General features: G+C 43.8%; 2 protein-coding genes across 2 annotated transcripts; both read left to right on the top strand.

The window, feature by feature from the left end:
- The first annotated feature begins 138,243 nt into the window (after positions 1 to 138,243).
- Positions 138,244 to 170,481, top strand: LOC137321755 (cytosolic 5'-nucleotidase 1A-like). Its single transcript, XM_067984366.1, has 6 exons — positions 138,244 to 138,510; positions 138,629 to 138,796; positions 140,397 to 140,526; positions 152,024 to 152,146; positions 159,549 to 159,733; positions 165,757 to 170,481. The coding sequence occupies exons 1-6, from the start codon at positions 138,355 to 138,357 to the stop codon at positions 166,120 to 166,122; spliced, it is 1,128 nt and encodes a 375-aa protein (XP_067840467.1). The 5' UTR covers positions 138,244 to 138,354; the 3' UTR covers positions 166,123 to 170,481.
- A 3,204-nt stretch (positions 170,482 to 173,685) lies between these two features.
- LOC137321377 (cytosolic 5'-nucleotidase 1A-like) lies at positions 173,686 to 268,673 on the top strand. The gene is made up of 6 exons (XM_067983763.1): positions 173,686 to 173,799; positions 173,953 to 174,120; positions 177,726 to 177,855; positions 194,517 to 194,639; positions 205,489 to 205,664; positions 268,279 to 268,673. Exons 1-6 carry the CDS (start codon positions 173,707 to 173,709, stop codon positions 268,576 to 268,578), a joined length of 990 nt encoding a protein of 329 aa, XP_067839864.1. The 5' UTR covers positions 173,686 to 173,706; the 3' UTR covers positions 268,579 to 268,673.
- Positions 268,674 to 288,358: the final 19,685 nt, after the last annotated feature.

The following is a 288,358-nucleotide window of genomic DNA, read 5'->3' as shown; positions in this document are numbered from 1 at the left end:
TTTGTAAAGGTTTAGCATGACTCCCTTGTTTTTGTATTCAATGCCCCTATTTACAAAGCCAAGTATCCCATTCGCTTTCTTAAACGCCTTATCAACTTGCCCTGCCACCTTAAAAGATTTGTGAATATGTACCCCCAGGTCCCTTTGTTCTTGCACCCCCCTTAAAATAGTACCATTTAGATTATACTGCCTGTCCATGTTGTTCCTCACAAAGTGTATCACTTCACACTTATCTGCATCAAATTGCATCTGCCAAGTGTCTGCCCATTTCACTAGTCTGTCTATGTCCTCCTGAAGTCTACTACTATCCTGCTCACAATTTACTACGTTACCAAATTTTGTTGCACCTTTTTTTTTTAGCTTAAAGCTACAGCTTTATCCCTATTTCTTCTACATTATCTTTGGTTCATTACTTCCTATGTGAATCATTCCCAAGGTAGTCCTCCCACCTCTATTTCCTAACTCCAACTTGCAGGATTGTAGCAGAGGAAAGTTCCAATTGCTATCAGTCTCTTTCCCCTCTCCCTGGCCACTCGCATTCTCTCTCCTCACTAACTAGTCAATCTCTCTCCCCTTTCCTGACATGACCTTGGTTGATCCCCAAGCTACCCAGATCCCAGTCTCCCTGTCACCATTACTTTCTCCAACCATCCAGCCTCCCACAGTATCCTGCCTGCTGCCCTGCTAATAATCTAATTTTCCTCTTGTTACATGGGTTCCTTGCCAACCATTCACTTGCCTGACCCATCTGAGACCAATTTCAGGACAGTTGGTAAGCACTACATCAGCATACTTTGTGATTTAAAGAGAGTGAAAAGAGTTGATGGCTGGCCAGTCTTGATGATGAGAAACCCAATCTGTAACAGGAGATCCAAAAGGAGGAGAGAGCTGAGGATAGTTTGAGGCAGAGACTGAATTAAATCTATCTCCACGCAGAAGTAAAGGCATCCAACTGTAGCTGGTGAAGAAGTTATTTTCATAAATAAATGAAGATGAAGAAGTTATCCACTTCAGAAGGAAAGACAGAAAGGCAGAATATTATTTAAATGGTGATAGATTGGGGAATGTTGATGTACAAAGGGACCTGGATGTCCTTGTACACCAGTCACTGAAAGCAAACATGCAGGTGCAGCAAGCAGTTAGCAAGGCAAATGATATGTTGGCCTTCATTGCAAGAGGATTTGAGTACAGGAACAAGGATGTCTTACTGCAATTATACAGAGTCTTTGTGAGTCCACACCTGGAGTATTGTGTGCAGTTTTGGTCTCCTTACCTAAGATAGGATATATTTGCCATAAAGGGAATGCAGCGAAGGTTCACCAGACTGATTCCTGGGATGGCAGGACTGTCGTATGAGGAGAGATTGGGTCAGCTAAGCTTGTATTCACTAGAGTTTAGAAGAAAGAGAGGGGATCTCATTGCAACATATAAAATTCTGACAGGGCTAGACAGATTGAATGCAGGAAGGATTTTTCCCCTGGCTGGGAGGTCTCGAACGAGGGGTCACAATCTCAGGATACGGGGTAGAATGTTTAGCACTGAGATGAGGAGAAATTTCTTCAATCAGAGAGTGGTGAACCTGTGGAATTCTCTACCACAGAAGGCTGTGGAGGCCAAGTCACTGAATATATTTAAGAAGGAGCTAAATAGATTTCTAGACACAAAAGGCATCAAGGGGTATGGGGAGAGAGCGGGAATATGGTATTGAGATAGAAGATCAGCCATGATCATATTGAATGGTGGAGCAGGCTCGAAGGGCCGAATGGCCTACTCCTGCTCCTATTTTCTATGTTTTTATGATGCTACAGTCCAGCTGTGAAAGACAACTTAGAGCAATTCTTCTAAAATATAGGGCACAAATAGCTCAGAAGCGTCATAGTACTTTTTTCTTCCCCCCTTTCTGCAATTTGGTTTCCTGGTAGTATGCATCATTCACAACTGAGAGAGCAAGTGAGTGATTGACCTGTTCCCAAAGCTCCATCCATGTTGCTCTAAAACTTACTACTAAGGGACGCTTGTAGAGAAATGTCTGGATTTTACATGAGAGGGCTAAGATTGGGAACTCAGATCTGAACTCTCTATTCAACTGAACATGATTTTCCAATAAGCCGCAGCACCATCTATCCCATGGTGCCTTATATTTAACTGAAGTGGCAATTATTCAAACAAGAAATATTAACCAACTGGTACAAAATCTTATTTTCTGTCTGCAAACAAATGCACCTTTGAAAGGATCCTGTTAAACCTTTTCTGCTTACCCAGCAGTAAGATTTAGCAAATAAATGGAAGATATTAGCAAAATTACCTGAAGTGAACTTCAGTTCTATTATCTTATAACTGGAGAAATATTTGGCAGCTTGTGGCTTTGGCTAATCTCTCCCATCTGGATCCCATTTATTGGCATTCTAGTAACAAACCTACTCCTGCTCCTATTTCTAATGTTCTTAAAACAGTTAGTAGGTTCAGGCCTGTTATAACATTTTTCACCCAAACATAACACCGTTAATTATTTTTTCAGAGAGCACTGCTTAAGCAAAAATGTTCTGTGGTGCTGTGATTTTTATTGTATTTATAACATTGTAAACATCATTATAATATTAATTGAAAACAAATTTTGCTGCGTGTTGTAAACCTGGAAAGTAGATCCCCTCCACTAACATCTAGAAAAGGTGAGAAGTGAATTTTATTCCTGTTCCACAAAGACAAATTAATACTCTGATGTCAGGCATCGTTGCTAATTTGTTGCACCATGAAAAAAATAATGCACCTCCTCAACCACAATCACATATTAGTGGTAACTAGAGTTTTACGGTACTGCTGGTAGTAATGAGCCTGGAGCAAGGAATTATGCATTAATGAATCCAGCAGCAACACTGTTATACATTCCATAAATATTTTAGCATCAAACAATCTTTAGCCTAGCAGTGTTAAGAAACCAGGGGCTGGTTTTCACTTGGGAAAACTGGTGTTAACTGGACTGTAAGAGCCTAAAACTGGTGTTGGTAGCCTTACAGCCCCATTAACTGAGACGATCGGCCTGCTATATAGTGTCTGTCTGAAGGAGGTCTCTTTTCCTTGCAAATCAGGGTCCTAATGGCTCCAAAAATCCCAGCAGCCCAAAATGACTATCCAGAGACTTACCTTAATAGAGGTGAAGATTCCTTTAAATACCCTACCACTGCAGCCTACTTCCCAAGTGCTCATGCCATGTTTTGCTGGGCAGGCTTAAGAATGACTGTACCTGAGGCTCATGAGCACCAATTTCCCAAAAGGGTCCTAATTCAGGCACAGGACCCCTATCTACATATTAAAATCAGCCCAGTGTTCACTTTAGGCAGCTGCCAGAGACTAGAGACGCCTAAGGAGTGCCCAAACCAATATGGTGGACACTGTTTTTCAAGCACATTTCCGGCACGAGACATCCCATTGCAAAATTGGTAGGTTTAACGCCCATTTTACACCTGACAAAAATGTTTTATCTTGGTATTGGCTCCTTTAATTCAATCTGAGTACATAAGGAGTTTAAAACCAGCTTCATTCACAAATTATGTCCCAGCCTAACATGTTGGAATGAAAGTAATTTTGCCATCTGGTGGAATGGATCACCTCCCATTGTGAAACCCGTTCAATTTTTGTTCCATTGCAATCAGGGAGATTTGCTCCATCGGTTACTTCCCAAGCGTTAAATTTGTAAATTACCTCCAATGTTTCAAATGGTTGATTGTCACCTGGTAGTTTGCTGGAAGGGGTGCCAAGCCATACAATTCAAACATAGCATGCAAAGGGACTTGTCCAGATGAGTGTCTGATTGGCAGCTCCTTTTAGTGGTGTTGTTTAAATTCAACAAAGTCCGAGTAACTGTTTCGCGAGAATTTATTAGCCTGGACTGTTCAAATTGATGGGTCCAATTTTCATATGCAAATGAAAATGTTTTAAAAAGTTTCTCCCACTGGCCTGAGGGCTGCCTGATTCGATTTTCAAGTAAGGCTCAAAATGGATGGCCAGCACTCCACCTAAAAACAGGCAGGGGCCTTATTTAAATATTTAAATTGAGGTCTTACTCCCGTTGTCAGACCCCAGTGCGACAAAAATGGGTGGGGAGGTGTGTGCGTCGTGATGCGTCGCCCATTGGTCCCTGGGACTTGCAAAGAGTATACTTTAAGGTGTATAACTTCTGTAGTTGATATGAAAGGGGTAAAAGATCCATTATGTAAGAAAACTGATTACCATTAGTTTAACACAGGCTGAAAGGGAAAGGATTAAGAAGTGCCAGGCAAAATTAGCGGCATAATTCTGTAAGAAGGTGATGGAGCAGCCCAACCCTCTCTTTGATGGTTGTTGACGTGGAGGTGGTGCTGCATAAAAGTGGTTGTGAAGAGGGTTGCCCTCCGCCATTACCCCCACAGGTCAACATTGCAGCATGCCTGCAAGGAGGTGGAGACAAATTTCAGACCACGACTGACAGGCAACTGTCACTGGTTGCTCTATGCTGTATGATAGCTGCAGTTATCCTTGCAGCAAATGCTATAGCTTTGCATCTGGATCTCAATTGACCCAGACCCTGATCATTGCCAGTTATGTGTGCCAAGCTTTGTAGATATGTTTAGTGGAAACTTGGTGTGTGCAAGCAATCAGGGCATGCTGGCTCTTGATCAAGCTGTCACGTCTTCTTTCATGCAGTTCCACTAAAAGCATAACATACTGTGATTGGGATGTTTAAACATCCAACATTGTGGTTAGTCAGGCGTTCACATATCTTAGTGCTGCTATTAGGTCTGCTGTCCCAGCTTCTTTTGTGAATGGAAGCCTCCGCATGCACTAGTTGTCTGCCAAAATGAGGTCAGGTCACCTTTGCCATCTCTCAGCTTGATCTGCCTGGCAACCCTCAGTAGGTTCTCCTCAGCTTCTTCCAAACATCTCATTGGGAAACTTATCATTGCCAGAATGGTGCTGGAGGCATAAAAAACAATAAATTAGAACAATTGATGCAAAGGATCATGAGAACTTCAATACCAGAAGAAAAAATGTTCAAGCAATAACTAAGAACTCCCTCTGTTGTAATGTAAAGGCCCGAATGTAGGCAATCCGCAGCAGCTGTCTGGAGTCAACACAGGGATTCAGGGAGGATGCCTGCTTTTGTCTCTGTTAAAGGCTTCAGACAGATCCCCATCTGGTCAAGTCTGCTTGATTACTATCTCAGACTTACAATGTTTGTAATTTTGCTACTGAGAAGGATTTAGAGCCATTATTTGATTATTGGCTGACTCATCAGGAGTATCCTCTTGAGAAAGTAGTTGCCTCAATATTAACACCTGTGACACAAAATGCCTGCTTAGATCAAGGGAGGAAGGTGTGCTGGCATCTATGGAGTTGTACCTCAGCAAGAGTCAGTGCCTTAAGAGAAAAGGAAAGAATTAGCAAAAAAAATCCTCCACTGCTTCAGTGTGACATTTTCCATTTCAACACCAGATGGAAGTTTACAGCACCACAGAACATTTTTTTCTCAAGCAGTACTCTCTGAAAAAATAATTACCAGTGTTAAGTTCAAGTGAAAAAAGCCACAACAGACCTAAAACTGCAAACTTTTTTGTGATCTCTCTCCGTGAGATTGCTAAATTTTAGTGCCAATTAGTGCTGAATTGAGGGTAGTTTTGTTCTGTGGGCCCAAATGCACAATCTTTGTGTTGTTACTGCTGAAACTTATTTGAAATGAAGTATCTGTACAATATGAAGAATTGCCGATTAATAAAGGTATAAGGGAAAGGATTTAGGGTGGTATTTAACTGAGTTTTCAATCAATGTGAAACTAGTGCCAACAAGACTAATAATGTACTGGAATGCACTTTGAGGGTATTTGATTGAGTTGAAAGAAGTTATGGTAGCCTAGTACTGATGAGGCAACATTTTGAATATTGTGTGCAGTTTTGGGTACCCTACCTTGAAAAGGACATTCACAAAAGAGCAACAAGAATGATTCTGGCTCGAGGTGACGAGGAGAGAATATCAGAGCTAGATAACGAAGGATGGAAAAGGGACAAGATCCAGACAGGATTGTATAATGTAAGTAAACTATTTAATTTGGATTGTTAGCACAGAAAACAAGTACAAAATTAACTAGTTTCAAGTGAAATTAGAGATTCAAAGTTCTTTATCCTCACAGATAATGGATATATTGAACAGACTACTGGCTAAAGCAATGAATAGTGCATAAGCAAATAATCAGCAATTTGTGGTTCCTGCAGAACATGAGAGCTTCAAGTAGCAGATGTTAACTTAGACAAACACATCTGTGGGAAATGTCTCCAATGAGTTTACTTGAGCTCAGGATCTCAGAAGTGAGGTGAAGTTGGAAACAATCTGACACATGAGGTAGAGAGGTTGCTGGACCAAGAGTTTCAGAGGGTGAATGTTAAGGCCCTCAAATTACATGGAGGTATTTTAACTGTGAACAAAGGGCTATTAGAACTCTGCTAAGTTAAAATCGTAATTGCTTTGTATTCTGGTATTAGCTGCCAGTCTTCCTTCCATCACCCTTCACAAATTTTAATTAATCCAAAATTCTGCAACCCAAGTCCTCTCTCACACAAAATCCTACATCTCCATCAACCATGTCCTTGCCAACCCCACTGACTCCGCATCATCCAGAATTCAAGGTCCTTGTCCTCATTTTCAAATCCCTCTGTGACCTTAGTGATCTTCTCCAGTCGTATGTCTCAGCCTGTAGCCTCCATTCCTTGACTCTGCATTCTGCTCTTCCCATGCATTCTGCATGCCACCATTGAAGACCAGTCTTTCAGCCACTGTGCCCCTGCCCTATAGAACTCTCTCCTGAACCACTTTGCCTTGGTACATCTCCCCATTTCTTTAAAGACATCCTTAAACCTATCTCTTCGACCGTGCCCTCTGTCACATCTAAATCTTTGAAAAAGCCTTCTGAGACATTTTGCTATGTGATGGGCTCCATATACAAATGTAAGCAATTGTTTTTATTTTGTAACTCTATTGATTTAATTGTTTTAGCTTATTTAATCTCCATAATTTCCTGCTGACTTGATAGCATAGCACGAGACTATTTTTAATTCAGTAGCAGTATCTCAAGCGAGATAGTCCCTGATACATGCACTCTGTTAAAGCAAAAAGCAAAAAGATTGCATGGGATGCAGTCCATTTACGTAAACTGTTGTCCGTTGTTGAATGAAAAATTATGCAAAAAATACAGAAACAACAATAGATTAGTTTAGAATGAAACACCCAAATGTTAATGGTTATAATAAGTCGATTATCAATTTTTAAAAAAATATTTGGTGACATAATAATCTGATGTAATTGAAGGCAACTAGAACAAGAACAAATATCTCTCAGATTTGACCTTCATGGTTCCTGGGATCACAGAAAGCCCTATAGTTGTGCTGGGACATCATTAAGCAAGACACAGATTCCCAACACCTAATACATATTCAAACAGCTGTATTGAAAGAGAAATATCATGTGTGCAGATATGGATTCAAACTTTTTCTACATTGGAAATCTGATATTCCCAGTCTCCTCCTCAATGTCTAAGATGGGGTTCATTTGTCCCTCTCTACTGTTTCTTATATTAATCCTTATATTAATATCATCCTTATATTCTTGTTTATTTTTCCTCACAGACTGACCTGATCCAAACTGAGAGATCGCACAAAGGGCAGCGAGCTCCATGTTCTCATAGGGCACAATGTCCTAAACCCAGCTCAGTACCAACATTTGTAAACCACTCCCTAGGCTTGAGGTCAATAAAGGAGCGTTTTCATAAAATGATAAAAATTACAGCACAGGACTAGGCCATTCGGCCCCTAGACCCTGAACTGATGTTGGTGCTCTCTCCTGTAACCCCATTCCCCTAGATTCCCTTATATTCCTCCTTTTCAAATATTTATCCCAATCCCTTTTAAATGTGTCTCTACTTCAATAGTCACCTGTAGTGAAGCATCCCAATCTTCTCCCTTCGTTCTTCCACTGAGAATGCTCAGTTTCCAACCCCTTGTTCCCCGTTCGCTCATCAGTGGAAACAATTTTTCACTGTTTACCCACAGTAAAGATCCGGGTTTCACTCACCCCTTTACTCGCTGCTCCTCCCATGGCATCGCTCCTACTCACTACGTTGCTGCTTTTGCTCCCGGCTCTACTAAAAGTGCTGGTCCCCACCTCCACCCCATTCTCCAATCTCCTTCTCTCCCCCCACTCAAGCCCAAATCCCCCCAACCCCCATTCCCCAGTCTGCTTCTCTCCCTGACACCTATTCCCCAAACTCCCACTCTCATCCTGATCCCCATCCCTCAATCCCCATTCCACAATTTCCATCTCACCCCCAACCCCCGGCCCCTAATCCCCTGATGGCACCGCCTGTGTTCAGGGCATCCCAATTTTGCAAATGGTGCCTCAAACAAGCGTTAGCCCTTCTATTTGCATATGCAAAGGGCCTAACACCCGTTTGAGTTGTGAGCCCTGAACACCTTTACCAATCTGGCGGGCAGTGTACTTCTGCCGCGTAATGAGCACGTGTATCCCGCCTGCCATATTGGATGTTTGGGCACCCGTTTTGCGCCTGGAAAACGGGCATGCCACCATTGAATTTCTAGGCCCATACTTCTAGTCAGTGCTTGTTTTGCTAAATTCAGCTTGTGTGTTCCGATGCAAGTGCACTTCATAGTGTAGTCCCTAAGAGTTGAAACTTATATTAGTAATTTACTGCAGCATTGAATACAAAGCAGTTTCCTCTGCTCATTGCTGCATTTAATCCAAGTATACACAGTTGCCTGAATTGGAAGTCTAAGAATAGTTAATCAAATGCACACCAATAAGCATTGAGTTTGTCTGTGGATTAGTGATTGACGTAGCTCTACAGTGAGTAAAACAGAATACCGTCCCCTCACGAGTGGAGGGAGTTTGACAGTGACGTGGTAATAGTATTTCAATGAAATCTGATGCTTTCAGCAGCCAGTACCGGCAACTGATACAAATAAGTAGATTTTGAAAGGCAGTATTAGGGCTATTAAATAAAAAGGGGGTGAAATTGGGTAACCCCAAAAACTGGAAGCGGGTAGCGCGATCTGCTATTATGCCGCGCCCAGTGCTTCCTACACATAGGAACATAGGAACAGGAGTAGGCCATTCAGCCCCTCGTGCCTGCTCTGCCATTTGATAAGATCGTGGCTGATCTGTGATCTAACTCCATATACCTGCCTTTGGCCCATATCCCTTAATACCTTTGGTTGCCAAAGAGCTATCTATCTCACATTTAAAATTAGCAATTGAGCTAGCATCAATTGCCATTTGCGGAAGAGAGTTCCAAACTTCTACCACCCTTTGTGTGTAGAAATGTTTTCTAATCTCACTGCTGAAAGGTCTGGCTCTAATTTTTAGACTGTGCCCCCTACTCCTAGAATCCCCAACCAGTGGAAATAGTTTCTCTCTATCCACCCTATCTGTTCCCCTTAATATCTTATAAACTTCGATCAGATCACCCCTTAACTTTCTAAACTCTAGAGAATACGACCCCAATTTGTGTAATGTCTCCTCGTAACTTAACCCTTGAAGTCCAGGTATCATTCTAGTAAACCTACGCTGCACTCCCTCCAAGGCTAATATGTCCTTCCGAAGTTGCGGTGCCCAGAACTTCTCACAGTACTCCAGGTGCGGTCTAACCAGGGTTTTGTATAGCTGCAGCATAACTTCTGCCCCCTTGTACTCTAGTCCTCTAGATATAAAGGCCAGCATTCCATTAGCCTTCTTGATTATTTTCTGCACCTGTTCATGACACTTCAATGATCTATGTACCTGAACCCCTAAGTCCCTTTGGACATCCACTGTTTTTAACTTTTTACCATTTAGAAAGTACCCTGTTCTATCCTTTTTTGGTCCAAAATGGATGATCTCACATTTGTCTGCATTGAATTCCATTTGCCGCAGTTTTGCCCATTCACTTAATCTATCAATATCCCTTTGTAATTTTATGTTTTCATCTACACTGCTTACAATGCCACCAATCTTTGTGTCATTGGCAAACTTAAGTATGAGACTTTCTATGCCTTCATCTAAGTCGTTAAAAATATTGTGAATAATATGAGGCCCGAAGACAGATCCCTACGGGACTCCACTAGTCACATCCTGCCAATGTGAGTACCTACCCATTATCCTTATTCTCTGTCGCCTTTCACTCAGCCAACTTCCTAACCAAATCCGTACTTTTCCCTCTAGTCCATGGGCTTCTATCTTAGCTAACAGTCTCTTATGTGGGACCTTATCAAATGCCTTCTGGAAGTCCATATAAATAACATCCATTGACATTCCCCTGTCCACTACTTTAGTCACCTCTTCAAAAAATTCAATCAGGTTTGTCAGGCACGACCTACCTTTCACAAATCCATGCTGGCTCTCTCTGAATAACTGAAAATTTTTGAGGTGTTCAGTCACTTTATCCTTAATTATAGACTCCAGCATTTTCCCCACAACAGATGTTAGGCTAACTGGTCTATAATTCCCTGGTTTCCCTCTCTCTCTCCTTTCTTAAAAAGCAGAGTGATATGTGCAATTTTCCAATCTAGAGGGACGATTCCTGAATCTAGAGAACTTTGAAAGATTATAGTTAGGGCATCTGCAATGTGCTCACCTACTTCCTTTAAAACCCTGGGATGGAAACCATCTGGTCTGGGGATTTGTCACTCTTCAGTGCTATTATTTTCTTCATTACCGTTGTTTTACTTATGTTAATTTTATTGAGTCCCTGTCCCTGATTCAATATTAGTTTTCTTGGGATTTCCGGAATGCTATCCTCTGGCTATACTCAGGCCTGTGGACTTACCTTCAAGCTGCGCTGGAAATCAGCGTTGACACAAGGATTCAATGCAATTTGCACTTTCCACCAGCATGGAGAGCCCCAAACTTTTAAAGGCAGGCTGCCTCTTAAAATCTCTTAAAGGTAGCTAGTACCTGTTATTTGCTGAAAATAATAGTCTGCTATCTGCACGGAGTCTGAACGGAGATCAGATATCATACACGTAAAACACAGATGCAGGTCCCATCCCTATGTTTCCAAACTGATGAGTTATGCTAAAACATTGAATAAAGGTTGCACTCTACTAAGTCCCACATCCTCCGATCTGAGGTTTGCACCAGCCTGCGAGAGCGCATGCACCGAGGTTCTCTGCTGATGCACTAGAAGCCTTGGTGCAAGAGGTGGACAGAAGGAGGGACATCCTATATCCGTGGGGCGGAGGGGTGGGGGGAGGCAAGAGGCCCTCCAGATATATGCCCTAAAGGCAGTGGGAGGCAATGGGTGAAGAAGTCAATGCCAGGCACATAGCACCACGAACATGGATGCAGTGCAAGAAGAAGTTCAATGTTTTGACATGAGTGGTCAAGGTGAGTGTGGTCAACTGTCATGTGGCGTCTCCTACCAACTACACCACTGGCCGCATCCACTGCCCCACGCACTACCTCCCATCCCCCATAAATTCTTTCCATCAGTACTCAACTCTTCCAATCAGATGCTTCTTCTCACCCTTACACATTACCACTGTTGCAAGCTGCACACCCACAACTCACAGGCCACACACACTGGCAGCTATTCAACCATGACAGCACATCACTCAGACACACGACACATGAAGGTGGCGCATATCAGGAGACAGCAAGTGGCAGTGGCATTTAGCCCCTCAAGCCTGTACTGCCATTCAATGAGATCATGGTGGACCTGTGACCTAACTCCATATACCTGCTTTAGCCCCGTATCCCTTAATACCCTTGGTTAACAGAAATCTATCAATCTCAGATTTAGAATTCACAATTGAGCTAGCATCAACTGCCATTTGCAGTAGAGCGTTCCAAACTTCTCCCACCCTTTGCCTGTAGCAGCGTTTCCTAATTTCACTCTTGCACATCCTGGCTCTAAATGTTAGGCTATGTCCCTTAGTCCTAGTATTCAAGTAGAGGAGACCCCCAAAAACAGTTACAAATGTATCGGCAGCCAGAAGCAATAATCCAGCAACTAACCTGTAAATCCTGCATGGTCCCTTTAAATAGCGCTGGTGGGGCTCCTCCAGGCACTCTAAGACATGTTCAGATGGTCGTGGTTAAGACTGTGCATTGAGTTGAGCGTTAAGTTCCAAAATGGTGTCTATCACTTTAAATCAGCACTGCACACTGATTGTATCCATTTTCTCCTTGCTTTATATGCTTCCAGCATTTAGTATTTGAGAATGCGCTAATACCTATACCAAGATGGCGTCAGGCACCCATCACGCTAGAAACTTGCGTGCGCAGCCAAGATGCCATCTTGGCACTTAGGGAGGCCATGTAGCACCGAAACAATGGGTGCTAGGCGGCCGAATTTCTAGCCCTAAATATTTAACTCGCAATTGTGAGCCAGGTTACTGTATATGGCAATGAAATAAAATAACTTGGAGTGCAATTTTTCTCAGAGCGGCTGGTGGTGAATTTATTACAAGTTGCTCTGCCGCAAAATTGAATTTTCCCCTCCTGAGTGATGGAGTTTTTTCACAGTATACTGGTCTCTCAGCACTTGTGGAGAAAAAACAAAACTTTATCTGGCCTTATCTCCCCTACTGGCAGTACCATTACACAACTGGATAAATCAAGTGAGTAGTACTATCAAGCTTCGTCCTTTCCCTAAATCTATGTGACATCTGCCAGCACTTGGAAATAGGGAAAATTAAAAAGCCTAATGACCACCACTGGGCAGAAGTTAATTAATGGTATCACAGCCAAGAGGGAATTGTCACTGATATTAAGAGAGGCATCTAAAAGGCTATCAAGCTGAAGACATTTCCACTCCCTTGATGCCTCCCTATCTCTGTAACCTCCTCCAGCCCTACAAACCTCCACGATCTCTGCACTCCTCCAATTCTTGCCTCTGGCGTATCCCCGCTTCACCATTGGCGGCCGTGCCTTCAGCCTCCTAGGCGCTAAGCTCTGGAATTCCTTCCCTAAACCTCTCTACCTCTTTCTCCTCCTTTAAGACACTCCTTAAAACCTACTTCTTTGACCAAGCTTTTGGTCACCTGCCCTAATATCTCCTTATGTGGCTCGGTATCAAATTTCATTTGATAACGGTCCTGTGAAGCACCTTGGGATGTTTTACTACGTTAAATGTGCTATATAAATGCAAGTTGTTGTTCTTGTTGTTGATTAAGATAGTAAGCCACAAAGATCAGGAAGGTTCCAGGTCCAATCACCAGTCTACACTGAGCTAGCCAATCTCAGACAGGGTGATGATGGAGGACTGCAATTGGCATCAATATTCCCAGATTAAGGAGGAGAAAATCAGCCAAGGTTCCCACTCCTCACACTAGAGAAAATCAGCCAAGGTTCCCATTCCTCTCCAATAGAGAAAATCAGCCAAGGTTCCCACTCCTCACACTAGAGAAAATCAGCCAAGGTTCCCACTCCTCTCCAATAGAGAAAATCAGTCAAGGTTCCCACTCCTCACCAATAGAGAAAATCAGCCAAGGTTCCCACTCCTCACCACTAGAGAAAATCAGCCAAGGTTCCCACTCCTCACACTAGAGAAAATCAGTCAAGGTTCCCACTCCTCACACTACAGAAAATCAGCCAAGGTTCCCACTCCTCACACTAGAGAAAATCAGTCAAGGTTCCCACTCCTCACACTAGAGAAAATCAGCCAAGGTTCCCACTCCTCACACTAGAGAAAATCAGTCAAGGTTCCCACTCCTCACACTAGAGAAAATCAGTCAAGGTTCCTACTCCTCTCCAATAGAGAAAATCAGTCAAGGTTCCCACTCCTCACACTAGAGAAAATCAGTCAAGGTTCCTACTCCTCTACAATAGAGAAAATCAGTCAAGGTTCCCACTCCTCACACTAGAGAAAATCAGCCAAGGTTCCCACTCCTCACCACTAGAGAAAATCAGTCAAGGTTCCCACTCCTCACACTAGAGAAAATCAGTCAAGGTTCCTACTCCTCTCCAATAGAGAAAATCAGCCAAGGTTCCCACTCCTCACACTAGAGAAAATCAGTCAAGGTTCCCACTCCTCACACTACAGAAAATCAGCCAAGGTTCCCACTCCTCACCAATAGAGAAAATCAGCCAAGGTTCCCACTCCTCACCACTAGAGAAAATCAGCCAAGGTTCCCACTCCTCACCAATAGAGAAAATCAGCCAAGGTTCCCACTCCTCACCACTAGAGAAAATCAGCCAAGGTTCCCACTCCTCACCACTAGAGAAAATCAGCCAAGGTTCCCACTCCTCACCAATAGAGAAAATCAGCCAAGGTTCCCACTCCTCACCAATAGAGAAAATCAGCCAAGGTTCCCACTCCTCACCAATAGAGAAAATCAGCCAAGGTTCCCACTCCTCACACTAGAGAAAATCAGTCAAGGTTCCCACTCCTCACACTAGAGAAAATCAGCCAAGGTTCCCACTCCTCACACTAGAGAAAATCAGTCAAGGTTCCCACTCCTCACACTAGAGAAAATCAGCCAAGGTTCCCACTCCTCACACTAGAGAAAATCAGTCAAGGTTCCCACTCCTCACACTAGAGAAAATCAGTCAAGGTTCCCACTCCTCACCACTAGAGAAAATCAGTCAAGGTTCCCACTCCTCACCACTAGAGAAAATCAGTCAAGGTTCCCACTCCTCACCACTAGAGAAAATCAGCCAAGGTTCCCACTCCTCACACTAGGGAAAATCAGCCAAGGTTCCCACTCCTCACCACTAGAGAAAATCAGTCAAGGTTCCCACTCCTCACCACTAGAGAAAATCAGCCAAGGTTCCCACTCCTCTCCAATAGAGAAAATCAGTCAAGGTTCCCACTCCTCTCCAATAGAGAAAATCAGCCAAGGTTCCCACTCCTCACACTAGAGAAAATCAGCCAAGGTTCCCACTCCTCACACTAGAGAAAATCAGTCAAGGTTCCTACTCCTCTCCAATAGAGAAAATCAGCCAAGGTTCCCACTCCTCTCCAATAGAGAAAATCAGCCAAGGTTCCCACTCCTCACCACTAGAGAAAATCAGCCAAGGTTCCCACTCCTCACCACTAGAGAAAATCAGCCAAGGTTCCCACTCCTCACCAATAGAGAAAATCAGCCAAGGTTCCCACTCCTCACCAATAGAGAAAATCAGCCAAGGTTCCCACTCCTCACCAATAGAGAAAATCAGCCAAGGTTCCCACTCCTCACACTAGAGAAAATCAGCCAAGGTTCCCACTCCTCACACTAGAGAAAATCAGTCAAGGTTCCCACTCCTCACACTAGAGAAAATCAGCCAAGGTTCCCACTCCTCACACTAGAGAAAATCAGCCAAGGTTCCCACTCCTCACACTAGAGAAAATCAGCCAAGGTTCCCACTCCTCACACTAGAGAAAATCAGCCAAGGTTCCCACTCCTCACACTAGAGAAAATCAGCCAAGGTTCCCACTCCTCACACTAGAGAAAATCAGCCAAGGTTCCCACTCCTCACACTAGAGAAAATCAGTCAAGGTTCCCACTCCTCACCACTAGAGAAAATCAGCCAAGGTTCCCACTCCTCACACTAGAGAAAATCAGCCAAGGTTCCCACTCCTCACACTAGAGAAAATCAGTCAAGGTTCCCACTCCTCACCACTAGAGAAAATCAGCCAAGGTTCCCACTCCTCACCACTAGAGAAAATCAGTCAAGGTTCCCACTCCTCACACTAGAGAAAATCAGTCAAGGTTCCCACTCCTCTCCAATAGAGAAAATCAGTCAAGGTTCCCACTCCTCACCACTAGAGAAAATCAGCCAAGGTTCCCACTCCTCACCACTAGAGAAAATCAGTCAAGGTTCCCACTCCTCTCCAATAGAGAAAATCAGTCAAGGTTCCCACTCCTCACCACTATTCAGAGATCCCTGCTGAAAAACACACATATGAGGGCGTCAGGTGAGGAAAAGATTGGTCTCTGTTGTGATGTCCTGCTCCCCGCACAATTGACACTCATAAAGAATAGCTATTTGGGCGAGATACCAGATGATGCCTGACACCCACAGAACTGTACCCCAGCAAGGAATCAATGGGGGCAATTTTCAAATAGCACCCAAAATGGGCACCAAGTCAGTGGAGCCACTGCTTCATCTGCCCATTGGTCCCGGTGTGAGGTCCGATCCATTTTGAGGCCCGGGCTTATTAATATTCTGCCAGCAAATTCAAAGTTTCCTGGGCTGTTTGTTGAGTGGCCACCAGTGCACACACCACATAATTGAAAATTGCTAACAGGGTCCTGCAACCAATTTGCATATTTAAGCATCATCCTGCCTATTTCAGGCGGGCCAATTATTTGTCCATTTACAGGCCCCCCAGAAAATTGCATCACGTGGGCCTTGAGCATCACTGGGGTGGCCATGATGCCCCCTCCCCCACCTCCAATTTTTGATTGCTTGCTGTCCATTTTTCAGGCAAGAAATGGGCAGCCAGCAGCAGAAAATCACCCCAACATCTTCAGGAGAGGAGAGAAAATTGGCAGAAACGAGAAAAAAGAAAATAAGCTGATGAGTCTCACAAGTTCTACAGAATTACTTCACCTCCTCATACTGGAAATAAAGGTATGGTTCTATTCTTCAACTCTTATATAATTTATAGACTTCCAAAATATTATAAGAACCTTCCATTGTAGTTGTTGAATCCCAGAGCTCCTGGCCCCATGCTATATAATATATATCAACTCTGAAGCTAAACTTATAAAAATGAAGAATTGTCTTCTCTCTGGGTTGAGTCAAACTAACTTCAAAATAATAATAAATTATTGTAACCTACTTGTAATCCAGTACCATTCATAGAAAAAAGAATAATCATTCAGATCAGCCATGATCTTATTGAATGGCGGAGCAGGCTTGAGGGGCCGATTGGCCTACTCCTGCTCCTATTTCTTATATTCTTATAATTACCTCTACGCACTGCTGCTGAAACTGTCTGTAGCCCAATCCAAAATGAAACAAATAGGCAGCAGCAACAGCTATTGCAATGAAACAGGCTGATTAGTTGTAAGTCGAAGAAAGATTTAGACAGCCTTATAAGTGGAGAAGAGACTTTGGGGAGTCAGGAGGTGAGTCACTCGCTGCAGAATACCCAGCCTCTGACCTGCTCGAGCAGCCACAGCATTCATGTGCCTGGTCCAGTTGAGTTTCCGGTCAATGGTGAACCCAGGATGTTGATGGTGAGGGAATCAGTTATGGTAATGCCGTTGAATGTCAAGGGGAGATGGTTAGACTCTCTCTTGTTGGAGATGATAATTATCTGGCACTTGTGTGGCATGAATGTTACTTGCCACTTATCAGCTCAAGCCTGGGTGCTGTCGAGATATTGCTGCATGTGGGCATAGACTGCTTCATTATCTGAGGAATTGCGAATGGAGCTGAGCACTGTGCAATCATCAGCGAACAGCCCCACATCTGACCTTACGATGAAGGGAAGGTCATTGATGAAGCAGCTGAAGATAGTTGGTCCTAGGATGCTGCCCTGAGGAATTCGTGCAGCAATATCCTGGGGCTGAGATGATTAGCCTCCATCGACCACAACCATCTTCCTTTGTGCTAGGTATGACTCCAGCCACAGGAGAGTTTTCCCCCTGATCCCACTGACTTATAATTGTAAAGAAATTAAGGACAGTAGCATTGTTAGTATTATTAAGGGGCACAAAGGATCAGGAGAGAAGGATAGCCTTGCAGTAAGAAAGAGTAAGGTATTAGGTGGGGTCAGACCAAGAGAGAGTACAAGAAAGTCTAAGACGGGTTGCGGTGCATGTGTGTGAACGCACGAAGTGTGGTGAATAAGGTTGGTGAGCTGCAGGCGCAAATAGCCACATGGGAATATGATGTCATGGCGATAACAGAGACCTGGCTCAAAAAGGGCAGGATTGGGTACTAAATATTCCTGGATACAAGGTGTTACATATGAACATACGAACATGAACCTGCTCCGCCATTTGATAAGAACATGGCTGATCTGATTGTGACCTCAACCCTACTTTCCCGTCTAACTGCTATAACCTTTGACTCCCTTGTTAATCAGAAATCTATCTAACTCAGTCTTAAAAATATTCAATGACCCTGCCTCCACCGCTCTCTGGGGAAGGGAGTTCCATAGACTCACGACCCTCTGAGAAAAAAAATTCTCCTCATCTCAGGCTTAAATGGGAGACCCCTTATTTTGAAACTGTGGCCCCCAGTTCTAGTCTCTCCCACAAGGGGAAGCATCCTCTCAGCATCTACCCCTTCCAGTCCCCTCACGATCTTATATGTTTCAATAAGGGCATTCTCAAGGGGGAGGGTGAGCAGGCAGAGGTCGTGGTCCACATTGGGACCAACGACATAGGTAGGAAGGGAGATGAGGTCCTGCATCAAGAATTTAGGGAGCTAGGTAGCAGATTAAAGAGCAGGACCTCAAAGGTTGTAATCTCTGGATTACTCCCAGTGCCACGGGCTAGTGAGCATAGAAATAGGAGGATAGAACAGATGAATGCGTGGCTAAAGAGTTGGTGCAGGAGGGAGGGTTTCAGTTTCCTGGATCACTGGGCCTGCTTCTGGGGAAGGTGGGACTTGTACAAGTCGGACGGGTTGCACCTGAACCAGAGCGGGACAAATATCCTTGCGGGGAGGTTTGCTAGCACTGTTGGGGGGGGTTTAAACTAACTTGGCAGGGGGATGGGATACAGTGTGGAGCTACAATAGGGGGTGATGTGCAGCCAAATATAGAGAAAAAAACAAGTCAGCTTGGAAGACAGGGCAAATATGTGAGGGCAAGGCTGGATGGCATCTATTTTAATGCAAGGAGTCTTGCAAATAAGGTGGATGAACTGAAGGTGTTGATAAACACATGGGAGTATGATATTGTTGCTGTCACAGAGACATGGTTGAGGGAGGGGCAAGACTGGCAGCTCAATATTCCGGGGTACAGAATCTTCAGGCGAGACAGAGGGGGAGGTATAAGAGGAGGGGGGGTCGCAATATTAATTAAAGAATCAATTACTGCCATAAGGAGGGATTATATATTAGCAGGTTCCTCTAATGAGGCCATATGGGTGGAGCTTAAAAACAAAAAGGGGGCAAGCACTTTGATGGGAGTGTACTATAGGCCCCCAAACAGTCAGGGGGAGATAGAGGAACAGATATGTAGGCAAATCTCAGAAAATTGTGCAAATAATAGGGTAATAATAGTGGGGGATTTCAACTTCCCCAATATTAACTGGGATACTCAGAGTGTAAAAGGCTTAGAGGGTACAAAATTCTTAACGTGCATCCAGGAGAGCTTTTTGAGCCAGCATGTAGAAAGTCCTACAAGAGAGGGGGCGGTACTGAACCTAATTCTAGGGAATGTGGCCGGCCAAGTGGAAGAAGTGCTAGTAGGTGAGCACTTTGGTGACAGTGACCATAATTCGGTGAGATTTAAGGTGGTCATGGAAAAGGACAGGGAGGGGCCGGAAATAAAGGTTCTAAATTGGGGGAAGGCTGATTTTAATAGGATAAGGCAGGATCTGGCCAAAATGGACTGGGATCAGCTGCTTGTAGGAAAATCCGCATCGGAGCAATGGGAGTCTTTCAGAAGGGAGATTGAGACCATACAATGGCAACATGTTCCCGTAAAGGTCAAGGGTGGTTCCAAGAACTCCAGGGAACCTTGGATGTCAGGGGATATACGAGAATGGATTAGGAAAAAAAGGAGGGCTTTTGGCAGATACAAAAGGCTAAAGACGGAGGAAGCCCTAGAGGAGTACAAAAAGTGCAGGGGGATACTTAAAAAAGAAATTAGGAGATCAAGGAGGGGCCATGAAATAACACTGGCGAGCAAAATAAAGGAAAATCCTAAGATGTTTTATAAGTATATTAAGGGTAAGAGGATGACTAGGGAAAAAATAGGGCCCATTAGGGACAAAAATGGCAATCTGTGTGTGGAGCCGGCAGATGTAGGAGGGGTTCTAAATGAATTTTTTGCATCTGTTTTCACTATGGAGAAGGACGATGTAGACATAGAAATACGGCAGGGGGACTGTGATATACTCGAACATATTAACATCGAGCGGGAGGAGGTATTGGCGGTTTTAGCAGGCCTAAAAATGGATAAATCCCCAGGCCCGGACGAAATGTATCCCAGGCTACTGTGTGAGGCAAAGGAGGAGATTGCGGGGGCTCTGACACATATATTCAGAACCTCTCTGGCCACAGGGGATGTGCCAGAGGACTGGAGAACCGCTAATGTAGTACCATTATTCAAGAAGGGGAGTAGGGAAAAACCAGGGAACTACAGGCCAGTGAGCCTAACATCAGTGGTAGGAAAATTATTGGAAAAAATTCTGAAGGACAAAATTAGTCTCCACTTGGAGAAGCAAGGATTAATCAGGGATAGTCAACATGGCTTTGTCAAGGGAAGATCATGTCTGACTAATTTGATTGAATTTTTTGAGGGGGTGACTAGGCGTGTGGATGAGGGTAACGCAGTGGATGTGGTATACATGGATTTCAGTAAGGCCTTCGATAAAGTCCCCCACAGGAGACTGGTCAAGAAGGTACGAGCCCATGGAATCCAGGGTGCCTTGGCACTTTGGATACAAAACTGGCTTAGTGGCAGAAGGCAGAGGGTGATGGTCGAAGGTTGTTTTTGTGACTGGAAGCCTGTGGCCAGTGGGGTACCACAGGGATCGGTGCTGGGTCCCTTGCTGTTTGTGGTCTACATTAATGACTTGGATATGAATGTAAAAGGTATGATCAGTAAGTTCGCTGATGATACAAAAATTGGTAGGGTGGTAAATAGCGAGGAGGATAGCCTCAGTCTGCAGTACGATATAGATGGGTTGGTCAGATGGGCGGAACAGTGGCAAATGGAATTTAACCCGGAAAAGTGCGAGGTGATGCACTTTGGAGGGGCTAACAAGGCAAGGGAATACACAATGAATGGGAGGACCCTAGGCAAGACAGAGGGATCTTGGTGTGCAAGTTCACAGATCCCTGAAGGTGGCGGAACAGGTAGATAAGGTGGTAAAGAAGGCATATGGGATACTTGCCTTTATTAGCCGAGGCATAGAATATAAGAGCAAGGAGGTTATGATGGAGCTGTATAAAACACTGGTTAGGCCACAGCTGGAGTACTGTGTGCAGTTCTGGTCGCCACACTACAGGAAGGATGTGATCGCTTTGGAGAGGGTGCAGAGGAGATTCACCAGGATGTTACCAGGGCTGGAGCGCTTCAGCTATGAAGAGAGACTGGGAAGATTGGGTTTGTTTTCCTTGGAGCAGAGGAGGCTGAGGGGGGACATGATTGAGGTGTACAAAATTATGAGGGGCACAGATAGGATGGATACTAAGGAGCTTTTTCCCTTCGTTGAGGGTTCTATAACAAGGGGACATAGATTCAAGGTAAAAGGCGGGAGGTTTAGAGGGGATTTGAGAAAGAACCTTTTCACCCAGAGGGTGGTTGGAGTCTGGAACTCACTGCCTGAAAGGGTTGTGGAGGCAGGAACCCTCACAACATTCAAGAAGCATTTGGATGAGCACTTGAAATGCCATAGCATACAAGGCTACGGACCAAATGCTGGAATATGGGATTAGAGTAGACAGGGCTTGATGGCCGGCGCGGACACGATGGGCCGAAGGGCCTCTATCCGTGCTGTATAACTCTATGACTCTCTATGACTCTAAGATCACCTCTCATTCTTCTAAACTCCAGTGTATACAGGCCCCACTTGTCCAACCTTTCCTCATTAGATAACCCCCTCATCCCAGGAATTAGTTGAGTGAACCTTCTCTGAACTGCTTCTAAAGCAATTATGTCCTTTCTTAAATAAGGAGACCAAAACTGCACACCGTATTCTAGATGTGGCCGCACCAATGCCCTGTACAACTGTAGCAAAACATCTCTACTTTTATATTCCATTCCCCTTGCAATAAATGACGTCATTCCATTTGCCTTCCTAATCACTTGCTGTACCTGAATACTAACTTTTTGTGATTCATGTACTAGGACACCCAGATCCCTCTGTACCTCAGAGTTCTGCAATCTTTCTCCATTTAAATAACATACTGCTTTTCTATTCCTCCTGCCAAAGTGGACAAGTTCACATTTTCCCACATCATTCTCCATCTGCAACACCTTTGTCTTTCCACTCAAAGTGCTTAATTTATACCCTAAACTGCTATGCAAACAGATTTACCTACTTTGCGGACCCCCTCAAACTCACACCGTCAGGATAGTGGGGGGCGCCATAGCTGCATTCATCACTTCATCCTAGGACGAGCAACATCCCCATCTCGCCAGGCACACCATCCACCTCCGCCACGTGGAGCTCCACAACACAGTGCTGTGCCACAAAATAGTCGTGCAACTACACATACACCCACTGTAGGGTGACCCAATGGGTGACATCAAGTGTGGGTGTTCATGGTGAACCTCATGAAAGAGACTTATGACACAAGCCAGTCAAGAATGGCCAAGATGTGGCAGTAGTGTTGACAATAATAATATTTAAAGTGCGATTAACAAAAAGCAAATATAAATAAAAAACATGACCAACCGTCAAACACCCTTGTGCACCCACTTTGTGCTCACAAAAACTTCGCCTTATGCTTACGAGTACTCTTACGTGGTGCTTCCCCTATGGCTGCGTCAGAGGTAGTGGCAGGTTGCTCTTTTTTATGCCCTGACTAGTTAGATGCTTTGGGCCTGTGCCCTCTGGTTTTCGGTGCCCATGAAGGCCCCTCCAAAGTCTGCACAACATGCACCTGTGCAGGGGCAGTCTTAGCCACCTGGAGAAGAGGCAGCATTGCGGGTACTGGTTGAGAGGGGGGGCAACGGGTGAGATGTGGGGGCACTTTGAGAGGCTTCCATGTCCCCTTTCACCATCATCCCTCTCCTGGGCCAGGCCCACATCACTCCTACCAGCCTGCTGGAGGACATTTGTGAAGCCTTTTAAGGCTAGTGCCAGAGTATCTGCCTGCCTGTTTAAGGCGGCAGAAAGTTGCTCACCCTGAGTCCGTTGTCAGGGCCTCAATGGAATCATTGGTGAGCCGTGCTTGAAGCTCCATGGAGGCTAGCCTTCCCTCCATCGCAGACATTCCCGCACTTACCCATGACACTATCTCAGAGATGCCCTCACGTCCCTGTGACAGTATGTCAGAGATTCCCTCCTGTACCTGTGCCACCATTCCATTCATGCAGGAGTTGGACTCCTCTATCCTCTGCGCGATTGTGGAGAGTGCGCGTGGCACCTGTTCCAGCACCTCGCAAATGCGCTGCTGCCCCTCGATCATTCTCCTTTTCATGGATGGCCCCCAGGGTTCAGCATCTGTGTCCAGCTGAGCAGAGCCTGGAGAGGAGTGCTCCCACCGACGCGGACTCTCCATAGCTGCCCCTGCCACCAGTGTCTTCTCGTACTCATGTGTGTGGTGACTCACCATGTGTGACCCCAACTAAGTGAGGACGGGGACCCACCGAGGTGTGTGTGTCTGTGCTGGTCGATGGCTCGCTCAGATGTGACGGTGCCCCCTCAAAGGCCGGCAGGTCTTCTGAGGAATCAATCTCCGACATCATGGCGGTTGCTGGAGGCCCTGTAAGAGAACAGAGGGCAATATTAAGCATGATGACAGATGTTGAGGTGCTGAAGATGGCAAGGCATGTTAACAGCATTTGCTATTGTGAGTGCTGAATGTTAAAGTTCTGCCACCAGCCATTTAGTTCCAGAGCCTCCTGCTCGGCGTCTGTGAGGACGACCAGATGTTACGGCCCCCCTCCAGTCTTCGCCTTCTCCCGTGCATTCTGGGCTCTCTTCTCCGATAAGGGAAGAAAGTAGAGAGGCGTGAATGAGGGATGGTGACGTGGCCAACCACTGAATGCATTGGTTTGGGTGAGGCCGACCATGAAAGAGATGCATCAGAGGGTGATTATGAGACAGAGCCATGATATTGTATGAGGATTGGGTTGAGTGATAGTGGAGGTGTGAGTAATGGGGAGGTGAGGAAGTGCAGGTAAGTTGAGAATGAGGTTTGAGTGGGTGTGAGGAGTGATGTGATAGAGTAGTGTTGGCAGTGCAGAAGGAGTTGTGGGGTGGGGGCGGTGATGTGGAAGACCGAGTGTAGGAGAATGAGTAAGTGTACTCACTTTGGCTGACCTAGTTTGGTCATTGAAGCGCTTCCTGCACTGTATCCATGTGCAGGAGACATTGCTGCTGCTGGTAACCTCCTCTGCCACCTCGAGCCAGGCCTTCTTGGTGGCAGAAACAGGCCATTTCCTCCCGTCTGCTGAGTAGAAAATATCCCTCCTCCTCCTCACCCCATCCAGTAGGACCTGGAGTGAGGCATCGGTAAATCTGGGAGCAGCCTTTCCCCTGGTCTGCTCCATTCTATAATTTTGGTTCTTTGCTGCAGGAGCAGCATTGGAGGACTGCCCCTTTAAATAGGGTTCCTCCAGCTGACAGCCTGTGATGCGGGTGCACCGTCCGCCCGCTGTGCAGGTTGACGACGGGAAACCCGGAAGCCACGGTAAGTGGCTTCAATTTACCCATGATCGTGTGGGGAATGGACGGATTTTACTGGGCGGGTTACCCACGCCCCCAGTCGCCCCTCCCGCTGCCATCCTGCCTACCTGGTAATATCGGGGCCCTTATGTCCTCTTCACAACTTACTGTCCTACCTACCTTTGTGTCATCAGCAAATTTAGCAACCATACATTCAGTCCCTTCATCCAAGTCATTGATATAGATTGTAAATAGTTGAGGCCCAAGCACTGATCCCTGTGGCTCTCCACTCGATACATCTTGCCAACCTGAAAATGACCCATTTATGCCTACTCTCTGTTTCCTGTTAGCTAACCAATCCTTTAATCCATGTTAATATGTTACCCCTTACACCATGAGCTCTTATTTTGTGTAGTAGCCTTTGATGTGGCACCTTGTCAAAAGCCTTCTGGAAATCCAAGTACACCACATCCACAGGATCCCCTTTATCCACATTGCTTGTTACTTCCTCAAAGAACGCTAATAAATTAGTCAAACACGATTTCCCTTTCACAAAGCCGTGTTGACTCTGCCTGATTGCATTGAGATTTTCTAAGTGCTCTGCTATAATCTCCTTAATAATAGATTCTAGCATTTTCCCTATGACAGATGTGAAGCTAACTGGCCTGTAGTTTCCTGCTTTCTGTCTCCCTCCTTTCTTGAATAGAGGAGTTACATTCGCTATTTTCCAATCTGATGGGACCCTTCCAGAATCTAGGGAATTTTGCAAAATTAATACCAATGCATCTACTATCTCTACAGCCACTTCTTTTAAGACCCTAGGATGAAGTCCATCAGAACCTTGGGACTTGTCAGCTTTTAGTTGTAATATTTTTTTCAGAACCTTTTTCCTGGTGATTGTAAATGTTTTAAGTTCCTCCCTCCCTTTCACCTCTTGTTTCACAATTATTTCTGGCATGTTATTTGTATCCTCTACAGTGAAGACAGACACAAATTATCTGTTCAATTCATCCGCCATTTCCTTATTCTCCATTATTAATTCCCCTGACTCACTCTCTTGAGGACCAATACTCACCTTACTTACTCTTCTTTTTTAAATACCCGTAGAAACTCATACTCTCTTTTTATATTTCTAGCTAGCTTTCTCTCGTACTCTAATTTCTCCCTTCTTATTATTCGTTTAGTCATTCTTTGCTGTTTTTTATATTCTGTCCAATCTTCTGACCTGCCACTAATCTTCACGGAATTGTATGCTTTTTCTTTCAATTTGATATTATTTTTAACTTCCTTACTTAGCCACGAATGGTACGTCCTTCCCCTAGAGTCTTTCTTTCTCACTGGAATGTATCTTTGCTGAGTGTTATGAAATATCTCTTTAAATGTCTGCCACTGCATCCCTACTGACCTATCCCTTAACCTAAGTTCCCAGTTCACTTTAGCCAGCTCTGTCTTCATGTCCTCATAATTGCAGTCATTTAAGTTTAAAACACTAGTCTGAGACTTACTTTTCTCTCCCTCAAACTGAATGCGAAATTCAATCATATTGTGATCACTGCTACCTACAGGCTCCTTTACAATGAGGTCATTAATTAATCCTGTCTCATTACACATTACCAGATCTAGAATAGCCTGCTCTCTGGTTGGCTCTAGAACGTGCTGCTCTAAGAAACTGTCTCGAAAGCAGTCTATGAACTCATCTTCCAGGCTACCTTTGCCAATCAGGTTCATCCAATCTATATGTAGATTAAAATCACCCATGATTATCGCTATTCCTTTCTCACAAGCCCCATTATTTCTTCCTATATACCCTGTCCTACAGTGTGGTTACTGTTAGGGAGCCTATAAACTACTCCCACAAGTGATTTCTTGTCCTTACTATTTCTTATCTCTACCCAAACTGATTTTAAATCTTGGTTTTTAGAACTAAGGTCATTTCTCTCTATTATACTCATGTCATCTTTAATTAACAGAGCTACCCCTCCACCTTTTCATAGCTTCCTGTCCTTCCGAAATACCTTGAATATTCAGGTTCCAGCCTTTGTCATCTTGCAGCCATGTCTCTGTAATGGCTATCAGATCGTACATATTTATTTCTATGAGAGCTGTGTTCAGGAAAGATAGGGAAGGAAAGAAAGGAGGGGATGGCAGTATTGATTAAGGAGAGTATTGCAGTGCTGGAGAGAGAGGATGTCCTGGAGGGGTCAAGGACAGAATCTATTTGGTCAGAGTTAAGGACCAATAGAGGTGCCATTACACTACTGGGTGTATTCCATAGGTCACCATCTAGTGGAAAGGATATAGAGGAGCAAATTTACAGGGAAATTACAAAGAGGTGCAAAAGCCATAGAGTAGTGATAACGGGGGATTTCAACTATCCTAATATAGACTGGGATAACAATAATATAAGGGGCAAAGAAGGGGAGGAATTTTTGAAATGTATTCAGGATAACTTTCTCGACCAGTATATTTCTGGCCCAATGAGGAAGAAGGCATTGCTGGACTTGGTTCTAGGGAATGAGACAGGTCAAGTGGAGCAATGTCATTGGGGGACCATTTAGGGAGCAGCGATCATAATAACATAAGGTTTAGAAAGCTATGGAAAAGGACTCTGACCACTCTAGAGTAAAAATACTCAATTGGAATAGGGCCAATTTCAGTGGGATGAGAACAAATCTGGCCTGGGTAAATTGGAATCAAAGATTGGCAGGCAAAACTATAACTGAACAGTGGGCAGCCTTTAAAGAGGAGATGATTCAGGTACAGACAAGGTACATTCCAACGAGGGAGAAAGGTAGAGCAACTAAAGACAGAGCCCCTTGGATGACAAAGGAGATAGAGAATAAGATGAAGCGGAAAAGCGGCATATGACAGGTGTCAGGTTGATAACAAAAGAATATAGAAAGTTCAGCGGGGAAGTGAAAAAGGAAATAAGAGGGCCAAAGAGAGAGTATGAGAATAGATTAGCGGACAACATAAAAGGGAATCCAAAAGTCTTCTACAGACATGTTAATAGTAAACGTGTAGTAAGAGGAGGGGTGGGGCCGATTAGGGACCATAAAGGAGATCTACTCAAGGAGATAGTGGGCATGGCTGAGGTACTAAATGAGTACTTTGCATTGGTCTTTACCAAGGAAGAAGATGCTGCCAAAGTCTCAGTAAAGGAGGATATAGTCAAGATACTGGATGGGCTAAAAATGGAGAATGAAGAGGTACTAGAAGGGCTAGCTGCTTTAAAATAGATAAGTCACTTGGTCCGGATAGGATGCATCCTAGGATGTTGAGGGAAGTAAGGGGGGAAATTGCGGAGGTACTGGCCATAATCTTCCAGACATCCTTAGATACTGGGGTGGTGCCAGAGGACAGGAGAATTGCAAATGTTACACCCTTGTTCAAAAAAGGGTGTAAAGATAAACCCAGCAACTATAAGCCAGTCAGGTCAACCTCGGTGGTGGGGAAACTTTTAGAAACAATAATCCGGGACAGAATTAACAGTCACTTGGACGAGTGTGGATTGATTAGGGAAAGCCAGCATGGATTTGTTAAAGGCAAATCGTGTTTAACCAACTTGATAGAGTTTTTTGATGAGGTAACAGAGAGGGTAGATGAGGGGCAATGCAGTTGATGTGGTGTATATGGGTTTTCAAAAAGAGTTTGATAAAGTGCCACATGGTAGGCTTGCTATTAAGACTGCAGCCCATGGAATAAAGGGGGCAATAGCAACATGGAAATATATCGCCGTTCCTTCATCGTCGCTGGGTCAAAATCCTGGAACTCCCTTCCTAACAGCACTTTGGGAGAACCGTCAACACACGGGCTGCAGCGGTTCAAGAAGGCAGCTCACCACCACCTTCTCAAGGCCAATTAGGGATGGGCAATAAATGCCAGCCTTGCCAGCGATGCCCACATCCCATGAATGAATAAAAAAAGGATACAGAATTGGCTAAATGACAGGAAACAGAGAGTAGTGGTGAATGGTTGTTTTTCAGACTGGAGGGAGGTCTACAGTGGTGTTCCCCAGGGGTTGGTGCTGGGACCACTGCTTTTCTTGATATATATTAATGACTTGGATTTGGGAGTACAGGGCACAATTTCAAAATCTGCAGATGACACAAAACTTGGAAGGGTTGTGAGCAGTGAGGAGGATAGTGATAGACTTCAAGAGGATATAGACACGCTGGTAGCATGGCCGACACGTGGCAGATGAAGTTTAACGCGGAAAAATGCGAGGTGAAGCATTTTGGTAAGAAAAATTAGGAGAGACAATATAAACTAGAGGGCACAATTCTAAAAGGGGTAGAGAAAGAGGGATCTGAGGACATATGGGCACAAATTGTTGAAGGTGGCAGGGCAGGTTGAGAAAGCAGTTAAAAAAGCATACGGGGTCCTGGGCTTTATAAATAGAGGCATGGAGTACAAAAGCAAGGTGTTCATGATGAACCTTTATAAAACACTGGTTCGGCCACAACTGGAGTATTGTGTCCAGTTCTGGGAACTGCACTTTAGGAAGGAGGTGAAGGCCTTGGAGAGGGTGCAGAGGAGATTTACTGGAATGATTCCAGAGATGAGGGACTTAAATTACATGGATCGATTGGAGAAGCTGGGGTTGTTCTCCTTGGAACAGAGAAGGTTGAGAGGAGATTCAAAATCATGAAGGGTCTAGACAGAGTAGATAGAGAGAAACTGTTCCCATTGGCAGAATGGTCAAGAACCAGAAGGCATAGATTTAAGGTGATTGGCAAAAGAACCTAAGGTGACATGAGGAAAAACCTTTTTACACAGCGAATGGTTGGGATCTGGACTGCACTGCCCGAGGGGGTGGTGGAGGCAGATTCAATCATGGTCTTCAAAAGGGAACTGGATAAGTACTTGAAATGCGAAAATGTGCAGGGCCACGGGGAAAGGGCAGGGGAAGTAGGACTAGCTGGATTGCTTGTGCATAGAGCTGGCGCCGGCTCGATGGGCCGAATGGCCTCCTTCTGTGCTGTAACATTTCTATGATTCTATGATTAAACTTTTCAGTACTGCGTTGATATAAATGATTAAACCTGTCTGTGGAAGTATTGGTTGTTCTTCTTGAGGCTAAAATAGCTTGAATTTAGCAGATGCTATATAGTCTATCTAAAGATCCCAGAATGTTTCAGTACTAACTCTTCTCAGTTTTCAGTATTTTATTTATATTGGAATAGTTTACACTACAGCCGGGGTCAATAGGATTATTGTGTTTTGTATCCTGGACATTCTGGCTTTGTCAATGGGCCATGAAGCTGGGTATTGCTTGTGATGTCAAAAAGTGGTATTGGTTCATAAACAAAAACAATTTGAAATGTTGGGAACATTTAATGGTTTAAGGCAGCATGAAAAACTAACAAAGCAGAGCAGGCTCCCATAGCCCAGGAGCCTGTTGTTCCATGCTAGTGATCAGTCTACTGACTTGGTGTCAACCTGCCATTTTCTCCTCCTAGCATCCCAGCCCATTGGAGCCAGTTTTTAGTTCTTCCATTTCTACGTACCTTACCCTGCCTCAACTATTCAAGCATTATGTGTCTCTTAAATGTCTTCACTTGCTCTCATGCCTCCTATTGGCTCATGTTAATATCACTTAGCCATTTAACCATCTCCTATTCTTCAACTTAAGCACTTCACAGGTCATTCTACTTCTTCCCCATATATGTGGGTGAGTGTGTTTGCGTGGATGAGTATATGTGGTGTGGCTGAGTGTGTATCTATACGTATGTGTATGAGCATGTATGGGTGTGTGTGTGTGGATGAGTGAGTGTATGTGTATATAAAGACATTTAAGATAGAAAGGAGGGAGATAATTGATAAAGAAATCAAACTAGAGAGAATAAAACACCTGGTCCAGATGGATTGCATCCGTGCATTTAAAAGAAGTTAGGGAAGAGATAGCAGAGGCACTATTACATATATAAAAATTCATTAGAAAAGGGAATAGTGCCAGAGGACTGGCAGACAGCTAATGTGATTCCTATATTTAAAAAGGGAGATAGAACCAGTCCAGGGAAATATAGACCAAACAACTTAACGTCAGTGGTGGGAAAGATAATGGAATCCTTACTCAAGGATGTAATAGAAAAACATCTAGAAACGGAAAATATAATAAAGAATAGTCAGCACGGATTTCAAAAGGGAAGGTTATGCTTGACCAACTTTATTGAACTCTTTGAAGAAGTAACAAAAAGGGTAGACAAGGGTAATGCTGTAGATGTGATATGTTTGGATTTTCAAAAGGCCTTTGATAAGGTACAGCATAGTAGACGCATGGCTAAGGTCAGAGTATGTGGAGTCAGGGGACAAGTAGCAGAATGGATAGCAAGCTGACTACAAAACAGAAAGCAGAGAGAATGGGTTAAGGGTAGCTGCTCAGACTGGCAAAAGATGGGAAGTGGTGTTCCACAAGGATCAGTGCTGGAACCACTGTTGTTCACCATTTACATAAAAGATTTGGACTCAGGAATCGGAAGTACAATTTCAAAATTTGCAGATGACACTGGGGTTCATTACTAGAGGGATAGAATTGAAAAGCAGAGAAGTTATGTTAAACTTCTGTAGAACCTTGGTTAGACCGCTCTTGGAGTAGTGTGAACAGTTCTGGTCTCCATATTATAAAAAGGATATAAAGGCACTAGAGAAGGTGCAAAAAAGATTTACTAGGATGATACCAGATCTCAGAGGTTATACCTATCAGGAAAGATTGAGGAGGCTGGGGCTCTTTTCTCTAGAAAAGAGAAGATTGAGGGGGTGACCTGATAGACGTCTTTAAGATTATGAAAGGGTTTGTTAGAGTAGACGTAGAGAAGATGTTTCCACTTGCGGGGAAGACCAGAACTAGGAACCATAAATATAAGATAGTCACTAATAAATCCAATAGGGAATTCAGGAGAAATATCTTTACTCAGAGAGTGGTTAGAATATGGAACTCGTTACCACAAGCAGTAGTTGAGGCGACTAGCATAGATGCATTTAAGGGGAAGCTAGATAAACACATGAGGGAGAAAGGAATGGAGGGATATACTGATTAGGTTAGATGAAGTAGGGAGGGAGGAGGCTCGCGTGGAGCATAAATGCCGGCATAGACCTGTTGGGCTGAATCGCCTGTTTCTGTGCTGTACATTCTTTGTAATTCTATGTATGTTTCTGTGTGTGTGTGTGGGTCAGTGTGTGTGTGGGTCAGTGTGTGTGTGAGTCAATGTGTGTGTGTTTGTTTCCCTCCCCTTCCCTTTCTTCAGCTCCTTTTTCAAATGCAGTTCATCTGAAAAAGGATCCTACCTGAAATGTTAGCTCATCTGTTTTCTCCAAAGATGCTTACTGACCTGCTGAATGTTTCCAGGATTTTCTGCTTTTGTCCTACAGCTAGAATTTCTGCGTAATCCTTTCTTGGCAACAGGCTCTTTTATGTCTAAATTCTTTGGACATATCTGCTCAGTAATTTTAGTTAATGAACACATTAATATAACTGATTAGATTATCACTTCTGTAGATAACAAATACAAAGCTAATTTGTTTAGATTTTTTCTGCATGACGATACTGTTCCTGAAAATTAGTCTAAACTGTTTAGAAGGTTTATAGCTAAATGTATTGATGTAATGATGTCTGCAAGAACAGCAGGATTGTACAGCCAGAGAACAACAGAATTTGGAAATATGTGTAATGGATAAAAACAAGCCAAAAATTCATTTTTTTGTGATATTTTGCAGACCAGCCAAAACCGTTGTGGTCATTAATTTAATTTCTTTAAGAGTTATAACCTTAATTATACAATTAAACTGTCCATTAATTAAAAACAACTTTTTTATCTTCATTACATTGATATGCAAATTTACATTTATTTAAAATTGCAAAGGTTAATAGATAAAAACTCAATTTGACACAGTTCATAGACATAATAAAGTCATACTTAATTAAATTTTACTACTATGTATTGAATAACTTTTTAGTAAGCTTGTAACAGTTCACCATAGAAGTTTCCAGCACTGAAGGAGGCCGTTTGACCCATTGTGTCTGTGCTGACTCTTTGCTGATTCCTCTGCCCTGTACTTTCTGCATAGCCTTGCATCTTTTTCTACTATAAATATTTATTCAACTTTCCCTTAAAAGAAACAATGGTCTCTGCTTTAATCACTTCCTGTGGTAAAATATTCCAGGGGGAAATACTGAGGCTAGCAAAGGCACAGCATGTACTCTGGGTGGGGAACTTCAATGTCCACCACCAAGAATGGCTCGGTAGCACCATTACTGACCGAGCTGGCCAAGTCCTGAAGGACATAACTGCCAGACTGGGCCTGCAGCAGGTGGTGAGCGAACCAACACGAGGGAAAAACCTACTTGACCTCGTCCTCACCAATCTACCTGTCGCAGATGCATCTGTCCATGACAGTATTGGTAGGAGTGACCACCGCACAGTCCTCGTGGAGATGAAGTCCCGTCTTCGCACTGAGGACACCATCCAACGTGTTGTGTGGCACTATCACTGTACTAAATGGGATAGATTCAGAACAGATCTAGCAGCTCAAAACTGGGCATCCATGAGGCACTGTGGGCCATCAGCAGGAGCAGAATTGCATTCCAGCACAATCTGTAAACTCATGGCCAGGCATATTCCTCACTCTACCATTACCAACAAGCCAGGGGATCAACCCTGGTTCAATGAGGAGTGTAGAAGAGCATGCCAGGAGCAGCATCAGGTGTACCTAAAAATGAGGTGCCAACCTGGTGAAGCTACAACTCAGGACTACATGCATGCTAAACAGCAGAAGCAACATGCTATAGACAGAGCTAAATGATTCCACAAACAACAGATCAGATCAAAGCTCTGCAGTCCTGCCACATCCAGTCGTGAATGGTGGTGGACAATTAAACAACTAACGGGAGGAGGAGGCTCTTTAAACATTCCCATCCTCAATGATGGCAGAGTCCAGCACGTGAGTGCAAAAGACAAGGCTGAAATGTTTGCAAACATCTTCAGCCAGAAGTGCCGAGTGGATGATCCATCTCGGCCTCCTCCTGATATCCCCACCATCACAGAAGCCAGTCTTCAACCAATTCGATTCACTCCACGTGATATCAAGAAATGGCTGAGTGCACTGGATACAGCAAAGGCTATGGGCCCCAAAAGCATCCGGCTGTGGTGCTGAAGGCTTGTGCTCCAGAACTAGCCGCGTCTCTAGCCAAACTGTTCCAGTACAGCTACAACATTGGCATCTACCCGGCAATGTGGAAAATTACCCAGGTATGTCCTGTCCACAAAAAGCAGGACAAATCCAATCCGGCCAATTACTGCCCCATCAGCCTACTCTCAATCATCAGCAAAGTGATGGAAGGTGTCGTCGACAGTGCCATCAAGCGGCACTTACTCACCAATAACCAGCTCACCGATGCTCAGTTTGGGTTCTGCCAGGACCACTCGGCTCCAGACCTCATTACAGCCTTGGTCCAAACATGGACAAAAGAGCTGAATTCCAGAGGTGAGGTGAGAGTGACTGCCCTTGACATCAAGGCAACATTTGACCGATTGTGGCACCGAGGAGCCCAAGTAAAATTGAAGTCAATGGGAATCAGAGGGAAAACTCTCCAGAGGCTGGAGTCATACCTAGCACAAAGGAAGATGGTAGTGGTTGTTGGAGGCCAATCATCTCAGTCCCAGGACATTGCTGCAGGAGTTCCTCAGGGCAGTGTCCTAGGCCCAACCATCTTCAGCTGCTTCATCAATGACCTTCCCTCCATCATAAGGTCAGAAATGGGGATGTTCGCTGATGATTGCACAGTGTTCAGTTCCATTCCCAACCCCTCAGCTAATGAAGCAGTCCGTGCCCGCATGCAGCAAGACCTGGACAACATCCAGGCTTGGGCTGATAAGGGGCAAGTAACATTCGCGCCAGACAAGTGCCAGACAATGACCATCTCCAACTAGAGAGAGTCTAACCACCCCCCTTGACATTCAACGGCATTACCATCGCCGAATCCCCCACCATCAACATCTTGGGCGGTCACCATTGACCAGAAACTTAACTGGACCAGCCATATAAATACTGTGGCCACAAGAGCAGGTCAGAGGCTGGGTATTCTGCGGCGAGTGACTCCCCTCCTGGCTCCCCAAATCCTTTCCACCATCTACAAGGCACAAGTCAGGAATGTGATGGAATACTCTCCACTTGCCTGGATGAGTGCAGCTCCAACAACACTCAAGAAGCTCGACACCATCAAGGTCAAAGCAGCCCGCTTGATTGGCATCCCATCCACCACCCTAAACATTCACTCCCTTCACCGGCGCACTGTGGCTGCAGTGTGTACCATCCACAGGATGCACTGCAGCAACTCGCGAAGGCTTCTTCGACAGCACCTCTCAAACCCGCGGCCTCTACCACCTAGAAGGACAAGGCCAGCAGGCTCATGGGAACAACACAACCTGCACGTTCCCCTCCAAGTCACACACAATCCCCACTTGGAAATATATCACCGTTCCTTCATCGTCGCTGGGTCAAAATCTTGGAACTCCCTTCCTAACAGCACTGTGGGAAAACCTTCACCACATGGACTGCAGCGGTTCAAGAAGGCGGCTCACTACCACCTTCTCAAGGGCAACTAGGGATGGGCAATAAATGCTGGCCTTGCCAGTGATGCCCACATCCCATGAACGAATAAAAAAAAATATTGGATAACCCCCGAAACCGGGCGTGGGGGTCATGGTGCGCAATTAACTCGCAACCAGTCGTTGAGATGCAGGCAGCACATAACATTTGTGCTGCTTGGTGATTTACCTGATTGCTGCGTCTAGCCAGCACTACCTGCGCTGTTAAGTGGCTGCTCATCAGCAGGGGACATAGATATTGTGAGTGGCTCGCACCACTTAAATTGGCTGCAGAAAGTGGTGGAAGTCAATTTGGAAATGAATCTGTGCAATGTAGTGCAGTATAATGAATTTTTAATGAGCAACAACTGGGCTGCTCAAAGTTTGCGGGACTCTGATATTTGCAAAATATAAAATGCACGTCCGCATGGAGTCTGAATGGAGATCAGACATTGCACGCGTAAAACACTGATGCAGGTCCCATCCCTATGTTTATCAACTGTTGAGCTATTTTAAAACATTGAATAAAGGTTGCATACTACTAAATCCCACATCCTCCAAACTGCATGCCAGACCTCACCAACCTGCCGATCTGAATTTGTACTGGGCCTGTGAGAGTGCATGTACAAGGTTCTCTGATGATTCACTAGAGTCCTTGGTGCAAGTGGTGGAGAGAAGGAGGGGCATCCTATATCCGCAGGTGGGGGCAAGAGGCCTTCCAGACATATGCTCAAGAGGCAGTGGGAGGCAGTAGGGGACTAAGTCAATGCCAGGCGCGTAGCACCACGAACATGGATGCAGTGTAGAAAAGTTCAATGCTTTGACACGAGTGGTCATGGTGAGTGAGGTCAACTATCAAGTGGCATCTCCTACCAACTGCACCATTAGCCGCATCAACTGCTCCACGCACTACGCCCCCCCCCACCCCCATCACCCACATACCAACAAACTCTTTCCATCAGTACTCAATTCTTCCAATCAGATATTTCCTCTCACCCTTACACATTACCACTGTTGTAAGCCGCACACCTACAACTCACAGGTCACACACACTGGCAGTTATTCAACCATGACAGCCACATCACCCAAACATCTTGGAGGGCACTCACCGACACATGTCCCGCGTTCTTGCAGGAGAAGGTGGCGCATAACAGTGGCTTCACGGAACATGAACCTGCTGTCCTCTCTCAGGATGTGGAGATGCCGGTGATGGACTGGGGTTGACAATTGTAAACAATTTTACAACACCAAGTTATAGTCCAGCAATTTTATTTTAAATTCACAAGCTTTCGGAGATTTTCTCCTTCCTCAGGCAAATGTTTCAAGAGCTCCTTGAAGCCTACGCATTTATACATATAGAACAATACATGGTGTTTACAGACTGCCCCTGCAACTGCCCGTTGCCAAGGCAATCACCGTGTTCAGACAGAGAGGTGTCACCTGCAGAACCCCCGAATACACATTCAACAAAAAAACAAACAGGGAAAAAAAACAGAGAAAAAAAACACAGAGAGAGGCAGAAACATCCGGAAGGCAGAGAGAGCCAGCAAATGACCCATTATATTAAAAACAGATAACATTTGTTCGCTGGTGGGGTAACGTGTAGCGTGACATGAACCCAAGATCCCGGTTGAGGCCGTCCTCATGGGTGCGGAACTTGGCTATCAATTTCTGCTCGACGATTTTGCATTGTCGTGTGTCTCGAAGGCCGCCTTGGAGTACGCTTACCCGAAGGTCGGTGGATGAATGTCCATGACTGCTGAAGTGTTCCCCGACTGGGAGGGAACCCTCCTGTTTGGCGATTGTTGCGCGGTGTCCGTTCATCCGTTGTCGCAGCGTCTGCATGGTCTCGCCAATGTACCATGCTCTGGGGCATCCTTTCCTGCAACGTATGAGGTAGACAACGTTGGCCGAGTCACAGGAGTATGAACCATGCACCTGGTGGGTGGTGTCCTCTCGTGTGATGGTGGTATCTGTGTCGATGATCTGGCATGTCTTGCAGAGGTTACCGTGGCAGGGTTGTGTGGCGTCGTGGACGCTGTTCTCTTGAAAGCTAGGTAGTTTGCTGCGAACGATGGTCTGTTTGAGGTTGGGTGGCTGTTTAAAGGCGAGTAGTGGAGGTGTGGGGATGGCCATAGCGAGGTGTTTGTCCTCATTGATGACATGTTGAAGGCTGCGGAGAACATGGCGTAGTTTCTCCGCTCTGGGGAAGTACTGGACGACAAAGGGTACTCTGTTGGTTGCGTCCCGTGTTAGTCTCCTGAGGAGGTCTATGCGATTTTTTGCTGTGGCCCGTCGGAACTGTCGATCGATGAGTCGAGCGTCATATCCCGTTCTTACTAGGGCGTCTTTCAGCGTCTGTAGGTGTCCATCGCGTTCCTCCTCGTCTGAGCAGACCCTGTGTATTCGCAGGGCCTGTCCATAGGGGATGGCCTCTTTGACGTGGTTAGGGTGGAAGCTGGAAAAGTGGAGCATCGTGAGGTTGTCCGTGGGCTTGCGGTAGAGTGAGGTGCTGAGGTGCCCGTCTTTGATGGAGATTCGTGTGTCCAAGAAAGAAACTGATTCTGAGGAGTAGACCATGGTGAGCTTGATGGTGGGATGGAACTTGTTGATGTTATCATGTAGTCTCTTTATTGATTCCTTGCCGTGGGTCCATAGAAAGAAAATGTCGTCGATGTATCTGGTGTATAGTGTTGGTTGGAGGTCTTGTGCAGTGAAGAAGTCCTGCTCGAACTTGTGCATGAAAATGTTGGCGTATTGGGGTGCGAATTTGGTCCCCATGGCTGTTCCGTGTGTTTGGGTAAAGAACTGGTTAGAACTGGCGAGACCATGCAGACGCTGCGACAACGGATGAACGGACACCGCGCAACAATCGCCAAACAGGAGGGTTCCCTCCCAGTCGGGGAACACTTCAGCAGTCATGGACATTCATCCACCGACCTTCGGGTAAGCGTACTCCAAGGCGGCCTTCGAGACACACGACAACGCAAAATCGTCGAGCAGAAATTGATAGCCAAGTTCCGCACCCATGAGGACGGCCTCAACCGGGATCTTGGGTTCATGTCACGCTACACGTTACCCCACCAGCGAACAAATGTTATCTGTTTTTAATATAATGGGTCATTTGCTGGCTCTCTCTGCCTTCCGGATGTTTCTGCCTCTCTCTGTTTTTTTTTCTCTGTTTTTTTTCCCTGTTTGTTTTTTTGTTGAATGTGTATTCGGGGGTTCTGCAGGTGACACCTCTCTGTCTGAACATGGTGATTGCCTTGGCAACGGGCAGTTGCAGGGGCAGTCTGTAAACACCATGTATTGTTCTATATGTATAAATGCGTAGGCTTCAAGGAGCTCTTGAAACATTTGCCTGAGGAAGGAGAAAATCTCCGAAAGCTTGTGAATTTAAAATAAAATTGCTGGACTATAACTTGGTGTTGTAAAATTGTTTACAACTCTCTCAGGATGACAGTATTCCTCTCCCACCCCTGCCTTTCTGCCAGTGCCCTTGCTGTTGCCTGTCAGCTCGCCAGCCCACTCCCTGTACAGTATTGAAACTTTAATGTCGGAACATAGGAAGATAGGAACAAGCGTAAGCCATTTAGCCCCTCGAGCCTGTTCTGCAATTCAATGAGATCATCCAGGGTGCTCTAGCTTTGGATGCTCTTCCTTTCTCCCTTGTGGGATTGTGTCTAGTCTGTACTTGAACTATCTCCTCTTTGAAGGCCTTTCAATTAAGTATATAAACCCATTTCTTGCATTTTCTCTCAAAATATATTACACACACTTATCCACATTAAATTACATCTACTATCTGTCTGCCCATTCCACTAACCTTCCTGAAGTCTTTTACAGTCCTCTTCGCTAGCCCTACTATAGTGTAATGCTAAGTAATCAGTTATGAATAACAATTAATAAAGAAACAATAATGGATAATTTGGTTAATTTTAAGTAAGTAATCTACTTGAGAGGATATACTTATCAGGAAAGGTTGAACAGGCATCTAGAAAAGAGAAAGCTGAGACAGTGACCTGACAGAGGTCTTTAAGATAATGAAAGGGTTTGATAGGGTAGACAGAGAGAAAATGTTTCCACATGTGGGGGAGTCCCAAACTAGAGGTCATCAATATAAGACAGTCACTAATAAATCCAATAGGGAATTCAGGAGAAACTTCTTTATTCGAAGAGTGGCAAGAATGTGGAACGCGCTACTACAAGGAATAGTTGAGGAAAATAGCATCGATGCATTTAAAGGGAAGTTAGATAAGCACAAGAGGGAGAAAGGAATAGAAGGGTATGCTGATAGAGTTTGATGAAGTAGGGAGGGAGGAGGCTCGTGTGGAGTATAAACGCCAGCATGGACCAGTTGGGCCGAATGGACAGTTTCCATGCTGTAGACTCGATGTAACTTGATGGTCCAAATTACATCTTAAACCACCACAATGAACATAGTGTGGGTTATAGTTTTCATTTCGTCTGCTGAATTAGATTGCAGTCTTGAAATCACTCCATTTTTTTTTTCTACATCCTAGAAATAAGTCCAGATAGTTACTGGGAAGAATCACAAGGAAGGCATCTCTTTAGAACATCCTAATGCGGGTGTATCATTCATGTGATTTACCCTTCATGCACCATATCAGCTCTTTTCCCCATTGTCACCTCAGATGCCTCTCTGATGCATTCTCACAGAAGTCAAGCAGATCATTACATCTTGTCTCCTCACCACATCTTGACAATTAGTGTTTGCGCTAAGCCTAACACCGGCACTAATGGAGAGTTACCTGCCAACAAATTCAGGAGTGCTCTTCCCATTTGTTTCTCGCAGCATATGAAATTGTTGCTGATGACAATATTCATGAGCATTCCAGCTGTCTGGAAATCCAAAAAACGAATTAAGCTTGTTGTTACCAGCATATGGCCTAGTTAAGTTCAGAGACCCCCATATTGCACTGTTTACACATCACATGCCATGGTTTAACAGTCCTTAGATATAATTGGTGTTACTGTAACAGCTGCACACTGCATACTGGATTGGTCAGTGAAAAGTGAACTTCTGCCTACTTAGAGTCATAGAGAGTCATAGAGTTATACAGCACGGATAGAGGCCCTTCGGCCCATCGTGTCCGCGCCGGCCATCAGCCCTGTCTACTCTAATCCCATATTCCAGCATTTGGTCCGTAGCCTTGTATGCTATGGCATTTCAAGTGCTCATCCAAATGCTTCTTGAATGTTGTGAGGGTTCCTGCCTCCACAACCCTTTCAGGCAGTGAGTTCCAGACTCCAACCACCCTCTGGGTGAAAAAGTTCTTTCTCAAATCCCCTCTAAACCTCCCGCCTTTTACCTTGAATCTATGTCCCCTTGTTATAGTACCCTCAATGAAGGGAAAAAGCTCCTTAGTATCCATCCTATCTGTGCCCCTCATAATTTTGTACACCTCAATCATGTCCCCCCTCAGCCTCCTCTGCTCCAAGGAAAACAAACCCAATCTTCCCAGTCTCTCTTCATAGCTGAAGCGCTCCAACCCTGGTAACATCCTGGTGAATCTCCTCTGCACCCTCTCCAAAGCGATCACATCCTTCCTGTAGTGTGGCGACCAGAACTGCACACAGTACTCCAGCTGTGGCCTAACCAGTGTTTTATACAGCTCCATCATAACCTCCTTGCTCTTATATTCTATGCCTCGGCTAATAAAGGCAAGTATCCCATATGCCTTCTTTACCACCTTATCTACATGTTCCGCCGCCTTCAGGGATCTGTGAACTTGCACACCAAGATCCCTCTGACCCTCTGTCTTGCCTAGGGTCCTCCCATTCATTGTGTATTCCCTTGCCTTGTTAGTCCCTCCAAAGTGCATCACCTCGCACTTTTCCGGGTTAAATTCCATTTGCCACTGTTCCGCCCATCTGACCAACCCATCTATATCGTCCTGCAGACTGAGGCTATCCTCCTCGCTATTTACCACCCTACCAATTTTTGTATCATCAGCGAACTTACTGATCATACCTTTTACATTCATATCCAAGTCATTAATGTAGACCACAAACAGCAAGGGACCCAGCACCGATCCCTGTGGTACCCCACTGGCCACAGGCTTCCAGTCACAAAAACAACCTTCGACCATCACCCTCTGCCTTCTGCCACTAAGCCAGTTTTGTATCCAAAGTGCCAAGGCACCCTGGATTCCATGGGCTCGTACCTTCTTGACCAGTCTCCTGTGGGGGACTTTATCGAAGGCCTTACTGAAATCCATGTATACCACATCCACTGCGTTACCCTCATCCACACGCCTAGTCACCCCCTCAAAAAATTCAATCAAATTAGTCAGACATGATCTTCCCTTGACAAAGCCATGTTGACTATCCCTGATTAATCCTTGCTTCTCCAAGTGGAGACTAATTTTGTCCTTCAGAATTTTTTCCAATAATTTTCCTACCACTGATGTTAGGCTCACTGGCCTGTAGTTCCCTGGTTTTTCCCTACTCCCCTTCTTGAATAATGGTATTACATTAGCGGTTCTCCAGTCCTCTGGCACATCCCCTGTGGCCAGAGAGGTTCTGAATATATGTGTCAGAGCCCCCGCAATCTCCTCCTTTGCCTCACACAGTAGCCTGGGATACATTTCGTCCGGGCCTGGGGATTTATCCATTTTTAGGCCTGCTAAAACCGCCAATACCTCCTCCCGCTCGATGTTAATATGTTCGAGTATGTCACAGTCCCCCTGCCGTATTTCTATGTCTACATCGTCCTTCTCCATAGTGAAAACAGATGCAAAAAATTCATTTAGAACCCCTCCTACATCTGCCGGCTCCACACACAGATTGCCATTTTTGTCCCTAATGGGCCCTATTTTTTCCCTAGTCATCCTCTTACCCTTAATATACTTATAAAACATCTTAGGATTTTCCTTTATTTTGCTCGCCAGTGTTATTTCATGGCCCCTCCTTGATCTCCTAATTTCTTTTTTAAGTATCCCCCTGCACTTTTTGTACTCCTCTAGGGCTTCCTCCGTCTTTAGCCTTTTGTATCTGCCAAAAGCCCTCCTTTTTTTCCTAATCCATTCTCGTATATCCCCTGACATCCAAGGTTCCCTGGAGTTCTTGGAACCACCCTTGACCTTTACGGGAACATGTTGCCATTGTATGGTCTCAATCTCCCTTCTGAAAGACTCCCATTGCTCCGATGCGGATTTTCCTACAAGCAGCTGATCCCAGTCCATTTTGGCCAGAACCTGCCTTATCCTATTAAAATCGGCCTTCCCCCAATTTAGAACCTTTATTTCCGGCCCCTCCCTGTCCTTTTCCATGACCACCTTAAATCTCACCAAATTATGGTCACTGTCACCAAAGTGCTCACCTACTAGCACTTCTTCCACTTGGCCGGCCACATTCCCTAGAATTAGGTCCAGTACCGCCCCCTCTCTTGTAGGACTTTCTACATGCTGGCTCAAAAAGCTCTCCTGGATGCACGTTAAGAATTTTGTACCCTCTAAGCCTTTTACACTCTGAGTATCCCAGTTAATATTGGGGAAGTTGAAATCCCCCACTATTATTACCCTATTATTTGCACAATTTTCTGAGATTTGCCTACATATCTGTTCCTCTATCTCCCCCTGACTGTTTGGGGGCCTATAGTACACTCCCATCAAAGTGCTTGCCCCCTTTTTGTTTTTAAGCTCCAAGCTTCCCCTGATAAGTCATCCCCCTCAACAATATCCAAAGCGGTATATTTGTTTGAGAGGGGGACGGCCACAGGGGACCCCTGCACTGCCTGCCTGCTCTTCTTACTCTGCCTGGTGGTCACCCAATTACTTCCTGCCTGTACAACCTTTACCTGCGGTGTGACCACCTCACTAAACGTGCTATCCACGACGTTCTCAGAACTGAACTTTGCAACACTATGGGAATTGAACGTGTCCCTAACATTGGACTCGGCTGAGGAATATCAGGAAGAACAGAAAAGGGCTACCGGAGATGTCAGATACCACCCAAACTCATCACTATGCTTTCATTAAGTGTATTACATATCATCCCAGAAATTGAATATATTGTACCAGGAACAGTTACCTGAGGTTTACCGAAGAGCAGTGCCTTAGCAGTCTAAGGTTTAGAAAGGTTGCAGTGACAGGTTTATCCCATCTTCTACAGAAACACCAGCAGATAAGATCTGCAACAATTGTCATCAAGGTCACCATAGAATCATAGAATCATAGAAGTTTACAACATGGAAACAGGCCCTTCGGCCCAACATGTCCATATCGCCCAGTTGATACCACTAAGCTAGTCCCAATTGCCTGCACTTGGCCCATATCCCTCTATACCCATCTTACCCATGTAACTGTCCAATGCTTTTTAAAAGACAAAATTGTACCCGCCTCTACTACTGCCTCTGGCAGCTCGTTCCAGACACTCACCACCCTTTGAGTGAAAAAATTGCCCCTCTGGACCCTTTTGTATCTCTCCCCTCTCACCTTAAATCTATGCCCCCTCGTTATAGACTCCCCTACCATTGGGAAAAGATTTTGACTATCTACCTTATATATGCCCCTCATTATTTTATAGACTTCTATAAGATCACCCCTAAACCTCCTACTCTCCAGGGAAAAAAGTCTCAGTCTATCCAACCTCTCCCTGTAAGTCAAACCATCAAGTCCCGGTAGCATCCTAGTAAATCTTTTCTGCACTCTTTCTAGTTTAATAATATCCTTTCTATAATAGGGTGACCAGAACTGTACACAGTATTCCAAGTGTGGCCTTACTAATGTCTTGTACAACTTCAACAAGACATCCCAACTCCTGCATTCAATGTTCTGACCAATGAAACCAAGCATGCTGAATGCCTTCTTCACCACCCTATCCACCTGTGACTCCACTTTCAAGGAGCTATGAACCTGTACTCCTAGATCTCTTTGTTCGATAACTCTCCCCAACGCCCTACCATTAACGGAGTAGGTCCTGGCCCGATTCGATCTACCAAAATGCATCACCTCACATTTATCTAAATTAAACTCCATCTGCCATTCATCGGCCCACTGGCCCAATTTATCAAGATCCCGTTGCAATCCTAGATAACCTTCTTCACTGTCCACAATGCCACCAATCTTGGTGTCATTTGCAAACTTACTAACCATGCCTCCTAAATTCTCATCCAAATCATTAATATAAATAACAAATAACAGCGGACCCAGCACCGATCCCTGAGGCACACCGCTGGTCACAGGCCTCCAGTTTGAAAAACAACCCTCTACAACCACCCTCTGTCTTCTGTCGTCAATCCAATTTTGTATCCAATTGGCTACCTCACCTTGGATCCTGACAGATGACAGGAGGCGAGAAAGGCTGGATCCATGAGGAAAGTGCCTTTATTGTACTGCTTGTGGGTCAGGAGGAGCAGGTGTGCTACCCCCGGCCCACCAAGCTTACCTTTTAAACACCCCACGATCGGCCAAACCCCCCAACCCTTCCCACAACCCAGCGCGATCGGCCAACACCCCCCTACCCACCGATATCGGCTGACTCCCCACAATGTTTGATCTCCCCCACCCCGCCCCCTCGCGATATTCAGATCCCCCTGCACCCACGATGTTCGATCCCCGCAGTTTGATTTCCCCCTAACCTCCCTCCCCCGATGTTCGATTTAATAAACTGCCTGCAATAGAAGGATGGGAAATGAGATTACATTCAACTTTTAAGGTTGCTTCTGCATGAAATGAGTGGGTTTCTTTCCTTGACCCATAATAAGAACAAAATAATGCATGTGGGGGAGACAATTGATATATTATGTGGTCCTTCACTTAGAAAACACAAGAGGCGTGATTTTAAACCCCAAGAACAGGTGGGTTGGGGGCGGGTGGGAGTTGAAAATAGGTTTTTTTTGGGTCGTGACCGTAAAATTTTCAGACTTTGCATTCCCAGTGGAAGCCTGTACTTTTACGCACCGACGTTAAACCCGGAAATAAAGCCGAGTTGCACTTGCAACCCAAAAAACAACTATTTTCAACTCCCACCCGCCCCCAACCCACCCATTCTTAGGGTTTAAAATCACCCTCAAGGTCTTAGGGATTGGGTAATAGAACAGCCCTAAAGATGGGTGGTGTGACAAACAAAATGCCACACGGGTAATTGTAGAAGGAATAGTGAGTATTATGAAACCAGTCTTTTCAATATAAAATTTGAATTCCTAGTTGAACATCTGAAGAACATCAGAGCTCCAAGTCCAACTATCTAATTGGATTTAAAGTCCAGATTTTAAGGTCCAGATTGTATGTTTCCCCATTGCCTGGGATCTGGGAGAGAAAGTACTGAGACTGTTCAGTGTACCTTCTTTCTGGTCAAATTGTGATGGCCAAATACAGGGCTAATACTAACCCACTGGAGCAGAACTTGCTCCCGAAATAATGGAGGAGCTCAACTTCGCTCTCCGTTGTTAGTGGTGAATTGAAGGAGCAAGTTCCCGTGTTTGCACATGAGCACCAAAACGCGGAAATTGTGAACTTGCTCCTCTTTGTTCGCCAGCGATTTGGAAGCTTCGAATTAAAGGGCCATCGCACGTTGCAATCATTGAAATCACTGAAAAATCGCAAACTTGCTCATCTGCCCAGCTGGAATGTAACTAATTACGCCAGGTATGCTTAAACATACCAGGGCTAAACTAAGTTTTAAAAGCGTGGTTAGTCTTAATGACTGCCAAACAACCAAAAATTAAATTTTAAAAATGTGAAGTCTCATATTATTCCTTATTTTAATCGTTTTGGATAATAATTTTTTTTTCCATTCTGTTTCTTTCAATTATTTCTTTGGCTTTTTATTAAAAAAATTAACATTTTTATTTGCAGTAGAATACTAACTTTAAATGAATGAATTCTGTTTGCCTGATGTGGGCGTGACTTCTCTTCTTGACAGATTTTGTGGGCGTGTCTTCTATTCTCACAGACTGTTCCATCATCTCACGCTGCTCAGAGGCTGGGCTGATAGCGCACAATTTTTTAAAAGTTCAAAATCAAGCAAGTTGACGCCACAAAGCCCGCAGTTAAGCATATTCGTTACTTTAATTCGCAGGAGCTGCGGCGAGCGTTGCCTTGCCGCTCTGCACAAGTTCTGGCCCATTATTTAAAATTGGCATTAGCACCACAATCCCCCTTACCGTGAGTTTCTCATTTTGCCTCTGAAGTCTGAAGAAATATTTGGCAGAGGGAGGTGGCTAAAACACAATGGAAATTCACCCCAGCTGTCCTCATGCAACTATTAGTAGCTGATTTCCAAGCAGTACTGGTAGAGGCCCGGAGAAAGTTTGCTGGCTGCCTCATCATAGAATCATGGAATCATAGAAGTTTACAACATGGGAACAGGCCCTTCGGCCCAACATGTCCATGTCGCCCAGTTGATACCACTAAGCTAGTCCCAATTGCCTGCACTTGGCCCATATCCCTCTATACCCATCTTACCCATGTAACTGTCCAAATGCTTTTTAAAAGACAAAATTGTACCCGCCTCTACTACTGCCTCTGGCAGCTTGTTCCAGACACTCACCACCCTTTGAGTGAAAAAATTGCCCCTCTGGACCCTTTTGTATCTCTCCCCTCTCACCTTAAATCTATGCCCCCTCGTTATTGACTCCCCTACCTTTGGGAAAAGATTTTGACGATCGACCTTATCTATGCCCCTCATTATTTTATAGACTTCTATAAGATCACCCCTAAACCTCCTACTCTCCAGGGAAAAAAGTCTCAGTCTATCCAACCTCTCCCTATAAGTCAAACCATCAAGTCCCGGTAGCATCCTAGTAAATCTTTTCTGCACTCTTTCTAGTTTAATAATATCCTTTCTATAATAGGGTGACCAGAACTGTACACAGTATTCCAAGTGTGGCCTTACCAATGTCTTGTACAACTTCAATAAGACATCCCAACTCCTGCATTCAATGTTCTGACCAATGAAACCAAGCATGCTGAATGCCTTCTTCACCACCCGATCCACCTGTGACTCCACTTTCAAGGAGCTATGAACCTGTACTCCTAGATCTCTTTGTTCTATAACTCTCCCCAACGCCCTACCATTAACGGAGTAGGTCCTGGCCCGATTCGATCTACCAAAATGCATCACCTCACATTTATCTAAATTAAACTCCATCTGCCATTCATCGGCCCACTGGCCCAATTTATCAAGATCCCGTTGCAATCCTAGATAACCTTCCTCACTGTCCACAATGCCACCAATCTTGGTGTCATCTGCAAACTTACTAACCATGCCTCCTAAATTCTCATCCAAATCATTAATATAAATAACAAATAACAGCGGACCCAGCACCGATCCCTGAGGCACGCTACTGGTCACAGGCCTCCAATTTGAAAAACAACCCTCTACAACCACCCTCTGGCTTCTGCCGTCAATCCAATTTTGTATCCAATTGGCTACCTCACCTTGGATCCCGTGAGATTTAACCTTATGTAACAACCTACCATGCAGTACCTTGTCAAAGGCTTTGCTAAAGTCCATGTAGACCACATCTACTGCACAGCCCTCATCTATCGCCTATAGAATGATGATGCATGATAAGGGGAGGTCAAAAAAAAGCTGGACTAAATAACAATGGGCCAAGAACTTAAAAATAGACATTACCTGCCAGAGTACACTGCCCTCAGTTCTACAGAACTATATAATTATTCATTTCTTCCAAACGGCTAAGATTTGTGTTTTGTACAATGAAAACCCCCACCCCCCGCAATGTCCGATTCCCACTTTGTGATATCCAATTCCTCCCGCGATGTCCAATTCCATCCCCCCGCACGATGTCTGATTTCTCCCAATCCCCCACTGTGATATCCGATTCCCCCCGCCCTCTGCGATGTCATAGAATCATAGAATAATAGAATCGTTATAGCACAGAAGGAGGACATTTGGCCCATTGAGCGTGTGCCGGCTCTTTGTGAGAGTAATCCAGTTAGTCCCATTCCCCCGCTCTTTCCCCGTAGCCCTGAAAATCAGACATCGCCGGCGGGGGTGGGGGGGGGGTGATGATGGGGCGGAATTGGACATCGTGGGGGGAATCAGACATCACAGGGGGATTCCGGACATCATGGGGGGGGATCAGACATCGTGGGGGGCAGGGGGAATCAGACATCAGGGAGGGCTTTCAAAAAGGAATTGGATAAATATTTGAAGGGAAAAAGGAGAGTCTGAGAGCGGGAGGAGAGTCTGAGAGGTGAGCACAGTGTAAAAGGAGAGTCCGAGAGCGGGAGGAGATTCCGAGAGCGGGAGAGAGTCCGAGAGGTGAGCGCAGTGTAAAAGGAGAGTCCGAGAGGTGAGCGCAGTGTAAAAGGAGAGTCCGAGAGGTGAGCGCAGTGTAAAAGGAGAGTCCGAGAGTGGGACGAGAGTCCGAGAGGTGAGCACAATGTAAAAGGAGAGTCCGAGAGGTGAGCGCAGTGTAAAAGGAGAGTCCGAGAAGTGAGCGCAATGTAAAAGGAGAGTCCGAGAGTGGGACGAGAGTCCGAGAGGTGAGCGCAATGTAAAAGGAGAGTCCGAGAGGTGAGCGCAGTGTAAAAGGAGAGTCCGAGAGCGAGAGGAGAGTCCAAGAGGTGAGCGCAGTGTAAAAAGAGAGTCCGAGAGCAGAGGGAGAGTCCAAGAGGTGAGCACAGTGTGAAAGGAGCGTCCGAGAGTGGGAGGAGAGTCCGAGAAATGAGCGCAATGTAAAAGGAGAGTCCAAGAGTGGGAAGAGAGTCTGAGAGGTGAACGCAGTGTAAATCTAAGGCAAGTCATGGCAGCGGATCTCGCACCCGTGATATGCTCCTCCTGCACTATGTGGGAAGTCATGGACACTGCCATGTGTGCAGGAAGTGTGTCCAGCTGCAGCTAATGGCTAACCGCATTTCGGAGCTGGAGCTGCGGGTGGATTCATTGTGGAGCATCCGTGATGCTGAGACTATCATAGATAGCACGTTCAGTGAGGTGGTCAGACCGCAGGTAAAGATTACGCAGGCAGAAAGGAAATGGGTGACTGCCAGGCAGAGTAAAAAGACTAGGCAGGTACAGCAGGAGTCCCCTGGGGCCATCTCCCTCTCAAACAGATATACCGCATTGGATAATGTTGGGGGAGATGGCTTATCAGGGGAAAGCAGCAAGAGCCAGGTTCCAGGCACCACGGGTGGCTCTGCTGCATAGGAGGGGAGGAAGAAGAGTGGCAGGACTATATTGATAGGGGATTCAATTGTGAGGGGATCAGATAGGCGTTTCTGCAGCCGCAAACGTGACTCCAGGATGGTATGTTGCCTCCTTGGTGCTAGGGTCAAGGATGTCACGGAGTGGCAGCAGGGTATTCTGGAGGGGGAGGGTGAACAGCCAGTAATCGTGGTCCATATCGGTGCCAACGACATAGGTTAAAAAAAGGGATGAGGTCCTGCAAGGTGAATTTAAGGAGTTAGGAGATAAATTAAAAAGCAGAACCTCAAAGGTATTGATCTCAGGATTACTACCAGTGCCATGTACTAGTGAGTATAGGAACAGGAGAATAGACCAGATGAATGCGTGGCTGCAGGGATGGTGCAGGAGGGAGGGATTTAGATTCCTTGGACATTGGGACCGGTTCTGGGGAAGGTGGGACCTGTCCAAGTGGAACGGGTTACACACAAGCAGGACCGGGACCGATGTCCTCGGTGGGGTGTTTGCTCGTGCTGTTGGGGAAGGAATAAACTAGAATGGCAGGGGGATGGGAACCTGAGCAGGGAGACAAAGGAGGGGGAAACAAGGATGGAATCAAAAGACAGAAAGGGGAGAAGCAATAGTGGAAGGCAGAGAAAACAAGGGCGAAAAACAAATAGGGCCATAGTGCAAAATAAAACTAAGATGACTAGCAATCTTAAAAAGACAAGTCTAAAGGCATTGTGTCTTAATGCGTGGAGCATTCGCAGTAAGGTAGATGAATTAACAGTGCAGATAGATATTAACGGTTATGACATATTTGCAATTACGGAGACATGGCTGCAGGGTGACCAAGGATGGGAACTGAACATCCAGGGGTATTCAATATTTAGGAAGGACAGGCAAAAAGGGAAAGGAGGTGGAGTAGCATTGTTAGTAAAGGAGGAAATCAATGCAATAGTGAGGAAGGATATTGGCTCGAAAAATCACGATGTGGAATCTGTATGGGTGGAACTAAGAAACACCAGGGGGCAGAAAACGTTAGTGGGGGTTGTCTATAGGCCCCCAAACAGTAGTGGAGATGTAGGGGAGGGCATTAAATAGGAAATTAGAGACTCATGCAAGAAGGGTACAATTATAATCATGGGTGACTTTAATCTACATATAGATTGGTCAAACCAAATTAGCAATAATACTGTGGGGGAGGAAGTCCTGGAGTGTGTACGTGATGGTTTTCTAAACCAATACATTGAAGAACCAACAAGAGAACAGGTGATCCTGGCCTGGGTATTGTGCAATGAGAAAGGATTAATTAACAATCTTGTTGTGAGGGGTACCTTAGGGAAGAGCGACCATAACATGATAGAATTCCTCATTAAGATGGAGAGTGAAGTAGTTGAATCAGAAACTAGGGTCCTGAATCTAAATAAAGGAAATTACAAAAGTATGAAGTGCGAGTTGGCTATGATAGATTGGGGAACTTTACTAAAAGGGATGACAGTAGATAGGCAATGGCTAATATTTAAAGAACGTGTGCAGGAATTACAACAATTATTCATTCCTGTCTGGCGCAAAAATAAAACAGGAAAGATGGTTCAACTGTGGCTTACAAAAAAATTGGTGAAATTGCCAGAAAAAGTGGCAAGCTTGAGGATTGGGAGCAGTTCAGAATTCAGCAAAGGAGGACAAAGAGATTGATTAAGAGGGGAAAAATAGATTATGAAAGTAAATTAGCAGGGAACATAAAAACTGACTGTAAAAGCTTCTATAAATATGTCAAAGGAAAAAATTAGTGAAGACAAATGTAGGTCCCTCACAGTCAGAAATGGGGGAAATTATAATGGGGAACAAAGAAATGGCAGAACAATTAAACACATACTTTGGTTCTGTCTTTACAAAGGAGGACACAAATAACCTCCCAGAAATGTTAGGGAACCAAGGGTCTAGTGAGAGGGAGGAACTGAAGGAAACCAGTATTCGTAAAAAAATAGTGCTATGGAAATTAATGGGGCTAAAGGCTGACAAATCCCCAGGGCCTGATAATCTACATCCCAGAATACTAAAGGAAGTGGCCCTGGAAATAGTAGATGCATTGGTGATCATCTTCCAAAATTCTATAGACTCTGGAACAGTTCCTACAGATTGGAGGGTGGCAAATGTAACCCCACCATTTAAAAAAGGAGGGAGAGAAAAAACAGGGAATTACAGACCAGTTAGCCTAACATCAGTAGTGGGGAAAATGCTGAAGTCTATTATAAAAGATGTGCTGACAGATCACTTGGAGGGCATTAACTGGATTGGACAAAGTCAGCATGGGTTTATGGAAGGGAAATCATGCTTAACAAATCTAATGGAGTTTTTTGAGAATGTAACTAGTAGTATAGATGGGGGAGAACCAGTGGATGTGGGATATTTGGATTTTTAGAAAGCTTTTGAAAAGGGCCCACACAAGAGATTAGTGTGCAAAATTAAAGCACATGGGATTGGGGGGAATATACTGGCATGGATTGAGAATTGGTTGACAGACAGGAGAGTAGGAATAAACGGGTCTTTTTCCGGGTGACAGGCAGTGACTAGTGGTGTATCGCAGGGATCAGTGCTTGGGTCCCAGCTATTCACAATATATATCAATGATTTGGATGAGGGAACTAAATGTAACATTTCCAAGTCTGCAGACAACACAAAACTGGGGTGGAATGTGAGCTGTGAGGAGGATGCAAAGAGGCTCCAATGTGATTTAGACAAGTTGGGTGAGTGGGCAAGAACATGGCAGATGCAGTATAACATGGATAAATGTGAGGTTATCCACTTTGATTGTAAAAACAGAAAGGCAGATTATTATCTGAATGGTGATAGATTGGGAAAAGGGGAGGTGCAACGAGACCTGGGTGTCCTTGTACACCAGTCGCTGAAAGCGAGCATTCAGGTGCAGCAAGCAGTTAGGAAGGTGAATGGTATGTTGGTCTACATTGCAAGAGGATTTGAGTACAGGAGTAGGGATGTCTTACTGCAGTTATACAGGGCCTTGGTGAGACCACATCTGGAGTATTGTGTGTAATTTTGGTCTCCCTATCTGAGGAAGGATGTCCTTGCCACGGAGGGAGTGCAACAAAGGTTTACCAGACTGATTCCTGGGATGGCAGGGCTAATGTATGAGGAGAGATTGGGTTGACTAGGCCTATATTCACTAGAGTTTAAAAGAATGAGGTGATCTCATTGAAACATATAAAATTCTAACAGGACTAGACAGACTAGATGTTCCCGATGGCTGGGGAGTCCAGAACCAGGGGTCACAGTCTCAGGATACGGGTTATCCATTTAGAACCGAGATGAGGAGAAATTTCTTCACTCAGAGGGTGGTGAACCTGTGGAATTCTCTACCACAGAAGGCAGTGGAGGCCAAGTCATTAGATTATTCAAGAAGGAGATAGATATATTTCTTAATGCTAAAGGGATCAAGGGATATGGGGAAAAAGCGGGAACAGGGTACTGAGTTAGATGATCAGCCATGATCTTTTTGAGTGGCAGAGCAGGCCCGAAGGGCCGAGTGGCCTACTCTTGCTCCTATTTTCAATGTTTTTATGTTTCTACGTTTCTTAAAGCTGTACCTTACTGGTGATGGTAAGGGCACAAATGGAGTCCAGAGTAGATAGGAACAGCTATTCAAATTGTTTTGGTTGAACAGTTCATAAAATTTAAAGATTTTTTTTGGAACATAGATAGCATCACCTACTTTAGATGCTGGAGCATGACTGCAAAAATAACATTTCAAAATGAATTGAAAAGGTGCAGTGTAGATTCATTAGGATGGTATCTGCCATGAGAGATTACAATTATGAAGAGAAACTTAAGTTATGGCTTTTTCTACTAGACTGAAAAGATTAAGAGGTGACGTGGTGAAGGTTTTCAAGATTATGAAGTTCTGATAAAATAAATAGTCATAGTCTCCATTGGGGTCAGAGACACCATAATTAGAGGGTGGAAACAATCACAATTAAAGCAAGAAAAAATAGCTTGGATTTCCTGCTATCCTCCCCCGATTTTTCTATGGAACTGGGGTGGGAAATGGGTTGGGGATTTACCCATTTATGGGTGGACATATTGTACTCATACAAATGATAGAAATATGTCTTTCAATGTATTTTCTGTCAATTGATCTGTAGCAACATTGGACACTAAGACACCTGTTGCTAAGGCAGCAGGGGAGGATTTAAAATTTAAAAGCTGGGAAGCCTGAGCAATCGATCACAGCATGGTCACTTGCACAGGCTATAACACATAATTTAATATTTTTTTAAAAATTAAACTTTTACCTGCAGCTCAAAGGCCATTGCCAATGTCATGCCATGTCCTCTAAGACCTGCCACAGCAAATCTCTGTCCCTCTCCTCCCTACTCCTAGTGGAGTCTGGGAAACCCACCAAATATATTTAAGTGATCCAGAGATAACAAAAGTGGTCAGGGTAAGAGGGACATTTTTGTGGCCTGCAAAAGTCTAGCCATACCTGAAATGTACTGTAACTCAGCAAAATTCAGATCAATGTCTTTACACACAGGCGGGTTAGAATGTGGAATTATCTGCAATGTTGTCCATAAATTCTTTTAAAAGAGAATTAGATATGTGTTTGAAAAAGGGGAATTGGACGAGGTTGCTCATGTGGAGAAAAGCGCCAATGCTGACTTGATTGTCTGAATGATCTGTTTCTGTGGTGTAACCTTCTATGATTCTATGAATTGAATACAGCATGACTGTAGAAAAAAAACATTAAAAATAGCAATAAAGCCTAGCTTCAATGCTCAAAGTTCCAGGCTATTTAATAGCCTCAGTCCTATGAAAAAAGCGCCCATGTAGCCAAAAGACAAAACAGCCAAAGTACTCAACTTTAGACTGCAAGGGAGCAAGTTCATCCCCAGAGTCCTAACTTTCTTGCAAGTTGCAAATACATTCTCCTTCCAATGTGATTTTCCATGAGTTGGAAACCACTGTGCATATATTGTACCTTAAGCAGAATGCCAACCACATCTGTCAAATCTTTAATTCATATACATAAAGTCCTTTGTATAATATTCAAAGCTGCAGTTTACCTACATGTATTATTTTTTGACAGTAGGGCATTAGTAGCAGCTTTCTTCTGATTTCATTGTATTTGTGTGCTCCAGTAATAAGCTGCATGACAGTTTTGCAGAGTACATGCAATCTGGAAAAATCCTAATATACACTGATATGGTTACATCATACAATGATGCTGGATACAGATGGCAAAGCAGGCTGGCTTTCCAGTAAGTATACTAACCATATTAGCCCTTTTTATATAAAGCCAGAAACCCTCCTCCAGCCTTTTCCAGTATGTATGCAGTATGACTCCATTGAGTCATCTGAAGGCTTTTCTGGGACCAGCATCCATTTGCATCTGTGTTTGGCTTACTCTTCCCATAGTATCACCTTATGAACCGTCCTTTAACAGATAGATTCTCCCAAAGCTCAGAAGCCACACAAAAGGGTTTGTGGTTTATCTAAACATAGTATACAGATTATTCTTTCCCATAATTAGATAAATTGATAATTTTACTCCACTTTAAGCCTAGGTTAGAAAATGCAAACTTGTGTAAATATCATCCAAATGAGCCTTAACATTCATACTACTGTTTTCCATATGGCAGTGAATTGCTATTAAGTTACTGCCAGGCAGAACATCACCCATCCAACCCAATATATTTTAATAATGGTCATTGAGCAAGTTTAATTTTCTACTTTCCCAATTTCTGTCACTGTAAATATTCTAAGGGTGCAAGTAACTTCTGGCAATGCCAGCACGCAGCTAATCACTGTGAACAAGAACAGTGTCCTCATTTAATAATCTTCCCAAGTGCCAATTGAAAAATATATTTGCAGTGCTAATCAGTCACAGTGACTTTAACAAGAACTAAGACAAATTATTTAAATATAATATTTTTGATACATTAACTGGGGCAGATCTGGGGATTGAGTGATGGAGGAAAATCATCCCAGTTCCCACACCTGAATAAATTATGTAAATGTGATACTGTTGAATATGCCAAAGATTTATTCAACAACATGTCTCTCACATAGTGGTATAAACTCAGATATACATTTCTTTTAAAAATAAAAGCCTCTCATCTATCTCCCAAATCTCAGTATGTAAGCCTCAAAATAATGCTTTTCAAATGCTCTCTGGCAAGAACTCTGCATGTCACTTCTTTGATAATTCTATCAATTGGTATATTTGACAGGAAAAAAGTAAATAATACCATCATGTAGTTAGAGCAAACACCACTTTGAACTACGAAGGAATACATATTACTGTTCCTGAACTGGACTGGCACATTTACAAAGCAAACAGTCAGCTTAAATAAATATATTCAATTTCATGCCTTGCAAAAACAGCCAAACAAAGCCAAAGGATATCAATTACATCTAATTCAGTGAAAATTAACTTGTCACATTGAAAAAAAAAATGATGTCCTGCCTAACATTATTGTTTTTAGTTTAATGTTTAGTTTGGTCCCTGCACTTCAATTCCTTATAGTATATTCCTAGTCTATATCATGTTCTGGAGAACATCTTATCATAGAGTTATCAGACAGACTCCATTTTGCTGACAATGTGTTTTGACTCATAAACCTTTCAATAAAATGTATTATTTTAAAAAAGGCCCACATTTCTCCATATCAGAAAGAGGTGTCTCCTTGTGCGGCGACTTGTACTAAATGAGATGAATAAATTGAATGATTAAATACTTCAAACTGTAACATCACTGCTTCCCAGTAATCCAAACCCATACCAGTTTGTAACTCCATTTTCATTAATCTATGTCCTATCTGATTGATTACCCAGGGTTGCAGAAAGCACCCCTGCCTTCCTTGAATGCTTGGTCTTGCTCCTAACTTCTATCCGACTGCTTTATTGCCATTTATTTTCCCACAGCTGGAAACATATATTAACATGTTCTTGTCTGAAATAGGATTATTTTTTTCCTGCTCATTCTGGGTAGAGGAAGAAACACACCTGCCCAGGAAACAATAAGAAAGTTCTGTTCATTTACTGACTATGTACTGAATCCCACTGATCCTATACTCCCACTAACCTCACACAGACCACGAATAAAGATTTGTACATTGATCAGTACGTCTTTGGACCGTGTGTCTTTGGAATGTTTACTGTTACATATATACCATACATTTCAACCTGCAATGCATTGAAAGCTTGGATTTCAGGTTGGCATTTGGGGAAGGAGCAAGTTTTCTGTAAAGCACGCAAATCAGCTGATTTCACAAGGCTGCAACTCCCCTTTCCCAGTGGCGCTGTTTAATACTGTAACTTCTAATTACATTGGTACTGTAAAGAAAGATAACAAATTTTGTATACATCCTCTGAATTATAATTTTGTGCCCATTTTCTGATATTTATCTGTATAACCACAGGTACAATAATGTTAAAACCTACTGCTAAATATTAAAATTATAAATCATTCTCTAATTCTTAATTGTTTGGTTTATCGGAACTATAACACCAGAAGACTATGTTTGAAAGGTTATAGGAATGAAATCATTATCAAAGATACTGAACTAATTCATTCTTTGGGCCTAAGTTCATTTTCACCCTTAGATAAGGCCTGTCTGGCATGAGCAATGTTTTTGTTTGAGGGACAGACTGAGAAAAAAGAACTTTAGATTATTCATTAAAGCTGGAATGGCATTTTGAAAGAAATGGCAAAGGATGACAAACTATTACTCCCAGTCTGCAACATTTCCATTTAATGTTAGTGACATATCAGTTCTGGCCTTGCTAACAAACCTGGAAGTTACATAATTACCAGAAATGATAGATATTTTGCTTGGCAAATCCACCACAAAAAATTCAATTTGTTTTCTTAAGAGTTTGGCACCAGAAGGATGAGGAATTGTTTAATAAATGAGATCTGGGGGTGGGGAAGATCTGCATGAAAGGAACTATTTTAGCAACTACACCTAAATACAAATGACATTATTTAGATAAAAAAAAACATAACTTTAAATGTTATAGATTGTGAATTGATATAACTACATATATTATTTTAACATTACAAAGCACTACAATCTGCAAACCTTTTTTCCATGTGGGAAAAATATTATTTGTTGTTCTTTTTGGACTGACAATTTGTTTAACAGACCAACCAAATATTTAAGGGTTTTAGCAATCTTTCTAGATTACACCATTATAAACATAAATTTTCTGTTCTATTGTTAATTGATATTTTATGGCCTGAGAGAACCACAAATCCTATTTACCTCATCAGCTTCACATAGAAATAAATAGGAGTATTCAATGTATATGCTCCCCTTGTCTTGTTTGCTTTCCAGAAAAATCTCTGCTTAAGATAACTATTACTTTAAGTGTTTCTAATAAACAGACCGAGAGGTGGAGAAGTTGGTCCTCATCATGTCCATTTTTTGGGTGCAAAGTTTACACGTGGGGGCCTAATTTTTAGGTGCCTGATTTCCCCAGATGTGCCTAGCGGCTAAATTGACAGCCCGTGAGTTCCGGGTGCCTGGGGTGCCTGCCTAGAACATGCGTTAGGCACCTTAAATATGCTAATCAGAGGCCTAACAACTGTTTCAGGACCCCGCTGCTAAATTCGGCAGAAACTGAGCAGACTATGTGCTGTGCATGCCCGCTCAGTTTTTCCGGGTCTAACTGCGGTCTAACCAGCAATCTTTAAAGCGTTGGCTAGAAGCCGCTGAAGAAAAGGTAAGTTTCATTTTTTAAAATTTGCCCTAACGTGGAGCCAGGTGGAGTAGGAGTGCTCCTCCTAGCTCCACAGCAATATTACGGCTGTTGCTGGCCTGCATTCACCTTGTACCACTTGCCTTCCCCTCCCACCCCCCACAACTTACCTGTGGGCCGCCAGCCCGGCGTCCGAGCCGGCCTCAACTGGCGAGTTTCATCGGGACACCCGATTGGCATCCGCAGCTGCATTATGTAGATGAGGCATGAGGCCCAACTTCAAGCAAGCCGCTGGCCTCCATGTTTGGGCACGGGTTTCAGATTTGCCGCTCACTTCGTGCCGGTTTTCAGGGCAAGACCAATTTTCCAACCACAATGCCTTTCACCGATCTAGATGACTGGCACCCTGAACTTTTCAATACTGTATAAATGAATGCAGTGCACACTGGTTTATGGGCATTCTACTATTCTCACAATTGGGAATGTTTGTTAAGTGTTTACTCGGGCACACAATCAGTCTCTATACAATCTAAAAGAAAAAAGATGTGGTATAATAGGAACAGTTCAGATTGGATGTTACAGCTTCCTAGGCATGTTTCTTAACCAGCACTGTTACTAAACGATTATTGGATTAGCATGTACAACTGATGTACTCTAATCACGAGCAATATTCAGAGTGCATAAACATGCTTAATTAAAGAATTTAATCCTTTCTAATGAGTACTGATTGTTATACTGCAGGCATTTGTTTGAGACTGGCACCTGCTTAGAACCTATATGAAGCCTGCAATGCTGAAGTATACTGCCTCTTTTGCATCATTTCCTGATCAGACAAGTGGAGCTCTGTGCATGTGCACTTACATGCACGCACAGAGCTCTGCTCATTGGCATCCAAACGTCAGCTAAACTTTCAATCGTAAATTTTCCAATTATGTGCTCCTGGTATGCTGTCTCACCTGCTGGGAGTTCATATTGGGAAATCATAAATGCACAGCCTATAATTTTCTCTCCATTAAAACTAATTGATGGAAAAGCTTAGGCTGCAGGCGCATGATTTCTCAGTACAAGCACACGGCCGGCGAAACTCCATGCCTGGAGCACGCAATTGGAAAACTTATACAATAGTATTACCATGATCCAAAGGGCAATATTTGACATCATTGAAAGGTTAAAAGTGAAGTTTAGAAAGTTGCTACCTGATCATTTTTAAAGTTTGCCTTGCACTGATTGCAGTTTTACCACCTTTCCAACAGGGCACGATTTTCCCAAGAAATTTTGGGGGTGGGGGGACTCCGAAAATCGTGGAAATCCTGTTTGTGTTCGGAGCCCGGATCCAACCGCCGACATCCAAGTTCCCCACAGACGCACCTGTATGCGTGCGGGCGTCCCGCGTCCGGAAGTCCCGCCAGCTGTAATGATAGTTAAAGAGCCAAATGTACCCATTGAGGTACTTAAGGCACTTTACTTGTGACATATTACATAGTTTGAACGATTTTTAACTTGCCTGGGAGGTTTTCCCACAGCTTCTGATTCAGGCGTAAAGGGCCGGATCAGGCTAAAAGAAACAAAATAAATTAAATAAAAAACCATTGCATGAAGTTAAAACATAAAATCAACCTACCTTTTCACCCTACTCCAATGTCCGATGTCTCCCTCTCTGATCTCCCCTTCTTCACCCCCCCGATGTCCCCCCGATGTCCCCCTCTTCACACCACCAATGTCCATCCAATCTTTCCCTCTTCACCCCCCCTGATGTCCCCCCGATCTTCCCCTCCCCACCCCTGCCGATCTTCCACTCTTCCCCCACCCCCCCCATCTTCCATTCCAGCACAGGATGACGTCTCGCTCTCTCTCTTTCTCTCCCCCCCCTCCCCCCACCGCGTTGCAGCACCTGACGGCAGCCAGTCTGTCAATGAGGCTTGCTGCTGGGCCCGAAACCCAGAGAGCATGTTAATCATCATCAATTATGATGTGATTGTGTCGGAAACGGCAAGGTTTGTTTATTCGGGTTTGTCACGTGCACCTTCACCACCCCCCCCCTCCACCACTGCCAACCTGTCACCATTTCAAAATTGAGCCCATAGTCTCACACCAGTGTCAGTTCCACCGGCCATTTCGGGTAGGCAACTGCCCGGTGACATGCAAATAATCTCCAGGAGTTAAAATACCCCAGGCCTCAAACTTAGGTTTGTGAGTGAGTTTTGCATTCGCCCTGTGCCCCGCCTGCTCGAAACATGCTGGGGGTTAAAACTGACCTCCACTTTTTGAACTCCTATTTGATACCTTATTGCCAGTAAGGAGTGCTGTACAAGCTCTTCATATCTAATATCAAGGAGAGCCTGCATCTGAATATTCAAGTACCAGTGATCTATAGTGGAATAATTTTAAATCAAAATTATTTTGAAAGTTTCCTTTCCTTTTTTGTAAATTTTATCCATTCTTGCCCCTTCCTCAGCTGCCATACACAATTCACTAAGTTGAGAGGGGAGATAGGAGACCTCCTCTAAAGCCTCCTCAAATATCCGTTAAGACCTGTAAGGGAGAGTTATAATGACTCAGGGCATTATTTTGACCTCGAGCCGGGAAAAGAGCGGTGGCGGGGAGGTGGAGGGGGTAGATTTTCATTGATAGGCTGGTTGGCTGTCAGGTAGGAAGGCCTGCGATAGCAGGCCGCAGCCGGGCATCGGAGGGAGGAAGGGATCATGGGCCGGGGAGGACATTGGGGGGACGGGGAGAAGATCGCAGGCCAAGAGGTGGAGTTCAGGGGGTCTGATGCCAGGGCATGGAGATCAGTGGGGGGGGGGGGTGGGCGGGGTGTCTGATATCAGAAGGAGTTTCAAGGTCGCTCGAAGAGGTTAGAGATCTGAAGACAAGATCTGAGGTCGGGTGAAGAGTCAGAGGTAGGTGGGGGCCCACCATCTGGGGGGCTCCTCCGGGCCCACAGCCAGTGCAATAAAGGCACTCACCTCATGGATCCGGCCCTTCCTGCCTGCTTTCACCTGACGTGAATCGGAATCGATGGGAAACCCGAACAAGTAAGGTTAAATTAATTTAAGTTTTCCAATACACAAAGAATCAAGTACCTCAAGTATTTCAATGTGATACATTGCCCCTTTAAGTATCGGCCCGCCAGCTTTAAATGGGGGTGTGACTACCTGGGGCTCGATTTTAGGGTCGGGTTACCTGCGGGTTTCCAGCGAGGGGGCCCCGAAAATCCCGATCTCCGGTCACGTGACCGGATCGCGACGAAATCCCGGCCACTTCCGGGTACCGCGCTGACGTGCGGGGCTGCGCGCGCAAGCCCCGCTGGTGGGAATCCCGCAGGCAATTAAAGCCAGCGGGGTTCCACTTGAGAGTACTTAACTTGCTCGTTGTGGTCAGTTAATGAGCTGAAGCAGCTGTCAAAAGAGGAAGTGTGGGATTTTAGGTTCAACGCAGTCAGTTTCCCACACTGGGGGAAACAGTACCTTTCAAACCAGGCGTGTTGCAGCCAGCAGCCTGTGGCAGGTGCCAAGGTGCGCTCCACGGGGGAGAGCCCTCACCCACGCAGGAGGCCACCGCGTCACATAGGGCAACCCCTGCCCTCCACCAACCCCCGCCAAGCCAGAGGACAGACCGACACGAAACCGCAGCCCCAGTCCGAGGACCCACCCACCTACCCTGCACAACCCCTCACACCAACACCTGCCAGATGGGTGGTGCGTTGACATCGTCGGAGGACGAACAGGATGACCAGCCCCAGCAGCCTCGCAGTCCACGCCGTCCGCCTCGGAGAGGTGGGGCCCCCCAACACGGTGCTGCGGCACACCCACCTGCACAGCAGGAGGGAGGGCAACCGCAGAGAGAGATGCGTCGCAGGAGGCACTACCCTCCGCACAGGGTGTACAGAGCGAGGCTCAGCTTCAAGGACCTCTCCGAGGAGCAGTGCATACGGAGGCTCAGAGTCAATCGCCAGGTAGTCGCCGACATCTGCAGCCTCCTTAACGACGAGCTGCTCCCTGATGGACCAAGCAGCATCTTCTTACCTGTCGCTGTCAAAGTCACCACTGCCCTCAACTTCTTCGCATCCGGTTCCTTCCAGGGTGCCACCGGGGACATCACCGGGGTCTGTCAGTCCTCTGCACACAAGTGCATAAGGCAGGTCACCGATGGGTTGTTCCGCAGGGCCTCCCACTACATCAACTTCGCCATGGACGAGCGCAGCCAGATGGAGAGGGCGGTTGGATTCCATGCCATGGTCGGCTTCCCACGGGTGCAGGGTGTAATCGACTGCACCCACATCGCAATACGGGCACCTCCGCATGAGCCAGGGCTGTTCATCAACAGGAAGGGGTATCACTCCATGAACGCCCAGCTCATCTGTGACCACCGCCAGAGATTCCTACACGTGTGCGCCAGATACCCCGGCAGCTGCCACGATGCCTTCGTCCTCAGGGAGTCCGCCGTCCCGCCCATCCTGTAGGCACCCAACGCCGGCAACGGCTGGCTCCTCGGCGACAAGGGGTATCCCCTCCACACGTGGCTCATGACACCTCTGAGGAACCCCATCACCGAGCCGGAGCGTCGGTACAATGACAGCCACACTGCTACCAGGTCTACAATTGAGCAGACCATAGGGCTTCTCAAGATGCGCTTCAGGTGCCTTGATCGTTCTGGGGGAGTGCTCCAATACACACCATTCAGAGTGGGACGAATCATAGTTGTCTGCTGTGCCCTGCACAACATGGCCCAACAGAGAGGGGTGCCGCTGGAGGAGGCCCCATCCACACCCGCCACCCACATTGAGGAAGGCGAGGGCGAGGAGGAGGAGGAGGAGGAGGAGGAGGCGGAGGAGGAGGAGGCGGAGGAGGAGGACGCGCCAGAGGATGTTGGACGACCCATGCGCCGAGCCGCGACTCACCGGGATGGTCGCCGGGCCAGGGACGCACTCATACATCAACGGTTCTCCTAGAGTCAGACACTGCGAGGCGCTCGCATCTCCTCACCTGCACATGCGAGCGGCCATACCAGCCCCCTCCACTTAAGAGTGCTGCCAGTAATCCTGCACCCACAGCAGTGTGCCCAATGGGTGGCAGCAGGTGTTCGCCGTCATGATGGCCTCCACGGAACGCAACTATTGCACAAGCCGCGGAAGAATGGACGAGAGGTGGCAGGAGTGGTGAGAATAGAGTATTTAATATCTGGAATGTGACATTATATAAGAAATAAAGTACAAAATAATAAACACCCTGGTGTATTCCCTTTGTGATTATAAGGCCTTTGCAATTCTTCTCCGGGAACCCCTACGTGGTGCTACCCCTGTGGCTCCAGCAGAGGTAGTGGCAGGTTGCTCGTCTTCTTGCCTTGACCGGGTAGATGCTTTTGGCGGACAGCCCCTGGGTTTCGGTGCCCGTGACGGCACCTCCACAGACTGCTCCTCCTGCACCGGGGCAGGGGCAGACTCGGCCACCTGGAGAGGAGGCACCATTGCGGGTACTGGTTGAGAGGTGGGCGACGGGTGGGACGTGGGGACGCCTTGAGAGGCGTCCCCGCTTCCATGTCCCCGGTCACCATCATCCCTCTCTTGGCCTCGGCCCACATCACCCCTTCCACCCTGCTGGACGGCAGTTTGGATGGCATGTGTGAGGCCTTGCAAGGCCACCCCTAGTGTATCCCTCAGCCTGTTGGTGGCGTCGGAATGTTGCTCACCCTGAATCCGTACAGACGTTGTCAGGGCCTGCATGGACTCGAAGTGGAGCTGTGCGTGACGCTCGAGGGAGGCCAGCCTGTCCTCCACCGCAGACAGTCCCGCACCTACCCGTGACACTGTGTCGCCGGTACCCTCCTGTGCCTGCGCCACCAATGCCCACATGCAGGAGTTGGACTCCTCCATCGCCTGCGCTATTGTGGACAATGCGCGCGGCACCTCTGCCAGTACCTCAGCAATTAGCTGGTGGCCCTCGACGACTCTCCTTTTCACTGGTGGCCCCCTGGGTTCAGCATCTGGGTCCGGCTGAGCAGAGCCTGGAGATGAGTGCTCCCTCCGTCGCGGACCCTCCGCGGCTGCCCCTGCCACCAGGGTCTGCTCATGCTCACTCGTGCACGGTGACTCACCAAGTGCTACCCCAACTAGTTGGCGAGGGGGACCCACCGAGGTGCGTGTCTCTGCGCTGGTGGATGGTTGGCTCTGATGTGACGATGCACCCTCAGAGACCGCCATGTCCTCTGAGGAATCGCCCTCCACGCTCGCTTGACCCAAAGACGGACCTGCAAGAGAACAGAGGGCACTTTGAGGCATGTGGACCAACTTGACAGTGCGCCTGATGGCAGGTGATGAGACGGTAACTCGGGATCATGGGTGTTGAGTGTCAGCTTTCCCTTACCGGCCGTTTCGGCAGCGACACACTCGCCATCGGCCACCGACAGGCAATGTCGCGTGCGGGCGAGGTCGAGCGCCTCCACCTCTGCGTCAGTGAGCTCCACCACTTGCGGCGGCCCACCTCCGGTGCGTGCCCTTTCCCTATTGTTCTTGCTTCTCTTCTCCTGTGAAGGCAAAACACAGATGTGTGAGTGGGTGCGTCTTGCATCGTGAGACGCATCGAGCATCGGTGTGGTTGGGTTGAGCGTGGCGCGGAACGGATGGGAGGAAGCGTGGGCCACGTGCCCATCCCATTGCATGGGGATCGGGGTGTGTGGTAGTGTTCGGGTGGGGTCAGGGACGGTGGGTACTTGCATGAACGGCGAGGATGGTGAATGAGTGGCTGTGAGGATTGCTGATGGAGCGCAGTGGTGGCTGTGCAGGAGGGGGTTGTGATCTGCTTGGCGTGATGGTGGGGACGGGATGTGGGAGGGTGCGTTGGTGTACTCACCTTGCCAGACCTAGTCAGGTCATTGAAGCGCTTGCGGCACTGCTCCCAAGTCCTTGGGGTGTTGCCCCTGCTGCTCACCTCCGCCGCCACCTCTGCCCATGCCTTCCTGGTTGCGGCGGCAGGGAACTTGCGCCCATCTTCTGGGAAGAGTGTTTCCCTCCTCCTCCTCACGCCCTCCAGCATCAGCTGCAGTGCCAGATCTGAAAAACGGGGCGCAGCCTTTCCCCTTTGTTGAGCCATCATCTCAAACCGCTTGCTTGTAGCAGGAGGGGCTTTGGGAGACTGCCCCTTTAACTGGAGCTCCTACATCGCGTCGACGGTACTGCGCATGCGCAGCCGGCCGGCACGCAGCTGGGGAGCGCAGAACCCGGAAGCTGGGCTTAATGGGTCCAATTATCCCGCGATCGCGTGGGGGACGCACACGATTAGCCGTCCGCGTTTTCCACGCTCCCGGAGGACCACCCGCTGGGAACCCGCAGGCCTGCTAAATTCGAGCCCCTGGTGTCTGGTGCTCACTCATAGACAAACCTGCGTGGGTTAAACCCAGAAGTGGGCGCATTGTAGCCGCAATGCGGTCCCACTCCAAAAAGCTATTATTTTAACTTCCCACCCGCCCCCAACCCTCCATTCTTGGGGGTTAAAATTACCCCCCAGTCTCTGGTTCTTCCTCTCTTCTTATGGCAAAAGATCTCATCATGCCTTGGGGTCTCCCTTTGACAGCACAGCCGAGATAGAAATCCTAGTATGGAGGAGCATGGACATGAAATTATTTGCTAATGTTCAAAAGCTCTGCCTCACACGCAACAGGTGGTTTGTCAATTGTCCAATAAGTTGTCTATTGCATGCAAGGCCCAGCCAGTGGAATGGCATCGTAAAAGCTTTCACCCTAAGTACAAGAAAAAAGAACATTTGGCATATCAAGCCCATCTATTCCTCAGACCATGTGCAATATGTCCTTACATGGTCTCTGTCTGCCTATTTAATCTCTTGAGGAAAATTGCTGCCCTAAATACTCCAAAACTAATCAAGTGGACTGCCAGAATATCTATTTATCTTTATATCTAAACTAGTCAGCCTTGCTAGTTGTTTTCAATTTGTAACCTTTCCCTGTAGTTAACTCCCCCTCCTGTCTGAAAGTCAAGCAGCCAGATATAATCAATATTGGACAGTGGGTTGGCAAGTAACATTATATTCAGCACTAAAAAGATCAACATTTTGGCAGGCGACAGTGAAAACTCGTGTCTTGCTCCTAGACTTGAATTGTAGAGAGCGTTAGAAGACCGATTTTCCAAATGCAAACTCCTGGCACAGAGCATCACCCACTGGGAACATGTATCAAGAGATCACAGGAGCAAACCCATCATTTTCCGTATGGATTCCTGGTGGGCAAGGCTCCAGGAAAATGAAATTATAGACCTGTTAGTCTAACATCTGTTGTGGGGAAGTTATTGGAATCTATAATTAAGGACAGCGTGACTGGGCACTTAGAGAAATTTGAGCTGATTATTGAGAGCCAACATGGATTTGTAAAGGATAGGTCATGTCTAACGAACCTAATTGAATTTTTTGAAGTAGTAGCTAAAATATTAGACAGGGGAATGTCTATGGATGTAGTTTATATAGACTTCCAGAAGGCATTCGATAAGGTTCCACTTAAGAGACCGTTAACTAAAATTAAAGCTCATGGAATTGAATGCAAATTATTGACCTGGTTAAGAGATCGGTTAGGCGGTCGAACGCAGAGAGCAGAGCTAATGGGTATATACTCAAATTGGAAAGAAGTGAATAGTGGTATCCCACAAGGATGTGTGCTGGGGCCTCAACGATTCGCAATATTTATTAATGGCTTAGATAACATACTAGAAAACCATATATGCAAGTTTGCCGATGACACAAAGATTGGTGGCATAGTCAGTAGTGTAGACGGGAATATAAAATTAAAAAGAGACATTGATAGATTTAAGTATTTTTTTATTCATTGTGGGTGTCGCTGGCAAGGCCGGCATTTATCGCCCATCCTTAATTGCCGTTGAGAAGGAGGTGGTGAGTCGCCTTCTTGAACTGCTGCAGTCCGTGTGGTGAAGGTTCTCCCACAGTGCCGTTAGGTAGGGAGTTCCAGGATTTTGACCCAGCGACGATAAAGGAACGGTGATATATTTCCAAGTCGGGATGGTGTATGACTTGGAGGGGAACGTGCAGGTGCTGTTGTTCTCATGTGCTGGCTGCCCTTGTCCTTCCAGGTGGTAGAGGTGGCGGGTTTGGGAGGTGCTGTCGAAGAAATCTTGGCGAGTTGCTGCAGTGCATCCTGTGGATGGTACACACTGCAGCCACGGTGCGCTGGTGGTGAACGGAGTGAATGCTTAGGGTGGTGGATGGGGTGCCAATCAAGCGGGCTGCTTTGTCTTGGATGGTGTTGAGCTTCTTTAGTGTTGTTGGAGCTGCACTCATCCAGGCAAGTGGAGAGTATTCCATCACACTCCTGACTTGTGCCTTGTAGATGGTGGAAAGGCTTCCAGGAGTCAGGAGGTGAGTCACTCGCCACAGAATACCCAGCCTCTGACCTGCTCTTGTAGCCACAGTATTTATGTGGTTGGTCCAGTTAAATTTCTGGTCAATGGTGACCCCCAGGATGTTGGTGGTGGATTCGGCGATGGCAATGCAGTTGAATGTCATGGGGAGGTGGTTAGACTCTCTCTTGCTGGGCAAAACTGTGGCAGATGGATTTCAACACAGATAAGTGTGAGGTCATCCATTTTGGACCAAAAAAGGATAGATCCAAGAATTTTTAAGTGGTGAAAAGCTAGGAACAGTGGAAATCCAAAGAGATTTAGAGGTCCATGTACACAGATCACTAAAATGTTGTGGCCAGGTACAAAAAATAATCAAAAAGGCTAATGGAATGTTAGCCTTTATATCCAGAGGAAGTTTTGCAACAGCTATACAAAGCCCAGGTTAGACTACATCTGGAGTACTGTGTGCAGTTCTGGGCACCGCAACTTAGAAGGATATATTGGCCTTGGAAGGAGTGCTGTGCAGATTCACCAGAATGTTACCAGGGCTCCAAAGGATAAATTATGAGGAACGATTTCATAAACTAGGCTTGTATTGCCTGGAAACAAGGTTAAGGGGTGATTTGATTGAGGATTTTAGGATAATGAAAGTAATTGATAGGAGAAGTCTAGGACAAGAGAACATACCTTAAAATCAGATGTGGAGATGCCGGTGATGGACTGGGGTTGACAATTGTAAACAATTTTACAACACCAAGTTATAGTCCAGCAATTTTATTTTAAATTCACAAGCTTTCGGAGACTTCCTCCTTCCTCAGGTAAATGTTTCAGGAGCTCCTTGAAGCCTACGCATTTATACATATAGAACAATACATGGTGTTTACAGACTGCCCCTGCAACTGCCCGTTGCCAAGGCAATCACCGTGTTCAGACAGAGAGGTGTCACCTGCAGAACCCCCGAATACACATTCAACAAAAAAACAAACAGGTGAAAGAAAAACAGAGAAAAAAAACAGAGAGAGGCAGAAACATCCGGAAGGCAGAGAGAGCCAGCAAATGACCCATTATATTAAAAACAGATAACATTTGTTCGCTGGTGGGGTAACGTGTAGCGTGACATGAACCCAAGATCCCGGTTGAGGCCGTCCTCATGGGTGCGGAACTTGGCTATCAATTTCTGCTCGACGATTTTGCGTTGTCGTGTGTCTCGAAGGCCGCCTTGGAGTACGCTTACCCGAAGGTCGGTGGATGAATGTCCATGACTGCTGAAGTGTTCCCCGACTGGGAGGGAACCCTCCTGTTTGGCGATTGTTGCGCGGTGTCCGTTCATCCGTTGTCGCAGCGTCTGCATGGTCTCGCCAATGTACCATGCTCTGGGGCATCCTTTCCTGCAACGTATGAGGTAGACAACGTTGGCCGAGTCACAGGAGTATGAACCATGCACCTGGTGGGTGGTGTCCTCTCGTGTGATGGTGGTATCTGTGTCGATGATCTGGCATGTCTTGCAGAGGTTACCGTGGCAGGGTTGTGTGGCGTCGTGGACGCTGTTCTCTTGAAAGCTAGGCAATTTGCTGCGAACGATGGTCTGTTTGAGGTTGGGTGGCTGTTTAAAGGCGAGTAGTGGAGGTGTGGGGATGGCCATAGCGAGGTGTTTGTCCTCATTGATGACATGTTGAAGGCTGCGGAGAACATGGCGTAGTTTCTCCGCTCCGGGGAAGTACTGGACGACAAAGGGTACTCTGTTGGTTGCGTCCCGTGTTAGTCTCCTGAGGAGGTCTATGCGATTTTTTGCTGTGGCCCGTCGGAACTGTCGATCGATGAGTCGAGCGTCATATCCCGTTCTTACTAGGGCGTCTTTCAGCGTCTGTAGGTGTCCATCGCGTTCCTCCTCGTCTGAGCAGACCCTGTGTATTCGCAGGGCCTGTCCATAGGGGATGGCCTCTTTGACGTGGTTAGGGTGGAAGCTGGAAAAGTGGAGCATCGTGAGGTTGTCCGTGGGCTTGCGGTAGAGTGAGGTGCTGAGGTGCCCGTCTTTGATGGAGATTCGTGTGTCCAAGAAAGAAACTGATTCTGAGGAGTAGTCCATGGTGAGCTTGATGGTGGGATGGAACTTGTTGATGTTATCGTGTAGTCTCTTTAGTGATTCCTCACCGTGGGTCCATAGAAAGAAAATGTCGTCGATGTATCTGGTGTATAGTGTTGGTTGGAGGTCTTGTGCAGTGAAGAAGTCCTGCTCGAACTTGTGCATGAAAATGTTGGCGTATTGGGGTGCGAATTTGGTCCCCATGGCTCAAAATCAGAGGCAGGCCATTCTAAGAACATAAGAACATAAGAAATAGGAGCAGGAGTAGGCCAATCGGCCCCTCGAGCCTGCTCCGCCATTCAATAAGATCATGGCTGATCTGATCCTAATCTCAAATCTAAATTCATGTCCAATTTTCTGCCCGCTCCCCGTAACCCCTAATTCCCTTTACTTCTAGGAAACTGTCGATTTCTGTTTTAAATTTATTTAATGATGTAGCTTCCACAGCTTCCTGGGGCAGCAAATTCCACAGACCTACTACCCTCTGAGTGAAGAAGTTTCTCCTCATCTCAGTTTTGAAAGAGCAGCGCCTTATTCTAAGATTATGCCCCCTAGTTCTAGTTTCACCCATCCTTGGGAACATCCTTACCGCATCCACCCGATCAAGCCCCTTCACAGTCTTATATGTTTCAATAAGATCGCCTCTCATTCTTCTGAACTCCAATGAGTAGAGTCCCAAGCTACTCAACCTCTCCTCGTATGTCCACCCCCTCATCCCCGGGATTAACCGTGTGAACCTTCTTTGTACTACCTCGAGAGCAAGTATGTCTTTTCTTAAGTATGGACACCAAAACTGTATGCAGTATTCCAGGTGCGGTCTCACCAATACCTTATATAACTGCAGCAATACCTCCCTGTTTTTATATTCTATCCCCCTAGCAATAAAAGCCAACATTCCGTTGGCCTTCTTGATCACCTGCTGCACCTGCATACTAACTTTTTGATCTTCTTGCACTAGGACCCCCAGATCCCTTTGTACTGCAGTACTTTCTAGTTTCTCGCCATTAAGATAATAACTTGCTCTCTGATTTTTCCTGCCAAAGTGCATAACCTCACATTTTCCAATATTGTATTGCATCTGCCAAATCTCCGCCCACTCACCCAGCCTGTCTATATCCCCCTGTAGGTTTTTATGTCCTCCTCACTCTCTACTTTCCCTCCCATCTTTGAATCATCTGCAAACTTTGATATGTTACACTCGGTCCCCTCCTCCAAGTCGTTAATATAGATTGTAAAGAGTTGGGGACCCAGCACCAACCCCTGCGGAACACCACTGGCTACTGGTTGCCAGTCCGAGAATGAACCATTTATCCCAACTCTCTGCTTCCTGTTAGATAACCAATCCTCCACCCATGCCAGAATATTACCCCCAATCCAGTGATTCTTTATCTTGAGCAATAATCTTTTATGTGGCACCTTGTCGAATGCCTTCTGGAAGTCTAAATACACTAAGTCCACTGGTTCCCCTTTATCCACCCTGTACGTTATGTCCTCAAAGAGCTCAAGCAAATTGTCAGACATGACTTCCCCTTCGTAAAGCCATGCTGACTTTGTCCTATTAAATTATGTTTATCCAAATGTTCCGCTACTGTCTCCTTAATAATAGATTCCAAAATTTTACCCACCACAGATGTTAGGCTAACTGGTCTATAATTTCCAGCCTTCTGCCTACTACCCTTTTTAAATAAGGGTGTTACATTAGCAGTTTTCCAATCTGCCGGGACCTTTGCCGAGTCCAGAGAATTTTGGAAAATTATTACCAAAGCATCCACAATCCCTACTGTCACTTCCCTCAGGACCCTCGGATGTAAGCCATCAGGTCCAGGGGATTTATCCGCCTTGAGGCCCATTATTTTACTGAGTAACAATTCCTTAGTGATTTTAATCGTATTTAGCTCCTCCTCCCCTAGAGCCCCCTGCTTGTCCAGTGTTGGGATATTCTTAGTGTCCTCTACCATAAAGACTGAAACAAAATATTTGTTCAGCATTTTTGCCATCTCCATGTTTCCCACCATTAATTTCCCGGTCTCATCCTCTAAGGGAGCTATGTTTGCCTTAGCCACTCTTTCTCTTTTTATATAACTATAGAAACTCTTGCTATCTGTTTTTATATTTTTTGCTAATTTATTTTCATAATCTATCTTCCCTTTCTTAATCAATCTTTTAGTTACTTTTTGCTGTCTTTTGAAGACTTCCCAATCTTCTATCCTCCCACTAAGTTTGGCTACCTTATATGTCCTTGTTTTTAGTCGGATACTGTCTTTAATTTCTTTACTTAGCCACGGATGGCTGTCATTTCGTTTACACCCTTTTTCCCTCAGTGGAATATATATTTTTTGAAAGTTGTAAAATAACTCCTTGAATGAACACCACTGCTCATGTACCGTCTTACCCTTTAATCTATTTTCCCAGTCCACTTTAATCAATTCCGCTCTCATACCATCATAGTCTCCTTTATTCAAGCTCAGTACGCTTGTTTGAGAACCAACCTTCTCACCCTCTAATTGGATCTGGAATGTAACCGTGTTATGGTCACTCATTCCAAGGGGATCCTTAACTAGGACATTATTAATTAATCCTGGCTCATTACACAGGACCAGGTCCAAGGTTGCTTGCCCCCTTGTAGGATCAGTTACATACTGCTCAAGAAATCCATCCCTAATACACTAAATAAACTCTTCCTCAAGGCTGCCCTGCCCAATTTGATTTGTCCATTTAATATGATAGTTAAAATCCCCCACTAGTGTTTTTTCCCCTTATTATTCCTTATCTCTACCCAAACTGTTTCATTATCCTGACCCTTTGTCCCAATATCATTTCTCTGTATTACAGTGATTCCTTCCTTTATTAACATAGCCACCCCACCTCCCCTTCCTTCCTGCCTGTCCTTCCTGATTGTTAAATACCCTGGCATATTTAATTCCCAGTCGTTGTCACCCTGCAGCCATGTTTCTGTAATGGCCACAAGATCATACCCATACGTAGTTATTTGTGCCGTTAACTCGTCCATTTTGTTACGAATGCTACGTGCATTCAGATAAAGAACTTTCAAATATGTTTTGTGACACTTAGTTCCTGCTTTTTCCTTTTTTAACACTTTACCTTTTACTCCATACCTTCTGTCCCTTCCTGACACGCTTTCCTCTGTTTCCCTGCTCAGGTTCCCAACCCCCTGCCACAGCTTTGATGCTGGGTTAATCGCCTTACGCTTTCTAGTTTTTATTTTATCTGTCGTGCCTAAAGTACACTTTCTTTCCACTGCTCTACGCTTTTCCCTCTCACTTGTTCTTGAACAACTGTTTGTACTATTTGTATTGTAGATTTCCCCTGGGTCTTCCCCTCTCTTGCTGCTCTCAATTTTATTCTCTTCTGACTCCCCACTCAGGTTCCCATCCCCCTGCCACTCTAGTTTAAACCTTCCCCAACAGCACTAGCAAACACCCTGGAGAGAAGTTAGGAAATACTACTTCAAACAAAGGGCAGTAGAAGTGTGGAACACTCTCCCACGAAAAGCAATAGGTGCTAGCTCAATTAATAATTTTAAATCTGAGATCGATAGATTTTGGCCAAGGGTATTAAGGGATATGGAGCCAAGGCAGGTAAATGGAATTAGAATACAGGTCAGCCATGATCTCACTGAATGGTGGAACAGGCTCGAGGGGCTACTCCTGTTCCTATGTTCCATGCTGGGGTTCTGCATTTGGAAAATAGGCCCTTAGATATTATTCCTGTTAGTCGTAAGACTTATCAAGACTTAAAATATACATATTTCCACCCTATTTCACCCAAGGCTCTTTTATTTTAGTTTGGATCACAAGAGAGTGATATTTGTGCTTTGGGTCACAGATATCAATTTCCTGCAAATTGAATTAAGGAAGCACCAAATATAAATGCTCCTTGATATTTCTAAAAAAATAATTTTATGTCTTCTCTTCTGAAAATGAGCTGTTTTGCTGTACAATTCTGATTCTTGTGGAGGGAGATATTTTTATACTTACTTTATCTCTTTGTACCCTAATAATACTTACCAAGCGTTTACTTTGCCTGCCCATGCTAGTGCTACAGCATGGGGTGAGAGTAAATATGGATTATTGTATGTCTTCGAGGCTTTTAAAATATGCAGTGGGCTCCTGAAAATTTTCATAGATCTCCCAATTGCAATTTTGGTCCTAAGTCCTCTGTTTTGGAATTAGAGGAGCTGCACAATTGGCGAGGCAAAGAAAGTCTGGAATGTGCTTCATTTGGTTTTTACTTACACTTCTCATTCAGAGGGATTAACACTGTGTGGTATTTTGCTGTTAAATCAAAGGTATGTGATAAAAAATCCAATAAAGTGTTAACCTCTGAGAATGAGAAGTGTGGAAAAAACAAATTAAGCACATTCCAAATTGAAATGCCAATAATTTATGCAAGGGTTCTTCTGATTTCCCACCATAAGTTATGGTGGAATGGTGGAAGATCGACGAGAACCCCCATGGAAATTCTACCTCAAAATCTTATTAATAAAGTCCCTTAAATGTCAAATTTCTCACTCAGATGGATTTAAAAAACAGGGTCCAATCCAAACTCAAAACCATTGTGCAGCATATTGTATATTAACAGAAAATCCTGCAATCCGTCCAGAAAAAGCTTCTCCATCTCCATACTGAGCAGTGTGTATCAATCAGGTCCAAAAGCAACACTGCTGCTGGTGAATTTTTCCAGCCACTGGTAGCAGTTTACTGTCCACGTATGCGTCACAGCGGTAACAGATGTTTTATTGTGTTATGCCAAGACTTTCATCCAGTTCAACATGAAGAAGCAACAATGGCAGGATAGGGAAACATATTTTTGTCATATTCCTGTTTTCCCAAGAGCATAGGAAGTCATATGGGGCAGAAAATCTGCTGCTGCTCTCCATTGCCAAAGGCCCGCACTGGGCGTTGGGGAAGATGAAAAATCAAGTGCAGAAGCCCTGTACCTGACGTGCACTAAAAACACACTGCCCAGGGTTTTCTGTTTGGGCAGCACTGAGGGAACAGGAGGCTCATTCGGCCGACTGGTTTTATGCATTTGTGAGCATGGCTTTTTCAGCCTTGCAATTCCTCCCATGTTGCATCAATAGCAGAATGTCATCACTCTGCACCTTTAATACCAGCACAGGTCCTAAAGCACATAGCTACCAGAGGTCTCTTGTTGGGTTGTGTTAAAGCTCTGGTGGTTGCCATTTTCAATTGAATCTATGACCTTGTTTTGGGGTCTTTTTTTGGCTAGCATTACTTTTGTAGCATTGTTTCTCTGGTCAGGATATTAAAATTGACCTAGCATTTTTGTTGCTTTGCTTCTTTTTAAACTTCCATTCAGGGGACACTTACTGTGATTTTTCACAAGCCGCCTCTGTCACAGGCTTTGGAAGAGTACACAGCTTATCCTACTCAAGAAACTGTGTGTATGGAGCACACCACAGTTATTTGGACATCAGAGGTGCAGTGTCTTTGCTGCTTACGCATCGCCAAGAAGGCAGTTGCAGCAGTTTGTCGTCATCTCTTGCATTCAGACCTCCAAACCTCTTCTACTACTGGCACTGAAAGTCACAACTGACTAGAACTTCAATGCCACAGGCTTTTTTCAGGCTGCTTGGGGTGACATCTGTTAAGTCACGCTGTATGCAACATACCACTGCATGCAGCAAATTTGCCAGGGCTAACGACGTCATAACTTTTCCTAAAGACAAGTAACATCAACAGGAGAGGGCTGTTCACTTTTTCAGAATGGCAAGGCTTCCAAAAATGCAAGACCTTACTTGGCCATATGGGCTCCTTGTTTGACATTTGTGAACAGGAAGTGATTCCATTCCATTACCATGCAGGTTGCATCTGACCATCAGAATTACGTCATTCAGGTGGATACCAGGTACCCTGGAAGCTGCCACAATGCATTTATTCTGTGCCAATGGACTGTCACACCATTATTTCAAGGCTGTTCCATTATAGATGAATGGATCTGGAGTGAGCATAGGTGACACCAGTGCTAACATCCATTCCAAATAAATACTGTGCTGCTCCAGTGGATTAGCTGCATTGTGTAGCAAGCAGCTAGCCTAAATGAAAATTGGGAGCCTAATGAGCCCTGTGCAGAGCTTGTGCGGGGGTTCCAGCCCTGCTTGTGCTCGCTGCCCACATTAGGATGTGATGAATGCTTTGGACACGTTGTAGGCCTCTGCATAATATTTTCTGGAAAGCAGGTACCTGTTACATTCCAACACATTAGACGACTGCCATCGTATTATCAGCCCCCCACCCTCCCCAAGTCCACACCTTCTTGTTACTACGATGAGGATCCATGTGAATGAAACTTCAATAGGTTTTATTAGTAGTGTTTATCTGAAACCGAATTTATGGAACTCAGATGACATCTAGTAGGTTCACCATTGCATTTCCATCTCCCTCTCCCTATGTATTGGATGATCAATTTGAATGATGTGTATCAGTGGGTCAAGTATGGAGTGATTTGATTGACCGAACGCTCCATATTGTCCACAAGTTTTATTTAAAGGCTCAAAGAACAGGTTGTACAGTATTATTGTTTGTCAAGTTACCAATATGCTGTTTCACATAACAACCATACATGGCAAGTTTTGATCGCAGCTATGCTGTTACAGGGGGCATCAACTGGTGACCAGGTGCTCCCTTACATAGGGGGAGAAAGTAAAAACTGGAAGACATGCTGAGCTGCTAGTGGCCAGTTCAACTGTCACACAGAATCATAGAATCTTACAGCACAGAAGGAGGCCATTCGGCCCATCATGCCTGTGCTGGCACCACAGGTGGATGGTTTAGAGAAAATCACCTGCTCACTTTCTTGGCCAGGGAATGGTGTAAGGCTCTTGTTTACTTAAAGAAAAGCAAAGAAAAAATGAGGTAATTAAATAAGTTGGATACAGTCCATTACAGCGCAAATTGGGCATGGCCCATTGAAAGAAGTGGACTTAATGTGTAAATGGGATAAAGAGAAAATTGCAATTCTGGAAATCTGAAATAAAAACAGAAAATGCTGAAATGCACAGGTGATCTCTTAGCATCTGTAAAGAGGAATGACAGTTAACGATTTGGGTGTAAACCAAAAGAAAGTTACATAAGAACATAAGAAATAGGAGCAGGAGTAGGCCAATGGGCCCCTTGAGCCTGCTCCGCCATTCAATAAGATCATGGCTGATCTGATCCTAACCTCAAATCTAAATTCATGTCCAATTTCCTGCCCGCTCCCCGTAACCCCTAATTCCCTTTAATTCTAGGAAACTGTCTATTTCTGTTTTAAATTTATTTAAAGTTAGGGGATTATATTGGATAACCCCAGAAACGGGGCTCGGGGGTCGCGGTGCACGATTAACCCGCACCTGGTCGTTGAGACGCAGGCAGCACGTAACATTCCTGCTGCTTGGTGATTCATCTGATTGCTGCGAGCAACCTGCACTGTTGAGTGGCTGCACACATCAGCAGAGTACCCAGATATCACGAGTGGCTAGCATCACTTCAAGGCAGCCTGCACCTCTTATTTGCAAGTTATAAGATACAGGTCCGCATGGAGTCTGAACGGAGATCAGACATCGCACACGTAAAAGATGGATGCAGGTCCCGTCCCTATGTTTACAAACTGTTGAGTTATGTTAAAACATTGAATAAAAGTTGCGCACTATTAAATCCCACATCCTCCAATCTGCAGACTAGACCTCACCAATCTGTCTATCTGAGTTTGTACCAGGCTTGTGAGAGATAATGCACCAAGGTTCTCTGATGATGCACTAGAGCCCTTGGTGCAAGAGGTAGACAGAAGGAGAGGCATCCTATATCCACGGAGGGGGTAAGAGGCCCTCAAGACAAATGTTCCCGATGCAGTAGGGGACAATGTCAATGCCAGGCACATAGCACCACGAACATGGATGCAGTGCAGGAAGAAGTTCAATGCTTTGACACGAGTGGTCAAGATGAGTGAGGTCAACTGTCAAGTGGTGTCTCCATTAGCCACCATCCACTGCTCCCCGCACTACACCCACCCATCACCCACATACCAACAAACTCTATCAATCAGTACTCAACTCTTTCAATCAGATATTTCCTCTCACCCTTACACATTACCACTGTTGCAAGCCGCACACCCACAACTCACAGGTCACACACACTGGCAGCTATTCAACCATGACAGCCACATCACACAAACATCTTGCAAGACACTCACCGACACACGTCCCGCTTTCTTGCAGGAGAAGGAGGCGCATAACAGGAGGCAGCAAGTGGCAGTGACTCCATGGAACATGAACCTGCTGTCCTCTCTCAGGATGACAGCATTCCTGTCCCACCCCTGCCACTCCGCCAGTGCCCTTTCTGTTGCCTGTCAGCTAGCCAGCCCACTCCCCGTACAGTATTGAACTTTATTGTAGGAACATAGGAAGATAGGAACAGGAGTAGGCCATTTAGCCCCTCGAGACTGTTCCGCCATTCAATGAGATCATGGTTGATCTGTGACCTAACTCCATATACCCGCTTTAGCCCCATATCCCTTAATCTTTGGTTAACAAAAATTTATTAATCTCAGATTTAAAATTATCAATTGAGCTAGCATCAACTGCCGTTTGCAGAAAAGCGTTCCAAACTTCTACCACCCTTTGCGTGTAGAAGCATTTCCTAACTATGACCCCTAGTCCTAGTATTCAAGTATTGGAAAAACAGGTACAAATGCATCAGCAGCCAGAAGCAATAATCTAGCAACTAACCTGTAACTCCTGCACGATCCCTTAAAATAGCGCTGTTGGGGGGTCCTCCATGGTGTTTAAGATCTGTTCAGCTGTGCGAGGTTAAGACAGGGCATTGGATGGAGCGTTGAGTTCCAAAATCACATTGGTCCCTCTAAATCAGCATTGCACACTGATCTACCACATTTTCTCTCTATTTTACATGCTGCCGGCGTTCGTTATCTGCGCGTGCGCAAACGCCTTTACCAAGATGGCGTGCAACATACGTCATGCTCTAAGCATGCACGCGCATTCCAGACGCCGTTTTGGGTCCTTAGGCGGCCATTTAGTGCCTACAAACGGGCACTTTGCGGCCCAATTTATAGCCCATAATGTTCCAGATGTCAGAACAATGAAGAGTCTGCACCAAAAACATTAGCCTATCTTTTTTCTTCTCAGATGCTAACAGACCAGCATTTTCTGTTTTATTGGACTTTTCTTCTTCCATATTTTCTTGTACTCTTTTTGAAAAATTGTAAAAAAAAAACAAAATAAAATAAAACAAAACCCAATTAAAGGTCAATATAAACATTCTATGGTTTAAAAATAAATCTCTATAGGATTTGAGCTGGTGTTTACAGGATTCTACAATTAAACTAATCTAGCTAAGCATTAACAGAAAACATATGCATGCAAATACTTAGATGCTGGTGTAATTAAGAAAATATACAAAGATACAATACAATATTTCACATTGCACCTACTTGAATCCTGATACAATGGACAGGATGATTTTCAGCTTTGCAATTGTATAAGAATAGGTAGATTTTTCATGAATTTAGCTGTCGGAAAACATCTTGCTGAAATTTTGGAATTTATTTTTCAGAATTCTGTCAGCCTCAAAACCATTTGTATTAACTAATTGTTCTCTTCTGAAGTTTAAAGTAATTAACTTCTCAAACAACAATCCAAATGGAAATACAATAACTGAATTTCACATTACATACCACTTGTAAACATCCTGTTAAATCAATCAACAGTCTTCTGAAAAACTAACATCTTTTCTCTGTAAATTTGGACCTGAAATATTTTGATTTTTGAAATATTGTACACTAAGTTCAGTGGATCCATATATTGCTTTTGCAAAGTGTGTCCCCCTAAATAAAGTGTTGTCCTTACCAGATTTTACAAATCAAACTAAGAGGCCAGATTATGCAGTATGCTGCGGACAGAGCTTTATTTCCAATAATGGTATCATTGAAGTCCATATCCCAGTTAGAACAGATAGTATTACCCTCTAATACTTATGAACATTAAAGAAATCGGGTAAAAACTGCATAGGTACTCCGAAAATATGATTAAACATGCTGAGTGGGTGAAACTGATTCACAACACAATTTAGTTATGTGCACTAATTAAAGCATTAAAACTCTGTATGTTATATGTGTGCATCAGAAAATTCTTTGGTTGGTGATTAAAGTGTTAATTGTTCCATGACATATTTTGCTTTTGCAAGTGTATTTAAGTTGCCTCCTAGTTGCATGGTATGTTGCGATATAAATATACATCATTAGTTTTGTAATAGAAGAGAATACTTTCACCAAATAATTTTATTGAGTTGTATTTCTGTGAAATTGTATTAATCTTATAAAAGCATTTTACATAAAGCATGTTAATGTCTGTTTTCTTTAAGGAGAGGAGTTTAGGGAATTTTTACAGTTTAAGTTGTCATATTTTCATTTTCACGATTTAGAACTAAGCTATCTTATATCCATTCAAGTGTAATTTAATCTGCCTTTAGCATATTTCAGATACTAAAGAAACATTAATTGTATGAGGTTAATCCCTAAAGGTTTTGGAAACAGAATTCCAACATATTTGTAAAACAGTTTTTACACCATCTTCGTACCAATGTAGTGAAATCATATTTATTCTGAGCAAATTGCAATAAAAACACAGAACTTTCCAGTGGGAAGAGGAGCAAAAGGACAAACAACAGCATGATGTTTAACACTGGTACAAATTGGTACATTTGTAATTTCCCATTTCCAATGGAGGAAATATTCCAAGTCAATAGATGCAGCTTAATTAGAATTACAACAAACTGAACGTGTAAACATGGGCCAAATCATTCACTCCAACCACATGGCAATACCAGGACTATGAGTGTAAATGCAAACCACAGAAACTTCAACTTTTACTTTCTCTGCTTGGTTTCTAGCGCCAAATCTCCATTTTACTGTGTAGGCAATGATTTGGAAGTCTAATTAAGGCATGCCAAGAGCACACATCACAAAACTTCACACTCCCAGCCTACGATGTTATATCCATTAAAACTAACAGAGGAAAAATTGCAGGCTGGGAGTGGGCAATTTCGCTCCTGGTGTATGTCAGGAGGCGTACTGTAGAATTTTAACCTCGTTATTGAAGGAAGTAAATTATACATAGCCGGCCCAATTTTATGAGGCTCTACCAAGAGTGCAGACCCTCTTTTGGACACAAAAAGAGGTAGCCACCTCACATGTCTGATTCGTATCATGACAAATTTTATGAGTTGAGACCTTGGGGTGGCCAAAGGAAGCAGAACTGCAAGAAAATGAAACCCCAGTTTAAATACCAGAATTATTAAAATGAGGTCTCACGCTGAATTTTATGACTTGGATAAAGCTCTGCCCCCCACCCCCCGCCCCCCCAACACCAACACACACCTCATCAAAATAGAATTAGCACAGGGACTTGGCCTGATTTAGCCTAATCCTTAAAGCAAGGTTGCTGTTGTTTGAGTTGTTAGTGAACTGGAGGGTTTTTTTTGGCAATGAGCATTTATCTACTATCACATTTAGCATATTGCATAAGTTTTTGTCCTGGGCATTTCTGCTTCTTTGCTGAAGTCTTCAATTTGCCAGATAATACTTTCCTGCAGTCTTGGAAACTGCATAAACATTAGATATTTCAGCTAACAAAATTGGGAGGATTGGAATCCATTTAGATTAAGCTTGATGAATTTGATGCAGAATACAATTTCATGAGGGGACAAAATCAAGTGTGGTGCAACAATACTTTGGCAGTATATTCATTCCTGTCACTACCCAAGGACCTGCATTTAAAGAACACCTGACTCCTTTCTGGGAATGTCAGAGGAGACCTACCTTTCCCATCTCTGCTTCACTGTAATGGCAATGTTCAAGCAATACAATTTGGCATGAATCGACTCACAGACAACTTTAGGATGGTTATTCCCTTAGATATGAAGGCCACAGTGGCATTAAGCTTCTATGCAACAGGATGCTTCTGGGCTACGGTAGAAGGCATCTGACATCAAAACAGTCTGGATGTTCATCCCTATTTAAAGCAAGTGATTGATGCCATGCTTGCCGGGAAAACACATTTATCACTTTCCTTGTGAAAAGGAGACACCAGCTGGAAGGATACAGAACTTTTACTGGCTGGCAAGCTTCTCAAGAGCAATAGATGGAAGCTATATGGCCATCATGTCTCACCTCCCTGATACATGCATGCACTGCAGACTTAGTCATCTGGCAGATATCTTCTGGGGTGACTTGGAAGGATGCAGCAGCTTAGAAGCTTCATGATGTGCTAACATTTACTGCTATGGGAAGTTCCATGCCTAATCTAGATGTTGTATGCAGATCATTGGGCAGCAGATGGTAAATTCTGCAGCAGCCTGTCTTGTGTAATGAGGGCGGCAAAAACAAGACTCCTCAGGCATGTTCAGCTGCAAGTCTCAGGGTGGTGCCTTGGTGGCCAAAACATCCCAGGGATCGTTGCACCTGTGCTGTTAGGCCCCTGATGAGCTCCTCATCCTTACTTTCATTAGCCAGCATGTTCAGAAGTCCCAAAGATATATGCATCCTCACCTTTTTATAAGATGTGGCATCAAAACAAACTAAATATAATGAAGAAAAGTATTGGAAGGGGAAAAAAACAAAAACGTAAAAATGGACACCAGCAATTATAATTAATGCATGGAGTAAAATGGAGCCAAGAGCATGAAAGACAAAAAAGACTGAAAAAACATAAATACTTACCTTCTTCCTTTAAAAGCTTACTAAGAATGGCTCACTAATTTAATTGCCTCCCTGCCCAGTTTTTAAGGGTAATGCTTGTGCTGTGGATGGAGATCGCCTAATGTCAGAAAATCTGGTGTGGATGGATTAAGCCTTCATTTAAATAAAATTAAGAGGCCTGCACATGCCAGTAGTGCAAGGTTCCAAAAAAGGCCCAAAAAGTTGATTAAAAAGTCAACCATAGAGTGCAGTCATTGCTCAGGTTCCTGCCCTCGGTTTTTTTATCAATGTTCAAAAAATCTGAGAGAGTAAAATGTTCTGCATTGGTTCCTTCTGTGCTATGGGCCTTCTCTGTAGATAACCATGAAGATACCAGTGCATGGTGCTCTGCATCAGCTGCTCACAGCCGATTTGTAAATGCTCTGCCCAGTCAGATACCAAACCCTTGTACATACAGCAGATATGTGGCATGGGTTCTTAGCCTGGCCTAGACTTTGCTGTTTCTATCTTGAACCTCCACTTGCTTCTCTCACTTGTGTGTTGTAAATCATCAAGTGCATTTTCCTCAAGCTCTCTACCTGCATTTTCTGGGGTGCTTGGGACAGGTAGAATGCTGGACACAGGTTGTTATAGTGGGCCATGTTGCTATGGTGGGCCATGTTGCCTCTTGCTCTGCCCTCGTCATCTTATGATTAGGTCGACAGGAAGGGATAAAGAGAAAGATTTACAATACACTCTGCTTTCAAAGAGAAGAAAGATCATAAGACATATTGGTGAAGATTTTCTGCTTGCGGAGTGCATATTGGAAAATCACAAGGATTAAGAAAGTGAATTAGTCCATGAGTAATATACACTTTCTGGGTGGTGACACCACATTTTCAAACTCACCCTCGCCAATCCCCCCTCCCCTACAAGTTAATGGCAAAAATCCACTGGGGCCATCTCCTCATATTGGGATAGATGTTTCAGATTGGCTTGTCCACTGTACTGGTCCTCTCCCTCGCCAGGAATTTCCTTGGGATTCTTCCTATCACCTGCCATAACATTAGCAGAAGATCAGTGGAAACCCGGATAGATCACATAAATGGGGTTTCCACTGATCTTCCGTTGAAGTTACGGCAGCTGATCGGGAAGAGCCCCAAAGAAATTCTCAATGTCTGTTCCTGTACTGCTAAAACCTGTAAGTAGAACACATTTATGAAGATGTTAGGAACTGCCTCAACACACCTGTGCCCAGGCCTGTTCCCCGAGGTGCCAGGACATTACAGATTACAGCATACTTTTACTGCTGGCAGTACTTTTTGTAAACTGAACTTTGAATTGCTATGTGCAAGATACTCATGAAAGTTTTTTTTAAAATCTCAGAAGGCAGTAGAGGCCAAGTCATTAGATGTATTCAAAAAGGAGATAGATATATTTCTTAATGCTAAAGGGATCAAGGGATATGGGGAAAAAGCAGGAACAGGGTACTGAGTTAGACGATCAGCCATGACCATTTTGAATGGCGGAGCAGGCCCGAAGGGCCGAATGGCCTACTCTTGCTCCTATTTTCTATGTTTCTATGATTGGTTAAAAATGCCAGTGAGCTAGGTTTGGTGTTGTTTCCTCATAGGCTATAAATAAATGAGCTATAAAATAAGGATGGCAGGTTTTTGAAATGGAAAACCGTTTGTTAAAGAGAAAGCTGAAGCAAAGAGGTTAGAAATACTGGAGGATAGTTAGAAGCCATCTTGTTTAAGTCAAATAAGATGATCCACTAATGTGGGGTTGTGTTGGTTGTTCTTTATTTTGTATTATTACGCAAAGCTAAATTGCAGTGTTTGAATTGAGTGAGTCTGATCATAATGGCTGTTCTCTATGTGCACCTTTCTGTGAAATAAACCAGCCTAACAATTCATATCTGGCCTCATCTGATCAAATGTTTGCTGGCCTGCCTTTAGAGAGGTTGAAGAAGTGCACATATGAAAGACAGAATTATCTGTCCCAGGTTAAAAGGATTATTGTTAAATCCTCAGGTTACGCTATCATGCAAGTAGATGTAGGACGGTGTGAGTCAACTCTCATAAGACACTCAGACCACTTACAAAAGTGACTGACGCTGCTGAACCCGAATTTATAATAGATATTTTTAATCAAAAACAATGCCTTTTTTCAAGGTTAATGGTCCAATTCTTGGATATTTTCATCAGCATTAATCTGAGCTGTCTATATCGTACTCCTCAATAGTGCAGTAACACAATGATAAAACAGTGTTAAAACATTCTCCTTTGTAAGCTTTAGTTTGCCTTTTGCCTCAGTTTTCTTTGAATGACTGGTCCATCTAAGGTAGAATAATCTGTTTACCTCACACACTTCTGTATCACTGAATTTCCTAAGACCCTGCAACACTGGCGGGGCCTTGGGCAAAGCGTGTGGCTTATCGGAAATTTGTAGGTGCAATGCCTGCAATTTTCCTGTGTACGAGGCCCTGCCACTGGCATGGCGTCTCTGAAAATTCAACCCTTAATAAGCTGTCTTTTCACTCAAAATACTTTACTTTTCTTCACTATGCTTTTGATTGAATGTGTTATGATAAGGTTTACATACTCAAGTGAAGGAGTAAAGTTTTGTGTATATTTGTAAGATTCTATCTTTTCCTCTGGTTATTCTCTTGGGCCATGCTTGATTTTCTTCCACTTTTCAAGCATGACCAATCAACAACGTTTTAATTTATCAGACTGAGATTTTATTCATCATCCCCTGGTAATTATTTATACATGTTCACTGCAGATTTCTGGATGAAATCCTTCATCTTAATTAAGGCAATAGTCTTCAGTTTTTCCATGCTATCACAAATCCCCCTACACAGAAACAGTACTCCTGTCACTTTGCTTTAAAATGTAAAAGCCATTGTACATTGAAAGTCCGATATACTGGGCCCCATTTCCTTCTTTCTTTTCGCTGGAATATAATCAGATACTAGCTAAGAAAAAATTGGTCTCAGTTGGGCGTGGATTTTTTTTCCTTTGTTGGACAGTAACGTGTTTTCAAAAGTGGTATCGACGGACGATCCTGTTCCTGCATGTTTTTGACATTTCTCACAGGTAGTTCTGGGTTTGGTGTGCATTTTCTGATGCTTACCATGCCGCTGCTCTGAGGTTCCAGTGGACATTTACACTTTGCTGTTGTTGCTCTGTAAATTCCAGAGCACGTGCTGTTTCAGGGGATCATGTATTGAATTGGCACCGTGCAGGGCGAGAGTTGTACTTCCAACCATTCTTGGCATGCTGCAAGTGATAATGGAGAGTGATCCCTGCACTAAGATTTGAGGTCAGCAGGAGTTCGGGCAGCAAGGCCATTAGGAGCTGGGGATGTTGAGGCCCTGTCAATGGGAAGGCTTGGAATGAGACCCATTTCCACTGAATACAGTAAGGTGAACCCAGATAGATACATTTTTACCTAAATTATACTTTTAAAAGTAAGATTATACTTTTAAAAGAGCAGACATGTAATTTTTAAGGGTATATGGTTTAAGTGTATAAGGGTGAGGAAGTTTCATGGTAGCTATGTCGCAAAGAAATTTTTTTTCTAGTAGAATGAGATTGTGCAGAAAATTGAAATTTGAAATATGGGAGACAGGTTTTGCACAATAAGATTGGTGAATAGCAAATGTAGACAATAATCAATTATAATGGAGAAAAACACAAACTGATTTTAACCAAAAATTAAAAAATGAGGTTTAAAGGAGCAGGAGATATGCACTATAAACACTACAGTCAGGATATTGCCTATAGATTCAAAGCTTTTCATTATATAGGCAGATATTAACAATCACCATCTCTATATATTTAAATGTAAAAATTTTAAAAACACAAATGATGGAAATAAAACACAAAATCGGTTAACGTTTTGTATCTGATGAATGGTTAGCACACAAAGGATTCACTTATCTTTCTCCTTTCAGATGCTGATCAGCTCGCTGTGCATTTTTAGTATTTTCTGTTTCTGTACATGTCTGTATAAATATATATCTGTTGGTGTGTCATCCACTTCTTATTGACCATCACTGGCAGAGAAAGAAAACAAGCTGGATAGACCCTTAGAGCAGTAAGTAGAGGCCAGCTTTTAAGTTTTGAAAAATCTTTATTCGGAATAATTAATCTAGTGTGCATGTTCCTGCCCACTTGCAGTCTGACTCTATTCACAGGTAGACTGTGGTATTATGCTGAATGCGTAAATTTTTTATTCGAAACACACAAGTGTAAGACTTTCCTTTGCCATTCCAATTAATTTTGGACATAACCTAGGCGGGCAGGGGATGTAAAATGGACAGGAAGCCATTCAACTCATCAAGCCCACCTGACACCACTTCTGAGATGATATTGGACGCATAATACTTTTGCCCAAATATAGTTGTGCGTATTATAATAAGACATGGGTATCCATGCACACATATTTACAGAGAAATGTACTTGTTTCTTGACTTGAGCAATGCATAAGAAAGATATGCTTCCTTTGTAGGGCCGTAGATCAGTTGCGCCACATGCTTGTCCTGGACCTGGGCCACATCCCTACCAGAGACGCTGCATTGCTAGAGTCAGTAAAAGTAACAAACAACATCAATTTCTATGCCACTAGGTCCTTTCAGGCTCCATAAGGGGCATATGTAACATCAGCAAATTATCTGTCCACCGATACATCAAACAAGTGACATTGTATGTTTGAGTTGGCCAGTTCACAATCTTCCCTACAGACACTGCTCGTCAGTGTCATGGCTATCAATTTTTATGGAGTGGTCAGATTTCCCCAAATGTAATGTGTCATTGATTGCACCCACATCGCCGTACGTGCATCTTTCCCGAATGCTACCACCTTCCTCAAAGGGAAATATTTTTACTCTATAAATGTTCAACTGGTTTGCGCTCATACCACCTAATAATGCATGTCAATGCTCATCATCTAGGCAGCTGCCATTTAAAGGTATCTGGGTGCCTGCTTGGAGACCTCTACAGCATTGGTTAATGACCCTATTGGGAACCTTGGTAAGTACTGATATAATGAGACTTTGTCACCAGGGCTGGGAATTTCCTCAGAGCTTCTCCCGCTTTGCCACCATAACTTCACTGGAAACACCATTTACGTGCATGAACAGGGTTTCTGCCGCACTTCCATTGAAGTTACGGCAGTGGAGCAGGAAATTCCCAGCCAGGATTCATTAGAGCAGGCCATTGGTATTCTGAAGATGTGCTTCAGGTACCTTGGTAGATGTGGGTGAGTTTTCCAATGCAGGCCAGCCAGGGTGTGTTATATCATTGTAATTTTGCTTGCTATATAATTTTACAATTCATAAAAGCTCCTGATGAATGTCCCAGAAAGGAGGAGGAATGTGCAGAAGACCAGCAAGGTGAGAAAGCAGTAAAGACCCCACTTCAGGAAGAAATTACACAGGAGAACCCTTTGCCAACTGTAAGACATCTTCATGCACAGCTCCTAAGAGATAGCTTTTCATAATTGTTACCTGTTCTGTCAAAATGTTCCTTTTTTCCCACAAACACCATATCAGATATGTGGCTCTCATCCACAACAACCACCACTCCCATTTTGGAAACATTCGGCAACTCATTCTCCAAGGCAATTCCCCCATCTTGCCTGTCGAGAGCTCAGAGCACCTGAATTTAATGGGCCAGATCATTAGCCCCCTCAGCACAGGCTCACACCCTACCAGACGTTCACCATGAAATGGAGGTGCAAACAGTAGCTGCTATCCGTTGGGCTTTCTGACTGCTTTTGAAAAACAGCAGATAGTAGGCCTTGAGGCCTGAAGATCTATTGGGATGCTGCAAGAGAAAAGTAACACTTACCATTGCAGCATCTCTTGCCTTATTGCCTGGTCCACTCAGATTCTCTGATCTGAGGACGTCCCCCAAGGACCATTGCCAGCTTCTTTGGGCAACTGTAGAAATGGTCAACCTTCAAACAAGACCACAGGAAAGTTATTCGGGAGGGCCAGGAGCTCCTCCTCCTGCCTCATTACCATGGCTACCCTGAGCTTGTGTCTGTTCTAGGTGTAGGCCCAAGAACACCTGCCTCGGAAAGCCCCAGAAATTTCAGGACGAGGTAAATGGGGGCAGAGATCTGATGTAGCAGGTCTCCACCCCCTTTTCTCTTTATATCCCCCAGGCACTAGGGAGAGCAGTATTGAGGCCATAATGTCAGTGCTAATAATTTTTCAATGAATTAAAATCTGAGTGCCTTCCAAATGCTTTTTGCCATAATCTCTCCCCTCAGTGCCTGTAATTGGGTCCCTTTACAATCCTTTGGGGAACTTCATGTTCACTGCCTGCAGTGGATCGCCTGCCTATTATAGAACCCTCCCGATTTTCATTTCTACTGAAATCAATGAAAATGAAAATTGAGTGGGTTCTACAAAGAGCTTGCAATCTGATCCCAGTGGTGAAGGTGAACATTATCCTTCCCAGTCTACTGCTTCTCCTTGGTGGTCCCTTAAGGTCAGGAGGCAGTGAATTGTCCGGCTGGTGCCTTTGGGGACTAAGGTGGTCCATGTCACTGGGTGTTGAAGTTCCTCAGCCAAGGACAGATGGTTTCATTAACTCAGCAACTACTGCCTCCTCAACTTCCACCTCTATCTGCCAAGGGCCACTCATACTCTCCTTTAGTCTCACACGGAGCTCTACCAGCTGCAGTATTTGCTAGGGAGGTAAGTCCAATATATTTATTCCCTTTTAATTTATTTTTCTATTTAGCTAACCATAAGAAATAGCTACAGTCCAGACTTGCAGGAAAAAAGGGAGCTGCCTACATTCTCAGCAGTCTATTGGAAACCGATCTGCACCAGTTTGTTTGTAAGTCTACTGCTTTCTTTTATGCTTTACTTCTGGCCGTGTCTCGTGTTCAGTAAACCTCTAAGGAGCGTATTTTTATAACCGGTCAGGACTCCTCCAGATTGCCTCCTGTCGTTGTTTGCCCTCCTACGCAGTGACCGTGGCCAGCTGGATATTCTGCTAAGGCTCCCTTGCAGAGCTTTGGGTCAAGAACTCCTCCATCTCAATGGGGTTGTTCACGATATGTGAACAACCATTATTGAAAATATTTTATTTAGCGGGGTACATTAAAGCATAGCGCCATTTCAACTCCCGCAGATTTTATTTTACTAGGTTGAATCCTCCTTGAATCTTGGACAGTTCAATGGAAAAGTCAGTCAGAGAAATAATCCTTCCTTCAGTTTGATCTGTACCCTTCTTCTGTGCTGCTTCAAAGGTTTGTCTCATGAAATAGTATCAGGGAGTTTTCAACATTGTCTGGCTTTTAAAATCAGTGTCTATGACATCCAATATAACCACAAATGAAGCTTAAAATAACAGTGACTAACATGCAAAAATCAACAAGCTGTGAATCTGACTTACATCCGCCTACTGTAGAGTAATTACTCAGAGAAGGAAGGATTGTGGTGGCTAAGGTTATGATAGGTTAGGTTAGCAAAACATCTGAATTTTAAGGTGCATTTGATGCCTACAGCTTTATCTCTTTTCTTTTCTTTTTGTATGTTCAGCTGTAAAGTGTGCAGCCAGCCTTCTTTCTTACAAAGAAAGGAAAAATGTCCATAATTCATAAAACGAATTTGATCCATAATACATTACACTCCCTTTAACCCTTTAAGAATAATGCTAGAACTTAACAGAGTATATTTGCATGTTACTGTCAAAGTTGTTTAAATTAATGGATTAGACTTTTTTTTTAAAGTCCCTTTTCCTCTCCTGAAGTCATTAGGACCAATTTTAACCCTGCTCACCCAGCAGAAACCAAGTGGGTGGGCAGTTAAAATTGGGGCAGCAACTTACCCCCTCCAATCCTGTTGCCTTCCCACAAGATGTAGTTTTTACCAGGAGCACCGGACTCCTGCCAGAAGGCAATGAGATGCTACATCATCGGGGCCCAATTGTAATTTTTACCTGAGGCCTTTGTGGCTTTGCCATCAGACCAATCTGGTGGCAAGTGGATTTGGGCCAGTGGAAGCTCAGAAAAGGAAGTTATTTAAAAAATGATTTGGTGTTGTTGTTCAAGAGGAGCAGGAGTACCCCTCCTGTCCCCACAAGGGAACCTTGAGCCTGCCCTGTCACAGGCTTCCCTCTCCCCTCCCCCCAACCCCGACCACAATGCCCTCCTGACCCCATCCTATGCACTTGCCTGACTTCTGGGGACCGTTCCTTTAGATTTCCGGGGGCGAACAGCTATAAATTCCCATCGGGTTCGGGCAAATAACGTCTGGGAGTTAAAATCACCCGGGCCTCAGGCTGTGGGGGGGTCCGGATGATTTGTCGACTGCCTCAGCCCTCACCTGCACGACTCCTGTTGGGAGTTAAAATCTAGGTTGTTGGCTTTGGCTGGGATGTGATTTCTTGGGTGTCTGCCCCTCTCTGGTACATTACCTAAATGGTCACCTGTGTGCCTAGATAGTGAGCATTAGCAGGCTATTCAACTGTGAGGAAGATCACTGCTGAACCTGATCCTGTCCTCAACCAATGTTCACATGTGTACTTTTCACCATGGGTCACTGGATAATAATAATAACTGGCTGATTCTTCGCCTCCTTAGCCCAGGAGAGTTGGGCCCAGTTCCTGCACTCCAAATGCTGTTCTTGTTGAGATTAGTAAACTCAGCACTGACTGGGAACCAAACCAAGGACCATCTGGTCTAGATCAAGGTTGTCCAACGTTTTCCACTTTGGGGTCTGGATACATGTGTCAAAACCAGTAAGTGGGATGTATACAATTATGCAGAAATGCTGCCCCCCCCGCCCCATTCACAAGCATGAGAGCACCCATATACTAAAATTCCAATACTCAACACATAAAAAAATTGACGCCCCCCCCAATTGACGCCCCTCACCCCCCACCTTGCCATGGTGGGCTGCAGGATGACCAGTTGGGTTTCACTATATGTGCTCCTGACACTTCTAACATTTTGACTCTGCTTTGATGTTTTCAGCCAATGTCATACAGAAGACATCAGAAAGGAACTGGAAGAAGTCCCCATATTATGAAGTCCTTAAGTGCATTTGATGATGCCACCTTACGGATTAGGGGCAAAGGGCATAGTGGGAGTGGAGCAAGGTGAAGTAGGAGGCTTCCCCAGCTCAGAGCAAGTCTCATCCTTCTCCTGTTATTCCTGCTCAGCCTGCTTACACATTCACTCATTGCCCCAAGGCATACATTCAAGCACTGGGCCACAATGTTTTCATGAAATGGGTTTTTGAAATGCAGCCAGCATTCTAACATAATTTCCCCGTTACTTTCTGTTAGTGTGCCACAGGAAGCAATGCCAGATTTCAGTGCCTCCCAGGAATATAGCAATTCACAACACTTTGCAAGCACCAACATAAGTATAATCACACCGAGAGATTTAGATGGTAAGTTACAGGAACTGTACTGGCTGAAACATGGGGCCCAAGTGAGGAGCAAAAGATGGTGGTGGCAGTGAAGGAGCAGGAATGCACTGACAGCTTATGTCCCTCCTCAACTGCTGAGCCCTAGGGTTCTGACCTGAAGGGGCTTGAATTTAAAAGAAGGATGCTATGGGTGCACAGCAGTTCTGGAGTCTTCACAGGATATGCCAAGAACCCTGCACAGCATCTGAAGGCAAGTATGGAGGAGTCCACACTTACCAAGGCTTCTTCAACAGCACCTTCCAAACCTATGACCTCCACCACCTCGAAGGACAAGGGCAGCAGGCACATGGGAACATCATCGCCTCCAAGTTCCCCTCCAAGTCACACACCATCCTGACTTCAATGTATATCGCAGTTGGGACGCTGGGTCAAAATCCTGGAACTCCCTACCTAACAGCACTGTGGGAGTACCTTCACCACACGGACTGCAATGGTTCAAGAAGGCGGCTCATCACCAGCTTCTTAAGGGCAACTAAGGTTGGACAATAAATGCTGGCCTTGCTGGCGACGCCCATATCCCAAGAATGAATTCTTTAAAAGTCCACCAGTTGTATCTATGAAATCATGTTTGATGGCTTCTCATCACTGTAGTCTACTATGTAGCACAAGGCAACTTCAGGGCTATCTGTATTGGGCACCCTGTGGCAGAGATTCTATGCTCAGTCAGTTTAACTTCTGCAAATGGTCATACTGCTAAAATAGAGGCTTTGGGCTGCAATCTGTAAGAGGGTCTTTTGTCTGTCCTCAACATGTTGAGCTATTGCGTGTAGATAGCCACTATGGAGGGCAGTACTGCCTACAGGTCTGTGAACATGCTGAAGGAGTGCCCTGAATAGGGACATGGTAGGAACAGGAACTGATAATGCTGCCTCTCAGGACACTGCCACATATGTCCTTTCCAGCTCCCCGTCCCACTTCTGAAATGACAAAAAATATGGCAGAAAGTGGGCAGGACCAGATAACCCAGGCATCAAATCAGACATCATGGAGCTAATTGCAGGGCTATCTCATGACCCAGCACAGAAGGCCATCTCAACCTCACTTATTCCAGACATTGGAAAAATACTTAAAAGGATCACAAAATTAGGAACCATCACTTTTAAAAGATGCATTATCACCAAGAAAAAATTCCAAGGCAAAACACACTAAGCACATGGAGGGGGACAAATTTAGTTACAATTTATTTCAAATGTTTCCAGAGAGTTTTCTTGGGAGGATGTGGAATAAAATTTTAGCATACGAAAGCAATGGAATCTATGATTATTGAATTTGTGCATATTCGGGAAGATGTATTTGTCCTATGCATGTTGCAGGTGTGGAAAGGACAATACATTGGGCGGACGCAATACTTCGATAAAAGTCACATCTATTCGAGCCTGCCATATCACTCCAGCTGCTTACAAAGGTAGTTTAGTATGACTCTTCTCTGGCCCCTCATCTTTATCTTGCTCAGCCCCTGACCACGGTTGGGTGCCTTCCTGTTCCATTTTCTCCATAGATATGCCTCTTTGGATGGTAAAGATGTGCAACATGTGGCACACAATGATGTACTTGGAGACCTTGGCAGGTTGCATTATAGGCACCCCCAGACTGGTCAAAGCATCTAACGTGTTGTTTCAATTTGTCATTATGTGTTTATTAAGGATAGATGTCTCAAAGATGTCATGAGCCAAGGCTGAAAAGGGTAGCCCTCCATCTCCTAGCAGCTAATCTTGCAATCTTCTTTATGACTCAAATAATCATGAATGCCTTAAAACGACAGAGTAATGACTACTGCCTGGGAAGTAGGCATTCATTTACATGATCCAATTTTGACGGTAACAGGTGACCTGCATGTTGACAAAGTGGAAGTCCTTAAGGTTTATGAAGGTAAAGTAATTGTGCACAGAAACATGTAGGGTCACATGGGTACCACAAACAACACCCTGGACTTTGGTGAATCCTGCCATGCAGAAACAATTCAGTACCTTCTCATTCTGTTGCAGGTTGTCTGTTGGAAAAGTGATGAAATTGCTCACCCACATGAACAACCCATCAGTCACTTGCTTGATACATCTGTGAGTGATAGTTTGCCGATGTCCACTGAGGCAGCTGAAAATGAGCCAGAGGCATCAAAGTTCATTGCAATGGTGATCTAAACAGCAATTGGTGGTGGAGGTTAACAACGACAACAATGACGACACAAACAACAATTTGCATTTATATTTCTGTAACCTCCTCCAGCCCTACAACCTTCTGAGATTTCTGCACTCCTCCAATTCTGGCCTCTTGTGCATCCCCAATTTTCAAAGCTCCACCATTGACAGCCGTGCCTTCAGCTGCCTGGCCTTAAGCTCTGAAATTCCCTCCCTAAACCTCTCCGTCTCTCACTCCTCCTTTAAGACGCTCTCTAAACCTGCCTCTTTGACCAAACTTCTCACCCCACTGTCCCAATATCTCTATGTGGCTCAGTGTCAAATTTGTTCAATAACGCTCCTATGAAACATCTTGAGATGTTTTACTAAGTTAAAGTCGCTATATAAATGCAAGCTGTTGTGTAAGGTAAGTAGGGAAAATGGATGCCAAACTAAAGAGGAAAAGAGTGGTGACCAAAAGCTTGGTCAAAGAAATAGGTTTCAAGGAGGGTCTTAAAGAAGGAAAGGGAGTTGTAAAGGCAGAGGGGCTGAGGGAGGGAACTCCAGAGCCTGGGACCTGGTGGTTGAAGGCACAACTGCCAATGTTGGGCTGATAGAGGGGGGTTGCACAAGAGGCTGGAGTAGGAATAACAGAGAAGTATGAGGGGTATTGTAGGGCTGGAGGAGGTTACAGATATAGAGAGGGGCAAAGCCATGAAGCAATTTAAACACATGGATGAGAATTTTAAATTGGAGCCATTGGGGGAACCAGAAGCCAGTGTAGGTCAGTAAGGACAGAAGTGATGGATGAACGGGATATAGAGATGGGCAGCAGAGTTTTCAATGAGCTGAAGTTTAAAGAGGGTGGAGGATGGGAGACTGGCCAGGAGAACATTGGAATAGTCGAGTCTGGAGGTGAGAAGGGCATGGATGAGTTTCAGCAGCAGATGGGCTGATGCAGGGATGTTATGGAGATGGATGTAGGCTGTTAGACCATCTTTGTAATGGAGAGGATATGGGGTCAGAAGCTCAGCTCAAAGTCAAATAGGAGGCTGCAGTTATGAACAGTTTGGTTCAACGTGAGATAGTTGCCAGGATAGACAAGCAGTCTGACAACTCAGATGACATGGGGAGGTCGTGAAAGGTGTAGGATAGAGCTGAGTGTCGTCATGTCCCCATGTTTTTGGATAATGTCACCTAGGGTAGCATATGATTAAGAAAAAGAGGGGGCCAAGGATAGATCCTTGGTGAATCCCAGAGATAACAGTAACATATAACTAAGGCAAATCTACAATGTATTGTTGCTTCTGTACACATGCATTTGGCAATTTATTGAAGATTTTCTGTTTGTTCCTGAGGTCACTACAAATTACTTAGACGTTGGCACACTCCAGATCAGTGGGAGCACGGACTAACCAATGACAATGGTGTGAGATAGAGAACTCAGGAAAATTATCTGGATGCAAAAATGCAACAGAGACTTTATTAAAATATTGCATAGAAGATTTTAATGAAAACACTAAAAATAGCACACACAGCAATTGAATCCTTAACTTGGTTGCAAGATAACTTTTCAAAAATCTTGAAAATCATTCCAGAAGGTTAAACATCTACTCCAAGCCACAGATGTTTGCTAAAATTAAAGTACATTTTCTTCTTCCATGAAATTGCCTGGTACAGTAAAAGTAGCTTGTAAAGCACTTTGCATAAATTCCTACTTAAATACTGTGCCAGTAACAGTCTTTAAAATCTCCAAATTATATACAGAAAGTACTTAGTGAAATAATTCATAGTTGGACTTCACAATAGTAGATGAAGGGACATGACAGCTGCAAAAGCTATTTTCTAGCCTTGTTACACTTCTTCCAACATTCCAGAGCTTTGTAGAGGACAGTACTCACCTACAGAACACATACAATGACTATGACAGTGTGCAATTTGGTAAGATGCACAATGACATGGTAAGATGCACTTGCATGACATTGAGCCAGATCCTGTTGGAGTGGAGCATCTCACGGTGTATGCCGTCAGTTAGACATTTTCCTGCACCCTTCAGCTCAAACTTTTTTTTAGGTTGTAACTTAATAGAAGTGCGAGCTTATAACGGCGTGACGAGGGCAACAGGTCATCTGGGACCTTAGTGAACGGCGGGACCAACAGTGTATCTCCTTAACCAATCAGATTTAAGGATTAAGAAAGAAACAGAGAAACGACAAAGGAGGAGGATGAATTAGAGTGGGTGAATTCAATGTCAAATCAGGTGCAGAAAGAGAAATAAAGAGAAGGAAAGAAAGATTGGATTAAGAGAGAGAGAAAAAAGAGACAGAAAAGAAAAGTAAGAAAAAAAATTTAAATTTAAAACAGGGCATTTTTAAAATCTCGAACAATTGACTACATGCAGGAATGAGATTGAACAGTTTAAATTGTTCCCTTTCTGGGCCAGAGAAGTTGACTGACATTACATTAACAATCATCACGTTGTTAAAAAGGTACTTTTTATTCTCTTAAGTTCTAGCCCTAACTTTCTGAGAGGAGTTTAATTACCAATTAATATGCAAATCCAGCAAGTTCTTAAAAATGATGGGGGGGCTTAAGGGTAAGATGCCGTTTGTGCAAAGCAAACAACAGAGCAGCGGAAATAGACCAGCAAGTTCTGGATCTTCGCAACTCATGGCTTATCTCTTAATCTCCTGAATTCACTGGCGGATTTGTGCGTTAATAACAGCGTGCATCATTAACATGCCGTTATTTTCCAGTAAGATCTAGCCCATTATGCAATAGGTGGAGCAGATGAGTTGCTAAGTCAGTTTACTCATCATGCCAACCATTCTTCTCCACATTGTTCCAGATGTCACCATTCAGAGCTCCTGAAGACCTTTACGCACCATGCCAAACAAGGCCAGGATCTGGCGTATCCAGATCCTGGCCTAATTTCCAGTCCTTCCTCCACACACTCCTGTCAGATTTACCGTGGGAGGGTGCCAGAACTGCTATAGACTTTGGGCCCATTCCTGCTTTGTTAAATCCATGTAGGACAATATGAACCAGTATAAACATTGGCACACTGAAATTTAAGCCTAACCAACCATTTGTGCATGGCGGTAAATTGGTGTTAAAATTACTATCAGGCAGAAAATTAGTGCCAATTTCATTTATTTGGCATTGAACTGCAGAAAAAGTGAACTTGCAATAATTATGTCAAAAGTAGGGCGACTGCTAAAGTGACTGGGCGGGAGCATTACTACAGACAGGACAATTCCAGCCCTGATGCTTTATGGCTTAAAGGTTCATTGTTATTGTAGCACAGAATATTGTTAATAAAATATATTTTAGTTACCAGGATAATGTAACAAAACCCTGCCTATTGTGTTATCAGAATCACTTGTATAATACAATGGTCATGACAATATCTCAAATTTAACATTGAGAATCATGCTAAAAGAAAAAATATAGACGGTGGTACCAGTCCATATTGAAGCCTGTACTCTAGGTCTAATTGCTCCTGTCTCTTCACTTCCTTCTTCCCCTCTGGAATGATAAAAAATAAACTATTTATCCTGTTTTTTTCTGCCTTTCTCTTTCATTCATTTTCAATATTTACATTTCTATAACTTTTATTGTTTATTTTTCTTTCTCTCTGCCTATATAATTTTCTTTCTGCTACTAACAGTTTTTATTTCTTTCCCTGTTTTTGTTTTTCTAACTCTCTCTCTTTCTGTCTTTCATTTTATGTTTTATTTTGCTCTTTGCTTCCTCTTTTGTTTCTCCATTATCACATTTTATCTCTGGCATTCTTTCTTTCTGCTTTCTCTTTTTATGCTATCTCAGATATTCACCTTAATCCTTTTTCCTCCAGTATCCGTTAGTTGTTTTAAATGTGCCAGTGTCTGTTTATATATTAAATTCACGTCAGCACAAAATAGTTTTTCTGTGCCATGTACTTTATACCGGTGACACTAACACACAGTACATTCCTGGCAAGAATCACAGAAAACTGTGCATGCACTTATCTCCATTTGAATACGTCGACTTTTAATATAGTAGTGAAACTCTCGCCTGCTTCTTTCGATATCCATCCGCTTTATAGCCCCACCACTCCAGAAATGCTCCTTTCCACTAATTCCAGTCTTTTCCCCTACAAAACCTTTTGCTCTATCCTCCTCCATTTCTGTGTAGTGTATCAGTGAAGCTTATGTCGCAGGGAGAACTATTCTATGCTCATGTGAAGTCAGCATTAAAACAGACAGTGATGAATTTGAATGGCTGAAGATGGAAATGGTATTTTAATGTAAATTTATGGGGGCCAAATTTCTGCCGAAGTGATCCCATTTGTCCACAGTGACTTTTCAGAAGATCCGTGAAAACCCCAGAGAAATAGCGTAAATGATGTTACAGCAGAAGATCAGGAGAACCCCTGCGAAAATTCAACTCTATGGTATAGTTAATTTTCGCAATCTTTTTTTGCAAGGTTATTTTAAAACTTTGAGCCAGGACTATTTACAGCTGCTGCAATTATTTACAATATTGGCATCCAATTTGATTCCCATTATTTGTGTGCTATTTGGAGGAAAAAGACGCAAGGAGGGATGCCAGATGAATGAGACTGTACTTGAGTTTGACTACCTGACATGCAACCATCTTCAGCCAGAAGATGATGAAGCAGTCCGTGCCCGCATGCAGCAAGACCTGGCTTGGGCTAATAAGTGGCAAGTAACATTCACGCCAGACAAGTGACAGGCAATGACCATCGCCAACAAGAGAGAGTCTAACCACCTCCCCTTGACATTCAATGGCATTACCATCACCAAATCCCCCACCATCAATATCCTAGGGGTCACCATTGACCAGAAACTTAATTGGACCAGCCACATAAATACTGTGGCTACAAGAGCAGGTCAGAAGCTGGGTATTCTGCGGTCAGTGACTCACCTCCTGACTCCCCAAAGCCTTTCCACCATCAACAAGGCACAAGTCAGGACTGTAATGGAAAACTCTCCACTTGCCTGGATGAGTGCAGCTCCAACAACACTCAAGAAGCTCGACACCATCCAGGACAAAGCAGCCCGCTTGATTGGTACTCCATCCACCACCCTAAGCATTCACTCCCTTCACCACCGGCGCACCGTGGCTGCAGTGTGTACCATCTACAGGATGCACTGCAGCAACACGCCAAGGCTTCTTCGACAGCACCTCCCAAACCCGTGACCTCTACCACCTAGAAGGACAAGGGCAACCGGCACATGGGAACAACACCACCTGCACGTTCCCCTCCAAGTCACACACCATCCCGACTTGGAAATATTTCGCTGTTGCTTCATCGTCACTGGGTCAAAATCCTGGAACTCCCTTCCTAACAGCACTGTGGGAGAACCTTCACCACATGGACTGCAGCGGTTCAAAAAGGCAGCTCACCACCACCTTCTCAAGGGCAATTAGGGATGGGCAATAAATGCTGGCCTTGCCAGCAACGCCCACATCCCATGAATGAATTAAAAAAATGTCAATATCCATGCGCCCACATCTATGCACAGAGGCACACCTTTTTACCATGTCCAAGGAAAACTGTCTCTGCAGTGTGCTGTCTCCTGGAGACTCACCTGCTATCATTTTTTATGACTGCAACCATAATGCATTATTCTTCTTCAAGCACCTTGATAGAATCATAGAATCATAGAAAATTTACGGCACAGAAGGAGGCCATTTGGCCCATCTTGTCCGCGCCAGCTGATAATGAGCCACCCAGCCTAATCCCACTTTCCAGCACTTGGTCCGTAGCCTTCTAGATTACAGCACTTCAGGTGCATATCCAGGTACTTTTTAAAAGAGTTAAGGGTTTTTGCCTCTACCACCCTTTCAGGCAGTGAGTTCCAGATCTCCACCACCCTCTGGGTGAAAACATTTTTTCTCAGCTCCCCTCTAATCCTTCTACCATTTATTTTAAATCTATGCCCCTTGGTTATGGACCTCTCTGCTAAGGGAAATAGGTCCTCCATATCCACTCTATCATAGCCCCTCATAATTTTGTACATCTCAATTAAATCACCCCTTAGCCTCCTCTGTTCCAAAGAAAACAACCCCAGCCTATCCAATCTTTCCTCATAGCTAAAATTCTCCAGTCCTGGCAATTTCCTCGTAAATCTCCTCTGTACCCTTTCTTGTGCAATTGCATCCTTCCTGTAATGTGGTGACCAGAACTGTACCCAGTACTCAAGCTGTGTCTAATCAGTGTTTTATACAGTTCTAGCATAACCTCTCTGCTCTTATATTCTATGCCTCGGCTAATAAAGGAAAGTATCCCATATGCCTTCTTAACCACCTTACCCACCTTACCTACCTGTTCTGCTACCTTCAGGGATCTGTGGACATTCACTCCAAGGTCCCTCACTTCCTCTACATCTTTCAGTATCCTCCCATTTATTGTGTACTCCCTTGCCTTGTTTGCCCTCCCCAAATCATTACCTCACATTTCTCCGGATTGAATTCCATTTGCCACTTTTCTGCCCACCTGACCAGTTCATTGATATCTTCCTGCAGTCTACAGCTTTCCTCCTCACTATTGACCACACGGCCAATTTTTGTATCATCTGCAAGCTTCTTAATCATGCCCCCTACATTTAAGTCCAAATCATTAATATATAAAAAGCAAGGGACCTAGTACTGAGCACTGCAGAACCCCACTGGAAACAGCCTTCCAGTTACAAAAACACCCGTCGACCATTACCCTTTGCTTCCTGCCACTGAGCCAATTTTGGATCCAACTTGCCACTTTCCCTTGGATCCCATGGGCTGTACTTTTTTGACCAATATGCCATGTGGGACCTTGTCAAAAGCCTTGCTAAAATCCATGTAGACTACATCAAATGTGCTACCCACATCAACCCTCCTTGTTACCGCCTCAAAAAAATTCAATCGACTTAGTCAGACATGACATTCTTTTAACAAATCCATGCTGACTGTCCTTGATTACTCCATACCTATCTAACTAATGGTTTATCCTGTCCCTCAGAATTGATTCCAATAATTTGCCCACCACCGAGGTTAGACTGACTGGCCTGTAATTCCTCAGTCTATCCCTCGCTCCCTTTTTAATCAACAGTCTCGCTGATCTCGCTGCAGCCTTCGATGCAGTCAATCCCACTATCCTAATCTCATGGCTCTTCTCTATAGTCCAACTCTTACTTGGTTCCACTCTTGTCTATTCAGTTGTAACCAGAGTATGTCTAGCAATGACTTCTCTACCCATCTCACACCTCCAAAGTTTTCCAAGGATTTTTGATCCCTCCCTTTCTCATCTACATGCTGCCCCTTGGCAACATCATCCACAGAAATAGTGTCAGCATCCATATGTATGCTGATAACACACAATTCTACCTCTCCACAAATCTCTTGACCCTTCCATTGCCACTGTTCTCTCAGAGTATCTGATATCCGGTCTTGGATGGGCTGTAACTTCCTCCAACTAAGCATTGGGAGATCAAAGCCATCATCTTTGCCCCTATCATAAACTTCATACCCTCATCACTGACCCCACCTCCTTCCCTGGCCACTGTCACAGGCTGAACTAGATTGTTCACAAACTCAGTGTCCCGTTTGACCTGGAGCTGAGGTTCCGTTCTCATATCCTCTCTGTCACAAAGACCATCCACTTCCACTTCAGCGCCAGCTTCATCCAGGAGGCAAGAGTTTTGTAACATTGCTGCGTGGTTTCAGATTCATCTATTTCTCTAAAGTCAAACAGCAGCCTCCTTACGTATTGTGACTCAATTAAAAGGACCATTACTTAAATAAAATGTTACAAAATTGCTTCATATTTGTCACAATATCTGTTATTGGAAGCAGTTTTCAATCACAGAGTTCCACACTAATCTGCCTGTCTGTACATAAGCTGTTGACTTTCTCCTCTTTCTCATCCTCCTCCTGTTTGCCTGCAGCCCCATTGACCTCCTCATCATCTTGCTGCATGCTCACTTTTTGTTGGAGGACACAATTGTGTAGCATGCAGTGGACGACAATGATTTTAGATACCTTGGCTGGAGTGTAGAGTAGCACCCTGCTTGAGCAGTCTAAGCAATGGAATTGTAGCTTTAGCTTCACTATGCTGTGTTCGACAGTAATTCGGATGGCATTACCACACTGTATTTGCACTCTGCTACTCCTTGGGGGTTTCGAATTGGGGTCATTAGCTATCAATGCAAGAGGTCTCACATAAGCCAACTGTTCATTCTCTCAGGACCTTCAAAAATGCAGGCACCATGGACTGCTGCATAATGAAAGCATCATGGCCAATCCCCGGATAACAGGATTTAACATGCAGAATCATATTTCTGTGGTCAGAAACCTCCTGCACATTTATGGAGTGGAATCCCTTCCAGTTCATGTATGCAAGGGGCTTTAACGGCCCGTGGCTTCCATCCATAACCCTATGACTCTTGGGAAGCCTGCCAGCCAATATGCCCTCTTCGGTTTGTGTTTCCTTTCTTCAAGTAAGTGATAATGGTGTTTCCCCTGGTATTTGGCTTCAGTCAATTTCTTTATATAGGTAAAGAGAAGAGAAATCCAGCTCAAAGACTCAGAGTCCTTTGAAATCCCCGTGGTTATGGAAAAAACAAGTCAGTGGGTAAGCCATTGGTAAGTGTTCTATTTGGGATGGAGCTGGTTTGGACTGTGGTTTTGTTTTTGTATAATCTGCTGCACTGGCACAGGGTGTTTATACTAGTGGTGGACATAGTGTTCTGATACATGGCATGACTGTGGTGAATATGCTGGATAAAGCAGATGTAGTGATGTTGGTAGTTTCTTGGTATGCATTAGTTGTAGTTGCTGCCCTTGGAACTCTTGAGGCTGATCTGCTGAAGGTGAACATAACAACCCTAAGAATAATGCAAGAAACCATGTTTGTATAGCCGCAGAATATTTGTCAACTGTGTCGCGATGGACGATTAAAGATACATATACATTTTTCAAAAAGTATTGGGCCAGATTTTGTTGCCAAAATAATAGTGAGGCAAACGGTGTCACTGTTATTTATGTGTAAATATTACAGCAACTTCAGGCAAGGAGCAGACGTGAGATTAAAAGCAAATATCCAAAAGTTGCTGACTGAGTTGCGCTGCTTCACTGTTGGCTTTGCGAAAATTGCATCTCACTGTCTGCCTCACCATGAAGTTGTTGTATTTGAAAATGGATATGAACTAAACCCACCGCAGATATTTAGGGCTAGTAATTACAAGCGTAAGAACCCTTTTAACAACAGGATAAGTGTTAATTACCGCCAATCTCTGGCACTGAAAATTAACTATTACAAGTGTGAAGTCTCATTCCTTCAGGTTTTGAATTTTTCAGGGAGATTTTAAAAATATTAAATTTTTTTTTTACTTTTTCTTCCGTCTCTTTTTTCTCTCTCTCTTAATCTAATCTTTCTTTCCCTCTCTTTCTGTACCTGATTTGACATTGAATTGAACCCCTCTAAGTCACTCTCCTTTTTAGTCCTTCCTGTGTTTATTTCCCAATACTTAAACCTCATTGGTAAAGGAGCTACCCTGTTGCTTGCCCTGTTCACTCAGGTCCCAGATGCCCTGTTTCCCTTGCTGCGAAATTATCAGCTCGCAAATTTTCAGCAAATTTGTGGGCAATAATTTTTTGAGCTGAAGGGTGCAGGGGCAAGTCTAACTAATGGCAGATGCCCTACTACAGCAAAATATGGTCCATTATTTTAATGCTGCCACTAACTTGTTTAAAATAAATGGGTATATTTGGATATTAAAATAAAACTGATTGGAAAATCTAGGTTACACTGTCTATTGTAAGTTCGAAATGAAAGATGTCAGCTTATAGTGAACCTTGTACTTTAAACGCTGTGCACTGAATACAGCATTTAAAGTACATATAAATATATATATCAGTCTCGGGGTGTGAATTCTTCTCTGGAGCCTACATAAGCATGATCTTTGCCTTAGCAGTCTTCTTGCTATCACTTATTTTCCTAACATCCTACTAGGTTTGTTTTATAGGGAATGGATGTTCTCTGTCATTCAGCAATCACTTCCTAAGCTGTTCGAAGAGTGGTAAGTTTTGGTGGATTCATGGTGGTTCCACGATAGAGGCCTAGCTCCTCACAAGCTGGTCCCTGGTTGGTTCGACCTCCTGCTCTGTAAATTTCACCTTTGAGACGAATTTTAACTTACAATGGGCGGGATATTATCTGCAGAAGTAGAATTGCAACAGTTTGGTAGTTTCTAGATGCAATTACTGCCCAAATAGTCTTAACATCCACAGACAGGAGAACTTTAACCCTGGTCACTGATTGTGAGTTCATAGAATCATAGAATGGTTACAGCACAGAAGGAGGCCATTCAGCCCGTCGAGCCTGTGCTGGCTCTCTGCAAGTGCAATCCAGTTAGTCCCACTCCCCTGCCCTTTACCTGTAGCCTTGCAAATTTTTTCCCTTCAACTACTTATCCAATTCCCTTTTGAAAGCCACGATTGAATCTGCCTCCACCACACTTTCAGGTAGTGCATTCCAGATCATAACCACTCGCTGCGTAAAAATGTTTTTCCTCGTGTTGCCTTTGGTTCTTTTGCCAATCACCTTAAATCTGTGTCCTCTTGTTTTCGACCCTTACGCCACAGGGAAGAGTTTCTCTCTATCTATTCTTTCTAGACCCCTCATGATTTTGAACACCTCTATCAAATCTCCTCTCAATCTTCTCTGCTCTAAGGAGAACAACCCCAGCTTCTCCAGTCTATCCACGTAACTGAAATCCCTCATCCTTGGAACCATTCTAGTAAATCTTTTCTGTGCCCTCTCTAAGGCCTTCACATCATTCCTAAAGTGCGATGCCCAGAATTGGACACAATACTCCAGTTGTGGCCGAACCAGTGTTTTATAACTTCCTTACTTTTGTACTCTATGCCTCTATTTATAAAGCCCAGGATCCCGTATGCTTTTTTAACCGCTTTCTCAAACTACCCTGCCACCTTCAATGTTTTGTGCACATATACCCCCAGATTTCTATGTTCCTGCACCCTCTTTAGAATTGTACCCTTTAGTTTATATTGCCTCTCCTTGCTCTTCCTATCAAAATGTATCACTTTGCACTTCTCCGCATTAAATTTCATCTGCCACGTGTCCTCCCATTCCACCAGTCTGTCTATGTCCTCTTGACGTCTATCACTATCCTCCTCACTGTTCACTATACTTCCAAGTTTTGTGTCATCTGCAAATTTTGAAATTGTGCCCTGTACGCCTAAGTCCAAGTTATTAATATATATCAAGAAAAGCAGTGGTCCTAGTACCGACCCCTGGGGAACACCACTCTATAACTTCCTCCAGTCCAAAAAACAACCGTTCACCACTACTCTCTGTTTCCTGACACTTAGCCAATTTCGTATCCATGCTGCCAATACCCCTTTGCTGACAAGCCTATTATGTGGCACTTTATCAAACACCATTTGGAAATCCATATACACCACATCAACTGCGTTGCCCTCATCAACCCTCTCTGTTACCTCATCAAAAAATTCAATCAAGTTATTTAAATACAACTTGCCTTTAACAAATCCGTGCTGGATTTCCTTAATTAATCCACACTTGTCCAAGTGACTTTTAATTTTGTCCCAGATTATCGTTTCTAAAAGTTTCCCCACCACCGAGGTTAAACTGACTGGCCTATAGTTCCTGGGTTTATCCTTACACCCTTTTTTGAACAAGGGTGTAACATTTGCAATTCTCCAGTCCTGTGGCACCACCCCCGTACTTAAGGATGATTGGAAGATTATGGCCAGTACCTCCGCAATTTCCACCCTGACTTCCCTCAGCATCCTACGATGCATCCCATCCAGACCTGGTGACTTATTTACTTTTAAGTTCAGCCAGCCTTTCTAGTATCACCTCTTTATCAATTTTTAGCCCATCCAGTATGTCAACTACCTCTTCTTTTACTGTGACTTTGGCAGCATCTTCTTCCTTGGTAAATACAGATGCAAAGTACTCATTTAGTACCTCAGCCATGCCATCTGCCTCCATGAGTAGATCTCCTTTTTGGTCCCTATTCGGCTCCACCCCTCCTCTTACTACTCGTTTACTGTTTACATGCCTATAGAAGACTCTTGGATTCCCTTTTTTGTTAATTGCTAGTGTATTCTCATACTCTCTCTTTGCCCTTCTTATTTCCTTTTTCATTTCCTCTCTGAACTTTCTATGTTCTGCCTGGTTCTCACTTGGGTTATCAACCTGACATCTGTCGTACACCCCCTTTTTCTGCTTCATCTTACTCTCTATCCCTTTCATTATCCAGGGAGCTCTGGCTTTTGTTGCCCTACCTTTCTCCCTAGACTGTACCTGAACCATCTCCCCTTTAAAGGCTGCCCATTGTTTGGTTCTAGTTTTGCCTGCCGATCTTTGATTCCAATTTACCCGGGCCAGATCCATTGTCAACCTACTGAAATTGGCCCTCCTCCAATTAAGTATTTTTACTCTAGATTTCTCCTTGTCCTTTTCCATAGCTAATCTAAACCTTATGATACAATGATCACTGTTCCCTAAATGTTCCCCACTGACACTTGCTCCACTTGACCCACCTCATTTCCCAGAACCAGATCCAGCAATGCCTCCTTCCTCGTTGGGCCGGAAATGTACTGATCAAGAAAGTTCTCCTGAACACACTTCAGAAATTCTTCCCACTCTCTGTCCTTTACACTATTACTATCCCAGTCTATATTAGGATAATTGAAGTCCCCCATTATCACTACTCTATGACTCTTGCACCTCGCTGAAATTTCCCTGCAAATTTGCTCCTCTATATCCTTCCCACTAGTTGGTGGCCTATAGAATACACCCAGTCGTGTAATGGCACCTCTATTGTTTCTTAACTCTAATCAAATAGATTCTGTCCTTGACCCCTCCAGGACATTCTTTCTCTTCAGCACTGCAGTATTCTCTTTAATCATTACTGCCACCCACCCCCCCACCCCACCTCCTTTCTTTCCTTCCCTATCTTTCCTGAACACCTTGTATCCAGGAATATTTAGTATCCAATCCTGACCTTTTTTGAGCCAGGTCTCCATTATCGCCATGACATCATATTCCCATGTGGCTAATTACGCCTGCAGCTCACTAATCTTATTTACCACACTTTGTGCGTTTACACACATGGACTGTACACCTATCTTAGACCTTCTTGTATTCTCTCTTAGTCTGATCCCATCTAATACTGTACTATTTCTTACTCTAGTGCTATCTGTCTCTCCCAATCCCTTGTGCACCTTGTTTCTCCTTTCCAATGCTACATCCTGGTGCCCATCCCCCTGCCAAATTAATTTAAACCCTCCCCCAAAGCACTAGCGAACCTCCCCGTGAGGACATTGGTCCCAGCTACGTTGAGGTGCAACCCGTCCGGCCTGTACAGGTCCCAGCTCCCCCAGAACTGGTCCCAATGCCCCAAGTATCTAAAGCCCTCCCTCTTGCACCATCTCTCCAGCAACACATTCATCTGCTATATGCTCCTATTTCTATACTCACTAGCGCGTGGCACAGGAAATAATCTGAAGATTACTACCTTTGAGGTCCTGTTTATTAATCTCTTTCCTAGCTCCCTAAAATCTGCCTGCAGAACTTCATCCCTCTTTCTACCTATGTCATTGATACCGATATGGACCATGTCCTCTGGCTGTTCACCCTCCCCCTTCAGAATATTCTGCAGCCGCTCAGTGACATCCTTGACCTTGGCACCAGGGAGGCAACAAACCACCCTGGAATCCCGTCTGCGGCCGCCGAAACGCCAGTCTATTCCCCTAATTATTGAATCCCCTATCACTGTTGCTTTCCCAATCTTCCTCCTCCCCTCCTGTACAGCTGAGCCACCTGTGGTGCCGTGGACTTGGTTCTGGCTGTATTCCCCAGAAGAACCATTGCCCTCACCAATATCGGTTAGAGAGTGAGATGCACTCAGTGGACTCCTGCACTACCTGCCTGGTCCTCCTCGTCTGTCTGGCGGTCACCCAGTCTCTCTCTGCCTGCACTCTCTTAAGCTGTGGGGTGACCAACTCCTGAAACGTGCTATCCACGTAGCTTTCAGCCTCACAAATGCACTGCAGTGACGCCGACCGCTGCTCAAGCTCTGAAACCCGGAGCATGAGCTCCTCCAGCTGACAACACTTCCTGCACATGTGGCCATCCAGGACATGGGAAGTGTCCTGGACTTCCCACATAGCACAGGATGTGCATTTGACGGGACTGAGGTGCCCGGCCATGCCTCTATTTATTAGACTACTAATTAAACTTACCAGAAATAAACTTAAGATTTGTCCCTGATCTGGACAAAAAAAACCAAAACACCCACCAGCTACCAGTTATAAGAGCGCTGACTGACCTGGAACTCATGACTATTTTTATTTCTTTAATGCAAAACTTGAAAACAGAAAGCCATGAGAGCACACTCATTATATGTCACAACAAAACTGAGAGCTACTGGCCTGCTCTGCACATGTGCGTGCATTCTGGACTGGAGTTGTGAGCCACTTCATGACGGGATAACACTTGTCACCCAGTAGCCAGCCTTTGACTTGCCATGCTAGTTGAAATATAGGTGGCACGTTGGACTGCCACAGAATGAAGGAATCATGACTGCTGCCAGGATAGTGGGCATTGACCTGTATGATGCGCTGCCTGTGGTCGCACACCAGCTGTACATTGAGGGAGTGGAATCCCGTTCTATTCATGAATATGCCCAAGTTCTTATGTGGAGCATGCATAGTAATATGCATGCAGTCAATGACAAATTGCACCATGAGGAAGCCTGCAATGTGAGCAAACCCTCATGCTCGCTCATGCTGCTTCTCTCTGTCAAGAGGGAATGAGATGAATCGGATTCTGAGCGCATACAGAGCCTCCGTGACCTCCCTTATACAGCACTGCACTACAAACTGCAAGATGCTGCTTATATCGCCATCAGCGGCCTGAAAGGAACCAGAGCTGTAAAAATTAGGTGTCACGGTTACCTTGACAGCCACAGGCAATGTTGTCCTTGCTCTGCTCTGAGGCTGCAGTTGACAAATCTCAGTCACGATCTCTTTCGTGAACCGCAGCCGTCGGATACACTAGTCGTCGCTGAAGTTGAGGTCGGAGAATTGCTCCCTGAAGGCCATCGTTGGATCTGGCCTCCTGCTGAGTGCCCTGCGCCTCCTCCTCCTCCTCCCTCTTCTTGCAGCTTGTTCTGCTCTGCGTGGCCTCTGTGCATTATCCCAGTCATGTTCAATTCCCAGAGGAAGCCCTAGCAGGCCACCCATGTCTGGAAGCAACCTTGTTCAGCACACTATTTTAAATGCTACTAACAGTACTATAAGACCACCGAGACCAGTCTCTGTATAATATTGCAACTTTCTCCAAGTATAGAAAACTTCCAAAAACACATACAATTATCCCAGCAGCCAGAATAACTAATCCAGCAACGAATCTGTAACTCCTGCATGCTCCCTTTAAATAGCGGTGGTGGGGAGTCCTTCACGCCCTTTAACTTCTGTTCCAATGTGCGAGGTTAGGACGGTGCATTGGCTGGAGCGGGGAGTTTGAAAATGCCGCCGGCTGCTTCAAATCAGCATTGCACATTGATTTACGACATATTCTCCCTACTCTACATGCTTTCGGCATTCGTTAGGTGCGCATTCGCAACCACCTTTACCAAGATGGCGTCCTGCACACATCACGCCGGAAATGTGTGCGAATCTCGGACACCATTTTCAGTGCTTAGGAGTTTACGTAATGCCTACACAACAGGTGCCACGCGGCCCAATTTAGCCCCCGACACATCTCAAATTACTCATATGCAGTATCCCAAAATGTTATTTTCTGAAAGAAATCTATCTAATTTGTATTTAAATGAATCAATACTAACTGGTTCCACCGTCTCCTAGGGAGTCTGTTCCATTGATTGACCACTCGCTCACTGAAATATTGTTTCTGCTCGGAATGGGCAGTAAATGCCAGTTTTGCCAGTGACGTCCACATCCTGAGAATGAATTAAAAAAACAATAATAACCCTGGTGGCAGCATTGGCTTCATTACATCTGTGTTTGCCTGGTGTTCCTGGTTGTCACAAAGGTGCCATGAGTTAGGGCTGAAGAGAGTTTCTCTTGTCTCCTAGAAATCATGCTTTCAGTTTGTCTTTTCCCTTAAATCACCCAGGCACAGAGAACTGCCTTAAAATAAAGGAATCACGGTTGTGCCTGGAAAGTGGGCATTAAGCTGCATTATCCTATGTTGGTAGTAACCAACCATCTAGAAATTGATAGGGTGGAGGCCGTTTTCCATGGTTTCTGCAGCTTTTCCGCCAAAGTTACGGCAAACAGGCAGGAGAACTCCCACAGAAATTCACCCCCTTTGTGGTTTTTTTTTTGCTTGCTGCAGTTTTCCTCCAATTCACTCCTTTTTACACAATTTCCTACAGCGACATCCCTGCAATTATCAGTTCACCTTTGCAGCTGCATGCACTGCTGATCATGGACATTCCCTTAGGCCTGCCAATGTTATGTAGGATTTGGTGGGAGAAGAGGTAAGTGTTCTGGCATGTCAAGTGCTCGGCACCGACTCGCAGCCAGCCCAGGAATTATGTCATAGGACACACGCACAACTACTTGGACATGTTAATAGAGATCTGCCTTTGCCGTCTATGCTTCAGGAGGGAAGATATCACTGAGCTGTGCCATCGACTGGAGCCTGACCTACAGATGACATCCAGCACAAAGACAGACCAGCCAGTTGTGGTTCAAGAGACCATGACATTGAAATATTATGCTACCAGCTCATTTCCAAACAGTCAGTCGTCAGTACACTGTTGCATCAAGTAGGCCACTGTAGCCGTCGTTGCTGGGCGACACATTTGTCACTTTTTCAATAGAAAGGAGGGAATATCTACTAGATGACTATACAGCCCAATTGTCTTCAGTTACTTCATCAATGATCTACCCTCCATCTTAATGCAAGGACTGGGGCTATCCGCTAACAATGTCACAGTGTTCAGCTCCATTCGCAACTCCTCCGCTAATGAAGCAGCCCATACCAGCCTAGAGCAGGACCTGAAACACATCCAGTCTTGGGCTGACAAGTGGCAGTGGGGCAGGTAACATTCACAGCAAGTAAGTGCCAGGTAATGACTCTTTCAAACAAGAGAAAACCCAGCTAACAACCCTGACCTTCAACTGCACCACCATCGCCGAGTCCTCCAACATCAACATCTACATCTTGGGGATTACCATTGACCAGAAGCTTGACTGGACTGGTCATATCAACACCTTGTGTTATCTATTTCTTCCTCTCCTGATCCTTCTAAGTGGCATCTCAATGGGACGATGACCGCTGGTTAGGCCCCAACGCAAGTACAAACGGGCAGAATGTCAACAGCACACATTCAAACTATTTGTACCTCTACATTGCAATCCCATGTACATCATAGGACCCACATTTGCCATAATTCAAATAGCCTCCAGCATGAAACAGGACCCTACCCAATATGGCAGTAGCCGGAGTGCTAGCACAAACAAGCTGCTACCACCTGGTTTATGCAGGGCAGAGGCACTTAAATCGGGCCAAGTAATTCTGTAACTGGTGATGTATAACCCATTTCTAATTTCTTGCTTGAATAATAATTCCCACCGAGAAACCTTTGGCCTTGAAATTATGCTGTGCAAATATTAGCATATGACTGCTTAACACATTTGTATGAAATTCCTTTTTCCTTGATATTAATGGAGGTGTTGATCTTGTTTAAGATAAATAAGTATTACTGTACCTCTGTTAAAATAATGGCTAAAGGAATTTCATACAAAACCATCTGCACACTGATATTAGCACAGCATAATTTCAAAGTCTTCATCAGATATAGTTTTAGCTGTGAAATGGCTAATCTTACGGACCCCAACGGACTTGTGATATTCTAACAGTTCTTAGCTCTTAGATGTAATATTTGGTTTGAAGCGTGCTTCCTGCTCGGAGTGGAGTTGATGCAATACTCTAACCATCTCACAGGGCAGTCATTTTGATACTGCTTCAACCACAGAGTTATTTTGAACTGTTTTGATTGTGTTTTTTTATGATTCCAAAGAATGAAATTCTGAATGATGGATTATAATGCTGAAAGCAGTTTCTGTTGTTAGTACAATGATCAGATTTCTTAGCTGATATTTACTTCATCACGGACTAAACCCAGTTAAATATCTCAGAAGGCTTTCAGTCCATCAAAACTGTATAACAAAATTCTAAAATGTTAACAAAGCCTACCCAAAATGGTAGTGATTTCAAAGGAAGTTTTATTTTGAGGCATTGAACAGCAAGTTGAATGCTGTGAACCGTGACAATTTGCCTGAGCAAATCAGATGATAATTTGTACAGGGAATCCAATTCCAAAACATTTCCAGATTTTTATAAAATGTATAAAATTGACAAGTTTTCACACTGGAGTAATTTTCCGACTTTGCGCTCACCAGGACTGCACAGCGGAAATCTGGGTATGCATTACACGTGATTTCCCAATAATGGTTGAAGTGCGCCCAAATTTCCAATTTAAATGAATGGACAGAAAGTCAGGAGCTGCAGTCCAGTGTTTTCTTGATTGGTGCTCTCTGCAAGTGCCACACCTCACGGGAGCACCCAATTGGAGAATTAGCTGCGGGGGTGGGGGGAGGGTCATTTTCACTTTTGGCCAGGGTGGTAAACTGGCGGTTTGTGGCTCAGCCATCTGTTAGACGTCACATCCGGTTTTCCTTTCCATTGATTTCGATGGACCTGAAAACCGGGCAGGGATATATAACGGGTGGATGATCCACAATCACCTGTTTACCCCCACACACGCTGAAAATGACAGCAGGTGAGCTTCCCTGTCAGTCAAGTGAAATCAGAAAGTTGTGTCAAAGATGAAGCTGACAATGGAAATCTATTTTTGCAATGTCTTAAATACAGATTAAAATGTAGATACAAAATCAGTCACAACAACAGTTTGAATGTGGTAGCACAGCTACACAGATCACATTACTACGGAATAACTAGCATCAAAAAGTGTGTCGTGGTAATGAAGATTTTCTTAAAATGTTTTCACATTACTGAAATGAAGAAGAACATTCCATTGCAAAGATCCAAAAAAATGCAAATTATTATTTTCAGCAGTTGTTCATGTCTTTGTGACACTATCGGAGTAATTTTAACCTAAACCTACCCAGAGGGAACGGGGCTGGTTCAGGTCGGATGCCCATTTCACACCCCATCTGATTTTATGCTCCATTGACTTCAATTAGCTTTCCAGCAGAATGGCTTTTAATACCGAGCAATTGTACAGAGGTAACACTAGGAAGCAGTGCAATTTTATTAACTGATAGAATTTATAAACTTCTGCTAATAAACATTTGGCGTCATACCAAAAACAATTGTTTGATATTAATTTATTTATAACCTCCACGTGCTAGTTCTAATTTTCCACAAACTGCTTGCAGTACTCCAGTGTGGTAACAATAATAATACTTATTAAGGTCTGTATTGGTCCTAAAATATTCCACATGACTGCGTTTCAGTTGTACTACTGTTCATTAATTTTAGTACTTTGATCACTTACCTGGACTAATCCCATTTCAGATTCAAAGGGTTTTTTTGCAGATTCCTCCGATGCTAACAAGATGTAAAGTAAGCCTGAAGTCTGTAAAGTCTGTTTGAGGCAAAGAAACAAAGATATTTAGTGCCATCTAGAGTGCCATGATGGAAAGCTATACAAAGTTCACTTACAATGTACATGTGAAAACGTACAAAGCTTTGGCCTTGAACTTACGTTGTGTACGAATGCTCAATAGGCTTGCCTGAAATCTCCCCCTCCTCTATTTTAGTGGACGTGTTAAGCCCTTTATTTGAAAGGGGTGAGGCCTCCAGTAAAATAGCAAACAGGGGAATTTTGGATGAACAAAATAAGCCTTTGTAAACTCATGATGTAATGTGGGGGCCCTTATTTAATCTTACGGCTTTGGAAACGATAACAGAAATAACAAAAAATGGTAGCAAGCCTGTTTTTCTATGTAATTATGACTCGCTAACAAAATCAGATTTTTTAAAATTACACATTTCAAAGCTGCGCATTCCTACCATTTAATTATGAAGGAAAACATTTAGATCTTTATATACTAAGTTACGTGTTTGGAGCAATAAAACTTTATTTACCAGATTTCTAAACATTTTAACCAGTGAAAAAATTGACAAAAATGCTAAAGAAATTCTATATGACTAAACTAAAATAAATTCTATTAAAGACTAAGGGGATGAATTTTTCCAGGGGGTTCTCCCAATCCTCTGCAGTAACTTAGGCGGAAGAATCAAGGTAACTCCGGAAAAATGGCATAAACAGTGTTTACACTATTTTCCAGGGTTTCCGCAACCCTTTTGTCACAGTTACGGCGGGTGAGTGAGAGAATCCCCGCAGAAACTCATCCCCTAAGATGGTGGTGGGTAACCACAATTGCTGCCAGCACATATGGGAAATTTTCCAACCGTTGAAATAAACATAAAACAGGGAGGCTGAAGAAACAAGATAAATCAACCATTTCAATCCTTTAATAATGCCCACTTGGATGACATACGAAAGGTGCTGTAGAACCTTACCCCAAATAAGAAGTTAATGTATTCAGAAGAGGAAAATAAAGAACTTATATTTATATAATGCATTTATATAATGCCTTTCAAATCCTCAGATGTCCCAAAGTTTCCAGCCAATGAAGTACTTTAAAGTGCAGTCACTGTTATTATGTAAACAAACACGGCAACCAATTTGTGTACAGCAAGGTCCCATCAACATCTTTGAGATAAATGACCAGTTAATCTGTTTTGGTAGTTTTGGTTGAGGGATAAATGCTGGTCAAGACACCAGGAGCACTCTCCTGCTTTTCTTCAATTAGCGCCATGCAATTTTTTACACTTGAACAGTCAGTTTGAGCCTTGATTTAACATTTTATCTAAATCACAGCACCTCAGACCAGATTATGTGCTTAAATTGTAGAGTGGGACTTGAATTCAAAACCTTCTGACTCAGGAGGCAAAAATGCTACTGAGCCAAGCTGACATTTAAAGGAGAGAATGAAAAAGAAAGAATACTCGTAATGGAGACTTTGGAGAGTGGGCAGCGGAGCTGACTGCGCTACCTAAGTTTTTTTCACCCACCCCACAACAAATTTTTGAGCCTAGATTTTCTAATTGGGTTTGCTCGACTTGCAAGTGCAAATCAGGCGACCCTGATCTGGAAATGGAGTGATTTCTGCTAGGCTAGATCTGTGCACATTTTTGCACCCATTCCATTTTCTGCTGTCATTTTCAGTGGCTGCACGAAGCACCTGCCCACTTATAATATCATGTTGTTCTGCGCCCTATTTTCCATCATTTCCACCTCATTTGCGCTATTTCCTTTTGCGACCTGTATAAAATAACATTCAGCGTTGCTGGGTAACCTGCAGACTTTAGAAGAGCATTTAAACAGCCAAGCAGCTATGTTCATTGAAGCAGTTTATAATGGTGATTCAGTGATCTGACTCTCTCAGTGGGGAGCAGCGTCACAGAGAGCACATCTCAGGAAATCACAGTCTGCGTGCCCCCAATTTTCCAGAAAGTGGAAGTGCCAAATCACTGAATTATCTCTTCTGACTCGTTCTTAAAGATTTTTTTGTCTGCAGCCAAGTACTTTGTCACCTGCCCCATGTGCTATTTGCCATGATGCTACCATTTGTCCCTCCATCAGTTCACAGAAATCACAATAGGAATTCTGGAGATGAAACTGCTCTTCAGCAAAGGTGGAAAAGGGGTGATAGAAAATCAGCAGCCCGTTTTACACCCCACCAATGGAAATCAATGGAAAAGAAAATCATGCAGGATTAAAACAGGCTGGGTGTAGAACGGGAGGGGTGTAGAACGGGAGGGGTGTAAATCCGACGGGGTGTAAATCGGGCGGGGTGTAAAATGGGCGGGGTGTAAAATGGGCTACCGATTTGTTATCACTCGTTTTGTGCTACCTCTGAAAAGCAATTTCACCCCCTGTGTATTTTACCATCTTTGCTTTTAAGAGGAAGAGGAGCAATGGATGGATGCAAGGCTGGTTAGGCAGCATAGGAAGCAATCAGCACCCACCTGCTAGTGCCCTCCACACTAGAACCCTCCACTAGGTGGAGGTGCACAGACCTGCATTTATCAGAGAAGCAATGCCTGAGGATGCTGTACTTTATAAAGAAACCCATCACTGAGTTAGTCACATACGACAACCTAACGTAAGCCCACTTCCACCACAGGTACCAATGCCAGTGGCTGTCAGGCTCACAACTGCCCAACTGCCCTAAACTTTTATGCAACCAGGTCTTTCCAGGCAATCATTAGGGACGCCACTAACACTAGCTAATCAACTATGCGCAGATGTATGAAGCATCTCATGGATGCATTGTTTGTTACAGCAAGCAATTTCATCTCCTTACATATGGACAGTTGGTGACTGGATCAGAGGGCATGTCAATTTTACAGAGTGGTAGGATTCCCAAAGATCCAGAAAGTGATCATTCGTACCCATGTTGCACCACATATTACCTTGCACATTACCTATGTCAACAGGAAAATATACCACTCTCTCAATGTGCAGCTTGTATGCAACTAAAAGCACCACATTATGTTTGCTTCCTTGGTAGCTGTCAACATGCCATCATTTTAAGGTAGTCCACCATGCCACCACTCTGACCCAGTGGCTTCTGGGAGATGAATGCTGTCCTTTGCAGCTGTGGCTTGTGGGATTGGTGTAGTATCCCTTGACATGAGCTGAACCCCCCCCTGGGCAGATTGTAAAATTCAAATTGATGTAATGTACCTGTAATAAATCTGTAATCAATACTCTGTATTGAATGTAATGCAATGAGGCACCCTAGAGTGTCATGAACTGTAATTATGTACAATGTGTTCATTGAACTGTACTTGATGTAACCTGCAAATTGTATAATCTGAATTATGTACGTTTGGAATTGATATGACAACTGTATTGTATGTATTGCTGCAAATTTTACGAATAAAGTATAATTTAATGAAAAAAATGAGCTGAACAATGGTAAAATGAGATGCATTTATTCACTAGAATGACAATTCAGCACACCATTGGCATGTTGAAGCAGTGCTTCAGTTGCCTGGATTGATCAGAGGAAGTCCTGCAAAATAGTCCAGCTAAGGGATATAAGGGCCAAATCCATGCTGCAATGCTTTGAGTAGATAGGATTGGCAAGATAGGACAGTAATTGAGCAAAAGTTCCTTCCATTTTGGATGAACAAAAATGTAATGCCCATTCTCATTGTAGATTCAGAAACTCAGCTGGAACAGCTACATAAATGCAGTGGCTACTAGAACAGGTCAAAGGCTGGTTATTCTATGGCGCTTGGCTCCTGACTCCTGACTCCCCAAAGCCTCTCCACCACCTATAAGGCACAAGTCAGGAGTGTGCTGGAATTCTCTATGGAATTCAATGTGGGGAAGTGCGAGGTCATCCACTTTGGACCTAAGAAAGATAGATCAGAGTATTTTCTAGAATGATCACTTTCTAGATCTTTAGGAATCCAATCAGTCTGGTGCGAAGCTGGGAACTGTGGAGGACCAGAGAGATTTAGGGGTCTATGTGCAGAACTTGCCAGAAACTCGTGGGCAGATATAAAAGTAATTAAAAAGGCTAATGGAATGATAGCCTTCATCTCAAGGGGGCTGGAATACAGAGGAATGGAAGTTGTTACAGTCGTATAAAGCTCTAGTTAGACCGCATCAGGAGTATTACATTCAGTACTGATCACCACACCTCAGGATGGATATATTTGCCTTGGAGGGGGTGCAACGCAGATTCACCAGAATGATACCAGAACTAAAAGGGTTAAACTATGAGGAAAGGTTGCAAAGACTAGACTTGGTATTCCCTCGAGTATAGAAGATTAAGGGGTGATATAATTGAGATATTTAGATGATTAAAGGATTTGATGGGGTAGAGAGAAACTATTTCCTCTGGTGAGGGAGTCCAGAATTAGGAGATATAACCTTAAAATCAGATATAGGCCGTTCAGGTGTGATGTCAGGAAGCACTTCTTCATACAAAGGGTATTGGAAATCTGGAACTCTCTCCCCCAAAAGATGTTGAGACTAGGTCAATTGAAAACTTCAAAACCGAGATTGATAGATTTTTGTTAGGAAAAGGTATTAAGGGATATAGAACCAGGGCGGGAAAATTGAGTTAAGATACAAATCAGCCATGACCTAATTGTACAGGCTCAAGGGGATGAATGGCCTACTCCTGTTCCTTTGTTCCTACTCTTGCCTAGATGGGTGCAGCTGCAATACAATACCGGACAAAGAAGCCCACTTGATAGGTACCCCACACACCAGCTTAAACACCCATTCCCTCCACCATCGGCGTACCGTGGCTACAGTGTGTACCATCTACAGGATGTACTGCAGCAAATCGCCAAGGCTTCTTCAGCAGCACCTCCCAAACATATGGGGCTTAATTTTGAAATGGTGGCGGGTTGACAGTGGGGGGGTGAAGGTACCCGTGGCAAACCCGAACTAAAAAAAACTTACCTTTTCCGACACTATTGCGATGTAATTGATGGTGATTAAAGTTCTTTCCGGGTTTCATGCCCGGCAGCCCCTGATTGACAGGATGGCTGCTGACAGGAGCTACAATGCCGAAGTGGAGGGGAAGAGAAAGAGAAAGAGACATCATTCAGCACTGGAACGGAAGATCGGGGTGGGGGGGGGAGGGGAAGATCTGGGAGGGAGAGGGGAAGATTGGGGGGGAGATGAGAAAATCGGAGGGGAGAGAGGAAGATCGGGGGGGGAGGGGAAGATCGGGGGGGCAAGGGGAAGATCGAGGGGGGAAGGGAAAGATCGGGGGGGAGAAGGGAAGATCAGAGAGAGACATCGGGGGCTGAGAGGGACATCGGAGAGGGAGACATCAGGCATCGGAGCAGGGTGAAAGGTAGGTTGATTTTGTGTTTTATCTTTGTACAGTGGTTTTTTATTTAATTTATTTAGTTTATTTTTGCCTGATCCAGCCCTTCCAGGTGTGAATCGGAAGCTGTGGGAAAGCCTCCCAAGTAAGTTTAAAATCGTTTAACTACTTAATATGTCTGAATTAAAGTACCTTAAGTACCTCAATGAGGCACATTTGGTTCTTTAACTGTCATCCCGCCGGCTTTAATTGCCAACGGGACTTCCGGATTCGGGAAGCAGGCACACACACAGGTGCGTCTGTGGGAAACTCGGAAGTTGGGGAGTTGGAGCCAGCATCCGAACCCGCTAGGGATTTTTGCCATTTTCGCAGCCCCCAACGCATCCACAATTTAATTTTAAAATTGAGCCCATGACCTCCATCACCTAGAAGGACAAAGGCAAAAAGGAAGAAATAATTGCATTTATATAATGCCTTTCATTACCTCAGGATGTCCCAAAGTGCTTTACAGCCAATAAGAAGGTAATTTTGTTGTAATGTAGGAAACACGGCAGCCAATTTGCGCAAAGCAAGGTTCCACAAACAGCAATGAGATAATGACCAGATGATCTATTTTAGTGGTATTGTTTGAGGGATGAATATTGTCCAGGACACTGTGGAGAACTCCCCTGCTCTTCTTCGAAGAATGCCATGGAATCTTTTACATGCACCTGAGAGGGCAGATCGGGCCTCGGTTTAACGTTTAATCCAAAGGACAGCGCCTCCAACAATGCATCACTGACTCAGTACTGCACTGAAATATCAACCTAGATTTTGTGCTAATGTCTCTAGAGTGGGGCTTGAACCCACAACCTCCTGCCTCAGTAAGCAAAAGTGTTACCAATTGAGCCACAGCTGACACAGTATGGGAATACCATCACCTCCAAGTCAAACACCATCCTGACTTGAACATACATCGCTGTTCCTTCATTGTTGCTTGATCAAAATCTTGGAACTGTCTAGCTAACAGCATTGTGGGAGTACCTTCATCACACAGACTGCAGCGGTTCAAGAAGAAGGCCCACCACCACCTTCTCAAGGGCAAGAATGGATTGGTAATAAATGTTGGTCCTGCCAGCGATGTCCATATCCCAAGAATTAATAAAAAATATAGAAAATGCACCAAATAAAGTATCAAGAATCAATATTTTCTGTGGAAAATAAATCTTGTTCGTTCAACATTTGTATCACCCTTAACACATTCATGTATTTATTTGTGCAGGTGAAGAGTTGTTGGGCATACCTACAGCTTAAGTTGTAAGCCTGTATGTTACTGCAATTTCAGTGTAATTAACTGTTTTCACATGTCATGGGCTTATATTTAAGATTGTTTTTGAGCTGCTAGCTTCTTGGGGCTGTGTCAGCTTTTACCAGTTTTCTACTTTGGTATGTATGAGTCAAGTGAAAGGAGGCACTGAAAGCAATCCCACTGACATGAAACTTCTGACTCCAGAAATTTATGTTGCCTTCTGATTCCTAACATGCAAGAACCTGCCTGAAGACAGCAAATTTATGGAGTCTCTCCTTGAATAAGCAATAATCCTCCAATCTGTACGCAGGACAAGCCTAAAGCACAATGTATGTGCTGTAGCACGTAGCCAGTTCATATCCCCTACAGCAATTTCATGACAGATGACATACAGTGAGTGCAAATCAGGAATCCCAAAATTGTAGGCCAGTATTGCACAATGGTTCTGTTGTTATAGCAACAGTTGTTTTATGCTAAGATGTTCTTTTACTCTCTGGATCTTGCTTGCATTTGTATATTCAAGTGAAAGGTGGCTTGGCTGGTGCCAGTGAAACATAAATTGTTAATTATGATACCAGTTAATGTCGCATGGCATTGCTTGTACAGAAAAATAAATTTTAAAGACTCTATTTTTCTAATTGTCTCTGTGTAAGGCTCTCTTTGTAAGGCCATCACATTTCCCCTCCATTGCAGCTTATCTTATATGTCTCAAGTTCTTTGGGTTGATTTTTTGTTTCAGCAGAAAATTCCACCAGATTGGTGGCAAGGCTTAGAGCCTACCGGTTCCCTCGAGTGCTGATCTCGGCCGATCTTCCAGGGTCATGCCGATTTAATTTTTTTGTGCTGGTCTCTTGATAATATTTCCACTGCTGGCAGGTCGGTGGCCTTAGGTGGGGGGGGGGGGGGGGGGGAGGGGGGCGGGGAAATCATTTTGGTTAATGACGCAGTGTAGCATCACTGGTGACCCCAAGGGCTACAGCAAAAAAGTAAACTTTAATAATGTTATAATAGTGCACCTTGTCTAGTACAACTGATCACTGTGTGATTGATTGCAGTAGGTTAGACAGCCCTTTAATTTTTAAAGCCCCCTCTGCCATCTTTACAATTCTGGATGCCAGGAACACAACAGCATTCCCGTTGCCCAGCAATGCTAAAGCACTAATAAATGGATGTACGTTATATCACATTTTCATGTCATTAAGTCATCATTTTAATACGTCCGTCCAAATATGGGAGGGCATATTCAACATCCGCCATCACTTCCAGCAGAACATTCTGGAACTGGTGGAGGATGCTGGGCACTCATCAAATCAGCTCAGTATTACATTTTCCATTTCCGATCACCCCAGTTCAGTACTCAGGGAATGCTGTATTATGGGAGATACCATCTTTTAGATGAAATGTTAAGTTGAGGCACTGTTTCATTGGTTTAGATGTATGTAGAAGATTCCATGACATGAAGAAAGCAGGACATTTATCCAGCGTCCAAGTCATCGTTCAACCAACCAACAAATCCAAGAAAACAAATTAACTGGTTGTTCATCTCTAATTCTTTATTTTTTTGTCTGCATCCACATTACTGCCACCGATGCCATTTCCAGTGGGAATTCGCCACACCCCCAATTGAGGAGCTGGGAGGAAGAAGACCAGCAAACAACAATAAGTTGCATTTATATTGGCCTTTAACGTAGAAGAACGCTTTGCAGAGGCACAGTCAAAAAATGGACGCCGAGCCAAAGAAGAATGAAACAGGAATAGGCCATTCATCCCATCGAGCATGTTCCGCCATTCAGTTAGATCATGGCTGATCTGTACCTCAACTCCATTTACACGTCTTTGAAAGAAATATTAGATGGGGTGGAGGCAGTTTGGACTGTATGACAGATGTGTTGCACCTGTCAATCAGTACTCACACATCTGTATCTTTAGACAGAGGTGACCAGATATCACTTTGTCAGATGATTAGTGTATGCTGAAACTTCAACTTCCAAGATAAATTGTGACAGAAAACCTGATGGAGTGGATATATGTGGAAGCCTGACTAACCATTATGCTCAGAAACACACCAGTAACAGCATGCTATACTTTACATGGTACTTACATTACTTCAGCAACTATACTTCAAAAAGTATTTAATTGCCTATAAACCACTTTTGGACATCCTGAGGTCATGAAAGGTGCTATATAAAGGCAAGTTCTTTCTTTCTTTACTACATGAAAGAAAGAAGCAACGTCTGCTTGGTTACACCCATCAGGATACCACAAACCGTATTTTCAGGCATTGTTGCACCTACCTGGCACCAGCTATAAGGAAGTGTCATCACAGGGTTTGAGTCAGCAAAGCCAGCTGTGGAGCTGTGTCATCTACTGTAAGGACATCTGCTGCTCACATGCATCACATGGTTGTCATAGGCTGTGACAGATCCAGTCAGCTGTGGCCCAAAGCCTACACGTGGGCTTCCTGTTCCTTTATCTCTGTGTGACATTTCTTAATTCACTACCTCCTTCAGCCTTGGCAAAGGCTGCTAATGGGTTGAGATGCTTTTTGAGCTCTTCTAATGGCTTTCAGAATTATGCAACACTCATCTTTAATTGTTCCCATTCTGTAAAATTTTACTTACATGCAGCTTTTTGCTACTAACACTAGTGTGCTTCTTATACTTGTCTCACTCAGTACCTGGATCTGTGATTAATGAAGCAAATGAGCTGACCTAGGAGTGCTATGGATACATTACCACTAAGGAGGGATTAGCACCTGTTCTTAACCTTTTAGGCATAGCTTGCACCATAGATGTGAATCAGCCCCATCATCATTAACCAGACCTGGCTAACTTATGTGCCTATCAGAGAGAGAGGAAAAGAATTGCCGGGACTTGCCTGAGGACCACCGTCAACAAGGCAGCTGCCTGTCAAGGTGCAACCAGCACCAGCAGCTCATGCTGAAGCTGAAACACCTCTCAATGAAAACCTACCATATGACTCTTATTGCAAAAATCGTTCAGCAGAAATATATTCTGACTCCTTGTTTTCATCTTACTTTGGTCTCGGCTGCAGGTGAATATAGTTCTCCTCTACCTGCTCTGTGCTTATGTCTCTTATGTCCATAAGTGATGGAAAGTATCTGACCTGTCTGTATGGGCATGATTTTAGCCCCCAAGATCAGGAGGATTGGAGGCAGGGAGGCAGAGAAAATCGATGTTTTTGGGAGCAGGCAGAAACCCCGCCTCCAACCAGCCCATTTTTGGGTTTAACCCAGGCAGATCTGTGCATGTGTGTGTGCACAGTAGACACCAGGAAGTTCCGTCCCCACTTAAATCCAGCAGGCCGATACTTAAAGGGGCAATGAATCTCACTGAGATACATAAGGCAATTTATATTTTGTGTCTTGGACACTTAAGATGATTTCAACCTTGCCTGTTCGGGTTTTCCATCACTTCTGGTTCTCCCCAGGTGAAAGCAGGTGGGAAGGGCTGGATCCATGAGGTCAATGCCTTTATGGCATTGCTTGTGGGCCCGGAGGAGGAGGAGTGCTTCATCCAGGCCCAACAAGCCTACCTGGTGTGATCGGACCCCCGTGATTGGCCGGCCGCCTCCTCATGTCCAGCCCCCCAACCCCCACTGTCTGACCCCCCCCAACCCCCGCTGTCTGACCCCCCAAACTCCGATGTCCGAACCCCGATGTCTGACCCTCGATGTGATCTCCAAATCCCTGATGTCCACCAACTCTCTGATGTCCACCTCCCGATGTGATCTCCAACTCCCTGATCTCCAACTCCTGATGTCCACTCTCTGATGTTCACCTCCCGATCTCCAACTCCCCCGTGCCTGAAGCCCTGAAAAGCCCCCCCAATGACCTCCAATCCACCCCCCCCCCCAATTTTTCCCAAGCCGCAGGAGCTCTCTTGCCCCCCTCTCTAATTTGCAGTTCCTTTCACTGCTGACAGGCAACCAGCCTGTCAATGTTTTATCGGTACATTAAGAACAAGAGTAGCAGAGGCGGGTACAATTTTGTCTTTTAAAAAGCATTTGGACAGTTACATGGGTAAGATGGGTATAGAGGGATATGGGCCAAGTGCAGGCAATTGGGACTAGCTTAATGGTATAAACTGGGCGACATGGACATGTTGGGCCAAAGGGCCTGTTTCCATGTTGTAAACTTCTATGATTCTATGATTCTATGGTTTAATCAGGGATAGTCAGCATGGATTTGTTCAGGGAAGGTCATGCCTTACAAATCTGATTAAATTCTTTGAGGAAGTGACAAGGAGGATTGATGAGGGTAGTGCAGTTGATGTTGTCTACATGGATTTTAGTAAGGCATTTGACAAGGTCTCACATGGCAGACTGGTCAAAAAGGTAAAAGCCCATGGGATACAGGGAAATGTGGCGAATTGGATCCAAAATTGGCTCAGTAACAGGAAACAAAGGCTAAAAGTCGATGGATGTCTTTGTGAATGGAAATCCGTTTCCAGTGGTGTGCCACAGGGCAGGACAGGTCGCAGTACAGGTAGATAAGGTTGTGAAGAAGGCATATGGAATGCTCTCTGTTATTAGCCGAGGTATAGAATACAAAAGCAGGGATGTAATGATGGAACTGTATAAAACGCTGGTAAGGCCGAAGCTGGAGTATTGTGCGCAGTTCTGGTCACCACATTACAGGAAGGACGTAATTGCTCTGGAGAGAGTGCAGAGAAGATTTACAAGAATGTTGCCAAGGCTTGAAAATTGCAGCTATGAGGAGAGATTGGATAGGCTGGGATTGTTTTCTTTGGAGCAGAGGAGGCTGAGGGATGACTTGATTGAGGTGTACAAAATTATGAGGGGCCCAGATAGAGTAGACAGGAAGTACCTGTTTCCCCTAGCGGAGAGTTCAAGAACTAGAGGTCATAAATTTAAGCTGATTGGCGGAAGGTTTAGAAGGGACATGAGGAAAAGCTTTTTTACCCAGAGGATGGTGGGTGTATGGAATTCGCTGCCCGAATTGGTGGTAGAGGCAGGGACCCTCAACTCTTTAAAAAAGTACCTGGACCTGCACCTAAAGTGCTGTAAACTACAGGGCTACGGACTGGGTGCTGGAAGGTGGGATTAGAATGGGCACCTGGTTGTTCTTCGAGCCGGCGTGGACACGATGGGCTGAATGGCCCCCTTCTGTGCTGTATCTTTTCTATGGTTCTATGGTTCTAAACCCAAAAGCCACATTAAAGGCCTCAATTAAGTCGCGATCGCATGGAGAGAGATAAGAATTTTTTCCCCAGGTTTCCCAAACGCCAATAGACTCCCCCGACTGAGATCCCACCACCATGATAAAATCATGTCCTATGAGTTTGGCCTGGAAATTAGCCTGACTAACATGCGCCCAAAGCAAGAGGCCTGAGGTGTAACAAATAAATGATGATAAATAAATAAATAAATGATAAAACATACAGAGGGTGATACATCTTAGTGTTTCAGTTAAATGTCCCATAGCCCAATGTATGCACAGTCTTCTTTACATATGTGCAAAACAATGGCAAAATGCACCTTTGCCAACAATGACCTCTACACTAACTCAACCACTGCGGATCCCATTCCTTTCATTTACTATTACTTTTGAAACACCATCCCAAGAAAACCCTCTAGACACAGTTGAAATAAAATGCAACCAAATTTAATACATTGTAAGTTATTTATGTCACTGTTTAGTTTTTTTTACCCCAATGCTTCTGTTTGACAGCTGTAGAACCTAACCTGATGCTACTTGTAGGTACTCTCCCAGTGGCAAAAGTAAGAGAGGTGGCCCATTACTGGATACCAGTGGGAGTATCTTGGGATTTAGGTGGCACTACTGCCTCCTTGTGCTGCGTCGTGAGATGGCCCTGCAAATGGCTCTACCCCATATCAGTTGCTACAATGGCTGCCTGGTTCTGCTCACTTTCTGGCATGTCTACTGTCATTTGAGTTGGATGACTGGATGGGCCAGATGTGGCATTGCACCAAGAGGCAGCAGCCTCATCTGTGCCTACTTCAGCCATATTCCTGTAGCTAGGCTTTGCTCACCATACTCACTAATATGCAGACATTTGGACAGGAATGAGGTCAGTGATGCCCTGCCAAACAATTCTCTCAATCGGATCCCCCAACACGCTGAAGCCAGAAAAGACAGTCTCTTGGAGATTGAAGCTCAAGGCCTCAACAAAAGTAGTCTGAGCATGTCAAAAGAGATACTATGACTAGGCTTAGGACCTCTGCAGCTGAGAGCTGTATACCGATGCCTATATCATTGCCAATTGCTCCAAGGTGGACTGCAGTTCCAAGAAACACTTCTTCTTCATGTAAACTCATGAGGCCCAGGTCTAGTTCTCTGGAGCTGAGGAAGGATGCAAGCTGGCCTTCTGTCCAGCAGGTTCCTGCACGATCTATGCCACGCGCTAGTGAGTATAGAAATAGGAAGATAGAGCAGATGAATGTGTGGCTGAAGAGATAGTGCAGGAGGGAGGGCTTTAGATTCCTGGGGCAGTGGGACCGGTTCTGGGGGAGGTGGGACCTGTATCAGCCAGATGGATGGCACCTCAACAGGGCCGGGACAAATATCCTTGCGGGGAGGTTTGCTTGTGCTGTTGGGGAGGATTCAAACTAGCTTGGCAGGGGGATGGGCACCTGAGTGTAGATTCAGAAGGGAGAGAAGCAGAACTGGAGTTGGAAGGCAGAAAATTAGTAAGTGAGTTTGGAAGGCAGAAGAAACAAAGGTTAGAAACTAGACAACAAAGGAGTTTGGCAGTGCCTCAAGGTATATTCCTCAATGCAAGGAGTATAGTGAATAAGGCAGCTGAACTGAGGGCACAGATAGACACATGGCACTATGATATCATAGCTATTATAGAAACATGGCTTAAAAAGGGGCAGGAATGGCATCTCAACATTCCTGGTTACAGGGTTTTCAGATGAGATAGAGAGGAGGATAAAAAAGGATTGGGGGTGTGGCAATTTTGGTTAAAGAAACAATTACAGTTGTGAGAAGGGAATACTATGTTAGAAGGATCAACAAATGAGGCTAGATGGTTGAGATAAGGAAAAAAAAGGGGCAGTCACACTACTGGGAGTGTACAATAGACCCCCAAACAGTCAGAGGGAGATACAAGAGCAAATATGTAGGCAAATTTCTGAGAAGTGCGAAACAATAGGGCAGTAATAGTACGGGATTTCAACTACACTAATATTAACTGGGATACAAAGAGTGTGGAGGGTATAGACAGCACAAAATTCTTAAATTGCATTCAGAAGAACGTTTTTAGCCAGTACGTAGCATGCCCAACAAGAGAGGGGGCAGTTCTGGGGCTCGATGTTACCAGGGCTGCGGGTTTGCGGCGGGGGGGCGGGGGGGGGGGGCTATTGGGCACATGGGTAATGCGCCCGGCGAAATCAGTCTGCCCCCCGCGCGATCGCAGCCTAATTGGATCCACTTACCTGGTCTTCCGGGTTCCCCACTGCTGATCTGCGTGTCGGGCGGGCTGTGCATGTGCAGTAAGGTCTGTCAGCTGGAGGAGCTCTATTTAAAGGGGCAGTCCTCCACTGACAGATGCTGCAACAAATAGAAAAAATTACAGTATGGAGCAGCCCAGGGGGAAGGCTGCTCCCAGTTTAATGATGCCTCACTCCAGGTATCATTAGATGGGGTGAGGAGGAGGGGGAGGACAGAGATCATCCCCCCGGCGAGCAGGAGGAAGCGGCCTGCCTCTGCCACCAGGAAGGCCTGGCCCGAGGTGGCAGAGGAGGTCACCTGCACCACCAACATATCGCCCACCTGCATACAGAGCAGGAGGCGCTCCAATGACCTAAGTAGGTCAGCCAAAGTGAGTACACTTACTCATTCCCCTACACTCTGTCTGCCACATCACCGCCCCCACCCCACATCTCCTTCTGCACAGCCAACACTACCCTGTCACATCACCCCTCATACCCACTCAAAGCTAATCCTCATCTTACCTGCACTTACTCACCTCGCCAGTACACATCCCGCCACTACCACTCAACCCAATCCTCATACAATCTCATGGCTCTATCTCATACTCACCCTCTCGTGCATCTCTTTCACAGTCAGCCTCACTCAACCTGCCACGACCTGTGCTGCAGCCACAGGGCATGCATCACATATGTGCAGTAAGGCAAACGTGTCATGAGCATGAAGGGGATGCACAAGGGTGTTTGAGGGTTTGTCATGGTTTTTACTTATATTGAATTTCTGACCAACTCACATTACATATTATGTTGGCACCACTTCTGCCACGTCTTTGCGAATCTTGTCTGGTTTGTGCAATAATGCCCTTTCCTGAGGATCACAATGAAGACCCACAACTGATGCCACCCATTGTGTCACTGCAGAGTGGGTGTAGGTGTATTTGCAGGGCTCTTTTGTGCAGACGACTGAGAGATGTCGGCGATGTCCCCGGTGGCACCCTGGAAGGATGCGGAGGAGAAGTTGTTGAGGGCAGTGGTGACTTTGACAGCGACAGGTAAGAAGATGGTGCTAGGGCCAACCGGGAGCAGCTCGGCATGAAGGAGGCTGCAGATGTCCACGACTACATGTCGAGTGACTCTGAGCCTCCGTGTGCACTGCTGCTCGGAGAGGTCCGGGGAGCTGAGACTCGGTCTGTGGACCCTGTGGCGAGGGTAGTGTCCTCTGTGACACATCTCTCTCTGCGGTTGCCCTCCCTCCTGCTGTGCAGGTGGATGTGTCACAGCACTGTGTTGTGGAGCTCCATGTGTCAGAGATGGACAGCGTGGCCGGCGAGGCTGGTGATGCTGTTCGTCCTCCGAGGAGGTCATGACTGCAGCTACGGCGGCCCCCATCCTGAAGATGTACATCTGAGGGGGTCCGTAAGGTAGGTACATGTCTCTGGACCCCGGGGTAAGTGTGCATGTTGGTGTATTTTCTTGTCAGGAGGAGGGTGGTGGAGGCCAAACTTTGTCCCAAGTGACAGAGTGGCCTCCTGCAATGAGTGAGGGTCTCCCCCCCCTCCTGTCAAATGGACCTTTGCAGCTGCCATAGGCTGATAGCTGCAACACGTCCATTTCAACTGGGAGTGTTTCCCCCATATGGGAAACAGTCCCATTTGTCTCTAAAATCCCACTCCTCCTCACGTATTCCCTTAATCTGGTCAGTTAATGACCTGAAATAGCTAAATAAATACTGTTAAGTGGCACCCCGCCGGCTTTAATTGCCTGCGGGAGTCCCACATGCGGGGACTGCGCGCGCACGTCTGTGGGGAACCCGGAAGTGGGCGGGTTGGAGCCGGGCTCCGGACCCGCTCCGGGATTCCCCAATTTTCGGAGCCCCCCCGCCAGAAAAGCACCCGATAGCGGGTGCTAAAATGAAGTCCCTGGATTTAGTTTTTGGAAATGAAGCTGGGCAGGTGGAAGGAGTATCCCAGTGGGAGAGCATTTTGGTGGTAGTGATCATTACTCAGTTAGGTTTAGCATAGTTATGGAAAAGCACAAAGATAGAACAGGTGTTGAAGTTCTCAATTGGGGAAAGGCCAATTTTAGTAAGCTGAAAAGAGATTTAGCAAAATGGACTGGAAACAGCTACTTCAAGGTAAATCAATGTCAGAGCAGTGGGAAGCAGTCAAGGGGGAGATTCAAGGTGTTCAGAGTAAACATGTTCCCACAAAGAAAAAGGGAATGCCAAATCTAGACCCCTTGGATGTCAAGGAGCGTGGTCCTTTTCTGGTCAGAGGAGAGGAACGATGCAGACATTGGGCTCGATGTTACCAGGCCTGCGGGTTTCCGGCAGGTTGGGTTTTGGGAGCGTGGTCAACACGCTCGGTGAAATTAGTTGGTTGCCCGCGCGATCGTAGCAGGCAACACACTAATAGGAATCAATTACCTGCTCCTCCGGGGTCCGCGCTGCTGGTCTGCGCGTCGGGCGGGCTGCGCATGCGCAGTACGATCTGTCAGCTGGAGGCGCTCTATTTAAAGGGGCAGTCCTCCACTGACAGATGCTGCAACCAATGGAACAAATTACAGCATGGAGCAGCCCAGGGGGAAGGCTGCTCCCAGTTTAATGATGCCTCACCCCAGGTATCATCAGATGGGGTGAGGAGGAGGGCGAAGACAGAGATCTTCCACCCGGCCGGCGGGAGGAAGCGGCCAGCCTCTGCCACCAAGAAGGCCTGGCTCGAGGTGGCAGAGGGGGTCACCTGCGCAACCAACATATCGCCCACCTGCATACAGTGCAGGAGGCACTGCAATGACCTCAGTAGGTCAGCCACAGTGAGAACACGAAGTCTTTCCCCTACACTCCATCTGCCACAACACTGCCCCAACCCCACATCTCCTTCGGCACCGCCAACACTACTCTGTCACATCACCCCTCATACCCACTCAAACCCCATCCTCATCTTACCTCCACCTACTCACCTCGCCAGTACTCATCCTGCCACTAACACGCGACCCAATCCTCATACAATCTCATGGCTCTATCCCATACTCACCCTCTCGTGCATCTCCCTCACGGTCAGCCTCACTCAACCTGCCACCACCTGTGCTGCAGCCACAGGGCATGCATCACATATGTGCAGTAGGCAGCGTAAGGCAAATGTTTCGTGAGCATGAAGGGGGTGCACAAGGGTGTCGGAGGGTTTGCCATGGGTGTTACCTATATTGAATTTCAGAGCAACAAACAGCACACATTATATTGGCACCACCACTGCCATGTCTCCGCGAATCCTGTCTGTTGTGTCCAATAATGCCCGCTCCTGGGTATCACTATGAGGACCCACCACTGATGCCACCCATCGTGTTACTGCAGAGTAGGTGCAGGTGTATTTGCAGGGCTCTTCCGCGCAGACGACTGAGAGACATCGGCGGTGTAGCCGGCTGCACCCTGGAAGGATGCGGAGGAGAAGTTGTGGAGGGCAGTGGTGACTTTGACAGCGACAGGTTAGCAGTTGGTGCTGGGGCCAGCCAGGAGCAGCTTGGCATGAAAGAGCCTGCAGATCTCCACGACTACATGTCGAGCGAATCTGCGCCTCCGTGTGCACTGCTGCTCGGAGAGGTCCGGGGAGCTGCGCCTTGGTCTGTGGACCCTGTGGCGAGGGTAGTGCCCTCTGCGATGCGTCTCTCTCTGCGGTAGCCCTCCCTCCTGCTGTGCAGGTGGGCGTGCAACAACACCGTGTTGGGGGGCTCCACGTCTCTGCGGCGGACGGCGTGGACTGCAAGGCTGCTGGGGCTGGTCATGCTGTTCGTCCTCCGAGGGTGTCCACGCACCACCCATCTGGCAGGTGTTGGTCTGAGGGGTTGTGCAGGGTAGGTGGGTGGTTCCTCGGACTGGGGCTGCGGTTTTGTGTCGGTCTGTCCTCTGGCTTGGCGGGGGGTGGTGGGGGGCAGGGGTTGCCCTATGTGACGCGGTGGCCTCCTGCGTGGGTGAGGGCTCTCCCCCGTGGAGTGCACCTTGGCACCTGCCACAGGCTGCTGGCTGCAACACGCCTGGTTGGAGGGAGACTGTTTCCCCCAGTGTGTGAAACACTCTGCGATGCAGGTAAAATCCCACACTTCCTCTTTTGACAGCTGATTCAGCTCATTAACTGACCTCAACAAGCAAGGTAAGTACTCTCAAGTGGAACCCCGCTGGCTTTAATTGCCTGCGGGATTCCCACCAGCGGGGGCCACGCACGCAGCCCCGCACGCCATCGGGGAACCCGGAAGTGGTCGGGATCGCGGCGCGATCCGGTCACGTGACCTCATATCGGGATTTTCGGGGCCCCCCCACTGGAAACCCACAGGAAACCCGACCCTAAAATCGAGCCCATTGTATTTAAGGAGGAGGACTGTGAAATATTGGATGGGATAAACATAGTGAGAGAGTAAGTATTAAGGGGTTTAGCATCTTTGAAAGTAGATAAATCACCAGGCCCGGATGAAATGTATCCCAGGCTGTTAAAAGAAGCAAGGGAGGAAATAGCGGAGGCTCTGACCATCATTTTCCAATCCTCCCTGGATACAGGCATGGTGCCGGAGGATTGGAGAACTGCTAACATTGTACCGTTGTTTGAAAAGGGAGAAAGAGATAGATGGAGTAATTACAGGCCAGTCAGTCTAACCTCGGTGGCGGGCAAATTATTGGAATCAATTCTGAGAGACAGGATAAACCGTCACTTAGAAAGGCATGGATTAATCAAGGACAGTCAGCATGGATTTGTTAAGGGAAGGTCGTGTCTGACTAACTTCATTGAATTCTTTGAGGAGGTAACAAAGGGGGTCGATGAAGGTCGTGCATTTGATGTAGTCTACGTGGATTTTAGCAAGGCTTTTGACAAGGTCCCACGTGGCAGACTGGTCAAAAAAGTACAAGCCCATGGGATCCAAAATTGGCTCAGTGGCAGGAAGCAAAGGGTGTTTTTGTGACTGGAAGGCTGTTTCCAGTGGGGTTCTGCAGGGCTCAGTACTAGGTCCCTTGCTTTTTGTGGTATAAATTAATGATTTGGACTTAAATGTAGGGAGCATGATTAAGAAGTTTGCAGATGATACAAAAATTGGCCATGTGGTTGATAGTGAGGAAGAAAGCTGTAGACTGCAGGAAGTTATCAATGGACTGGTCAGGTGGGCAGAAAAGTGGCAAATGGAATTCAATCCGGAGAAGTGTGAGGTAATGCATTTGGGGAGGTCAAACAAGGCAAGGGAATACACAATAAATGGGAGGATACTGAGAGGTGTAGAGGAAGTGAGAGATCTTGGAGTGCATGTCCATAGACCTCTGAAGGTAGCAGGACAGGTAGATAAGGTGGTTAAGAAGGCATACGGGATACTTTCCTTTATTAGCCGAGGCAAAAAATATAAGAGCGTGGAGGTTGTGCTAGAACTGTATAAAACACTAGTTAGGCCATAACTTGAATAGTGCGTACAGTTCTGGTCACCACATTACAGGAAGGATGTAATTGCACTAGAGAGGGTACAGAGGAGATTTACGAGGATATTGCCAGGATTGGAGAAGTTTAGCTATGAGGAAAGACTGGACAGGCTGGGGTTGTCTTCTTTCGAACAGAGGAGGCTGATGGGTGACTTAATTGAGGTGTACAAAATTATGAAGGGCCTAGATACAGTGGAGAGGAAGGACCTATTTCCCTTAGCAGAGAGGTCAATAACCAGGGGGCATAGATTTAAAGTGATTGGCAGAAGGATTAAAGGGGAGCTGAGGAAAAATATTTTCACCCAGAGGGTGGTGGGGGTCTGGAACTCACTGCCTTGAAAGGATGATAGAGACAGAAACCCTCATCACATTTAAAAAGTACTTGGATATGCACATGAAGTGCCGTAACCTACAAGGCTGTAGACCAAGTGCTGGAAAGTGGGAATAGGCTGGTTGGCTCATTTTCGGCCGTGCAGACACGATGGGCTGAATGGCCTCCTTCTGTGCTGTAAATTTTCTATGATTCTATGATTCTAGCACTTGACTCTGCAAACTGATGCTGTGATTCTCCTGGTGCACCCACTTCAAACGGATTACCTTATCTGTCAGGCTGGATGTATCTGTGCTGGCGTTCACTTATGGGTGGATTGAATGATGCTGAGATGTGTGAGATGCTGGATTTATGAGGACCACTGAGGCCAATGGGCTTCTTTGGCAATGTCTATAGAAACAGAAGGAGAACATATTACTATAGTGGGTGAGTAACACCCCCGAAATAGAATTTAGGTTATTAAATGTGTCTGGGTGGATTGCTACAATGTAAGCCTGTGAATGAATGATGGAGAAGAGGAAAAATAACAAGAAATGGATGATAGTTCTGAGCTTCAGGGAAGCATCCATCTTTACCATAGAAATCTACCTCAGGCCTCCCAGAGTCAAGTGCTGAAGGCATAGATCGTGCAGGAACCTGCTGGACAGAAGGCCAGCTTGCATCTTTCCTCAGCTGCAGCATGGTTTGTTCCTACTGATGGGCCCAAAACAAAATGACCTCCTCCACCTCTTATCCACTCTCTCCTCTTCTGCACATCCATCCTGTATGCAATGAATAGCATATAGAGCAGTGACTGCCAAGTGGCCACCCTGCACCTTAAACTGTGAGTAAATTAATATGCACCATGCAGCTAATTGTGTCTTATGTTTGCTTTGTGGCTCATCTTTTAAATGATCATGCAACAACATTTCCAGTTTGAAGTGGCAGTAATGAATTGTGCCTTGCTGCAACAAGGGCAGACATGTGAGGTTCGAACAGAGCTATTTTCTGAGGACTTAGCATGCAGCCTCAGTTAGGATGTAACAGGATGAGAAGAAACTGTCAGTGTACTTTGTCCATCTACTTAATATAGTGCAATGCCGGTTAGCCTCACAATAGCTTACTTCCTGAGACTATTAATCTTTTTCCACATCTGACCCCATGGGTATTTGTCACTGCATTGAGTCTATTAGCCACCTTGCAACCTTGCGTGTTTCTTCTATGAGGAGAGTATTCTGGGGTGTCAAAGCAAACTACCCTCCATTGCAGCACTTCTTCCACTTCAAACATGTGTCCAAAAATAGAATTGATCTCTGCCTTTATTCATGGAAAGGAAAATCAGGTGGGTTGTACAACAGGTGGCTGATCGGACATCACCAGTTTTCTGTCCCAGTAAAAGTGAAAATCAGCCCCTATTTCTTACCCCTGCTGATAGTGACTCTCACAAGTATGCCCAACCTGCAAGTTCAATATGAGCAAGTAATGAGGCCAACCTCAGAAAATTCATGAGATTGCTTTAGCATAATTTACGCATTCATTATACGCACTGCTTCAAGGTCCTGCCACCTTAGTGCCATGACTGGAAATTTGCCTTGTGAAGAGCAGTCTCATGTTAAACTGAATGAATTTTCTGGTGGGCAAGTGGGGTGATTCCATAGGGGAGAAGAGAGCTTGTGCTTTCTTACTGTACCGAAAATAGTATGTGTGGCTGGCCTAAAGGTGTTCCCTTTGAATTTAATGCTTCATTTTAAGAAAGAGGATTCACTGTCTATACTGCATTCCTTAGCAATGATGCAGAAATAATTCAGTTGACTTAATTATGTGGGTGGGTCATTTACAAGCCGGGAATAAGAGGAATATGTTAGAGAACTGCGTGTAGTTTTGAGTGTCCCTTCATAGAAGGACATAGAAAACATACAGGATAGATTCACCAGGGTGATGCCAGAGACAGGAAACTATAGTTTCGGAGAGAGGCTTAAGATATTGGGACTATTTCCCTGGAGCAGAAAAGGTTAAGAGGAGATTTAATAGAGGTTTTAAAATAATGAAGGATTTTAATAGTGAGTACGTGGGAGTTGAGCGGGCAGAGGCAAACCATCCTAACTGTGGCAGTGTGAGGTTCAGGATATTTTAAGTCCTAGCCTCATCTACATAGCCTCAGTCAGTTTCCAGCCAAAAAAACAGCGGGAAGCGGCAGCTGGCCTGTGGACTGGAATGCAATGTCGGGCCAAGGAAAGGTCCCAGGGATTCAGGTAAGTCGTTGGGAGGGAGTTCAGGAGGGCCTCGCAATCGGGGGAAGAGGGGGAAGCCCATTATGACAATGAGCTCAAACAGCATATTTAAAGAAGAATCTAGCTGGTTTCCGATGGGTAACACTTCCGCCCGCTTAGGAGAACAAGTTAAAATCGGAACCTGTCGGATGTCAGCGGGTGAGACCTGTGGATGATTTTAATTACTCACAAGCCCAGTTTCTACAGACAGGATTAAAATCGACCCTTATTTTTTGTGGTTGGGAAGTCAATAAGTTTAAAACTGGCACTTAAATAGTGGGGAGGGATGTTTGGAGAAATTCCTTCACACAGCATGGAATATTTTGCCATAAGGAGTGCTGAGACAAAGAGCATTGTATCTTTTAAGGGAAAAATGGATAAATATTTGAAGCAGAAGAAGATATTTCCACTACCCTTTGTGTGAAAAAGTGCTTCCTGATTTCACTCCTAAATGGCTTAGCTCTAAATGTAAGACTATGCTCTCTTGTTCCGAATTCCCCCACCAGAAGGAATAGTTTCTCTGTATGTATCTAGTGTCCTGCCCAATATTTATTCATCAACCAACATCATTAAAACAGATGATCTGGTTATTATCATATTGCTGTTCATGAGCCCTTGTTGTATGCATATTGGCTGCCATGTTTCCTACAACAGTGACTACATTTCAAAAGTACTGAATTGATTTTGAAGTGTTTTGGGACATCCTGAGGCCGTGAAGGGCGCTATATAAATGCAAGACTTTCTTTCTTCTTTCTATGTGGAGGCATTGAAAGAAGACTAGCAGGTGTTGGAGGATTGTCGGGAAAGATCATTGCCAAATGGATTGCAAAGTATGCTGGGCAGCATCTCAGAGGGATTAAAGGATATTCTATTGACTCTTTCCCAGGGATTGAAGGATTTTTCTTATTCTGTGAAGTCCATTCTCCCACTGATTTCTGGTAACCAGCATCTTGTTCCCAGTACCAGTGGAGAATGAGGTAGGTGTGCCTCAGAGGCTGCAACCCCTCATGTGGCAGTGTGGTGCTTCACGGAGATGCCACAGCAACAGTGTAGGTGTTCAGTTACTAACAGTGCTGGCAATATACCCCGATCTCACCATCTCCCACAACAAAAGCAGATTGCCTCACCACATGAGCTCCATGGCCTTCTTTTCATACACTGTAAGGTGTTTCATGCTGGGGATGCCTCATTCAGTGGCTTGCCTCTTGTGCCATTTTCTCCTGCAAGCAAGACTGAGTAAATTAGATGAAGATTAGCAATTGAGGATTGTGTGCAAAGTAGCATGGGAATCTCACCCTGTTAAAGTGGAGGAAGGAGTTTTAGAGTTGTGCATGAAAGTAAATGTTACTAGGGGTGATGGGTAGCCGTACTGTAAGATCCCAAGTTAGAAACCCTCTTAATCAGAATACATTGTGAAGGGTTAGTTGTACAAATGTTACTTTTAGAGGGTGATGAGTGTGCTGTGCACAGTGTATTATCTGCCTGCCCTTGTCAGGTTATTGAACTCTTTGCAGCACTCGACTGCAGTCCTGGGGTGAGAGAATTCTGGAAAAGAGCTGCTTCAAGTTCTGGATAAAGGAGAGATGGTCCCTCTGTGCCAGAATCTGGTATTCCCCATCTATTACTTCAGAACAGCTTCTAATCTGTGAGAGAGCTCAGAGCCCAGTGCCGTCTTGTTCCACATGGCATGAGTGACAATTTTGGCAGGCTTCTTGCCACAAACACCCAGCAGTCTGTGCTGTCTTAGCTCAATTTCAACCAGGAGAGTTTGCAGGTCCATTTCCAAGAAATTGTGCCGTGACCTGGTCCCTTGTTTGGCTGCCCATGCCAGCTGCTCTTGTGTTGGACATTCTTGAAAAGTGGCACAAAAACATTCATGAAACATGCAGTCAAGCTAGCTGACAGTCAACTCACTGTGCCAGGCACTGTTCTTTATCTACCTGATACTCCCTCAGCCTACTGCTGCAATCTTCAAGCAGACCTGGCATTGTAAAGGCTGCACACAAATCTCCATGCACCCCAGCATTTTAAAGAAAGACTTGCATTTAAATAGTGCCTTTCACATCCTCAGGATGTCCCAAAGTGCTTTACAGCCAATGAAGTACTTTTGAAGTGTAGTCACTTGTAATGTAATATTTCAGTCTCATTTTTCATGGGTTTTATGCCAATCATTAATCCAATGGCAATGCAAATAAGAGGACACAAGAAATTCTCGTGTAAATACAACTCCAGACCATCAGCAGGCACAACTTTTTTCTTATGGCATAAAAGCAGTGCAACTCACTGCATGGAAATTTGGGGCACAGTAGTTTTGACGCTAAAGCCCTAATTTTAACTCAATTTTAACCTAACAAACCTGGCCAAAATGGGGAGGTTTGGAGGTTGGATGCCCATTTTACATCCCGCTCGATTTTATGCTCCAGAAATTCAGACACAGAGATCAGCAGGCCCATAGGACTTTTCCACCCATTCATACTATTTCCAACATTTTCTGTTTTTATGTAACATTTGCATTTTTGTTCTTTTCCTCTTAATGGAAATTTCACTCGATCCAACTGTGCATGTCCAAAGACTGCTTTCTACACGTAGGAAATGAGAACGTGGGGTTAAAAATACATCCCCAAATGCACTAGATTACTCCAAACAAATGCAAGTAGTTTTCTGGATCTGAAGGTTCTTTGTGCAGAACATTCCCTGGAAAAATTAAGTCGGTGGATTGTTGTAAAGAATGTAAATCAAGGTTTCAATGCATTGTATTTGCTTCCTTGGATTGACCCAATAGAACTGAATGAATGTTGCCTGCTACGAATCAGCTCATCTTCCATCTTCATCAAAGTCTCTCCGTTGAACCGTGACGTGCCTCAGACTCAGAGAGAATCATGGGTGCAGGAACGCCCTCAGGCAACATTGACACTTCCTTGTTGCAATTTGTACAGGAGCGGAGCCTTTTTTGAATTAGCGATCCGAGCTTTTAGTTGTTTATATTTTTTGAAAAAAGATGAATGAAGATAACATCAAAACAATGGAAAAAGCTTCCAGCGTCGTTACTCAAAACGGACAGCAGATCAAAGAAGGCTCTGGCAATACAGAAATCAACTGGGAGGCTGCAAAGGAGCAGTTTGAAAACCTGACCTCTAATAAAAAACTTCGAACTGTAAGTAATACAAGGGAACGGAAAGGGGTTGTTATCCTTTCATGTCAAAAATTACAATTGCTCGATCCTTTTAACTAAAAAAAAATCTAATTCATGCACTTTAATTTTTTTGTGCTAGCCCAAGTCTCAGTTTGCCATCACGATCGCAGTCTCTTCTCGATGCCTCTTTAACATGGTGGAGGAAAGAAAAATATACGAGGAGCAAGGAGTGGAAAGTTACGTGAAATATCAACAGGAACATGAAAATGAACCGCTGAAGAAGGGGCCGGCTTTCCCGTTCGTGAAGGTAGTGCATATTTCTGGGCTGTTTCCTTCCATTTTTTTGCCGTTCAACTTTCTTTGTAGCGATTTGAATCCTTTTTATATATAAGCTTAGATATGAGCCAAAATTGTCATGTTTTGATGTTTGTAATATTTTGAATGATTTTCGAGTCAAAGCATATTTATTTTATACCGCAAGTCTGAAAGGGAAGTTCCTGAATGTACAATTTTCATTCTAGACTTTAATTGCGACAAATTACACTTTGTCTCAGCCACAAACGTGTATTGGTTAACTAGACATAAATGAAGTCAAAGCAGATATTTCTGAGATCGTTCTCTTGAGGGTTCTGTCTGCTGGTTACAAACTGGAGCTCCAGATGTGGCAAAGCGCCAGGGCAGTGGCGTGAGTCAGATTGTGCTGGGTACTGCTTCAGTAGTGTCGACCCACCCCAGCATTTAACTGTAATAAAATCATCTACAGAGATCCAGCGATGGATTTGATTTTGTGCAGCCCTAAACGTATAAGAGGCAATCTGGATTCCTGGGAAGGGTTGGGATGGTTTTGGCAAATTGTTAGACTAGCTCTGTGGTTTATTGTGGGTAGATTGTGGAAAAAATAGCAGTAGTCATTTTGAACATTCTGGTTGAGTGGTATAAAGGACTTGAAAGTGAAACCAGTGTGGCTTGTCTCTTTGCTCATGTTGAAATCTTTCCAAAACTTTATTATGAATGAATATTTCATTCTGTATATTTCTCAACTTCTATTTTATAAAATTCCTCTAGAAATTTTGAGAAAATCGTTTGGAGAGATTCAGAACAGTGGTGGAAGAGAGAGATCTAAGGGAGCAGATACATAGATCTTCAAATGCAGAAGTACAAGTAGAAAAGGCCCTTAACAGTCAAATCACATTCTGGGTTTTGTACACAGGCACATTAAATGTAAAAGCAAGAAAGTGATGTTGAATTTATAAGACACTGGTTAGGTCACAGTTGCATACAGTTCTGAGTAATCACTACAGGAAGGATACAAGAGTCATGAAAACAGTATAACAAAGATTCACTAGAATGACATGAGAGGTGATAGTTCTGAAGACAGGCTTAAAAATTGAATATTTTCTCACGGGAACAAAGAAAGTTAAGGGGGATCGAATAGAGGTTTTCAAAATTATGAAAGGTTTTAAGAGGGTAAACAGTGAAACATTGTTTACCAGTTAGTAAATTGGTGGGAAACTGGCATAGATAATATTACTATTAGAACAAGAAAGGGGGAAGCTAGAAGAATTTTTTTCTCCTAGTCATTAGGACATGCAGTGCTTTACAACAAGTGTTTATTGAGGTAGAGACTATAACATAATTTAAAAGGGAATGGGATCAATATTTAAAATGGAACAATATAAAAGGATACTTGGAGAGGGCACTTTAAGAGCTAGCAGCAGCACAGACACAATGATCCAAATGGCCTCTTTCCATGCTACAATTTCTATAACTTGTTTGTGGATTTTCATGAAGGGTTTGAATTTTGAAAGTTCAAAACACCTTTCAATACATTGTGGGTTGGATTATTACTTGTATTTGTAAAGCAGTGAATATCTTTGGTTAGAATGTAATGATTTTCTTTCTTCCAGGCCCTGGAAACTGTTAATATGCGACTTCGTGACCTTTACCCTGATAGTGATGAAATATTTGATATAGTCCTGATGACAAATAACCACGCCCAAGTAGGAGTGAGGCTGATAAACAGCATCAATCACTATGGTATGTTCATAGCAACTCTGATGTATTTTCAACAGCATTGATGCATATTGGATTTTTAAAAAAATTACACTTATGTCCCTCCAGTCCCCCTTTTTTTCAGTGATGCTATGCTTCCTCATTCAGCTAGAAGAGGGGGATAGTCTGAATAACACACCTCTAAGTTACTGGTCACTCCCATAAAATCTCACTCGAACTTTACTTCTGCATGGTATGATTGGTCCTGCCCATATGTTCTTCTGAAAAAATGAAGGCTCAACTGTACTGTTAACCTTTTGAAACAAATTGTTAAGAAACATTTCATGAAGTCAGGTGATTTTGATTTCAGTTAGGCTGGGAATTAAAGTTACCAGCTTCTGGGTTGGGTCACTCTACATTTACTTAGAATTATAGGATCATAGAATCATACAGCACAGGAAGAGACCATTCGCTCTTTTGAAAGTTATTACTGAATCTGCTTCCACCACCCTTTCAGGCAGCACATTCCAGATCATAACAATTCACTGCACAAAAAATGTTTCCTTGCGTCGCCTCTGGTCCTCTTGGCGAATACCATAAATCTGTGTCTTCTGATTACCGACCCTTCTGCTATTGGAAACAATTTCTCTTTATTTACTTTATCAAAAACCCTTCATGATTTTGAACACCTCTATCAAATCTCCCCTCAACCTTGTTTGGTCTAAGGAGAACAACCCCAGATTCTCTAGTCTCTCCACGTAACTGAAGTCTTTCATCCCTGGTACCATTCTAGTAAATCTCTGCTGTACCCTCTCTAAGGCCTTGATATCCTTCCTAAAGTGTGGTGCCCAGTTTTGGACACAATTCTCCAGCTGTGGCCTAACAAGTGTTTTATAACTTCCTTGCTTTTGTACTCTATGCCTCTATTAATTCAGCCCAGGATCCCATATGCTTTCTAAACAGACTTCTCAACTTATTTTGCCACCTTCAAAGATTTGTGTATGTGCACCCCCAGGTCTTTCTGTTCCTGCACCCCCTATAAAATTGTACCATTTAGTTTATATTGCATCTCATTCTTCCTACCAAAATGAACCACTTCACACTTCTCTGCGTTAATTTTCATCTGCCATGTGTCTGCCCATTTCACCAGTCTGTTTATGTCCTCCTGGAGTGTGTTACTGTCTTCCTCGTTGTTTACTACATTTCCGAGTTTCATGTCATAAGAACGTAACAAATAGGAGCAGGAGTAGGCCATACGGCCTCTCGAGTCTGCTGCACCATTCAATAAGATCATGGCTGATCTTTGACCTCAGCTGCACTTTCCTGCCCGATCCCCATATCCTTTGATTTCCCAAGAGTACAAAAATCCATCTACCTCTACTCTCTTTTGTCCGTTAACCAATCCTCTATCTATGCTAATGTATTACCCCCGACCCCTTGAGCCCTTATCTTGTGTAACAACCTTTTATGTGGCAACTTATCGAATGCCTTTTGAAAATCCAAATATACTGCATCCACTAGTTCCGCTTTATCTACCCTGCTAGTTAGATCCTCAAAAACTCTGAATAGATTTGTCAAACTCAGATTTCCCTTTCATAAAACCATGTTGACTGCCTGATCATATTATGATTTTTTAAGTGTCCTGTTACCACTTCCTTAATATTGGATTCCAGCATTTTCCCGATGACTGCTGTCAGGCTAACTGGCCTGTAGTTCCCTGTTTTCTCTCTCCCTCCTTTCTTGAATAGCGGTGTTACATTCGCTATCTTCCAATCCACTGGGACTGTTCTAGAATTTAGGGAATTTTGGAAGATCTCAACCAATGCATCCACTATCTCTGCAACCATCTCTTTTAGAACCCTAGAATGTAGTCCACCAAGTCCAGGGGATTTATCGGCTTTTAGTCCCATTAGTTTCTCCAGTACTTTTTCTCTACTGATATTAATTACTTTTAAGTTCCTCACGTTCATTAGCCCCTTGGTTTCCCACTATTTCTGGTATGCTTTTTGTGTCTTCTACTGTGAAGACAGATACAAAATATTTGTTTTAACGTCTCTGCCATTTCCTTATTCCCCATTATAATTTCTCCTGTTTCAGCCTCTAAGGGACCAACGTTTACCTTTGCTACTCTTTTTTACATACTTGTAGAAGCTCTTATAATCTGATTTAATATTTCTTGCTCGTTTACTTTTATATTCTATTTTTTTCCCTTTTTATCAATTTTTTGATCATCCTTTGCTGGTTTCTAAAACTCTTCCAATCCTCAGGCTTACTACTATTCTTCACAACATTATAGGCCTCTTTTAACCTAATATTATCCTTAACCTCTTTAGTTAATCAATTAGTGGATCAATTTCTTGTGAAGTTTTTATTTCTCAATGGAATATATATTTGTTGAGAATTATGATTTTTAAAAAATGTTTGCTATTGCTTATCTACTGTAATATCTTTTAAAACTAATTTCCCAATCTACCATAGCCAACTCTCACCACCGCCCCCCCCCCCCCCCCCCATACCTATGCAATTGGCTTTATTTAAGTTTAAGACTCTAGTTTCGGACTTAAGTATGTCACTCTCAAACTCAATGTGAAATTTTATCTTATTATGATTGCTCTTCCCCAGAGGATCCTTTACTGTGAGATTACTAATTAACCCTGTCTCATTACACAATGCAAGATCTGAAATAGCCTGTCCCTGGTTGGTTCCATGACATGTTGTTCTACGAAACTGTCTCCAATGCATTCCATGAGCTCGTCCTTCAGACTACCTTTGCCAATTTGATTTGTCCGGTCTATATGAAGATTAAAGTCCCCCACGATTATTGCATTACCTTTGTTACAAGCTCCTATTATTACTTGATTAGTACTCTGTCCAATGGTATAGTTACTATTAGGGGTTCTATAAACTACTCCCACTAGTGTTTTCTGCCCCTTGTTATTTCTTATTTCCACCCATACTGATTCTACTTCCTGATCTTCCTGTGTGTTTTGAAAGCCTGATAACGCTTTAAGCTCGATAACGTTTTAATAATTTAGATATCTACCTGCAATACAATGCCTTCGATCCCGAAACTCATACTTCTCCAATGCCATCAGTGTCAGTGAGAGCACAGCTTACTACATTGCTGTGTTTGTAGGTTTTCAAATGTCTTTGTGTAAAAGGGGTACAGTTAACCCTTTCCTTCAAATGTCTTTTGTTAAAGGGGTTTTGAACCCCACACATCAAACCTCTCGGTTACTTCATCAAAGAACTCAATCAAGTTAATCAAACACGATTTGCCTTTAACAAATCCGTGCTGACTTTCATTTATTAACCCATATTTTTCCAAGTGCCAATTAATTTTGACCGAGATTAATGTGTCTCAAAGTTTTCCCACCATTGACATTAGGCTAACTGGCCTGTAGCTGCCGGTTTTATCCCTCTTCCCCCTTTTTGAACAGGGGTGTAACGTTTGCAATCCTCCAGTCCACTGGCATCACTCCCATATCTAAGGAGGATTGAAAGATTGCGGCCAGAGCCTCTGCAATTTCCATCCTTGCTTCCTTCAGCAACCTAGAATGCATCCTGTCCAGAATGGGTGACTTTTTTCATCTTTTAACACTGCCAACCTTTTTAGTACCTCCTTTATTTTTATCCTATCCAATTTCCCTACTATCTCTTCCTTTTTATAGCGACATTAGCAGCATCCTCTTTAGTGAAGACAGATGCAAAGTATTCATTTAGTACCTCAGCCATGCCCCCTGCCTCCACAAGAAGATCTCATAGAATCATAGGAAGTTACGGCACAGAAGGAGGCCATTCGGCCCATCATATGTGCGTGCCGGCCAAAAAAGAGCTATCCAGCTTAATCCCACTTTCCAGCACTTGGTCCGTAGCCCTGTAGGTTACGGCACTTCAAGTGCACATCCAAGTACTTTTTAAATGAGTTGAGGGTTTCTGCCTCTACCACCCTTTCAGGCAGTGAGTTCCAGACCTCCACTAACCTCTGGGTGAAAAAAATTTTCCTCAGCTCCCTTCTAATCCTTATACCAATTACTTTAAATCTATGCCCCTTGGTCACTGACCCCTCTTCTAAGGGAAATAGATCCTCTCGTTCCCATCATAATTTTATATACATCAATTAAATCTCCCCTCAGCCTCCTTTTGTTCCAAAGAAAACAACCCCAGCCTATCCAATCTTTTCTCATAGCTAAAATTCTCCAGCCCTGGCAACATCCTGGTAAATCTCCTATGTACCCTCTCTACGCTCTGTATCCTATGTCACATCTTTCCAGTAATGTGGTGACCAGAACTGTATGCAGTACTCAAGCTGTGACCTAACCAATGTTTTATACAGCTCTAGCATAACCTCCCTGCTCTTATATTCTGTGCCTCGGCTAATAAAGGAAAGTATCCCTTGTGCCTTTTTAACCACCTTATCTACCTGCCCTGCTACCTTCAGGGATCTGTGGACATGCACTCCAAGGTCCCTTTGTTCCTCTACACCTCTCAGTATCCTCCCATTTATTGTGTACCCCCTTGCCTTGTTTGCCCTCCCCAAATGCATTACCTCACACTTCTCTGGATTGAATTCCATTTGCCACTTTTCTGCCCATCTGACCATTCCATTGATATCTTCCTGCAGTCTACACCTTTCCTCCTATCAACCACATGGCTAATTTTTGTATCATCTGCAAACTTCTTGATCAAGCCCCCTACATTTAAGTCCAAATCATTAATATATAAAAAGCAAGGGACCTAGTACTGAGCACTGCAGAACCCCACTGGAAACAGCCTTCCAGTTACAAAAACACCCGTCGACCATTACCCTTTGCTTCCTGCCACTGAGCCTTTCCACCATCTACAAGGCACCTTGTACTGAGCCTTGCAGGAAACAGCCTTCCAGTTTTGGACTCCCCCACAAGTGGAAAAATTTTCTCTATGCCTATGCAATCAAGCCCTTTCATTATCTTGAAGACCTCTATCAGCTCACCCCTCAGCCTTTTCTTTTCTCGAGAAAAGCGCCCCAGCCTGTTTAGACTTTCCTGATAGGTATATCCTCTCAGTTCTGATATCATTCTTATGAATCTTTTTTGCACCTTCTCCAATGCCTCTATATCATAGTAAGTACCGCACAGGAGGAGGCCATCGTGCCTGTGCCAGCTTTTTGAAAGAGCTATACAATTAGTCCCATTCCCCTGCTCTTTCCCTATAGCTCTGTAAACTTTTTCCTTTCAAGTATTTATCCAATTCCCTTTTGAAAGTTACTATTGAATCTGCTTCCACCACCCTTTCAGGCAGTGCATTCCCGATCATTGCAACTTGCTGCGTAAAAAAAAGTCGCCTCCTCACTCTTGCCGATCACCGTAAATCTGTGCCCTCTGGAAACAGTTTCTCATTTACTCTGTCAAACCGTTCTTGATTTTGAACACCTCTATCAAATCTCCCATCATGGTGTTCCTCTACCAAATCACCCCATAACATGGAGACCAGAACTGTGCACAGTACTCCAACTGCAGTCTAACCAAGCTTCTATACAAGTTTAACATAACTTCTCTACTTTTCAATTTTATCCCTCTAGAAATGAACCCCAGTGCTTGGTTTGCTTTATTTAATGGCGTTAATAAACTGCGTCGCTACATTTAGTGATTTGTGTAGCTATGCCCTGAGATCCCTTTGCTTCTCTGGCTCATTTAGACTTTTATTATCCAAGCAGTATGTGGCCTCCTTATTCTTCCTACCAAAATGCACCAGCTCACACTTATCTATTTGGAATTCATTTGCCAATTACACGTCCATTCTGTAAGTTTATTAATGTCGTCTTGCATTTTAATGCCTGCCAATTTCGTATCGTCCGCAAATTTTGAAATTGTACATCTAATTCCCGAGTCCAAATCATTAATGTAAATTGTGAACAGTGGTCCGAGCACCGATTCCTGTGGACCATCACTTCTCTCCTTTTGTCAGTCTGAGTAGCTATCCTTATCTGTTTTGTAGCCAGCTTGCTATCCATTCTGCTACCTGTACCCTGACTCAACATGCTCTGATCTTAGTCATGAGTTTACAATGCAGTACCTTATCGAAGGCCTTTGGAAAATCCAAATGTATCTACTGCATTACCCTTGTCTACTCTTTCTGTTACTTCTTCAAAGAATTCAATAAGGTTGGTCAAGCTGACTATTCCTTCTGAAATCCCTGCTGACTATATTATATTTTCATTTCCTAGATTTTTTTTCTATTACATCTTTGAGTAAATATTCTATTATCTTTTCCACCACTGACATTAAGCTAACTGGACAATAGTTCCCTGCACTTGTTATATCTCCCTTTTTAAATATAGGAATAACATTAGCTACCCCAGACCTCTGGTACTATTCCCTTTTCTAATGAATTTTTATATATATGTAATAGTGCCTCTGCTATCTCTTCCCTAACTTCTTTTAATATGCTTGGATGCAATCCATCTGGAACAGGGGTTTTATCCACTCTAAGTTTGATTAGTTGATCAATTATTTTCCCCCTTTCTATCTTAATTGTCTTTATAGCTTTTTTGATCTCTTCTTCTAATGTCTTGTCCACCTTGTTAGTCTCCCTGGAAAATACTGAAGCAAAGTAACCATTCAATATTTCTGACATTTTGCTGTCATTACTTCTGAGTTTATCTTGTGCATCCCTTAGTGGCCTTATCCCTATCCTGATTTTTCTTTTGTTATTGATATGTCCGTACTATTCTGCAATAGAAACTTTATTTCTTTTTATATTCCTTGATTTAATTTTGTAGTTCCCTTTTGCTTTCCCAATTGTTTTGTTGACATCCTTCCTAACGTCTTTGTACTCCCTTTTGTCATCCTCTCCTTTATTGTCTATGTACTTAGAGTATGCCTTTTTCTTTCATTTCAATTTTACCTGTATCTCTTTATTCATCCATGGTGTTTCATTATTGGCTAGTTTGTTCTTGTTATTTAGAGGTATATATTTCTTCTGAACTCTATTGATCACCGTTTTAAATATTTCCCACTGCTGTTCTATCTCTGTCTGTCAATTTTTTTTTCCAGTTTACCTTTCCTAGTTCCATTCTCATCCCCTCAATTAGCTTTTTTCCAATCTATTACTTGGGCCATTATCTTACTTATATCTTTCTCAATCGTTATTTTAAACCTTATGATGTTATGATCGCTATTGCCTAGATGCTCCCCAACGCTTATTTCTTTTATCTGCTTCGGTTCATTTCCCATCTCATTTACTAGATCCACGTACTTCTCACGTACTGGGTAATAAATGAGTCATGTACACACTGTAAAACTCCATTCCCCTTTCCCTACCTCTTGGCAGTTTATTTGGGGGTAGTTGAAATCTCCCATGATTATTATTCAATGGTTTTTACTCATTTCATAGATTTGCCTACATATTTCTTCTTCCACCATTAGATGGTCTGTAGAATATACCTATTAACGTGATCGATCCCTTCTTACCCTTTGTCTCAATCCATATGTTTCTATCTTACTGTTACTTAGGTTCCTTTTTTCTATTGCCATTATGTTGTCTCTAATTAGTACAGCTACTCCACCCCCCTTCCTTCCATATCTTTTCTAAATACATTATATCCTCAATATTTAACTGCCAGTCCTGTTCTTTATGTAGCCATGTTTCAGTTATTCCCCACTACATCTGGCTCCTCTCTATGAATTATTGCCTCCAGTTCCCCCATTTTGTTTTGGATAATCATCCCTTTCTAGTGTTGTAACTGTATCTTTGATCAATACTGCGCCCTCCCTCCTTTTTTTCCTTCCCTATCTTTCCTGAATATATTGTATCCAAGAATATTAAGTGCCCAATCTTCCCCATAGCATTCAATTATGCATTGATTTTTAAAAGCTGAGTTTTTAACCACTCAAAGGGCCAGATGTTTGAACAGGGGTGTGGGCTGCAATTTTTAACTTGTACACACTCCTTCCAAATTCTGTTCTTCCCTCCCCCTCTCTCTCACACTCTCACACACACACACACACTACACACACACACACACACACACACACGTCACTTCACAGTTGATGGACTTTTTAAATTAAAAAAGAAAGTTTCAGTAAACTTACAGGAGGTTGATCACCAAAGTACTTTGAATTTTCACATTCAAGGTTATAAGAGTGAAGATGTGGAGATGCCGGTGATGGACTGCGGTGGACAAATGTAAGGAGTCTTACAACACCAGGTTATAGTTTTCAAATAAAGCTGTTGGACTATAACCTGGTGTTGTAAGACTCCTTACATAAGAGTGAAGGTCATTTTTGTCAATATGAGCATCGATATAACATACTACAAACAAAATTTATATGAAATCAAATATACCAATTTAACATTACTGCATTCAACTATTAAACACCTGTAAATTTACGATTTAACATCTGTAAATTTATTCACAGCATTGATATAGCCCACAACCACCTGGTTCAATTGTAAAATCTATGAAAAGTGAATGCATAAAATGCAGAAAGTGCATTTACAGTAGTCCTCACTAGCACAACAATGGCAAAACTAACACCTGATCGCTTCAGTATTACAGGTGGTACTTCTACATTCCTCAGCTCTTTGCAATAATTTTAATTCCACTGAAACACTTTAAAGGAAATAAACGAATCGAGCTAATTTGTGCTGAGCTGTTTTTGGTGCATTGATAGCAGAGCGGGCACCGTGGCTTACGCACGTTCCATCTCCAGTGACGCACCAATCCAAGCCCACTGATGCCACCCACGCCAGGCACAGCACCATCTCTACACTCCATTGAACCCCGCTTGAAGAAGGGAAGTACAAATAAAGGAAGAGCCCTTGGTAGTGAAAACCAATTGCTGCAGCGGGAAAGCAGATAACACACGAGATTTCTTATTAAGAGGGGAGAGACAGATTGAAAACCTAGTTAACATATGAGACACTGATTATTTTCAGCGTGAATTATATCTAAATAAGTTACTTCAAATTAAAATGAGGTAATCCTTATTACAAATTAATGAGATTCGACATGTTTGGTCACTTTCTGTACTTTCGTTCCTCCTTTCTGTTTTTGCCTCTGCCAGTTCCCCAATTTTTAAAAATTCTGTACAAGATTTCTGCCCCCACTGCCAACTTCCCACAATAGAAACATTATCAGAACAAGTTTTTCTTTCTCAAACTGAGCAATCCTTTTCATCGTTAGTGTCATAAGTTATGTGCTAGCAGCGTATCTATAGATAATACAGAATCAGGTTAGTTTAGGAATTGGTATATGATCTGATAGCAATAATACTGAAAAAGACTGCTCAATTGATTGAGAAACCTTATGTTTCATGCATGTGCTTGTCATGGATGACAAATATTCATGTAGCATTTTTTTGCATTGCAACAAACAAATCATCTTGATTTACTCTTTTGTAAAGAGGAACTTATAAATGGAAGCTTTGAAAATTAATAACGGTCATTTGGAAATTTGCATTCAAAGGTTTTTGTGAAAGTGACAAAAAAAAAACCCTTCCCCTTTAAACCTAAGCAAACACATGGGGCATGGTTGCTCAAGATTTGGAGTGTGTCTGCTTCCTCTTCCATTCTTGTTTCTTCTCCCCCTTTGGTGAGGGATGAGAATTTGAGGCTTTGATTACCTGGCTGGCGGGCGAGAATGGGCATCTGGTGGCAGGGGGCAGCAGCTGGGTTCCCGCGTGAGTGGGGCAGTCAGTGGGTGGGGGGGGGGGGGGGAGGGGAGGAAGAGAGAGAGAAACTTGTGGAAAGATTGCGAGGAGGTAAAAGGGTCACGGCGGGGGGGGGGGGGGGGGGGGATGGGGAGGGGGTGGTGGTGGGCGATGGGGACGGTGGTGGATAGTCCGGCACAAGGAAGGCCCAAACACTCCTGGCCCACAAAATAAAACTTTTAAACTTACCTTCTGGGCCTCTTGCTTGATGGAGGAGCCGTCACTGCTTCCCGCTCGGGCCTTCAACTAAAATTACAGATCGGGTCCTGATGCCATCATCAGACCCGATCTACAAATGTTCTGTTCACCTGGTCAAAAGAGCAGGTTAATATTGGGACATGGCAGGAAGGCAGCGAGATCAGAAGGGGTGAGTGACTCACCTTATTTTAACTGCCTCCTAGTCTGTTTTCTGCCAGGTGGGGGCAGTTAAAATCGGGGCCTGAGTCTCTCTCTCAATGTCAGGTGTAACTAATGCCTTACTGAGTCATCTGTTCACATTCCTGTTCCCACCCAGAAACATCAACAGCAAACTTGAAATGAGAGAGAAAAAAACATTTGCCTCGTAGCCTCTCAGCTTCTGAGAGTATAACCATGAGAGTTCTTGTGAGAAGGCAGTTCAAGTATTTCTTCTTCACATCTTGCATGGAGCCCAGACTCCTAGCATAACAGCATGAGCATTGCACAAATTCCCTTAATCCAAGATTAGAACTCTGAGTGGAACCAGACAATTCAGTACTTACATTGCACAACTTGGCCGGGACATCACTGAATGGTTGATGTGTTGTTCTGTTGGCCAGAGGCTGCAGAAACCTATTGAGCTTAATTCGAAGTGCTAACAAAGACACTGACTTTTGAACTGAGGTGACCTAGAGTTCAGTCACTGGTCTGAACTGGCCAGAACCGGTTTGAATTCGTTCCGCTTCTTAGAGGGACAAAGGAACTTTGATGAGACACCAGTCCTTATTTAGAAAAGGAGTAATGAGGGGATGCTACCTAGCCCCTTGGAACAGAACCAATCAGGGGATGACATTGACCACTCCAGCAACTTTGAGCCAACCGGAGAAGACAGCATCATTCGAAAAGACAGACTTGGAGTTAAAAACTGAAGAATTGCAGGCTTGGTGGAGAGAGCGAGTGTGTGTTTTTGAGGGAGACTAACCATCGTGGAAGTAGGGACCCTACGTCAGGGACGTAGAGACGACGTCGAGAGAGAGAGAACGAATTGCCTGGCCAGCATTATCTCTCTTTTCCGGGTAATATAATATCCTTTCTATTCTGTGACCACTCGGAGTGTTAGTCAGAGAATCCTAGTGGGTGTACGTTTAAATCCTAGTTTGAGTATAAAACTGTATAACCTGCTGTAAACTGCATGCCTATATCTAACTAGACGTATAAGCGGTATGTACATGATCTAATAACGTTAATAAAGCGAATTTAGAATTCAGAGAGAATTGACTCTTCCTCTGTGTACTAAGCCAAAACCGTTAACCGGTGACTTCCGGTCAACAGTTCAGTGCATATGCCTTCCTATATCAACGTTGCTGAAGATTGACCTGCATGCATCGTAGATGTGACCAGTTTCAAATGCAGAAGGGGCTGCTGAACAAGTACAATCATTGGTAGTGTCTGCAGTCTGTTGACGCCTGTATAAATCAATTCATCAGCATTGGAAGGGTGTTACTATTTTATAATGGAATGTAACCAAGCACTCATTTTTGACAGTTGATATACATATATATTGAAAAGATGATTTTATAGATACATGCTTGTAAATTGAAAATTAATTTCAACAAACTGCCTAGAGGGCTGCATCTTAAAAACAAAGTTTCCGTTGTTCTTTTTTCAAACAGATCTGGCAATTGAAAGATTCTGTATGACGGGTGGAAAAAGCCCAGTTGGATATCTGAAAGCATATCTCACCAATTTATACCTTTCGGCAGATTCTGACAAAGTGGGGGAGGCAATTGAAGCAGGTAAGGACTCAACAAACCAACATACAACAGAACAAAATGCTGTAATATGTACATGATAAAGCAACCATAATTATGGCCTTAAGCAGTGCAGCCACAAGTTGCTATGTTCTTATGTAAGGGTGGGTGTATACTTAGCAACAGGACTCTTGTAAAGAATTAATTTACCTTGTTCTACTAAATAGTTTTGCTGAAAGTGTTGAATTTTCTATTGAAATATTATCTGATCTTTTTAAACTATGATTCTGAGGAAATCATTCAAAATAATATGGAATCCATCTTTTACGATTATTTTCAATCCAGAAGTTTTATTTACATTTTGCTAACAAAAATGAATACTGGCTCTGTGGAATGTTTATGATGTTATTGAAGTCTCTAAACCAAAAAATTCAAGATGCAATCATCGGCCAGGATTTTCCACTCCCTGGTGTAACTTCAGTGGGGTGAGAAATTCTTTTGGGAGCCGCTGTGCCAGCGCTCTCCTTGTCCCTGCTCTTCCAATGTTTTCTGTCGGAAATGATTGGGATGTAGATTATGTCTGTCCAAATATGGTAGGGTAAAATAAGAGAGCATGCTAATGATAGGAAATACATTAGCTGATGTAATCCTATCGCTTGCACTCGAACAATCCTGGATGCTGAGAGTGCCGGTGCATTCTTGGGTGTCTAGGGTTGCTAGAACCAGGGGGGATCTTTTAAAATTTTAAAGGGTGATCGATTGCATTGGCTGAAGTAGATTGGGATCACACTTTTGAAAAATAACACAGGCTTCAGGCCACACTGCAGTGTGGCAAGTGCTTGACGCCTTCCACAGCCATTTTGTGTCCCAGTCAGCCGGACTTCTCATTGGAGGTAGAAATCCTGGCAGCAGCTTGCCAAAATTACTGTACCACTGGAAGATCAGCTGTAATCAGGGTGGGCCATTGTCAAGGGTCGAACTCCGCCCCACCAAAATTGCCTTGGTATTCTGCCAAAGTGGAAAATCACATATAAATTACATTCAAATTCAGACGCAGTGGGGGGCAATTTTAACCCCCAAGAACGGGCGGGGTGGGAGCGGGTGGGTAGCTAAAATGTTAGACTTTTGGAGCGTGACTGCAACACGGCTCCAATGTGCCCACTTCCAGGTTTAACATGGGCGTGTTTGGGTGTGCGCACGCAGCCGAAACCCGGAAGTCGAGTCCCCAATTAATGGCGGGTGGATCTTTAAAGGGGCAATTTACCTACTTGAGATTGTTCCGGTACTTTTTAAAATTAAATTTAAAGGTGAGTAACGTTAATTAACGGCTCCAGGACGGCTTTCCCGGGGTTCGTGAATCTCGCCAGGTAAAAGGAGAAGAGAATTACATAGAATGTACAGCACAGAAACAGTCCATTCGGCCCAACAGGTCCATGCCATGTTTATGCCCCTCATGAGCCTCCTCCCTCCCTACTTTATCAAACCCCATTAGCATAACCTTCTATTCCTTTCATGTGTTTATTTAGCTTCCCCTTAAATGCATCTATGCTAGTCGCCTCAATTACTCCTTGTGGTAGTGAGTTCCACTCTCTGGAGAAAGAAGTTTCTCCTGAATTGCCTATTGGATTTATTAGTGACTATCTTATATTTATGGCCCCTAATTCTGGTCTCCCCGCAAATGGAAACATCTCTACATTTAACCTATCAAACCCTTTCATAATCTTAAAGACCTCTATCAGGTCATTCCTCAGTTTTCTCTTTTCTAGATAAAAAAGCCCCAGCTTCCTCAATCTTTCCTGATAGGAATAACCTTTAAGTTCTGGTATCATCCTATTAAATCTTTTTTGTACCTTCTCCAGTGCCTCTATAGTCTTTTTATAATATGGGGATCAGAACTGTGCACAATACTCCAAGTGTGGTCTAACCAAGGTTCTATACAAGTTTAACATAACTTCTTTGCTTTTCAATCCTATCTCCTCCTCCCCCCCCCCCCCCCCTGCCATGATTCGCGATCTTCTCCAAGGATCCCCCTCGCCGATGTCCTCTGCGGCCCACAATCACTCCCTTCCTTCCTCTCCTCCGATTCCTGGCTCCTTTCCCTCCCTCCTGACAGCCAGCTGGCCTGTCAATCTGGCTGGCTGTCACGCAGGGAACCCAGAAGCAAAAATAATTACCTTCAGTTGAGTTGCGATCGCGGTTTCTGGCGCACTCACTTCACTTCCATGTTTCCCATGTGAAAATCTACCTACCCGCTGACTGCACAGCTCCAAGTAAAAATTATGCCCAGTACCTCCCCGGGGCTGCTATTTTAAGTATGGACAGACAGGTCAGACCATAATAGTCAATTCCCACTCAGCTGCAGTCTTAATTCCATTTTGCTAGCAATCCACTGGATGATGATGATGATGATAGATGCAATAGGTTGCCTGTCACATCTGTCATTCCACTTTGTGTGGAATGGATTGGAGTGTATTAGAGAAATTATTTAAAAAATATATATACTTTGTTGGAAAAGCAACATCTCCAGTTTTTTTCTTAAACTGGTAGCTATGCATTAAAAGCTGGCCACATGAACTAAGAAACAGGGACTAGGGCTCATTCTTTTGTACCTGGACCTGTGTGTCTAAACATGAAGCTGCTTTCAGAAATGAAATATATCTGTCATGACTGAGATTTATATTTGCTTATTTCAATGGTTACAGTAAGTCTTGCCACAAGGGAATGTTGCTTTGCTATCCCACAGTGTACTTTGAATGTCATATAACATTGTTTATTGTGGAAGTGTTTTTAAGCATATCAGATGTATCATAGTGGATGCAGCACAGGCGGAAACCATTTGGCCCGTTGTGCCTGTGCCGGCTCTTTGAAAGATTTATCTAATAGTCCCATTCCCCTGCTCTTTCCCCTTAGTCCTGTAAATTTTTTCCCTTCAAGTATTTATCCAGTTCCCTTTTGAAAGTTACTATTGAATCTGCTTCCAACACCCATTCAGACAGTGCATTCCAGATCATTACAACTCACTGCATAAAAAAATGTTTCCTCATGTTGCCTCTGACTCTTTTGCCGATCACCTTAAATGTGTGTCCTCTGGTTACCGACCCTTCTGTAAAATATTTGTCACCCCTAGGACTTACAATCTGTTGATTCTTGGTGTTTCTGTAGTATCCACATTAATGTTCAATGCATTAGAATTTCATAGAATCATAGAAAGGCTACAGCACGGAAGGAGGCCATTCAGCTCATCGAGTCAGAGCCGGCTCTATGCAAGAACAATCCAACTAGTCCCACTCCCCCGCCCTTTCCCTGTAGCCCTGCAAATTTTTTCCTTTCAAGTACTTATCCAGTTCCCTTTTGAGGTTATCACATTGTGTTATGTGCATAACCTCAGTATAAGTGGCTGATCTTTATCATACAAATTGAACATTTAATGTGGGCGATGCACCTTTGGCAAAACATATGTTATGAGTCATGCAGGAATTTTTGCATTGATATTCACACAGATCAGTGATTTGTTCTTTTGTTCCTCTAGCTCAAGGCAGTTCGGGTGTGGAACAGTTTAAAGGGTACAGCTAGGGAGGACAACAAATAAAAAGTGAGAGTGGGATAAAGTGCAATCAGCTATAGTAAACAAACATTTTAGAAAGAAAAGTGTTTTTAATTAATCCTGGGATAAATCAAGGGAGATGAATTTGGTTTAAATAAATGGGAAAATAGTTAGGTAAGTATTAGGTTGCTTTTACATTTCAGGGCCAGTTTCAGGAGAGCAGTGTTGCATCAGGTTCCCAGCACCCCACACTCGTGTCACTGTTCTCCGTCAGACATTGGACAGATGCTGAACTGGCAAATCTGGCATGCAGCTGCCAAGAGTCATGAGAAAGTGCTGCCCTTGCAGCAAGGGAAATCAGCAAGTTATATGACCATATGCTGTGCAAACAGTGTCTTTAAGCTTAATATGAATGGGTGGAAAATAACTATATTTAGTGAAATTGCTAATGTGACTGTACACTGAAGTGGTTACATCTGCACACAGATCTGGCACCATGGTGCAATACATTTGATTTATTTATAAAGATAGATTTTATGAATTTGTATTCCAGGCATGGAGCTTTGCCTGCTGGGAATGCAGAGGTAGAATTTGGGCACAGGAGGTCAGCAGACGCCACAAGATTTTCTGTCAATTAAAATGACAGAACGAGATGTACAGATGTTGTACAAATCAAGTACTGTGTATTTATTTTATCCATCACGTGTTCTGTAAATGGTACCAATGTAATGGTCAAAAGCAAAATATTGCGGATGCTGGAAATCTGAAATAACAGAAAATGCTGGAAATACTCAGCAAGTCAGGTAGCATCTGTGGAGAAAGAAACAGTTAACGTTTCAGGTCAAAGACCTTTTGTCAGAACTGGAAGAAGTTAAAGTTTTTAAGCAAGTACAGAGCCAGGGAAAAGGGGGGGAGGGGAGGAAAGAACAAAAGGGAAGGTCTGTGATAGGGTAGAGGGCACGGGTGATTAAATGACAAAAGGGATGATGGTGCAAGGCAAGGAGGGTGGTAATGGGACAAGTTAAGAAACAAAAGATGGGTTTAGAGGAGTTGTAAATGGCATCAGCAGAATCATAACCAGCAGCTGCAGTCCCACAAAAAAAAGAAAAAATTGGGAGCAGTGGTTATGATCTAAAGTTATTGAAATCAATGTTGAGTCCGGAAGGTTGTAAAGCCCCTAAACGAAAGATGAGGTGCTGTTCCTCGAGCTTCCGGTGAGCTTCACTGGAACAGTGTAAGAGGCTGAGAATAGAGGTGTCAGAGTGGGACGGGGAATTAGAAAGGCAAGCGACCGGAAGGTCAGGGTCATGCTTGCGGACTGAGCGGAGGTGTTCAGCAAAGTGATCACCCATTGTAGAGCAGCGGATACAGTATTCTAAGTTGAAAGAAGTACAAGTAAATCGCTGTTTTACCTGGAAGGAGTGTTTGGGGCCCTGGACGGTGGGAGGGGAGGAGGTGAAAGGGCAGGTGTTGCATCTCCTGCGCTCACACGGGAAGGTGCCGTGGGGAAGAGAGCGGGCGTTGGGAGTGATGGGAGAGTGTACCAGGGTGTCGTGGAAGGAGCAGTCCCTTCGGAATGCTGAAAGGGGAGGGGAAGATATATTTGGTGGTGGGATAAGAACATAACATAAGAAATAGGAGCAGGAGTAGGCCAATCGGCCCCTCGAGCCTGCTCCACCATGCAATAGGATCATGGCTGATCTGATCCTAACCTCAAATCTAAAGAACACAAGAAGTAGGAGCAGGACCCAGCCACTCAGCCCCTGGATCACGCTGGAGGTGGCGGAAATGGTGGAGGATGATATGTTGAATGTGGAGGCTGGTGGGGTGGAAGGTGAGGTCAAGGGGGACCCTTATTATGGTTCTGGGAGGGAGGGTGGGGAAAGAGTGAGGGCAGAAGTGCGGGAAATAGGACGGACACATTGAGGGCCCTGTCAACCACAGAGGAGGGGAATCCTCAGTTGAGGAAAAAGGAAGACATATCGGAAGCACTGGTGTGGAAGCTGGCATCGTCGGAACAGTTGCGACAGAGACGGAGAATAGAGTACTTATAGGTAGCAGGGTGGGAGGAAAAAATTTCAACAGCTTCAAGTATAAATGCAATACCTGATGTGGTACGGAATTATATCGAGCAGAAAGATCCCAGCTTCAATTGTTGGTCGCTGCTAAGTTAGGTGTTGTCAGCCAGAGCAATGGTAAGAGTACCACATGGTCTCACTGCCTCTGGCTACGATGGTGGGGCGGGAGGCGAGTCAATCAAGATTCCTGCTGTAAATTGCTATGCATATGTCCATGTGTGGGTAATGGGTGAGGACGGGAGCAGGCTCATCCGTAATGTCCTTGATGGGTGAGGGGGGGGGGGGAATAAAAGCCTGCCATTTTGGAATGAATTGATTCTACAGTTTAACTGCTTTTATATTGGTTTAGTCCTGTGGCAGTGCTGCTGGCTTCCAATGAGCAAGTCTTCAGCAGCCAGCAGCACCCCGAACCAAACTTACCACATTTGTTAAGACCAGCCACCAGGTAGACCTTATTTTAAAAGAAAAAGTTGGTCATCCTAGTGGCTGGCCTTAGCAAATCTGGCAAATTTACTTTGGGTTAGCCACCAGTTGCATTCGGACATTGGGAATTGATGGCACTAACCCCACGTAAAAGCAGCTTATGAAAGGAATTTGCTGAATAAAGACCCAGAAATATGATGCAGCTGGAACAGGGTGAGTCGGACACTGAGATAAATTTGTTGAATCATGAGCTTCTCCTTGCATGAGATTATAACCCTTCTAGTGTACACATGGTGGAAAGAATGTTTAGAATCGCTCTGTATCTTCACATTGAGTTATATTGAGTCTACAGCAAAGGAACAGGCCATTTGGCCCAACTGGTCTATGCCAGCGTTTATGCTCCTCCACACGAGCCTCCTCCCTCCCTACTTCATCTACCACTATCAGCATACTCTTCTATTCCTTTCTCCTTCATGTGCTTATCTAGCTTTCCCTTAAATGCATCTATGCTATTTGCCTTAACTACACATTGTGGTAACATAGCAACATAGAAAATAGGAGCAGGAGTAGGCCATTCGGCCCTTCGAGCCTGCTCCGCCATTTAGTATGATCATGGCTGATCCTCTATCAATACCATATTCCCGCTCTCTCCCCATACCCTTTGATGCCTTTTGTGTCTAGAAATCTATCTAGCTCCTTCTTAAATATATTCAGTGACTTGGCCTCCACAGCCTTCTGTGGTAGTGCATTCCACAGGTTCACCCCCTCTGAGTGAAGAAGTTTCTCCTGAATTCCCAATTGGATTTATTAGTGACGTATCTTATATTTATGATCTCTAATTTTGGACTCCCCCGCAAGTGGAAGCATTTTCTCTACGTCTAACCTATCAAATCCTTTCATTATCTTAAAGACCTCTATCAGGTCACCCCTCAGCCTTTTCTTTTCTAGAGAAAAGAGCCTCAGCCTGTTCAGTCTTTCCTGATAAGGATATCCTCTCAGTTCTGGTATCATCCTTGTGAATCTTTTTTGCACTTTCTCCATTGCCTCTATATCCTTTTTATAATATGGAGACTAGAAATGTTCATAGTACTCCAAATGTGGTCTAACCAAGGTTCGATACAATTTTATCATAACTTCTCTGCTTTTCAATTCTATCCCTCTAGAAATGAACCCCAGTGCTTGGTTTGCCTTTTTAGGGCCTAATTAACCTACGTCACTACTTTTAATGATTTAAAGTCAGGGATTCAGTAATTTTCAAATTTTAATTTAACATTTGCTAGATTGCGGTGTGGCATTACTACAACAGTTGTTGTGTTATTAACAAGATTACTAATGAGGTGACACTATTTAGCAGTTATGCTCAGTAATAATATTTTGTCTTATTTTGTTTACCCGATTTCAGGAATTGCAGCAGCCACTATGTTTCACAGTGAGAAGGACCTGGAGCTTTCAGATCAAGAGCTGAAGGTGGCCTTTGATGGCGATGCTGTTCTTTTCTCTGATGAGTCGGAGAAGATTGTAAAGGCTCATGGGTTAGATACGTTTTTCGAACACGAGAAGAAGCACGAGAACAATCCACTCGCTAAGGTAAGATTGACACTTACCTTCTGCTCAATTTACAGTTTTAAAGAGGCACTGGCTGATTATCATCACCAGTTCTTGTCTGAAAGGTCTAATACAAATAGCTTTCAATTCTCCAGTCTAAGCTTATTTACATAATTAATCATAACAACAGGTGCAAACTCAGAAGGGTCTAGGAAAGACATTGGTGGTGGGAGAGAAAAATTGCATTCAAGTCAATTTTAAAGGGATGAGACTAAAGGGGGTGGGGCAAAAAGACAAAGCTTTTGGACAGTTGCAAAAGATATCTCAACCCATTAGCTGTGATTGCCAAGTCTGAAGAAGCAGGAACCCCAAAAGTGGTGGGCAAAAGTGAAAAGGTAGGCAACTCCAGTTGCAGGCATGAGGTCTGCAGGCAACTGATGGAACAGCCCAGCATCAACCCATTTCCACCCCATCCACCACCCTAAACATTCACTCCCTTCACCACCGGCGCACAGTGGCTGCAGTGTGTACCATCCACAGGATGCACTGCAGCAACTCGCCAAGGCTTCTTCGACAGCACATCCCAAACCCGCAACCTCTACCACCTAGAAGGACAAGAGCAGTAGGTACATGGGAACAACACCACCTTCACGTTCCCCTCCAAGTCACACACCATCCCGACTTGGAAATATATCGCCGTTCCTTCATCGTCGCTGGGTCAAAATCCTGGAACTCCCTTCCTAACAGCACTGTGGGAGAACCTTCACCACACGGACTGCAGCGGTTCAAGAAGGCGGCTCACCACCACCTTCTCAAGGTCAATTAGGGATGGGCAATAAATGCCAGCCTCGCCAGCGACGCCCACATCCCATGAACGAATAATTTAAAAAAATATGCACTGTGTCTGATTTGTCACACTGCTTGTCCAACATCCAGTACTGGATGAGCAAAAATTTCCTCCAACTAAATATTGGGAAGAAAGAAAGATAGACTTGCATTTATATAACGCTTTTCACGACCTCAGGACGTCCCAAAGCGCTTTACAACCAGTGAAGCACTTTTGACGTGTAGTCACTGTTGTAACGTAGGTAACGCGGCAGCCAATTCGTGCACAGCAAGATCCCACAAACGGCAATGTGATAATGACCAGATAATCTGTTTGCGATGTTGGGTACACCAAAGCCATTATCTTTGGTCCCCGCCACAAACTCCGTTCTCTAGCCACCAATTCCATCCCTTTCCCTGGCCACTCCCTGAGGCTGAACCAGACCCATTTGTAACTTTGGCGTCCTGTTTGATCCTGACTTGAGCTTCCGACCACATATCCGCTCCATCACCAAGACCTCCTACTTCCACCTCCGTAACATCGCTTGTCTCCGCTCCTACTTCAGCTCATCTGCTGCTGAAACCCTCACCCATGCCTTTGTCACCTGTAGAGTTGACTATTCCAATGCTCTCCTGGCTGGCCTCCCATCTTAAGAACATAAGAAATAGGAGCAGGAGTAGGCCAATCAGCCCCTCTAGCCAGCTCTGCCATTCAATAAGATCATGGCTGATCTGATCCCAACCACAAATCTAAAGAACACAAGAAGTAGGAGCAGGACACGGCCACTCAGCCCCTGGGCCCTCTCCGCCACCCACAGGGCATTGACCGATCCGAACTCAGCTTCATGTCCAATTACCTGCCCGCTCCCCATAACCCCTAATTCCCTTTACTTCTAGAAAACTGTCGATTTCTGTTTTAAATTTATTTAATGATGTAGCTTCCACAGCTTCCTGGGGCAGCAAATTCCACTGACCAACCACCCTCTGAGTGAAGAAGTTTCTCCTCATCTCAGTTTTGAAAGAGCAGCCCCTTATTCTAAGATTATGCCCCCTAGTTCTAGTTTCACCCATCTTTGGGAACATCCTTACTGCATCCACCTGATCAAGTCCCTTCACAATCTTATATGTTTCAATAAGATCGCCTCTCATTCTTCTGAACTCCAATGAGTAGAGTCCCAATCTACTCAACCTCTCCTCATATGTCCACCCTCTCATCCCCGGGATTAAGCGAGTGAACCTTCTTTGTACTGCCTCGAGAGCAAGTATGTCTTTTCTTAAGTGTGGACACCAAAACTGTATGCAGTATTCCAGGTGCGGTCTCACCAATACCTTATATAACTGCAGCAATACCTCCCTGTTTTTATATTCTATCCCCCTAGCAATAAAAGCCAACATTCCATTGGCTTTCTTGATCACCTGCTGCACCTGCATACCAACTTTTTGATTCTCTTGCACTAGGACCCCCAGATCCCTTTGTACTGCAGTACTTTCCAGTCTCTCGCCATTAAGAAAATAACTTGCTCTCTGATTTTTCCTGCCAAAGTGCATAACCTCACATTTTCCAATATTGTATTGCATCTGCCAAATCTCCGCCCACTCACCCAGCCTGTCTATATCCCCTTGCAGGTTTTTTATGTCCTCCTCACTCTACTTTCCCTCCCATCTTTGTATCATCTGCAAACTTTGATATGTTACACTCGGTCCGCTCCTCCAAATCGTTAATATAGATTGTAAAGAGTTGGGGACCCAGCACCGACCCCTGTGGAACACCACTGGTTACTGGTTGCCAGTCCGAGAATGAACCATTTATCCCAACTCTCTGCCTCCTGTTCGATAACTAATCCTCCACCCATGCCAGAATATTACCCCCAATCCCGTGATCTTCTACCCTTCTATAGACTCTGGAACAGTTCCTACAATTTGGAGGGTGGCAATTGTAACCCCACTATTTAAAAAAGGAGGGAGAGAAAAAACAGGGAATTACAGACCAGTTAGCCTAACATCAGTAGTGGGGAAAATGCTAGAGTCTATTATAAAGGATGTGATAACAGAACACTTGGAAGGCATTAACAGGATTGGACAAAGTCAGCATGGGTTTATGAAAGGGAAATCATGCTTAACAAACCTACTGGAGTTTTTTTTAGGATGTAACTAGGATAGGGGAGAACCAGTGGATGTGGTGTATTTGGATTTTCAGAAAGCTTTTGATAAGGTCCCACACAAGAGGTTAGTGTGCAAATTTAAAGCACATGGGATTGGGGGGAATATACTGGCATGGATTGAGAACTGGTTGACAGACAGGAAACAGAGAGTAGGAATAAATGGTTCTTTTTCCAGGTGACAGGCAGTGACTAGTGGGGTACCGCAGGGATCAGTGCTTGGGCCCCAGCTATTCATAATATATATCAATGATTTGGATGAGGGAACTGAATGTAACATTTCCAAGTTTGCAGACGACACAAAGCTGGGGTGAAATGTGAGCTGTGAGGAGGATGCAAAGAGGTTTTAATGTGATTTAGACAAGTTGGGTGAGTGGGCAAGAACATGGCAGATGCAGTATAACATGGATAAATGTGAGGTTATCCACTTTGGATGTAAAAACAGAAAGACAGATTATTTTCTGAATGGTGATAGATTGGGAAAAGGGGAGGTGCATCGAGACCTGGGTGTCCTTGTACACCAGTCGCTGAAAGTGAGCATTCAGCAAGCAGTTAGGAAGGCGAATGGTATGTTGGTGTTCATTGCAAGAGGATTTGAGTACAGGAACAGGAATGTCTTACTGCAGTTGTACAGGGCCTTGGTGAGACCACATCTGGAGTATTGTGTGAAGTTTTGGTCTCCTTATCTGAGGAAGGATGTCCTTGCCATGGAGGGAGTGCAACGAAGGTTTACCAGACTGATTCCTGGGATGGCAGGACTGACGTATGAGGAGAGATTGTGTTGAATAGACCTATATTCACTCGAGTTTAAAAGAATGAGAGATGATCTCATCGAAACATATAAAATTCTAACAGGACTAGACTGATTAGATGCAGGGAGGATGTTCCTGATGGCTGTGGAGTCCAGAACCAGGGGTCACAGTCTCAGGATACGGGGATGCCATTTCGAAGCGAGATAAGGAGAAATTTCTTCACTCAGAGGGTGGTGAACCTGTGGAATTCTCTACCACAGAAGGCAGTGGAGGCCAAGTCATTAGATGTATTTAAGAAGGAGATGGATATATTTCTTAATGCTAAAGGGATCAAGGGATATGGGGAAAAAGCAGGAACTGAGTTAGACGATCAGCCATGATCATTTTGAATGGTGGAGCAGGCCCTAAGAGCCGAATGGCCTACTCTTGCTCCTATTTTCTTTGTTTCTATGTTTCATAAATTTGAGCTCACCCAAAACTCTGCTGCCAGTAGCCTAACTCGCAGCAAGTCCCATTCACCCATCACCCTTGTGCTCACTGACCTACAGTGGCTCCCGGCCCAGCAACGCCTCGATTCTTATTTTCAAATCCCTCCACTGCCCCGTCCCTCCCTATCTTTGTAACCTCCTCTAGCCCTACAGCTCTCCGAGATCTCTGCGCTCCTCCAATTCTTGCCTCTTAGGCATTCTCAATTTTAATCGCTCCACCATTGACGGCCATCCCTTCATCTGCCTACGCCCTAAGCTCTGGAATTCCCTCCCTAAACCTCTCTGCCTCTCTACCTCTCACTCCTCCTTTAAGACGCTCCTTAAAATCTACCTCTTTGGCCAAGCTTTTGGTCAACTGTCCTGATATCTCCTTATGTGGCTTACTTTTATTTGCTCACTTTTGTGAAGCACGTTGGGATGTTTTATTACATTAAAAGCGCTATATAAATGCAAGTTGTTGTTTCTTCTCTAAATCTTCACCCTCTTTCCAATGTTGCCTTTGTTACACCATCTGTAAAAATTCCATGTCTCATTCCTCTAGGTCAGCTCTATTCCAGTATTGTGCAAGGACATTGTATAATAAAATAATATTTGCATCAAAACATCTCAACATTTTGCGTATTTAATTACTTTTTGAAATGCAGTCACTGCTCAGTAGGACTGGTGTTGATAATCAGTCATTTGACAAATAGATGTTCTTTTCTAGTTCAACATTATCTACTAAATAAATAAATTAGAAAATAGAGTTAAATCATCGTAACTACATATAGTTAGTTTTTTTGGGGATGGCACTTAACTAATGCTTTAACTGGTCAGTTTTGTTAAGTATGCAGCCAAATCTCTTGATAAACTTGTGCATACTATGTGTTTTGCTTTAATGTTGTGCAAGGCTAGGAGATATAACTTATGTTCTAGCACAATAATAGTTTTATTAACTACCTTATGTAAAGGAGTCCGTTTGGGCAGGGAAACATTATAGTCTTCACATACTATATATAATAAAAATGCCCCTCATTCAGCACTAATTGACATTTTCACTCGGAGAGGATGACGATTGGTGTGGGAAATGGAAATTGTCACATACGTACAATAGGGAAAGCGCTTCTGAGCTTGGAGCTGCGGCACATTGTTGGGATAGACGAGAAGGAGCTTTATTTTGAATCAAAATGATGGTATAACTAACCTGGGAGTACTTGATGTTGACACTGGATGCTTGAAAGCCTTCAGCACCAACTCCTTCACTTTGCTGAACACAAAATTCAGTAACCTATTTTTGAAAAAGTATTTTTATTTTCCAAACAGAGTAAGGGACGGGAAGACTCAAATCAGTAACTTCAACAAAATTCTTTGTTAGTTGGCAAAAATAGAAACAGAGCAGTTATAACACAGTGAAATGAGAAGAACATTTTATACATAACGTTCAGTGATGTTTTGATTATTTTAAACCAGATAAAATTACTCATACCCCACCCCATCAAACTTTTAGTTGAGTTTGACACTCAAGACAAAATGAAGTGGTAATGTGCATGGTAATGTCAGACTGCTATCATGTGCAAGGTGAAAAGGGAGCATCTTTCTCAGATTATGCTTTGGGAGTACTTCAGGAAAGTGTAGAGAGAGCTGTCAATTGCACTTGATCCAAATTGGCCTTGACTTGAAAGTACTTGGTGGGGGGGTATTACCTTGAGGTAATAGCTGGTAATAGTGCCAGCAATCACCTCAAATCACAGAAGTATAAAATGAGATTATTTTTTAAGTAGGGGTTAAGGATATCTGATCTAGCAACTATTACACAGCAATTGTTTCTGAAAGGTGTAATTTACTCATTTATTTTGCTAAAGGGGCCCCTCAAAGGATTTTTGGAAGTATTGGGAAAACTCCAGAGGAAGTTCCATGCCAAGAATTTACGTTTGGACTGTCCCATCAGGACCTATCTTGTCACAGCGAGAAGTGCCGCAAGTTCTGGAGCAAGGGTTTTGAAGACGCTTCGCAGCTGGGGGCTGGAGATTGATGAAGCGCTCTTCCTTGCAGGGGCACCAAAAGGGCCACTCTTAGAAAAAATACGCCCTCATATTTTCTTTGATGACCAGATGTTCCATATTAAAGGAGCGCAGGAGATGGGGACCATTGCAGCACATGTTCCATATGGCATTGGACAAAAGTACTATAAGGGCAGTCCCATAACTGAACTGCCAAAAAAAAGTTAAATTTGCAGCACGGTAAACCAATTCCAGCTATATATATAAAAAAATACAAGTTCAGAATGTTTGCTTCTGTGAGTGTAATTTGATAAAATCACACTCTGCTAGGACAATGACAAAACTGAACTTTAGTCAGTGTAGTGGCCTGTTCTACATAGCACTTATTCTCTTCCTTGTCTATTCTTTTCCACGCTCATTTATTACAGCTTATTTACCTTTTTATGCTATCAAGCTTGAGGGGTAGGAGAGCTGCATGAAGTAATCAGCTTGAATTTTCATATCATTTTTGATTCTGACCACAATGGCCCTGAAACAATTTTGTTCATTTAAGAATGGACGTTAGGCATGACTTCCTTTTCAAAACTGTTTAAATTTACTTTATTACATAGTTTAGTGGTACCAATTTTTAACCACACTAATTTTGCAACACTTTATCAGATTATCATCAGAAGTTTTCCTATCACTGAAACTGCTTATCTTTTCCATACCAGCTCCAATAGCATGCAAGATGATGGACGGATGGATTTCAGATTAATGCCAATCATAACATAGCTATTTTGAGTGGTGTTCGCAATAATTAGAACAGTAGACTTTTATCTTCTTTACACTGTACTTTCAGCCTGTTTGTTTCACTTGGCACATTATGTAATTGAAATTGCTTGCTTAGGTTAGAAAATAAATGAACGCCAGGTGAGTTTAAAAACATCAAAGGAATCTCTTGGAATCAGAATATTTTACAACACAGAAACAGGCCATTTGGTCCACCCTTTCTGTTTCAGCTCGCTAAAACACCTATCGACTTAGTCCCAGTCCCCTGCCCTTTCCCTAAACTATTTCATTTTTTTTCCTAATATTTATCCACTTCCCTTTTAAGAGCTATTATTGACTTTGCAAGCACTATTGTTTATGGTAGGACAGTCTTGGGGTTAAATTCGGGTGCGCCAAATTTTGAGCAGCCCCCCCACCCCCGGTGCAGCGTTATTCCTCCGCGCACAAATGATGAGTTCCAAGGAGCCCGGATATTGGGCCTCGGACCTCTTCATCATAATGAAGATGGCGCTGCAGGAGGAGGCAGGTGCTGCAAGTTTGGGTAGCTGCTAGCTCAGGTAGGTGCTGAAGCTCGGGATCGTAGGGTCGAGTTGGGTTCGGGGGCCGGACGAGTCGTGATCGGGGGCGTGAACTTAGGATTGGAGGACAGGGATGGCGGGACGGGTCAGAGCCACTGAAGAGGAATCAGGCAGTGGGCTTGGGACTGGGTGTCGGGGGGCCTGAATCGGGAATCCAGTTTGGTGACGATCAAGATTCTGATTGGGGTGAGTACCTTTTTTATTTAGGCGATGCTTCGGGTTGGTTTTCCTTGAGGCAAACTCTGGTTTGACCAGTAGCAGCCAATGTTGCAGCAGGGACCTGAAGCAGGTGTTAGACTTCCCCCCGCCCCTCCTCCCCCCCTTATTTGCATATGTAAAAGGCCTAGCACCTATTTCAGGTGTGAGTAAAGGACGCCTCTTGTTTGTCCTTACCCAATATGGCGGGTGATGCACTTCTGGTTGAAAGTCCACGCACGCTTTCTGCCCGCCATTTTGGGGCGTTAGGATGCTGCGTAGAGCCTGAAAATGGCGCTACATGGCTCAATTTAACTCCCTCTATGTCCTAATAGCCGTCTGCATAAAAACAATTCTTCTAACCTCTCTCTTTGTTCTTTTGGTGATGAATTTGTAACTAGAGGTCAAAAATTTAAGTTCATCGACTGGCAGAAATAGTTTCTCTCTACTTAATCAAAATCCTTCATATTCATCAGATCACTGTTTAATCTTCTCTGTTTAAATGACAAGAGCCCCAGTTTCTTCAATTTCTTCTTGTAACTAAAGCTTCTGATCCCGGGCATTATTCGCGAGTACTACTGTACTTAAAGTAGGTTTGACACTACATTGGAGTTATGCTGTGTGAGATTCCCTCCTCCCATAGTCTTGCACTACTTCTGTCTGAAGTCAGGTGGAGCCTCAGTTTAACTGTTTATATTTGTTTAACTTGCGTGCTAGGGATGCAAGCATGCTGCAAGACAGCTGTTATATGATGGAAGCCTATCATGCACATCAGACATGAATTTTTAGATAATTCGTATCACCACATATCGTTTAATTCTTTTCACTTTAGTATACTAGTAAGTGACACCATTCCTGTGTCTGTAATAAGATTGGGACTCACACCAGCAATCCTATGATCCATTGCCATAATCCTCTGGCGACAGTGATGAATTCTATTTACATTCTGTTATTCTTTCCTCTTATCTCAAAGTAGATCTTTAGATTTTAGATCATATTTCTTGTCTGCAGTAACACAGATGTTTACATTCACCATTATCACACAAAATATTTTTTTTTTATTATTGCAAAACCTAGGTAAAGGTCTAGGCCCATGGTGCAGGACACTATTTTGAATGAAATGAGTAGAAAAAAAGCTTGAAAAGGGTATGCATGAGTTGTATGGTGAATCTTGGAAAATATTCCAGGATTTCCTATTTTTATTTTGAACTGTTAAATTGAAAAGTGTAGTAGATTCTAATGGTGACATCATTTGGGAGTGACATTTAATGGATGCTTTTTGACAGATTTGTTGAGTATGCTTTTTAATAATTTGGGCGCTTTCAATACCTGGGATTGTTCAGTAAATAAATCAAAATGTATTGATGTTCCTCGGTGTTTTTATACTTGCGACTGTTTAGTCCTATGAATATCACTTTCAAACTGTAAACTGCTACATTGTGAGCAGATTTTATGAGTGCAACCCATGGAAATTATTTTTTAAACTTTTTTCTGCTTAATGCACTTATTTAACTCCTTCACACAAAACAATTAGGAATTTCCTTTTTGAAAGGCAATCTAGGAGTAACTGAGTGGCGCAGTAGGTTTGCATACTATCATTTGGTCTCAGACTGGATTCTATTCCAGGCCAAACTTATAGGATAAAGCCTTTTGATCTCTGTTGTTTGCGAAGGCCCTGAATGAAATGAGTCAGAAAAGTCGCAGTAGTTTCCATTGGGTGCAGGCTAACGGCACAGAACTTTTCCGAATTTAGTGATCTCACCTATAGAAACTACAAATTTGGTTGCTATGGAAAATGTAACTGTCACTCAGGAGCAGCATGTAAACAATTTTACAACACCAAGTTATAGTCCAACAAATTTATTTTAAATTTCACAAGCTTTCAGAGGCTTCCTCCTTCCTCAGGTGAAGGAGGAAGCCTCCGAAAGCTTGTGAAATTTAAAATAAATTTGTTGGACTATAACTTGGTGTTGTAAAATTGTTTACAATTGTCAACCCCAGTCCATCACCGGCATCTCCACATCAGGAGCAGCATGAACTCCTCTTCACTAATTAGGGCTGCAGTATGTTGGAACAGAGTAAAAGGACATTTATTTTGTATCTAACCAGTAAACATCTGACTGAGATCGGTTCATACTGACAGTCAGTAGTAACATCTTTCACCCAGGTGAGGAAAGAAACATTTTTTGGACTATTGTGGTTTACCTTTTTGCATTGTATGGTTTTAAAACCCCAATTTTTTTTAGAATTAGGAGAGAGATAAAGAAATGACAATAATATAAATGTTTCCTTCTTGGATTAATATTTGTAACTAAGTGTACAAGAAAGGGGTAATTTTCCATTCTTTGTGCTTCCGGTAAGTGAAACTTGGAAAATTATCTATGAACTGTATTGTATTTTAAATCAAGTATGAACAGTTTGTATATGTCTGTTAAACATCAATGCCATTTTTAGTTTGTGTGTAGATTATTTTGGAATGTTGTCTGGCAAAAGGCACTTTTTTTTACAAGCTGCATTCCACAGCCTTTAATTTAATGGGTTTATTTGGATGCAACAGTCTGCAATAGTATTAGGATCACGGTATCAGAGTAAAGTGAAATAAGAGATCGCCTGTTTAAGACGGAAATGAGGAGGAATTTCATCTCCCAGAGGGTCGTGAATCTTTGGAAATCTTTACCCCAAAAAGCAGTGGAGGCTGAGTCATTGAATACATTCAAGGCTGAGTTAGACAAATTTTTGATCAGCAAGGGAGTCAAAGGATATGGGGAAAGGGCGGGAAAGTGGAGTTGAGGTAAAAATCAGATCAACCATGATCTCATTAAATGGCGGAGCAGGCTCAAGGGGCCGAATGGCCTACTCCTGCTCCTATCTCTTATGGTCTTATTTGGACTATTGTGGTTTACCTTTTTGCATTGTATGGTTATTGAATTGCAGTGTCTGTGCAATTTACACTTGTTTTGTTACCAGCAATTGCCTTTTTCCACTTTTTAAAAATGAAATACTGTGCTTTTTTTCAGTTTCAATAAAGCTGGCTTATGTAAAATCATGATCAAGGTGGTATTTTTACTCTGCATCAAAAATTTTCTTAAGGGACTAAAGGAAAACTGAATGCTGGAAATCTGAGAAACAGAAAATGTTTGAAATATACAGAAGTTTTGAAAGTCCTGACAGGCCAGGCTGCTAGAACTACAGCACAGCAGGACCTTCACCTGGCAGTGGGTACCGGTGCCGACGCCATCCCAAATCCCAGGGCCGTTAATGTAAAGGAGGTGGGCACCTGCATCATTTACCGCACTTAGGTCCTTATCCAATGGTGGCTCTGTGTGTTGTCCTCATTGCACAGCAAAGTTATGCAGCATACAGGAAGCCACTATTATACTGGACAATCTGTGGGCTGTATTGGAGGAAGCGACCAGGCCTATCCACGCAGCAGAATCATTTCTTGAGGACTCCAATGGCCTGCTTGGACCAATGGATCTGACTGTAGGACAGTTTTGCCATCATGCATGGATTTCTGAGAGGAGTCATAAGCCAAGCAGCCAGCTTTTCACTCGCTGTGCCGGGGCAAAGGGTGAGGGGATGGAGGATTGGCACAACATAAATGTGTCATGGCAGCTCCCAGGAGAGTAGGCACAGACTTGAACGTGCGCTTCTGGTGATCACATAGCAGCTGCATGTTAATTGAGTGGATGCCCTTGTGATTCATGAAAACTGCAGGCTTGTCTGAAGCGGTTGCAGTCAATGACGCCCTGGACTTGGGAGAAGCCTGCAATCTTCATGAACCCCAGCGCCCTATCCTGCTGTTTCTGGTTGTCCATGAAGAAAGTGATCATGGCATCGGTCACCTGCTTAATGCAAGCATGAACTGCAGAATGACTCATGTTACTGATATCCCTGTTGCAGCCTGGAAGAAGCTGGAGAAATAGAAGTACAGGACTGCAGTGACTGACTGTAACAGGCAATGCAGTGCTAGCTGTGCCACTAAGTTGAAGGTGGCAGGAGGCAACACAACTCTGTGACAACCTCCTTAGAGAACTGCAGGTATATTGTCCTGGGTCTGTACACTCTGTTGGGACAATAAGGATTCTTGCAAACATACCATCTCCTATCTGGTCTCCCTGCAGCCCAATGTGCTCTTCCTCCTCTTCTAGCCAGAGTGGAAATGACAGAAGGATCCCCTTGCAGAAAACAGAGCATTGCCAGAAGCCCCTTAAGATTTCAGAAGATTGTGCAGCCACTGCAAGCACTTTGAAATTGTCTTAAGTAGCCAAAAAATGAGGAGCAAAATACCTCCCAAACCTTCAGTGTTTTAAAGGAGAGCGGGTGAGTATCCCTTGTAAACAAAGTAAATAGATTTTAACAAGGTATAGCAAGAACAATTAACTATAAAACTTAAGTATAATCCTTATACAAGTCCTTAGTCCAGCCACAACCAGAATATGGTGACCAGTTTAGGTCTCCTCACATGATGGGGGATATCAATGCCTTGGAACGGGTTCAGAGGAGAGTCATTTGATTGATCGTTTTAGGGCCCATAGTTATCAGGACAAACTTAGAGAACTGGAACTTCTTACTTTGGAGAATATTGAGGTATTTAAAATAACAAAGGGATTAGATTCTGTTCAAATGAATACCTTCTTGGAACTAGAAAGGCAGGGGAGGACTAGGGAGCATTGGTATAAGTTACAGAAGCATTGAATTAGGTTAGCTGCTAGGAAGAACTTCTTTTCACAGAGAGTTGTCAACTTCTGGAATAGATTGTCAGTGTGTGTCATGGCTGTTAATTCACTACGAGTGTTCAAAAGGGAGTTGGATGAGTTCCTGTGAATGGAAGACATCTCGAGTTGTAGAAGGTAGGTGGGTTAACTCGGACTAGTGATACCAGCCGCCATGGATTCCTGGAGCTTGTTTGCCTTCAGGGCTGAATTTCCCAGAATTTCTACTTAAATTGGCCAAAGGTTTCATCTCTTTTTTTGCCTCTCGCAGGAAATTGTGTAATTGTGGGGATGGGGTGCGATGGACTCGATTTATATGTAGGTTCATCATGCTGGGATGGGACAGGCTGGATGGACGAGGTGGTTTTTTCCTCCTTATCAAACCTTGGGATGACTAACCAATTAACATTTCAAATCACTATTGTGTGAGCCTAAACAAACCTGCATCATGAAGAAATTCTAATAGACAAACAGATTGGTTCAGTTGATGGCTTTCTGTTAAAAAGAATACTGTATGCAGTTCTGGGAGTTAACCCCTTCCATGCTGAATCTAAAGTTGAAAGAATACAAGCTTTTTAAAAAAAAAATGAACAGTGGTGAAAATCCATTGTAACACAAGCACAAACCAGAGTTCAAACCTGGTTGGCATGGTCCAGCTACTTGCTGAGCCATTGTGGTAAAATGTAAACTTCAAAACAATAATAATGGGGTAAGAATTCTTCTGCTCACTTTTGAATGCATTTTTGAAGATTTCTATAGAAAAATAATAAATACCTTTATTCACATTTGTTTATGGTTTCACTGGAAATAGTGAAGAGGAAATCTAGAAAAAGGCATCTAGGATGATGCTACACATAATGAATAGAGGAATGGTTATTCCAATACTCTTATGGTAGAGAAACGCTACATAAATACAATTCTGCATATGAAAATGAATGTGATTTTGTTATAACTTATATATTTCAATTGTATAAGAAACAAGAAAACCATTTCCTGCAGGCAGGTCATCAGTGGCGAAGTCCTGAGTTTATAATCAGCTTCATCAATAGAATATATTTCACACTGCCGTTATATTCCATTGAGAACGCGTATACATCAATCAATGTGTCCTCAGCTGAAAAGTAGAGTGTCAAGGCCTTTTTCTGTAATTCTGATGGCAATTGAATCTGCCTTCTGATGTAATTGAGCATTTATGATGGCAGGCCGGTGGAAATAAGAAGTTTTTGTGCACCCCCCCCGCCCCCCCCCCACCTCCCCGCGTTATTTCTCCAGGTAAGTGTGACAATGATGTCCATCACACACCATTACTCTTCCCAGTCAGACACACTGCAGACGTGTCCGCCGCCTCTTCTTGTGACAAACCCTGTAAGTCTTTGTGACGCGGCCGCATGTAACATGTTGGAGAAGCGGGGCAGCAGAAAGACCAAACCTTGGCATTAGCGTTTCCGACATTACCCCGACCCGACTACCGCCCCCTTCACTTCAACTGCAGTGCATCAGTTGTTGACTTGTGAGTTAAGATGAGTGATACCGGGCTCTACTCACTTGACGATATGGACATTTGCTCCGTGCCAGTTCCGGAAAGGTCCTCATCCACCAAGAAGAACCGAGGAGCAAGTGGGTCAGCGAAGTCAACTCCAGCAGCAGTAAGTGTTAAAAGTGAGAGAAATCTATGCGTCCATGTAGATTTAGGGGGGGGGGGGGGGTTTGAAAAATGTTAATTTTACGCATGACTATAATTCTAGAGAAAATGAAACTTAGAATTCAGGGAAAAATATAAACATAGCTCTTGTTTTCAGAGCAAAACTCCTCAGGCCATCACCATCGCAGTGTCATCTCGGACACTCTTCAACATGGCGGATGAAAGGGCGATCTATGAGTCCGACGGCCTGGAGTGTTATGTGAAGTATCAACAGGATCACGAAAACGAGCCACTCAAGAAAGGATTGGCCTTCTCCTTAATGAAGGTAGGACTAAGTGCACTTTCAGGACTCATCAAATGTAAGAATTCTTCTGTAAACAAGGCGGTTCTGAAATATTTCTTCAACATTTAGATCAATTGGTTTTCATGGGAGTCAATTTAATGTGCCCTATGTTGACAATTGCAAACAAATCGCTGATTACTTAATAACAACTTTGCTCTTTAACACTATCAACGTGCATTTTTAGCTCAGTGAAGAAAGTCCTTTAGAAACAGGTTGAGTATATTATATGGGTTATTCTTGGCTTTGTACAGGGGAAGTCAAGACCAAATATAGTCTTAGCTGAAGCTGGGTGAGAGGGACAGGGTGAGCAGATATAATTCCATTCCTATTTTAAAGTCATACACTCTGTCAGTATCGATTATTCATAGTTAAAAGCAAAACCTACATCAATTTGGGAAGCAGAGATTTAGAAACTTAGAATTTATTAGACAAAGGTCCATCTAGTTCACCTTCTACCATCCTGGTAGTTGGATAAAACAACAATAATGGGTTTGTTGACAAATCATGGCAATCAATCTCTATCAATTGTCTACAACAGACCCAAACATGAGTTGAGGAAAACTCCAGTGGTGGAAAGCTTTTAGAACCATAGGTTGAAAGGCACGGATATGATGGGCCGAATGGCCTCCTTCTGTGCCGTAACTTTCTGTGATTCTATGAGTCACCGGTTTCTGCCAAGCATGCTGCATTTACCACACATCATGTGTCAATTTATTCATATACAATAATATTTTGGGATACAGTATAAAAAAAATCTATCTAATTTGCATTTGAATGAATTACAAAGAATGTACCGCATAGAAACAGGTCACTCGGCCCAACAGGATCATGCTGGTGTTTATGCTCCACGTGAGCCTCCCCCAACCCTTCCTCATCTAACCCTATCAACATATCCTTCTATTCCCTTCTCCCTCATGTGTTTATCTAGCTTCCCCTTAAATGCATCTATGCTAATCGCCTCAGCTGCTCCTTGTGGATGCGAGTTCCACATTCTTACCACTCTCTGGGTGAAGAAGTTTCTCCTGAATTCCCTATTGGATTTGTTAGTGACTATCTTATATTTATGGCCCTTTAGTTCTGGTCTCCCCTGCAAGTGGAAACATCTTCTCTACGTCTACCTTATCAAACAAGATCTGCGTCTTCCGTCCCCCAAGTAGGCCGGTTACATAGATTTACCACTTGAGTTGGTTAAACATAGGAGCTTATCTATAGTACAGAAAACTGAAGTGTTACAATACCAACAATGACAGAAGAGTGTAATGAAAGTGTGACAAGTTTACATGGGCAGTTTCTATTATACAGATAGACAGAGGAATTTATAATGGAAATATAAAAATAAAGATAGGAGGTATGATTTTAAAATGGGGACTGAATGACGTCTATATTCTGATTCAATTATCATCTGCCCTTTATAATATCTACCAGTGGATGACACATGGCATGTCATGTTTCTCTCTGTTTTCTTCGTGTTGCTTCTTCTCTCAATGTCTCTCTTCTTAAAAGTGAAATAAAGAGAAAAAATGATGTCTACAAATATTGTACAGAGAATGGGGAAGAGGCTCGCTGGATGAATATAAGGAAATGTAGAAACATGCTAAAAAGGTGATCAAAAGATCAGAGGAGCAAAGAGGAACCGAGAAAAAAAAACACAACAGTACAACATTCTTTCAGTACTGCACATTAAGTGGACAGTTAGGGAAGAGTGGATGAATACAAAATAGTAAATATTCTGAGTGATTATTCCCATCAAGTATTCACAAGGGAAGATATGAGCGACATGTCTTATGCAGAAATTATGTAAGCAAAATAAATGCATTTGATATAAATGAAATGGAAGTCCAAGACCGTCTAAATGGGTTCAAAACAAGAATAGAAAGTATTTATCCCAGAGTTCTGAGACAGACTAGGGAGGAGATTTGTGACACACTAATAATCATGAGAGAATCACTGGACTAGTGAGGAACCAGTAGACTGGAAACAGGCCAATATGGTATCCATATTCAAACGGGGTGATAAAAAGATACAGGTAACTACAAACCCTTTAGTCCTGCTTCCATTCCATATAAAATAATGGAACTTGAGGATTATCTGTACAATAATAACAGTTAACAACAGTCAACATCGATTCAGAAAGGCAACATCATGCTTGACCAACCTCCTTGACTTCTTCAAGTAAGTGCTAACCCAAGTGAACTGTGGGAAGCCTTCCAATGTGGCAGACTTTACTTTCCAAATGGCATTTTACTAAGTTTTTCATGAAAGGTTATTAGTTAAATTTAAAGCTATAGGGATTCAGGATAAAAGAAAAAAGAAAGAACTTGCATTTATTTTGCGCCTTTCATGACTTCTAGCCGTCCCAAAGTGCTTTACAGCCAATGAAGTACTCAGTGTAAAAAGAGTGAGTAACATAAGGAATAGACTTCTAGGAAGAATAGCAGGAGCAAACACCCTTGAATTCTTTAAGAAACAATTAGGTGCTGAAATGGAGGCGGGGGGCGGAGCTTAGGGGTTTTTCTGGGTGGGTAGTTGAATTAAGATGGACTGAGAGGCCTTCCTCGGCCATAACTATCTTGTGAGTTTCTGCTTCTGTCTCTTTCTCTTTTCTCTCCATAACTCTTTTTTGCATTTCTCTCTGACCTCTTATGGTTCTCTCTTTTCTTCTTTCCTTTCAGGTGGCGGGTGGGATGGCATGGCGTGGCGGGGATAGGAGCAGCTGACGATTGCAGGCTGCATTTTCCACTGGTGAGTTACGGAGAAAATGTAGCCCTCAGCAGCTCTCTTCCCACCCCTACCTCCTCGCCCCCACCCTTTCTTGCATAGAATTTTACAGCACAGAAACAGGTCATTCGGCCCAATAGGTCTATATTTGGGTTTAGGCTCCACACCAGCCTCCTTCCACTTTATTTCATCTCACCCTATCAACATATCCTTCTTCAGATCACACCATTGTGGGAGCATCACAATGCTGACTGCAGCGGTTCAAGGAAAAAGCCCACCACCACCTTCTCAGGACAACTAGGGATGGGCAATAAATGTAACCTTGCCAGTGTCGCCCATATCCTGAGAGTATATCATAAAACAACATGGTAAACAACTTATCAGAAACTGTGGAAGCTAAAGAAAAATATTCGATCTATTCAACTTTCTGCTACTTTTGCATCTTGAGAAATTGGTAAACTGCAAATGCTCAGACTGTACATTCTGAATTCAGTTAATAGTGTCACAGCTCAGAGCAAAAATGTCAGGTTCAAGCTGAAGTTTTTAGAAGAAACTGAGGCCTTCGAGTTAAATCTTTAATAAAGGCACAAGAGGCAATTCAGTTGATAAAATGGTGGATAATAGCATTTCGAGTTTCTGGGGAAAGAGTAATAGAGCGTCACCTAGTGGTCTATATGGTGACAGCAGTCAGTTGACAGGAAAATTCAGTGGGAAATGCGGATGTAGGAATTTACAATGGGAAAAGTGACCAAAAAACTTGGCATCAACTAAAGTTTATAGACATATGTGCAAACATAAGATTTATATTATATGTGAATCTATTATCTGAATTATATTTGTATAATTGGAAACCTATATGTTATTTCTAGGCACTGGAGACAGTTAACTGTCGACTTCATGAACTTTATCCTGGCAGTGAGGAGTTGTTTGATATAGTTCTAATGACGAATAACCATGCCCAAGTAGGAGTGAGGCTGATAAACAGCATCAATCACTATGGTACGTATACAATGACTTGCCTTTTTTTTATCAGCATTAACAATTAGAGAAAAGAGCCTCGGCCTGTTGTTCAGCCTTTCCTGGTAAGTATATGCTCTCAGTTCTGGTATCATCCTAGCAAATTTTTTTGCACCCTTTCCAACGCTTCTATATCCTTTCTATAATATGGAGACCAGATCTATGCACAGTACGCTAAGTGTGGTCTAACCAAGATTCTATACAAGTTTAACATAACTTCTCTGCTTTTCAATTCTGTCCCTTTAGAAATGAACCCCAGTGCTTGGTTTAAAAACAGAAAATGCCAGAGAAGCTCAGCAGGTCAGGCATTACAACCTTCGGGACTCAACATTGATTTTAGTAACCACTGCTCCCATTATTTTTTGTGGCACTGCAGCTGCTGGTTAATGGTTCTGCTGTTGCCATTTACAGCTCCTCTAGACCCACCTTTTTGTTTCTTAACTTGACCCATTACCACCCTCCTTGCCTTGCACCATCATCCCTTTTGTCATTTAATCACTCTTGCCCTCTACCCTATCACAGACCTTCCCTTTTGTTCTTTCTTTCCCTCCTTTCCCTGCCTCTGTACTTGCTTCAAAACTTTTAACTCTTTTAGCATCTTCCAGTTCTGATGAAAGGTCTTTGACCTGAAACGTTAACTCCGTTTCTCTCTCCACAGATGCTGCCTGACTTGCTGAGCTTCTCCAGCATTTTCTGTTTTTATTTTAGATTTGCAGCATCCACAGTATTTTGCTTTTGACCCAGTGCTTGATTTGCCTTTTTTATGGCCTTATTAAACTGAGTTGCTACTTTTAGTGATTTGTGTATCTGTACTCCTAGATTCGGCTGGGTGGCTCGTTTCTCAGCCGGCGCAGACACGATGGGCCGAATGGCCTCCTGCGCTGTAAATTTTCTATTTTTTATGATCCCTCTGCTCCTCTATCCCATTTAGATTCTTATTATCCAAGCAGTATGTGGCCTCCTTATTCTTTCTACCAAAATGCACCACCTCATATTTATCTACATTGAAATTCAATAGAAGAGAGAGGAAGGGAGAGGACTAGGAGGGGGAAAAGAGAGGGGAACGAGCAAAACAGAGAGGAGAGGATGAGATGACAGTCTGCCGTTCCTCTTAGGGGAGTGGCAGAGTGCGAATGTTGCCTTAATATGGTTCTTTCATTAAGCGGGAGGGGGGCTTCCAGTGGGTGATTTTGCCTCAGTGATAGGTTCTTATATGTGAATGTAGTCTATGCTTGTGGCGGGGCGGGGTGTGCGGTTTGGGCAGTAATTGTTACATGAGCGGAGGGGAAAATTATGCTTTTGAATCTGCTGGTGAGGGGGGACGGTTATGGGAGAGGAGGTAATTTGGCATCAGCGGGTGGAGGGCGGGGGGAGTAACTCGAGCAGCTGACTTTTGCTTCAACTGAGGGGGCCATTGTGGTGTGAACTTTTTTTTGTTTGCGGGTGGTTTTTGCGACTTTTTCTCCTGATTGCAGCAAGAGACAGTTGTTAATCCTTTGTTGCTGCTTGCTTTCCTCTTGTGGTCACCTGGGAGGTGCATATTCTTTCCTCGTTCAGAATACTGCTTGGTGTGGTTCATTTACTTATGAGTTTTTAATTTTTCCACAATTTTTAATTGCCTGTTCTGTCAGGATAGGAGGGTTTGCAGTGTCATTTTTCTGAAAGACTCGTTCAAATGGGGTCAGATGCGGGTGCCTTTTATCATGTTTTTTGGCAAAGTTTTCTGTTTTATGGTGCTTTGTACTCTTTTTGCGGTGCCTTTTTAAATAAAATTATGCCTCTTGCTTGGTTCCAAAATTGGGTTAATTATTTTTGCTATAGGCAGCACTGTCATGAAATGTTATATCACGTAATATTATGTTCACAGCACCACCTAGAGATGCAATACTTTTGGAATGTTGCGAACACGCCCCATTTTTAATATAAAATAGATTACATGCCCACAAGCTATATTGACACGGAGAACTGTTAATTAGGCTGTAGCAATTATGTTACAATTGTAGAGTTGTGCTGTTTCAGCTTGGCTCAGTTGGTAACACCGTTGCACCTCTGAGTCAGCAGATTATGGGTTCTAGCCCCATTACAACATTTGAGCACGAATGCTAGGCTTGCACTCCAAGGAGATCTGCATCATCAGAGCTGGCATCCTTCAGATGAGATGTTTATCAGGCTCCAACTGCCTGTTCTAATAGGTTAAGCAGATGTTAAACATCCTATGGTTGTATTAGAGGAAGGAGAACAGGGCCAACAATCTTTCCCCAACTAATGCTATCAAAACTGCTATTCATCTCATTGCTGCTTGTGGGATCTGGCGTTTATGTTGGCAGTGTAACAGTGACCATGCTACCATGATGGGAAACAGAATGTACTATAGGAATATGTTTCCATGGGCCAAATTACCCTCCTGCCTCTTTCTCCACTGCTCTTACTTATTAAAGGCAAAAGCAGCATATAATCATAGGGTACGAAGCACAACAGCTGGTGAACCTAGAGAAGAAACCTTTAACAGCATTTGAGGATGCTATGATTGATATATTCGTAGAGAAATTTGGGGTCTTTGGAGTTGAAGGAGTACATAGAACTCACTCTGTAACATATTCAGAAGTTCTATAATTTCCACAATATGTCACATGAAAGTGTTCACTCAGTAATTGTACACAAATGCACAATAGAGGTTGCAATAACATTGCTGTACCAAATGGCTAAATGTGCCCATGTTTTCTTCATAGTGAAAAATTTCATTTGCCTTTTAAAATAACCAGAGGAACCACAGACATCATAGCATCAACAGGCCACATCTATACTTCCACCAAGCAGCAGCACAGATACAGATGCTGTGGGATATATATCTTTGGTGATGGTGAGAAGGAATCACGGGATGATTCACAAAGTAATGTGATAATTAGCTACCAGGGGGGACCAGCTATTGCAGGGCAGAGATATCCCATGCTGAATATCCTTCCAGAGTTGTATGAGTATGCATAACTTAGATGGCCTACTTTGAAACTGAGAATGAAAAGTAACTGGAATGTATGAAGCAGTCCTTTAGCACCTTGCACATTGCTGTAGGAGGTGATCTGGATAAGGTGATACACTCAAACACCTAGATATGTACTGTCAGCCCCCGTATGAGTGATCTCATGGAGGAGTATTGTCTAGACTGCAATCTGCCATTGAGGTTGTGAACACACAGATGCTGTCTTCAGTGGGGACTGGAGTTATGCAGGACATGGCATAGTGGGAGCATGTTTCTTGAATGCTCCCACTGCTACATGGGAGCTTTGGGATCCAAAATCCAAGAATCTATCTTCACAGGCTTCAACTCTCTTGCAGAGAGAAGCAGGCAACCATCAGTGATTCACAAACCTTCTAGATGCTCAGTCTTTACAATGAATGAGCCTTGTAAGGAGATGTTGTCCGGCAGTGGCATGAGTACAGTAGCACACCAAGACCCAATTAGAACTCGTGTCAGTAACAATTCTGTGCCATCACCTATCCCTGCACAAGTGGTCGTAGGTGCTTCTGAAAGCAATGAACCCAAATTGGTTCCAGCAATGGATGATCCTGGAACTGTTGTAAATGTATCAGGGCTCATCATAAATACCAGTAGTGGGTTTTCTGCATCCCATGAAGTATGCTACCCATCACTGCTACTCCTTCAATCAAGGAAACATAACACCACAAGAAGTAACAAGTTCATGTGCACAAAGGATAAAAATCACCCATTAAGCACACAGAACATGTACTAAAATACAATGAAATTAATTCTGTTTCACTATATTTTGAGTTTGTTTTATTGTGCAGAAAAGTTCAAAGTGCAAAATTAAACATAAAATATGAATCTCTGCAAGAAGCCTAATAATAGCTGTGGGCACATTCTTAGAGTTTATAATTCAAGTTTAAATTAGTGAGAATTTAGAAATGCATAGATTCATCAAGGACAGCCAGCATGGATTTGTTAAAGCATAGTCAGATTTGACAAATTTGGTTCATAAATGATTGATAAAATGCTGTAAATGTAGTGTATATGGATTTTTAGAAGGTGCTTGATAGGGTGTGTCACAAGACAAATGAATTCAGACATGTAGTATAAAAGGAAATGCAGCAGCATGGATAGAATGTTGATTAACAGACTGAAAACAAAAAGAATTAGTGCAAGTGGGTGTTGTGTTGTACCCTAGAGGTAAATGTTGGGTCCGCTTTTGTTGTCGGTACATATAGATGATTTGAACTTGGGCATAGGAGCACAATCTTGAGATATGGTGATAACACAAAAGTAGGCAAACAGTCAGGAGGACTGTAAAAGACTTCAAGAAGACATACATTAGCAGAAGGAAAGGGAGCAATGGGAACATATACTTGATGATGTAATAATTCTGACAGGTGCAGATGGAGAGAGAGTCCTAGGAGTAAAGTACATAGCTCTAGCTTTTTTCTCTCTTCAAAAATAAAGAAAAGACTGGGGGGCTGACCTAACAGAGGTCATTAAAATTATGAAGGGATTTGATAGGGTAGATGTAGAGAAGAGGTTCCACTTGTCGAGAGTCCAAAACGAGAGGACGCAAATATAAAATATTCACGAATAAATCCAATCAGGAATTCAGGAGAAACTTCTTTACCCAGTGAGTAGTTAGAATATGGAATTTGCTCCCACAAGGAGTAGTTGAGGCGAATACCATAGATGCATTTAAGTGGCCGCTAGATAAGTACATGAGGGAAAAAGGAATAGAAAGATATGTTGATAGGCTTAGATGAAGTAGGGGGGAGGAGGCTTATGTGGAGCATAAACAATGGAATAGACCTGTTAGGCCAAATGGCCTATTTCTGTGCTGTTAATTCTATGTAACTCTATTGGGTAAATTTTAACTCACAAGAACAGGCGGGTGGGCAGTGAAAATACTCCGTTTTCAGAGCGGGACCGTGTCCCGGCTCCAACGCGCCCACTTCCAGGTTTGACCCAGACTTAAAGCCAGCGGGACGATATCTAAAGGGTCAATTTAGGTACTTAAATCACTTAATGCGATTAACTTTTTGTGCATTGAGTTACACAAGCTATTTTAACTTCTCCTGAATGTGTCTCCCGTGGTTTCTGAAACATGCCATGGAAACGGAGGCGAGTTGCAGCTGACCCTCATTTGGACCTTTAAACCAGTGATTGACACGTGAAGAAAAGGTGAGTTTTTGCAGCAGGGCAACCAGTTCTTTCTGACAAACCTTTGGCTGGGAGTTCTTTATGTTTAGACTGAGATTTCTTTGTTCACACTCAGAATTCTTGTGTTCAGACATATCTACTTACATTTTGGAACGCCTCAAACTGAAAACATCAGGATGGGGGGCACAATGGATTTATTCAACAGTACATCTGAGGAGGAGGTACATCATCATCCGCAGCAGGCACGGCGTGCAGTTCTGGGAGCTGCAGGTGCACACAACAGAGGTGCGCCACAAGGACCTGCAGAAGAGCAGAGAGGGGACCAACGGAGGGGCCGATGTAACAGAAGACAGTACCCATGTGAGAGGGTCTGCAGGCAGAGGCTGAGCTTCCTGGACCTCTCTGAGGAGCAGTGCCTACACAGGCTGAGATTGAGTCACAGACATCTGCACACTCCTTCATGCAGAGCTACTCCCGGCTGGGCCTGGTGGCCATGCATTGCCCGTTGCACTCAAAGAAACCACTGCCCTCAATTTCTTCGCCTCTGGATCCTTCCAGGGCGCTACCGGTGACATCTCCAGGGTCTCTCAGTTGTCTCCACATAAGTGTATACGACAGGTCATGGATAGCTTGTTTCCAGGGCATCTGACTACGTCAACTTTCCCTGCGACGACATCAGCCAGACTGAGAGGGCAGTGGGTTTGAACACTCCGGCTGGCTTCCCACTGGTGCTAGGGCACAATCGATTGCATACACGCAGCAATCCGAGGACCTGCACATGAGCCAGGACTGTTCATCAACCATAAGCAATATCACTCCATCAATGCACAACTGGTTTGCGACAACCAGAAGAGATTTCTGCAGGTGTGTGCCAAATTCCCTAACAGCTGCCATGATTCCTTCATTTTACGTGAGTCCAATGCCCAGCCCTTTTCCATGCACAAGACAGACTTCAGGGCTGGCTCCTTGGAGACAAGGGATACACCCTACAGACGTGGTTCATGACACCTGTGAGAGCCGACTTATGAGGCACAGCAGCGGTACAACAACAGTCACATCACCACCAGGTCTGCCTTTGAACAAGGCAAAGAAATGCTGATGATCTGCCTCAGGTGCCTGGATAGTTCTTGGGGAGCCCTTTTGTACTCACCAGCGAGGGTGTGCAGAATAATAGTCATGTGTTGCATCCTGCACAACATAGCGCAGCAGAGAGGGTTACAGGTGGAGGAGCTCGAATGTGCTCATGAAGTTTCCTCATCTGCATCAAGTCTTGACATTCATGATGAAGCACATGAAAGGGCAGTTTCACAAAAGGGACTCAAGAATGGACAAGATGTGGCAACAATTATAATATTTAATGTGCATGGAAGAAAAAGCAAATATAAATGAAAAACATGTCATTGCATCAGACACCCTTGTACATACCCTTGGTGATGACAAAACCTTAGCCTCCATCTTCCTAGCGCTTCTACGTGGTGCACCCCTGTGGCTTCAGCAGAGGTAATGGCAGGTTGCTTAGGTCCCTGCCCTGACTGATGAGATGCTCTCAGCCTATGCCCTCTGGGTTTTGGACCCATGAGGACGCCACCAAGGACTGCTCCACCTACACCTGTGCAGGGACAGTCTGTTTAGTCCTGTTAGAATTTTATATGTTTCGATGAAATCACCTCTCATTTTTCTAAACTCTAATGAATATAGGCCTAGACGACCCAATCTCCCCTCATACGTCAATCCTGCCATCCCAGGAATCAGTCTGGTCAACCTACGTTGCACTCCCTCCATGGCAAGGACATCCTTCCTCAGATAAGGAGACTAAAACTGCACACAATACTCCACATGTGGTCTCATCAAGGCCCTGTATAACTGCAGTAAGACATCCCTGCTCCTGTACTCAAATCCTGTTGCAGGGAAGGCCAACATACCATTTACATTCCTCACTGCTTGCTGCATGTGAATGCTCGCTTTCAGCGACTGGTGTACAAGGACACCCAGGTCTTGTTGCACCTCCCCTTTTCCCAATCTATCACCATTTAGATAATAATCTGCCATTCTGTTTTTACATCCAAAGTGGAAAACCTCACATTTATCCACGTTATACTGCATCTGCCATGTTCTTGCCCACTCACCCAACTTGTCTAAATCACATTGAAGCCTCTTTGCATCCTCCTCACAGCTCACATTCCACCCCAGCTTTATGTCGTCTGCAAACTTGGAAATGTTACATTTAGTTCCCTCATCCAAATCATTGATATATATTGTGAATAGCAAGGGCCCAAGCATTGATCCCTGCGATACACCAATAGTCACTGCCTGCCACCCGGAAAAAGACCCGTTTATTCCTACTCTCTGTTTCCTGTCTGTCAACCAGTTCTCAATCCATGCCAGTATATTCCCCCCAATCCCATGTGCTTTAATTTTGCACACGAACCTCTTATGTGGGACCTTAGCAAAATCCTTCTGAAAATCCAAGTACACCACATCCACCGGTTCTCCCCTATCTATTCTACTGGTTACATCCTCAAAAAACTCCAGTAGATTTGTTAAGCATGATTTCCCTTTTATAAACCCATGCTGACTTTGTCCGATCCCGTTAATGCCTTCTAGGTGTTCTGTTATCACATCTTTTATAATAGACTCTAGCATTTTCCCCACTACTGATGTTAGGCTAACTGGTCTGTAATTCCCTGTTTTTTCTCTCCCTCTTTCTTTAAATAGTGGGGTTACATTTGCCACTCTCCAATCTGTAGGAACTGTTCCAGAGTCTATAGAATTTTGAAAGATGATCACCAATGCATCCACTATTTCCAGGGCCACTTCCTTTGGTACTCTGGGATGTAGATTATCAGGCCCTGGGGATTTGTCAGCCTTTAGCCCCATTAATTTCCCTAGCACAATTTTTTTTACGAATACTGGTTTCCTTCAGTTCCTCCCTCTCACTAGACCCTTGGTTCCCTAACATTTCTGGCAGGTTTTTTGTCGTCTCCTTTGTGAAGACAGAACCAAAGTATGTGTTTAATTGTTCTGCCATTTCTTTGTTCCCCATTATAATTTCCCCCATTTCTGACTGTAAGGGACCTACATTTGTCTTCACTAATCTTTTTCTCTTGACATATTTATAGAAGCTTTTACAGTCAGTTTTTATGTTCCCTGCTAATTTACTTTCATCATCTATTTTTCCCCTCTTAATCAATCTCTTTGTCCTCCTTTGCTGAATTCTGAACTGCTCCCATTCCTCAGTCTTGCTGCTTTTTCTGGCAATTTTATATGTCTCCTCTTTGGATCTAATACTATCCCTAATTTCTTTTGTAAGCCACGGTTGAGCCACCTTTCCTGTTTTAGTTTTGTGCCAGGAATGTATAATTGTTGTAATTCCTGCACACGTTCTTTAAATATTAGCCATTGCCTATCTACCATCATCCCTTTTAGTAAAGTTCCCCAATCTATCATAGCCAACTCGCACCTCATACTTTCATAATTTCCTTTATTTAGATTCAGGACCCTAGTTTCGGATTCAACTACTTCACTCCCCATCTTAATGAGGAATTCTATCATGTTATGGTTGCTCTTCCCTAAGGGACCCCGCACAACAAGATTGTTAATTAATCCTTTTTCATTGCACAATACCCAGTCTAGGATTGCCTGTTCTCTAGTTGGTTCCTCAACGTATTGGTCTTGAAAACCATCACGTACACACTCCAGGAATTCCTCCCCCACTGTATTATTGCTAATTTGGTTTGACCAATCTATATGTAGATTAAAGTCACCCATGATTATAATTGTACCATTCTTGCATGCGTCTCTAATTTCCTGTTTAATGCCCTCCCCTACATCTCCACTACTGTTTGGGGGCCTATAGACAACCCCCAACAGTGTTTTCTGCCCCTTGGTGTTTCTTAGCTCCATCCATACAGATTCCACATCATGATTTTCCAAGCCAATATCCTTCCTCACTATTGCATTAATTTCCTCCTTTACTAACAACGCTACCCCACCTCCTTTCCCTTTTTGCCTGTCCTTCCTAAATATTGAATACCCCTGGATGTTCAGTTCCCATCCTTGGTCACCCTGCAGCCATGTCTCCGTAATTGCAACTATATCATAACCGTTAATATCAATCTGCACTGTTAATTCATCTACCTTACTGCGAATGCTCCACGCATTAAAGTTCAATGCCTTTAGACTTGTCTTTTTAAGATTGCTAGTCATCTTAGTTTTATTTTGCACTGTGGCCCTATTTGTTTATCGCCCTTGTTTTCTCTGCCTTCCACTATTGCTTCTTCCCTTTCTGTCTTTTGTTTGTATCCTTGTTTCCCCCTCCTCTGTCTCCCTGCTCAGGTTCCCATTCCCCTGACATTCTAGTTTAAACCTTCCCCAACAGCACTAGTAAACACCCCTGGGAGGACATTGGTCCCCGTCCTGCTCGGGTGTAACCCATCCCACTTGTACAGGTCCCACCTTCCCCAGAACCAGTCCCAATGTCCCAGGAATCTAAATCCCTCCCTCCTACAACATTCCTGCAGCCACGCATTCGTCTGGTCTATTCTCCTGTTCCTATACTCACTAGCACGTGGCACTGGTAGTAATCCTGAGATCACTACCTTTAAGGTCCTGCTTTTTAATTTATCTCCTAACTCCTTCAATTCACCTTGCAGGACCTCATCCCTCTTTTTACCTATGTCGTTGGTACTGATATGGACCACGACTACTGGCTGTTCACCCTCCCCCCTCCAGAATGCCCTGCAGCCGCTCTGTGACATCCTTGACCCTAACATACCATCCTGGAGTCACGTTTGCGGCCACAGAAACGCCTATCTGTTCCCCTTAGAATTGAATCCCCTATCAATATATCCCTGCCACTCTTATTCCTCCCCTCCTGTGCAGCAGAGCCACCCGTGGTGCCACGAACTTGGCTCTTGCTGCTTTCCCCTGATAAGCCATCTCCCCCAACAGTATCCAAAGCGCAATATCTGTTTGAGAGGGAGATGGCCCCAGGGGACTCCTGCTCTACCTGCCTAGTCCTTTTACTCTGCCCGGCGGTCACCCATTTCCTTTCTTCCTGTGTAATCTTTACCTCACTGAACGTGCTATCCATGATAATCTCAGCATCGCGGATGCTCCACAGTGAATCCACCCGCAGATCCAGCTCCGAAATACGGTTAGTCAGCAACTGCAGCTGGACACACTTCCCGTACACATGATCACCAGGGACACCTGTAGCGTCCATGACTTCCCACCTAGCGCAGGAGGAGCATATCATGGGTGCGAGCTCAGCTGCCATGACTTGCCTTAGATTTACACTGCGTTCACCTCTCGGACTCTCTTCCCGCTCTCGGGACTCTCCCAACCATAGGTGGCCTGCTAGGGCTCCCGCTGGGCATTGAACATGACTGATAGCTTGCAGAGAGCCCACGCAGAGCAGGTCAAGCTGCAAGGAGAGGGAGGAGGAGGCGCAGGGCACTGAGCAGGAGGCCGTATCCAATGAGGGCCTTCAGGGACCAATTCTTTTACCTCAACCTGAGTGAAGATCAGTGCATCTGACAGCTGCGGTTCACGAAAGAGGTCGTGACTGAGCGGGGCAAGGACAGCATTGCCTGTGGCTGTGAAGGTAACCCTGGTGTTGAACTTTTACGGCTCTGGATCCTTTCAGGCCACTGTTGGTGATATGTGCAACATCTCGCAGTTTGCAGTGCACTGCTGCATAAGGGAGGTCACTGAGGCACTTTATGAGCTGTGCAACAGATTCATAATGTTCCAGCTTGACAGAGAGAAGCAGAATGAGTGAGCACAAGGCTTCCCCATGGTGCAGGGTGCCATTGACTGCACGCATATTGCCATGTGTGCTCCACATGTCAACTCGGTCTTCTTCATGAACTCCCTCAATGTGCAGTTGGTGTGCGACCACACACAGCGTATCTTGCAGATCAGTGCCCACTACCCTGGCAGCAGTCATGACTCCTTCATTATATGGCAGTCCAACATCCCACCTATCTTTCAACCGGCTTGGCAAGCCAAAGGCTGGCTACTGGGCGACAAGGGCTACCCCCTCGAGAGGTGGCTCATGACTCCGGTCAGGAACGCGTGCACAGGTGCAGAGCAGGCCTACAACAAGAGCCAAGCGGCCACACGGAACATCATCAAGCACACCATAGGCATCCTCAAGCAACGCATCTGCTGCCTGCACCATTCTGGAGGAGCCCAGCAGTTCTGTGTTGAGCGGGTGTCAAGATTCGTCGTTGAATGCTGCATGCTGCACAACCTCTCCCTTATGAGGGAACAGCCCTTGCCACCGCCTATCCAGCAAGACCCTGAGGCAGAGGAAGAGGCGGAGGAGGAGGAGACGGACGAGGAAGTGGAGGATGAGTTAAGGAGGCAACAAGGTTCACAGGCCCTGTCTGCTTGGCTCTCACCTTATTCATGAGCGATATCAGTAACCTCACTGACACCTCCCAAGTCGCCAACATGACCATCAAATCATCGTCCTTATGATTACACATTGCTTCCTCCCTCAGCTCATTGCATAAATGAAAACCATCACCAACTGCGACTTCAAACACAAATTTATAAACTTACACATGAAATCATGTATACAACATTACACTATACCCTGTGCATTTCCTTAGTGCCTTTCGTTCGTGTGACTTTACCTTTCCTAGTGCTCCTATGAGGTGCAACCCCAGTGGCTGGAGCATTGGTGGAGGAAGGCTGCTGATCTTCAATTGAGGAGATGTGCAGGTGGAGGATGACTTCGAGCAGCTCTGGGATGGGAGGGCCGGGCTTCAGACTGCACCATGTCGGCATAGGCTGCAGACAGTACGTAGCAAGCCCAACAAGAGAGGGGTTAGTTCTGGATTTAGTTCTAGGAAATGAGGCTGGGCTGGAGGAAGGAATATCAGTGGGAGAGTATTTTAGTGGTAGTGATCATAATTCAGTTAGTTTTAGCATAGTTATGGAAAAGGACAAAGATAGAACAGGAGTTCAAGTTCTCAATTGGGGAAAGGCCAATTTTACCAAGCTAAGAAGTGATTTAGCAAAAGTGGACTGGAAACAGCTATTTGAAGGTAAATCAGTGTCAGAGCAGTGGGAGGCATTCAAGGGGAAGATTCAAGGGGTTCACAGTAAACATGTTCTCACAAAGAAAAAGGGTGGGGCTGCCAAATCTAGAGCCCCCTGGATGTCAAGGAGCATACAGGGTAAGATAAGGCAAAAAAAGAAAGGAAAGCTTATGTCAGACACCGAGAACTCAATATGACAGAAAGCCTAGAGGAGTCTAAAAAGTGCCGGGGTGAAATTAAAAAGGAAATTAGGAAAGCAAAGAGAGGGTGTGAAAAAGTACTGGCAAGTAAAATCAGGGAAAACCCAAAGATGTTTTATAAATATATTAAAAGCAAGAGGATAACTAAGGAAAGAGTTGGGCCTATTAGAGACCAAAAAGGTAACCTATGTGTGGAGGCGGAAGATGTTGGTCTGGTTCTTAATGAATACTTTGTGTCTGTCTTCACAAAAGAGGGGGTTGATGGAGACATTGTAGTTGAGGAGGAGTGTGACATTGGAAGGGATAAACTTAGTGAGAGAGGAAGTATTAAGGGGATTAGCATCTTTGAAAGTAGATAAATCACCAGGGCGGATTAAATGTATCCCAGGCTATTAAAAGAAGCAAGGAAGGAAATAGCAGAGGCTCTGACCACCATTTTCCAATCCTCACTGGATACAGGCGTGGTGCCGGAGGATTGGTGGACTGCTAACGTGACATTGTTTAAAAAGGGAGGGAGGGATAGACTGAGTAATTACAGGTCAGTCAGTCTAACCTTGGTGGCGGGCAAATTATTGGAATCAATTCTGAGGGACAGGATAAACCGTCACTTAGAAAGGCACAGAATAATCAAGGACAGTCAGCACGGATTTGTTAAGGGAAGGTCGTGCCAGACTAACTTGATTGAATTTTTTGAGGCGGTAACAAGGAGGGTAGATGAGCGTAGTGCATTTAATGTAGTCTACATGGATTTTAGCAAGGCTTTTGACAAGGTCCCACATGGCAGACTGGTCAGAAATGTACAAGCCCAAGGGATCCAAGGGAAAGTGGCAAGTTGGATCCAAAATTGGCTCAGTGGCAGGAAGCAAAGGGTAACGGTCGACGGGTGTTTTTGTGACTGGAAGGCTGTTTCCGGTGGGGTTCCGCAGTGCTCAGTACTAGGTCGCTTGCTTTTTGTGATATATATTAATGATTTGGACTTAAATGTAGGGAGCATGATTAAGAAGTTTGCAGATGATACAAAAATTGGCCGTGTGGTTGATAGTAAGGAGGAAAGCTGTAGACTGTAGGAAGATATCGATGGACTGGTCAGGTGGGCAGAAAAGTGGCAAATGGAATTCAGTCCGGAGAAGTGATGTAATACATTTGGGGAGGGCAACAGGCAAGGGAATACACAATAAATGGGAGGATACTGAAAGGTGTAGAGGAGGTGAGGGACCTTGGAGTGCATGTGCACAGATCCCTGAAGGTAGCAGGACACGTAGATAAAGTGGTTATGAAGGCATATGGAATATTTTCCTTTATTAGCCGAGGCATAGAATATAAGAGCAGGGAGGTTATGCTGCAACTGTATAAAACACTGGTTGGGCCACAGTTTGAGTACTGTGTACAGTTCTGGTCACCCCATTACAGGAAGGATGTAATTGCACTAGAGAGGGTACAGAGGAGATTTATGAGGATGTTGCCAGGACTGGAGAATTTTAGCTATGAGGAAAGATTGGATAGGCTGGGGTTGTTCTCTTTGGAACAGAGGAGGCTGAGGAGTGATTTAATTGAGGCGTACAAAATTATGAGGGGCCTAGATAGAGTGGATAGGAAGGACCTATTTCCCTTAGCAGAGAGGTCAATAACCAAGGGACATAGATTTAAAGTGATTGGTAGAAGGATTAGAGGGGAGCAGAGGAAATTTTTTTTCACCCACAGGGTGGTAAGGGTCTGAAACTCATTGCCTGAAAAGGTGGTAGAGGCAGAAACCTCAACTCATTTGAAAAGTACCTGGATGTGTACCTGAAGTGCCGTTACCTACAAGGCTATGGACGAAGTGCTGGAAAGTGGGATTAGGCTGGGTGGCTCATTTTCAGCTACGCGGACATGATGGGCCGAATGGCCTTCTGTGCCATAAATTTGCTATGATTCTATGTGCGTGGTGCAATGCTCCTGGCATTCACCTCCCATTGCTACCGCATCTGTTGTCTGGAGGGTCTCTTGCCACCCTGCGGGTACAGAATGGCCCTCCGTGCGTCCACCTCATCCACCAAGCCCTCCAGTGCCTCATCGGAGAACCTTGACGCGCGCTCTCTTGTAGGCCCAGCCATTCCACTTGTCCTCCTCCACCGATTGCATTGATTGTGCACTTTCCCTTTAAGAGGTGCAGGCTGCTTTTAAGTAGTGTTGACCACGCCCCATATCGGGCCCCCTGCTGGTGCGTGCAGCCACTCAACAGTGCAGGCAGCGCTGGCTGCACGCAGGAATCAGGTAAATGACCAGGCAGCACGAATCTCACGTGCTACCTACATCGCAACGACCGGGTGCGAGTTAATTGTGCACTGCGACCCCCACGCCCAGATTTGGTGGTTATCGAATTTAGCCCCTGATATATTGGCCTTGGAAGGAGGCAGCACAGATTCACCAGAATGTTACCAGGGTTCCAAGGGTTAGACTATGAGGAGAGATTACATAAACTAAGCTTGTATTCCCTGGTTTATAGAAGGTTAAGGAGTGATTTGATTGAGGTTTTTAGGATTTTGAAAGGAATTGATATGGCAGGTAGAATTTTTTTCTGTTGGTGGGGGTGGGGAGTGGGGGTGGGTCTAGGACAAGGGGACATAACCTTAAAATCAGAGCTAGGCCATTCAGGAGAGAACTAAGGAAACACTTCTTTTTGCAAAAGATGGTAGAAGTGTGGAATTCTCCCAAACAAGCAGTAGATGCCAGCTCAATTAATAATTGTAAATCTGAGATCGATAGACTTTGGCTAGCCAAGGGTAATAAGGGATAGGGAGCCAAGGTGGATGGATGGAATTTGGATACAGATCAGCCATTATCTCATTGAATGGTGGAATGGGTTCGAGGGGCTGAATGACCTATTCATGTTCCTATGTAACACCCTGAAAGTGCGAGCGCAGGTAGATGAAGCCTTAAAAAGATTAATCGTTTTGAGTTTTATAAATACAGGCATAAAGTACAAAACGTAATGATAAATTTTTACAAAACATTTCTTAGGTCACATTTAGAGTACTGTGCACTCCCTATCTCTATGAATTCATCCAGCCCTACAACCTTCCAAAGACTTGCCGTTCCTCTGACTCTAACCTCTTGTGCATTCCACTCCCTTTACCCCATCATTGACAGCCATGCCTTCAACCATCTAAGCCCTACACTCTGGAATTCCCTTCCTAAACTTCTCCACCTCCCTCGCCTCCTTAAAATCCATCTCTGTAACCACTCCTCCTAATGTCTTTCTTTGGCTCTGCAAGTATTTTTGCCTGATTATGCTTCTGGGAAGTGCCTTGGGATGGTTTTCTACATTAAAGTCACTATATAAGTGCAAGTTGTTATTGTTTTTGTATATGGTTTTTGTGTGCCCCATTATAGAAAGGACATTAAAGCCATAGATTGCATACAGTGTAGATTTACCAAGAAGGTGCCAGGAATGGGAAACTAAAGCTAAGAGAAGAGATTTGAGATACTGGGACTATTTCCACTGGAGCTGAGAAGTCTAAAAGCACATTTAAGAGTTTTTTAAAATTATGAAGTGTTCAGATAGAATGAATAGGGGAGTTGGTGAAGAGTGGTCATCAATTTAAAATTGCCATTAAAGAGTGAGGAGAGAGGTTAGGAGAATTTTGTTACGCTGGGTTTTTCGATCATGGAATGTTTTTCCTCCGGGTGCTTGAGGATGAGACAATTGTATTTTTTAAGGAAAAAATGGATAAATATTTGAAGCAGAGGAAGATATAATGTTATGGGGAGAGAATGGGGGTGTGGGTTAGTTTTAGATTGCTCTATCAAAGAGACACAGACACAATGGGCTAAATGGTCTGCTTCTGTGCTGTAAACATCTATGGTTTCATAGTTCTATTCCACATTATGTTGTAAGCTGCCTTTTACCTCTCTCCAAATGTAGCTGGGTGTCACCTTGAAAATCTTAGTGAAGACAAAGTATTAAACTTTAAGCCACGTCAGCATTAAATTCCTTAACTGTACAAGTCACAGCATTGATGTCAATGTTTAGTTTTGCAAAAAGACTAAATAACTGAATATGTGCAGTATATTTATGGCAGAAATATAGCAGTAATTGGAGAGGGAAAAATTGCACTTTGTTATCGTTTTGTGATAGATTTCATATCATACTGGAATGCAATAACATTAGTTTAGTTAATTTATCTTAACATTAATTAATTAAGTAAACAATCTAAAATGAAGATACAGTTTTAAATTGCTATTTTTATTTTTTTTTAGGTTTGTCAATTGAAAGATTTTGTATGACAGGTGGAACAAGTCCAATCAATTATCTAAAAGCATATAACACCAACTTGTACCTTTCATCGGATCCTGTAAAAGTTGCAAAAGCACTAAGTGAAGGTAAGGGTGAAAAAAACAATAAATTGCAGAAATAGAAGTTGTATCTGTATATCCTAAAGTTTCAATGTTAAGACATCCTGCAGCATGGATGTTAAGGAACTACAACCATCATAATTACCCCTTAGATATCAAAATGCTACATAGAATATGCATGCTAGGGTCTGGAGGTTTAATCAGAATAAACTGTTCAAAAAATCACAAGATAATTATGGATGAGGAAGGTCATTCATTCTTTCTTAATTCATCCATCCGGAGAAATTCTAACATCCTCCCATTGTGACATCCAATTATTTCTTAAATGATTCCAGGGTTTATGCCTCCGCTGCTCTATCGGAAGTCTATTTCTCATGTGTGTTACTCTGTGTGAAGAATTTCCTGATAACAGTTCTAAAATTATCTCTTACTAGCTTGAACCTGTCTTCTCTTGTTCGATTCCCATACTTTAATTTAAAGTTATATTCCAGGTTTTCAGTACCCCTAACAATCTTGTATACCCCTAAATAAGATCATCTTTCAGGCACCTCCTTTTTAGGCTGAAAGGCCCAGGCTTCTCCAGTCCTTCCTTATAACTCAGACCTATGACACAAGGGATCTGCCTCATGGTTCATCTCTGCATTGCCTACAGAGCTTGAATGTCTCTTTTGCTTCTTGCCAACCAGAACTGGTTCTGGTCAGACCGCAGGACTATAAAATGTGATTATTATCTCCTCTGACTTATATTCTACTATTTCGGCTATGTAGTTCAACATCCTATTGGCTTTGTTGATTGCTGCTCTGCATTGGTTGGAAATGTTTCATGTCAAGTCTACTAAGACTCTTGGGTCTCTTTTGACTTCATCCTTAGCTATTTCAGCATTGTGTATGGAGAATGAGTGTTGTCTATATTTCCTTCCTATCTGCAGTACTTTACACCATCTGCATTAAATTTTACCTACATAAGAAACAGGAGCAGGAATAGGCCATACGGCCCCTTGAGCCTGCTCCGCGATTCAATCAGATCATGACTGATCTTCGACCTCAACTCCACTTTCCCACCCAATCCCCATATCCCTTGATTCCCCTAGAGTCTAAAAATCTATCCATCTCAGCCTTGAATATATCCAATGACTCAGCATCCACAGCCCTCTAGGGTAGAGAATTCCAAAGATTCACAACCAAAGATTCATCTGCCATATTTTGCCCAATATTCTGTAATTTCTGAGTTGCTGACACTGATTCCACTGCCCCTTCTAATTTAATGTCATCTGTAAATTTGATCACTTTACATTGAATTTCTGAATCTAGGTCATTTATATATACATTTGAAATGGTGAGCCCTGAGGCATTGACCTCAGTAGTTTGTCCCCTCCACTCTAAAATAACTCCTGTTGTAATGTGTACAGGTTGTTTCCTACCTTTCAGTCAATTTCTTATTAATTGCAGCATTTGGCCTCAATCCCTAAAGCTTTGAGTATAATTAGTAGCCTTTCACTTGGAACTTTAACTTTAACAAGACTGAAAGCTAATAAATCCCCAGGGCCTGATAATCTGCATCCCAGAGTACTGAAAGAAGTAGCCATGGAAATAGTGGATGCATTAGGAGGGAGAGAAAACAGGGATCTACGGACTGGTTAACCTAACATCAATAGTAGGGAAAATGCTATAATCTATTATAAAGGATGTGATAACAGGACACTTAGAAAATATCAACGGGATTAGATAAAGTCAACATGGATTTATGAAAGGGAAATCGAGTTTGACAAAACTACTGGAATTTTTTGAGGGTGTAACTGGTAGAATAGATAAGGGAGAACCAGTGGATGTGGTTTATTTGGATTTTCAGAAAGCCTTTGATAAAGTCAGACATAAATTGAAGCACATGGGATTGGCATGGATTGAAAATTGGTTAACAGACAGGAAACAGAGTAGGAATAAATGGGTCTTTTTCGGGGTGGCAGACAGTGACAAGTGGGGGTACTGCAGGGATCAGTGCTTGGCCCCCAGCTATTCACAATATATATCAATGATTTGGATGAGGAAACCAAATGTAATATTTCCAAGTTTGCTGACAACACAAAACTAGGTGGGATCGTGAGTTGTGAGAAGGATGCAAAGAGGCTTCAAGGCGGTTTAGACAAGTTGAGTGAATGGGCAAATACATGGCAGTTGCAGTGTAACGTGGATAAATGTGAAGTTATCCACTTCAGAAGGAAAAACAGAAAGGCAGAGTATTATTTAAATGGTGATAGATTGGGAAATATTGATGTACAAAGGGACCTGGGTGTCCTTGTACACCAGTCACTGAAAGCAAACATGCAGGTGCAGCAAGCAGTTAGGAAGGCAAATGGTATGTTGGCCTTCATTGCAAGAGAATTTGAGTACAGGAGCAAGGATGTCTTACTACAGTTATACAGGGCCTTGGTGAGACCACACCTGGAGTATTGTGTGCAGTTTTAGTCTCCTTACCTAAGAAAGGATATACTTGCCATAGAGGGAGTGCAGCGAAGGTTCACCAGATTGATTCTTGGGATGGCTGGACTGTCGTATGAAGAGAGATTGGGTCGACTAGGCCTGTATTCACTAGAGTTTAGAAGAATGAGAGGGGATCTCATTGAAACATATAAAATTCTGACAGGGCTAGACAGACTGGATGCAGGGAGGATGTTTCCCCTGGCTGGGGTTCCAGAACGAGGAGTCACAGTCTCAGGATATGTGGTAGGACATTTAGGACTGAGATGAGGAGAAATTTCTTCACTCAGAGGGTGGTGAACCTGTGGAATTCTCTATCACAGAAGGCTGTGGAGGCCAAGTCACTAAATATATTTAAGAAGGAGCTAGATAGATTTCTAGACACAAAAGGCATCAAGGGGTATGGGGAGAGAGTGGGAATATGGTACTGAGATAGAGGATCAGCCTTGATCATATTGAATGACGGAGCAGGCTTGAGGGGCCGAATGGCCGACTCCTGCTCCTATTTTCTATGTTTCTATGTTTAACAAAGCCTTTTGGAAGTCAAGGTAAACCTTGTTTTAGGCCTGTCCACAGTCCATTTGTCTTGTTACTTACTTGAAGAAGTTGAGGAGGTTGGTCAGTCAGGATCTTCCCCTTCTGAATCCATGTGACTGCTGTTTACTAGTTTGTTATTACGCAGATGATCCTCATTGTCCAGATGATCCTTAATTCAATCCTGATAATCAATTCCATTATTTTACATGGATCGGAAATAAGACTAACGAGTCTGTAGTTACCTGTGTCTGTTTAGTCACCCTTTTTGAATACGGGCACTAATTAATTTAACCTGTTTATGAGGGATTCAGTGGACACTAGAAAGGTACTAGCAGATATACTGTAATTATTATCAATCCCTCAAATTTCCTTCTCAGCCTCTCTCAATACCCTGGGATGAATAGTATCTATCTCTGAGGATTTATTTGTTTTGAGCCCTTTAAACCTTTCTGTGATTTCATCTCATAACAAAGTCATTGCAGGTAATTTTGACTTTTGGGTAATAGTGTAAAATGGGCGATATCCATTATACATCTCTCCCTGAAAATCGGGATATTGCCTGTTTTGCCAAAGTCAAAATTACCCTAATTGATTTTACTTGGGATATCTTTGAGGAGGGCATATTGCTCGTCTTCCCTTCTGAATACATAGAATTTGTAGCACAGAAACAGGACATTCGGTCCAACTGGCCTTTGCAGTATATGTGCTCCATACGAGCCTCCTCCCACCCTACTTCATCTAACCCTATCTTCTATTACTTTCCCCCTCATGTACTTATCTAGCTTCCCCTTAAAGGCATCCATGCTATTCGCCACAACTACTACTTGTGGTAGCAAGTTCCACATTCTAACCACTCTCTGGGTAAAGAAGTTTCTCCTGAATTCTTTATTAGTGACTATATTATATTTATGACTCTTAGTTTTGGACTCCCTTCAAGTGGAAACATCTTCTCTACACCTACCTCAACAAACCCCATCATAATTTTAAAGACCTCCAATAGGTCACCCCTCAGCCTTCTCTTTTCTGGGGAAAAGAGTCCAGCCCATTCAATCTTTCTTGATAGTTATAAGATCTCAATTCTGGTATCACCCTTGTAAATCCTTTTTGCACCTTCTCTAGTACCTCTGTATCCTTTCTGTAATATGGAGACCATAACTGTACACAGTACTCCAAGGCTCTATCCTTGGCCCCCTCTTATTTCTCATCTACATGCTGCCCCTCGGCAACACCACCCGAAAACACAGCATCAGGTTCCGCATGTACGCTGACGACACCCAGCTCTGCATCAACATCACCTCTCTCGACCCCTCTACAGTTTCTGATTTGTCATGCTGCTTGCCCAACAGCAGGAATTTCCTCCAACTAAATATTGAGAAGACCGAAGCCATAGTCTTCAGACCCCACCACAAGCTCTGTTCCCTAGCCACCAACTCCATCCCTCTCCTTGGCCACTGTCTGAGGCTGATCCGGACCGTTCACAACCGTGGCATCCTATTTGACCCTGAGATGAGCTTCCGACCACATATCCTCTCCATCACCAAAACCACCTACATCCACCTTCGTGACATCTCCTGTCTCTGCCCCTGTCTCAGCTCATCTGCTGCTGAAATCTTCATCCATGCCCTTGTTACCTCTAGACTCGACTATTCCAATGCTCTCCTGGCCAGCCTCCCAACTTGAACCCTCTGTAAACTCTGCTGCCCGTATCCTAACTCGCACCAAGTCTTGTTCACCCATCACCACTGTGCTCGCTGACCTACATTGGATCCTGATACAGCAATGTCTTAATTTTAAAATTCTGATCCTTGTTTTCAAATCCCTCCATGGCCTCACCCCTTCCTATCTTTGTAACCTCCTCCAGCCCTACCACCCTCTGAGATCTCAGCGCTCCTCCAATTCTTGTCTTTTGTGCATCCTCGATTTTAATTGCTCAACGATGGGCAGCCGTGCCTTCAGCTGCCTAGGCCCTAAGCTCTTCAATTCTCTCCCTAAACCCCTCTGCCTCTCTTCCTCTCTCTCCTTTTAAGACGCTCCTTAAAACCTACCTCTGTGACCAAGCTTTTGGTCACCGATCCTAATATTTCCTTATGTGGCTTGGTGTCAAATTTTGTTTGATAATGCTCCTGTGAAGCACCTTGGGACGTTTTACTACGTTAAAGGCACTATATAAATGCAAGTTGTTGTTGTTTTTGTGGTCTAACCAAGGTTATTGTCCCTGCTTTTCAATTTTATTCCTTTAAAATGAACCCCAGTGCTTTGTTTGAATTTTTTATGGCCTTGTTTTCTTGCATTGCTACTTTTAATGATTTGTGAATGTGTACCCCTAGATCCCTTTGCTCCTCTACTCCGTTTGGACTCTCATTTTCCAAGAAATATGTGGCCTCCTTTTTCCTCCCACTAAAATGCACCACCTCACACTTATCTATATTGAAATTAATTTGCCATTTACACGCCTATTCTGCAAGTTTATTAATGTCTTCTTGTATTTTGTCACAGTCTTCCTCAGTATTTACTATACCCCCCAATTTGGTGTCATCAATACTTGGAGTAAGTAGTCATTTAAAATATTTACTATATTGTGCTTGTCCTCAGATTTGAGCCTGTTTGTACCTTTTATAATTTTCATCCCTTCTATGATTACCCTCGGTGTTCTGATACTGTGTCCATTTTGTCACCCTTAACTGCTATGCTTTTTTCTAGGTTTCTCTATGCCCCACTGATCAGCCTTTTAACGTGTTTTTGTAATTTGTTGTATTCATTCCCTTCTTATTCTCCACCTGCAGAATTTGTTTAGGCTGTTTTCCTCTTTATCTCACTTTTAATTTATTTGTTAATCCACTTAGGGTCATGATTGCGTCGTCTGAGCTTTTTGGTTTTGGGAATGTATTCATCCTGTTTGCTTAACATGATCCCTTTAAAGATGTTCTGCATGTCTTCTACTAAAGTGTTGTTGAATAATCTCCCCAGCTATTTGCTTTAGTTATTCCTTCAATTCATTCCATTTAGTCCTTTTATAATTATATGCATGGCCCATGGTATTTCTGACTCTATAACTTTATCACCCTGTGGTTGCCGCCCTTAAGGGTGCCAATAAATTCTATTTTGTGTACATTTTCTGGGTCATTTACGAATACCAGATCAAGTGATCATTGCTTCTTGTGGGTTCCTTGATGCATTGGTTCAAGAAACAGTCATGCACTACATTTACCAACTATGACTCAAAACACTAGGGTTTTTCCAGTTTATATTAGGTCGATTGAAGTTTCCTACTGAAACAACTTTTCTGATTTCACATACATAGAATTATATAGAAATGGAAACAGGCCATTTGGCCTAACCAGTCCGTGCTGGAGTTTATCCTCCAATTGAGCAGTAGTCCTAATCCCAAGTGCCTGCCCTCTTCCCATATCCCTTTTCCTTTAACCAATTCTTAAATGTTTACATGGTCTATTTTTCAAATTTAACCCCCCACCCCCGCCCATCCCTAGTAATGCATTCTGCAGCCTCACAACTCTGTGCAAAGAAAAGATTTCTCCTGTTCTCTATCCTAAATCTTTTACATTTAATCGTTTATGTGTGTCCCCTCATTCTAGACCCCTCAACCACTAGAAACAATATGTTTCTGTCTACCCTGCCCCATCCCTTCATACTCTATCTATTTCTTCATAGAGCAAATTATCCTCTTTCTTATGCTGATCTTGTGGTATATAACATTCCCCTAATATTAGCTTGGACTTTTTTCAATGGAGTAGTTCATTCTGTAGTATCGTACCACCCAAAGGATCATTTTATTTTACCTTTCAGATGTCCCTGACATATAGGGCGAAAGAACTTCCTTTTTTGTCCACTCTTTCTTTTCTAAACACTCTGTACCCTTGAGTTACATTCATTTCCATCCTCTAGATTTAGCCATGTTTCTGATATTCCCACCACATAGTAGTTCTCTACTGCTACATTAGCCCCCAGGTCCAGCGTCTTATTTCTAACTCTTCTAGTATTCATGTATATGCATCTTATTATAGATTTGTTTCCTCACATGTCCCCCAGGCCTGCCTTTTCTTTGCCACTGGTTCATGCGTGTCTCTCTGGGTTTCTGTATCCATACTTAACTATTGACTGCCTTCTACCATATGATTTGTCTGGTTTGGGATCATGTTTCCTCCCTGCCCTGCCCCCCTCCACCTACCTAAGTTTAAATTATTTTTTATTGCCGCCTCAATGTTCTTTGCAAGTCTCATTGTCCTTTCTTGATTTAATTGTAACCTGCCACTTCTTTATCGGTCCTTCTTATTCTGGAAAGATTCCCAGTTATTTATGAAGGTGGAATTGTTATTCTCAAACCATGCCAGTTTTGTTTGGTGAACTCCCCATCTCTCCCAAATAATCAAAGTATACCAGACAACATTACTTTGCATCCTCTATGTTTGAGTTTTGAGCCAATCCTCATATATGTGGCTTTTAAAGCCCATAGATTATTTCTCCCTACATCATTTACCCCTATATTAGCAACTACCACGGTTCCTTGCTGTCCCAACATTAGAAAAATCCAAGCTTTCCTCTGTATATACCACTCTAACTCCAAGTAGACAGCTCATCATCCTAGAGGTAATATCTGCACATGACTATTTGTTAATGACTACAATCTCGCTGTGACCTGCATCTTTCTCCAGGCTGTTCTCTCTGGTTTTCTATCTGCCTTTTCTTTTGCTATATTGACCAGTGTCTGGTATCTGTTTCGCCAATTTAATCGCTTGGGTAGCTTCACCTAGTTTCTCACCTTTCATGTTTCTTTTACTTAATTCATTCAGTATCCCCATTTTTTTGGCTTCCTTCAGTGATTGTCTCTCTCTGTCATTACAGTGCTGTTCCTGATTGTACTGGTCTCTGGCTCTAATCCCTGAAAGTTTACTGTTGAGGTCAGAAACTAGCTTGGCCATATCACTTACCTGAGATGACTCAATTACTGAATTGAATAATATCCACTGGCCCTCAAAAATCTTTTGTTTGCCCTTGCAAGGGCCTGTACCTTGCTTTCTTAACCAACAACTCTCTCATTAAGCTTACTGATAAACAGACAAATTCTGCACCTCTTCACCCCTCTATTGTATCCGACTATAGTGTGTGACCATCCCACAGCATACACACCTCATGTTTCCACCTTAGTTATATATCTCTCTTCTGTCTCCCTTTTTGATTACATTTCTCCTGTTGCCCCTTTTAAGTTTTAATTTTTTATCTTGACTGGTCCCTTTTGCTTTTACTTCTATCTTATGCTCCTTTTAATGATAACTTCTCATGTTTTTTAAACTTATAAAGCTCTGTTTTGCGTTTTATTCACTTAGGTGCTCTCTTCATAATACATTTGTTTCTGTCTATGCTGCCCTTTTATAGATTTCTTAGCCTAGTGGTCCCTTTTTAGTTCTTTCACTCCCTTTGTTTTACCTACTTTTCCAGAAACTCCACTCTGTGCCGTGACGTTCCCAAGGTTCCGGAGTGTTTAATTTACTACTGTGGGTTTTTGTTTCTGACACTGATAGCTCCCGTTGGAGTCAACTTCCTACCTTAATCCTAGATATAAAGTTTAACAGCCTTCGCCGCCGCCCCCCCGCCCCCCCACCAGCCCTCCACATCTTGTGTGTTAGTTTGAATGGCACTGACCACATAGCCCATGAGGACTGTTTATTTTCAATAGGTATTTTATTGATACAAATCATTCTGTTTTTAAAAATGTTGAGTTTAGTGCAGGTCTCACTTAATTTAATCTTGACATAGTTCCCAGCAGGTAAGCAAAAAACTGACCAGAATTTGACACTAGTTAGCAAGAGCTAGATTTGCCTTTGCTTTACTGCCCAAAATTGGGCACTACAATATAGTGCAACTATAGTAGGGAAAATGACATGGGAAGGCTTACCGCTGGATTGGCATCTTTTAATATGCCACAGGTAAAGAAGACGGAGTTATATTTGCTCTCGAGGATGATCCTGGAGTAGTGGGTGGTTTCTGGCAGAGGAGAGTGAGGCCGAATAGCACTTGATGTGGTCCAGCCAGATCTGGTGATGGATGGCTAAACAAATTGTGTGCCAGATACGTTCAAGTCTTCGCCCCTTGGATGTAAGGCAACAAACATGGGACCATACCGGAGGGAACAACCAGGATGGGAGACAGTAAAGGTATCACTGGGGATAAGGGCATCAAAGGAGGAGGTGAGCGAGTGGTTGAGCAAATCGATGGCTGCAGAAGTATGATGGCAAATGAAGGGTCAAAGATTAGGCAGCTGCAAGTTTGAAAGTGCAGTTGTAAATTACTTGGAGGAGAGTTTTTTCCAAGAACAGATGAGAAGGAAGCAGGGTTGGAAGGGGATAGAAGAATGTGGGTGGTGACAATACAAGAAAGTGTTTGGAGACGTGGTGATGAGAATAGAGACTACGGGAGAGGCAAGGTCGAGGGGGTGACGGTGAATACGAGTTGGAGAGTTTATATAAAGGGAGAAGTTTAGGGAGGGCAGTGAATTCAGAGGAAAAAAGGCAAGGGGAGCTGAAATAGAAATTGAAATCACCAAGGATGAGGAGTTGCTCAGTGCACAGGTTGAGGGAGGAATAGAGGGAAGATATTTTGATGAGAAATGTGGGAATGCTTGGGTACAGTAGACAACGAGAATTTTGAGAGGGGAGAATGGTGCCCCCAACCCACTCGCTTTTCACTTTTAAAATCGTGCCCCTTATGTCTTGATTGGGTATTTTAAATCTCCTTCAAATCAGTAAAGCATTAACAACAAAACATTTAGCATGTTGTATAAACTTATGGAATTGGCCTAAGAGAAATGTAAATACCTTAGTAATTGCCCAGGATATCTTTTTTTGCATTTGGCATGCCATTATTGAAGGAAACGTTATCTAATAGTGACTTAGTCCTGAGACAGAACAAGAATATGAGTAAGAGCAACTTACCATTTACACAGCCTGTAACACAGAAAAAGTTAATCCTAATAAGGGAAATCTTCCAGTTAAGTATGTGGACAGTAACTTCCACTGGGTATCTTGTGACCTATTGCAATTTTTGATGGTTCATCTGCATGGCAGACATTACCCATTCCTCAAAAATAAGCCTTACTATTATCTACAGAACAACATTCATTGAGGTTTGAGATATAACAATTATCATAGGCAGTAAACACGCAAGATCAATTATCATTGAATTCATTCCACAAAAGAAGAGGTGCCCAAAATTCCATATCCCTTCCGACATACTCCCACCATAGGTCCAGCAGGAGTGAAGTGTTGGGCTGGGAATTAGGCAGGGACCTGGATGTACTGGACCTCAACCTTCCCTGATAGTTTCCACAGAACCTTGTTTGGTATATCCAGTGAACGGAAATGGACTGACTGCTGCAGGGGCACGAGTAGAGCTCACCAGGGGTCAAGGCCTGGATTGTGGCCTTGCCCTCGAAGAAATTCTTTTCTTTTATGATTTTTTTTGGCCCCCTTATAACCTTGCGGCATGTTTCCAAGAGTGAAGGAAGGAGGCTGTAACACCAAAATGTAAATTATACTCCTGAAAACTGGGAGGATGAATTGGAAGGGTTAGTGTGCTGAGGTTGACCTTAAGGAGAATGCTTGGTGCAGCATTGTGGACGATCAACTACACTACATCTAAAGGTATGGGATGTTGACACTGAATATAAAGAATTTTCTATTCTGCCACATCTCCTCCCACACACCCCTGCATTCATTCCTCATCTTGGTAAGCACTATATTCACAAAATGATAAGCAGAGGAACAGTTTGATTTCAGTCTGGTGCAGTGATGTGCAGGGGAGAAAAGCACTAAATTCACAAAGCCGTACAGCTTTGTTTCTATGATTTCAGGAATTGCAGCAGCGACAATGTATCATCTTGACAAAGATGCACAGCTCTCCGAGCAACAACTAAGGGTGGCATTTGATGGGGATTCCTTTGTGCAGCAAGAAAATTGCGAGAAAAATATGAAGAGTTATGCGCTGTCAGATTTAGCCCGTGATCATGAACGCAAGCCAGCATCACAGGTATGGTTCACTGTTAAACCAGAAGTTCGTAGTAGTTGTAGCATTTGGATGATTGACATAAAACAGGAAAATTAATATTCTGTGGCATTTTAGGTTTTAATGGGCTGACTTTATGAATGCATGTAAACAATTTTACAACACCAAGTTATAGTCCAACGATTTTTATTTGAAATCTACAAGCTTTCGGAGGCTTCCTCCTTCATGCTGGCAGAGAGCCGTTCTTGCACGATGCACATATCAGGAAATCACAGATAGGCTCGCAGATTTTCTGTCCATATTAATAGAAAATCATAGCCTCCCATTAGAAGTGTAAACTCAGAAAATCGGCCCTCAAGTATCAAAGAAAGAAACACAATTTCCATTATGAAAGAGATGATTTGTATAGAAGTTTCTATACTTGCACACCAAGGAATATAGCAGTACATATCTTGATTGTGGCATGACTGACTTACCTAGACAAAAAAAACTGCGATAATTTCTCATCAATACTACAATTTGATGAAAATATATTGAGACAGGAACATTTCTTATACTTTGGGTATTGTGGATATTTTATCAGAACCCAGCAGTTTATATATCACATTAGTTATAACAGCCTTGAAGTAACGCCGTGAGATAATAACTGAACGCTTAACGCATTTGAAGTTCCCCCTCTGCACTATTTTAGTGGAGCCCATTTTAAATAATGTTTCTGCTAAAATAGCAGAAAGACCAATTGCTTATGCTCATAACCCATGGAAGGATTTGAAAGCTAACGCATTTATAAACCATTGTGGATGAACAACTTTGTTCTTACTGAGGGGACTGAGCTCATGATTTGATTATAGTAAGTTCAGGGGTCATTGAGAACAGATCGATTTTTCCATGATCAGTCATGAGGGTAGACGGTCAGCCAAATTTTATATCTAATATTATTAATTAGATAGAAACTGAACTGACCTCCAAGTCCAAATTTTAGGAGTCATTTCAAAACCTAAGCAGCGAATTGTCCATTTCAAGGGATCACTGTATTAAGTGAAAACCAAGGCATTTGTCGCAAATGTTAATTTGAAAATGAAAAATGTTCATTTTTGTCTCTTTCCTTTCCATTCATTATTTATTGAGCATTTTTATTCGTCAGTATTTTCTACATTTTTATCAAACCGTGAACCTCCTGACTTGCTTTCATTTGGCCTCCGGAGCAAGCTATGCTTTTTACAGGCTTCCAACTCATAATCACTAAGATCAAAACTCAATTATTTATTAAATGATAGGTTCTATTCCTTCAAACCTATTTGCCTTAATTATTGTGTATCTGTTTGTGAGCATCTCTTTTTTTTCTATTCTGTCTCTCTTCTATTCATTTTCATTTGTTTCCTTCTTTATTATTTGTTACCACTCTGTTTCTCTTACTCACATATATGCATGAGGACAACAAATGGGACCTGAAGATGGCAGCATTTTAAAACTGCCCTTTGAAGCAGAAGCATGGGAGCTTTAAAGGATTCTTATTTGGCTGTACATTTGAAATATGTTTGAAATTTAAAATAAAATAACTATTAATTTGCTAATGGTTACCCATGTAATGAATGAACTGGTGAGCCAGGTTAAGTTTCGATTTGGTCTCAAGGAAGGAATGTTCCCCTTAGCAAGTTGGAAAAGCAAAAACAGTTTTCCTGTCCTGAGTCATCCTGCATGAGCTGTAATGGTGCCACTGAAAATAAGGTCTCAGAACATGCGGAGAAATGTTGTTTTTCTCTTACTACGTTAGCTGTAGATTCCTTAAGGAAATGAAAGAAAAAATAGATAAAGATGCTGGTCATTACTTATAGGGGATTTATCTGCATTCTGGAGAATTGTACAGGTTATCTCAACATTGAAAAAGGAGCAAAACAGAACTAAACGTTATGAACCAGTTAGCCTTACATTTGTGTTGGGGTAAATGCTTGAGAGTATTATACAGGATGCTATCAATTCTCATCTAAAGAGCACAGAGGCCAAAAGGACTATTGACATGGATCTAAAAGCAAACATCATATTGCAAATCTGCTAGGATTTTTTGAGGAGGTAGGTAATGGATACAATTTTGGAATTAATTGCAAATTAGCTAGCTAGTTTGAAAACTGGCTTGGCAAAGAGAAGCATAAGTTTATGATAAATGGTAAAAGTTCTGGGGGCAAAGACTAGTAGAGTTCCACAGAGTTTGGTCTGGGTCCCCTGCTGTCCATATATTATTCATACATGATTTAGAGAAGAATACGTTTTGTAATTTTATAACAGTTTGCTGATGATACCAAGATATGTGGCAATATGATGAGTATAAATGAGATATACAGTATCAAAAAAATCTGGATCAATGCGATGAGGAATGGCAGATGGATTTTAATGCATATAAATGTAAGTTAATGCATTTTGGAACAAGTAATGTAAAATATACATAATAAAAGGATGTCCATTAGCAATGGTGGAAAAGGGTTGGGATGTGATTACTGATTCTTCTGGCTTTTACTGATTATTGCATTGTATTCTAAGGACCAGGTTGGAGGAATTACCTATACAGTAATAAATTATAGAAACAGATAATGCAGCAAAAGATTTACAGAGGAATTAAATTGAATATGCAGTTGGGCAGATGCATGGCAATACTTTAATACTGATAAATGTAAAGTATTGCGCATAGGTTGAAAATGTGGGACATAAGTATACACAGAGACCTAGAAAGGGGGACTGGGAGTAATGGTAAACAAATCACTTTTATTTTCCAGACAACGTGGTTGTTATGTTTCTGGATTTTACATTAGATATTCTACTTGGGTTCAGCATCACCAACAAGTCCAATAAGCTGTCCTCACATTCCTTGCGAACCAGAATGTGTCTTTACATGTCCAATATTTAGGTACATAGTAGTGAGACCCAAGGATGAAACAGAAAGCCTTAGCATCGACTGGCCCATGTTATCCAAACCACCATACACCGTCAGCTCTGCCCCATGATGAAGTCTGGACACTGTAATGGTGTTGCAGCTAGCTGTCCCTCTCCACTGATGTATCAGCCACCTAGCTGAAGTAGTCATTCCAAGCGAACAGGTTGCTTCAGCCCCAGCTACATAACACCAGTGTAGCCATCGGGAACTTAACAACAACCTTGTGACATACACGAATTGGAAAAGTTTTCATTCCATCAGCATACAGGTAGTATTTGACCAGAGGAACAGAATTATGCCGGTGACAGCAGCCACAATACCTTCATCTCGCACTTGTTCATGGTGCCAGCTCAATTGGAAGGAGCAGGCAGATTGGACAGTGGCTCCTGGGGGGCTGGGCCTAACCCCTGCGGCCTTAGTTATTTAAACCAATCAGCACCAAGGTAGAAAGGAAAAACAATGAGTCATATACCTCTGCCTAAATTCTTGTGAAACATACAATTGGCATGTTGAAACAGAGGTTCTGCTTTCTGGACAGATTAGGTGAGGTTCTGCTCTATAGCCCTGAGAAGGCTATCAAAATTATCTGCATTCAACGCGTGCTGCATCATTTTGCTATTCAGTGAGGGGAACTCATTCAGCCAACTGACCAAGAAGATCACCCTACATCGATGGAGGAGGACAAGGAGAAGAAAAAGAATTCAGTGGCCAGCGGATGCACAGCCAAGAAGACTGGTGCATCAGTCTTTTATTGACAGGACTTTTACGTAAAAGCTGCACTTACTTCCCTGCATTACAGTCCTATTGTCCTCTCTTTCCCTACATGTTTGGCCTAATCCTCAGTGCCTTTACTACCATCCTGCCTGTTCCTCTCTCCTCCCAACCTACAACATTATATGGCTCCTCTGACAATAAATCTACATGGTACTTTCCAAAGGAAGTGCAACCAGTTTATTTCCCTCTATGCTTTATGTTTACTTCCCTGTTTGTTAGTTTGGGGTCTGCGCCACTTCCTTCCTAATCTTGCACTACTGAAATGTTAGTTCAGTAGAAGCAGCAAGTGTGATGTCATGCTGTTGCTCTTCAGTGGGAACCTTGTGATTCAGCTGTTGTGATTCCCCTCTTTCTGCTGGGTCATGGGAAGATTCTGAAACTATTGCCACTGCTTTGGCCTCTGAACTTGTTGGCTGTTCTGTCCCCTACCTTCATCTTCTGCAGTCCTCTGAAGCGCACAGCTTAGTTTGGCTATTATGATGGATATTAACCTTAAGAGATCAATTCCTTATTGGTCTCTCTTCCTGTCGTGCCCTAAATGCTAGGTGTCCCTTGGGGCTGACCAGGAATCTGTGCAGGGACAGACTCTGGGCCAATGTGAAGGATTGTGATCCTATCAAGTTGATATTCAAAGCTCTTAAGGCTAGAAGTGACATCCTCCTACAAATTGGAGCCCAAGGTACCAGTAGCAATAGACAGTGTTAGCCAGAAACACTGCATCTGCGCTTGGGCCCTCTGACTTCCAGGGCTCCTCTGCAGATGGCTGTGAATTTGTCACTTGCTCCATAGTGCCCTGTATTTTCCAAAACTCTCTTGCATGCCTACATGGAAAATTGAGTGGGTTCTCTTATAGGTGTATGATCTATCCTGCCTGATTTCCCTTTTTTCGCTGTGCCCAGGCAATCCAGTTGCAGTACCAGGAAAATCTGCCTCTGTACTTTTGAAGAGCAAAAGCAGGAACGTAGGAGTTTTTAAAAGGTCTCTGCGTGGTTGCATTTTTAAAATGAATTTGAAACTTAAAACAAAAAGCTTTTTATCTTCAGGTAGCTCTTCTTATAATGTAAGCTGCAACATGTTCAAGGCTAGAACTGGAGACTTCAAGGTAACTTTTATTCCTTATTCAGCTTTTCATCCCATATTCCAGTATAAGACATGCACAAATACCCATGGCAGCCATAATATCTGATATGTAGTTGAACTAAATGATCTGATGAGTTTTAATTGAGAAATATTGTTCAGATAAAGAGAAAAATTAATCACAATAATCCATATCTAAGGAGGATTGGAAGATTATGGCCAGCACCTCTGCAATTTCCACCCTTACTTCCCGCAGCAGCCTAGGATGCATCCCATCTGGACCAGGTGGATTATCTACTTTAAGGCTGGCTGTACTTATATACTATAGAGCCAGAGGAGCTAGGCAGTCAAAGCAATCAATACAAACTCCACAACCTCACTCACTGCTACTCCGTACAAGAAGTTTAATGATCTTGTCAGATCAGACAAGTTAAGAGAAATCAGTCACACTTTCTAAGAATGGATTTTACTAAACAGGTTTGTTACAGTGACCTCCTCTTACACTCTATTGAAGTGTTTCACTTGCTTACCATCAGCACCTAGGAGGTAGCATGGTGCTCTTCACAACCCTAACGTTCACCTGCAAGTGTTCCTTCACTCACACTCGTAAATGCATTTATCTCCATTGCATGGAAACTAATTGCTTGTTGCAATTATGGACTGCACGTTGACACCTGGGTGCCACACCATATTATGGTAACTGAAGGAAGTTTGGTCCTTTTGGTTTTCTTTTTCTAGGGCAAGGCAGCCCTGAAAAGCATGGATGACAATGCCCCTAAGCTGATACCATTAACTCCTTGTTAGGAGGAAGCCATTCACATAGAAAGAGAAAGAACTTCCATTTATATAGCACCTTTCCCAACCTCAGGAGGTCCCAAAGCACTTCACGGCCAATTAATTACTTTCGAAGTGTAATCACTGTTGTAATATAGAGAAACGTGGTAGTCAATTTTCGCACAACAAGGTTCCACAAGCAGCAATGAGAGAAATGACTAATTTAACTGTTTTAGTGGTGTTGGTTGAGGGATAAATGTTGGCAGGACACCAGGGTAACTCCCGTACTCTTCTTCAAATTGTGCTGTGGGATCTTTTATGTCCATCTCAGAAAGTAGGGGGGACCTTGGTTTAACATCTCATCTGAAAAATGGCACCTCTGACAGTGCAGCACCCCCTTAGTACTGCACTGGAATGTGAACCAAGATTATCTGCTCAAGCCTCTGGAGTGGGGCTCTGGATCCAGCATAATGGATTTGCACTCCATTTCCCACCCCTGTCCCCTCAATAACTGTCTGAAAATAGGGTGATAAGAAGCAGAAAGCCCACGCTCTTCCATCTGCAGACCATAAGAATTGTGAATTAAGTAGTCATTATTTGCAAAGTGTTAATTCTACCCAGACTGAATAAAGATCAACACTAGTGGGAGTAGAGCCTAACAACTTTACTTTCCTCAGTGCAGCTTAGGCTTAAGAACCCAGCTTGAATAAAAATACTTCAAAATTGTTTTATCTGAAGATATGGAGGGGTTCAGCACTGGTGAATTCCCAGAAACATTTCTGCCTGAAGTGTCAAATCTACCAGGAGACTGTCTATTCATTGAAACTGACTTTTTTTTATCATACTTTTGAATGGTGGTGGTGTGAGGAAGGCGGAAAGGAAGTATTGTAAATGAACGAAGAGACAACTTCAGGATAGAATATTATTCAGTGTAACCAAAGATCCATATGGGGAAGTGGAGACACTGGTTACGTTTTTTCATCCAGTGAGACTGACGTTCATCTCGCTTTCTCAGCAGTGGAAGATTAGTAGATTTAAAGGAGAAGAAAATATTGGACAGGAGTTCTTTCTGTAAAAACTATTAACACATCTTTTTCGTCAAGGACAGAAATTGCTACAGCGTTTTACGCACTGGAAGTTCATTGATGCATCACTTCCAGCTAACCAGTATGACCCCATCTGGCCCCATCGTATATGCCGAGGTTTTAATCAGTATCATGTGTACGTCTGCTCCCAGCGCAGTTAACGCTCGCTATTGAAAGCTGGTCTCTGGAAGGGGGAATGGGAAACTACACTGCTGCAATAGCTTAAAGGGGCAGGCCAGTGATTTTAAAAACTGGGAGCAACAACACAACTAACTTGAGACAAAAAGAAGCATGTTTGAAGGTGCACAGAGCCCTCCAAGTTTTCAAATTCCTTTGTAGAGGTTTTATTGCTAATTAAGGGAATGTAGCAATTATTTGGCACAGAGGGAAGGAGGACAAGCAAAGGAATAATCCAGGTTTAGAGGAAGGAGGTGGTTTTGGCAATCATTGTCACCTCCACTAACCCCAACATGTGCTGGAAGATGTTGAATAACATAACCAAAGTAAGAGGAGTCAGTTACACCCTGCAACAGTGTAATCTAAGAAGCATGTTTCAGATTTATTTTTATTCGTTCATGGGATGTGGGCGTCGCTGGCAAGGCCAGCATTTATTGCCCATCCCTAATTGCCCTTGAGAAGGCGGTAGTGAGCTGCCTTCGTGAACCGCTGCAGTCCGTGTGGTGAAGGTTCTCCAATAGTGCTGTTGGGTAGGGAGTTCCAGGATTTTGACCCAGCGACGATGAGGGAACGGCGATATATTTCCAAGTCAGGATGATATGTGACTTGGAGGGGAATGTGCAGGTGGTGTTGTTCCCATGTGCCTGCTGCCCTTGTCCTTCCAGGTGGTAGAGGTAGCAGGTTTGGGAGGTGCTGTCGAAGAAGCCTTGGCGAGTTGCTGCAGCGCATCCTGTGGATGGTATGCACTGCAGCGCATCCTGTGGATGGTACGCACTGCAGCCACAGTGCGCCAGTAGTGAAGGAAGTAATCGTTTATGGTGGTGGATGGGGTGCCAATCAAGCTTTGTTCTAGATGGTGTCGAGCTTCTTAATTGTTGTTGGAACTGCACTCATCCAGGCAAGTGAAGAGTATTCCATCACACTCCTGATTTGTGCCATATAGATGGTGGAAAGGCTTTGGAGAATCAGGAGGTGAGTCCCTCGTCGCAGAATACCCAGCCTCTGACTTGCTCTTGCAACCACTTTACCCCCATTCTGTCAAACACCATCTTTAAATTACCAGAAATGTGACTTCGATGCCATAAGACCCTTAACATCCCCATCCTTGCCTTGCAAATGTACCTTCATTCACAGCCTAACATAAAGGGAAGCAGTAAAATCATCACATGTTATGTAGTTGTATCTTTCCTACATCTGTTATTGCCCCATTAAGGAATGCTAACTGACTGCTGAGTTTCATTCCATATGATGGCAAGTGGTGAGCTTTCAGACAATGGGCGCTAAATTAGGCCATGTAGCGCCCATTGTTTTGGCGCTATACGGCCTCTCCGACATCCAAGATGGCTCAGTGTGAATTCTAAATCTGAGATTGATAGATTTCTGTGAACCAAGGGTATTAAGGGATATGGGGCTAAGGCGGGTATATGGAGTTAGGTCACAGGTATATATGTCTGGAGGGTCTCTTGCCCCCCACCCCCCTGCGGATATAGGATGTCCCCCCTTCTGTCCACCTCTTGCACCAAGGTCTCTAGTGCATCAGCAGAGAACCTTGGTGCACGCACTCTCGCAGGCCTGGTACCAACTCAGATTGGCAGATTGGTGAGGTCTGGCGTGCAGATTGGAGGATGTGGGATTTAGTAGTGCGCAACCTTTATTCAATGTTTTAACATAACTCATCAGTGTGTAAACATAGGGATGGGACCTGCATCTGTATTTTACCTGTGCGATGTCTGATCTCAGTTCAGACTCCGTGCAGACAGTAGACTGTTATTTTCAGCAAATAACAGGTACCAGCTACCTTTAAGAGGCAAAGAAATGTCCTCCCTTTAAGAGATTGAGTTCCCCCTGGTAGTGCTAAGTACGAATTGCATTGATTCCACTGCAAGGCCCAGAATGGAACGCTGATTGCAGGTGAGTCCTTGGGCCGGCCAAAACTTACGTCCTGCCTGCGCAGGAGTCATTGGGCATGGGGTAATAGCACATCACACTACCAGTGCCCTAAAACAGCTCCTATTCAATTTTTCCCCCAATGTACCTTCTTCTTAAAGGAGAAAGTGGCCCATAACCAATTCCAGAGAACAGCCATTGGTGGTGGTGCCCCCAGCATCTAGCTCCTCTCACTCCATATAATGAGGAAGCCTGGGAAATCTTGAACAGGCATACAGGAGAAGCAATGGGAGATGAGAAAGTAGAAAGGTAAGTACCAGCTGCAGTTTGGTGATACCATTCATCTTTTCATATCCCTTCAACACCTGCAGCACATGTATATCTGTCATAATACACTGTGAATGCTTAAGGTCACACCTTGTACTGAAAGTACTGTAGACGTAGTGCTACTTATCTGCCCCTGATTACCTGTGCACAGTTCTGGGCACCACACCTTAGAAAGGATGTATTGGAAGGAGTGTAGCGCAGATTCACCAGAATGTTACCAGGGCTCCAAAGGTTAAATTATGAGAGATTATATAAACTAGGCTTACATTCCCTGGAATATAAAAGGTTAGGGGGTGATTTGATTGAGATTTTTTTAGGATTTTGAAAGGAATTGATACGGTAGATAGAGTGAAACTTTTTCTGCTGGTGGGTGAGTGCAGGACAAGGGAACATAACCTTAAAAACAGAGCTGGGCCATTCAGGAGAGAAATTAGGAATCACCTCTTCACGCAAAGGGTGATAGAAGTGTGGAACTCTATCCCACAAAAAGCAGTAGCTGTTAGCTCAATTAATAATTTTAAATCTGAGATTGATAGATTTTTGCCAGCCAAGGGTATTAAGGGATATGGAGCCAAGGCGGGTAAGTGAAGTTGCGATACAGATCAGCCACGATCTCATTGAATGGTGGAACAGGCTCTATGGGCTGAATGGACTACTATTCCTATTCCTATGTACCTCTCTCTTCGTGCTATCCTAGGTGTGCCACAGCAACAAGCAGAGGAAGAGCAGCAAGAGCAATTTGGTCCTTATTCTTCAAGAGCTGACCAGTTCCTCTTCACCACCCTTATCATTCACTCTCACCCTCCCAAGCACCAGCCCAGAGATACCCACCCAGGGGCTGAATGGTTAGTAAGCCTGATGAAAGTGCAATGAATGACATGCAGAGCATGAAGCACAGGAGAGAGAAGACGAAGAGGCAGCCATTGCTGACCTGAGGGCCAGGAGATGTTTATCCTCAGCTAAAGAGCTTCAGCATCCAGATCTAAGATGTTTAGCATTTAAAAGAAGAATGTTTACAGAGCATCAAACATCTGTACAAGGACTCGAGGCAGTGTCCCAGAATGTGCTACAGATGGTGTTTCAGTTGGAGGAGCCCACTATTTGCATCTGCGGCACCATGATGGATGTGTGTTCAGCACTGCAGCTAACTCAAGCGTGTGGCAACTCTAGAATGAACTGCAGCACAGGCTTCCCCTGTCCACCATCAGAGAATGTAATGGTAGTCACATCTTTTGCCTGTATAACTGTGGTTGCTGCCATAGCTGCCTTGGGTGCCAGAGAGGAGAGGGCTGGTCCTTCTGTCCTCCAAGAGGCTGGGGCTAGAATACAGACTAATATCTCTCGATCAGATTGATACCATTCGGACAGCTTTACTGCTGCTCAGTGGACAACTGGATCCAAGGCTCAGTATTAGTGACCTGACAGGTTTGTGCTCCCATGTTGATACTGTCAATGTGTGCCCTCTTTCCATCCCCCTCAAGTGCATGCATGTCTGCCAGTGAGAGAGCATCAAGAAGTAGGGGACTAAGATTCAAATATGACACAATAGGAACCAAAGGAAAAAATAGTAGATGGAATGCTGTGGATAACGAGTTGATAGAAGTCTTCAAAGTGGGAGCCATGATTATTGTGGATGAGAGTGAAATGTCTGGATATGAATAATTTAGTGGTAGTGGAAAAAAAGTGGAATTATGATGCTGGAAATATTTTTGTAGTGGCCACAGGTGGTTAAAAAAGGTACCTTTATGACCACCGCGGTGTTCATATATATCTCACATCTGGCAGAGTTCTGTGCAAGTTGTTCATGAAGCAGGGTCTTGTTTGCCTGCTTGCTCTGCTCGAATTGTGCATCTTCCTCTTCGACAGCTGCAGGTGAGGTGCCTGAAGATTGGAGGGTAGCAAATGTTGTGCCTTTGTTTAAGAAGGGCAGCAGGGAAAAGCCTGGGAACTACAGACCGGTGAGCCTGACGTCTGTAGTAGGTAAGTTGTTAGAGGGTATTCTGAGAGACAGGATCTACAGGCATTTGGAGAGGCAGGGACTGATTAGGAACAGTCAGCATGGTTTTGTGAGAGGAACATCATGTCTCACGAATTTGATTGAGTTTTTTGAAGGGGTAACCAAGAAGATAGATGAGGGCTGTGCAGTAGACGTGGTCTACATGGACTTTAGCAAAGCCTTTGTCAAGGTACTGCATGGTAGGTTGTTACATAAGGTTAAATCTCACGGGATCCAAGGTGAGGTAGCCAATTGGATACAAGATTGGCTTGACGACAGAAGACAGAGGGTGGTTGTAGAGGGTTGTTTTTCAGACTGGAGGCCTGTGACCAGCGGTGTGCCTCAGGGATCGGTGCTGGGTCCGCTGTTATTTGTTATTTATATTAATGATTTGGATGAGAATTTAGGAGGAATGGTTAGTAAGTTTGCAGATGACACCAAGATTGGTGGCATTGTGGACAGTGAAGAAGGTTATCTAGGATTGCAACGGGATCTTGATAAATTGGGCCAGTGGGCCGATGAATGGCAGATGGAGTTTAATTTAGATAAATGTGAGGTGATGCATTTTGGTAGAACGAATCGGACCAGGACCTACTCCGTTAATGGTAGGGCGTTGGGGAGAGTTATAGAACAAAGAGATCTAGGAGTACAGGTTCATAGCTCCTTGAAAGTGGAGTCACAGGTGGATAGGGTGGTGAAGAAGGCATTCGGCATGTTTGGTTTCATTGGTCAGAACATTGAATACAGGAGTTGGGATGTCTTGTTGAAGTTGTACAAGACATTAGTAAGGCCACACTTGGAATACTGTGTACAGTTCTGGTCACCCTACTATAGAAAGGATATTATTAAACTAGAAAGAGTGCAGAAAAGATTTACTAGGATGCTACCGGGACTTGATGGTTTGACTTATAGGGAGAGGTTAGATAGACTGGGACATAGATTTAAGGTGAGAGGGGAGAGATACAAAAGGGTCCAGAGGGGCAATTTTTTCACTCAAAGGGTGGTGAGTGTCTGGAACGAGCTGCCAGAGGCAGTAGTAGAGGCGGGTACAATTTTGTCTTTTAAAAAGCATTTGGACAGTTACATGGGTAAGATGGGTATAGAGGGATATGGGCCAAGTGCAGGCAATTGGGACTAGCTTAGTGGTATAAACTGGGCAACATGGACATGTTGGGCCGAAGGGCCTGTTTCCATGTTGTAAACTTCTATGATTCTATGATTCTCCTCTGGTACATTTACTAGGGGTCTGTTATGAATTGAGAAATAATGTAGCATGCAATAAACAACAACAATTCAAGGCAGCTTGGCTGCACTGTATTAGAGAACTATCAAGGCACCTAAAGCATGCCTTCAGAACCCCAGCGGTGTCCTCTATTAAAATCTTGGTGACACCATGAACTTCATTATATCGGTACTCAGCAGGAGTCTGAACTGGGGTCATCAGCCACTGCTGCAGAGGGAAAACCTGAATCTGAGCAGCCATCCAGACACCTGCCATTCAGCTGTAAACAGTGGTGGTCTAGTGGCTGCCTTAAAATAAATCAGTCACAGCAGGTCCATGGAGAGTAAACATTAACATGCATTTTTAGGTGGTTATGATTGCATAGTGGCTGTGCATTCACAATCTGAAAACCTTTTCTTTCGAGAAAATTGATCGTATTCTGGAAAGATGCATTTATGCAAATGACAGTATTACAACATTCTTGTGATTTATACATAACAATGCTTGATAAAAGGGAGCTTTGTCCCTGGGATTTTCACTGGGCCTGCACTGGGGAGCAGGAGGCTCACACCTCATTAGGGACAGTAATTTTATATATTGAGGTTGAATACTTGGCCCAGAAATTCTGATACATCATGTCACAGGCATAGTACACTCCTGCAGATGCATAGCCACCCAAAATACTCGTAAAGCTGTGCTTCCTGACCTTTTGGACTGATTTGGGAAATCTTGTTTTTAGGTCTTTTTTCCCTTTATTTGCATTGCACTTTTGTTCCGTTAGAGGTGCTTTGGATTGGATCTTTAATTTGTTGTCTTTTTTTGGATTTTAATTTAATTTTTGCCCCCCTACCATTCAGGATAGTTTGCGTAAGTTAGGCACCAGCACCCTGTGAACATCATGGATATTGCTTTGCATCTTCTATTTCCCTTGTCTGTAGGGAAATAGAAGATGAAGAGGAATTTATAGCCAAGTTCAGAGATAGGTGTACTGGCATCAGAGGAGGACTCTGTGGAGGCAGGTGTCCTCCAGAAGTTGCATATATGGACTACACAACATTACCTGGACATGTTAAAAGAGCTGACATTCAGTCACAAGCTGAAGCAGTAAAATCTAACCACACTAAGGAACTCCCAACATCAAGTTGAAGTGCAAAATTCATAATTTATTAATGAAAATTAAGTGCTTCTTGTGTGGCCTTTGTGTTTCTCCCTCCAGTGCTTCCCCTTGGTGACAATGTAAGATGAGGTTCTGTTCCTTATTTCTGAGTGCTCCTTCTAATGCTACATGTGTTGGGGGAAAACAATGAGGAGGCTGCCTGCTGTCTTTCCCTGAGGGTTTCCTGGATCGGGTGTGGTTCCTACATCCTTCAGCAGTGTCATTAGATTTTCCTCCAACTACAGGTGACAATTGTGCAACTATGGTAGCTGGTTGGACCTGCTCACTTTCTGGTTTTTCATCAGTCCTTTGAGTGGGGTGGCTGGATGGCATGGACAATGAGTTGTCCTGAGAAATCCCTCCATCATGCCTGCCTCCTCCTGTCATGCCACAATTGTTGAGCAGTCTCTGCATGTTTGGCTGTCTGTGTAGAGCCAGACCACAAAGCTGCTGTTGTGGAAGCCTTGTGCGATGCCCCAGCATGGAGAATCCAAGACACAGCTGAATCATGGAGATTGGAGCCAGAGGTCTCCATAGTATCAGTTATGGCGCTCCTCAGAAGGCCCTTATTTATAATTAGGACCTTTATGAAGGATGGCTAGCTGGAGCCACATGCTCCAGGGCCAACTGCAGTTCTGTGACGCAGTCAAACAACACCACCCAAATATAGGTAGTGGACTCATCCATACCAGCCAGCCAACTTAGCAACGTTCTTTGCATACCCTCAGAAGACTCAATGAAGTAATGGTGGCCACAGAGCAAAGTTTATTTTAGAGGTAGGTCCTGGATAGCACCAATTCCAGAGCTAAGCATCTGAGGCTAGCCTGGGGAATAGATCCTCAGGCCTACTTCCTGTTTCTCCTCTGCCACCTCTGCATTTTCTCCTTCTCACTCATTTTATATTTCATCTAATGTTCTCTGCTCAAACTCAAACTCTTTGTCTTTCCCTGGCATGGCTATTCCTGGGCTGATGCTTGCAGCAAGTGAAGTGGGTAATGCAGTGTGGTTTGAAGTGGATGGGCCCTGTACCTCTAATCCTGAGACCCTAGGAAACATGATGGAGGAAAAGCATATAGTTGAATCTGCAAGACACGTTTTGGTGCACTGGATGCAGAGAATGCTGTGGGTCATGACAACATCCTGGCTGTAAAGCTGAAGACCTGCACATCAGAATATAGCCACACCCCAGCCAAGCTATTCCATTGTAGCTACGACACTGATATCTACTCGACAATGTGCAAAATTGCCCAGATAGGTCCTATTCACAAAAAGTACAATAAATTTAACCTAGCCAATTACCTGGTCTATCAGCTTAAAATCCCAATTATCAGTAAAGTGATAGAAGAAGTCATTAACATCGCCATCAACCATACCAGTAACCTGTTCGCTGACACTCAGTTTGGGTTCTGCCACATCCACTCAGCTGCAAATTTTGTCACAGCCTTGATCCAGACATGAACACGAACTGAATGCCAGAGGAAATGGCAGAGTAAGTTCCCTCCACATCAAGGCAACATTTAACTGAGACTGGCAACAAGAATCCCTAGCAAAACTGAAGTCATTGTTGGGCAGTGAGAATTCCCTCCAGTTGCTGGCATTATACTTGATGCAAAGGAAAATGATTGTGGATGTTGCAGGCTAATATTGCAGCCAAAAGACATCACTGTTGGAGTTCCTCAGGGAAGTGTCCTCAGCCTAGCCATCTTCAGCTGCTTCATCAAAGGCCTTCCTTCCATGATAAGGTTAGAAGTGAGGCTGTTCACTGATGATTCTACAGTGTTCAGCTCCATTCACAAGTCCTCTGGTAATAAAGCAATTCATGCCTGTCTACAGGAAGACAACATCCCAGCCCAAATACTCCCCCCACCACCTTCAGTGGCACCACCATCAGCGGGTCCCCCACTATCAATATTCTGGAGGTTACCATTGACCAGAAGTTTAACTAGACCAATTATCTTGACAGTATGACTACAAGAGCAGGACAGAGGCTGGTTATTCTGCAACGAGTGGTTCACTACTTGACCACTCAAAGTCTCTCCATCGTTTACAAGGCTCAAGTCAGAAATGTGATGAAATACTCGCCATTTGTCTAGATGGTTGCAACCGTAACAACGGTCAAGAAGTTCAACAACATCGAGGATAGAGCAGTCCACTTGATCGGAACCCCTACCAGCTGATTCAGTATCCACCCCCTCCACCACTTCAGCACTGTGTCTATAGTATGTACTATCTACAGGATACACTGCAGCAACTCACCTGGTTTACTTCAACAGCACTTCCCAGCCCCACAAACTCTTCCACCAAGAAGGATAAGAGCAGCAAGATCATGGAAACACCATCACCTCCAAGTCCACCTCCAAGTCACACACCATCCTGACTTGGACAAATAGCGTCATTCCTTCTTCATCATGGGATCATAATCTGGAATTCTCTACCTAACAGCATCATGGGAGCACTATCAGCACAGGACTGCAGCAATTTAAAGAAAAGGCCCACCATTACCTTCTTAAGGCAACTAGGGTGGACCGTACAGTGCAGCTTTGGCACTGTTGCCCACATTCCAGGAACAAATAACAAAAAGCCTCCAATTTAATGAAGGAGTGCCAGGTGAGGGCACGACTAATTCTTTGAGGAAAAAGAAGATTCAGGTTTGCCACTATGTTGAGGGTCAGTTTGTAGCATCTCAATGCCTTCAGATTTGTGGGCCTCTGTCAGTTTTCAGCCCTTCTATTGTGGGCTGCCTTTGCCTGCAATCAAGAAGATGCTTGTTAAATGCTCACTTTTTTCCCAGGTAATTGGCCACTGTGCTTCCTAAAAAAAGAGTAAACGTCCATTTAGTACACAAGAAGGTATTGGGAGAATATGTCAAAGTCCCACCCTCCATCAGTGTGAGCAACAAGAGGTTTATAGGAAAAATGAAAGATGTGCCGTGCTTAAATTTGGGTGCCCTTGTACTAGTGTTAGAGCAAAAGTTATGAAACCATCCGACATGATTACACCTCTGGTTGAGTGGAAAGTGTGTGTGTTGCAGGTGTGCCTTTTCAGCACACTTTTAAGAGATAACTTACAGCAGTCCTTTATCTTGGCAAACTTCTTCAAGGTGTTAAATTTCTTTCTCACCTAGGAGGATGACTTCTTTATTGCAGGAATTGCATTCACCTGCTTTGCCATCTCTTCTCAAGCAGCTCTGACTGCAGATTGCTAAGGTGGATGTCCCTTATCCAAAAATGACACATCGCCTGGCTAGACCTGCAGGCTTGCTCGGTAAAAGGACCTGTCCTGCCTCTCCCTGGGAATAGGCAGAACTCCTGGCTCATCTCAACAGAATAAACACTGAAAAGAATTGAAATTAGACAATTTGCAGCCAACACAAAGTGCAGGTGCCGCTTTAAGGATTTAATTTCCTGCCTGAGGAATCCTGTTCCCCATACTCCTGGCCCTAATGCACACAGTGTTGTGGGCCCACCAACAGTATGTAAATGAGGGAACTTCGGAAAACCTGCAAAGGCCCCCTTTCCCACGCAGAAACTTGGAATGTGTTGGGGCAAAATCATTTGCACTGCCGCCACACCCCAGCAGACTTTCAGACCCTTTGTAATTTTCCAGCTCCCACAGAATCAGTTTCATTAACCTCCCAACTGTCCCTGATATATAGAACAATCTCACCTTTTCTGAATATTTAGATTTTCCTCTGCTGTTTTCTTAGTGACATCTGGGTAAATTAAGACCCCCAAGGTAATATACTTAACTTTTGTACAGATCTCCCTCTGTGATGATATTTCCCTGTTTATTCTTTCCTCCTGTTCAGGACATCTGTAACAACAATCTTTTTTCCTTTACTATCCTTAATGGTAATCCACGTTCTCTCTTTTGTATCATTCGCTCTGTAAATGTTGTCTCTCCTGTTACTTTGTTATGCCAGTCCTTTCTGCAGACTATGTATTTTAATCTCCTTTAATCTACATGTCTTGGTTTTTTGTGGTTATTCCTTTTGTAACATACTTCTCTTTTAACAAATATGTTTTCAAGCCCTGAAATTTGATTTTTTTTATGCTTCTAGCTTTCCCTCTTCATTTTATTTCCCCTTTTAATTTTTCCATTTTTTTTCCTACAATTTTCACTTGTAAGTACCTTGCAGCCCAGACATCTTCCCATAGTATTACTGCATTCCATATGCTCATATTAAAAAAAAAAGTAGCCTGGGCAATATTCTATGGTGGCATGGTTGAGATGCAGTTGAGATTCCTGTACCACCCTTATTCACCCCAAAATAGTCCTAATTATCTATAAATCTAAGGGCTAATTTTCTGACCATGTGCTCTCAGTGGTGAACCTCATCAAATGGTCACCCTGTTCCACCCCTCTCATCTCTTCTTTAAGCTCCTCATTGACTACTGCCCCCAAGCCCCACCCCAAGTTTTTACCGGAGATATCCACCAACATTTCCTCTGCTCGGCGATTTCAATCTCCATCTCAGCTCCCCTTGCTCCATCTCCAAATTCACTGCCCTCCTGTCCTCCCTAGTCCTCTACTCCATACAACCTTTGCTACTCATATTCACAGCCACCGTCTCAAACTTTCCACCACCTCTCTTCACCCCTCCACTGGCTTTGTACTTTCAGACTACATGTCTGGCATCCACTCTTGGATGATTTATAATTTCCTCCAGCCAAACATTAGGAAGACCAAAACTATCATCTTCATCCCTGGGACAAACTCCATACCTTCACCATTATCCTGCCTAACAACTGTCTTAGACTGAACCAGACTGTCACAACCTTGGCATCCTGTTCAGTGCTAAGCTGAGTCTCTGACTCCATTTTCTCTCCATCATAAAATTCTGCTACTCCCACCTCTGTAACATCGCCTACCTCCTCCTCAACCTCAGCCCATCTGCCAATGAAACCCTCATTCATGCCTTTGTTATCTACAGACTTCATTACTCCAGTGCCCTCTTAGCTAATCTCCCATCCTCCACTGTCTGTAAACTTCAGCTCATCCAAAGATATACTGCCTGTACCCTATTCCGTACAGGCCCACTTGTCCATATCTGTGTCCCCTAATGCCGCCTGTAACACCCCCTCCCCAAACTCTCCGTTCTTTAGACTCTGGACTCTTGAGCATCCCCCCTTCAATCCACAATTGACAGCTATGATTTTAGTCACCTAGGCCTCATGCTCTGGAATTCGCTCCTTAAAGCTGTTTGCCTCTCCATCTTCTTCTCCTCCTTTAATACCCTCCATAAATACACCTTTTTGACCAAACGTTTGGTTGTAATCTTTCCTTCTTTGGCTCAGTGTCTGTTTATCTTATGCCTTTGTGAAGCACGTTGAAATGTTTTTTCTATGTTAAAGATACTATATAAATACAAGTTGTTGCTGTTGTAGTGGTAGTGGTGGTTCTGAGTAGTAGTAACATTCCCCTAGGCTGCATTGTCTCATTTGGTGGAACTTTCAAATTCGGCTGGGGTGTAAAACGGGCTGTAGCGGAAAGGCTGCCTGTTACGGTATAAAATGGGCAGCCGATCCGCAACTGCCCATTTTATGCCCCCCACCAAAGGTGAAAGTTCCGCCCATTATTTTCACCTCCTCCTCCTCAGCATTGCCTTCTGTATTCTCCAGTACCTGAAAACTGTTTAATATTTTCATGCATTACCACTTCTTACTGCTACCCATTAGCAGCCGCTCTGCCTGCATATCCTTCCTTTATCTTTCACTAACAGACACTTCATGCTGGTACACATTATCACCCGCCTCACCTAATAAGTACAGCATTATCATCATTTGCTGATTTCCCTCCACAGGTAATACTCCTCAAAACTGCTATACATTGCTTCAGAAATTTATTTGGCAGGCAGCTCATAGCAGAAATCAGTCCAACCCTTTCACAGCACTGAATACAGTACACACAGATAATGGGACTTATTTCATGCTCCATGTGCTATGTCACTAAAGCTCTAATTTAAAGAGCAGTCACAGTTCCAATAAAAGTCAATCTTTTATTGCCTTTTTAAAATTGATTTAGCAAGGAACAAGTCAATTATCAGTACTCCCCTTCCACTCTGAGTGTTCCTACAAAAGTAAAACATTCAGTACTAATGAATATTAAATAAAATAAAACTCATAAAATCCACTACTCTTAGCAGGCAGCATTTTCTAGCTATGAGTATTTGTTAACTATTCCTTCAAAAATGCCATTTTTCTGTATAATATCTTCCCCAATGACTATGTATTAGGGTAGATTCCAGCCTGCTAGAAAATTGTACACCAGGGAAAAATAGCACTTTTCTCCATATTTGGTTATTTCCATATGTGGGTGGTCTCAGTCAATGTGCTGTACTTCTGTTGCCAGAGTGGAACAGACAGCTTCTTTTTGTCAGAAATATCCCTTGAAACCACCTTAAAACCTTGGACCGACTATATGACTTTAATGGAGATTTATTTTCTGAGATATGGTGCTTTTTACCATAGTTGGTATTTTTAGTGCATGGGTGGTCTGGTCTGTTTGCTGTGTTTTGACATTCAGAGGGAAGCAACCAGCTTTTTCTTGTTAAAAACATCCCTTCAAGACCAATCAGTAAACAGGACTTTGGTCTGTTAGATTAGTTATTGGGGTCACTGTAAGGGCTACATTTGATTCTGTATGTGAAATCTTTTCATTGGATGAATTTCATGAATTGTTATCTTCTAAATCAGTATTTTACTGTACTTAAAATGTTTGAGTCTGTTTGATTTTATTGGGTAGCTACAAGTGAATAAACTATATTATTTATAAAACTGTATTTATGTCTATTAGTAGTCTAATCTATTTTCTGCAGTTTCATACCCAAAGTTGAAAAGCTGTTGGAAAAGACTTTATTAGAGACCCAGTGATATATTCATTCTTTCTTTTTTAAGTAATAGTTGACATTGCACAAAGAAGGATAGATTTTGATTTTATGTGATAGTGTAAAACGGGTGTTGGTGAAGTCAATGGAAATAAAAATTTGGGAGAGATGTTAAACGGGCTGCCGATTCACGATCACCCATTTTAAACTATCGCACAAAGTCAAAATCTATCTCAGAGTCATGAAAAGCTATAGCCTTCAGGTGAAGCAAGGTCAGAGGGTGGGAACTAATTGGACTAGGTGTGTAGATGTAATTCAGTCCCCATTTTAAAGCCATACAATCTGTCCTTATTTTTATATTTTCATTATAAATGTCTATGTCTACTTTTATAATGTAAATTGTTTATGTAAATTTGTCACTCTGTAATTACACTCTCATTCCAGTGGTGGCACTGCAGCACTTGGGTGGGGTGGGTAGTTTTTTAGCGGGTTGGAGGGGCGGAAAGTGTTGGTGGGCCATGGAAAGTGTCTCCGCAGGAGGTGTATCAGCGGCCTGGAGAAGTGTTGCAGTGGTCGTGCTGGCCTGTAAAACTATCTTTGAGGCACAGGAAAGGCAATAGTTGGCGAAACTGTTTTGTTTTCATCCTCATGTCTTTCACACTGCTTGGGGCAAAGAATTCCAGGGACAGTTCAGCAATTGATTTTTGCAGCAGTCATCCAAGTCAGGACAGAGGGAGATTGCGTCACAGACGGTGTTTGGAAAAAGCAGTGAATGACACCTGTAATCGGCCGCAAGTGAGGATATGCGTTCAAACATAACACCAAAAAAATGTATTCCTTATACCACATTATGATAATTCAAAAACTGAATTAAAAAGATCCTAAAAAAAACTTTCATTGACTGTAGCTATGACTGTGAGATGCCTACCTTCACATTGAAGATTTCTTCATTTCTGAACAGGCAGGAAATTTCATTAGGCATAATGATGTTATTAATGTTAACAAATAACATTGGAAAACTATCACAGCACCACCTGCAGGCATGTCAGGTAAATGTAGTGAAAAAATGTCATTGATTCATTTGACATAAGGGTTTTCAATGCATTTTGAAATGCAATGTTGCAATGCACTCAGTGATTTTAATATATAATAGATTTGATATTTTTATGTATTGCAGATCAGATTTGTTTGATTATTTTCCCACAACTGCAGCAATCACAATGCTTCATACCATTTTCTGTTCAAGAATATCCATTAAGTGCCACTTTAAACATTGTTATCTGTTAATAATCTGGTGAAAAATTTTGAAATGTGGGACATTTTAAATGTTTAGGGTTATAGTTTTGAGCCTTCGGACTACTCGATTACCTGAATTGCTCTCCATGCTCTTTCTGCAATGTCTTCAGTCCCTTAAATTGTGCCCTTTGTTGTACCTGCCCATCCCCAATCTGTACAGGTCTCCCCTTTTAGGTGCTGCTGCAGGCTCATGCTCAGTGGCTGGCCCACCTGAGTTCCTACCAAAATGGTGCTGGCAGCTCACCAACTACATTTAAATAAGGCCCAATTTCAAAATGGTTTGGGTCTCTTGCTGACAATATCAGACAGGCGTTGCAATCATTCCACCAACAGTCCACCCAATATACGCCAAAGACCAAAATTGGGGCCAGTGTCTCACAGTTGATAAAGATGGCAACACCCAAAATGGCTGACATCCTCAATGTAAAAAATCCAAATACAATTTAGTTGTCCACCAACTGCAAATTCTGGCTATCTCAGTACAAATCATGGATAGGTCCTGCATGGCTCAATACTATAATAAAAACAGAAAATGCTGGACAAGGTCAGCAAGTCAGGCAGCATCTGTGGAGAAAGAAACAGAGTTAACGTTTCAGGTCAAAGACCTTTCGTCAGAACTGAAAGATATTAAAGAATTATCAGTTTTAAGCAAGTACAGAGCCAGGGAAAGGGGGGAGGGAGGGGAGAGGAACTCTGTGATAGGGTAGAGGGCAAGAGTGATTAAATAACAAAAGGGATGATGGTGCAAGGCAAGGAGGATGGCAATGGGACAGGTAAAGAAACAAAAGATGGGTCTAGAGGAGCTGTAAATGGCAACAGCAGAACCATTAACCAGCAACTGCAGTCCCACAAAAAAAAATGGAAAATGGGAGCAGTGGTTATGGTCTGAAGTTACTAAAATCAATGTTGAGTCCGGAAGGTTGTAAAGTACCTAAACAAAAGATGAGGTGCTGTTCCTCGAGCTTCCATTGAGGTTTATTGGGACAGTGTAAGAGGCCGAGGACAGAGAGGTCAGAGTCGTGAGTGGGACGGGGAATTAAAATAGCAAGCGACCGGCAGGTCAGGGTCATGCTTGCGGACTGAGCGGAGGTTTTCAGCAAAGCGATCCCCAATATGCGTTTGGTCTCCCCATTGTAGAGGAGACCGCATCGTGAGCAGCGAATCCAGTGTAGTAAATTGTAAGAAGTACATATAAACCGCTGTTTCACCTGGGAGGAGAGTTTGGGGCCCTGGACGATGGGAAGGGAGGAGGTGAAGGGGCAGATGTTGCATCTCCTGTGTTTGCATGGCAAGGTGCCATGGGGAGGACAGCGGGTGTTGGGGGTGATGGAAGAGTGGACCAGGTTGTCGCGAAAGGAGCGGTCCCTTCAGAATGCTGAAAGGGGAGGGGACAGGAAGATGTGTTTGGTGGTGGGATCGCGCTGGAGGTGGCGGAAATGACAGAGGATAATACGTTGAATGTGGAGGCTGGTGGGGTGGAAGGTGAGGACAAGGGGGACACTGTCGTGGTTCTGGGAGGGAAGGGAAGGGATGGGAAGAAGTGAGGGCAGAAGTGCGGGAATTAGGACGGGCACGGTTGAGGGCCCTGTCAACTACATTGAAGGGGAACTCTCGGATGAAAAAGAAAGTCATATCGGAAGCACTGCTGTGGAAGGTGGTATTGTTAGAACAGATGCGAAGGAGACATATAAACTGGGAGAAGGGAATAGAGTCCTTACTGGAAGCGGGTTGGGAGGAAGTGTAATCAAGCTAGCTGTGGGAGTCGGTGGGCTTACAATAGATATTGGTTGACAGCGGAGGTGAGGGAGGGGATCTGAGAGGGACTGGAACAAGGAATGTTCCACGTACCCCACAAAAAGGCAGACATAGCTAGGATCCATATGGGTTCCCATAGCGGCACCTTTTATTTGGAGGAAGTGAGTGGAGTCAAAGGAGAAGTGATTCAACTTAAGAACAAGTTCAGCCAGATGGAGACTGGTTGGGCCTCCTTTCAAGGAAGAAGCGGAGGGCCCACAGGCCGTCCTGGTGGGGGATGGAGGTGTAGAGGGACTGGATGTCCATAGTGAAAAGGAGATGGTTAGGGCCAGGGAACTGGAAACCGTTAAAGTGGCGGAGGGCGTCGGAAGGGTCGCGGATATAGGTTGGAAGTCTGGACAAGGGGAAAAAAATAGAGTTGAGATGGAAGAAATAAGTTCCGTGGGGCAAGAACAAGTTGAAACGATGGATCTCCCGGGGCTGCCCCATTTGTGGATCTTGGGAAGGAGGTTGAAACGGCTGTGCGGGGTTGGGGGGCAATGAGGTTGGAGGCCATGGGGGGCTGAACTTGTTCTTACGTTGAACAACTTCTCTTTTGACTCCACTCACTTCCTCCAAATAAAAGGTGTCGCGATGGGAACCGACCGGTATGGGTCCCAGCTATGCCTGCCTTTTTTGGGCTACGTGGAACTTTGCTTGTTCCAGTCCTACTCCGGTCCCCTCCCTCACCTCTTTTTCCGGTACGTTGATGACTTATTGGTGCCGCTTCCTCCTCTTGCCCCGAAATGCAAAATTTCATCAACTTTGCTTCCAATTTCCACCCTTCTCTTGCCTTCACATGCTCCATCTCCGACTCTTCCTTTCCTTTCCTCGACATCTCTATCTCCATTTTTCGGGATAGGCTGTCAACCAATTTCTATTATAAGCCCACCGACTCCCATAGCCACCTTGATTACACTTCCTCCCATCCCGCTTCCTGTAAGGACTCTATTCCCCTCTCTCAGTTTCTCTGTCTCCGTCGCATCTGTTCTGACAATGTCACCTTCCATACCAGTGCTTCTGAATGTGTCTTCCTTTTTCCTCAACCGAGGATTCCCCTCCACTGTAGTTGACAGGGCCCTCAATCGTGTCCGTCCTATTTTCTGCAATTCTGCCCTTATCTCTTCCCTTCCCTCCCAGAACCATGAGGGCCCCTTGTCCTCACCTTCCACCCCATCGGCCTCCACATTCAACATATCATCCTCCGCCATTTCCGCCACCTCTAGCGTGATCCCACCACCAAACACATCTTCCCCTCCCCTCCCCTTTCAGGATTCCGAGGGGACCCCTCCCTCCGCGACACCCTGCTCACAATGGGGTCTCCTTTACATTGGGGAGACCAAATGCAGATTGGGTGATCGCTTTGTTGAACACCTCCGCTCTGTCCGCAAGTGTGACCCTGACCTGCCGGTCGCTTGCCATTTTAATTCCCTGACCCACTCCCACTCTGACTTCTCTGTCCTCGGCCTCTTACACTGTTCCAATGAAGCTCAACGGAAGCTTGAGGAACAGCACCCCATCTTTCTTTTAGGCACTTTACAACCTTCCGGACTCAACATTGATTTCAATAACTTCAGATCATAACCACTGCTCCCATTTTCCATTTTTCATTTGCGGGACTGCAGCTGCTGGTTAATGGTTCTGCTGTTGCCATTTACAGCTCCCCTAGACCCATCTTTTGTTTCTTAACCTGTCCCATTACCCACCCTCCTTGCCTTGCACCATCCTCCCTTTTGTAATTTAATCACTCTTGCCCTCTACCCTATCACCCTTCCCTTTTGTTCTTTCCTCCCCTCCCCTCCCGCCCCCCCACCCTTTCCCTGGCTGCGTACTTGCTTAAAAACTGTTAACTCTTTAACATCTTCCAGTTCTGATGAAAGGTCTTCAACCTGAAACGTTAACTCTGTTTCTTCCTCCACAGATGCTGCCTGACTTGCTGAGCTTGTCCAGCATTTTCTGTTTTTATTTCAGATTTCCAGCATCTGCAGTATTTTGCTTTTGTTTTGACTCAGTACTATACCTGTCAATGCTTTCATCCCTGACCCTTGTGGGAACCTAGGTTTTTGGAGATTTTAACAAAATATCAAAGAACGTACTTGCACTTTTTCAGTAGTTTCATTTGTTTTCGTATGCCACAGAACAATAAGTAACATTTCTTAAGCGGTAATTTTTTTGGAATTGTAAATGCTAGAAGAGGCTCTTTTACTTCTCACATAAACATTTCCTGTTTTCATTTCCTGTCTAATCATTGCAAAGTTACACTCATGTATTCACCTAGAACAGGTGTGATGAGTCGTTTCATAGGTAATATGTGGGCCTTTTTAACATCAGGTGGAGAACAGGCGGCTGAAGTTTGCACGACACTTTCCCTTTTGAGGCTTAGGCCTCACTTACGTGCTGCCGGTGAGCTGCAGGCTGTCAGATGTGGGAGAGCGGGGAACGACTGGCTCCCACAGGAACAGGAGGGTCCATTCAGCCCCTCGTGCCTGTTCCGCCATTCAGTTAGATAATGGCTGATGCTACGCTGAGCCATCTGACAGTTGGAGCCTGGTGCGAGGTGGCAATCCCGAGGGGCGGGGCCTCAGATGGGCCAGCGGTGAGATGGAGTGTTTTGAGGCCCACTTCTGCTCCTCCTAACCCCACCAAAAAAAAAATTAGACATTTCCTGGGCCGATTTTTGAGCTGCTTCCAGCTGGTATAAGTGGACGTAGCATGCACTGTGCCTATTGTTTCAGTTGGGATCCTATGTACATTATAGGACCCTGATTTGCATATTTCAAATGACCGCCCAACCATCTCAGGATCCTACCCAAGATAGCGGGGCCAGAGCGCCAGCGTAATTTTAGTGGTAAACGACCCAATGCCATTTTCAGGCCACTACCACTCTGTTTACACTGGTCCGAACTACTTAAAATCATTCCTGTGTTGTTTTGTATTATTTTAAGGGAACACTGACTTCCCGCAAAAGTGGCAACTTTTTTTTTGGTTTAGGAAGTGATCACAGTCAGAATGGCTGAGCATCATTTTTATTATAGTGACATCACCTGCAAGTGACACAATTTATATGTTGCCATTTTATGAGTTTGCAGGCATCAGAAAAAGATTTTAGAAACGACTATTTAAACATCCCTTTAAAAGCTGGTATCAGCTTCCACAGTGGTAAATGCATTGCCCAGTGTGATCCTTACATTCGGACAAAATGGCAAGCTCGACCCCTGGTATGTGCACAGTCAGTTAACTGGCACTAGGGTTGCTATAATTGGCCACAGTGCCCCTGTGCTAGAGAGGAAGAAGATCAGTTAAGGTTCCCGCTCACAACTGCTATCCAGTGACCTGTGCTGGGAAATTATATGTGTAAACAAGATTAGGTTCAACTGTGACCCTTCCAATTTCCACATGTTTGAATAGCCTGCCCAGACACTCAATTAGAATAAGTAATATGCCAGAAGATGCCATTTTCTATGAAACCATAAATCAGCATCTTCAGGAGAATTTAAAAAAAATCTTGTATCTTCAAACCATATTTTGACCTGTCATTTTAACGTTTTGATAAATATTCCTAAAATAAAAATAAACCAATAAAATAGTAGTGGCATCCAATTAGAAGTGATAATTTTTATTTTATTTTTCACAATTTTCTCCATACCTACTGTTGCATTGTGTGAAGCCCCCACCTGACCAACTGTCTCTTATATACATTTGCCAGCCCTGGCAGCAGGACGATTGTCTGCCTAATATTTTAAAATTCCATCTGTCAAATGTGTTTTTAAAAAATCAAACTAGGAGCAGATATAATTAAAATTTATGATTTCTCCTCCACTCTAAAATGCATTTAAAAGCCTCTAAATTCCTGTTTGTATTCATTATTTAAGATTTGTATCATGCACAGTCTAATGGATTTTCTTTCATTCGGATCTTTTTAAACTGTTTTAGGTTTAACATGATTTTGCTTATTTCTATTTTTGCTCAGTAAAATTTCTTTTAATCCATATTGGTCTGTGGCTTCTTGTCAGTTTTGATTTTAAGATACAAATCAAATAATAAAACTTGGCACTAAATTACTCAGAATAATTTAGATTTTTAAAAAATTAGTATTGAACTATTTAGAGTTATATGTATGAAAAACACACATTCTGACTGTTAACGAAGAAGTATTCAGATAAATTGGATCACCATGATTAGAAATGTCAGTTAAAGAAATCAAATTTTTTTCTGCCTTTTGCACTCAATGTCAATAACTAAGGGCCAATTCCCAAAATACCCATTGCTGGCAAGGAGTTGCATCTTCCGGGAGCACATTGAGAAAATGCGGGATCGCTTCCTATAATTTTAGAATCCTAGGGGGATAAATTCGATAAGGGCTGTTTTCGGGTGGGGGTAGTGTGATGCGCTAGTACCCCGCACCTGAAGGCCCCTACGCAGGCAGCACGTGAACTTCGTGCTGGCTGCTACCTACCATGATATCTCCTTTCAGCCAGCACTACCCTCACTGCTGAGAGGCTGCACAGAGAATGAGGAAGTTGGAAATGGGGCGTGCTCAGCGCACGTCATCAGCAGCTTGCACTTCTTAAAGGTGCAAGTGCACATTTCAAATGGCAGGTACACAGCTTACTTGGAGAAGGGAAAGATGGCCACGAGGATAGCAGGACCGGCACGAGAGAGGGCTCCACGTTTCTCCAATGATGCTCTGGAGGCCCTGGTGGAAGGGGTGGACGAAAGGAGGGCCAACATGTACCTGCAGGATGGCCGGAGACCATCCAGACTGCAGCTCCACAGGCATTGGCAGGCTGTGGCGCAGGATGTCAACGCCAGGAGCATTGCACCACACACGTGGGTGCAGTGCCGAAAGAAGTTCAATGATTTGACACGAGTGGTCAAGGTGAGTGAGTGCAAGTGTCAAGTGTCACATCCTACCAACTGCACCACTGGTCCACACATCACATTCCCCCGTCACCCACCCAGCAACAAACACTGCCCTTCCATATGCAATGCTGCACTCAGCATGCTGCATCTCACCCGCACATGGTACCACACTTGCAGGCCACACAACCACCACTCACAGGTCACACAAACTGGTAGCTATACGACCATGACAGGCACATCACCCACACACCTTGCAGTACACTCACTGACACACTCACACTATCCACTGTCTTGCAGGAGAAGGTGGCGCATAACAGCAGGCAGCAGGAGGGGCCTGAGGGTGGATGGGCAAGCTTACACGTCCTCACCCCACTAGAGGAGACAGTGCTTCGGATCATTGGGTGGGCCGTTGCTGCAGCCATGACAACATGCCGCGCTGGAGGTCCCGATGAAGGGGGTCTCTGCATAGCTAATGCTTCTCCTTTCCCACATCTCCCTCCTCCCATAATCTTTTCTGGCTCGTGCTGCAGATGCTGTCAGCATGCACGTCTTAGTTGCTCCTCTCCCCACTCCACAACTCAACCTGTTTCCCTTTGTCATTGCAGATACCCAAGAATACTTGGCGACACCATCCAAGGAGGAGGATGAGGAGGGGGACACTGAAGCCACTCCGTCACTCGATCTGACACTTGCTTCCACCAGCTCAGAGACTGACACTGCACGTCCTTTAGAGGCTAGGTTAGAGGAGGGGTCTACACATAGTGAGACACCGAGCACAAGTGCGCAGGAGCCGGGGCGGGGGGAACGGATACCGCAGGTGCCAGGGTGAGGTCGCTCACTAATTCTGCTGCAAAGGAGTCAGATGAGGACTTCGATGGGTCAGACTACAGAAGACGGCTGATGGGCGTACACCCACCAAATGCTTGGGGCACTGGAAAGCCTGCCAGAAAGCCGGCGCACAATGAGAAGGGCATGGAGGAGTCCAGCTCCAACTTGGCACAGGGCTTTGCGCAGAGCTTGGACCCCATCCTTTCCAACATGGAACAGGTGGTCACCTCCATCAGGGCACCTGTGGAACCCACCATGATGCAGCATCTGATGCCTGATGTCACAGCTTCCATTGCAACATAAACATCTGCTATCCAAGGTCTGATTGCTGCATTTGGAGCTCAGACTGGTGTGCCTATTGTGGTCGAATAGCCACTTCCCCAGAGGCTGGAGCATGGGTGGTGGGAGGCTGCTGGCCTTCAATGGAGGAGCGTGCAGTTGGCCTTGGAGGACGACCTCGAGCAGCTCTGGCCCGGGAGAGCCCGGATTCAGACTGCACCTTTTCACCATAGGCTGCAGGAGTCTGGCCTGGCTGGCCAATAGCCAACAACAGGGGCACTGGCGGGTGGGAGCAGGAAGGCTGACATCCTGAGAGACGACAGCAGGTCCGACTGCCATGGTGCCACTGCCACTCACACGGCGCGATGCCTGAGCAATCCTGGTGATCGGCTGGAGAACAGATTGCTGGAGTGCGGTGATGCCCTGGAAGCCCCGTTCCACTGAGGTACTCAGGCCCATGATAGCAGCAGTCTGAGCTCCAAATGTACGTGCTACCTGCGTAGGGGCCATCAGGCGCAGAGTACTAGCGCATCACGCTACCCCCACCCGAAAAGGCCCTTATCGAATTTTTCCCCAGTAATATTTCAACTGCAGCATATTTTAAGTCTTGTACATGTTCAGCATCACCTTTGCTTATCTGTGTTTCTCAGATACAAAAGCAAGGATTCAACTTGCCATTTCTATAGCCTTATCACCTTGGGCTGTCACCTTTACTGATATGAATCTGCACCCAAAGGAATCTCTGCTTCTCTGTTCTATTTAAAATCTTAAACCATTGAAGGTATATTTCTTATCCCTTTATAGAAAGAAGTTAGATTTATTTAGTATCTTTTATGTACTCGGTGCACCCCAAAGTGCTTCACAGCCTACAAATTACTTCTGAAGTATAGTTACTGTTATTATCTAGGTGAACATGGCATCAATTTGCATGTAGCAAGGTCCGCCACATAGAAGTAAGATGAATGACCAGCTAATTTGTTTCTGGTGGTGCTGGTTGAGGAGTGAATGTTGGCTGGGACACTGGGAGAACTCCCTGTTCTTTTTCAAAAACATGCCATGGGATATTTTACATCCACCTGAATCGGCAGGCAGAGTCTCAGTTCAGTGTCTCACCTTAAAGATGGCACCTCTGATGATAACTCCAGTGGAATGAAGCAGAAACTCTTTCCCAAGCCACTCTGCCACTTTGACCCACCACTTCCAGGATCTGCTGCTGGAAGTGATGTTGGAGGAGGCATAGAAATAGTTCTGTCCAAATATGAGACAAGGTATTCAAATCCTGTGCCTTCCTCTATCTGTACCTGGCATCAAATGTTACTATGGGGTGTGGGCAGAAGGGCTCCTTAACAAAAGGGTCAAAAAGCCAGTGGAATCACTTACATAGGATTAGGCACAATTCCAAAAGATTTTGCTGTGAAATTAGAGTAGTGCCAGAAACCAGTGTGAAATGAGCACCGTAAAGCGATTGTATGCCCGAAAACATCGGTTCGTGGACCGCTCGAGATTGGGCATCGGATCTCATCTGCTTAAAAACGGTGAGGTGCGGACACCGATCGGACGTCCTGCTTCAGCTTACCAGTCAGTGAATTTCGAACGGGATCCTAAAACAGGCGTTAGGACCCAGATTTGCGTATTCAAGGCACCTAACGCCTGTGTACGGCGGGCGCCTATGACACTTGAAAGTTGCCGGCCTCCAATTTGACAGCTGGTGCAGTTCTGGGGGAGATTGGAAATGGAAGATTGTGCCCCAAAATTCGTTCCACCCCACCCCTGCCAAAATAGGTGCACCGAGGTCCAATTTCTTTTCCCTTTGGTTTTTGTTGTTTTATAACAGCAGCAAAGTGGCCACCTACCACTCTATGCTGCGACAGGTCTCCAAGGCCTGCCACAGCCTATCTCCATTTCCCATCTCCTGCCCCCCCTCCCCTCCCCCAAGATGAGCTCCCCAGCAGGAGCCACCTTGGGAAAAGCAAATGACCTCCATGCTTGAAAATTGAGAGTATCGTCAAGGGTGTATTATTATGGCAGGTTCAAGTTCTACAATGTTGCACTTCTAAGAACATAAGAAACAAAAGAACATAATAAATAGGAGCAGCAGTAGGCTGTATGGCCCCTCGAACCTGCTCTGCCATTGAATAAGATCATGGCTGATCTTCTACCTCAACTCCACTTTCCTGCCCTATCCTCATATCCCTTGATTCCCTTAGTGGCCAAATATCTATTGATCTCAGTCTTGAATAATCTCAATGACTCAGCATCCACAGCCCTCTGGGGTAGAGAATTCCAAAGATACACAACCCTCTAAGGGCAGAAATTTTTCCTCATCATGGTCCTAAATGGCCCACCCCTTATCTTGAGACTATGATCCCTGGTTCTAGACTTCAGCCAGGGGAAATAGCCTCTCAACATCTTCCCTGTCAAGTCCTCTAAGAATTTTATAAGTTTCAATGAGATCACCTCTCATTCTTCTAAACTCCGGAGAATGTAGGCCCATTCCACTCAATCTCTCCTCATAGGACAACCTTTCATCCTAGGAATCAATCTAGCGAACCTTTTTTTCACCCCCTCTAAGGCAAGTATATCCTTTCTTAGGTAAGGAGACCAAAACTGTACACAGTACTCCAGGTGTGGTCTCACCAGAACCCTATATAATTGCAGCAAGACCTCCTTACTCTTATACTCCAAACTCCTTGCAATAAAGGCTAACATACCATTTGCCTTCCTAATTGCTTGCTGTACCTACATGTTAACTTTCTGTGATTTCATGTACAAGGACATCCAAATCCCTCTGCCTTAACAGCCAAGTGAAATCTCTACACCCACATTTTCTGTGGTTATGAAGGTTTGATGTCCTAACAGTGCGCATTAATTTCAACCTCAGATAATTGGGCCAGGGTGCCATTTTCAGTTTGCAGCCAGTACCAGTCCTCCAGGCTTCTCTGAATGAGGTTGTGAAGTTAATGCCAAATTATGAAGAGGTAATTTTATTCTGCATGTTGAAAATATAGTGGTTTTCTAACCCACTAGGCCAGCCAGTACCTTCAGACAATAATATTTTATATTTATGCCTTTACAATTTAATTTTTTATGTAACAAGGTAACAAGATTTTCAGTACTTTCTGTATTTTGTAAATGGTTGACTCATAGTTGACCCATAGATACAATTGTTTTTCTTCAAAGAGAATTTCTTTCTTAGTCTATATTCTTAAGACCAAGGAATTATATGAGATACTATTTACAGCATTTTATACATTGAGCATGGGTGGTCATTGGTATTTGAATTATTATTCTCTGAGGTTAGAAAAACACTTTTTGTTTCTTTGAATTCTCCAGTACTGAATGATTTTCAGCCTCTTGCCTCTTTACGGTGAATCACGTATACCTTCTGTATCAGATTATTTATATGAGTTTAAATACATTTTTTGGTGTCTTTTACTTTCAGAGGTCATGGGTGGCAGTTTCCCAGTAGTAGTAAGCCTAGATTTTTTAATTAAATACACTTATGTACTGTGAATGCTAGATTTCTTTTACATTTATCTAAATATGCTTTTCACAACTGGCAGTAGGTTGTAATGAGATTTTTCTAGGTGTTTTCGAACACAAAAAGTGGGCAAATCTTCACAACATTTTTAAAGTTAGTAATATTTAAATTACCAACCTTATCTAACCAAATTGGTGGAATTGCTGTTGTTCGATTAGTGGGATGGCAGAACCTTTGATGATGGCCCAGAACTATAGTTCAAATCTGTTAAAGTCATCCAAGTTTAAGTGTTTGGTAGAATTTTTTGGCGCAATAGTGCAAACAAAAATCTTGGTGCACAAACAAATCAAAGTGCTTTGCCGTTGATTTTTATGAATAAAATTTTATTTACACTCTGGCTTTGCACAAACTTCTTTAGCACAGCTAGCTGCTGGCTAGCAGTATCCTTCAAGCAACAAATGCATTTGAATGCCAAAATATGCCATAATTGTTCATGATTTATTTGAATACATATTAAAAGCAAAATGCTTCACAAAAGCAAGAAAATGAGAGTAAAATTTTGCTCGGCACTACAGATCCAAAGTCAATAAGGCACAAACTGCCATTCTGATGGATGAGGTTTTGAATTGTATCATGAAATTTATTTGGAACACCATAAATTGCCTCACCTGACAGTGAGGAAGAGGAAATGGGAGGTGATGGCCTCTAAAATGAATGTCACTTTCCAGGTCAAGAGGACTAACAAGGGCTGTCAGATCCATTCGCAGGCATGAGAACTACAGGCTCTTTGCTAGGCAAGGAAAGTGAGGGCAGACTATTCCCAGACAATTTTATCTCAGAGCACCGGACCACTTTTGCCTCACCTCATTTGGTGATCTGTGCTGTATCAGGATGTGATTGCAGCCTTCAAAGAAGAGGCCAGTAAACAGGTCAGTCATAAATTATATTAACCATAATTTACTTTAATGTGAATGCAATTAATTCTCATAGCAAATGTAATCCCATCTGCAGCCTTTTCTGACATTGTGATAGTAACGTTTCTATAATTACATATTTAGAAAGAAACAAATTAGTTGAACTGTATAACTTGAAAATCAAAAACTACAGAGCAGATGAGGCACGTAATTTAATTAGTACAATGCTGAGTGCAATCTGCATCATTAACTGCATGTCAGTCAAATATTAGTAACTACAAAATATGAACATACATTGAGAATTTAAATTGTGAAGTCAATTATGTTGTAATCCAACAAATTCATTTCTCTTTTATATCTGTCAACAGATGGAGGAATATTAATTGGTCACCACACTCTCTGCCCCGAGGCTTTTGGGAGTCATTTTCACGTGCCATAAGCAGTGAATTGGCAGGACAATGGGGAATTCTATAGCACTTGCCTACCCTCAATCAAGGAAGAAGACGATAGTGTTGGAAGAAGAATATAAGAACTACAGGACTAGTGAATTTAAAGCCCAGGCCCCATTATTATCCTCCTGACCTTTTCCTAATATTCTTAAATGTCCAAAACAAAGGATTATAGTGATTAGATTTGGGTGATTAGAATCCAGGAAACCATAAACCCAGCCCATTTACCAATAAGGGTCCATACTTTCAAGCCAAACCTAACTCAAGCAACTAAGCTGGGACCTGAACTTTTATTACCTTAGAAGTGATATACTTCAGGATAATTACATTTATAAATTCTGCCATCAGCAACAGAAGTGGAGGAGAAAACTCTGTCTTTAAATGGGATTTCGGGCAAAATACTTTTGGTAAATTTTTGTTTGGCACTTTTCATTAAATGCTTCATTACACTTGAACAACAAATGTCCCGTAATCTTATTCAGATGTTTAAACCCTTTTTTTAAGATTAAGATTCATGTATGTGGAAACTTTATCAAAGAATTTTGGATTATTGAATTATCTGCCTGCATCCACAATTGTATGTGTCATTGTCTCATAATTTAGCAGAGGAAACATTTATGTCTGTCGGATGAAATGTTAAATCCAATGTTAAACCCTCTCAGCTGGATATAAAAGATCCCATGGCACTATTTGAAAAAGTGAAGGGGCGTTCTCCCAGTGTTCCGGCCAATATTTATCCCTCAACCAACATCACTTAAAGAAAACAAATTATCTCATTATCTCTTGCTGATTGTGGGACCTTGCTGTGCACAAATAGGCTGCTTGTTTCCTTACATTACAACAGTTAACTACACTTCAAAAGTACTTAATTGGCTGTAATATGCTTTGGGACATCCTCAGGTTGTGAAAGGTGCTATATAAATGCAAGTTCTTTCTTTTATTTAGTCTATTCGAGAATTGAATAAGTACAGTGAAATAATGATTTAAATAAAGTTCACTAAAAATTTAAAACTGGAAATTACTGAATGAGCACTTAATGTACTTGTATAATATTCAGCCCATAAAATAAATGGATTAATGCCTCCATTAAAATAGTGTACAAAGGAATGTAATTTGAACATGTTAAGTATTAATTTGCTATTATCGTCAACAGTAATTTTTACTCTATTACAGTTACAGTATGTTCAAGGAGTGGGTTACACTCCTGGAGCAAGCCACCAATGAAGTATTAATTGGAATTAAATTTAAACATGACATTCATTGATATTTTAAAAGTAGCTGGATTGTAGATCATGTGGCTGACTTCCATTGATTGAATAAATATGTTTGTTTAGTTAAATTAATACAAGAAAGTAAAATACATAATAGCCAGAAATTGCTGGAGCTGCACATCTCACAGCGTGCGCCGCATATTAGATCTTTTTCCTCACCCTTCAGATTGGATTATTTTTGCGTTGCAAATTGCTGGAAATGCGAATTGAAAATGTCGCAGCAATGTCAACAGGGCATCTGGGACCTCCTGAGTGTGGGGTCCAATGGTCTATCTCCTGAACCAAAAAAATTTTCGGATTGAGAAAGAAACAGAGCGAACAACAGAGAAGGAAACAGGGAGAATTAGTGTAAAAATAGATATGGAAAGAGAAATAAAGAGAGGGAAAGAAAGAGAATGGATTAAGAAAGAAGAGACAGAAAGGAAAAGTAAGAAAAAAAATTAAATTTAAAATTTAAAAAACCTCTAGGAACAATTTACTACTTGCCGGAGTGATACTCCACAGTTTCATTGTTCCCTTTCAGGGCCCCCAAGGTTGAATAGCATGTCAGGACCATAAATCACATCATTAATAGGGTTCTTATGACTTGAATTACCAGCCCTAAATGGCTGTGGCGAGATTAATTTGTATTAACAGCACAAATCCAGCAATTACCAGCTCATGGCGAGATGGTAATTTTTTCGGTTTTGATAAGACTAACGGCGGAGCAAATCGTCCAGCGATTTGTGGAGAATTGGAACTCATGGTGTATCTCTTCTTCGCCACAAATTGCTGGGTTTTATATACACCAATAATGGCGGGTGCCGTGACCTCGACATTATTTTTCAAGCAATTTCTGGGCCTTTATGTATTCTGTGCAAATTTTGCTTCTGTACATTTAATTTAAATCAAAATAACGTACTAGTTGGTACAGTTCTAAAGGGGGTGCAGGAACAGAGATACCTTGGGGTATATGTGCACAAATCTTTGAAGGTGGTAGGACAGGTTGAGAAAGCAGTTAAAAAATCATATGGGATCCTGGGCTTTATAAATTGAGGCATAGAGTACAAAAGCAAGGCAGTTATGTTAAACCTTTATAAAACACTGGTTCGGCTACAACTGGAGTATTGTGTCCAATTCTGGGTACCGCACTTTAGAGAGGGTGCAGAAAAAATTTACTAGAATGGTTCCAGGGATGAGGGACTTTAGTTATGTGGATAAACTGGAGAAGCTGAGGTTGTTCTCCTTAGAGCAGAGAAGGTTGAGAGGAGATTTGATAGAAGTGTTCAAAATCATGAAGGGTCTAGATAAAGTAAATAAAGAGAAACTGTTCCCATTGGCAGAGGACACAGATTTAAGGTGTTTGACAAAAGAACCAAGGCGACATGAGGAAAAACGTTTTTATGCAGCGAGTAGTTATGATCTGGAATGCGCTGCCTGGAAGGGTGGTGGAAGCAGATTCAATCGTGGCTTTCAAAAAGGAATTGGTTAAATACTTGAAGGGAAAAAAATTGCAGGGCTACGGGGAAAGGGCAGGGGAATGGGACTAACTGGATGGCTCTTACAAAGAGCCGACACAGGCTTAATGGGCCGAATGGCCTCCTTCTGTGCTGTAACCATTTTATGATTCTATGAAAGGCACTTGCAACTAAGTTTGCAATAAATATATTTGTATGGAAGGAAACATGAAAACTGTATGGCGTGACACTAAGGCTTCGAGGTTTATGGATTTGGAAAGGGTGGAAAGCCAGATTTCCACCCGGGGGAGTGGGGGGGCCAGGAATTTGCAACAGAACCTGGTTACATCAGGATTCCACCCTGTTTTACACTGGCCTTTTAAATTCTGGTGAAGGAGCATATACAGAACTTCCGCCTGCCTCTCCAACATCAAGGGAGAGCATGTCTGGAATGTTGCCGTGTTTCCCTGTGAAGTTCCACTCATTCTGCCCTAATAAGGTTTCAGCAGAACTCACAGCAGCTGAAATCTGGCCTGAGTAGCACTGAAGGCTCAAGAAATGGTCCAGCAGCTCCCAGGAGAAAACTTGAAAATGTCTACATATTAGGAGCAAAACTTAAAAGTAACTGGCAGCATTTCTTTGGCCATGGAAGGGCCTCGGGGTCCCCTTGTTAAGTGATTGGATGCTGCTCTGACATCAGTCAGTGGATCGGGGCAAATAACTTTGCAGGTGTTCCTACCCCAGTCATTTAAATGATCCTGTTCCCATGATTTAGGACTGCGTCTGCAACTTTAGCTGGAATGGTTTACACTCCACCGCGCTGACACTGGCGGAATGGGCCCTGATGAATTTCAGGGCTTAAAACTTTATTTCATATATATTAGCAGTTAAAGTTCTGAAAGTTACATGTCTCCATCTCTACCGCTGTACTGTGCGTGGTTTAGTTGTGTGCTATTTTCTGGTGTTGAAGTACATTCTTGTGTTTTCTAGACAAATCCCTGATTCAGCACAGAGTAGAGAGAATATGGGCTTGGCATAGAGCAGAAGGGAAATTAAAATGATCTGTGGGTCCTAAAGGAGGAGTTACGTGATGGGTCAAATTGAATGGGCTGCATGCCCTTTAATTTTTATATACTTAGGTTCCCTTCGGATATAGCCTTTTCAATAGTTACAGCCTCCAATTTTGCATTTTCAGCATTTCCAGATCCTTTCCAAGAAACTAGATTGTGATATTGGAAGTGCTTTTCTTGTTGTCCAGGGAAACAGAAATCCTGTTTATTAAAACTCATTAGTGTATTTGAAGCTAAAGTGTCTGATGCCTCAATTATAGATGTAAAAGATACCAGCTAAATCTCACCCTCAGGACTTAACGACTTAACCAACTCTGGACACTCAGACCTACTTGTCTTATCTTTATGTGTTTCCACTACAAACTAATATAAAATTGATTATTATTACCGTGGCCCATTAATGCCACATTACCCATAATAAAGATGGTATGTGGAATATGTTTTTCATATGATCGATTATCTAGCTGTATTTAAGTGATTAATAACAAGTAAAGTTAACTAATGGAATGACTGCCTTAGCATTTATAATGTGGAGATGCTGGTGATGGACTGGGGTGGACAAATGTAAGGAATCTTACAACACCAGGTTATAGTCCAACAATTTTATTTTAAAATCACAAGCTTTCGGAGATTATCTCCTTCGTCAGGTGAGTGAGTGAGTGAAAGGTTCTCAAATCGCATATCTTATATTAGGCTGGGACACGCTCACACCAATCAAAGGTGTCGTTAGTGTTCAGACAGGTTAGCCACGGAAAACAGTTCTGAATACACAATGGGTCAGGTTACAAAGCCAGAGAGAGAAAGAGACCCGAAAGGCAGAGAGAGAATGTCCAGTTGTATTAAAAACAGATAACTTGCAGTGCCCATGCGGAACTGGCTGCATAGATTCTGGGTCAGCAGACAGCGAGATGCAGAGCTGTGCTATCTGGTATAAAATTACCTGCAGTTCACATGCACGCAACCGTAGGCCTGGCACAGCTGTCCTTCCAAATTCTCCTCGTCTGCCTCCTTAGAGGCAGGTTGCAATGTTGTCCTTTGAGGAAGGTACCCTGGATTGTAAAGCACGGTCACCTTCCTTGCTACAATCTCATTCTACCACCTTCCCTGCGCCAGCCATCAAACAGGAAGTTGGAGTCTTGCGCCACTCCATCCTGTGACCAAAGACTTGGGTCCAAATCTTGCTGGAGTGGGGCATCTCGCAGCGTGCGCTGTTAGACTTTCTCCTGCACCCTTCAGCTCAAAATTGTTTTGCGCTGTAACTTGCTGAAAGTGCGAGCTTATAACGGTGTGGTGAGGGCAATGGGGCATCTAGGTCTTTAGTCAGTGGCGGGACCAACGGTGTATCTCCTTAGCTAATGAGATTTGAGGATTAAGAAAGAAACAGGAATGACAGAGAAGGAGGGTGAATTAGAGTCAAAACAGGTACAGAAAGAGAAATAAAGAGAGGGAAAAAAGATTCCATTAAGAGAGAGAGAGAAAAGGCAGAAAGGAAAATTAAGAAAGAAATTCAAAAAGTTAAAATTTGAAATTTTTTAAATCTCTAAGAAGAATTTACTACATTCAGGAATGAGACTCAAGTTTCTGAGCCGGAAAAGTTGATTGGCATTACGTTAACAATTATCATGTTGTTAAAACAGTACTTAAGCTCTTAATCACCAACCCTAACTTTGTGCAGCGAGTTCAATGGGCAATTAATGTGCAAATCCAGCAAGTTCTTAAAAATAACGGGGAGGCTAAGGGCGAGTTGCCATTTGCGTAAATAGACCAGCAAGTTCTGGAGATTCACAACTTACGCCGTATCTCTTAATTCCTTGAACTTGCTGGCCGATTTGTGCATTAATAAAGGCATGTTTCGTTAACCCATCGTTATTTTTGCTTGATTTCCTGCCACTTCATTTATTGTGTCTGCTATTGGGTTTTGCCAGGCATTCTTGTGAACCAAACAACCCTTACAAAAGCTAAAATATACGTATCCTTGAGGCCTTGGACAGAGTCCTGACGTCAAAATGGAGGGTGTGGGAAATTGGGCGGGGCCCAGAAACGCCAGCCTTCTGGCCCTGAAATGTCAGTTGTAGCTTCGTGTGGCAGCAGATACTTCAACCCCATAAATGGCCTGACATTTAAAAGGTGAGGTCAGTGGGACGGTGCCACCCACCAGATTTCCTGCAGCTCCCACTTCTTGAGTACCCGGCATGTGGACACTAGAAAGATACTAACATCCAGGCCAAGGGAGAGGAGTGTCTAAGACTGAGTCTCGGCCTAGAAAACACCCCAGAAGAATCGAAGCTGCAGCTAGCAAATCAGCCCTCTTATAAAGGAGGCAATTTTCTACATTTGCACAAAATGTATTCTGGGTGGGGGACTTCAATGTCCATCACCAAGAGTGGCTCAGTAGCACCACTACTGACCGAGCTGGCCGAGTCCTGAAGGACATAGCTGCCAGACTGGGCCTGCAGCAGGTGGTGAGCGAACCAACACGAGGGAAAAACTTACTTGACCTCGTCCTCACCAATCTACCTGTCGCAAATGCATCTCTCCATGACAGTATTGGTAGGAGTGACCACCGCACAATCCTCGTGGAGATGAAGTCCCGTCTTCGCACTGAGGGCACCATCCAACGTGTTGTGTGGCACTACCACCGTGCTAAATGGGATAGATTCAGAACAGATCTAGCAGCTCAAAACTGGGCATCCATGAGGCGCTGTGGGCCATCAGCAGCAGCAGAATTGTATTCCAGCACAATCTGTAACCTCATGGCCTGGCATATTCCTCACTCTACCATTACCAATAAGCCAGGGGATCAACCCTGGTTCAATGAGGAGTGTAGAAGAGCAGCACCAGGCGTACCTAAAAATGAGGTGCCAACCTGGTGAAGCTACAACTCAGGACTACATGCATGTAAAAAAGGAGAAGCAACAAGCTATAGACAGAGCGAAGCGATTCCACAACCAACAGATCAGATCAAAGCTCTGCAGTCCTGCCACATCCAGTCGTGAATGGTGGTGGACAATTAAACAACTAACGGGAGAAGGAGGCTCTGCAAACATCCCCATCCTCAATGATGGCGGAGTCCAGCACGTGGGTTTGCAACCAACTTCAGCCTGAAGTGCCGAGTGGTTGATCCATCTCGGCCTCCTCCCGATATCCCCACCACCACAGAAGCCAGTCTTTAGCCAATTCGATTCACTCCACGTGATATCAAGAAACGGCTGAGTGCTCTGGATACAGCAAAGGCTATGGGCCCCGACAACATCCCAGCTGTAGTGCTGAAGACCTGTGCTCCAGAACTAGCTGCGCCTTTAGCCAAGCTGTTCCAGTACAGCTACAACACTGGCATCTATCCGACAATGTGGAAAATTGCCCAGGTATATCCTATCCACAAAAAGCAGGACAAATCCAATCCGGCCAATTACCGCCCCATCAGTCTACTCTCAATCAACAGCAAAGCGATGGAAGGTGTCGTCGACAGTGCTATCAAGCGGCACTTACTCACCAATAACCTGCTCAGCGATGCTCAGTTTGGGTTCCGCCAGGACCACTCGGCTCCAGACCTCATTACAGCGTTGGTCCAAACATGGACAAAAGAGCTGAATTCCAGAGGTGAGGTGAGAGTGACTGCCCTTGACATCAAGGCAGCATTTGACCGAGTGTGGCACCAAGGAGCCCTAGTAAAATTGAAGTCAATGGGAATCAGGGGGAAAACTCTCCAGTGGCTGGAGTCATACTTAGCACAAAGGAAGATGGTAGTGGTTGTTGGAGGCCAATCATCTCAGCCCCAGGGCATTGCTGCAGGAGTTCCTCAGGGCAGTGTCCTAGGCCCAACCATCTTCAGCTGCTTCATCAATGATCTTCCCTCCATCATGAGGTCAGAAATGGGGATGTTCGCTGATGATTGCACAGTGTTCAGTTCCATTCGCAACCCCTCAAATAATGAAGCAGTCCGAGCCCGCATGCAGCAAGACCTGGACAACATCCAGGCTTGGGCTCATAAGTGGCAAGTAACATTCGTGCCAGACAAGTGACAGGCAATGACCATCTCCAACAAGAGAGAGTCTAACCACTTCCCCTTGACATTCAACGGCATTACCATCGCCGAATCCCACACCATCAACATCCGTGGGGTCACCATTGACCAGAAACTTAACTGGATTAGCCATATAAATACTGTGGCTACAAAAGCATGTCAGAGCATGGGTATTCTGCGGCGAGTGACTCACCTCCTGACTCCCCAAAGCCTTTCCACCATCTACAAGGCTCAAGTAAGGAGTGTGATGGAATACTCTCCGCTTGCTTGGATGAGTGCAGCTCCAAGAACACTCAAGAAGCTCGACACCATCCAGGACAAAGCAGCCCGCTTGATTGGCACCCCATCCATCACCCTAAACATTCACTCCCTTCACCACCTGCGCACAGTGGCTGTAGTGTGTACCATCCACAGGATGCACTGCAGCAACTCGCCAAGGCTTCTTCGACAGCACCTCCCAAACCCACAACCTCTACCACCTAGAAGGACAAGAGCAGCAGGCACTTGGGAACAATACCACCTGTACGTTCCCTTCCAACTTACACACCATCCCAACTTGGAAATATATCGCAGTTCCTTCATCGTCGCTGGGTCAAAATCCTGGAACTCCCTTCCTATCAGCACTATGGGAGAACCTTCACCACACGGACTGCAGCGGTTCAAGAAGGCGGCTCACCACCACCTTCTCAAGGGCAATTAGGGATGGGCAATAAATGCCGGCCTCGCCAGCGACGCCCACATCCCATGAATGAATAAAAAAAACATTTTTTGGACTTATCAGTAGATCACACCGGCTGCTCTCCCCAGCAGCTGTCAGGTGTCATATCTCCATCTAATTTTAACTGAATTTCATCAGGACGTACTTAATTGGCCACATCTCTTTATGTTTACCCACCATCCTTTTTCTGCTTCCTCACATTGGGCTTAGTTACAGAACTTTCCAGTTATCTGAAGGTACCTGTTCTGGCATTCTGTGATGTGCAAATATTGATTTCAGATGTTCCATATTATCTTCTGATGTGGTGCGTTAAAGTCAGCTGTGCTATTTCTATGATATGCGAGAAGTAACTTAAAATCGAAAACAGTGTTACCTTTCCAACCAAGTAGATCATTGGCAGCTTTCTGTCAGAGTTGTTCAGACAGAGTAGATAGTATTGTGACTTTGACTGAATTTGTCCTTCCTTCAGAACACTTCGGATAATTCTGAACAACTTCTTTGAGTTGATTATTTAATCCAGGCCACCATATGATATGGCCTTTCGAGCATGCTCCCTATATTTCTGGACATCTTAATATCTAGTGTGCACGTTTCCTAGCATCTTGGGTCACAGGTGCTTCTGGACTGCCTTCCATGCATTATTCTGTAATGCTGTTGCAGAATATTTATAGGAACACATTTTATTTGTTGTTAGGCTGTGCATAGTCAGGTTTGTTTTAAATATCCTTGGTCACTCCTAATACTGGAGTTCTTTCCTGCCACAAGAAATTGTACATCAGCACTTTATGAGGCGTGAATGAAACTTTTGTATTTGCAGTGGCAATTCGGCCACATTTTTACGCCCCAATACTGATAAAGGCTTGCAACCCCATCAACCATGTCCTTAACAGGCTCCAGTGACTACCTGTGTCCACACCCTCTTGTCTTCCAACACCAACCTAATTCTCTTCACTTCCCACGAGTCCCTGGCTACGTTCTCCTGGCGCCAGATTCCCACGCCCGCCTGCCAGTCAGGTAGTCAATCTTGCCGGTTTTTGGGCGGGATTCTACAAATATTTATTTAAATGAGGCCCTGCCGATCTCCACGTCCACGACCTTGCTAGGCTCGTCATCCGCTACCAGGCTCCCGCATACCTTCCCGTCCCCCTGTAAAAAATCAAGGCCTCTGTCTCACTTCAAACTCTAAACTTCTGTATTACATCTTTCTCATATGAAGTTTTTTGTTCGCTAATTATGGATCCCTTGAAGGAAATTCAGATATTTCATTTCTAGATTCCAGTGAAACAAAGAGTGCATACTAACATAGTCATTTGCTGGGGTTTTCTACCTGTAATCCACCAATTTTTGACAGAGCTGTGATGGGAATGGGCAGAGAAAGGGTCAGGGTCCTTTTTGCTGAGTCCCTGCCCATTTTCAACTGGAGGTGATGGGTGATGTACAAAACTCCATCCATTTCCTAGCAGAAAGGATAAACAGGACTGTAGAAAGGACCTTAAATCAATAAAAGGTTTGCGGGGGGGGGGGATCCGGGTGGAAATAATAGTAACCAAAAGATAAGAAAAACAGGGGTTAAGAGTTAAGGTCAGAGTACAAAGAAGTGATAAAGTTAATGGGCCAGAAATTGCTCCCAAAATAACGGAGGAACTCAACAGCGCTCACCGTTTTTAGTTGCAAATCTAAGGAGCCAGTTCCCTCGTTTGCACAGTAAAACGCAGAAATCATGAACTTTCTCCTGTTGGTTCGCCAGCGATTTGACAGCTTTGAATTAAAGGGCCATCGCACGCTGCAATCATTGAAATCACTGAAAAAGCGGCGACTTGCTTATCTGCCCAGCTGGAAAGTAACTAATTACACCACCAAACAGGTGCGTTTAAAAGTACCAGGTCTACACTAAGTTTTAAAAGCATGGTTGGTCTTAATGACTGCCAAACAACTAAAAATTAACTTTTAAAAATGTGGTCTCATATTACTGTTTAATTTAATCATTTTTTAAAATTAAAATTTTTAATTTTTTTTAACTTTTCCCTTATATCTCTTTAATTTAATTCAATTATTTCCTTGGCTTTTTTATTAAAAAAATTAAAGTTTTTATTTACAAAGACATCCAGAATACTAACTTTAAATGAATGAATTCTGCTTGCCTGCTTGTGGGCATGACTTCTCTTCTTGACAGATTTTGTGGGCGTCTCTTCTATTCTCACAGACTATTCCATGCGTGTCAACTCACGCTGCTCAGAGGCTGGGCTGATAGCGCACAATTTTTTTAAAGTTCAAAATCATGCAATTCGATGCCACAAAGCCCGCAGTAGGTATAGTCGTTAATTTAATTCGCAGGAGTGTTGCCTCGGCGCTCTGCGCGATTTCTGGCCCAATATAAATATTCTGGGAACAGAAAAGGTTCTAGAAAGTAATAATGAAATAGCCATTAAAATAAAGCAGGAGTGATGATCTTGGCTCAGAAATTACTGGAAAAATAACAGTGCTCACCATTATTTTTTTTGTAACAAATCCAGCAATTTGCGGCGATGAAGAGATATGCCATGAGTTCCGATTCTTCACAAATTGCTGGACAAAACTGAAAAATTTGCAACCTCACCATAAGCTTCCCCGTAGAAATTAATTTTGTGTCATGAAATTGCTGGATTTATGCCAAAAATGCAAATTAATCTTGCCACAACCATTTAGGACTGGTAATTCATGTCGTAAGGACCCTTGAATGACATGATTTATGGTCCTGACATGACATTCAACACTGGCAGCCCGGAAAGGGAACAATGAAACTGTGGAGTCTCACTCCAACAGCTAGTGAATCGTTCCTGTAGATTTTTAAATTTTTTTATCTGTCTTGGCAGTGTTTTTGTGCCAGTCTTGCCATCCACACTTCTGTTAGCGTTGGAAGGCAATAATTTTCAGGATGCACAGCTGTTTCGATACTCAGAAATGTAAATTAGAATCATAGAACCACAGCACAGAAGGAGGCCATTCGGCTCATCTTGCCTATGCTGGCGCTTTGAAAGAGCTGTCCAATTAGTCCTACGCCCCTGCTCTTTCCCTATAGCCCTGCAAATTTCACCTTTTCAAGTATATATCCAATTCTTTTTTGTAAGTTACTATTGAATCTGTTCCACCATCCTTTCAAGCAGTGCATTGCAGATCGTAGCAACTCGCTGCGTAAAAAAATTTCTCCTCATTTCCCCCCTGGATTTTTTGCTAATTATTTTAAATCTGTGTCCTGTGGCTACTGACTCTCCTGCTCGTAGAAACAATTTCTCCCTATCAAAACCCCATATAATTTTGAACACCTTTATTAAATCTCCCCTTAACCTTCTCTGATATAAGGAGAATAATCCCAGCTTCTCCAGTCTCTCCAAATAACTGAAGTCCCTCATCCCTGGTACCATTCTGGTAAGTCTCCTCTGCACCCTCTCCAAGGCCTTAACATCCTTCCTAAAGTGTGGTACCCGGAATTGGCAACAATACTCCAGCTGGGGCCTAACCAATGATTTATAAAGGTTTAGCCTGACTTCCTTGCTTTTATACTCTGTGCCTCTATTTATAAAACTGAGCATCCCAGATGCTTTTTTAACAGCCTTCTCGACTTCTCCTGCCACCTTCAAAGATTTGTTAACATACATCCCCAAGTCTCTCTGTTCCTGTACTCTGTTAAAATTGTACCATTTAGTTTATATTGCCTCTCAACATTTTTCCTTCCAAAATGCATCACTTTACACTTCTGTATATTAAATTTCACCTGTCATTTGGCTGCCCATTTCACCAGTCTGTCTATGTCCTCCTGAAGTCTGCTACTATCCTACTCATATTTCTTTCAGAAAATAATTTTGGGATACAATATATAAATAATTTGAAACATGATGTGGTAAGTGTAGCGTGCTTGGGAGGAAAAAGGTGACTTAGGACCTATGGTTCCCAAAGCTCCCCACCACCGTAGTTTTCCTCGTGTCACTTCTGGGTTGGTTGTAGACTAATGGATAGAGATTGATTGCTATGATTAGTCAACAAATCCAATATCATTGTATCATGTGACTACCAGGGTGGTAGAAGGTGAACTATATGGACCTTGGTCTTGTTCGTCTAGAAATTCCTATGTCCGTATGAAAGCAGTTCCACTGTTTCTGATCAGGGGCCACTGGTTCCATACTTCATAGGTCAAGAATTTTTGTACATTTCACACACCTACCCGGCCATTCACTCATTAACTTCTCAAGGACCAATGCAACAATTCCCAAATACAGCTGGGTTAGAATGTCCTCTTCTTTTGCTTGTTGTTTTAAATTGTTTTCTTACTTTTCTATTCTGTCTCTTTTTCTCATAGAGTCATAGAGTTATACAGCACGGATAGAGGCCCTTCGGCCCATCGTGTCCGCGCCGGCCATCAGCCCTGTCTACTCTAATCCCATATTCCAGCATTTGGTCCGTAGCCTTGTATGCTATGGCATTTCAAGTGCTCATCCAAATGCTTTCTCTCTCTCTTAATCTATTCTCTTTCTTTCCCTCTCTTTATTTCTCTTTCTATATCTAATTTGACTTTACTTCACCCTATTTCGTTCTCCAACATTCACTCTATTTCTTTCTCTATTTTCTTTCATTGCTTACATTGGGCACGACGTTCATGCAGTCCCAGATGCAATGTTGACATCGCTGCACCATTATCAGTTCACATTTCCAGCAATTTGTGGCACAAATATAGTGCAATCTGAAGGGTGAGGTAAAAAGTCCAATTAATGTTGCTCGCCGCGAGATGCGCCATTCCAGCAATTTCTGGCCCATTAAATTGCCTGCAGCAGTGTACAGAGCATCAGCAAAAATAAGGTTGATAAGTCGAAACATGTGAGAGCTTAAAGGATGTAGTAGCCATTATAGAGACCTGGCAACAAGCTGGGGATGACTTCGAGGTAAATATTCCAAGCTATAGGATCTGTAGAAAGGACAGGAAAATTGGGTAAGCAGGAGGAGTAGCAATATTGATAAAACGCACAATTACAGCAGTAGAAAGAAAGGATTTCAGTATGGGTGATCAGGCAATAGAAACACTATGGGCATGATTTTGACCCCGAGCCTGGAAGCGGGTGGGAGGATCAAATTGCGGATGGGAAACTCGGAAGTACGGGTTTCCTGGATGACCTTACGATTTTGATGTTAGGATGTCTTATTTTTTACTGTTGGTTTGCCGTCCAGCTGACCAGCCTACTTGACAGGCTGGTCTCAGTCGGACAGGAGGGCAGCCAGGGAGAGGAACTGTTCAGGTAAGTCTTTGATTTTATGGATGGGGGGGGCATGGCTGTGCACAGAGGCATGGGTGGGCACAGGGGCATGGGTGAGCACAGGGCACCAATGGGCATGGGTGCACTGGTGGGCGTGGGGGCACCGGTGGGCATGGGGCATCAGTGATCATGGAGGTACCGGGGGGGGGAGGTGAGTTAGTCATGGGGGGAGGGATCGGGGTCAGTCACGGGGGGTCAGGATTGGGGGTCATTGCGGGGTCTGTGATCATTGGGTGGGGTCGGGGTCATCATGGGGGTCCGTGATTGTTGGGGGGGTCATCGCGGGGGTCCATGATCGTTGGGTGGGGGGGGGGGGGCGGGGGGGGCTCCGTAATCATTTCCTTGTCCCACCCCGGTGAAAGCCGGAAATGGGCGGGTTGAAGGCTGGTCTCAAATGGTTGTGATTTTGAATGCCCCCCCACCTCCAACCCACCCGTTTTTCAATGTTAAAATCATGCCCTGTGGGTAGAACTAAGGAACAGCAAAGGATGCAAGAATATGTTGGGAGTTGTCTACAGACCTCCTGACAGTAGTGATGTAATGGGAGGGATGTATAAATATAGAGATCAGGGAAGCATGTAGTGAAAACAATGTAGTTATAATGGGAGATTTTAATTTTCACATAGTCTGAGAGAAGCAGAACAGCTCAAGCAGTGAATGCAACAAATTTCTAGAATGTATTCGGGACAATTTTCTAGAACAATATTTTTTGGAACTGACAAAGGAACAGGCCAGACTTGATTTAGTTAACAATCTGATCACAAGGGAACAACTTGCGAATAGTCACCATAATATGATTGAATTTGATATTAAGTTTGAAAGGGTAAAGGGAGAGTCACAAACCAAGTGTTTAAATTTAAGTACGGCAAACTTTGAAGGGATGAGAAATAAATTGTCGAAAGTAAACTGGGCTGAACCGTTAATGGGTAAACCTACAGTCATAGACTGGGAAGTATTTAAAGAATTAATGGTACGATACAAAACCAATACGTACCTCTAAAAGTAAAAAAACTCACTTGTGCAGTTAAGCAACCATGGTCAACAAATGTGGCAAGAGACAGTATCAATCTAAAAGAAAAGGTTTACACTAATGCAAAGAAATCCAGCAGACTGGGACAGCTAAAGAAAGCAACAAAGCGATACAAAGAAAGTAATGAGGTTCAAAAGGAAATATGAAAAAAACTTGCAAGAACTATCAAAGCTAAATAAAAGTTTTTATAAATATAGTAAGAGAAAAAGAATGGCAAGGGAGAATGTGGGCCCATTAAAGACAGATACAGATGCGACGATAATGGACAACAAGGAAATGGCAGATGTTAAATGAATACTTTGTATCCATTTTCACCATAGAGAAAGAGGACAAAATATCAGTGCTAAAAGGGAGCCTAAAAATAAGTCCCAGGGGGGATCTTATTGGATTTAATGTAAGTAAAAAAATAGTAATGGAGAAAATAATGGGACTCAAATAGACAAATCTTCACGACCTGATGGTTTTCATCGCAGGGTATTAAAAGAAGTAGGTGAGGAAATTGCAAATATGTTAGACATAATTTTTCAAGCCTGCTAGAATTGGGAATTGTGCCTTTGGATTGGAAGGCATTACTTAAAAAGGGAGGGAGGGAGAAACCAGAAAACTAGTTTAACATCAGTTGTGAGGAAGTTACTGGAATCTATTATCAGGGACAGAGGGCCCGATTTTTGCAGGGGTGCGGGTTCTCGGCTGGTGGGCCCCACGCGCCCGGTGAAATTAGTGGGTTTCCCGCGCGATTGTAGCAGGCAACGCACTAATTGGAGCCACTTACCTGCGCCTCCGGGTTCCCCGCTGCTGGTCTGCGCGTCGGGCGGGCTGCGCATGCGCAGTAAGATCTGTCAGCTGGAGGCGCTCTATTTAAAGGGGCAGTCCTCCACTGACAGATGCTGCAACCAATAGCAAAGATGACTGCATGGAGCAGCCCAGGGGGAAGGCTGCTCCCAGTTTAATGATGCCTCACCCCAGGTATCAATACATGGGGTGAGGAGGAGGGGGAGGACAGAGATCTTCCACCCGGCGGGCAGGAGGAAGCGGCCTGCCTCTGCCAGCAGGAAGGCCTGGCTCGAGGTGGCAGAGGAGGTCACCAGCGCCACCAACATATCGCCCACCTGCACACAGTGCAGGAGGCGGTCCAGTGACCTCAGTAGGTCAGCCACAGTGAGTACACGTAGTCTTTCCCCTACACTCCGTCTGCCACATCACTGCCCCCACCCCACATCTCCTTCTGCACTGCCAACACTACTCTGTCACATCACCCCTCATACCCACTGAAACCCCATCCTCATCTTACCTGCACCTACTCACCTCGCCAGTACTCACCCCGCCACTACCACGCAACCCAATCCTCATACAATCTCATGGCTCTATCCCATACTCACCCTCTCGTGCATCTCTCTCACGGCCAGCCTCACTCAACCTCCCACCACCTGTGCTGCAGCCACAGGGCATGCATCACATATGTGCAGTAGGCAGCGTAAGGCAAACGTGTCGTGAGCATGAAGGAGATGCACAAGGGTGTTTGAGGGTTTGTCACGGTTGTTACTTCTATTGAATTTCAGAACAACTCACATCACACATTATATTGGCACCACTACTGCCATGTCTTCGCGAATCCTGTCCGGTTTGTGCAATAATGCCCGCTCCTGGGTATCACTATGAGGACCCACCACTGATGCCACACATTGTGTCACTGAAGAGTGGGTGTAGGTGTATTTGCAGGGCTCTTCTGCGCAGACGACTGAGAGACATCGGCGATGTCCCCGGTTGCACCCTGGAAGGCTGCGGAGGAGAAGTTCGGGAAGGCAGTGGTGACTTTGACAGCGACAGGTAGGAAGATGGTGCACGGGCCAGCCAGGAGCAGCTCGGCATGAAAGAGGCGGCAGATGTCCACGGCTACATGTCGAGTGACTCTGAGCCTCCGTGTGTACTGCTGCTCAGAGACGTCCAGGAAGCTGAGCCTCGGTCTGTGGAACCTGTGGCGAGGGTAGTGCCCTCTGCGACGCATCTCTCTCTGCGGTAGCCCTCCCTCCTGCTGTACAGGTGGATGTGTCACAGCACTCTGTTGTGGAGCTCCACGTGTCAGAGGTGGATGGTGTGGCCGGCTAGGCTGGTGATGCTGTTTGCCCTCCGAGGAGGTCATGACTGCAGCTACGGCGGCCCCCATCCGCAAGATGTACATCTGAGGGGGTCCGCAAGGTAGGTACATGTCTCCGGACCCCGGGGTAAGTGTGCAGGTTGGTGACTTTGACCGTCAGGAGGAGGGTGGTGGAGGCCAAACTTTGTCCCAAGTGACAGAGTGGCCTCCTGCAATGAGTGAGGGTCTCCCCCACCACCCCTGTCAAATGGACCTTTGCAGCTGCCACAGGCTGACAGCTGCAACACGTCCATTCGATCTTGGAGTGTTTCCCCCAGTGTGGGAAACAGTCCCATGTTGATCCAAAATCACACACAGTCCCTTAATCAGGTCAGTTAATGACCTGAAATAGCTACATAAATACTCTCAAGTGGCATCCCGCTGGCTTTAATTGCCTGCGGGATTCCCACCAGCGGGGGCTGCGCGCGCACGCCGGCGCGTCAGCGGGGAACCCAGAAGTGGGCGGGATCGAGGCGGGATCCAGTCGGGATCCTGGATTTTACGATTTTCGAGGCCCCCCAGCAGAGAACGCACCCGATAGCGGGTGCTAAAATCGGGCCCATAGTGACTGAGCACTTGGACAAGTATGAGCTGATCAAAGTGAGTCAGCTTGGATTTGTGAAGGGCAGGTCATGTCTGACTAATTGAATTTTTTTGAGGAGATTACTAACATGGTAGATAGAAGAGGGTTTACGGATGTTGTTTAAGAAGGTATTGATAAGCTTCTGCACAAGAGATTATTAACAAAAATAAAAGCATACAGAATTGGAGATAGCATTGTGACATGGGTTGGTAATTAGTTGGTAAGTAGGAGACACAGAGTAAGGATAAAGTGAACATACGCTGATTGGCAGGATGTGACAAGTAACGTTCCCCAGGGATCTGTACTGGAGCCTCAGCTTTTCACCATTCATATTAATCAAAAAGGTTAACTGAATGTTGGCCTTTATTTCAAGGGGCCTGGATTACAAAAAAGGAAGTTAGGCTTCAGTTGCACAGAGCCTTGGTTAGAATTAGCACTAACTTGGCAATATCATACAAAAGAATGGACCAATTTTCCTAGCCTGACAGAAATAAAGTGCTGGTACAATTTTCAGGCCTGCCTACACCTCCAGCATAGAGGGATGGCCTGGCTCAATCTTCCAATGGGAGCCAGTGAATTTCAATAGGCCACAGACATGAGAAACACTTGCCCTGAGAGTTTGCCTCACAGCACAAATGGCTGGGGATTTAGAAAATCCAGCCAGTGGGTACCTCTTAAAAGTCTTCAGCTTACCATTAAAGGACAAGTTGTATGGGGATAGAAAAGCAGAATAATTGACCACCATGAGCACAGTGAAGACAGATGGGCAGCATTGCTCCATTTGATACCAAAGAGTTGGAGGTCCTGCTGCAAGATGTGACCTGTTTGGAGCTGGAGACCACCTTCCAGTGAAAGCTGGAGAGGCGATGAAATCAGTTAGGCTCCTTGCACCTGACAGGAAGTAGAAGTAGTTTGCTGGTATTCGGAACAAAGTAATGGTAAGTCTGCTATTTTTTGTTGCACAGGTTTCTTGCAGAATCCATCAGGAATGGCATGAATTTAAGTGGTTAATTTCACACCCTCTAGGAGGTGCCATTTCAAGCAGTGCACAGACTTTTTCATTGTGTCAAACCTACATGGCACACGTTTCTTGCGAGTGGAGGTGACAGATGTGACATACCAAACTGGTGCTGAAGCTTCTGGCCCAAGTCCCTTCTCTGCTATTAGAGAGTTTCTCAGTTGAGTCATCAGCCATGGATGCAAACATTAGCCCCGGTCTCCTAAGAGCCATTTCCACTCCCCTGGTATTCTTCCAAAAAATAGAGTCACTGTGGATAGCTGCTTGCTAATGGAGCTGTGGCTCAGTGGGTAGCACTCTCACTTCTAAGCCAGAAGGTTGTAGGTTCAAGTCCCCCTCCAGAGACTTGAGCACAAAAGCTAGGCTAATACTTCAGTGCTGCACTAGGATAAGATGTGAAACCATAGGCCCCACCTCCCCTCATCCAGTGGATGTAAAAGATCCCATGGCACTATTTGAAGAAAAGCATGGGAGTTCTCATTGGTGTGCTTAACCAACATTACTAAAACAGATTATCTGGTTGTGATCACATTGCTGTTTGTGAGAGCTTGCTCTGTGTGCAAATATTAGCTACTGTGTTTCCTACATTTCAAAAGTACTCCATTGGTTGTGAAGTGCCTTGGGATGTCCTGGGGAAGGGTGTGACATAAATACAAGTTTTTTTTTATGTCTGCTTCCAGGATAATAGCCTGCATGCATCATGATATTCCTGTGTTCACCTGAACATCCATTGTACATGCCCTCTCTTTACATGTAGGCCATAGGGTTGATGTGAGGAACCCGGAGGTCCACATGGATGGCATCTCTGGCATCTTATACTCTAGGGAAGTCTCCTACTACCTGGTGCAAACTCTGTCCAGGTTATGCTGTCTTTCCCAAGGAAAGTGATGAAGATGCTGTCCCTTGTAATCGCAGTGTCTGTCGCTTGATACAGGAATGTACTCTCAGTTCCAAAGGAAGAACTGACTCTAATCCAGGATGTTGTCTGCAGCTAATCCTGCAGCAGATGGTAGAACTATGTAGCAGCCTTTCTTGTGAAGTGGAGAAGAAAGGTCTCCTTTCACAAGTCCAGATACAAGTTGAAGGAGCATGTACATGCTGCCCCCATGGTTGTGATGGCTATGGATAGAATGCCTTAGGTCTACTGCCTCCATACTGCTCTTCTTCATCTGAAGCATGCAGCATGTTTGGAAAGCAGTTAGAAAAGCTCACATGCACCATTTTGGATGATGCTATTTAAATACCCAGAAGAAACTAATATCGAAGAAATGAAATTGCAGCAAAGTAAAAATATATAAAAATGGCAGAGTTCTCAAAAAATAGCTAATGCATGGGGCAAAATGCAGCAACATTTACCGAAAAATACAAAGAAGAATTTTTTTTTGCAGATGACTCTGACATCTGCCTACCTTTAAGAGGCCCAAGATCCTCTATGTGCCCACTTCAACAGAGCAAGCATCATGCTGTGGTCAGTCCCTTACCCACTTTCAGGAGTTTAAGGGAGAGGCCCAACCTAAATTAACATATTAAAATAAGTCCCACGCATGCAGGTAGCATGGTCTCATTTTTGGCTTCCTAATCACCTGTTGGGAAATTAAATACATTGCAAAATGGGCGTATGTGGCCACTGCCTATGAGGCGCCATGTGGTGTTTTGAAACATTTACTCTGTAATGCGTGTCAGCTGTGGCTCAGTTGGCAGCGCTCTTGCGTCTGAGTCAGAAGTTGTGGGTTCAAGCTTCACTCCAGAGACTTTGAGCACAATATCAAGGCAGATGCTTCAGTGCAGTACTGAGGGAATACTACACTGTCAGATGTGATGTGTTTTGGATGAGACATTAAACCGAGGCCCCATCTGCCCTCTCAGGTGAAAGTAAAAGATCCCATGACACTATTCGAAGAAGAGCAGGGGAGTTCTCCACAGTGTCCTGGTCAATATTTATCCCTCAACCAACATCACTAAAACAGATTATCTGGTCATTAGCTCATTGCTGTTTGTGGGACCTTGCTATGCGTTTCCTACAGTACAACAGTAACTACACTTCAAAAGTACTTAATTGGCTGTAAAGTTCTTTCTTTCTTCGAATGTTAGGAAATTATGTGGGAGCACTTATTGCACTAAAATTCATGTCATGGCTCACTTGCAGCATGTTTAGTGCTTTCAGTGAGTAGTAATAATGGGAAACCATTCCATTCCCTTGCATTGACACATCTATCTTGATGAACACATATTGCCATTTTTTTTGCATTAGAAAATCAATTATATTGTTTAATTTTTACCTAAGAGATATTTTGCTTTAAAATGATTGTTCATGCCATATGTAGAACAGACCAACAAATTGGTAAATGTAGTCATCAGAATACTTAAATATTGTTGGCAAATTATTAATATTATAGTTTTATTTATAAAATATTTAACATTCTTCACTGAGCATAGCTTCCAGGACTGTTGTTTCTGGGAGGGCTTGCACAAAGTAATCATGCCTATGTTGCCAGTATTGCATATTTGTTCAACCTTATATAGTGCCAGTTTGGCTCAGTTGGTAATGTGCTTACCTTTAAGTCCAAAGGTTCAAGACCCACCCTAGGACTTATGCAGGTAATCTAGGCTGATAATGTAGTGCAGTACTGAGGAAGTGCTGCATTGTTGTCTTTTTGAGGCCTCGATGTTGGTCAGATGGACATAAAAAAAATCAATGAAGAGAGTAGGGAATTCTCCCATTGTTCTGGCTCACATTCCTTCCTCAACCAACAATATATTAACTGGTCATTCAGCTCATTTGTTGTGTGATCTTGTGCAAATTGCCTGATGTATTTACATAGATAATAACAGTGACCGAACTTAAAAGTAATTCAAAAGTTGTGAAATGCTTTAGGATGTTCTGAGGATATGCTGATGTGTTATATAAATGCAAATTCTTTCCTTAGTCACCTTCATCCCTTAGTTTTAGTTGAAGATAGACTAAACATTAAAAAAAAAGTGGGGGTTAAATTGTTGAACCCCCAAATCCGGGCACAGGCATCGCGGTGCGCGATTAACCCACGCTCGGTGGTTCCGATGCAGGCAACATGAGACATTCGTGCTGCCTCCTCATTTACCTGATTGTAATGCAGCAATCAGGCCTGGCTGCAATATTCTCACCAGCTTCACACTTCTCACCAGCAGGGAGAGGCCCAAATATCGCATGATTTGCTCGCACCTCTTAAAGGCAGCCTGCACCTCTTAAAGGCAGCCTGCACCTCTTATTTGTAAAAAATAAGATATGGGTCCGCACGGAGTCTGAACGGAGATCGGACATCGCACACGTAAAACACAGATGCAGGTCCCGCCCCTGTGTTTACAAACTGTTGAGTTAGTTAAAACATTGAATAAAGGTTGCGCACTACTAAATCCCACATTCTCCAACCTGCATGCCAGACCTCACCAATCTGCCAATCTGAGTTTGTACCAGGCCTGCGAGAGAGCACGCACCTAGGTTCTCTGCTGATGCACTAGAGGCCTTAGTGTAAAAGGTGAACAGAAGGAGGGGAATCCTATATCCGCAGGGGGGCAAAAGGCCCTCCAGACATATGCTCAAGAGGCAGTGGGAGGCAGTAGGGGACAAAGTCAATGCCAGTCACATAGCACCATGATCATGCATGCAGTGCAGGAGAAGTTCAGTGCTTTGACATGAGTAGTCAAGGTGAGTGAGGTCAACTGTCAAGTGGCATCTCCTACCAACTGCACCACTAGCCGCATCCACTGCTCCAAGCAGTTCACACTCCATCACCCACCTACCAACAAACTCTTTCAATCAGTACTCAACTCTTCCAATCCGATGCATCCTCTCACCCTCACACATTACACTGTTGCAAGCCGCCCACCCACAACTTACAGGTCACACAAACTAGCAGCTATTCAACCATGACAGGCACATCGCCCAGACAACCTGCAGGACACTCACCGACACAATTTTCGCTTTCTTTCAGGAGAAGGTGGCGCATAACAGGAGGCAGCAACTGGCAGTGGCATTTAGCCCCTCGAGCCTGTTCCGCCATTCAGTGAAATCAAGGTTGATCTGTGATCTAGCCCCATATTTCTTAATACCCCTGGTTCACAGAAATCTGTCAATCTCAGATTTAAAATTTACAGTTGAGCTAGCATCAACTGCTGTTTGCAGAAGAGTGTTCCAAAGTTCTACCACCCTTTGCATGTAGAAGCATTTCCTAATTTCACTCCTGCAAGTCCTGGGTCTAAGAGTTAGGCTATGTCCCCTCGTCCTAGTATTCAAGTACAGGAGATCTCCAAAAACAGGTACAAATGTATCAGCAGCCAAAAGCATTAATCCATCAGCTAACCTGTAAATTGTGCATAGTTCTCTTTAAATAGCGCTGGTGAGGGGGTCCTCCAGGCTGTCTATGATATGTTCAGCTGGTCATGGTTAAGACAATGCGTTGGCTGGAGCATTGAGTGCCAAAATGGTATCTATCCCTTTAAATCACCGTTGCACACTGATCTAATGCATATTCTCCCTACTTTACATGCTGCTGGCGTTCGTTATCTGCACCTATACGAACCCCTTTACCAAGATGTTACGCTAGAAGCATGCGCGCGCATTCCGGACACCATTTTGGAACCTCAGGTGACTGCGTAGCATCTGAAAAATGGGCACTACATGCTGGAATTTCTAGCTTAGTGACTAAATTTTATTAGGGCCAGTGGCGTATGTGAGGCAGTTTTCCAGCAGACAGGACACAATAATGCCAGGTCTCTGCCCCGAGGAGGGGGCTGCAGAGATTTCCTATGGGGCAGGACCAGGCAAAAGTTAGATCGGCCCCTTGGAAACTGACATTGTAAAGGGAGGTACGGCCAGTAACAGGATGGCTTCACTTGACAGATTTCCCATTGCCTTTAGAGCCCCGATCAAACTGGATGCTAATAAGATACCAGCATTAAATTCACTTTAAAGGTGTATGTGGGGCCCACAGGGGTGTTTCCAGGTGAGATTCCAGAAGATACATTCAGAAAATCCTTGTTGTGCAAGCAGGGTAGTCTTGATATATAAGTTAAAGGCACACATACACAGTGACAAACATATGCTCAACTTGCATCCCATCTTGTATGTCAGTTAATTACATGCCGTTAGATGTATGCATGTAACTAACTAACTGACATACAAGTGCTTCAATATGTGAAGCCCTTTGAAGATGTCAGTGTGCCTAGGATTTCAGTTGTAAGTTGTAGCAGTATGGATATGCAGTGAAAGACTTGTAAGAATTGTGAGGCTTTGGCAGGGGCCAGCAACAAATGTGCACTGTTTGCCAGGAAGTAATTTATGGCATACATACATGGGCCATCTATTGCTAAATGGGTTTATCGAGTATCTTATGTTGACAGCTTCCTTACAGCAGCATTTTCTTCCAGGCCCTGAAGATAGTTTGCCCCCTCTTGCCAGGCATGCAGCGTTGCTGTCTTCTATGAATGGTGCCCTGGAGTGCCAAAAAGGGCAACCCTCCTTGCACTCATCTTTTGCAACACCTTCACTTTGACAGTCCTCAAATCGGAGGTTTGGGTGCTGTGCTATTCCATCACAAGCCCATTGACTCCATTTCCTACTTTCACATTTGTTTTGCCAATCTCATGTTTCTTTCAACTACTTCTTTTGCCCCATAAACCCTTTGGAAAGACTGGAACAAAGTGTTGAAGTATTTAGAGCCTCTAGTAAAGCTGAGAACTAATGTTCATTTCCTTACAGCCCTTGGGAGGCTGAAAGATGATCTTGTCCCCACCTGCAGTCACTTACCTTTAAGTGGCCACGTCCCTTTAATTCTGGCTTCCAACCCTTTAAGGACTGGTGCTGCACTAAATATCCCCCTCCAAAATCAGTAAAGTTCTGGTGGCAGGCCTGATTTGGAAGGATTGGTCATTCCTATTATGTGTGTGTGTGAAAAGCTTGCAGTGCTCCTCTCCCATTGTCACAGCCTTAGAATTGGAAAATAGGCCCTATAGAGCTAATATTTGCGCTGAAACTCAATATCACTATTACACCCCACCATCACACCATTATTGTGCTCTCAGACTCTTTATGATAGCCTTATTTCATACAACCATAACTTTGCTTACACCATGCTTTCCATTCTGGGGTCCTCGGGAGGTTTCTAAATTTTTCCTGTGCTGGTTGACTTACTAACACATTGGCCTAGAAATTCGATCATGCCTGAAAATGGGCGTGCAGGGGACAAGGGCACATATTGCACCCGCCTGTTCACGTGGTCACAGGGACCATGTGAAATTGGTGCTGGCAGCTCATTATGCTGAGACAGGAATGCAGCCAGTGCTACCCTCATTGCTTATCGGCTGCGCACCTGTTTGTTAGAAGGGTAATCGGACATCGCTGACACTACTTAAAGGCAGCCTGCACCTCTGAAAGGGGAGATGCACTGTGGCTGCAGGCAGCAGGAAACTCTGGAAACTGGGAGACATGCTGCGGAAAGGACACTCCTATTCTCTGATGTAGCTTTCGAGGCCCTTGTGCAGGCAGTTGACAGGAGGAGGGAGATCATGTTCCCCCCAAGGGGCAGAAATCCCTCTAGACAAACTGAAGATAGTGAGAAGAGATGGCTGAAGTGGTGAATGCAAGCAGCTTAGCTCCCAGGACCTGGGCTGCAATGGCTAAAGAAGTTTAATGACCTCACCAGGGTTGTCAAGGTAAGAATCCTAGATTCAAGCTTAATTACTCTCTGCTCTCACCTGCACCACCAGCAGTCTCACTACTTGCAACACTCTCCTCCCCTGTTTCCCTTCGCTCTCCTACATTCACTGCACCACACTTCACTCCACCTCCTTCTCCTACTCACACACTCTACACCTTCCACTCTCAGCACTGTTGCAACCCTCAGTTCCCCACATCTCACATTTTGCAAACAACAACTGAATTATTTGACCCTGACAGGCACATTCTCAAACCAGCTCACAAGGCTAACACTAACAAACGCCCTTCTTTCTTGCAGGACAAGGTCACACACAACATGAAAGAATAGGCAGCAACCGGAGGAGGCCGAGGCCGCCAACACATCCTTTCCCCATTGGAGGAGCAGGTCCTTGACCTGATGGGCAGGGGGCGAGTTATGGCCATGGCGAGTGGAAATGCTGCAGGAGGCATGCTGAAGGGTTTCTTCATACCTTACCCTCTTTTTCCTTCTCCCTCCTGTCCCACCCTACACACCCTGCATGGCAAACCGCAATTGATCTCATCTCTCTGCTTACTCTTGACACTAAAAGCTAACCCATGTCCATCTCTTTCATTTCAGGTACAGAAAATGCCGAGGCCCCTGTGGCATTTGAGGAAGAGGAAGGCAACCTTCTTGAAAACACAATGTCACTCAATCTGACCCTAGCAAGCAGCAGCTCAGAGACTGCAACCACATGTACTTTAGAGGCAAGGCCAGAGGAGTGGGTCTTGACGTAGTGCATCACCTGGCACAAGTGTGCAGGAGCTAGGACAGGTGGATGCAATCTCGCCCTCCAACAAGCCAACTTGTTGGAGGGCGAGATTGCATCCTAGCACTGCTGCAGAAAACTCAGGTGTTGATTTTGAGGGTGCAGACTACCAAAGAAAGCTGATGGTCATTCATCAGGAAATGCCATGTGCACTGGGCAGCCTGCTTGCATGCTTCAGCGCAATGGCTCCGAAATAGAGGCCATACTGTCAACCATGGAGCGAGTGCTCAGCTCCATGAACATGACAGGGGGACCACCATAACAGAGCCACTGGTGACAACTCTGACAGCTTTCATGGCAGCTTATTCTGCTAGAGCTTCACATCACTCCTACATTCTGTTTTTGCGCAGAGCAGTAGGAATTCTGAAGCGTATCCCCAGGAGAGTGGCATTGTCTCAATGCAAAAGGCATCTGCTGTCCTGTCTCAGGATGAGAGCATGCCTGCTCGGCCACCCACTCCGCCAGTGCCCTTGTAAATGCTACACAGTCATCTGGGCCAGAAATTGGATTGGGCCACAGACGTTATTAAGGCGTGAAACATGAGCCTAGGGGTCCAAAATGGCAGGCGGCATTGTGCACCCGTACAGGGACAGAGGTGCGTTGCCCACCATATTGGATCGGCTGCCCCTCCCAAATAACCAGGACCTGCAGCGGAAATATCAAAAAGCTCATTATAATATTAAAATATTAATAATATTATTTTGCTGTATGCTAATAAAAATGTCCTCTGAAATGATAGCTTTGTTTTCCTTTGGCTAGCTGACACTGTCATTTGGAAGTCAGGGTGGGGGGTCCCTAGGAATATGTCAATATATTGTAGGAGTCCTCTGGAGTGTGTCAATATATGCAGGGGGCCACCCATACAAAAAAAGTTTGAAAATCACTATCTTGCCACTAGCTGGTGTGACTAAACACTGCCTGCATCAGTCGACTGTGAAGATAACGCCATTGTGTTGTGTGTCATTTCCATTTTTCATCTTGGAAGATTGAAGGCAACATCATACAGAATTCCATGTATGCAATTTAGAAGAGCACTGTACTAAATATTAAATTGAAAAATAATTGTCGAAAAATTGTTATAACATATAGATGATCAACCACAGTGAGTAATTTAGATAAAGGTAAAATAGTTTCAGTTATTTATATTTAGATGCTTTAACTCACAATCAAAGGGTAATGATCTATTAAAAAAAATGTTGGGCCAAGATTTCTGAGCCCCACTCCACGGGCAGAAGTGCAGCAGAGTGGGAAAAAGTGACCACGAATTGGATGCCCACCTGGGGTGGGAGGAGAGCATGACAACTGGCACTGGCAAGCTGCTCGTCAACTAGTGTGGGACTAGTTTATCAAACTGCTCAATTGGCCCCCTTTATGAAGGGCCCAATTTTTCTCATTCTATCAGCATTCTGATGGGGGATGCAGACCTGGGTGCCCGGGGGACTGCACTTGCCCCGCACCAATGAATCTGGGCAGTGAAGAGTCTAGGGCCAAAGAAATTCCAAGTGTGAGAAATCTTTTTCCTTAGCCCATTTCCTCTGACATTCGGGACCATGTTTAGGGCAAGCAGAAGTTCTGCCTTCCCTTCCCCAAGTCTCTGCACAATTACCAGTGAGCGGGATTGCAAGTGGAGACTGAGATCTCTGGATCTTGTCACAATTCCCATGTCTGTTGGCCTCCTGCACCTTCCACCTCAGAAGTGTCATTGGGGTCACAGAATTTCAGCCCTTTTGAATCTTCATGAGGCCAGTTTCACAACCCTTTTGTGCTACAAGCAACTTTGTGTAAGATTTGTGTTTGTGTGAAATTTTAAAAAGTTGAAGATGTGCAGCTGCAAAAGTCCAAAGAATATAGTAAATACATTACTTAAAATAAAAATAAGACTTGTGACTTATAGCCCAATGCCTAGTGGCATTTTCTTTTGCAGTAAATGCTGGAAAATATTCAGAATATTTCTGCAGGAAAACGGATGCCACAGAATTGACGTAGATATGTTAAAATGAAAATGAAAGAGTCCAATTTTTCTACAATGCAACAGGGATTTAGAAGCCATTCTGCAACATGGGTCTGGTGGTTCTTCCCCAGTCAGCCCCCACTCTCAGTCTGAGGAGCTCTAGTGGAGGTACTGCGTGGAGGCGAGGTGCTTGCCCACAAGGAAAAGGAAACATTTTGTAGTGAGACAGTCTGGGCTCTTACTACACACCTATTAAAAACCGGTTCAGATTGGCATTGAGAGAAGCCCTGAAGAATCCTCTTGGGAGTTGTGACTGGGGAAAGTTGTGTGGCTTAGGATTACCTAAAAGAGGGAGACAAAGTATATAAACTAAAAGATGGACAGCCCTTGAGGTTGGGTACCTAAAATGACAGAGTATAAAGTTAGCAGGACTTGAAGCTTTTGATCAAATTTTGGAAAATATTGCACGCAAATTGTTTCTGAAGTTGTAATTCACCTGTTTCACAAATAGGGCCCCCTCGTAGGATTTCTGGAAGCACTCGGAAAACTCCAGAGAAAGTTCTATGCCAAAAATGAACGTATGGATTGCCCAATCCGAGTATACTTGATCATAGCAAAGGGTGGTTCAGCTGCTGGATTAAAAGCTTTGAAGACAATTCGTGCCTGGGGGCTGGATGTTGACGAGGCATTCATCCTTTCTGGCTTACCAAAAACGTCACTCTTAGACAAAATACGCCCTCATATTTACTTTGATGAACAGACACTCCAGCCATCAAGCACGGCAACCGTCACACAACACAAGACGCGTTAAGGGGCTGGATGATCCTTTTAAAAGTCATTGCTGTAGTTTTTAAGAATACCAACTGTACACTGCAAGGAAAATTAAAGCTACATTACTGGAAGATTCTATAGCTATGTGTTTTATTATTAATTATATCTAGCTATAGTGGAATCCTTCAAAGGAAAAGACCAGCAAGTAACAGTATTTGTTTAGGAGGATATCACCTTCTATAACTACTAGCATCACTTTTTTTAATCTAATTTTATCGGTGTGTTTAAAAGGCACGTCAAGATTACATTTCTCATTTGCTAGATGGTTACTCTAGAGTGTAAGGAGAATCTTTTTTTCACCATTATTTATGAGGTTCTCATGTTAATTAAGCCACTGTTACTGAAATGATTGGAAAAATTATTCTTATACAATATGTAAATATTGATCTTTTTAATCTCAAGACCTGATATTAAACAACATTGGTGTAACTGTCTGTTTTAAACATTTATTTATTTTTGCCTAAATTGGACTTACTGTAACAGTTTCTTAAATGTCGATGTTTGTTGTTTTCTTTTATGAGTTATTTTTAATGTTCAGTGGGTAACTGTGGTAGCATGTGGGAGTTTGTATGTGTCAGGTGGGAGGAGGGAAGTTTACTAAGCTGCTCTTTGACCGTTAAAGAAAATTAAATTTATCTTCTAATGACGATCCGGATTCTTTCCCCTCAGTCTGGTTCAGTAATAACTGAAGTCGAATACATTTTAAAGTCCAACACATCTTTAATAGCAGGGTTCTTAGTCTGCAGCATTGATTTGGACTCCTGATAGAGTCCCTCTATGCTGGCAGAGCAAGAACCAAAACATACAGAAATCCACACGTTTTTATACAGATGAATAGGGTTGGAACATACTTAACGAGGGTCAACACCAATCATAAGCCGGGCATAGGTTGCCATGCGAGGTTACATTATTTCCGACCAATCATAAATCGTCCATGTGCTGATCATGCTGCTGTTAGACATCAAAGGGGATAACTTCCTCACTTTCCAACTTGGAATGTTCTTCCCTGTTCCTTCTGTTCCTTATCTCCCAACCTGGAATGTCTTTCAACTTTGGCTAAGCTCGTTCCCTATATTGATCTGCCATAAACATGGAGACATTCAGACCAGTCCTTGACTCACATCAAAGCCTCTACATTGCTAAGACCATGCAACCCTGCTGACTACGCAAACATATGGCCCAGCAGGAGGGCCAGGCCACTTGTATCAATCTCAGTTACTAATTAACCCTTTCTAACCATTTTGCATTCTGCTTCTTTGCCACGTAGACATTTTAATATTTTACCGAAAACTGACCACGTAGGGATTCTCACTAAAATATCATCACATTTTCACCCAACTTACAATAAATGATATCCTTTCCAAGTGTTGAGTTTCTTTCAAGAATGACATATTTACAATCGTAAGTACGTTAAAAGCTGAGGAGATACTTAAATGATGATTGGTGACACTTCATTAGGCAGTTTTCAAGCCGGCTACATTCTGGGAATGACACATTCAGACTCTGCAAACTTTGCTGTGTTGATTGCAAAACAAGCTTGCATTTAGCAGAAGCTGTATCTGTTGAAACATAATTTTTTGCAGTAGGCATCAAAGGCAAACCATTAAGTAGACTTTTTTATGCTTTTTCAATTTTGAATTTGAAATATTAATTAATTGTGTCAACACATTTGAAATTCTCTGTACTCTATCTTTTCAAATTGAGGGTGTTTGGCTGCAAGAGTTCTTCTTTTCCCCCAAAGAACATGGTAAATATGTCTGTTACTGAAGAGATAAGGCATTTAAAGTAAAAACAAATACCACAGAAAAATAGATCAACAACTTTGTTAAAATGGTATACACAGGAACTTGGTGTGAATATGTCAAGTAGTGCGTTATAAATAACATAGGGAGGAATTTCAACATATTGGGCAGAACTTACGCAAAGTGGCATGGCAACGATCGCTGCAGCTCCTGCGAAATAATTTTTCTTTTAATGACCAAAAACTATTAAAATAAGGAGTAATATGAGACTCCACATTTTAAAAATTTAATTTTTAGTTGTTTGGCAGTCATAAAGAGTTATCACGCTTTTAAAACATAGTTTAGACTTGGTATTTTCAAGTGTACCTTTTGGTGGCGTAATTAGTTACGTTCCAGCTGGGCAGATGAGCAAGTTTGCTATTTTTCAGTGATTTCTTTGATTATAGCGTGCGATGGCCCTTTAATTTGCAGCTGTCAAATCGCCGTGAACCGATAGGAGCAAGTTCACGACTTTCGCATTTTACTGCGCATGTGCAAACACGGGAACTTGCTCCTTCAATTCGCCATAAAAAACAAAGAGCACTGATGAGCTCTCCGTTACTTCAGGAGCTGGTTCTGCCCCAGTAGCAACAAAACTACTGTTCCTTAGCCATTCAAATCATTCCTTCCTCCCCAAAATAATTTTCAACCCTTTAATATATTGAATTACCAATAAAATTACACAAATATTCAAACGTCTTGATTTCTGGTTAAAAATAACTTTGCTGCAGAAATATCTTGTCCATCTTTCTTCGCTGCTTTTTGTGTATCATTTTCTTTTCATTTTTTAAAATTCATTTATGTGTTAAATGTGTCCTTTTCTTTGTCTTACCAGTCATTATTTTTGTGCCTCTTGTCTTTCATTCTTCAATGTATTTCCATTGGCCTAGAATTTCCTGCAACGGGGAGATCGGCGATGAACGCCGCAACTTTTCTAGCCTTAAGTGCCGATCTCACCATGTTGAAGTTCCTCCATAATTCCCTGGATATCTAATTAGAACATGCCACAGTGAGCATAGCGGCCCACCAGAAGCAGCCAATGGCCAGTGTTTGCTAATGGCTAAGTCTAAGAGAGTACATTCAACATGTAAGAAATAATTTGGTTTGAATGAGCTGGAAGACCTCAAATCTTCATTGGATGTAATACTTCCCAGCTGTCATCGATAAGCAAAATGTTATAATGCGTGAAAACTAATAACAAACCAGATAGGTTTCACCAAATATATAAAATCTGTATTTAAAGTATGAACAGCGATAAAGAAGTATTTTACATATCAAAATGCATTAGTATTACAGCCGGTTATGAATTAACTAGGTGTTATCTGTGATACCCCCTCCCTGAATTTATAGAAAATAATTTGCAATTTGCAATGAAATTACAGGAAGAACAAATGAAAGTATTTCTTTCCTGTTGCAGCTGAAGCAAAAAATCAGAACAGCGATCTTCACCCACCTATCTCCGTCTTGTAGAATTACAAATTTAGCAGTGAAGAGTCAGAATAATCTTGGCTGAATTATCAATTCATGAGTTTATGTCAGAGCCTACTGATATTTTAAACACCACTTTTATTCCGCAGTAATTTTAAAAAAATCTCTTTCCAGCTCTCCGGGAGAAAGAGCAAGACATACTAATATAACTATATTTGAATTGTACCTAGTAAATAAAAAGAATGTAAACATTTTTTAGATTGACAACAACACAGTGGGAATTACTGGTATTCCCTTAATACATCCATGAAACATCTACCAACAAAAGATCAGGGCCTAGAAATTGGATGGTATTGTACCCGTTTTAGAGGTGTAAGACAGGCACCTAAGGGTCCAATGCGGCGGGCGACAGCGCAGATTCATTACATGCCGGAAGTATCCCTCTCACAACGTTGATTAGAGTTGTTCAAGTAGGGATTCAGGGTGTGGTCTATAACTGGCATTAGGCTCATTGTGTGTGCAAATTAAGGGTCTAACGCATGTTTCGGGCCCTTTTGCCAAATTGGGCTGTGCTGTGCATGCTGCGTTCAGTTCTTCAAGCACACAGCAGCCAAACCAGTTGTCCTCCAAGGGACCGTTGGAGGCTGCCGTCGAAAAGCTAAGTTTGAAGTTCTTAACTTACCTTATTGTGATGGAAAGAGCAGCAGTGCTCCTTCCAGCACCACATTAAAACCGCTCGTCACTGCTGGCCAATGCTTGCCCCCCTCCTGACGACCACCCCCACCCCAGAGTTTTTTTTTATTCGTTCACGGGATGTGGGCGTCGCTGGCGAGGCCAGCATTTATTGCCCATCCCTAATTGCCCTTGAGAAGGTGGTGGTGAGATGCCTTCTTGAACCGCTGCAGTCCGTGTGGTGACGGTTCTCCCACAGTGCTGTTAGGAAGGGAGTTCCAGGATTTTGACCCAGCGACGATGAAGGAACGGCGATATATTTCCAAGTCGGGATGGTGTGTGACTTGGAGGGGAACGTGCAGGTGGTGTTGTTCCCATGTGCCTGCTGCTCTTGTCCTTCTAGGTGGTAGAGGTCACGGGTTTGGGAGGTGCTGTCGGAGAAGCCTTGGCGAGTTGCTGCAGTGCATCCTGTGGATAGTGCACACTGCAGCCACGGTGCGCCGGTGGTGAAGGGAGTGAATGTTCAGGGTGGTGGATGGGGTGCCAATCAAGCGGGCTGCTTTATCTTGGATGGTGTCGAGCTTCTTGAGTGTTGTTGGAGCTGCACTCATCCAGGCAAGTGGGGAGTATTCCATCACACTCCTGACTTGTGCCTTGTAGATGGTGGAAAGGCTTTGGGGAGTCAGGAGGTGAGTCACTCGCTGCAGAATACCCAGCCTCTGACCTGCTCTCGTAGCCACAGTATTTATATGGCTGGTCCAGTTAAGTTTCTGGTCAATGGTGACCCCCAGGATGTTGATGGTGGGGGATTCGGCGATGGTAATGCCGTTGAATGTCAAGGGGAGGTGGTTAGACTCTCTCTTGTTGGAGATGGTCATTGCCTGGCACTTATCTGGCGCGAATGTTACTTGCCACTTGTGAGCCCAAGCCTGGATGTTGTCCAGGTCTTGCTGCATGCGGGCTCGGACTGCTTCATTATTTGAGGGGTTGCGAATGGAACTGAACACTGTGCAATCATCAGCGAACATCCCCATTTCTGACCTTATGATGGAGGGAAGGTCATTGATGAAGCAGCTGAAGATGGTTGGGCCTAGGACACTGCCCTGAGGAACTCCTGCAGCAATGTCCTGGGGCTGAGATGATTGGCCTCCAACAACCACTACCATCTTCCTTTGTGCTAGGTATGACTCCAGCCACTGGAGAGTTTTTCCCCTGATTCCCATTGACTTCAATTTTACTAGGGCTCCTTGGTGCCACACTCGGTCAAATGCTGCCTTGATGTCAAGGGCAGTCACTCTCACCTCACCTCTGGAATTCAGCTCTTTTGTCCATGTTTGGACCAACGCTGTAATGAGGTCTGGAGCCGAGTGGTCCTGGCGGAACCCAAACTGAGCATCGGTGAGCAGGTTATTGGTGAGTAAGTGTCGCTTGATAGCACTGTCGACGACACCTTCCATCACTTTGCTGTTGATTGAGAGTAGACTGATGGGGCGGTAGTTGGCCGGATTGGATTTGTCCTGCTTTTTGTGGACAGGACATACCTGGGCAATTTTCCACATTGTCGGGTAGATGCCAGTGTTGTAGCTGTACTGGAACAGCTTGGCTAGAGGCGCAGCTAGTTCTGGAGCACAAGTCTTCAGCACTACAGCTGGGATGTTGTCGGGGCCCATAGCCTTTGCTGTATCCAGTGCACTCAGCCGTTTCTTGATATCACGTGGAGTGAATCGAATTGGCTGAAGACTGGCTTCTGTGATGGTGGGGATATCGGGAGGAGGCTGAGATGGATCATCCACTCAGCATTTCTGGCTGAAGATGGTTGCAAACGCTTCAGCCTTGTCTTTTGCACTCACGTGCTGGACTCCGCCATCATTGAGGATGGGGATGTTTGCAGAGCCTCCTCCTCCCGTTTGTTGTTTAATTGTCCACCACCATTCACGACTGGATGTGGCAGGACTGCAGAGCTTTGATCTGATCCGTTGGTTGTGGAATCGCTTAGCTCTGTCTATAGCAAGAGTCTCTTGATCTTGCTTCCCCCCCCCCCCCTCAGACTGGCGAGCTGCCTCATTGGGTGAGTGCAGCATAAATAGCACCGGGATCTTGTCCAGATTCTGATGTGATCCAATTTCTAGGCTCAGATCTTCAATGTGATAGGTTGATTTGGAATAATGGAATTCTAAATTGATCCGAATTGTGCCTGTTAGAGGTGTGAGTCTGTCCGGCAGGATTCCATGTACTCATGAGGCGTCTGCCTTTGGTATTGTATAGTTAAGATACATATGTATGTAGAAGCCGTAGTGACTAGTACATTATCTAATTTGTATAAAAGGAGAGAGCTAAGATCCTCAAAGTCAGTCACATCTCTCAAGTTTGGCAGCATTGTCATGCACTGGGCAGGAGTATCTATCTGACAACACTTTATTTTTATCCCTCAGAACTTAATTTTCACACAACTGTGACAGTGTTAGCAAAAATGTATCAAGTTGAAACAGTATGCTACAAATATTACAGATTGCCACTATTATAAATGCATCCCCTCGTGAACCTTATTCAACTTGTTCGTGATTGTGACTGTGTTTCCACACCAAATTAACAACAAATTACACAACTAAATGTTTCAGTTAATTTGGATCATATTGCCAATGAAGAACTGTGCTGTTCAGCACATTTCCTTAACTTAGGTTAGTAAGTCTTAATTGTTATGCAGCATGGCTCAATTTATTTTCTTGTATTATCTTTTAAGTAGGAGAATAATCAGTCTGGTGGTGCAACAATGAAATACTGAGATGGCTACAGTACTGAACTAAGTTTTACTACATAACTCACGTTGCTGCCAGGTCACCAATTGCATGATTCTCCATTAACATTGCCAACCACATGCAGTGACTGAATTGAATAGAAAATGTTGTTCCTGTATTGCTTTGGAAGTTGATTTGAAATTATAATTTGATTACATTGTAGAATTTACAACAATTTATGGGTTTATGATCTAGTGAAAAAGAGTTTCAGTAGAATTTGGTCCTTTAAGTACAGTATACCTCATTAATAAAACACACTGTTATCATGCTAGACAACTAGCAAAAACAGTGTTAAATTTAACTACTAGGCACTGTTAAACTCCAATCCTCAATAAAAAAATTTTAGTCCAAGTTGACCAAAATTGTAACGTAAAACTATCAAGTTTATTTTATGATTAGATTCCTTGTATAGCTAATGGGATAACAGCTTTGAATGACAAGGATACCCCAGACATGCCACCTTGTCCTTTCAGGGCCGGTTGTGTTAGAATTAGGCAGGGTTCTGTCTCCCTTTGTGAAACCCAGATTCACATCTGGAGATCCTGTGACATTAATTTCCATCTGTAGTCATTGTTTTCTTTCCCTCTTCAATCATTTTCTCAACAAGGTACAGTTATCCTTGCATGTATATTACCCTTAGGATTATATTTTACTTACTGTCCCTCTCTGTTCTCAAAGACTGGAATTGTTACACAACAGTGATAATGTTTAACGGTTTGACTCTTTCAGCTAAAACCTTCCTAACCTTCCACCATTCTAAAACCTTTTATAACTTGGAAGACTTGTTTCAGAAGTTCTGGCATCTGCCTCAGCCTTCTGAAACTTCACAAAATCCTTCCAGGTAAAACTTTTACAACACCCTTCTCTTTGGTTGTCAGAAGCACAAATCTTTTATATCTTTAATTAAATAAAGTAAGATCCATTTCCCAATTGTTATATGGACAACTAAGATGCTCCACCCTACCATGTGGATTACTTTTTAAGTGTCATTCACAATTAACAGACACTTGTTAGGGTCTGATCTGAAAACCAGGCTGTCAGGGAAGATTCTCTCTTTCTTCTAACCTTTATATCACTACATACTATCTAAATGACCTTCCTCGAGAAAACTCCCACATATTCCTTATCTGGCCAGATAGGTTGCCCAACAATGCAATGACCTTGACAGATCTCATCAGCCACCAATTGAATCAACTATCTGCTTTAAGAGCCTTTTGTTAGCCTCTTGCTCTGAGACTTTATCTGAACTTATAAGAAAGAACAAACTTGCATTTATATAGCATCTTTCATGACCTCAAGATGTCCCAAAGTGCAATGTCCCACAGCCAATGAAGTACTTTTGAAGTGTTCGCTGTTGTAATGTAGGAAATGCGGCAGCTAATTTGCACACAAGGTCCCACAAACAGCAACGTAATAAACAGCCAAATAATCTGTTTTACTGAGTTGGTTGAGGAATAAATGGCAGCCAGGACTTTTCGTGAATTCTAATATTAACCCTTTTGGGTTTCCAGAATTCAGTAGTGTGGTTCAGGGAGCCCACTATGCTACTCCTGGTTGGTTCATTAAAGCAACTGCTTGGATACGAGCTTTAGAAATCCTGATCCAGTGCTTGCATTTTCCAAGACGAAGAGAAAATTCTATAAAATGGAAAAAATAATGATGTACTACAACTCAGTGGTTTGCCAGTTTGGATTTCTTCTATTTATTCCACAGAGAATCATCAACTGTGATATATATTTATAAACATCAAGAGGCAATTACAAGCAACTAATTTAAAACATATATATGACCTCTATGTAGCTATGTTACAAAACCATTTTTGGGAGGACAATTAAAATACTTTTGAGACTCTAGAACAGAGAAAGGAGTTGGAGCTTCATCTGCTTTGACCTGAAGGTATTGCTACCCTGCATTTTTGCTGGCAATAATTTTTTAATAATGTATTTGCAGACTTCCCAGACATCGAGATCTGGATTATTAGCTAAGTACCACAGCTTTGCAACTTACTGATTGTGAGCAAATAAGGAAATAAGGTTAATCTAAATTATTGAATTTGAATCGTATTTCACTTGTTTTCCTAAGGGAAAAATTGACTGAAGTAATTAAACTCTTTAATGAATGAAGATTGCAAAATGCCAGCAATACAATAGACAAGAGAAGATTCTTTCATGCGTATACATAGAGATTAGGCGGGGCTTATATGATGCACATATTCATACTTTGAATGACCTTCATTGATTTCTTGGAAATATCGAGAAACTGCAATGTTCCAGAAATGGTGCTTGCCCTGAATGAAGAGACTAGGTGGGGAGGGGAACTACTGGAATTTATTTGGGCAAAAATTACTATCTACAAATCACTGGAGGCTGTCAGAATGAGACACAGAAAATGCACATGTGGACGTAGAATCAGAAGCTTATAGAGATACACTCATAGAATCATAGAAAATTAAGGCACATACGGAGGCGATTCGGCCCATCGTGTCCATGCTGGCCGAAAAAGAGCTATTCAGCTTAATCCCACTTTCCAGCACTTGGTCCATAGCCCTGTTGGTTACGGCACTTCAAGTGCACATCTAAGTACTTTTTAAATGAGTTGAGGGTTTCTGCCTCTACCACTTTTTCAGGCAGTGAGTTCCAGATCCCTACCAACCTCTGGGTGAAAAGATTTCTCCTCAGCTCCTGTCTAATTCTTCTACCAATTACTTTAAATCTATGCCCCCTGGTCACTGACCCCTCTGCTAAGGGAAATAGGTCCACTCTATCTAGTCCCGTCATCATTTTATACACCTCAATTAAATCTCCACTCAGCCTCCTTTGTTCCAAAGAAAACCTTCCCAACCGAGCCAATCTTTTCTCATAACTAAAATTCTCCAGCCCTGGCAACATCCTCATAAATCTCCTCTGTACCCTTTCTAGTGCAATTGCATCTTTCCTGTAATGTGGTGACCAGAACTGTACGCAGTACTCAAGCTGTGGCCTAACCAATGTTTTGTACAGTTCTAGCATAATTTCCCTGCTCTTATATTCTATGCCTCGGCTAATAAAGGAAAGTATCCCATATGCCTTTTCAACCACCTTGGGGCCCATTATCGGATGGCTGAGTGGGTGTGTTGGGGGCTCCGAAAATGGCGGAATCCTGGAGTGGGTTTGGAGCCCGGCTCCAACACGCTGACTTCCGGGTTCCCCGGTGACGCAGTCGTGTGCACGCCCAGCTCCCGAATGCGGGACTCCCACCGGCAATTAAAGCCGGCGGGATGCTACTTTACATACTTGAGGTATTTGACAAACGTCATTGAATGGCGATTTTGGCAGGGGTGCAATTTTGAAGGATCCTCAGCGTGTTTCCCATGCTGTGGGAAACACTCCCTGTTGGAGCAAACGTGTTTCAGCCAGCAGCCAGTGGGAGATGCAAAGGATTATTTGACAGGTGGGGGGAAAACCTCATTTATTGCAGCAGGGCACTCTGTCACTTCAGACAAAGTTTTGACTGCAACACCTTTGTCTTTCCACTCAAAATGATCAATTTATACCCTAAACTCTGCTGTGCAAACACATTTACCTACTTTGCAGACCCCCTTAAACTCACACCGTCAGGATGGGCCATAGCTGCATTCATCACTTCATCCGAGGACGAGCAAAATCACCAGACTCACCAGGCACGTCGTCCGCCTTCGCCACATGGAGCTCCACAACACAGTGCTGTGCCACAGGCACCTGCACAAAATAGTCGTGCAACTACACATGCACCCACTGTAGGGTGACCCAATGGGTGGCATCAAGTGTGGGTGTTCATGGTGAATCTCATGAGAGGGATTAATTACACAAGCCAGTCAAGAATGGCCAAGACGTGGCAGTAATGGTGACAATAATAATATTTAATGAGCCATTAACAAAAATCAAATATAAATAAAAAACATGACAAACCATCAAACACCCTTGTGCATCCCCTTTGTGTTCACAAAACCTTTGCCTTACGCTTCCGACTACTTCTACGTGGTGCTTCCCTTGTGGCTGCAGCAGAGGTAGTGGCAGGTTGCTCTTGTTCATGCCCTGACTGATTAGATGCTTTGGGCCTACGCCCTCTGGGTTTTGGTGCCCGTGAGGGCCCCTCCAAAGACTGCTCCACCTGCACCTGTGCAGGGGCAGACTCGGCCATCTGGAGAGGAAGCAGCATTGCGGGTACTGGTTGAGAGGGGGGCAACGGGTGAGACGTGGGGGCGCTTTGAGTGGCGTCCCCATTTCCATGTCCCCTTTTGCCAACATCCCTTTCTTGGGCCAGGCCCACATCACTCCTACCACTCTGCTGGACGACAGTTTGGAGGACATGTGTGAAGCCTTGTAAGGCTAGTGCCAGAGTATCTGCCTGCCTGTTTAAGGCGACAGAAAGTTGCTCACCCTGAGTCCGAAGGGCCGTTGTCAGGGCCTCAATGGAATCATTGGTGAACCATGCTTGAAGCTCCATGGGGGCTAGCCTTCCCTCCATCGCAGATATTCCCGCACTTACCCACAACACTATCTCAGAGATGCCCTCACGTCCCTGTGACAGTATGTCAGAGATTCCCTCCTGTACCTGTGCCACCATTCCACTCAGGCAGGAGTTGGACTCCTCCATCCTCTGCACGATTGTGGAGAGTGCGCGTGGCACCTGTTCCAGCACCTCGCAAATGCGCTGCTGCCCCTCGATCATTCTCCTTTTCATGGATGGCCCACAGGGTTCAGCATCTGTGCCCAGCTGAGCAGAGCCTGGAGAAGAGTGCTCCCACCGACGCGGACTCTCCACAGCTGCCCCTGCCACCAGTGTCTGCTCGTGTTCGCATGTGTGTGGTGACTCACCATGTGTGACCCCAACTAAGTGAGGATGTGTATGTCTGCGCTGGTGGATGGCTCGCTCAGATGTGACTCTGCCCCCTCAGAGGCTGGCTGGTCATCTGAGGAATCGCCCTCTGCCGTCACGGCGGTCGCTGAAGGCCCTGTAAGAGAACAGAAGGCAATATTAAGCATGATGACAGATGTTGAGATGCTGAAGATGGCAAGGCATGTTAACATCATTTGCTATTGTGAGTGCTGAATGTTAAAGTTCTGTCACCAGCCGTTTGTCGGGTGGCAGTCTTGGCGTCGCCGACAGACAGGCACTCGAGGGTGCGGCTTAGTTCCAGAGATTCCTGCTCAGTGTCTATGAGGACGATCAGATGTTGCGGCCCCCACTCCGGTTTTCGCCCTCTCCCCTGCATTCTGGGCTCTCTTCTCCTATAAGGGAAGAAAGTAGAGAGGCGTGAGTGAGGGATGGTGACGTGGCCAACCTCTGAATGCATTGGTTTGGGTGAGGCTGACCGTGAAAGAGATGCATCAGAGGATGAGTATGGGACAGAGCCATGACGTTGTATGAGGATTGGGTTGAGTGGTGGTGAGGAAGTGCAGGTAAGTTGAGGATGAGGTTTGAAGGGGTGTGAGGAGTGATGGATCCAGGTGTGGAATATGTTGCTGTTGCTGGTGACCTCCTCTGCCACCTCAAGCCAGGCGTTCTTGATGGCAGAGACAGGCCATTTCCTCCTGTCCGCCAGGTAGAAAATATCCCTCCTCCTCCTCACCCCATCCAGTAGGACCTGGAGTGAGGCATCGGTAAATCTGGGAGCAGCCTTTCCCCTGGTCTGCTCCATTCTATAATTTTGGTTGTTTGCTGCAGGAGCAGCATTGGAGGACTGCCCCTTTAAATAGGGTTCCTCCAGCTGACAGCCTGTGATGTGGGTGCGCAGTTCGCCCGCTGCTCAGGTTGACGACAGGAAACCCGGAAGCCACGGTAAGTGGCTTCAATTTACCCGCGATCGTGTGGGGAACGGACCGATTTTACTAGGCGGGTTACCCACGCCCCCAGTCACCCCCCACCCCGCTGCCATCCCGCCTCCCTGGTAATATCGGGGCCCTTATCTACCTGTCCTGCTACCTTCAGGGATCTGTGGACATGCACTCCAAGGTCCCTCACTTCCTCTACACCTCTCAGTATCCTCCCATTTATTGTGTACTCCCTTACCTTGTTTGCCCTCCCCAAATGCATTACCTCATACTTCTCTGGATTGAACTCCATTTGCCACTTTTCTGCTCACCTGACCACCATTGATAGCTTCCTGCAGTCTACAGCTTTCCTCCTCACTATCAACCACACGGCCAATTTTTGTATCATCTGCAAACTTCTTGATCAAGCCCCCCCACATGCAAGGTCAAATTATTAATATATGCCACAAAAAGCAAGGGACCTAGTACTGAGCCTTGCGGAACCCCACTGGAAACATCCTTCCAATCGCAAAAACACCCGTCAACCATTACCTTTTGCTTCCTGCCACTGAGCCAATTTTGGATCCAACTAGCCACTTTCCCTTGGACACCATGGGCTTTTACTTTTTTGACCAGTCTGCTGTGTGGGACCTTGTCAAAAACCTTGCTAAAATTCACGTACACTACATCAAATGCGTGCACTCGTGTACACATACTTAAAAACAGAATTTAAATGAAAAAGTAGCAGTAAGTTGAATTGCTTTTCTAAGTGTGTTTTGTTTCTCTTTCCAGTGCTACTACTGGGCTAAACTATATTGATAAAATCAGAAAATGCTGCAATTATAGGACTTCAAACATTATTGAACACATTGTTCCTCTAAAAGAGTAAACTCATGAATTCAGTTCATTCCCCAGTGTAAATCACAGCAAATCCAGAAATAAAAGTAAAAATATGGGAATTACTGTGATAAGAAGAGTGACAAGAAGAAGTACTGATGCAACAAAAAGGGACTGTACTAACAATTACGTAGTTTTATGCTTGCAGAAAAAAAACTATTAAAACTGAACATTTAGTGGTATTCAATAAATGATGCAGTCATAAAATAGCATAACATATACACAGTTGCAAAATATTGTTCCAAAACAGCAACTGTAATTTGAGGAAGCACTTATAATGTTGTCCAATGTATCTACTACATACTTTGGCATGCTTTTTGTTCTAAAAGTCATCAGCACTCACAATATTGTAGGATCATAGAAGGGGTCAGGATTAAAATCTTTTCTGGTTTGAAGTTGCTTATTTGAAGGAAGATGATCGCCCGTCTCCGCCCCTGTCTCGGCTCATCTGCTGCTAAAACCCTCATCCGTGCCTTTGTTACCTCTAGACTTGACTATTCCATTGCTCTCCTGGCCGGCCTCCCATCTTCCACCCTTCGTAAACTTGAGCTCTTCTGCCCATATCCTAACACGCACCAAGTACCATTCACCCATCACCCCTGTGCTTGCTGACCTACATTGGCTCTCAGTCTGGGAACGCCTTGGTTTTAAAATTCTTATCCTTGTTTTCAAATCCCCCCATGTCCTCGCCCCTCCCTGTCTCTGTAACATCGTCCGGCCCTACAACCCTCCGAGATCTCTGCCCTTCTTGGGTTCTTGCCTCTTGCGCATCCCTGATTTTAATCACTCCACCATTGGCGGCCGTGCTTTCAGCTACCTAGGCCCTAAGCTCTGGAATTCTAAAGCTCTCCGTCTCTCTACCTCTCCTCCTTTAAGACCCTCCTTAAAATCTACCCCTGTGACCAAGCTTTTGGTCACCTGTCCAAATATCTCCTTATGTGGCTCAGTGTCAAATTTTGTTTGAAAATCGTTCCTGTGAAGCGACTTGGGGCGTTTTACTACTTTAAAAGTGCTATATAAATGCAAGGTTTTGTTGTTGTTGTTGTTGTTTGCCACATCTTTGCATAGGATCTATCAGAGTAGCTGTCAATTATACATACTGGGCCACTCTACTGTTGAATTGTTGTACCCATGTGTTTAATTCAAAGTGTATTTGGTGTATGGCATTTGCCAATGATAACTGCCAAGAGGTGAAAAAAGTCTTCAGCTTTTGCCAAGGAGAAAAGTAGAGATAATTAATTTTGATAATAGTAGCATAGGCACAGGCATGATGGGCCGAATGGCCTCCTTCAGTGCTACGATGTCATAAAATTTGAATAGCCTGAACTTCTCAGTGCAAGATTAAAAATTTCGGAAGTGCTAACTCATCTTTTACTCATATTTATAGTTTAATAAGTAAACAAAGACTTCTGTTTATATTATGTGTCTCGATACTAAACTAGTTAAACTCCTTTTTCACAACCTTAAGTGGTACAAATGGCTATTGGTACCAACATTACTTTTTTGTGTTTTGCTTTAGGATTTCATAAGGGGCAAAACAATAATAATGTGCGATTTATTGTCTGCACCTCAGAACTTAATATTTTAATAAATATTTTACTGTTGCAGTTATTTTTTACTGACAGCACTAAGAAGCTAGGATATTATATTTGGATGTTTCCATCCACTTACCAACAAGTAGAAAATTGCACAATAGATGGTAAGAGTGGTATTAATGGCACTCTACATTTTGTGCCTATAAGACCTGTCATTCGAGGGAGAGTCATCCTCATGCCGAACATGTCCCTTTGCCAAAGCATCTCCCATGATAATCTAGATTAAACAGTTGGCAACAAGTAAGCCAAGTGTGCAGCATTGAACGTTGACATGTAGAACATGAAGATGTCTGCACAATGCAAGTAGGCTCTTCCACCGCGTTGAAGGCAGATGTTTGTTTTATAACTGATGATGAAACTCTGAAGCCAGGCACAAGATGCTGGAAGACAATACCTAGAGCTTAAGTATGAGATCTTGCGGTCATATATGTGGGGTTCACAGCTTATTATGGTTTGGTTAAAGAGAACCAAGCAGTTGCTGCTGAAGCTCCATCCTCAGCCATAGTAGAAACTAGCACGTGAGTACAAGAGAAAAAGCTGAGGTGTTTGCAAGTGTCTTTGGCCAAAATTGCCGAGTGGACGATACTACTTGACTTCCTCCCACTTCATGTGACATTAAGTGGCTGAGTGCACTGGACAATGTGAAAGCTATGGACCCTGACAACAGCTGGCTGCTCCACTTGCCAAGCTGTTCCAGCAGCCAAGCTGTTTCAGTACAGCTTTGATACAGGGATCTATCTACCTGACAATGTGGAAGATTGCCCAGGTATGTGTAATCCTCAATAAAAACAGGATCAATCTAACCTGGCCAATTATTGCCCTATCAGACTTTTCCCAATCCCAATAAAGTGATAAAAGGAGTCATCAATAGTGCAATCAAGCAGCAACTACTCAACAATAACCTGCTGACCAATGCTCAGTTCAAATTCTGCCAGAACCACTTGGCTCCACAGCTCACCACATCCTTAAGCCAGACATGGGCACAACAGTTGAGTGCCAGAGGACAGGTGAGAGTAGCTGCCCTCGACATCAAGGCAGCATTCAACCAATTATAGCACCAAAGAGCCCTAGAAAAACTGAAGTCAATTGTGTGGGGGTCAAAAGGAAAAAACATCCAATGGGCGGTCATACTTGATACAAAGGAAGATGGTTGTGGTTGTTGGGGGCCAGTCATCATTGCCCCAGGACATCACTGCAGAAATTGCTCAAGGAAGCATCCTTGGCCCAACCGTTTTCAACTGCTTCATCAAAGACCTTCCCTTTATTATAAGGCCAGGAATGGGTTTGTTTACTCACGATTCTACAATGTTCAACTCCATTCACAACAAACACAATGAGAAGCAGGGGGTCCAGAAAAGATCCCTACTTAAGCTCCAGTAGTCTCAATCTCCCAGCCAGAGCTTTTTATCCATTTATCATAAACTGCTTTTTATACCTAAGCAATTTTTTTAATCACTGCCAAATTTGCAATTATTTCCTTGACCTTTAAACATTTTCACAAGCCACATACGTGGAATGCAAGCTTATTTCTTCATGCATTACAGGAATGATGAAGAGGCATCATTTGTCCAGTGTGGTTGATATGTTTTTGAAGACTCCCTAATTTATATGGTGCAATCTTGTAAGACCTATGTAGAGGACTCGTCGAAAGGAGTGAAACTGTCTTGTGTTATAGATTGTATGGTAATGAGATGGAGTTTAAAAATGTTATGTTGCTGCACATACTATGGAAGTGTATAAATTTACAATAAATTTTGTGTAAAATCACCACAACTTAAATAGAGGATGGTATGTTAACAAAGAAGCTCGTATAGGACAGTAAGAAACCATAGGTTTCTCTGTTGAATGCATATGCCATTCATTTCAGTTTCTGATAAGTATAAGGACATTGCTATAGGGATGATGAAGCACAAACTGGGCTTAGGCCAATTCCTATAATATCTACAAATAAAATAATTCTTAAATTATATGTAAACACAAAATGAAGCCTCCCAAAGCTTGATATATTTTTACAAAGTTTATAAACTTGATTTTAACATTACTTCTATATCAAAAATATAATGGACATAATGGGCTCGATTTTCGCACCCCCGAGCGGGTGCATTCGTGGCGGGGGGGCTGCGTAAATCGGGGATTCCCGGGGCAGGTCTGGAGCCCGGCTCCAACCCACCCACTTCCGGGTTCCCCAGTGACACAATGACATGCGCGCGCTGCCCCCGCATGTGGGACTCCCGCCGGCAATTAAAGCCGGCGGGGTGCCACTTAAAGTACTCATTAAGGTATTTCAGGTCGTTTAGAGACCTGATTAACATAACATTTTAGGAGGTGTGAGATTTTGCAAGCAACTGGGACTGTTTCCCGTACTGGGGGAAACACTCCCAGTTCAAATGGACGTGTTGCAGCCATCAGCCTGTGGCAGCTGCAAAGGTCCATTTGACAGGTGTTGGGGGGGGAGACCCTCACTCATTGCAGGAGGCCACTCTGTCACTTTGGACAAAGTTTGGCCTCCACCACCCTCCTCCTAACAATAAAATGCACCAACTTGCACACTTACCCCGGTGTCCAGACACATGTATCAACCTTGCGGACCCCCTCAATTGTACATCTTCCGGATGGGGGCCGCCGTGGCTGCAGTCATGACCTCCTCGGAGGACGAAAAGCATCACCAGCCTCGCCAGCCACGCCGTCCACCTCTGACACGTGGAGCCCCACAACACAGTGCTGTGACACATCCACCTGCACAGCAGGAGGGAGGGCAACCGCAGAGAGAGATGCGTCGCAGAAGGCACTACCCTCGCCACAGGGTCCACAGACCGAGGCTCAGCTTCCTGAACCTCTCTGAGCAGCAGTGCACACGGAGGCTGAGATTCACTCGACATGTAGTCATGGACATCTGCAGCCTCTTTCATGCCAAGCTGCTCCCGGCTGGCCCGAGCACCATCTTTTTACCTGTTGCTGTCAAAGTCACCACTGCCCTCAACAACTTTTCCTCCGCATCCTTCCAGGGTGCCACCGGGGACATCGCCGATGTCTCTCAGTCATCTGCACAAAAGAGCCCTGCAGATATACCTACACCCACTGCAGTGACACAATGGGTGGCATCAGTTGTGGGTCTTCATAGTGATCCTCAGGAAAGGGCATTATTGCACAAACCAGACAAGATTCGCAAAGACGTGGCAGTAGTGGTGACAATATAATATGTTATGTGAGTTGATCAGAAATTAAATATAGGTAAACACCATGACAAACCCTCAAACACCCTTGTGCATCCCCTTCATGCAGACGACACGTTTGCCTTATGCTTCCTACTGCACATATGTGATGCATGCCCTGTGGCTGCAGCACAGGTAGTGGCAGGTTGAATGAGGCTGACCGTGAAAGAGATGCATGAGAGGGTGAGTATGAGATAGAGCCATGAGATTGTATGAGGATTGGGTTGAGTGGTAGTGGCGGGATGAGTACTGGCGAGGTGAGTAAATGCAGGTAAGATGAGGATGAGATTTGAGTGGGTGTGAGGGGTGATGTGATAGAGTAGTGTTGGCAGTGCAGAAGAAGATGTGGGGTGGGGGCGGTGATGTGGCAGATGGAGTGTAGAGGAATGAGTAAGTGTACTCACTTTGGCTGACCTACTTAGGTCATTCAAGCGCCTCCTGCACTGTATGCAAGTGGGCGATATGTTGGTGGTGCAGGTGACCTCCTCTGCCACCTCGAGCAGGCCTCCGTGGTGGCAAAGGCAGGCCGCTTCCTCCCGCCCGCCAGGGGGAAGATCTCTGTCCTCCCCCTCCTCCTCACCCCATCCAATAATACCTGGAGTGAGGCATCATTAAACCTGGGAGCAGCCTTCCCCCTGGGCTGCTCCATGCTGTAATTTTTCCTATTTCCTGCAGCATCAGTCAGTGCAGGACTGCCCCTTTAAATAGGGCTCCTCGAACTGACAGTCTATGCTGCGCATGCGCAGTCCGCCCTCTGCGCAGCTTTCCAGCGCGAAACCCGGAAGCACAGGTAAGTGGATCCAATTAGCCTGCGATTGCATGCGGAGCACCCCGATTTCACTGGGCGCGTTACGCACACGCCCAGTCGACCCCCCACTGCGAACCCGCCACCCTCCTAATATCGGGCCCAATATCCTAGGTGCCTGTTTGGAATGGCGGAATAATCTTTCAGTGGATTTTAACCACAGTTGTTAGTAACATAATTAGTTGTCACTGCTATGAGCGTTGCCACTCCTAAAGCTGGGCTGTTGCTGATTCAGTACAAAATAATTAACAAATTCAATACAGTTCTGTCACGCCAGAACACATGAGAACAATCACTGCGCATATCGTTGGAGGTGTAGGGAGGGGAGACACCCTGTAATACAGTAGAGCAGTGTTATTTTGATAACAGATAGCAATGCTTTTGAGATGGGCCATTTTATCCATATTTTCTTGGGGTTATGTGTTTCAGGCAACTTTTTGTTCTATAGATTTTAAAATTACGCTTGTACTGATGAGTTTTCTTGTTGCAAATAGAACGTTAAATTTCACCCACTCATAGGTTCAGGCAGCTGGTTGTCATTGAGTATGAATGAACTGAGGGGAGCTCAATGATACAGTGGGGTCCAAATTCGTTAGCTTCCCAAACCGTGATGACACAGAGAGGCCCAAAGGCCATACTAAATTTGTCCTTCGGCCTAATCTTAATAATGCAAGTGCCATTTCGGAGCCCATCCAATATTGGTTAATGCCGAGGCCCATAGGCAAATCCTAGGGGAAGGGGAGCGGTGATCGGGAAGGAGGCAGGAGGAGCACTCCTGCTCCTTCCGACTCCACAAATAGATTC

The sequence above is a fragment of the Heptranchias perlo genome, chromosome 5 (genome assembly GCF_035084215.1).
Source record: "Heptranchias perlo isolate sHepPer1 chromosome 5, sHepPer1.hap1, whole genome shotgun sequence".
Lineage (NCBI taxonomy): Eukaryota > Metazoa > Chordata > Chondrichthyes > Hexanchiformes > Hexanchidae > Heptranchias > Heptranchias perlo.
This window is presented reverse-complemented; position numbering and strand designations above follow the sequence as displayed.

Bases quoted from the DNA above. Each gene is read 5' to 3' on its own strand.
- LOC137321755 (XM_067984366.1), top strand. From the start codon at position 138,355: ATGAATGAAGATAACATCAAAACAATGGAAAAAGCTTCCAGCGTCGTT. The intron at 138,511-138,628 runs GTAAGTAATACA...TTTTTGTGCTAG, and splicing joins CTAATAAAAAACTTCGAACT to CCCAAGTCTCAGTTTGCCAT. The intron at 140,527-152,023 runs GTATGTTCATAG...TTTTTCAAACAG, and splicing joins AAACAGCATCAATCACTATG to ATCTGGCAATTGAAAGATTC.
- LOC137321377 (XM_067983763.1), top strand. From the start codon at position 173,707: ATGGACATTTGCTCCGTGCCAGTTCCGGAAAGGTCCTCATCCACCAAG. The intron at 173,800-173,952 runs GTAAGTGTTAAA...TCTTGTTTTCAG, and splicing joins CGAAGTCAACTCCAGCAGCA to AGCAAAACTCCTCAGGCCAT. The intron at 205,665-268,278 runs GTATGGTTCACT...TTTCACAAATAG, and splicing joins AACGCAAGCCAGCATCACAG to GGCCCCCTCGTAGGATTTCT.